We start from the raw sequence: 288,358 nt of genomic DNA, 5'->3' as shown, positions 1-288,358 counted from the left end.
AAGGATGTTGTGTGGGACAGTGTCGAACGCTTTGCACAAGTCCAGGTAGATGACGTCAACTGCTCCACCCCTGTCCATCAGTTCCGTAGCCCCGTCATAGAAGGCCACCAAATTGGTCAGGCAGGATTTTCCCCTAGTAAAGCCATGCTGTCTGTCACCAAGCACATTTCTCTTTTTCATGTGCCCTAGCATGCATTCCAGGAGAATCTGCTCCCAGATTTTGCCAGGCACAGAGGTGAGACTGACTGGTCTGTAATTCCCCGGGTCATCCATTTTCCCCTTCTTGAAAATGGGGGTTATATTTCCCTTTTTCCAGTCATCAGGAACTTCACCTGTCTGCCATGATTTTTCAAATATGATGGCCAGTGGCTTTGCAACTTCATTCGCCAGCTCCTTCAGGACCCGCGGATGGATTTCTTCAGGTCCCATGGACTTGTGTACATTCAGGTTCTTAAGATGGTCTCGAACCAGATCCTCATGTACAATGGGCCCAAGGTCTAGGTTTTCACAGTCCCTGCGTCCGCCTTCCAAGACTCGGGTGCTGCGGTCAGAGTCTTTGCCAGTGAAGACCGAGGCAAAGAAGCCATTCAGAACCTCAGCCTTCTCCAGTCCTGTGTAGCCAGTTCTCCCGAAAAGCTTCTGGAGAGGGCCTAAATTGTCCTTAGTCTGTTTTTTAGCCGCTACATACCTATAAAATCCCTTCCTATTATCTTTAACATCCCTTGCCAAGTTTACCTCTAATTGGGCCTTAGCTTTCCTAACTTGGTCCCTAACTTCTCGGACAACATCCCTGTATTCATCCCATGTCATCTGTCCTTGCTTCCACCTTTTATAAGCCTCTTTTTTCTTGTGAATTTTTCTCAGCAGCTCCTTATCCATCCAAGGAGGTCTCCTGGCCCTCCTGCTGCACTTCCTTCTAGTCGGGATGCAACACTCTTGAGCCTGTAGCAGGTGATCCTTGAATATTAACCAAGAGTCTTGGGCCCCCTTGCCCTCTAGGGCTATATCCCATGGAACCTTGCTAAGCAGGTTCCTGAAGAGGCCAAAGTCTGCTCTCTTGAAGTCCAGGGCAGTGAGCTTACTGCACACTCTTCTCACTGTCTTGAGGACCTCAAATTCGACCATCTCGTGATCACTGCATCCAAGACTTCCCTGGAGAGTCACATTTCCAACGAGCCCTTCCCTGTTGGTGAGCACGAGGTCAAGCAGGGCACCTCTCCCCATTGGCTCCTTTATTGCTTGCAGAAGGAAGTTGTCTTCCACACAATCGAGAAACCTCTTGGATTGCTTGTGCCGGGCCGTACCGTTGCCCCAACAGATGTCAGGGTGGTTGACATCCCCCATGAGAACAAGGGCCCGTGAGTGTGAGGCTTTTCCTATTTGTCTGTAGACTGCTTCATCCACAGGTTCCTCTTGATCAGGCAGTCTCTAACATATCCCCACGGTAATGTGTCCCGTCACCGATTTCCCCTTAACCCTGACCCACAAACTTTCTGTTAACTGATCACCTGTCCCCAGACAGAGTTCCATACTCTCCAGCTTATCCCTAACATAAATGGCAACTCCCCCTCCCCTCCTACTGGGCCTGTCTTTTCTAAAAAGCCTATAACCTTCAATTCAAACACTCCAGTCAAAGGAGCCATCCCACCATGTTTCTGTGATGTCTATTATATCATAGTCCCGTAGATATGCCCACATGTCTAATTCCTCTTGTTTATTCCCCATGCTACAGGCATTTGTATAGAGGCATCTGATCCGAGCTCCAAATGAAGCCAGCTCAGTGGCTGGAGCGGCTAGAATATTACTACATTTCTCAGAGTATTTATTATAGGTGCTGGCAACTGACTGGGTGTGTTGGGATGGAATGATTCTAAGGTCCATGAGACTGTTGTTTTTGAAATGCAGTATAGAATCAAAACCAGGCAGACAAGGGAGGACATAAAGCTCTGCAGAAGGAAGCAATAGCTTTCTTCATAACTTTTTGTAGACTATGGATAAGCAAGGTAATGGGGTATGTATTGTGCTGTCTATTATAGGAGGGCACTGGAAGGGAGGGTTAATGATTTGAGTGGTACAAGTAGAAAATTCTACAGGGTTTGGTCCTGCTAATCAGTATCAGTGACTGTGTACTAGATTGAAATCTTCATTTTCCTTGGTATTGAAAACCCAGATCTATATACATTACACAGTATAGCTTCTTTATGTCATGAAAGCCACTTATCTATTAGACACTTGGATGCAGTACAGTGCTTTTGAGAGTAATGAGCTTGCCATTAGGCACACAGAGGGAACTAAATTACTTGTATTCCTGAAAGGTTCCAAAAGTTTTTCTCTGCTCAGAAGACTCGGATGAGGGAACTGCCTTACTCTCCTGTCCACCATCAGCTTAGTGTGGTGTAGCACGATTATTCCCACAGCAGAGTCTAGCCTAAGTACTAACCAGCATGTTCACACACGAAGGGAGAGGTCTGACCATGAATAAAAGCTTGTCTTACTGGCTGCTCTTCCCATCAACCTACTCTTTCAGGCTTGGCATCAAAATAATGTATCAGGTACTCTCTATAGTATACTACAGCTGTCTTTTATGTTTGCTGTACAGAAGGAAGTCATCCTTTACAGCCAAGGGGCTTGTGTCCATTACCTGAGAGACGACTTGCTTCAGACTCTGAAGAAAAAGGGAAAACTAAGAGTTAAATACTTTCTAGTTGTGTTCCTTTACAGTGTTTGCAGCTCTTCCTGAACAGTAGTTGAGGGAATGTGATGTTAAAAGCAGTTTTGTCAGCACTTCATTCCTTTTCCTAGATGAGATTTTTTCAAGTGTATGTGGAAAAAATGCGGCTGTTATTCTCAATCTATTTAACCCTTCTATACCTATCCATTCTAATACTGCCAAAGAAGGCAGAAGGGCACTTTTCTGAGACTGATAAAACAGAGGAAAGAAAACAAGAAAGGAGGAACATTAAGAAAGACGGGGAAAAATCCTCAGAGAAGAAGGATAGGAATTGCCTGTGGTACTAGAATTGTGTAAGAAGGTACATTAGTAAGAAAAAGTAAGTGGAAAGAGAGCAGATTAAGGTAAGAAACAGAATGTTTCTTATGCTTAGAGAACAATTACATTTAAATATCTTGAAGTGGAAAAGCAAGGTGTTTGAAGAATTTAAAAAGAGATTAAAAGATTTCTCTTAAACAGACAAACTGAAAAAGAGAAGATCAGCATGATGTAAGGAAAACAGTCAAGGGGAAAACTAAAATTAAACACCAAACAGAACAAACAAAAAGAGAAACAAAACCAAATTTCCCAGATTGAAAAGGCTAAAAACTGGTCAGAGACATGTAAGTTAGGATTGCTGGAAAGTTCAGTTTAATTAATGTTTATATTTGTTACTATATTTTTCTGAACTTTTCCAGAAAACAGTAATGGTTTCAGAGAAGGAAATGTCATCTCATAAGATCTGATTTTCTCTAGGTATTATAAAAGCCCTGTGGATCCCCTGAAAAAATGGACAGATGTCATGGTTTATGATGCTGAAAACATGGCCTGTAAAGATTTATTGTATTAGTTTGAGTAAGTAATAATATAATAATATAAAAATGCCAAGGGAAATCCCAAGACTAAATTGCAGTTCAGTTTTGTCCCCTTCCAGGGGACAAGCAACCCCTCCTTATTCAGAGAGATGGGAACAAAGAGGCTAATGGATAGGTATTAGATATTTACGTAGTTACATCCAGTACATTGCATCCCTGCACATTCCTTTCTGTACTACCCTATTCCTGCATGCTAAAGCAAGTTGATGGCAAATGGGAGTGAGCAGACAGAGATTTTACTGGGAAGCTGTTGTAAATTGCTGCTGAGACAGGTCATACCACAAATCACACTGTTCCCTTCACCTGAAAAAGAAGGATGTGAGGGAGGAATTGTACTTTAGAAGGATGTTCCTGAGTCATTCTTTCTCCCACACTGCTCCTGTGGTGCAACTTGCAGGGCACTCCTTTTTTTTTGCTGTTATGCCTAAAGGAGGTCAGTAGCTCCCAGCAAAAAAGAGACCCAGACCAGAAATTACATGTCACACTTCCCTACAAAACCATGCCCAAGGTTCCAGCCATGTAACTTGTTTTCACTTGAACTGTATTGCTGATAGAAATTTTCAGTGGAGATAAACTAACTTCAGCTATAAAATTTCTTCTGTCCTGTAGAGAACATTCTGGTAGTCTTGAGGTTTCAGTTAATACAGAAAGACATACTAAACAGACTGAACAGAATTTGGATTCCACTTTTCAACTAGGCTGCCTTTATAATATGTATCTGTAAATAAATAGTACTGCAGGCACATATATTCAAATAATTTTCCATTCTCATAATTATGGACAAACGTAGTTCACTTGGTGCTTGTATGTGAACTATATTCCTCTGTGATACAAAGTATATTTTTCTCAGATGTTAGTAAATCTGAAGAGGCATAATTGAAACAGTGGTGGCCTGTTTCCATTTCACATCTTCTTTTCTACCTTTATTTCCCTTTTCTTTTTACAAGATCTGAATACATCCTTTAAAATATTATCCTTCCACATTTCCTGAACCTTCTCTACCCATATGTTCCATATTCTTGGGAAGAACAATGTTCTTTAATACCTTCCAGACCTGAATCATAGCGTATTTAGTCATCAGCAATCTCCCCACTATCATTAAGTTGTTGGAACTGTTCCACCATGGTGTTAGGATGCTTTAAAACTTGCATTTGTTTTTTTATGCATTTTGTGGACCTTTTCTTAAACACAGTGTAACCTGTACCTCCTATATATCTTCAACATTGTGGGGATGCCTCTAAGGAAATAGCACTAATACAGGAATGTCTCAGTCTATCACCCTAGCTGAACAAAAGTGTACAACAAACTGCATGCTGTACATTGCCTAATATCATCAGAAATGTCTTCAAGCAGTATGTTGTACTACTTTCCTTATTTTTGGAATTTTGGCCTAAGAAAAATAATGGTACTGTTTATTATTTCTAAACTGGGAGTGAGAACAGTGATCAGAAAATAGCGCTTCAGAGTTGTCTGAACCCCTAGAGCTACCAGCATAAGCCTGATGAAGCGAGCAGCTTTCCACTGAGTATGTATTCCTTCCATCCAGATCACATCTTCACCTTAACATCAAGAACCTATTGAGCAAGGCAGTGAACTAAAGAGCTGAATGTTCAAGATTACACTTTTTGTTAGATGCAAACAGGTCTCCTGTGTTGCCTGTATACATTGTGGCCAGAAAGTTTGGAAAAAAATTATTCATGTAAAAAATAAAATATTGGATTATGTTGCAGGAAGGTAGATCTTTAAAATCTGGTGTAATATTCACTGATGACAAATACTATTGCTTTTACATGAGAACTCACTAATTCATAAATCTGCTGTACATTTCCACTTCAGTCCAATGCAGCTATGCTGATGTAAACCAGATGAAGATTTAGAGTTGAATCTGTTCAGCTTGTGCTTTGAAATTGATGAGAATGAGAGTAAAATATCAGTGCTAAAATGCATGGCAATTTTCAGGTACTTAGAGTTATGTAGTCTAGTTGTCCCTGGCTGCCATGGAGAAAAAATGGTTACCAAAATGCAGAAAAACTAATGGTTGTGAAAGTTCAAATGAATCAAATGGTTTTCTTTTACTTTATTTTTAATGTCTTTAAGTAGTTTATTATCTATATGGCCAGATTGAATGGAGTCTTGGGTGGCATGGTTTAGTGCGAGGTGTCCCTGCCCATGGCAGGGTGGTTGGAACTTGGTGATCTTAAGGTCCTTTCCAACCCTAACTATTCTATGATTCTATGTTTTTATCTGAAGACATGAAGGATATAGATATTTTTACTCAGTCTCTTCAATCAAGTCTCAATCAAGTCTTTTATTCTGCAGGTTTTGCTGCTGTCTTAGAGTATTCCCACACCTGATTTCTAGTTACTGTTTTTCCAGCCAAAATGAAGAACACAGTATCTCTCTTTGTCAATTGCTTAATAAAAAACAAGAAATTACTGAGCAAATTGACACTGAGTACATTATGTATCATATTAGTTTTATGACAGATGATTTTTTTTTAAACTATAGAAAAAAATAATTCTGTATGGTGAATCTATGGGCATAGACACAATTAATTTCTAGTTCACGGAGTACTTGAGCATCAGCAGAGCTAAGGTGACTGTATGTGTGATGTCAGCAAGCAGCAAAGCCGTGCGTATATTAGCATACAGGTGATTCCATCACTTGTCTTATGTTACTCTATGGCTTTTTATTCTGTATTGAATTTACATTGATGCATAGTGAAGTATTGTGCTGCAGTAGTTGGTGTCTCTAAACTAAAGATCTTTATGTGAATACTAAGAAACTTACACTAGTATAGTTTTCTGTATTTAGTTTGGCCTTCAGTCTGTTCAAATGACCAATTTGGGAAATAGAGCGCTTTTAAAAATTCTATTTATCTGTTAAAATATACCCCAAATAAACTAAATTATTCCTTTAATGAAGCATAAGTAGCTAATGATCTTTGACAGTAAAAATACCATGGTTTTTGCAATAATACTGTAAAGGTCTAAATTTTACTACTAAATGATATTAGTTGGCAGAGGACTTTTTCCCAGGATTAGTATCTTGTCTTTCCCATGAGTTAATATATTTACTTCTCAATAAGGAACAGTCCTACAACAAAGAAATTTTTCCTGTCTATAGCTTTTAAATATGTATACCTGTGATTTCTAATTTTCTTGTATATGTATATTTTAATTCTTTGCTACATTCATGGCTTGTGACAGTGAATTCAAAATAATAATAATTTTGCATTGCATAGAAAATTATTGCTTTTTCTCCCCCACCCCTTATTTAAAAAACTAGTTTAATGTACTGTCACATTTGTAATAAGAATTATGAGCCAAGAAGGGTGTTTATTTTTTTATCTATTTAATTGATTATATTATCTCCTATTGAAGACATATTACTTTTCTGATCTTCTTGCTGTGAACACCCTCTGTCCATTTATTTAGATGGCTGATAGTAACTAAATTCAAAATTTTAAGATTTATTTGGGATTGGGACTAGGACCCAAGACAACTGATTTCACTTCTATCATTTAGACAGGCAGCAAGATTTATGAGTGATTCAAATTAATTTTTCCTTCTGTTAACACTGAATTTAAAGTGCCGGTTTCTTACTCAGTTGTCTAAGTCAACAGTAAGTCCCAGTTGTTTCTGCACACACTTAAATAATGTTGTCACTTCAAATTTTGTCACTTCATGCTTCAGTCCCTTTTGTGGACCCACTGTTTAGTTTTAAGTCCCTTACTTGCAGAGAGAAACCATTAGAATACTGCAGTTATATACTAAGAACTTCTGATGAATGTTGATTTTTAAAACTTAAAATGATAGTCGAAATATTAAGTGAGAAAAAATACAATTTATATTTATGCGAGTGAAATTTTTAGTATAAAACTATTGAAATAGATTTGTAAAAGGGTTAGTAACAGCAATAGTATTCCTGACATGGAGATCTCGTAGATTTTTTGAACAGTACTTTTAGAGAAGTGTTGAAAATTCCAGGGCTAAAGATTTAGGATTCAACTAAACAACACAGCAATAAACCTGATATTGGAAGCTTTCACAAATGGCAAAGAAATTGTCTTAATAAGTTCTTTTTTATGTTTAATTTTTTTCATTGTATTTGAATCATAAATAATACAGTGTGTGTCTGTGGTTTACCTATTTCATGAGGAATGCCATGTCAGAACAGATAAGATCATAAATGTTGTGATGACTTGCTGCCCATTCTGTGGTACAAATTTATAGGTAAGGAAAGCAACCTCTTTTTTAGTGAGAGCTGTAGCAGCAAATCACCTTTGTCAAGCTAAAGAATGTGTTATGTTTCGTATTAATGGAATCAAAAGCCATCATAGAATCATTTGATTATTATTTTGTTACCATTAGTCCCAGGTGAAACAGGACTCCCTGGGTGATAGTCATTCCGCAAATCATATTAACAGATAATCTATATTCTAAAAAAAATGCTGAATATGAAATATTGCCAAGGACAATCTTGTTTTGCACATGGAGGGGCTTTTGATCAGTGGGAAGAAGGAGGCACTTCCAGAGGAGGATCGTGAAAATTGTATAGCTACCACTGATGGGGTAGAAAAGCTGGTCTCTTCCTATTGCCTCTGTACGGGGCACTTAGATTTTCTGTCTATTTCTCAGGCACTACAGTTAGGGTGACTGTAGTTAGGATGAGAAATCATTGTCTTCTGTGACTTGTTAAATAAATTGGTGATTCAAACTTTTCTCATTACTTCTGAGTGATCTGGGTCACATGCTACTGTTTTCTCTGTAATAATAAGATTTCTGATGTGATTCAGAAATCTGAATCACTTCTGCCATTTGCTTAACAACTTAAATATTGCTTTCTTGACAGCTTATCCTAATAAAATACCAGTATGACTAATTTACCTGAAAACTGGATTAAACCAGACCCAAATAAATAAATATGATTAAGGATTTTGTATATATTTGCAATTATCTTTGTTTCACCATTCATGGGGCAATTTATGATAACTGCATATGAACTAACATTGCTACTATAGGTTCCAAATCTGATTCTTATATCAAAATAAAAATTAATCTATTTTATATTGGTGCATCAGACTACGGTTACTAAATATGTTATTCTGTGAACTCCTCTCAGTCATAGACTGGTATTTCCATGGGTATATCTGACTAGGGCCATAATACTCATCCAAGAAGCAGGAAAATAGCAGATGAGAATAGTCCTAAAAGTTGACATATTTTAGCTAAACTTATTTGACCCCAGAAGCTTGAATACCGGGTCCATAGAAGTGTAGCTTTCGTAATACCCTAGAACCAAACACAGATAACAAATGCACTTCATTCTTCTTTCACTTAGTGTTTTTTTGTTGGTTTTTTTCCCATCTAAATTTAAACTGCAATTTTTAACAGACTTATTTGTATCAGTATAAGTGAAAGGCAAATTAGGTCCTTTAAATGCATTCCTTGTTTTTTTCCCTCTACTGCAAGCATAGAATATTGTTGTGTGTTGCTACTGATTTTATCTCTATGTTGAAGAGTCCTTTCTGTAGCAATTTGGCATTCTTTCTCTACATTGTATTTAAATTGCCACATGCATTTGTTAAATAATTCTAGTTTGTTTGGATTTTGTTGTTCTTTTCTTTTCCTTTCTATGGTGATTGATTGCCATCTGGGGGCTAACATGAGCCCACCATGCTAATTTCACTTATTCTACTTATTAACTGCTATTGCCTCCAGGGTCAGAGACAAATGTATGAATCCACTTTATCTCTCAGCTTACAGAACATCTCATGGAGTGAGCCTTGTATTATGAAACGGCTACATCAGCGTCTAATTACTCAGCTCTACCCTGTGTTGAATGCTGGTGCACCTCGAGAAACAGCATGCAAAAGCACATTTGTTTAAGTCCTCAGATGGTTAACATTGTACATAACCTCCTCACAAATTACAGCCTCAGCTGCAGCACATCCATTAGTCTGGAAGAATGAAGATTCCCAAGTGGCCCTGGTGCCTTTCCCAATTCCCTCGCGACCCACCAATCCTCTCAGTGCTTTCCCTGCATGTAGGGAGTGTTCAGAGCTAATCAGGTCAATGATCATCTCACGGCTCGGGGGACATGACAGGAGCCTATCACAGCAGTTATGCGATCTGCCAGACCTGAGCACGCTTGCTGGGAATCTCATGTTAAGAAACATTGCTCTGGTGCCTCTTCTCTCACTCCCCAGGAGCCTCTGAGGATTTCAGTTTATCTTTCTCTCTCTCTCCTTTAGACTGTGAAGAGTTCAACATCAACGGGGAAAAAAAGGCAGAGCAGTATGCAGCTACCCAGAGGGTGTTGATTGAAACTTAGATTACCCCCAAATTGCTGTTGATTTGACTGATGCTCCAGCTTTATCAGAGAAAAGATTTCAATTAAGGTAAGTGCTGCTTTATCTGGCTGACTGCATCATGCCGAATTTCTGCATTGAAAGTTCAAACTGAGTGAGAGTCTGCACTGCAGCACGGCAGGAGGAGAGGGTTGGGGGCAGAGAGGCAGGTGTCCCAGCCTGGAATCTTCTCTGGAGGGATTCAGGTTTTAAGCAGCTTCTTATGGATGGCTGCAGTTATTTCCGATTCAGTGGTTCTTTGAAGCTTGAACAAAAAATAATCTCAGAAACGTGCAGGGGTGTCAGAAGGGAGGAGGAAAGACAAGAGCACTTTCCCCATTTGTGCTTAGTACATTTATTTGAGGAAGCACAGCAGCTGAAAAGCAAAAGTACATCACAGTAAAACTTCATTTTGAATAAGGTGTGTCATTCTTTCGCAAGCAGGAACTTGTAGACGTAAGGCTTCAATGTCCTAAGGTGTTTAAAAGAGACAGAAAGGGATTTTTGAAATGTGAGTCAAAAATATGCATGCAGCTTTCCAGGTTGCCATCAGACTGAGGGCTGTGACTGATGTGTGTAATGTTACTCTCAGTGGCTGGTGGGGTTTGGGTAGCTGCTTTCACAGCATTAGCAGTTCTGTGGGGGAGAAGGGTGAGTGGGGTGCTGGTTCAATACAACTGGCAAGGAAATTAGATTCATAGATGCTGGAGGGGAAAGTAGTGTTTGAAGGGGGAGAGGATGCATTTTACATGGGGTGATAGAAAATGTGGCATAGCAAAAGAAATAAACTGATGTGTGAGGATTTATATTGGGAAAGAAAAGAGAGAGAGTAGATGAGGTAGGTTGAATTGAAAGATTAAATGATTAATAAGGAAAAGTAAGCTTACGCAGCCTGGAATTAGTTAATGACCTACTGTACCAATAGCATATCCATCCTAAAATTCCTAAAGAGAACTAAATTTGATAGTCTCAGTCAAGTCCACACTTAATAACTATGCTCTCAGGGGACCTAATTAAGGAACAAGTAAACAGTTCAAACTTTTTAATGCTGTGAGGGAGCAAATTAAGATCTGTCGTATTAAACATGTCCCTGTTCTCTTTATTACCCACAAAAATTAATACATTGTGTTTACAAATCTGTCATAACAGGGAGAAAAGATCAATGGAAAGTTAACTGATTTCAAATCTTGCTGTATCAAACAGATGTGTAACTCTTAGGCAGTTTATAAAAGTGTGAAGTAATTGCACTGCTGTTTTCAGCCAGTGCTGTTTACTGTTAAGTATCTTTATCATTGGTTATCATTCAATGTCGGTAATACAATTCATAGTAGTATATGTTGCATTAAAAGCTCAGAAACTCAATGTGAATATACATATTTTTATTCAAAAATACTTCCCAAGCCCCCTTTCCACTCCACTCCTCCTTGAAATAACAATTCAGGGAAATATTGGTTACCTGCAGGTTTGTTACTTATTCCATTAGTTTTTTTCAGTAAGAAATACTAAGTTGTCTTTCTTGCAAAAACATAAGCATATGGGAAAATGACCTGGGGTTTTGGGGGAATGTACTAATATTTTAAGTGTCTATCAGTATATCCTCATTCTTGAAAATTATTTCTGAAAGGAATGGTTTCTTATAGCAGTGACTCAACATGCCCATTGTTCTCTTGGAAAGGAAGTTAGCTATGGAAGTAGTTACAGGCACTGATCCTCATTTTGGTGTACTGTATGGATGACTTTTTTTTTCATGTTACATTTATATGACATTTACTAGTGTTTTTGCTTCTTCCACCCAGAGATGCAAGTCTTGACCACGGTAGACATGTTAAAATGCACAAATCAGCTTCCATTATATATGCCTTCACTTTTTTTCCTCCATGAATAATCAATAATTTCTCAGGATAATTAGTATTCATTAATATACATCCAAGTATTCATTAAAATATCGAAACATAATAACTTACTGTGCTGCATAGAAAAATGTCTAGTGTAAACGATTCCTACCCGGTTTCAGACATCCAGGTTACTTACAAACACCAGGAACTTCTGTTCCAGTCTTTCACAAAGAATGACTACAAACATTGTTAGACATGATGGCTTTGTTTCCCTTTTGTCTCACAAAGTTGATGCTTTAAGTAAAAAAGGAAATGAATCACACTTTCATAACAGTCTGTGAGTTTTTAAACAAGTCTAACAAATGCACTTACATATCTATTATTATTTTACAAGACCAGATGTTCTATCTGCTTCTAAGTGAAGAGCACTTACTTTCCAGTATGCTAGCCTCAGAGACTTTATGAGATCACAGTTTATCAAACACGGGGAAATGCAAGTTTTCCTCATGTTTTGGTAAAAGTAGACAATAATACTGTAATTATTTTCTGATATTTTCCAGTGTTGGGTTTTGGGCTTCTTCATGCGGGGTAACGGTCCAAAAGTGATCTCAGCAACATGGGTAATTTCATTCATCATTAAACAAATAATTTGGGCATCTGATCCACTGAAGCTTTTCAGACTTATTAAACATAGGAAGACAGGTTATACAGGAAGGTAGTGGGAGACATGTCAGTATAACCCACTTCCCTCTTTTGGACTTTGTTTTTTTGTAATCTAAGATTGTATCAAATAGTACTGAATATATGGCTGTATTCAGAGTTCAGATATTTCAGGTATTTCAAGTTCTTTGAATGAGGCCGGTGTAGCTTGAGTCAAAAAAAAAAATTAACGTCTGCTTATTACTGACAGAAGAGTACAATTGCTGTCTGGCCCAACTTCATTGAAAATTAGCATTTGATGATAATGCTTTAATGTTTTAGGAGCTTTTAAAGGAAATTTATAAAATTGACAGTTGGAAAGGGGTAAAGCAAAGGGCGCTCTCTGAAAGCTGACATAAAACCAACCGTAGCAAGGAATAGTCCTGCTAAAACAGTGATAGTGATATATGAAAAAGACAACAACTGTTAATGACTACAGTTAATAATGCAGATAACATAAGATAAAAAGGTACATCATTTCAAGAGGGTAGGGTGAGAGTAAGACAGAATAAGAAACAGGGGTTAATGAGTTTCCCCAGTTTTCTTTTTCAAAGATATATGGGAATTCATTTTACCAAAAGGGAGGTTTTTGAAGCCCTGCGTTATTAACATGATTTGGAGAACTAACATCCTTGCTTTCCTAGCAAGACCATTGTGTCCCACCAGACTCTTGTTATCCCTCCTATTTTCAGTCTGTTTTCTGGGCACTTATTCTTTTGCCTCTGGGTAAAACCTTCCTCATCATATAGCTTCTTTTTTTTTCCAATGGTTTGTGTTTCTTATTCTTACTGTTTTTCTCAGCAATCTTCCTCTTCCTTCCTCTCCTTTTCTTTACCATGATTAAATGCTTCACATCCCTCCCTTCCTTTGATGCTGCAAGGGTATCACGTTTCTCACTTTGTTCACCTATATAAATTTTTCTTTTTAATTAAAACAGAAACCTCCTCTGAAAACACTCCAGTACTCCCATGAATAGAATATTTGTGTTCCAACAATCTGCCATCTCTTTATCCACTTTTTCTGTATTTTTAATTGTTTTTGCTTATACACTCTTTGTCTCAGGGGCTGTATGTCAATGTACAGAAAGTAGCTAGCACAGTAAAAGCCAGTTCTATTCCTAGTTTTCAAGTCTTATGTGTGTGTCTACACTGCAGAAATCACATGCCCTTAACTAATTCGTGGAAACAAAGCTCTGCAAGGTTTAATTTGAATACCTCAGGATGCCATCATTGTTGCTAAAGCACAATATTAAAGAATGAATTTCAAGCCTTATCTTCCTTTGTATTAGTAGAAACTATCACTAAGGTCCACTTGTTTTGCAGAGTTGTAAGTCATTGAAGGCATTCTGTTTGACATGCGTCATTGGACGCATATTTCTTGAGGTGGTAATTTTGTAGCAAAGCTTTGAAGCTGCAGAGGAGGCTTGAGAGGAAGAAAGCTTCAGTCTACATTTTAGTTGAACCTTCAACCCTGGTACTTTGAAGTGGAAAAATAAAAAAAAAAATCTTTCCTGTATATAATTTCTATATTGAAGTAAAATACAGACCTACATCGCCATATTTATTACTGGACTTGGTATTTAGCAGAAGTTCAACGCATATGTTTTATAGTGCTGATATTGCAATGGATCATTTAAAGAGGCTTCTTTTTCTCCCAGCCAGATGGGAGCTAAGATATTGCATCACAAGACTTGGTCAGATTATTTTATGAGAAGCTGTTGTTCAGTTTCTGACAAATGTTTCACTTCAGTTTTGAGGGGGAAGAGAGTCTTCCTGTAAAGATCAGTCTCATTGATGTACACCAGACAGTTCTGCGGCTGCAGGAACATCTTTCTACTGCAGATGTCTCAGCTGTCAATATTTTTTAGGGCAATAACTGCACTGGTTGACGTATGTATAATGTAAGCTATGTTTATTGTCCTGTGTCCAAGCAGAGTATGATTTGGGGTCTTTGGGTGCTGAAATATGTCTCTGTGCTGTTGTGCTGAATGGCCCAGACCTGTAAATCACAGCTCAGACTGGAAACCTTTATGGAGACATTCATAAGAAATGTATAGGTCTGAGATTTAAAGTAAGTGCTGTCACCCACTTAAGTTTAGAAGTTGTATATTTAGGTACCAGCACCATGTTGTCCTTCAACTTCCAGAGTACAGTATATTTAGAAGAGTCTCCAAAGCACATGGTAAATAGCCAAATGACTTGGATGAGTAGTTCTTATTTCCAAATATAGATCAGATTTATTATTCTTTTCACGCATGCATTTACTCACTGACTGAATTAATACTATGTGCAGTACACCAAAAGCATTTACAAATACGGTTGTGGCTGACTTGGTTAAAAAGACATTGGAAATTCTTATTTATTTATTTATTTTCCAGTGAAGGTAAATAGGGATGCAAACCCATTCCTTTTCCAGAAAACAGCTGAGACTTTTGACCTTTCTTTAACTACAGTGTACTCCAGCATCGATCCCAAAATCCTGCTTTTTTGACCTAGGTCATTTAGAATCTCTAAGCATTACATAGGTTCTTGGCTGCTGGTCTCTGAAGGCTGCCAGCAAGTTCTAAATGTAATTGCAAATGCAGATATATTTGCTAAATAGTTGTCTGTGGCCATTTATTCATTTCACAAAGATTTGTGGAGAGGGGGGTTGTGCAGTTCAACCACCATCCACAAGGCTTTGTTTGAACTGGTGACCTAGGTTCTGAGCTCCTTTACCACTCCCTTATGTTCTTCAGTTCCCTTGGACCCTTTATGTATATATACAGTGCTTCTGTATATGGAGTTGAGAGGGGCAGTTTAAGCAACTCTCTTAAAAGACTAAGATGAAGAAAGATGAAGATCACAAAGTACATGTATTCCTGTATTAAGAATAACCTTCTTGGTATTCTGTCCTCGGCATACTGATTGTGTGTGTGCATGTTACACAGTTTCATATATTTGTTTTATGTTTAGCTCAATATACAATCTAAAAAAAAAAAAAAAAAAAAAAGCTCCATCCCGTGGTTCATTTTTCCTATTTAAGAAAAGACTGCAAATAAAAAAAAATGTTAAATAGAACAGCTATACCAGATAGTACAATTTAATAAGTTTTCTAAGAATATTTGGAGCTTGAAGAAAAGTTAAAAGCTAGTATTTCTTGACTAGATTTCCATTGTCTTGAACAGTCTGAGCAGACTTTTACTCAGTACTTCAGGTTGAGATTGGATGATAAAGCCATTCTGTTATATTTCATTCACTCAAAATTTGGTTGCGACAAGCTTCGTGTAAAAACTCTTCAAGTAATATTTCAATCACTAAAGGGAAGTATTAATAATACAACAAAATGAAAAGCAATTTCATTTCCATTTAGGAAAGTTGTATCTTTGTTAACTGTCTTTTCATTTCTCCCTGAAATATTAATAGTAATCTTGGCACTTTTTTGCCATAATTTTAAATATTTAATTATATCTCTTGAAAATGGTAAATGGAATCTAAATGCATTGCATTCCTGGTCACAAGAAACAGTTTTGATTCTTTTTCAGGATAAATACTAATAATTAGTAATAATAAAGTAAATAGTAACAATAAAGTAATAATTTAGGGCATAAGTAAATGTATCTATTGCACGTCTAACTTCCCTACCTCTAAGCAGGTGTTACAGAATTCCTGATTTACACTAGTAAAAGACAAAAAAAGAGGGGAAAGAAGCTCTGTGGTTTTCAAGAAAGATCTTCTTTTTCTATTTTATATGATGTGCATTTCTTTCAGGATAAGGCTCTATTCATATTCTCATCTTTAAATAGCTGTGGGCTGTTTTAGGGTTGTTTGCTTGTTTTTTTTTTTTTTTTAATCTGACCTCCTAGACCATGGGACTAAGGTTTTCTATAGAACAGATCTTTTGGTAATTTGGCCCTTCTGTCTCTGAACTGTTACTTGAAGGAACACATATGTCAAATAGATAAAGAGGTAAATGTGATATCCCTGGCTTCTATTTGAAAGAGTGCATGTCAGAATAAATACAGAGATTGAGAGGTGATACTGAGAAGCTAAGTGCTGCCAAGGAAAACACTCAAGTTGCTAAATAAAATGCTTTTCTGAAGTGTATTATTTCTCTCTGATGGTTTTGTGATTAATTGTAAAGACTTCTATCCCAAATTTTTGGTCCTCACTGCATATAAATTGGCTGAATTTTTTAGGCACCATCACTTTCTTCTGCATTTGTCCTCATGTCTCCTCATGTCATTCCCACCCCTCCCCTCTTTTATTATTATTTGGAGTGGAAATGACCTTTGTCTGGTGCACAGAATATGTAAGCAACTAAATTCAGGTCCATCAATGGGCTTCTATCCCACTCTGAATTACCCATCAGATGTAGCACATAGCAATTGTCTGTCATTCTTTTTTTATCCTGAGAGCCAAAATGTATCTGTCAAGGATGTACTTGAGTTCCAACAACCAAAAATGTGAGTAATACTAGGTTGTGAATAGAGGAGATTCTGTATATTGCAGAATAGAGAAGAGCCATCAGGTGGACTTTTTTAATACATAAAGTAAAAAACAAAAATGCCAAAAACAATAAAAAACATAAACCCACAAGAGACATTAGAAATTTCTTTTTTCTTCTTGTAGTAGTATTTTTGTCTAAGCTTGCTATTTAAACTGGGTGGGTTGGTTTGTTCATTTGGTCAGATTTTTTTTACACTGCCTGGAACTTTTTGGAGCATTATCTTCCAACATATGATGGGAATTTTTTGCAAAAATTTTCTAAAGATCAGTCTTTTTTAATCAGCTCACTTTATTTTGTAATAACTGTATGATATTTCCTCTCCCACCGCCCATTTGCAGTCGACAAGCAGAAACATTTCAAATGGAAAACTCACACTTACTATCTTTCTAAATTTTTCTGTTAAAGTTCTATTGAGGAGATGAAAGACTGAACATCCAGAATTGCCATTCATTTCTCATTGCCTGGTGGCTATACAGCCCTTTCTGTGATACATGCCTGGGGATGCTAGTTCAGGTAAAAATGGTAAAATGCAATATTTTAATTTTATCTTTAGTGGAACTTCTAAGTATATGCACACCTTCTGTTTAGTCTAGGTAAGAACTGGGTTCATGTTGCTCATATACCTAGTGACAGATGATTATTTGAATTAAAAGCTGAGATTTAATAAATCTAACTTCATATCATTTTTTTCCTTCTATAAAGGACAGGTGGAGCTGATTACTGCACAGCCTACCTGAGTTGTTTCTATCAGTGCAGGCTGTACTATGCAAACCACAAATCAATCTACCCAAAAATATTTGAAGGTGCTTCATGCATTTCTCTTCTAGCAGCTGTTCTTTAGGTTTTCTTTAGACAAATATCATGGTAGAGAAATATTTGATTATAATTTCAAAGCATACTTTAGCATATATCTTTTGACTTTCTGCCTCTGACTTTGTGTCTGTGTCTTGTGCAAAATGATTAATTAAGGAAACAGAACTAGAGATCTTGTCCTGTCTAAAAATATAAAACATACAAATACAGAAGGTTATATCTGTTGGTGTTGCATGGTTTTCCTGCCCTTGTTTTCAGATTTAAATTTTGAAGAATAATGGTCTGATACTATTTGTGTCTATAGTTAAACTAGCCATTTTAGTAGTAGTTCTTCTAAATTTTCCGATAGGATAATTTCCCTCTCCCCAGTAAAAGTAAACAACAGTAGCTGTATTGCAAAATGTCTCCTTCTTACCTCTTTAGCAATAATGTCCCCAAATAGGAACTGTGCTTCTTGCAATGAAAAAAACTTGGATCAGAATGGCCTAGGTTTCATGGGGATATAGAGATATATTTTCTTAAGTGTAATTCATAAGGCATAAATGAGATGTTTTAAATAACTTGACAGGAAAAATAAGTGATTTTTGATGCAGATCTACCAAATATAACGTCTAGTAGCATCAAAACCCCTGAAGACAAACATTTGAAAAGGCAGAGAGCGCCATGACACGAAGATGAATGTCATGAGTAGGATATAATGCAAAACATAATACAAGAAAATAGAGGGATATCTTCCGTAAAAAAAAAAAAATATTAGTAATAAAAATTATTGTTCTAGCTTTCAGGTTTTTTTCCAAATATCTAATGAGGCACTGGGCTTTTCCTGAATTAAGTTGGTTGTTTTGTTTTGTTTTCTTATAATTACTTTTAAAACATTGTTAAATCTTTATTTTAATTCTGAAAATAATTAGGAATACAAATATAAGTATTAATACCTATTTTCTTTACAATACAAAAATGTAAAGCTCAGATACTGAAGCAAAACATTGCCACAAGAATGGAAACTAATTCTAAGTAATCATTTGAAGTATGACTTTATATACATATATATGTGAGAATATAATCATAGAATCAGCTAGGTTGGAAAAGACCTTTAAGGTCATCAAATCCAACCTTTATCCCAGGACTGCCAAGTCCACCACTAATTACATGTCTACTGTAATTTGATATTCTAATACTGTAAATATTCTGCAGCTTTCTGTGAAACCCAATCTGATTTGGTAATCATTGACAAGATATTTATAATCAGATAATCTTATTCATCTGTCTGTGAGACAATACATTATGTTTTATGGAAGGTATTGTGAAAGTAGCCTTAATGCAGTAAAGCTATAACCTAACTTTGATTTCATTAAAATGGATTTCATGTTTACTCACCACACAATGAAAAGAAGTTGTGGAGTCTGTGCAGTATATTGCCTTACAGAAGCAACAAGCAAAATCTGTTTTACCGAAAAGGCAAAAAATACTTAATATCTGTCAAACCTGAATGAAGAATCAATTTAGCTTTCTCTGTCTTTAGGAGGAGCTGAATCAGGGTATGGCTGTGAGACACACTGGATATGACTGATAGAATTAAAAAAATTAACTGATCAGGTAGGTTTGGTAAGCACTCATGGCAGCTTTGAAGTTTCACAGGCTGTCTAACAAAGCTGAAGTTTCAGAGTTATTACATTGATTTCTACTGTACTGTTGTGTCTGGGGCTGAAGTGTCATTCAGTGTCCAGGATGTTAAGTAATGGACAAGTTCCTTCTCTGAGTGGTCATTAAGCCAAAGAAGTAGTGCTGGACAATGCAGGAGCTCTGACCATTTGAAACTACATGGGAATGCGATTACTTGTGTCATGCCATAAGCAGTCATTGAGCTTTTTCTCTCAGAAAAATTGAATTTTAACAGTACTGAAATTATTTTTATTCTCTGCTTTAACTTTGTCTTACTTTCCCTGCATGTTGCCCACAAAGAGGTTTGTCTTCCCAATGTCTGAAAAATGCTCCATCTGCCCAACACAAAGAATGTTTTCCTTCTTTTATTTTTCATTTTGTCCACACTTGGCAAACCAAGGGTATACCTGGTTTCTGGGAGTTATGTTTCCCTCCACAGCTTTTTAGCATCATGTTCTCTTTTCTGAGCTTAAGGAAATAGTGAGTCATTGTCTGGACTCAAACTTTTTCAGGAGATTGGCTTGTGATCACAAATTGCCCTAACGTCAGATATTAACCCTGGGGCTTATAATAACATAAGCAGAAGCATTGGTTGTTTGGATTAAGGAATTGGTGGAGGAAGAGGGATTGAGGCTGTATTTCTTCTTGAATATGGAATCAGTATATTTATTTTCACTAACAATTGTAGCCGGTAATTACAGCCTTTTCTCATTCGCCTGCCTCGGGGGAACTGAACTGCTGCTGTCTCCAGGGAGCCTGAGCTGCTACTGGCTGCTGCCATTTAACACTTATTATTCTCCTTTGAACCTGTTTGTGAACCAATTCTCCTTCCCTGTTTCTGTTTCTTTGCTTTGCCTGATAAATATGTTGTGGAAATGCCCTTTAAAGAAGTTTAAATATCTGTGCATATATATTATGATTTAAATTCCTGGAGGAGACTAGGATACATAAATTGAAGAGAGTGTATCTGTAAGAAATTAGAATTTCTCCCTCCTCCCCATATTTTGATGCACTTTATTGCAACAGCAGATAATAAGTATTTAATTTTTTCTTTCTTTTTTCTTTTTAACACACAATTAGGATTACTAGTTTTAAAAGATATCACATGGAACAATATTCTTACCTTTAAGAGTGATCTCTTTATCTCAAAAATACAAAGGCTTTCTGCGCTGTGCAAAGAACTGTGCAAATTGTCTAGAATGCCATAGAAAAAGATTTAGCTTTTACTTTCTATCAAGAGAATATACATTTCCGAAATTATGTTTTTTACCAATATTCCTGCACAATTGTAATGTTTTTTTCTCTATTCTCAGTCTTTCTAATGCCAAGAAATGAAAAATTAACTAGTGGCAATTTTTACTGGCAGATAACAGAGTTCCTTTTTTGTGTATGTGTTAGTAAATGCATCTGAGAAAAAAAGTGGCATTTGTGTCAGCATACACATAGATGGAAACCTTAATATTGCATATTCCTGTCAGATAAGTCTTGAACATTTCTTAAAAATTAGTTTAGTACCCAAAGCATGAGTCCTTACATACTTTGGATGATGAAAACATACACCCCTCATGCTTTGAATTATTTCCTAATCACATTCAATTTTAATTGTTTAAATATTGGTTAATTGGTTATTTCCTAGGATTTCTTCTCTTAATTATGCCCTCTATAAAAACAGACTACCTGCTATTCTTTGCAAGTACTACAGTTGTCACTTCCCCAGGACAGACTTCCCACTTAAGAGAGTCTTCATTTCCCCTCAGCTAGATGTATTCTTTTGCTTAATAGTTATGCCCCAGCACCCATCATTTTAAAGCAGACACCAAATCAAAGGAATGTAACGGGATGTGACAAATCAGCTCATCTTAAAGATATTTTGTGTTAACTTGGACCCACATATATTCATGTACTTTTTTTTTTTTTTCATTTTCATTCTTGTGTATGGTTATTCTTCCTGTGTGGTTGTTTTAAAGGGATATACATAATGGGCAAATGGAATGAAAGGAAATATCAGTCCAATCATATATTGTAACTCTAAAATCAGAGTGCAACCAGCCCATTAAAACATCATTAATATCATTTGCAAAAATTTGGTTTTATTCCCCTTTCTGATACATTTACAGGACTCAAAGAAATAAGAGCTATGTAAGATAGTCCAAAAGAGAATACAAGAATTAATCGTGAAAGTAATCATGTCAGTTTTCTAATTATTCAAATTTTAATTACAACTGTGTTGGCCCAATTAGTTCAAAACACAAGGCTAATGTTAGGGTTGGGTGGATACTCAGCATCTGTGCGTAAGTAAGAGGCATCTGTTGCCAAATGGTGGAGTGATGGAAAGTGTCAACTCACCAGCTGTGAAGTCAACATAGCTCTTAAAAAACAAATTTGAGCCAACACAATGATTTAGCACACTTGGGGGAGTATAAAGAGTATTGCACATGTATACTTTAGCTGGCTGTTGTCACCTAGTGGGACTGAAATCTAGAGCAACTATGCACATTTAAGTCTTTGTCTGCTTTTTTAACAATTCCCTGCCTCACAGGGATATGCTGTGGGGAATCTGGCAGTAACATTTCTGCCCATAAGTGCTGCAGAGGGTTGGTTTTGTTTCTTTTTTTTTTTTTTTGTTCTTCTTTTTCCTTGAGCAAACTAGAGAACAAAATACTACTAAACTGTTCAGAATATGCAATGTCTTAAGGTGGTTACAGCACGTTTTGAGTATTACATACAGATAAAAAGGTAGAAAATCACAAAATATTAAGAGGAATTTCTTACAAGTGTTGGCTTTTCTTTCCTAAAACCAGTTTACACATTCTCTACAGTTCTGTGGAAAGAGATGGCAGTTGTATTGTCCACTGTTTGTTCCTGTCAATTCTAAAAAGCCAAGATTTTTATGATTGACCGTTGATACTGATTTTAGTAATTTCTACTATCACCTACAGAGATTGAGTTTATTAATAGTGTTGCTAACTTTACAATGGCGTGTTTAATATTTATGCATTATTAACATTTAATGGTAATGTGTAAACTTTACCGAAAGATAATCAATTGGCAGCTAGAACAAAAGACAAAGGTGAACATTAAAAGCTAAGACTGAATTATATTGAACACTAATGCATTCACTTTTGACCTGGTTCTGAATTTTATGGATCTTCTGTCAGTGACTTCATTTTCTTTACTTTCAAGTTTTTATTTATTCACATTTCACAAAGTACAGATGGAGGAGTGCTTAGATTCAGGGTAATCAGTTAATGTTAATTTACATGAAATGCATAGTTTGGTACTGTACTGCAGTATAATAGAAAATGAACTCAATTTTCAACATTGTTTAATTTTATTTTAATATAATTGAAAATTTTTGTGAACGCAGAGTTACAGGGCATGTCAAACCTTCTGGATCCAAGTTTCTTTATTTGTAAATTACAAGAAGAGAATGCCTTTGTTTTCCTTTCTGTTTGAGCAAATAACCCCTTTTAGGTATGGTTTGCACTTTAATACAGAGCTTTTGTTTAAAAAAAGGAAAAGTCTATGCTTCTATGCCTTTATGGCAATACTTGATCAATCTTATTGCAGACTTCTTCCACCCTAACTGGACAGAAGAAGCTAAGCAACTCAACCCACCTCCATAAAAATACTTATAAACAAACACAACTACTTCTGAACAGGTGTAATGAATTGCAAACTTTAATGGTTGTAAAGCAAGGACTTTGGTGACTTGGAAAGAACTTTTTTTATCATTACAATTTTTTAGGTTTTTCAACATCTGCGCATTTCATAGTCACAAGGCAAATTCAGCATTTCTCCACGTTATGTATAAATACGTGTGCAGTGGTGTAATGATTCACACACTAGTAGTACATCAGGTTTAGCTAAGATTAGCTGACCAATTTTATTAATGATTGTGAGACTTCAACAGAAGCTCTTGGAAGATCTAAAGCTGTCACCTCCACCACTGAGTCGCCAGTGTCACAAGTCTGACTACAGTATTTCTGTAAATAGGAAAAAGAAGGAGCACAGTAAGACACACAGCAATTACTTACCTGGGCCTTAGTGGTTTGGATTCGGCTTCCTCTTGTACTTGTAGCTGTATTTCACCTGCAAATGTTCTTTCCTTTGAAATCATACCAACAATGTGAATAGCACATGTATACTTTAACTAAACAACTTACTGATTCAAGTGGGCTGCCTCAGCTGTAAGACATGGACTCAAAAGTGATAAAGCATGGCAGTGCCTCAGTAAAATGGAATAAGAAATCATTTTGACAGAGCTTAGATCTTGGTCTGAGCTGCTGAATGGGTTTGGTTGTGGGATTTATTATTTCCCCAACCCCTCTTTCCTTTCAAGGTCAATGTTCCTTATTCTGTGTAGCGTACATCTTACATGACAGTACAGGAAGAAATGCAAGCTAGCTGGGATAATCCTTTTGGGATCAAAATAGACTCTCAAATGTAGAGAAACAGCACCTGAGAAATGGTGTTCACAGTCACCCCATAAAGGCAGAGAGTGACTGAACATCAGATGGTCGGACTGCAGATCATTATTAAGGGATTGTTATGAATGATTTTGAAAGTAAACATTTCAGTCTCTCGTAAGTAAAGGAAATAATTTCTTTCTCATTTGTTTAACTCTCTGGATTGCATGGAAATAAAGGAGAGTGGAAGTTGTTGCTGTGATGTTAGAATAATGATTTTAAGTCATGCCTGAGAACTGTCTCATTTATTTAGTCTGCAAACACCTTTAAAATAGAGAAAGTATTCATACAATAAGCACTAGAAATGATACTTGGTTTTGTTCATTTGCCCTCCTATCCTTTGCTAATGCAGGAAATACGACAAAAGTGAGTAGCAATGATTTTTTTGAAGATGACTTGACATTTGCCTATGGTAAGAACAATTTTTTTAAATGTCTAATCCATAATCATGCAGATCACTGGCAATAGAGTGTCTGTAAAACTAGTTCATCTTTTTTGAAGCTGTCTTGGGACCTGAAAGAAGCAAACCTGTGTTCCTCTGATCACAAAGGGAAATAATGTTTCCTTTGCTGATGTTTATCCTGCATACTAGAACAACAGTTCTAGTCACACTTAGAGCCTCAGTCACACTTAAAACAGGTTAAAATAACTCTATCTAACACACAACCCCCTGTAGAATATCCTGTGCCATATACATAAATAATGCTACCACATTTGTGGATAAAAATCATGCCAAGTTAGAGCTTGTCTCAGAATCCAACACCAGATGTTCGATGTGTATCAACTATTTTACATTTTTCTTTGCAATAAAAGTCTGATGTTCACCTAAAACAAATGAAGTAAAATAGAGTAGACAGAGTGTTTAATCTGGCTACCTCAAGTAAGACAGTATTTCTTTAAATTGTTTGTTCCAAAACCAAAGAATTGCTCTCTCATAATTTTTCTTTGTTGTGTTCAAATAATTATTTCTTTCAAGACTTTCTCTATGGGTACTGCCTAGGTGATATTAGCAGTTGCAGTTTGAACTTGAAACTGCATGCAGCATGTAAACTCTTCTTTCAAGTAAATACACTACATCATATCTCAAACATATCAACTAAATCAAGTAACTTCAGTGAGATTATTTCAGAATGTTATTAATTTCCATAAGAACGGATGCTGGCAGTATCTGCCTGATATAATTACATCGGCATTTTCTGCTACTTCAAGTTGAATTGCTATTGTCATGTTAATGAAAGAAATTATAAAAGGTCATATGCCTAGGTGTCTAGACATGTTGTTTATACTTCATCACTAAAACCCATTCACACTGAGGTCAATGACACGTCTGCCAGGACAGTTCCTAAAATAAGGTTTGTTAACTTTACTGACTTTAAAGCAACTATTCAATTTTACATAATACTGCAAAAAAGAGAATATTGGATCTTGATCCAGTGAAACATGTCATATTGATTTAAGGGGTACTAGATCAAGACCTGATACTCTGTTTTTCATGAAGGAAAGAAAACAGAGCCAAGTCTTAAAAACACAGGAAGAGCTGTCTTTGTAGTATAATTTGACAGCATGTCACTCAATATTATTTTCATCAGTGTCACAATCACTCCTTTGAAGCAAAAGCCATCATAAGAAAACAGCTATGGATTCTTGAAACTGTAAAGGTATCAGGAGGCTGTCTGTGCTCTTTATTACAATTGTCTTGATGTATTGCTCTGTAGTCAAATTTTTCCACTAATAACTTTGAGTCATCAGCACACTGATGCAGAAAGCATAGTGTTAGAAACAGCATGAAGCTTTTAATGTAAAATATAATTTTTCAGTGAAAACAAAACTGTGTTAACCACAGCACTATGCTGCTGTGTTAATCAGAATAGACTTTTTAATGTCAATTAACTTTAACTTCTACAAAGTGTGATCACTAAGAAGGAACAGATTTTATAGTGTCCTGCACTGAAGTTCAGTAGCCATGTAATGCTTATGTGACCTGTATTAAAATATGGAACGTGAACAGAAAGAGTAGAGGTCAGGTAGTAATTTATCCTGTAGGCTAGGATGAAGACAGTGCAAACCAGTCACCCTTTACACCATACCATAACGAAGATGTTCTTTGGAGTTTTGCTTTGATAAATTTAAACTTTCTGCAATATCCTTCAGGACAAGAATAAGTCAGACCTGAGAATACATCAGTTTAGTTTCACAGAGGAAGAAAATTGAGCTGCTTATTCTCTCTGAGACACATTACATTCCAGAAGACATGAGGAAACAGACACTATTCTTGCCCATAAAAAATCAAGGTTAACAGTTGTTCTGAACATAATATGAAGGACACTTTTGGTTCTGTGACATTCTATACATGAAGTTAAGACTCCCTCCTATCTGCACTACTGTAGCTACACCAACTTTAATAATTTGATTTCATTACCTGAAGCTGTTATTGCAAGCAACCTTTTTTACCCTCTTTCAGGAGTCTTATAAAAATAACAATCCATAAATCTGTTTGTTCCACATTTCCTATAAACATTCATTTTTGTAACTTAAAGAAATAATTTACTTACATTGCAGATCAAATGGTGTGTATAATGCTCATGCAGGTCATAACTTTATCTGCTTTTAGTAGTACAAATCCTCATTATTCATTGCACTGCTTCAGTTTCTAGCTTAACTGAGTAACTTTAACTTGAGAATAAATTACATAGTATTCCTACTGCTAGTTCTAACTTGCTCATGCTCATTAGGATTCTGTTTGATTTGTAGACTGAACATAAGAACTATATAACTAGCTGGATTTTCATCTGTGTATTTAGGACTAATTCAAGTCTCAGTGATGTGAGTCAGTTTTCTTACTGACTTCTCTGTGAGGTGTATTGAGCCCTTAGGCAGCCCTTCTGACTCTGGTTCTGTAACTGCTAATACAGCAGCTAGGAAGAACTAAAGCATATCTCAGTTATTAAGCACTTCAACAACAAATTTGCACTTCACAACACTTCGCAACTGTCCTGGGTTCAGAAGTAGCAGTAATTTTTCTCCTGGTTAGTAGAACAGCAGTGAAGAACTGGTGCAGTGCTGTGTTTTTGACTTTCAGCCTGGAAACAGCCCTGTTAACACTGATGTTTTTAGTTGTTGCTCAGTAATGGTTCTCTGACCAAGGACTTTGTGAGTCTCATCCTCTGCCAGGGAGGAGGAGAAGCTGGGAGGAAGCAGAGACAGGACACCTGTCCCAAACTAACCAAAGAGGTATTCCATAGCACAGCACGTCATGACCGGTATATAAACTGGGGGCAGTTACCCAGAAGGGCTTGTTCACTGCTCGGGTCAGACTGACTATCGGTTGGTGGGTGGTGAGGGGTTGTATTCTCTTCCCTAGTTATTTTCCTTATCATTATTATTATTGGTGGTAGTAGTAGTGGTTTGTGTTATACCTTAGTTACTGGACTGTTCTTATCTCAACCCATGGGAGTTACATCCTTTCCATTCTCCTCCCCATCCCTCTGGGAGCTGGGGGAGAAAGGGAGGGGAGTGAGCGGGTAGCTGTATGGTTCTGGGTTGCCATATGGGCTTAAGCCATGACAGCAACATAACCGCAAATGCATTGTTGAAGGAGATAGTAATTACAGCTCATGGTTCTCCCTTTAATAACAAAAAATAAACAAATTCTGTATGAGGTTCCTCTCACTGAGTCAAGAGGTATTGTGTAAATAGGTATACTTTGATGATACAGCTTGGGTGCGAAAGCGTATATCTTGAATACTGCACTTCTAGCTTGGGAAGGTTGTTAGAATGTGCAGATGTGCTGAATTGGATATGAAACACAGGACTTGGGAAGAGAATAAAAACATAGTAGAAATTACTTTGAGACCATGTGATTACTTAATTTGTGCATTTTTGTTTGGGGTTTATCTGAGATGGAGTTTTTTTAACTTGCCAAATATATAACATGATATCCAACTGGGATAGGTTTCTAAAGTTTTGACAGTATGAGTTCTTTATCTCCAGTTAAGGTAAAGTATGGAGTCCTTTTAGTAACTACACACTACATCTTGTTTGTCTGTCGGACTCTCAGACTTATGTACATAAATTCTTATATATATTTCATTTATTTAGGTAGTGGTAAAATATTATTCATTTAGAAAACTCCTATAACAATCTTTAATGCTTCTGTATATTCTGGAAAACACCTGTAATCATAAAACCATGTGCTAATAATTTACCAGTTATAATCTTCAATGCAAATGTTTATCTCCACTATCCAATGGTTGTCTTCTGTGTCCACACTCTGCAATATGTTTTTAAATATCTCAGTCCAAATAGATATGTCAGAGGAATTTCTCTTATTACTTGTATTTAAGCTTTAATGTGAATCTATGCATTGGGTTTAGAAAAATTGTTTTCACATGAAGAAATCAGGGGTGCAATGTTATCTGCCTTAAAAGCCATTCAGTCTTTACCAAGATGAAAAACAGACCTCAATACTGTAGTTCCCTTTCTCATCTCACTTCTTATTATTTTGGTGGAATGGTACATTTGGAATAAATGAAAAAATAAAGGTGTGCATATATGAGAACAAAATGCACCCTCCTGTGAAATTCCTGTATTAATTGCTTTTATAACATGCCTTTTACCACATGCTTATGATTCCTTTCGTATATTCTTCTAAGACATCATATTAAATTGCAAATCTCCAAGTGTCTGGCATTTTATATGTATGTAGCATAGAGTGTATGCCTACATGTGTGTTAATACTATTTCTCTCCCCTTCCCCGCTAAGATATTGAGAGTGATGCAACATCACGGCATGGAAGAATGCAGCTTTCTGGGTGGACGGCTCACTTTTCCATCATTCAATGGGCTAAAAATATCATCTCTTGAAACTGAAGAATTGTGAATCTGTGTCAGTTACTGGTTAGACTGTGCTGGCCTCGTGCAGAATTCAGTAGGAAAAGCTCTTTGTTCTTCTTGGGAAAGAAGCAGGAAAAACATAACACAAGAATATTTTTTAGAACTTTTTAAACTTCTTGTACATTTTTAGTTGCCTGTGTTTTAGATTGGTAAATTTCAGGGTGTGTGATAAAGTTACATGGACCTTTATTTAAGATGATCTGTACAAGTTACTCATGGTTTCACATGAAACCTCAGAAAACACAAAAGGATAGCCAAAGCTATTTAAAAACTGAAAGTGACATTTGTCAAATAGATGATTAAAACCTCCAATAATGTGAAACTTGAAGGAAAGAGTAAGAAAAAGGCCCAGTCACAGCTATGGATCATCATCTGCACTACTAGTCTCTTTTATAGGTACATTTTTATAAGTGCAAATTCTTGTCCTTAACCCACAGAAATATGTATTCAATTTGGGGAGGTTAGAGTATTTTCTCTGGGAAAAAGTTTCTAAATGTGTCCGTCTGTGCATTCTTTTTATTTGTGGAAACAGTCAATCTCTTCATAGTTATGCATCTCAAAAAAAGTCTGAGCTCTATGAAGCAGGATTGATCAAATTGATTTAAGAAAGAGATTACCAGTAAAAACTGGAGCAGTGAAAAGATATCTGACAGGTTTTTGGTTTTGAGACTGAAACTCATTTTCAAATGGAGGGCAGAGTATCACAAGTTTTCCCTGAGCAGCTCTTTGGTCTTATCTTGTTCAGTGTGTTTTGGCTTCATTCGTGTAATGCATTTAAATATTTTTTTCTTCATGATTGTTTTGTTTGAATAAACTTGTTTATTGAGCTTACTGTGAGGTTAAGAATTAATGTAAATTTTTAAGCTTCACTAGAAATATAAGTTTACTGACCTGTGCTTAATAAACAAGAGCAATAATTTATTACAACAGACCTCAGTGATGGCTGTAGAACCTCTTTTTTTTCATGATAGGGTTTCAATGTGAAGTAATGCTTCTGTCATTCAACAGTCATTCTGTCCTGGTTTGGTTTTGGGAGGTTACTCTATATGACTATGGCTCCTCTTCTTCACACCAGGGAACAAGTAACCTGAGAATATATTCTCAACTAATATTTTTATATTATTCTGTTTCAAAATTCTTAGCCTACAGAGGCACTCATGGGATGTAAAGTGAAAACCTCAAAAGTGTTGACTCCCCAACCACACAAGTATACTACAAAATTATTCATTAGTTCACACTGATTAAAACTGGTCTCATCTAAACAAATTAAGGGTCTGATCTCCCATCCATATGCATGGATAATTTTCATTAATGCTAATAGAGGGTATGTGCATGCATGGATGGGAGAACAGATCTCTAAGGCTGACTGTTCAGCTTTAGTTTGGTTTATTTTCCACACCAACAAAACATTCAATGTTAAGTGTTTCAATAATTTAGAGAAAGATCAAAGGGGAGAAAGATCGATAATATACCTTTTTTCTTGTGCCTTACTGTGGTAAATAGATAAAACAATATATCCTGTTTCTTGTAAGCTGGGAGGCAAATAGTATTTTTTACATGCTACTGGCTTTTTATAGTATTTGCTAATAAATTCAGATTTATATGCTTGTTTTTTCAAACAGAAATAAGGAAAACACCAAAAGCAATAATGCTACAAAGTTTCATCATCCCAAAGCAGCAAAAACCTGATTTACATTGAATCTCTTAATGCTATCTTCATAATTTTACAAACTATAAATACCATTTACTGTATTTGAGCATGTGCCTCTGCTACATACAGCATACAAGCTGTAATGTCATCTAACGAACTCCTGTGTTTTAGTCATTTGATATTCAGCTGAGTGTTCTCAGAACACAGTCTGTCAAAACATTTTAAATATTTGTATGATACTGTAAAAATAGTGCTGTGCATATGTTATCAGACAGTAGGAGCTTCATTAGCATTCTTAACAGCCTGAGTTACACTGGGAAAGGGAAAGAAGTGCACAGTACAAGGACTGATTCCTCAAGGGAGTTTCTTCTCTGCGTACAAGGGTTTTAAAACAAGCAGCACTGAGAGAGACTGGTCTGGATTGTTTAAATTGTAAAAAATGCTAAGTAAGAGTTGATAGATTCTTGACTGCTGAAACATACCTAGGTGGCTACTTCTATGTGCAGTAGAAACCTTGGAAAGCTTATGATCTCTTCTGGGCTAGACATTCCTTAATGGGAGGCTCCAAAATTGACCATGTGCGTCTCTGTTCTTCTTTTAGGCCCCTAATGTGGAGGGTCTCTGGGTACGCTACTGGCCACCTAAGCCTGGGATCCTAGTGGAAAACTAAATTACAGGATAAGCCACAGGGACAGAATCACACTGCTTAGTGGCATATAATGTAAAACATATTTATCTCTATGCAAGGATGTTCTCCATGAAGGGCTAATGTTTTTGCTGTTTATTGCTTTCTGATATAGCTGGTTAGCATAAGCCAGCAATGGCTTCATTGGTCACATCTTCCAAGGCAATTTCCATTACTTTCTCAGTAGCTAATGCCATCTGGATATTGCTACCTGGGTTGCTATCACCTTCTGGCTTCCAGCTCCAAATGTATTACCTGGACACAAATTTGTTATGAGTCCCTCTGTGTTTCTCTGTCTCTTTTCTGTGTATACCTAATTATTAGAGCAGGTCAGGTATATCCCAGACCTTTGGGGTAAGTGATCATATGGTAAGCCATAACGACCATCTGTGCTTGGTTTATTTTCACGGCACATACCACAGTTATGTAACAGTTCAGGCTGGGTGCTGGACAAATGCAGTCAATTGGCAATTACCACACTTTGGAAACATACTCTGAACTTGCTGATGAGGGAACAAGGCCTTTCATATGTTTCATGATGAAAAAGATGTATGATGAAGTGATGCTTCTTCAATTCTCTGCTTCCTTTAACTTAACTAGCCTGTAGATTGAAATGATATAATTTATTATACAGCATCACTAAGGTCATCTATACAGTTTTTTAAAGACTTGGGGTCTTGGATTCTTCATTAAGGTTAAGGAAAGAGTTATTTTGTTTGTCTTGCATTAGTTTACAAAGACACCGACTCTCAAAAATTAACAAAAGTACTGTGTTTGAGTGGCAAGGGAGCCTTTGAGACAGTTCTGTTCAAGGTCACTGGAGGAGGTAGCTATCAATCACTTTGTAAAATGAAGCTAACACCTTTGGGCAGTAAAAGATGAATAATATGAATTTGAAACATAGTCAATAATTGTTTTGATAGTGCATAAGCCAAAAATTAATCACTTGCTTTTCTACAGCAGTTTAGAATGTGTTCTTCCAGAGGAAAGACAAAAAAAAAAGGAAACCTTGTATGAAAGAGGCTTAAACCAGAAGATGATTAGGGCTGTTTGTTTGTTTGTTTTACATGTTAAAAGTACAAGCAGAACAGGTGTGTGGCAAAATCAGGTGTTTTTTATTGGTTTGAGTTTTTTTGGTTTTTTTTTTTCAATAACACCTATGTAGTAAAGCATCAGAAAAGTTAAAATGAGAAAAGTTAAAAATGACATCACATATATGCAAATGTATATAACAATAAGTATTGTTAGGTAAATTCCTGAACAGAAATTGCTTTTCATTTGGGTAATTTTAATTTAAATACACACATAACAGGAAATATTTTCCTGGCTAACTGAAATGAATAAAGATTAATTCAGCCAGTTACTTCTAGTGGTGCATTGAAAGACAGTTCTTAATGTACCAACATAAGAAAACTGGAGCTCCTTAAAAAGTTCAGTGCTTTGGAAGGTGTTCAGTGCTTTTGAAAGTGCTCACATCATAGAATGTGAATACCATGGTGGGGAATTTGTCTTTAGTTAGAAAAAAAGCATTGATTAAAATTGCAAGTTTTGTAATATGTATTTTCCGTAAGCATGTCAGACCTTGTTGTGGCTTAGAGCATTGATCTTTGAAGCAATTGGGGTTTAGCAAGAACTAGAATGATACAGAGAAAGAAGAGTGACAGTTTTGTTGTACAAGTTTAGCCAGTCTCTGACTTTTGGGGCAGAAGAGAGACGTTGACAAAGTAATTAAGGCATACAAATTAAAAGAAGATGAATTATTTAAAATGAACAAGAGATATGTGGTACTTCCATTTGCTTTATGAATGAGATGTGTTCTGTGCTGCTGAACTCCCAGTCATGGGACATGCCACTTTGTGCCCCAGTAACATAAGTTTTTTTTTATTCTGCTGTGCTGAAAAAAACACCAAAACTAACAAAACCAAAACAAATAAAAAAACCCCACAACAACAAAAATTCAAATCAAAGCAAATCCCAAACCACTCTCCATATATTTAGAATATAACATTTTATTTTTCTTTTTGATTCTATAGTCTGTTTCTCATGCTCTAATTCTTTCCTCAAACAATTGTCTGTATACTCTGACAACCTATCTCCTTCCAGGAATTCATCAGACAAAACCATGAACCTGGTGTAGATTCTAGAGAAATATGATCCCTGTCCAGCTACACATATAATTTATTAAACTACATCCCTCAATCTTATTTCTTAAAACAAATATGCATGCTTCATTAATTGACCAAAATAAAACAGTGACAAAAATGTAGCTTTTTCAGTTTTCCTTTAATAAGGAGAAAACAACATCACAAAAACAGAATGAGAGAGGTTCATGTAGAAGATTGTAAATTGATTATTTTTTAAGATAGAACATGAGGGTTGCATTCACAAATGCTGGATCATCTGTGAATTTGTGCTGGTACAAGAAGAACATGTTGCGAACAAGATGAGTTACAGTATGTTTTGTAGTCTGCTTATGCATCTATAGTAATGTGAGATGTCATCGAAGAATATGAAAAATTCAAGAATACAGCATTATGGTTGGTTGTGTTAAAATGAAGATGGATATTTAGATCAATATGAATAATTTTAACAGGCTTAGTAATTGGTTATACTTTTAAATAAGAGTAAGCATTTGCAAAGGCAGGGGGTTTGATTATATTTTTTTCCAGCCTGAAGCATATAGTATATACTGGTTTAGATTCAGTGGAAATTTTATAATTTCCTAATGTTACACTAATGCTTTAATTACCATTCTGCAATCAGAATCATAAATCCCTTCTGCTCATGTAGAAGCAGATCAGCTTCAGTCTTCTTACAGGTAGTACTTTTATGGAATTAGATCATTTGGTTATAATATTTTTGAAGATTATTTTTTTTCTTACACTGTAAGCCTGCTTTATCCTCTCAGTTATACTCAGTCAAAGCAAATTTTTTCATAGATGTAGTTAAGGTTAGAGGTGTTCATTAGAAGCTGAATTTCATGCTGCTTCAATAGCGGCAATAGGATGAGCTTTTTAAATGGTAGGGTTATTTTTCATGCAGCATTGTGCCTTTAGCTCTTTATATACGTAAAAAAACCCCACAAAAATAGAATTGAGAAGGATAATTTGGCTTGTGATTGGCACATAGTCTAGGAGCTAATATACCTTTCTTTTCCTAAGTCTAAAAGGTACTTCATTGTGAGGATGTAATTTTTAATACCCAGTTCTTTTTAAGTGATATAATTTGGACTGCCTCCATTTAGGTACTTAGAATTTATAAATGAGGTACTTAATAATTTTATTCTTTGGTATGCCAGCTGAAAAAAAGTGGATGAGACAACTTTTGTATATCAGAATGTTATATAAAGCTTGAAAGGAAATGTGAAGTCTTCAAACAAAGTTCAAAGCTATATTAGGATATAATGAACATAAATTTATGAAAGAGGTAATACAGAACCTTTGCAATAATCTTATGGGTGATTTCTTAACTTGAAACTAGGTTTCTAATTGATTCTGTAGTTGAAATGGCTAAATTCTTGCACTGATTTCAGTTATTTAGGTGGGTTATCAGAAAAATGGAGCAATTTGTGACAGTGTATGAAAACTCTACTTACATGGGAATTTTCTTAACTGTTTTCCATTGTTTCAGAGAGAGAGACAAAAGAAGAGAAATGTTTTTATTTCTTATCAATTATTCTGTTGTCTCCAGGCCTGCAGTTCCCTGGTCATCTGCTAATGACACCACACAGATCTGACTTGTCCCTAATGGGAACAAAACTGGGATAGGCTTGTGCTTTTGGAGCAGCACTCAGCTCCTTCAGTGCACCTTGCTGTGCCAGGTCTGAGGCTGGCTCAGATCAATGGGACTGCTTGCATATGTGAAGTTAGGGCTGTGTCAAAAGCACTTTGCTGAATCAGAGTCTAAGCACACTGATTTATGTCTGTTCATTGTATCTGTGTTCTTCAAAGCATTCTCTGACACTTTTGGTTTATAAATTCATTATTGTAGTCCTGTATCAGCAATCCAAATATTCTTACACTTTTTATTTCAATGGTGGAAGCATGCGTCTGAAGCATAATAACATTAAGAGTGCCAATTTTTTGGGACATAGATGACATAGATCAAAAATGAGCTTTCACTGTAAATCTAGGGGAAATTAAATTTTCAGTGACTTATGGCTCTGTTTTCAAATCCAAATGCTCAACAAGGATTTCAAGCTAAAGTGTTCCAAGATTCATACAGTCAAATGGTTGCATAACACAAGAACACAGATCTAATCCTTAGAAAAGGGTTTTGTTCTTGCTGTTATTTTTTAATTTTTAAAACTCATTTTGATTTCTCTCTGTTGGACTGCTCCAATGTATGCAATAAAATTAAACTTGAATGTTAAAATATCAAAATATCAAGTTAACAATAGTTATGAAGCATAAAATTCCAGAAGGAACTGAGATTTGTTTGACACAACAATGTACAAAAAAACCCAAACCCTCAAACAAAAAATGCCAAACCAGCTGTAAAGAAAAGAATCCCACACCGTAGAGCAGGGGGGGAAAAAAGTCAGAAAACTATCAAAATACTTTTGCACTTAACTTTTTCGGATACAGACTATTGAAGTATGTATGATTTGAAGGTGAACAGGCAGTCTCATGATTTTAAACCAACTTTTATTGATGCTAGGGTGATAAATCTGAAATTTTAATACTAATTTCCATATTGCTCCCTCGGTTAGTGCTGGATGGATTGTTTTGTGTGTTGAGTCTTCTTCTGTCTGATAATAAAGTCCTTCTATTTCTCAGATGGTTCTTCTATGATCTGCTGAAAAATGGGTGTTCCACCAGGGCAGCATTTTCATACAGAAGAAAAAATTATAAGCACTTCTCTTATCAATAATGACAGCCTCAATACAGAAATATGTGTCAGATGCAATCCACGTATCCATGGCTCTGGGAAGAATGAGTGACAGTTGACTTTAGGTTTTAAGACTGGCTAGACAGTTCTCTATAGTTCTTCTGAGAGAGCTATATACAGTCAGAAAGAGCAGTAGTGATGACATGAACCAAAGTGAAGCCAAATTAAAGCTGCTGCTGTCAACAATTCAGCTCCACTAGGACATTTTCTCTTCTTTTGAATTTATAGCTCTCACCTGAGTGAAGCTAACCATTAAGCTATATACACTAGGTACATTTAGTTTTAATTATTATTAAATATATAATTATAATGTAATATAACAGTACATATAATATATATGTATATATCATTGAATATATAGAGTCTTCAAAATGAGATTTAAATTGTGGATCAGGTGAACTAGAAAGCATTACAAAATAAGGTAACCCATATATGTGAAGCAGAGCTGGTCAGTGCAACAGATCCAGGCTTCCTTCAAGTGCTCTGAAGTTCCCACCTCCAAAATGCAATGAGGTTGATGTATTTCAAGAGCAGAATGTAAATTTTTCAAGCTTCTTGTAGAAGAGGGGAAGCAAACTGTGTGCAAACTGTGGTTCCCTTCTCAGCCACTAAAATGTTCAGTCACATAGTTTGGTTATTTTCTGTTGTCTGCTTCATTTATCAGCAAAGAGAGTGTCTTGAGTGAACAACAGAAGCCACTACCACTCCTTTTTGAAAAAATAGAAAGTGAAATAGGACATGTTTCTGGCAATTACAGCTGAGTAAGCAAAAAAATCTAGAAATATGAAATCTTGTAATTTAAAAAGATTCACAAACAATTTAAATAGATATTTAAATAATTTTCATATTATTCAGTTCTCATCACACAAGCAGGGTCCAAAACATAGAAGGCTGGTGATGCATAGCACTGTGATGACCAATTAAGAACACTGGAAATGTAATGCTAACTAAATGAACTGCTGCACATTTTTAGATTTAATTTAATGATCTCTATCTCTGAAGTAAAGGGAAAAAAACAACATGAATACATGCCATGGTTTGAGCATGTTTTGAGGGTGTTTTTGTTCAAGGTTTTTTTCCAGCCAGGTGGAGGAGGGGAGTCCGGGAGGAAGGAGAGACAGGGCACCTGACCCAGGCTAGTCAATGAGGTATTCCATACCATAGCACGTGATGCCCAGGATGCATATTGGGAAAGAGAAGGCTGGAGGGGGGAGCTCTGGAGAAAAATGGAGGAGGGAGCACATGGTGCTCGCCCAGGCAGGGTGGAGTGAGTTATGGGTCGGTGGCTGGTGGGGTGTTGTATTCTCTTCACTTGCTGTTTGCTGTATCATTATTATTTGTAGTAGTAAATGGCAGTAGGGGTTTTGTGTTATGCCTTAGCAATTAAACCATTCTTATCTCAATCCGTGGGGGCTACATTCTTTGGATTCTCCTTCCTAACTCTTCGGGAGTAGGGGGACTTGGTTTAAACCACGACAATACATAAAAAAAAAAAAAAACACAGGTCCAGACTTAGCTATTCAGTAGCTTTCTGTTCTTCTCAACCCTTTTCAGTGTTTCTTTTTTGTTGTCATTTCTTTGCAGGGAATTTCAGGTCTTAAGGAGGTACGCAGTTCAAAGAGGATAAGAGTTTTACACACTGTATTTGCTATTTGCAAATTAGAAAAATTAGAAAAACTAGAATTAGAAAAACTAGAAATTAGCTACCTACTGTGACTTGATATCAGAAGCGGATTGCTAAAACTTTAGTGTCTTAACAAGGCAACTGTTTTGCACATGCATATTAATATTACTGTTAAAAGAGATTATTTGTTAGGACAGGTCTTAAATCCTTTTGTGAGCACAAGATATAATAGTGAAAACGAAGCTATTGATGTGTACCAGTTGTTGGCAAACGGTTATTTTTTGTGTAATGCTGGGCACAATTTAGAATTCAAAGCCTGCAGCCCCAATTGTTTTTCTTAATTGTTTTACCTTCAAAATTTAACAAAAAATCTCTCAGAAAACAAACAAACAAACAAACATACAGACTACTTTCTAGCTACTTCTCATGTTAGTATTCTCAGTCGTATATATTTTGATCTCATCACTCATGCTGTACAAAATTTAAGTCATAATGTAACTTTTTTTTTTCAGCCAATCAATTCTGAGCTTTTTATGCTTACCTCTCCTTCCTGCTAGCTTTTCTCTCCATTATTGTATATGATGGGATGTCCCATATATTTACTAAAATTATAAAGCATACCCCCTGTATGGATACACATGTCCAACAGGTGCTGTGACCCTCTTCACTTGGTGGTCTCTTAGACATGAGCAGTCTTGATTTCACTGTCATTTCTCTTATGTCATCTTTAACCTTCATTTGCCTCTTACCTCTCATACAACTAGCAGCGTGTCTGTCATGTGGCAGGTTTACATTTGGTTGTGCAGTGGCATCAGATAGATGCAATTACATCATGTTATATTCTGTAACTTCTGTGCATACAGTCATATAATCAGATGCATAATTTGTATATCCATCATGTGAAGGACAGTGTGACTTAATTTTTGGCCTTATGAAGTTGGTCTTCTGGTCAAGTAAAAGTATTTCCTTGAATATTAGCATAAAAGGCTTTGTGCCTTCCTGAGCCATATGCGAGTCTGTGTATGAGGATTTTTGCAGCTGAATCTAACATGGATGATGGGGAAAACATCAGAAGACATGAAAAGAAAAATGGCCAAAAGAGTAATTCAGTTCATGACTGTATAGTTCAGTAGTGTATATCAAAAAAATGGTACACCTTGAACTGAAATTTGAGCCTTATTTCATCCATGTGTAGCTAAATAAGCAAGACATTTTGAGACACTATCTGGACTTAATTAAATACACTTTGCCAGAGTGCTCTGCTTAGATTTCAAAAACATTTCTATCGCTAGTTCATTGTCTGCTCCTACGGACTATTTTGCACATAATCAAGTTATATGCACCAGATTATGAGATCTGTTATATTTTTCTCAAAAGGTGAAAATGCTGACTAGGAAACCAGCAAACAGAATACAGAACACTAACAGCAACTCCAGACTAGATACGTGAGGCAGAAGTGCACATACAGTTCAGAGCTGGAAAATAATAAACTCTAGCATTTAGGCTACAGACATGAGGAAATACAAGCTTATCTGGAAAGACATGGAAGCAATATAGTAGACTATTTCTTCTCAAGGAATTGTGATGTTCAGAGGCTGGAGAGGGGAAAACTTTGACAAGAGAAATATTCTGCTGAGCTGCAACTGATCAGTATTGCATCTGAAAAAAAAAGGTTATCTACATAAGGAAAACACTTCTACATAGGGAAGGCACTTCCACATCAGAAATAGTGAAATAGTTACAAGCAGGTGACAAGGAAGTAAGAAGGCAAAATTCATTGTATATACTGGCAATTTTATCCACATTATTAAAGTATCTGAACTATATGTGTAGCTTAATAAACTCGAGAAAGAATGACAGCTTGTAATATCATCATGGTAAAAGACCTGGAATTCTCAAGAGACTGTTTCTATTACATTTTAGGCGATATGAAGTACTTCAGAATCAATGCAAGGCTCCAACCCTACCTATGGTACATGTAACAAGGGCTTTCCATTTTCTGTGGGGGAAAGTGAAATTCCATATTTAAGATTTTGAATAATGAGCAGATGACTTGTAGCAAGTATATATTTTTAACCTGTTAAAAAAAAAAACAAATCAAACCAAAACAAAAAAAAAACCCAAACAACCACCTAATCACCTGTTCCTCCAAATCAAAAATATGATGGAATTCTTTCCATCTATGAAGAGGCAAATAGTTAAAGAAATACGTTAAATGAAGATTTTTTGCTACTAAGAAAGAAGAAATTCTAGGAGACATGCTTTTTCAATGCTTTTATTAAAAAAAAAATCCTCAGTTTACTTTTTGGGTTCCCTTTGGCATATAGGATATCTTCAGGGAAAACAAACTTTTTTATGTAATAGAGAACATACTGGGCATTTAATCTGAAGGAAAAAAAAAATGGAGGAGGATGACTAGAGATTCTGAACAGCATTGGGAAGAGCTAAAAATTTAAACTATATGAAACACAACCACAGAAAATAGGAAAAATAGTAAATAGGAAAATAAGAAGCCAGTAAATGACATGAAAAAATGAGGAATACAGCAAATAAATCAAATGTACTAATTTATCTCAAGATATTTAGGTCCGTCTCTGGAATACATGGATTGTTAAAGAGAGGGAAAAAAAAACCCAAACCCAACAGGTTTTTGATTCTGTAAGGTACATGGGACATAAAGTGTAACTTTCAGTAAGGATTTTGAGAAACTAAAGGAGTTTCAATTAGGGAGGTCAAGTCATTAATTAGTTTTCTAAGAAGCAAGCATTCAGTTTGTCTGCCAAGTAGGACATTTGCACAGATACTGTGTCTGGTATTTTGCAGTAATGACATCAAAGAGAAGCCTCAGTTTGTTAATTAAAACTTGAACTAAAGCTGAAAAGAAATATTTTAAAAATGAGAAAAGAATTTCAGGCAAGATCCATGAGAATGTATAAATGCATATTTTTATAAAAGTATATTAAGTATTGCAGAAACTGACTGTTAATAGCATTTCCACTAGTAACTTGGTGAAAAACAAACAAAACAAAGATAGTTTTTTGCTTTATCCCATTCACAAGCAGAGAATCACAGAGGTTTAAAAAGAAATACAGCAACCTACAAGGAAGGAGTCATGCAGAGTTTTCAGCTTCTGTCCTATAATGTCATATACTAGATTAGCAAAATGACAGATTACCAATAAAACTGAAATAATCGTGTTCTAAGACAGCATGAGCAATATGAGGAAAGATGAAATCCATTCACTGGGCTTTGTCATCTGCTGGTAATGGAAAGTGTGCAGCTAGCTGACTCCCAATTTTTTAAAAAAAAAAAAGAAAGAGGAAAAAAATGCTACCTAGTAACATTTCATGATAATATGACCTTAATTTAGTGTCTGTGCTGGGCATGCCCATATAGCTAAAAATACATTATACAAACCTGAGTTCTTTGAAAGGTTGATGGATAGCAGACAAGAAAAGCAATGCTCAAAATGTAGGATTTTAATCACCACCTTCTTCATCTGAAAACATTACTCTCACATTCTGTCATGGTTTAGACCCAGCTAGCAACTAAGCACTGCGCAGCCGCTCACTCACTCCTCCTCCTCTCACCCACAGGAGGATGGGGGAAAAAAAAATTGGAAAGATAACACTGAGAATGGGCTGAAATAAGAACAATTTTGTAATTGAAGCAACATATTATTATTGTAATGAATATCATATATAATGAAAAGGAAAATAACAAAGAAAGAGAAATAAAACTCAAGAAAGGCAAATGATGCAAACTGAAAAAATTGCTTACCACCAACTGAACAATGCCCAGCCAGTCCCTGAGTAGTATCTCCACAGCCAACTTCCCCCCTAGTTTATTGCTGAGCATGACATCATATGGCATGGCATAACCCTTTGATCAGTTGGGATCAGCCATTCTGGACGTGTCCCCTCAGATTCTTGTGCACCCCGAGCCTATTCCCTGGCAGGGTGATGTGAGGACCAGAAAAGGCCTTGACCCTGTGTAAGCACTGCTCCACAATAACTAAAACATCCCTGTGTTATCAACACTGTTTCCAGCAGGAATCCAAGACAGCCCCATACCAGCTACTATGAAGTAAATTAACACTACCTCAGGCAAAACTCAGCACATACTCCTATATTGCTATGGCCTTCTCCATTTAGTAATATGAGAAGAAAAAATTCTTTTGACTTCAGTTTGAGATCATGCAGTAAAGTCCTGATGGTCTTGTGTAAAAAATAAAAATTGACAGTAGGCTTCTGTAGGAATCAGTAATCTGCATAATATACGCAAAAAAAAGTGATCATAATCATGCACTAATGAAGGCAAAAGATCCAGGCCTGCTTATCATTTTACAGGTGAAAACTAGGTTGGTTCATGAGAAGTTGACAGTGGCTTAGAAAAAGTCATTGAAGATCCATCACCTGAGAATGATTAATTGCTACCATATTTTATCTTAATTATAATAATGAGCTACATATCTGCATAACATTGAAATATTTGTCAGGTATGTTTGTTAATATAGAAAAGGTACAAAATTAGCAGTGTTTTAGTAGTGTTTTAATTGATCAGTCAAGCACAGGATATAAAAAACACTCATATCTAACGAAACAGACAAGTGCTTATTTTATTCACAAAGCACAGTCAGCTGATTTCCTGTGTAGGTAGCAAATATAGTAATTTTCCAGGAGTAAGACTGATTCTGCCTGTGTGCTTTGGGAGACTTAATGGGAGAGTATGGCTATAGGAATGTAACGTTTCACCAGAAAGGTGATGATTTTTGATGGAGGTGGTAAAGCAGAATTTCTCTCTTTGAGTGCTGTCTCAGGTATAAAGGAAAAGATTATGAATGCCTTACTATCATCTTCCTTATGAGAGCATAGCAGCTATAACTGGTTTTAAGAAGGTGAAAAACAACATTCTGGTTTAACCTTAGCTGGATATAACAAATCTTTCTTTCAAACACATTTATAAGTAATAGAGTTAAAGAGAGAAGAAGAAATGTGCTTTTGAAAGCTGGAGTGGAAATATGCATTTAACTTGGATTCCCTTAAAGTTATTTTAAAATGTGTTTGTAACTGCTTACCACTAAGATGTTATGAACATAAGGGGATCTCATGGTTTAAATCAAGTCCACACACACCTCATTCACTCACTCCCCCCCTTTGCTCCCCCAATTCCCGGAGATTAGGAAGGAGAATCCAAAAAATATAGCCCCCATGGGTTGAGATAAGCACAGTTTAATAGCTAAGGCACAACACAAATCACTACTGCCATTACTACAAATAATAATGATAAAGCAAATAACAAGTGAAGAGAATACAACACCTCACCAGCCACCGACCCATAACTCACCCCACCCTGCCCGACTGAGCACCAATCGAGCACCGACTGATACCTCCTCCATCTCCCCAGAGCTCCAGCCCTTCCAGGTCCCTCCTGGTTACATCCTGGGTATGACGTGCTATGGTATGGAATACCTCTTTGGCTAGCCTGGGTCAGGTGTCCTGTCTCTCCTTCCTCCCGGCCTCCCCTCCTCCCTGGCAGAGCATGAGCTCAGAAAAGGCCTTGGACAAACCAAACACCCAAGCAGTAACTCAAAACATACTTGCTATCAGCAACCGTTCTCAGCCCGAAAGTCAAAACACAGCAGTGCACCAGCTACCAAGAAGGAGAAAAAATGACTGCCACTGCTCAAACCAGGACAGGGGAGGACGAAACTGAACCTTGTCTCTGAAATGCAGTGTTTGGGCATCTAGAACATACTAGATGAGATATCTAGATTACTCTAGATAACAGAGTAAGTTTCCATTTCATCTGCAGAGATGGCACCATAAAGATCAGAAGAGTAGGTGTAAACTTCCTCTACAAGAAATTCATTTTGATGCTTGTAAACCACTTTTTTTTCTCAGCTGTATATACTTCCTAGTGATAATGTTATGGATAGTTAAGGTATGCACAGTTTAAGATCAGCTTAAGCACCTTTAATATGTAGATAGTTATTTGAATACGAAGAGCAATTTTTGATCAATGTGTAGAAATCAAATTCAAGATTGTAATGGCGTACATGAATAAGTACTACTACAAAAATGTTATCAGTTCATCTTGAAAATAATGATACATTTCAGTGAGCTTCTGTAGGATACAAGAATAGCATATTTTAAACAAAAGCAGTGAATTACACATAGTGCTATTAAAATGTAGTTATAAGCAGATGTTTTCTAGAGAATAGTATTCATGACTGCTTCCATAGGTGGAACATGAAAAAAATTCTACCTACATTTTCTTTCAAAGCAAAACTGAATGGAGTGTTATCCATTTTTGTTCCCTCAAATGAAAAGATAGCAGAAAATTTCTTCTTTATTTTTTTTTGTAGTGGCTGCAAAAGACTAGAGTATGAAAGTCAAAGAATTAAGTTGTAGTTGCTGTGCTTTACAGATTTTTTTAAAGAAGAATATTTTAAACTTTTTTCTCTCCCCATATTTGCTTGTCTCTCCCCTAGTTGACTGTAGTGCTGTTTCCAGTGCTTCAGCTTCTGAGCTGGGAAACAAGCCTGTGGAATGATTTAGCACATGTTTTTGAACAGAGAAATGAGCAGAACCAAACACACCATATAGAAAAATCATCCATAGTGACCAAAGGAATTATATGCTCTTTACCCAGGGTACTACATTCTTACATCCCACTGTTCTGAATAGGAGTACCAGATGTCCTGGAACCTGTTATCTACAGTGACCATATGCAGAAAAAAGAGCTGTAGGAAATTTCTAGGTTTGTAAGAAACATTCGCAGAATTGAAATTGCATTACATCGTTGAAGCAAATATACTGCAAATCTTTGATTAAATTACTGAAATTTGCAGCACTGAGTATGTATAATGTCTTTCGCTCTTTCTAGTATAATGAATAAGAAAACTCAAGTATCATTGGCTGAAGTGGCTAGACGATCACTACATTGCTCTTAGCATTTTTTATAGGTGCTGGCAACTGACTGGGTGTGCTGGGATGGAATGATGCCCCCCTCCCCCAGTGCATCTAGTTTAAAGCACCCTTGACAAGTCTGGCAAGCCTCTTACCAAAACCACTCTCCCTTTCTTTATCAGAGCAGCTCCAGTAGCCCCCCAGTAGACCTGGCTTACAAACTTGGGTCCTGTGTTCAAGACACCCAAACCCCTGACTATGACACCACCCTTTTAACCATTTATTAACCTGTCCAATCCTCCTTGCCTTTGGAAGTTCCTCCCCTGTATCCTGGAGAATTGACAAAAAGACTATCTGAGCTCCAGAGCCCCTAACCTCCTCTCCAAGGACTTTGTAGTCCTTCTTTATGTTCCCCAGGCTACTGCTGTCTATATCCCTAGCACCCACATGGACGACTAGAATTAGGTAATAGTGGACTTACTAGAGCAGGCAGCCTCTTCGCAACATCCCTGATCCGTGCCCCAGGTAAGCAACACACCTCCCTTGTGAGTGCGTGAGGCCGACAGATGAGCTCTTCTGTCCCTTTGTCCTTTTCAAAATAGAGTCCCCTACTACTGCGATCTGACGCTTTTTCCTGGCGGCACCAGTAGAGATCTTCTGTACCAGTGCACCAGCCGACTCTTTCTGATTTTTCTGATGCAAGTGTGTCTCATCATTAGCGCTCTGCAGGACAGCAAAGCAGTTCTGTGTGGGGACAACAGATTTAGAAGGAAGACCCTTGCTTTTCATTGTTCTCTTCCTCCTTTTGTTTTTTGTTTGTTTGTTTGTTTTGGGTTTTTTTCTGTTTGTTTCTTTGGGTTTTTTTTTGTTTGCTTTGTTTGTTGGGTTTTTTTTTGTTACTAATTCCCAGCTTCCCAGGTTAACGGCCTCTTTCTTTCCTCCATGAATTAGAGGGGAAGCTTGAGGCCCCTGTGCTGTTTGGGCCTGGAGCAAGCAGTCCTGCTTCCTCTCAGCTTCTCTGACATCTTGCAGCATATTGACAGCATTCCGTAGCTCAGCCACCTGCTGCAGGAGGACCCCCACCAGGGAGCACCAAGTGCAGCCGTTTCCATTCTGCACCTTTCCCTCACAAGACCAGTGCAGGCACTCCCTATACTCTGAGCTCTGCACTGCAACCTCCCATCTCATCGGCTCTGTCTGAGTGCCTACGCTGGCCACCACCAGGGCAGCCAGGGCAGAAGTCCGAGACCAGGCCCTGGTCATATGGAGAGTGCTCACCATCCCACTCACCTGCCCGAACTCCTGCGCAAACTGCTTCTACCTGCTCTGTTTGTCGCACTCCCTGGGGCAAGTTTTTAACTACTCATGACTAATGCCACTTCTCCTAGCTCCGCTTCATGTGAGTCAGCTGGTCATGTCAGCTGAGCTGCCAGCTCCTAGGCAAGTCCTGTTGAGGGTCTGAGGCTTCCTCGGTGCCTCTTGCCACTCTGATTTGAGGCTCCTGGGCACTGATCTCCCTCCTCTCTGGTGGTGATGGCGTCCTCCCTCAAGCTGCTCACCTCAGCAATTGACCATTGACTTCATGACAAAGATTTTTCACTAGCACCCAGTCTTCCCCATGCTGCTTTTTTTCTGAAGCTTGCCCATATTTAGTTTAGCCTGTGATTCTTCTTTCTTTTTCCCCCATTTTTTTCGTTTTGGTGGTGTTGTTGCAGGTTGTGTGAATGCTAGACTTTTCAACTGTTTGTTTCTAGCCTCTTTAATAAGCTTAAGCATATTTTTGTGTCAGTTACACTGATAAAAATCTGTAACAATACCTTGCTTGGCCTTGGTGCTTGTCTAGATGTCTGTGTACCTGAAATCCAGAATATTTAACTTTTTTTTTTTTCCCTAAAGGTCTGCTCAAGAGAAAGTCACTTATCAGCTCCTGCTGGCAAGTTTGCTTGCAAAAATTGTTCATTTCCAAATTCAGTTTGCTTAGTGCCTGTTTAAGGGTGCAGTGTCAGGTCTGTTTCTGTTTATTGAATTAAAAAGAGTGCTACAAAAAAAAGGCTACAAAAAAAAAGAAAACAGACCCACATAATTGACCTCTCAGTCGCTACATTTTTTTTTTAAATGAAGGCACAAATTGAGAGAAAAAAAACCTCAGTGGTTACTGAAATATATTTATAGAAGAAGGTGAGACTATAAGAAACTGATTTGAGATCAGGAACATTTTCCTTTAGTTTGTCCCACTCCCCATATTAATTTTATTTTCCTCCAAGCACCAAAGTACCTGTTCTAAGACAAAAAGCATGTATGCCTCCTAGAGAAGATTCTGTTTCAAGCAATGTCATAACCCAGCCACATTGTCAAAGTGACATGCAAGACTTTCCCTAACCGTCTCCTTCCTCTATGAAGGAGATGGAAGAGAAATGTTAGGCTCCTCTGGGTAATTTCTGCTCAGCTAAACTAATTCCATTATCCATTAGTCATGTTTACATCAGTTTAACAGCTAATAACTCATGTGGAACTCTGTAACCATCTTTAATCTTGTTCTTCATCCAAGCCAGTGCTCCAGGAGCCCAGCTTTCTCTGAGTATTAATGGTGATGGGTAAGTGTACTATCAGTCTTCTACTCACAGAATCAGAAATAGGCACAAGGTCAGCCCTTTTAGACCAGCTCTCCGGAGCAACATATGGTAGTCACAGATACCACTCTTCCTAAGGGAAAGAGCTGGCTATCTCACATAGAGTCTCAAAATAGTAATTGTTCTCATGTAACCCATGAACTAGTCAAATTTGCACTTCTGAAAATACTGAAGATAGAGGTAGAGAGAACTGTGATTGATGAAAAGTCTGCTGTCAGCTCAGTGGCAGGCTATTTATAACCATGTGAGTCTTTTTTGGAGTAAAATTATCTTACAGAAGATTTCTGAATCTCAGTAGGCCTACATATATCAAAGGATGCTCACAGAATGAAGTAAAACATGGGTGATACACTGTGAAAAAATTACTTCTAAATACTTTTCTGGCTGACTTAAATGTTTCAGAGTACCAACAGCATTACAGAGCAATAATTATTTTATATTAAATTGGTAAAATGTTTGAGTACTTGAAGGTATGAACAGATACTATAATTCTCATGCTCATTTATGTAGACAGCAAAAAAGATGTTATTCTCAATACAATAATGTCAAATCACACCCTTAACTGTAGACACTATTGGATAAGAGAGATTGAAGTAGGGGGAAGAAATTATTTAAGCAGTTTCTATTCAACAACATAAATTTGCTCTATTGTTACAATCAAAATGAGTGGAGTGTAGGCAACTGCAGGGTAAGTGGTCACACTTTTCTTCCTAGGCAGTGCTCGAGAAGCCTGTCTTTCTCTACTGATAAAGATGATGTGCAAGTATCCTGCCAAGCTTTAGTTCACGGAATTTGAATGAGGTCAAGAGAAGACCTTGCTAAGGAATTTGTAATTTATGCAGCCCTGAAATGCTGAACTTCCTTATAGGGATGTTACAACTTTATTTATTTAGTTAGTTAGTTAATTAGTTAGTTTTAAAAACCCCAAACTATGAAAAAATCTCCTCCAACATGAATATTTGGTCACATATGTCTGTCAGGAACAAAAATGAAGTTGGGAATCAAAATCATCCCTACACTATGCACATGTACTTTGTCCTGCAGCAGCCTCTTTTATCCATTCCAGTGTAAAATCTTGAAGTCTGAAATAGGCAACCATAATAATCTGCAAACAGATGATGGTTTATTTAATAAAAAGGAAAATATAGGGATATAATGGGATATGTGAACTTGTGGATTATGTCTTGATGGAAGTGGAAAGCAGTCTGCCAACTCAATGTTTAAAACTTGATGACTGCATCACCATAATGTAAAGAATAATCACAAAATTTTACAAGTAGGCATAATGGACATGAAAATTTTCTCATCCATTTACATTGATCATTTGCATACAAAATCTCTTTCTTCACTTTTTTCTTTCAAAACTATTAATAGTTTTCTTCAAAGATTTATTATAAAACTGGTAGCTGGTAAATAAACTTTGGGGCCAAATTCAGAATTCTTTTAGCAGTATAAAAAGTCAAAGTAATTTTATGCAACTCCAGTAGTACTTGAACTAAATGTTTTTTTGTGTATGAAGCTGGCACTTTATTCATTGTTCTTTGAAGTTGTTGATTAGTAGCCAAGGAAGTATTTTTTAATCATTCGTGAATGACTACAGAATAGAATTAAAATATGGAACAAGAACATAGAGGCAGATTTTAGTCTCCACTAAGGCTATATTAAATGCAGAATAATATGACTGATTTTCCTTACACTATAAAACTGATATCAGAAATTGACACTTTCCAGCTCTTTACATTTCTTTAAATTAGTGTAATAACATATTACCTTAGTGGATAAAAAATGAATTTACACAGGGGGGAGGAAGGGGAGTATGGGTAAGATACTTAAAAAAAACCAACAAAAAACTCACAACCCCCCAAAAACAACAAAAAAAACCCAAACCAACAGGTAAAATGCAATAAGGATTAAAATCTATTATGCATTTTTTCACTATATTTTGATACAGAATTAATTTTAGTCTCTTTAGCCCAATTATCTTTATTGTTTGCCTTTTTAAAACCGGAAACACCAGGGATTAAGGGGCAGTGATTTTGTGAGTCAGAAATCTTAATAGACTTAGTGGCCTTTGACTTAAAGGAAGGACTTAGTGTCCTGGTATGTAATGAGGGAAGATGTGAGAACGCAAGTGTCAAAAGTGGATGAAGAAAGCAAAGCCAAGGTTCTGGGCCCCCTGAAGGCTTGTTTGCCAGCCTTAAGAGCAGGTGCAAGCATACAGGTTTGCCAGGAAAATTTGTGTTGACAGCATGATGGAAATTCATGCAAATAATTGTTTCATGTCACAAATCAGCATTTGGCACATGAAAATTATGCTGATTTTATAAAATTAAACTGTCATTTTATGAAGAGAAATATTTAGGGCTGCTGTGTTATACTATTCAGTCATTAATATAAGTACAGGCTGGTTTCAAAAACCTTATCTCCGAGCCCTTGCTCTTCTGGTAAGGTTCCAGGAATTCCATAGCCTTCTTTGTGTTACTGTTTCTGCTGCTAAGCTTTATATGCATGTAGCTGCTGAATTGCTGGAGTCTACAACTCATAATGCTCTTTGCCATCATGGGGATAGATTTTACCTCTGCTAATATGACATGTTAACCCATCTAGGAAGATGTTCTGTATTCAGAATTGCTTTTATCATTTCCTGCCTTTGCTTTGTTGACTGACACATTGTAATCTTTCTTCCTCGTTTGCCTTTACTTACCACAATTGATAACTCCAATTGGACTGTATTCCGTTTAATTTATGACAGCAGTGGCTCCAGCACAGTACAGGGCTACTGCTGTACTTCATTGTGTTTTTTCTGGTGGGTTTGGTTTATTTTTTGTTTTGTTGGTTTTTTTTTTGGGGGGGGGGTTGTTTTTTTTTTTTTTTTTTTTTTGGCTGGGGGGGGGGAGGGGTGGAGTTTCCTGGCATTTTTGTCATAAAGGTTTGCAGGGTTTCTGCTATTAAAAGAAAATGGAAAAGAATTGTTATATAACACTGCATCATGCTGGCTTTATGAGATCTTACCCTAGAATGCTCTACTGTATTAAAAATATGAGGTTAGGGTTTTTTATTTATTTTTGCTACTTAAAATCCTTTTTTACGAATAAACTACAATTTACAAAGAAAAGATGAAATTTCAAAATACTATATGAAACGAAAATGTAATTTCTTTTCCTTTTTTAGGTTTTGATTTTGAGACTTTTTTCCAATGTTGACTATTTTAATTTCAAAATGTTTTCATTTTTAAACATATTTAATGTCTGGGGAAAAAAATGTTCTGAAAAACTCTGAAAGGGAGCAGCATTTAAAAATATTTCCTCATTTTGTTTATAATTTTCCTTTAGTTTTATGTGGCTTAACTTAGTTCAACAAACAATACTATTTCTGATAGGAAGAGTTTCACATAAATAGTCTGTCATATTTACTTTTCAACAAACAATTGAAGGATAGTTCGGATATAGACTGCCAAAAAAAAAGAGCCTTCCACCCTGCAAAGTTTCCTACTTCATATAAACCTGGTAGAATATGTTTTACATTGAATCTAATTTCATTAGTTTTGCTTCTGTATGTATGCTTCTCCTCTTTCTTTGTCTCTATTTCCTACAAATTAAAAAGGAAGAACTTTTCTGAGTTTTGTGAAGACCTATCAGTTTAGCTTTTCCAGGGATTCCCAGAATTTCACAGTACAGACATAGACTCTCCACCCTACACTATCAATGAGATGCAGTGTCATGTGGGAGGTACTTCTCCCCCACATCCAAAAATCCTGATGGTAATGATTAAAGTTTACTTGTAAGAGGACTTCCTTTGGGTTAGTTGAGAGAGAGTCCACTACAGTGGTTAGCCTTAACTTTCTTTGCCGTGATTCTACTAGAAGCGATTCTACTGCTATTTTTTTTCCTAGGAATTGCCATCTTCTGAATTCAAGGATGACACCAACATAGCTGGTGATGGGCTGTTTACAGAGCTGAGATTTTTTATGGGTAGAAAGTTTCTGTCTTCTTCAGGAGGCGTGTCAGATTGTTACAGCTCTTGGGCTTTCTGGGCAGCTCCCGTTTGGAGAAACAGCAGACGTGTCTCCTGGTACACAGCAGAAGTTATCTAACAGTCATATGGTTAACAAAAGTATTACTCGGTACTGCGTCACTACTGAATGCTACATCACCACTAAGGTGTTAAAAGACAAATTTCCTCTTGTTCTTATGCAATGAAGGAGATACACCAAACTTCCCTTTAAAAGTGGTGGATTTTTAGTTTTATTTCTCATTGAAGTAATACAATAACCTTACTAAAGCACTAGTAGAAGGAAAGAAAATAGCACAGAAGAGTGTATAAGAAGATTGACCATTTAAAATTGTTACTTGTTTTTTCTACCTCTGTCATGTTTTCTTTTGAAATTTCTCATCTTTAAATATCAATAAGCATCCAGTTCTACTTTTACAGCTTTAAAGTTTTCTGGTCTTCTTAGTTGTGCTGTACTTTCTGAGTATTGTGGTAAGAATTTGATAAGCAAGGACTTCTGCTTCCATTAATAGCTTACTTAGCAAGAATGCTAAATGTGTATTAGTATCTATCGTGTTTGCAATTTGTCTATTGAGTCTTAAATTTTCATCACATTTTTCATCCTGCACCACCCTCTATAACCTCAGGAAGCTTCTGGGACATATTAGGATTCATTTTATTTATTTTCCCTGTCAAAATTAAAGTAATTAAGTGAGCAGTAAAAGGTGAGTTGATCAATGCATTGATAAGTGGAACACTGGTGCTATATTTTGTTCTTAATTTATATAACTTAGCCAGTTAGACAACTGGGATGCTATATGGTTACTGCTGTAATCTGTGTATTGTTGAAGCAAGTCCAGAGTGCCATAAGGATGATAAGGGGACTAGAGCACTTCGCATATAAAGATAGGCTGAGAAAAGTTGGATCTATTCAGCCTGGACAAGTGAAGGCTATTTAGAGACATCATAGCAGCTTTCCAATATCTGAAGGGGGCCTACAAGGATGCTGGGGAGGAACTCTTCATTAGGGACTGTAGTGATAGGACAAGGGGTAATAGATTCAAATTTACACAGGGGAAGTTCAGGTTAAATATAAAGAAGTTCTTCACTGTAAGGGTGGTGAGGAACTGGAATGAGTTGCCCAAGGAAGTTGGGCAGTGTTCAAGACCAGGTTGGACAGAGCTTTGGGTGATATGGTTTAGTGTGAGGTGTCCCTACCCATGGCAGGGGGGTTGGAACTAAATGATCTTAAGGTCCTTTCCAACCCTAATAATTCAATAATTCTATGATTTATGTGCAATTAGCAATTCACTGCAGTTTGTCCTTAGGTTCATTACATTACTGTAGTGTGGTTATTTCTCAGCAATAGTAATATATAAAAGTCTCTGTAATCTGTCTGAAAACTCTTATTTACATAACTGTTATTCAGGTTGTTTCTGAACAAGAAATGAATAGGTAAGTCTTTTTCACTGATTAGCTGAAAGCTGTTTTAGCCACCTTATTAAGAAATAATCACAATAATTCTTTCTGCTCTGGTTGTCTGCTGCTCACAGGAGCTACTGCCCAGCCAGGCAGCCAACTATTGCCCCAGGTGCTAACTAGTTAAATATTTAATTATCATTAGTGATGCTTGAATACCATAATGATGGCTAACATCGGTAAGAGAGAGCTAAACCTTATTACTGAGCTGGGAAGGGCCTTCAGAAGGCATAAAACTTTTTGTACTTTGCAGTATGTATCCTAGAGTTTTAATTGCTAATTCTCTGCTAATGGTAAACTGAATCTTGGAACCTTGTTTCTTCTTTTTGTTTCTTTTGGTGCCAATAGATTTGTTTCTGAGCTTTCCATCATTACACAAACAAGTAGAGCAGAAATATAATGATAAATATTCATACACAAACATAAGAGATTTCAGTAATTCTGAGGGACTTTCCAAACATTTGGCAGAGAAGAAAACTACGAGCTGTCCTGGGTTCAGCTGGAGCAGTTACATTTTTGTCCTTCCTACTAGGTGGTACAGTGCTGTGTTTCAGCTTTAGCCCAAGAACAATGCTGATAACATACTGATGTTTTAATTGCTGCTAAGTAATGCTTACCCTGATCAAGGACTTTTCAGTCTCTCATGCTCTGCCAATGAGGAGAGGCACAGGAATCCAGAGGAAGCAGAGACAGGACACCTGACCCAAAGCAGCCAAAGGGGTATTCCATACAACAGCAGGACATGCCAAGTATATTAACTGGGGGTAGTCACCAAGGAGGTCCAGATCGCTGCTCAGGCCAGGCTGGGTATCAGTCGCTGAACGGTGAGGAATTGCATTGTGCATCACTGCTGTTTACTGTTGGATATTTTTTTCCCCTTCCCTTTTTAGTTTTATATTCTCTCCCCTTGTTATTTCCCTTATCATTATTATTATTGATGGTAGCAGTAGTAGTTTTGTGTTATACCTTAGTTATTGGGCTGTTCTTATCTCAACCCGTGGGAGTTACATTCTTTCAGTTCTCCTCCCCATCACCCCAGGAGCAGGGGGGAAGAATGGGAGGAGTGAGCGAGCAGCTGCATGGTTACTGGCTGGGCTTAAACCATGGCACAGGTATAGTCCTCTTCCCCAGTATTATTAAATCATAGAATGCTTTGGGTTGGAAGGAACCTTATAGGCCATCTACTTATGTCGAGTGCAAGGTCCTACACCCGGGTTGGATCAATCCCAGGCACAGATACAGGTTGGGCAGAGAAGAAATTCAGAGCAGCCCTGCAGAGAAGGACTTGGGGGTGTTGGTAGATGAGAAAATGAACAAGAGCCAGCTTCAGGGTGTGCTCGCAGACCAGAAAGCCAAATGTATCCTGGGCTACATCAAAAGGAGCATGACCAGCAGGTCAAAGGAGGTGATCCTGCCCCTCTACTCTGCTCTTGTGAGACCTCACTTGGGAGTATTGTGTGCAGTTCTGGTGTCCTCAACATAAAAAGGACATGGAACTGTTGGAACAAGCCCAGAGGAGGGCCACGAGGATGATCAGGGGACTGGAGCACCTCCCATATGAAGACAGGCTGAGAAAGTTGGGGCTGTTCAGCCTGGAGAAGAGAAGGCTGCGTGGAGACCTCATAGCAGCCTTCCAGATATAAAGGGGGCATACAAAGATGCTGGTGAGGGACTCTTCGTTAGGGACTGTAGTGACAGGACAAGGGGTAACAGGTTCAAACTTAAACAGTGGAAGTTGAGATTGGATATAAGGAGGAAGTTCTTGACTGTTAGGGTGGTGAGGCATTGGAATGGGTTCCCCTGGGAAGTTGTGAATATTCCATCCCTTGAGGTGTTCAAGGCCAGGTTGGATGAAGCCTTGAGAGACATGGTTTAGTGTGAGGTGTTCCTGCCCATGGCAGTGGGGGTTGGAACTAGATGATCTTGAGGTCCTTTCCAACCCCAACTGTTCTATGATTCTATGATTCTACTTCCACCACAACTGCCATGGCAGGGGCACCTTACACTAGACTGGGTTGCTCAAAGCCTCTTCCATGCTGGCCTTGAACAGTTCCAGGGATAGGGCAGCTACAACTTCTCTGCTTTGCCCTACCCCTCTACGCCCTTGTAAAAAGTTCTTTCCAGCTTTCTTGTAGGCCTTCTTAGACTGCTATAACGTCTTCCCTGAGCCTTCTCTTATTCAAGCTGAGCAATCCCGGGTGTCTCATTCTGTCTTTATAGTAGAGATGCTCCAGTCCTCTGATCATCTTCATGGCCCTCCTCTGGACTTTTTTCTAAAGGTCTACATCTTTCTTATGTTGGTGGCCCCAGAACTGCACACAGTACTCTAGGTGGGTTCTTATGAGAGCAGAGTAAAGGAGGAGAATCACTTCCTTTGATCTGCTGGTTACACTTCTTTTGGTCCAGCCCAGCATATAGTTGGTTTTCTGGGCTACAAGTGCACCCTGCCAGCTCATATTGAGCTTCTTGTCAACCAGCACCCCCAAGTCCTTCTGCTCAGGGCTGCACTCAACCCAGTATCTTTCCAGCCTGTAGTTGTTCTTGGGATTGCCCTGGTCCAGGTGCAAAATATATATCAATTATCAACATATTTATCAAAATATAGTTAGGGCTCTCAGGCAGGTGACCTTAGTGAAAATTCCTGTCTGTCTCTGTGTTTGAATGAAGCTAGCAGGTAAATGGGTGGAAGCATATCTGATGGTCTAGGCAGATGCTGAGGTGTGCATTGTTCCAAGTGTTGGATCAACGAAAAATTCCTGTTGATCACAGGAGTTTGCTGCATCATGTTTTGTCTGCCAGAACCAAAGGAGCAGTAAAGCCAATAATGGTTGACATAATTTCAAAAGTAAAACTTTATTCAATTTCTAAGTTGCAAGGTTTGGAGTTTAATGCTCTTTAATGCCACAAACCATAAAGAAATTGTACATGTATCAAAAGCAGTAAAAGCAAACAATCGTTTTAGTTCCTTTTGAAATGGAAAATAAGACTCTTCCTGGGGATAAAACCCTCCCAGGAATTTCAAAAGCTCTAACATCAGAGAAAATTTTAGCTGAGGTGAAGAAGAGTCATAAAAGCAGTTCAGTTGGAATTTCTCTAAGCAATAAGCTTTTACTGTCTTTCATATTGATGGCTTGGTTTCATGCGCGAAGATTTGGGAAGGGCTTTAACCACGCTTACTACAAGCATGATGACCAAGGGCATGCGGGATATGCAAACCTGGTTGGAAGAGGGTGCTTAGGCAATCAGGAAGTGTCCAACCAGGACTGTCATCTCCTGAGCAATCTCGAGCTATCCATGCACTGGTCCACCAGCATGCAAGGTTGGATCTGCAGCTACCCATGCGCCTTGTCGCCTACTGATTCAACCCTCAACTGTCCATACTGACAAGTGAGAGCAAGCCCTTCCAGCTTACACAGTAGATTTTTTTAGGTGAGGTGCAGCTTATGCAGAAGTGGCCTCACCCTTTACACCTGAGGTTTCACTGCCACAGCGAGGCTAGCTAGGATGGTGACAGCAAAGTTCGCAGGTCGTAGGCTTTATAAGAGTGTTCTTCTCTTAGATGGAAGACCTTACAAGGCTGGACAAACTCCATTTGCCCGGGTTTGAAGGTAGGAGTTTTCCTTCTCCTATGAGGAAGGCCTGTCTTCACTAACGAAGATTCAGGAAAGGCTTTAACCACATATTCTGAACAATACTGTCATCTCCTGGGTCAATCTTCAGCAACCGATGACACAACAGCACAAAATCAAGCATCTAGGTGGGATTCTGACTTAAGCCAACAGATGGTAGCCTCACGCCAGTGGCTCCTCAGCCAAGCACATGCACCAGGGTTTTGAACCTGCGGTTCCTCTTGTACTGAGCAGGATTACTATTGCAACTACACATCATCAGTTGGGTAAAACTAACCTGTCTGACGATGGTCTAATCCCAACACGTTCCCTGTTACTGGGTGAACAGTCCAATGCTTGGTGAATTCTGCTTCACAATGATAGGAAGAGCCAATATCAAAGGATCAAAAAGCAACATCACTATGAACTCATGGCTGCCACAAGCCAGTTATCCCAGTGAGGCAGGAGGTGAGCTCCGAGGGGGTTCTCGCTTCTGGCGCCAAGTGCCCGGCATGCACCAGGTGTGACCCACTCTGGGGACAGCAGCAGGTGGGGAGTGTGACTGGGGCAGTACCACCTGTCAATGAATAATGCAGGTGTCCTAAGGCAAGCCCAGGGAGGACGGAAACCTCCTATGGAGCAGAAGGGCAAAAGCTCGCTTGATCTTGATTTTCAGCGTGAATAGAGACCGTGAAAGTGTGGCCTCGTGATCCTTCTGGCTTTTTGGGTTTTAAGCTGGAGGTGTTAGAAAAGTTGTCTTTCATATAACCAATTGCTTTTAATACCTTACTAACATCTAGCAAAGCAAATATTTGATTTTATGATGAATTAATTGTTTATATTTCTGAATAATCTGTCATAAAATTATGAGAAATAATTTTACTGTTTCTGTTAGGGAAAGGTAAGAAAGGGAGAATGATTTAAAGAACATTAGAGACATAAATTAATTAATTTATAGATATGTTTTATAAAGCTCACTGTGCAAACTCAAGCTTTTTTTACTTACATATTATCCAGATAAAAAGTCTATCACCACAATTATTATGTTTGTGATAAAGTATGGCCCAAAAGCTTTAAAATTTAGAGCTTCATTTGAAAAATAAATGAATAAATAAATAAATAAATAATTTAGGTAACATAGGTGAGCTAATCTTTTTGTTCAGTACATTAAAATGCTATCTTCCAAATAGCATTTGTTCAGTGCACTTACTATCTAATAAGTATCTGCATGTTTATTGCTATTAATTTGTAAGTATATAAAATATGGAAAGTATCCTGTTCCTTGAAAGCATTCCAAGGATTTCACCTGGCACTTGAAGTCTATGGTGGCTCTGAAAAATCAGACTACTTTCTTTAGAATCATAGAACACTCAATTATATTTTGGGTTCCCATTTTAACAAACACAATTATTAGTAATAATAAAGAGAGCCTAATGCATTTGTTAAGAAGAAATTGGGAAATTAATTGAAACTTGAACTATAACCATCTCTAAAATTCCTTGGGATTTTCAAACTCCTTTCCTCAGAGATGGTTTGTAAAAAGAGAGTTTATTTTGGCTCATGTGCTGGTGTGGTATAAATAAGAGCTGTCTTCATTAAAAGACTTTGTTATAATGCTTGTGGGTGAGGCTTTGCAAATTCAGAAAACCAGGAAGTACCTGCTGCTAATAAATAGAGAAAAGAAGATTTTCACACCATGGAAGAGGACCAGGTTGGAAGCACTTTAACAATCCGGATGAACACAAGTCCACAGGGCCTGATGGGTTACATCTATGAATGTTGTGGGAGCTGGCTGATGTCATTACAAGGCCACTTTCAAATATTTTTGAAAGGTCATGATAATCAGGAGAAGTTCCCAAGGACTGTAAGGCAGCAAATGTCACTTTGTATCTTCAAAAATGGCAAGGAAGATCTGGGTAGCTACAGGCCAGCCAGCCTCAATGACATCCCTGTGAAAGTAAGAAAACTCTCAAAATAATTTCTAAACATGTAGAAGACAAGAAAGTGGCTGAAAGTATTCAGCCACTGGATTTGCAAAGGAGAAATCCTACTTCACCAAGCTGGTAGCCTTCTATAATGAGGTGACTAGCTTGGTGGATGAGGGGAGAACAGTGGATGTCATTTACCTTGAATCTAAAATGGCTTTTCACACCAGCTAACAAATATCCTCATAGAGAAGCTGATGAAGTACTGAGGAGATAAGCAGAGAGTGAGGTGGATCAAAAGCTTGCAGAATGGCCAGGCCACTGGAACGGGTTGCCCGGAAATGCTGTGGAGTCTCTGTCTGTGGAGAAATTCAAAATATGACTGGACACGGTCCTGGGCAACCTGCTGTAGCTGACCCTGATTGAGATGGGGGGTTGTACTAGATGGACTTCCTCCCAACCTCAACCATTCTGTGTTTCTGTGGTTCTGTGATGAGTGGAACTGCACAATGGGTCACACTTGACCACATGTCAGAAGTTACATTCAGAGAACTATATGTTTATTTCCACCAAAACAATAGCTCCCTCTAGTTTTTCAGTGTGGATTGTTAGTCTTCCTTTTAGCTTAGTATTTAGCTCAGTACTCCATTTTATGTGGGAAAAATATGTGTATCTCTTTAGGCTGTGTCCTCTAGTAAGGTTAATTCACACATTTTTAGGGACATATTTGATTAAGGTTGCTCCATACTAAATGTGTCAATCTTTCTACTTTGAAGCAAAGTTATTTTTTTTAGTAAAATAGGACTGTGCCTTTAGCAATTACAATATATCTGATTGATTGGCTGCAATCTATAATACTGCAGGTATGTCATTATTTTCGCTCCATAATGCTGTTCTTTGTGATTTCAGCTGAGGTGCAGTTTCATCAGGGATGATTTTGGCACTTTGTTTCACTGAGCATAACCTTAAAAAGGCTTTATTGATTTCCTATCTAAACCACAGTTTTGTTAACTGCAATAACTAGAGAAATTTATGCTTATTATAAAAAAAGAGGTGATGAACAAGCTGCTTAGTCTTGAACTAAGTTATATAAATCATAAACCGTCTATGCACTATACAGAAAAATTTTTACTGCATGGATGGAGTTCTGACAAAAGTAAGCTGAAAACTTATCTTAAATTGCAAACAGAAAAAAACCCCAACAAAAAACAAAACAAAACACTGCCTTTTGTGAAGACTAAGGACATTTGGTGTAATAGATTTTGAAAATATGTACTTTATTTTAATTTGACTGGTTTATTTGACTATTAAAATAAAGCAAGGTGTTAGGGGAAACGCATAATAAGACTATATGGTTTCTATTCTAAGTTAAATCAGTGCTACCTGAAAATGGCCTTTATCTTTTTTTGGACATTTTAGTTTAAAAAAAAAAAAAGGTTTTGAAATAGTAAACAAGTTTTTGCATTCACATTTTGTCTGTTTCCTAGGTTTTTGTAATGCTGGGAGACGGATCATGTATATACAAACAACAAAACAGAGACAAAAAAAATACTTGTGTTTAACTTATTTAATCAAAACAGACACTTTTGTGGCAGAAATTAGAAAATATATGCACAGCAGTTAGTAGAGGCCCACTTTTGTACCTTATGGGGAAGAGAGGAATCAGTAAGAGGAACTCTCCAACAATTTTTGTTGATGAATATGTGTAACACAGATGACGGGACCTGTCTCCCTTCTGATAAATTTTTTTTTTGTTCTTTTAATTTATAATTTAGAATAGTAGGAAAAAATCTGAAAGGAATATTGTTTTAATTAATAACATCTGTATTTGTTTCTCTGAACAATTTAGATAAGGCTGCAGGAGTAAGTATTATCAAAATGAGCCCTCTATTTCCTCCTGTGCACCTCATCTATTGTCTGCATTGGGCCATAACTGCTGAAATTCACAGCAGGCATCTGTTACAAAATTGCTCAATTTGTTAGTCTTGAATTTGGGGAATGAACAATCACACACACAAGACATGAGGATTTATAAAGATGAAAGTCAGACAAGAATGTTGTTTTATCTTTTTTAGAAACTGTACACAAAATGCCTTGTGGCTGCTTTTAACAGCTCAGAGTTTAATTAATGGCTTGGGCTGGGAGCACACATGGACTGGAGGGTGGAAAGTTCTACTTGAGTAAAAGGTTTATTGAGGAAAGACTAGCTATTCACATACAGTCCTGTTATGTCAGTTTTCATGAAACACATATGGTTTTGAACAACAAAAAATATAAATGGGGATTACTTTGGGTGAAGTTATTTATAGACGGTTGTTCTCTCAGGTTAGAATAGCTGTTGTCAGTTTAACTAGAGTGTGCCTCAGTTGCTGTGACGACCTTATATTCCCATGCTCTAATGACAGGCCGAACAAAAAAAAAAAAAACCCTGCTTTAAAGGATGGAAATAGAAGCCCTTGAGTTATTATTTCTGATGTCTTAACACCTATGAAGGATTTTTCGTGTTAGTTCGTCTATGATCGGAAAAGAGTCATTGGCTCCATTACAGCTGCTGGCCCTAACAGCATATGTCGATAGGATGACAACAAGTCAGAAAGAGTTGTGAAAATTTGTCTCGAGAGTTATTTATTATTGAGCATTCGAGCAAGCCTGGTGTAAGCTTGGTGATTCCAGGGTATTGAGAGGCCTGAGCTGAATGTTCCCACATGCAAGAAAATTGGGGGGATAATCTCTCAGTCCTTTTGTCTCTGGAACTACCTGTTAATATTCACATGGTTAATGGCTTGAAGCTTGCAGGGAAAAACTGCTGTCTGTATTTTTTCCTCAGGATAGTAACATCCTCTGATATTATATAATACAGTACTGTTAGCACAATTCCATTCACTTTTCAGAAGACCAAAGTTGTAAGAAGTGTGCTGAAAGTACAAACTGAGCTATGGATTTCCATAATCTATGAAAAGGAATATTAAATACTTCTCAACACTATGATAAGGAAGATAGAGACATTTAAATCTATTTTATCTAAATTGCAATAACTAGCAATAGGAGACCGATATTCTTGATTTTAATTGTCTAAGATTATACACCAAGTTTGCATTAGGCAGTAATTGTGTCATCATATACAAAACATGCAAACAAGTTCCTACAAGGACTAATGTCTATCCTTGAGTTAGTTTTGCAATTTAACATATTTATGTAGTCAAGAAACTATAATGATTTGTTTCAAATTTATTATAATAAAAGTCTAACCAATAGCAGGATGTCTTTTAATAATCTTAACTAAAGTATGTTTGCAATCTGAAGTAATTGAGATCATTCTTGAGAAGTAGGGAAAAAAAGAAATAACCTAGGAAAAAACAAAATTGTATTAAAATGTGCTAACATTCATTCCAGTATCCTATGTTACTTGCAAATTTATAAATATATTTGTAGTGCAGCCTGAGATTTGTCAGTTCTTCCCTTATGTATGTTGCTAACCTGTTGAAAGATTTTGGTTTGTTTGCCTTTCTCTCCTTTCCCCCATCTCATGCGCTTATTCAAAAAAGCATCAAAGGGCAGCAGAATAAAGGATGCTTTCCTGATTGTCCATGCTTTTACATTGACATTGACAGATTCCTACCAGAAATGAAAATGTTTGTAATTTATCAAAAATAAAGATTCTAGATCATTCACAAAGTAGTCATATATTCACCTTACTACTCTTCTGAGACAAGAACAACATAACATGACAAAGCACAATAAAAATAGAATTGATGACATGACTTCATCATCTGATCATCTTCTAAAGAAAATTTGTGCCATTCTGAGGAATTTTGTTCCTACATTTTAACTGGTGATTAAACTGTAGCCCTGCGTTATGTACTTACAGAGGAGCACTGGCCTCACTAAAACAAACATTAACTTTTAACCTGTAGCGACAATTTTACCTGAGTTAACTTTCAAGACTTCAATGAACCATGGAGCCTTATGCATTGACTTACATGTTTTCATTATAGAATCATAGAATCATGTAATAGCTACGGTTGGAAAGGACCTTAAGATTCTCTAGTTCCAACCCCCACTGCCATGGGCAGGAACACCTCACACTAAACCATATCAGCCAGGGTTCTGTCCAACCTGGCCTTGAACACTGCCAGGGATGGAATATTCACAACTTCCCAGGGCAACCCATTCCAGTGCCTCACCACCCTAACAGTCAAGAACTTCTTCCTTATATCCAATCTTAACTTCCACTGTTTAAGTTTTAACCCATTATCCCTCATCCTATCACTACAGTCCTTAATAAAGAGTCCCTCACCAGCATCTTTGTATGCCCCCTTTATATCTGGAAGGCTGCTATGAGGTCTCCACGCAGCCTTCTCTTCTCCAGGCTGAACAGCCCCAACTTTCTCAGCCTGTCTTCATATGGGAGGTGTTCCTGACCCCTGATCATCCTCATGGCACTCTTCTGGATTTGTTCCAACAGTTCCATGTTCTTTTTATGTTGAGGACACCAGAACTGCACACAATACTCCAAGTGAGGTCTCACAAGAGCAGAGTAGAGGGGCAGGATCACCTCCTTTGACCTGCTGGTCACGCTCCTTTTGATGAAGCCCAGGATACATTTGGCTTTCTGGTCTGCGAGCACACCCTGAAGCTGGCTCATGTTCATTTTCTCTTCAACCAACACCCCCAAGTCCTTCTCTGCAGAGCTGCTCTGAATCTCTTCTCTGCCCAGCCTGTGGCTGTGCCTGGGATTGCTCCAACCCAGGTGTAGGACCTTGCACTTTCTCATGGTTAACCTCACAAGCGTGTCAAGGTCTCTCTGGATGCATTCCTTCCCTCCAGCGTATCAACTGAACCACACAGCTTGGTGTCATCAGCAAACTTGCTGAGGGCACACGCAATCCAACTGTCAATGTCAGCAACAAAGATGTTGAACAAGACCAGTCCCAACACCGATCCCTGAGGGATACCATTACTATGAAAGTTTCAGTCTTTTTTTTTTTTTTAAAGACTGATTTGCCTGATATCTTTATGCATGTTTGTAAGTCAGACATGATAATTTGCCATGTAGAGAATGATGGCTCAGTGACATATATTTAAATTACAAATGATCACATGTTAAGTATTGCTAGTGATGACAAAGCTGACACAATATGTGTAAATAGTACATATAGGACCAGTTTATTGTTTTGCACTCACACAGAATATTTTTACACTGCTTTTTTTTCATTCCTTTTTTTACAGTCCTCAGCATTCTGTAGCTTTTTTTTTTTAGTATCTTTTGATTTTGTTATGTTACCAAACTCTCTTAAGCAATCGCTTTTTTATATGCTGGAAAGCCAATTATTAAACCATGTCTGTGGAGCTATAATACCTTTATTATTGTAGTGCTTAGAAATGCCAAACATAATTAAACTCCTCTCCAATGTTAGGCACTTCGGAAATAGGTTAGTAGATTCTGGTATAGTATATCACATGGTTTTGGTGCTTTAACATATCTTTGTGGCAGCCTTCCTACGAATGTGCTACAAGGGAAGTCATACTCAAACACCAAGGACATCATTCTCATCTCACTTCGGTTTTATGCCAGTAAAAACAAAATAGAGTATTCCAGATTCATATTAGTATTACTCCTGATATTTATAGACATAACTGACATTGAAATTGAACTATTAACTCAGGATAGAAAATACTGCTCTGCAAATAACCATTTACGAGAGAGGGAGTCATTTTGATAGTCAAATCCCAAAATCATAGCCTTAAGCAAACTCATATTTTTCTTGCCAAGCTGTATAATTAATTACTTTATATCAAGCAAAAAATTTGACATGGAATGTTAGGATTTGGGTTTTTTTTGTCATAGAATTGCAAAACTAGGTTATCTTATTACAAGAGAAAGGTCATCATCTGCTTGTTGTTCAGTAGTTCAGTCAGTACAGTTCTCCAGATGATGACATGTATCTTCCAGAAATACCAAGATTCATCTTCCATTTGTGCATTTTCTATCCATATTTCTCACATTTTATCAGATTAGTCTGATCATTAAACTACAGAATATTTGGGGTTGACATACGGTACTGGGTTTCTGTTTCTCCTCATATAAACACCACTGAAGTACAAAATTTCAGGCATTCAAATTCATGAAGGACTAATCTATATATTTAGCCATTGTAGGTTTCTGCACTGGTTTTGGCTGGGATAGACTAAATTTTCTTCATAGTAGCTAGTATGGGGTATGTTTTGGATTTGTGCTTAAAACAGGAATGTGTCAGTTATTGCTGAGCAGTGCATGCATAGAATCAAGGCCTTTTCTGATTCTTGTACCACCCTGCCAGGAAATAGGCTGTGGGAAGGAAGCTGGAAGGGGACACATCAAGGAAAGCTGACCCCAGATGACCAAAGTGATAAACCATACTATATATAACATCATGCTCAACAATAAACTAGGGGGAAGGCTGGCCATGGGGATGCTGCTGGGAGACTGGCTCAGAAATGTTTGGTGGTGAGCACTTGCTCTAATTTGCATCACTTGTCTTTCTTGGGGTTTATTTATCTCTTTTTGTAATTTTCATTTTCATTATGTATCATTATTATTATTAATAATAATTATTATTATCTTTTATTTCAATTATTAAACTGTTACTATGTCAACGCACAAATTTTCCCATTTTTACCCTTCCTGTTCTCTTCCATCCTCCATCCTGCTGGGGAGGTGGAGTGAGTGAGGGGTTGTGTGGTGCTTAGTTTCTGGCTGAACATAAGCAAGGATGGTTTATAAAGCTTAGTGTTATCTCCACACAAAGGGAGATAAACAAGTAACTGGTTTGTATTGTGTTAAAGACTCCAGTAAGTCAGGCATTGTCTTTGAATTTAGAAACATTTTTTCATCCCATGAGGATTATCTGGCATGGATTCCAGGTGTTACACTTGCCAAATGGAGTTGGTGCCATCAGAGGTGGGACTTGCTCAGTCGCTCTGCTGAAACTCTTCCAGTTTGTACAGTGGAGAGATTGAGAATTGTTCTCCATAGTAGTTGGAGGTTTCTAATCTGTTTACATGTAAATTCCCTCCTAGCCTCCATTTTAATGGGTTACTTCGGTTACCAAGTAGTTCCTACCCTAACTAAAAAAAGACAAGGTGGAAAAAAAGGTAGAAAGAAAGGTTATTTCCAAAGTGTGTAGATAGGTTGTGAAGCTCAAAAAAATCAAATTAATGAGAAATATTGACATCAAGACTCTAACCAACCAGGAATTCTCTAACTAAATACCTTTGAGAATATCAGCCTAACTGATTTGCTGATCAAAGGTCAGAGTAAGAAACCATATCAAGGTGAGACATGAACTGAGGTTTCCATATACTTTAACTGTTCCTTTAACCATTCCTTTAACCAACAGATATATAATCTCAAATACCTTTGCAGTTAATTTTAGTAGATACTGACAGCATAGACATTTGTTTCTGTTGTTGTGTTTTTTTATTTCAGGATATTGCAGAGAAGTGAGGTTAGACGGTCACCTGTTAGAGCATATCCACAGTTATAGATCTTAGCTGGCTTTCCATCTGGTATGGATCAACCATTTTACAGTACTGCCAATTTTTTTCAAACCTCTTCATGGGTAGTAAGATGGTTGCTCTACATTAGCTGTTGTTTCACATAAGCAAAAGCATTCTTTATGCTCATAGATTTATGATTAAGGTGGCCGCAGAAATGATCCTACCGTCATTGCGTAAGAGATACTTTGTCAGTAAGCAATTTGCCTCCATTCACTGAAGACAGTTTTGGGTGCTTCATGGAGCTAAGCATTTCTTGCTTGTCTGCATGTGACAGTAGTGCCCCTGTAGTCTGATCCAAGTAGTTAATTCATACAGATCTGCACTGGTTTTGCCTGGGATAGGGTTAATTTTCTTCATAGTAGCTGGTACAGTGCTTTGTTTCGGATGTGTAATAGAAGCAGTGTTGATAACACAAGGATATTTTAGATATTGCTCACACAGTGCTTACACAGAGTCAAAACCTTTTCTGCTTCTCACACCATCCACCATTGATTAGGCTGGGGGTAAACAAGAAACTGGGAGGAGACACAGCTGGAACAGCTGTCCCCAACTGACCAGAGGGATTATCCCATGTTGTGCCAGGCTTGATGAAGTGATGGATCTCTTTCATTCAGTGTTATTGAAGCATTACTGGCAAGCATCAGTTTTGCTATACCAAAAATATTCCTTTGTTTGAGCTATTTAGGTTAATGGCAGCATAATCCAGGTCAGTATGGAAAGTCTTGCAGGAGGACCATTTATACTATATTTTGTTATTCTCAATAAATAGTAGCGATATGTAATTCATCATTTGCATTTTGTGAGTTTCTAAGCCTGCAGTTTTGCAAACAGAGTATATAGGATCAAGATTTCTTAATTATTGTGTTTTAACAGATTGTCCATGCTTGCTGCTGGTCACTTCACCTTTTCAAGTTGGGAAATTAATAAATGTAATCTCAGTAAAATAATATTTTTGGGTAAATTCATACAGGCACTCCCTCTATACCTCTCCTCATGGGTTAATTAAGTCATGTATAGTGGTATTTAAATCTATAGAAGATAGTCTGAAGAGCTGATTAGCAGCAGTTAATCTTAAAAAAAAGCAAGATCTAAGAAAAATTGTCCTTCTCTTCATATTGTATGAGAAAGAGATGCATTGAGGGTGCACAATTCTCTTATTAGATATAGAATTGTAGAATGGTTGAGGTTGGAAGGGACCTTGAGGATCACTTAGTTCCAGCCCCCCTGCAATGTGCAGGGACATCTTCTACTAGACCAGATTGCTCAAAGTCCCATCCAGCCTGGCCTTGAACACTGCCATGGATGGGATAGCCACAACTCTGGGCAACCTGTGCCAGTGTCTCAAGATTATTTGAAGCTGAGATAATAAGTTCCTCTTATTAGTCACCTACTGGAACATATGTGGACTAATATATATAGAAACATTGTATCTTTCATAAGCATCAGAGGAAATAATTCCTAAAAAAAAAAAAAAAAAAGACAGTACCTCCCTTATGGCTAATTGTTCTGATCCGACTTCTAAATCCTAATCTCCTAGCCCTCATATCAGTTTTCTGGGCAGAGGTATATAAGGGTGCTAGATTTAAGTGTCTAATGAGCCTATGACGATATGAAAGCACCAGGACAGGTTTAGGCATCTTATCTGGAAGATCAACACTTAGCTTAAAAAAAAAAAAAAGGCAAAACAATAAACAGACTAAAAGAAGTATCAGTCTTATCCTTTGGATTGCTGTACAAGTTCCAGCTATGCTATTAAACATATTCTGTCAGACACCAGGCTTCCTCCAAAGCCAGCAATAAAATACTGGGGAAAGAGACACAGCAGGGGAGACCCTTTGCCTCAGTTTCCTGCTGCATTGGTGTTACACAGCAGCAAGCTGGAGTGGTTGTATTGCATTCCGAAGTGCTGGGTTCTCAATTAGCAGCCTTCTAACTGCTGAGCTTTAAATTAGAAGATTCTTCACAGTGAACCTTTTTGTAGCTGATGAGGGCATCTGTGCTGCAATCCTGTACTGCAACACATATTAGCCTCCTATTATTCTCTGACACTCCCATTCATCAGCTTTTTGAAGCTATAGGGAATGAAGCAAGCACTAGCACTGCTCTTTCCTGACAATGCAGTGTGCATTCTGGAAGGTAGTCCAGGAGGCTCACAGAGAAGGGGTTAAAGTGCTCTGCATTTTGCACTTTATTACTAACCTTCCAGCCAAAGGGGACTTGTTCTCCTTTCACTGAAGTCCTTCAATCTCTTTGCATTACTTTTGGTGCTGTATAACATTTTAAAAGCTCCCTGACTGACAGACATGGCCAGAGGCAGAACTCTGCTGGGAGAACTGTAATGTACAGAGCCTCCTCAGCAAAGAGCAATGGTATAGTAGTTAAATACAGCATGATTTTGGGGGTTGTGAAGCAGTGCAGGCTTTTTAATGTTGTTTATTTCCAGGTCCTATCTATTGCTGGGTATTTCAAAAGGATATTCTGAATTCTTTGTTTGCTTTTTTTATTACTTTTTTTTCCCCTTGTGTTTTATGGTTGCTGCGATTTTGCCATAAAAACCTAGGCATGAATCCTGCAATGGTGGATCAAGAGACACAGGAATCTGGAATTCTTGGAACTGAATAATGGATGAACCTGATGTGACATACGACTGAATACATTGAAGAGAGACACACAAAAAGTCACGCGAACTGTTAAATAAAAAAAAGCTGCTAATAGAAATACATACCAAATATGTTAATACTGAGTGCAGTTCTGTAGCGTGGTAGGGTCCTGTCTGAAAGTTTCTTTGCCAGAATAAAATCCATAGAATGCAAACGATAATGTGAGTTGGAAGTTTGTATGCATTGTACCTGTACCAAAATGTAAATGCATTAATCTTAAATCCTGTTACCAGTATTTCTTTTACCTTACAACCAGTAAACAGTAGAGTAACCACCAATGTGCTTTTCTGGCAAAGACAACAAGCAAAGCATTTCTGCTCTGGACAATAGTATGGGAGATTCTTCTTCTCCAATATTTTCTGTGTAAACCCAGAGTAAATATTTTTGACATCACTGATGGATAACAGTTTTGTCTGATAACTGGATCATGAAGCAAAGGCAAATGGCTTGTCCTCAGACACAAAGTAATGCTAAGCAGAGCAAGAATGACCTATTCTTGTAATAACTGTACCATGTTCTAGAGCAGCTCAGTACTATAAACAAAATAGCAATCTCTTTTAAAAATGTAATTCCTAATCTTTGTCTCTATAAACTAACTTGGTGTGAGATTTTTGATGAATGCTTCAATGTAATTTTATGTAATTTGATGTTGCATGTAAATCTCTTTTATAGGTCCCTTTAGATGGAATTTAATGTGGCAAAAACCTTGTCATCAGAAGGATTAATGCCTGCATTAGCATTTCCGCAATAAAATCAGAAGCTAAGTGGTGGAGGCCAGAGACACGTCAAACCTGGATTCCTCTGCTCTGCATTAAGTACTGGAGTTTTTATTACTTGCTCTAGGGAAGCCATTGCCAATGCTTACAAGGAACTGCTTATCCCTGCTTCTCTGTGTCCTGTTTGATGGAGGTCTCCTAACGCCACTGCATCCACAACCACAACAGACATTAGAACCAGAGGCAAGAGAAAATGTTGTCCCAGTGCCAGGGAGGAGGTCATTTGCCCAGCGAGTCAAACGAGGCTGGGTGTGGAATCAATTTTTTGTGCTGGAGGAGTACATGGGCTCTGAACCTCAGTATGTTGGAAAGGTAATTTTTTTACTTTTTCTTTGAAAGTTGAAATGAAGCAGAAATAATAAAATGTGCTATAAATGTGTACCTGTTTCAAGTGGGGCAAATCTCCTCCAACTGACAGTATCCTTCTGTTCATCCCCTTCACCATTCAGCCTCTCATATAGGCACTGCGGGTGTTATTACTTCTAGTGCACAAGTTTCCAACATTTACTTTCTACAGTATGTCGTATTTCCTTATCTTTGGTTTTGGAATTTAAAAAAAATGGTAGTTCTGATATAAGTTTGTGATTTACAGCTAACTTTGGACCTTCTGTAATAGCATACTTGATTTTTAACAGTGGATGTCAGAGTGATAGCAGAGATAAGCTTTAAACCAGAAATCTTAGCCCAGAATGCACAGTCATTTCTGTGGCTGGTGTGGTTACTCCATGACAGTTTCCAGGTAATGATGATACCTGCTTTTTGCTCTATTATCTTATGCCCCAGTATAATTTACTTTTATTTCTGATTGTTCAGGTAATTTTCAGGTATTTCTAATATGTTTTATTGCTTCATAATTCAAGCTCTTGCTTTATAGCTTTTATACTTTGTGTACAGACATGCACTCTCACACATGCAGAGAATTTGTGCAACTCTTCTTTCATTATATTGTCATTGTTTCTGTAATAGGGCATACACAGTTTGATACCCAACTGTTAGAGAGGTGTGTGGAGGGGTGAATTTAGATAATAGAGTATATAGAAAGGAAAGCTGAAAACAAGGCCTGAAAAGAAAAAATAACACAGGATATAAGTGGATGCTATGTAAATTTTTTGGCTTAAATAAAGGTCCTTGCTCCATGAAAATAAGAGACTGGGGTTTCATTTCCTAGGTCCTCAAATGCTACTTCCCTGGACAGTGAAGTTCAAATTCTCCTAGCATAAAAATGAGGCATCATGCTTCAGTTTTTAATACCATTTTAACTTTTCTAAATGTAAAAGCTGGGAATGTAGTTGTGTTGGTTATTTTTTTCTTTGTTTTCTTCTAAATCTAAATAAAGTTAACAGAAAATTAATTTTGCCTCCTACCCTTCCAGGAAACTATTCTGAGTAAAGGATGTAAAATTAAAACAGAAAAAGACTACATGTGATTATTTAGATTTGACAACTCAGCCAAAAATATACATGGGTATAACATGTATAGGCATTTTTTTTAAGCAATAAAGCATATCAGTTAAAACAATTTACAAAGTACATGTATACTGCAAAGATAATAAGTTTGTTTTGAAGTCTGAAGAATTGTGGGTCACATAGTGAAAAACTGCATCTCTGTGACTCCGGTTGATATAAATTCCACTGTCTCTAACACTTATCTTCATTCTGATGCAAATGGGGACTCTAATCATATTCAGTGCTGTAACACAGGGAACATGATTGCTGTGCTTTTTACCTCAGAAGACAGAGATGTGATTGCTGCACCACTGTAATTCATTAGTCTTTATTCCTTTAAGGCAGGCTGACTAGTCATTTAGAGTCAATTGTAAGCTGCCAAAATTAATATTTTGCACAGAATTGACTATTATCAATATATTGAATTTAAACTTATAAGCAACTTCTGATCTAATGAGATATTTCAATTAAGAATAACACATCACATCACAGAATTACCTGGCATGTTCTTAACTCTTTAGACTTTTTGGAAGTGTTTCAAATTGCAGAAAAGACACTTTCCTAAAATAAGGAAAGATCTAATTGCAGTATAGCACACACAATAGTGATGTTTATTGGCAAGATATCATATAACACTGTCACCTAATAAATAAAATGATAGAGGGAAGATCTTGGTGCTGACAGATAAAATAAGTTAGGACGTTTAATTAGTACATCAGTAATATAAAGTAAAAAAATCTACTTACAAAATAAAGCAGTTCATTCCAGGTGATCTTTCTTTTTCCAATGTTTATTACCTGTGAAGAATCCTTTCAATGTTTATCAGAACTTATTTCATCTATATTAACTATTTGCTTCAATATGCTTGAAAAAAACCCTCCTAGTTTTTGTATGTTTTCTTTGCATAACACTTCAAAAAAAACCTCACCCGCCTGCCCCCCCAAAAAATCCAAAATCAAACCAAACCAAACAACAAAATAAAACAAACCAAACCAGCTAAACAAACAAAATCCCCAAAAAAACCCAAACCAACAACAACAAAAGCCAAACCAACAACAACAAAAGCCAAACCAAAAAACCCACAAAAAATCACCCAAATGGAGAGGTTAGTGCTTTCCCTTCATTTTACACAAAGTTCTCAAAGAAGGTAAAGCTCTGAATGGGAGAAGTTCTTTAATGAAAGTGTGCTCTTTTAAATCCAGGTAGTGAAAGGCATGCTTAATATAAATTCAAAACATTGTCAACTGAAGTGCAGTCAGCAGTGGCAAATGAGTATCTTTAGATCTTATTTAATTTAAAAAAATTACAGAAATTTTGTAAGGTATGAAGTGCAATTAATAAATTTGTTTTATATTTGCCATAAATTAGCTTTATTCCAAAATCATATATTATCAAAGTAATTATTTTTATAATACTGTTGCACTATATTTCAAAGTAATAGAAATTATATGATAAAGTACAGGATATTTCATTTGACTTAAAATCACAGGATTTTCATCTTCCCCCTATAGAACCCTATTAATGTCACAGTAATTTGTTAATAAGAATTTAATGTGTCTATTAAATCAGCTGACAATTTCACTAAGCAGTTAGGGGTGACTAGTTAATTTTGGAAGCCACCTGCTGGAGAACACAGATTTACAGTAACAATGTCAGCTGTTACCAGCCAATGCACTTAATTCATTTTATGTCTGCTTTTAGAAGAGTATCTCAAGAAGTGTCAAGTTGCAAATCAAAATATAGTTTAGAAACTGATAGGGATTAGTCTAGCTCACAGTGAGAGATCTTGAAATAGTGCTTCATGTTGACATATTAAAACCATAAAAATTCCTCAGTTTACCAAACAAAGGATAATCCCCTTTAGCAGACATCCGTGTAAGAAGACCTAGGCTAAAAAGAAAAGCTGGGATATGGTATTGCTATGTAACCCATGAAAACTGAAGAGATGCTGAAAGGCTTGCTGTGAAATAAGGCATGCTCATGTACTTTACTGTCCTTCATGTGTTTTCCTGGTACTGAGAAGCTCCAGGACAGGCAAAACAGCACATGTATGAATTAGGATATAAAAGTTCATTATTCTTTTTTTTGCGCCAAAGCTCAGTCCTCACTGAATGGTGACAGAACTCATCAAAGTATCAGATCCTTAAGCATGGCCATGTCCCAACCCAGGTCATAACCACTAATAAGGTCACAGTTTTAGTAGCCCTTATGCAGGGGTAGCTCAAGGGGGTGCAACCCCACCAGAACATTATAGACATTTCCATAACCTTTTATTGTAGAGTTTCAATAGTGACATACAGAGGCAGCATAATAAAATGAAAGTTCAAGAGAACAAAATAGGTGAGAACAGCATAGGTTCTTTATTGTCAAGATAATACTAACAAAAGTTTTTATGTATCATGCTTCCATTTTTATATGTGTGCATTTGTGTTCCTAGTGTGTAAATTTATTGCATCTTTCTCGTGTTGTACACCTGCACAGTTGCTCTTAGTAGGGATTTTTGCTGGTTTTCCTCAAGTCTTCAGAGATAGGCATGTGGCAACTTGTACTGACACAGACTGGATGCATAGGAAAAGATTTCAAAGTCCTCTTCCAGGTAATAGCTATTTCTCTCCTGATTTCCAGCGTGCAGAGAACTAAATATTCTCAGTTTGCTGGCTATTATCTTGGTAATTAATAACCTACATGTTTTGCAACATTTTGTTCTTTAAACCCCTGTTACATTATATATGCTCACATACAAGCAACTACAGTTACTTTTTTTGCTATGATCCTCACCAGCTGAAAAATGTAATAGTCATGACTACCCTATGGCATAACAGGGGGCATATAATAACATGGTATTTTTCATTTGATTTAGTCTGAGAAAGCGTCATCACTTTCAATGGTTTCCTCATATATCAGGGCAGAAACAGTGCTGATTTGGAAGAAGCAGAGCTCTACATCAGAACAGAGTGCTTTTCTGAAAACTCATAATTTATCCTTTGCATGTGAAATATGAGCATAGAATTCATTCATACATTTTATAATGGATAGTTTTTAATATAATGATATTAATATTGATGACCTTCCATCAGTCTTAAATCAACACCTCCTTCTGAATGCATACTCTGATTTTACATTTTCCCTCTTGGGTGAGTGTCTGGATGACAGGGCAGTCTGCAGGAAATTTTGCACTGCTTGTACAAAATCTGTTCTCATACAAACAAATTTAGTGTTGTGGCTGCCATTTTTGTGATATTCACATTCACAAGCAATGAGTTAAGTTGAAAGAAAAAATAAAATTAAAGGAAGGGAAATACATGCAGTGAATTTGAAAACTACTGCCCTTTGAGGGGAAAGAATGCTGAAGTGTCTGTTCATAACTGCACCCTGATTAATCTGATTACTTTTTTAAGTAGCATGCCTACTAGATTTTTGCTAAGAGGGTGTCATGGTTTGAGCATGTTTCGAGGGTGTTTTTGTTCAAGGTTTTTTCCAGCCAGGTGGAGGAGGGGAGGCCGGGAGGAAGGAGAGACAGGCCACCTGACCCAGGCTAGCCAATGAGGTATTCCATACCATAGCACGTGATGCCCAGGATGCATACTGGGAAAGAGAAGGCTGGAGGAGGGAGCTCTGGAGGAAAATGGAGGAGGGAGCGCGCGGTGCTCGGCCGGGCAGGGTGGAGTGAGTTATGGGTCGGTGGCTCGTGGGTTGTTGTATTCTCTTCACTTGTTATTGGCTTTATCATTATTGTTTGTAGTAGTAAATGGCAGTAGGGGTTTTGTGTTATGCATTAGTAATTAAACCATTCTTATCTCAATCCGTGGGGGCTACATTCTTTGGATTCTCCTTCCTAACTCTCCGGGAGTTGGGGGACTTGGTTTAAACCACGACAGAGGGTCACAATAATATATTATTTAAAGCTGTCATAATACTTTTTCTATTTTATCAGATTCTATGCCCACAACTGAAGTAACAATATTAGAGAGAGACCTGTATACAACTTCTAATTAAACATTTGCACAGTGCCATCTTCAAGGAGATAAGAGTTGCTTCAGGAGCCACTGCTAGGGATTTGTTAATTGACTCCAGTGATGCAGGACATCGTGGTTATTCATTTCTGCATGATTTTAATATGAAAGATCTTCCAAATAGTATTCATAAAAATTAGCTTGTTGAGTATATCTGTCTTTAACCCACAGGAATTCGTATAATCACCACTGTCAGCAGACATCAGAGTGAAATTCTTGCCTTAGTGGTCCTTAGACAATAATTTAAAGTATGCTCAGACATGATCATGTTAGCCTGGCTTCCTAAACTAACTGAGTTTATATCATTCATATTTTCAAGTAAAAGCATTGTCACAATTTATTACAGATAAGAAAATTGACTGGGAGAAATGAAATGGTAAAAAAAAAATGTGTAAGAAGAATCAGAACTGGGAGCAGGATTCCGGGCTTCTTGTCTTGCTGTGTTGAGTTGAGACCTTTGTCTCTCTCACTTATGTCTGGCTGGTGAAAAAAGTGATGACTTTAAAAGCTTTGCATCCTGCATATTGCATAAAGTATGTGAGACACAAAGCAGTTTTGACAGCTGCACGTGAAAGTTTGAGAAGGAAGTAGAATTATGGAAACACAAAACCCCCATGAGCAAGTCAGACTGCCACTTAATGTTTACTTTTACAAGCTTATCTTTTTACAAGGTACATAAAGATCTATTTTTATTGTCATGAGTGGTAGATGAACGACTTACAACAATGTTGCTTACAGATCTAGTGGCTTCAGTTGTTTATTGATTTATATAGGTAGCTCATAGCAGGAAAATTAGAAGCAAAATACTGATAGCAGTTGGGATTGCAAGATCTCCAGTCTGGAAAGGCACCAGAGTGTCAAGTAAGAAATTAAATGGAAATGACAAGGTAGCAAAGTATGGAAAATTATTAAATACCTTTAGCCTTTCCTCTGGGTTACAATGTGTAAACCAAAGTAACGAGGAGGTTCAGAAGCTGAATTAAAGTTATGATTGCTGCAGCACATGAGGTATTAAAAAATAAGGGGGTAGCATAAAATCTCACTCAAACATGTTATAAAACCTACAAATTCCCACAAGGAAAAGTCAAATTATACAAAATATTGATGAAAGAATTGCTAAATGATAGCAGACTAGTTTAAAAGTCAGGATTTCATATCTATGAGACAAGCTGTTTTTTTACAATGTGGACTTTTTTGTTGCTTTTGGTCATTTTGGAGGGATGCTGATTTGATATATATACACTTTGCAGAACAATGAGAACAGCAAGTTTCAGACATTTAAAATTATGAAATTTGTTTCATAATTCTACTTAAAATTTTAACATTAGATGTTAAAAAGTAAATATTTACATCATTTAAATTCATTGTTTTAACAAAACACAGACAGTGTTCTAAGGTGTGAAAACCACTTGCTTCTTAAGTTTATGTATGAAACCACAATTTGTAACTCTTACCTGGTAGGGAAAGTAATGGAGTAAGAGCAGGTGGTGGTTTTGTGTCACATACTATTTCTCTCACTCAACTCTATGTACCACAGGCTGTAAATGACTGTCTCACCTCTCCTTCTAGAGATAACCATCCCCTGATCCTTCTTTCCCTCTCTCTGCAGCTGACATCCACTCTGCTGCAAAAGCTACAATTACCTTACTCCTTACAGAGGGTCTGTGCCATATGCAATTAAATTCTGAGCAATGAACCCAGCTTATAGTTAATTTTGAACTCCACAGCTTCTTTTCTCATCTGAAATAAACCTTGTGTACCCAAAAGCTTACATTTTCTGCATGTGTTGGCTGAAGTCTAATGAAAGGAACTGCATTCATAAATGATCCTTGTATTTGCTACATAATAATTTATATGTAAAACAGATTAGATTACTTTTTTTCTACCTGAAAGAAAAAGCTGCAAAAAAACAGCATGCATGAAAGTCATAAAAGGTCTTAACAAAAAAAAGTTGAATGTGACAAGACTGAAATCTAGAAAATAATATTACATAAAAAAATATTAAAATGTACCAGTACTAGTATATATTTTTGTTACACCAACATTATTGTGTAATTCTTTCTCTTAGTTGCCACTTGTTCCTCAACATTTACTCTATCTAAATATAGATTATAAAATCCCGAATAATCTAATAATGTAGAGCCATTTACAAACCAGAGATTATACGTCTCTAAGGGTAGAAGGTGATCTCAAGTATAGAAACAAGCTGGTTGAAAATTGTCCTTTTCTCTCCAGGATTATTTTTAAACTCTGATACATTCCTTTGTATAGTTCACTATATGGTTACAGAAGCATATGTTCTATGACCACTGCACAGCAGTGATATATATGTTACAGTGATACACAGGCAAGAGAGAATGAATGAGGAGAAAAGCTCTTCAGTCAATACTGCTGGATGGCATTTCTCTCCCCACCCAGCCTGGGAAGCTGATATCTCATACAAGGTGAAAAAGGGAAGAGAAAAGCTGAAAAACATAATTATGAGTGAAGAAAATGTTCATCAGCATTGACACGGGCTGAAAGTAAACTTAATATACTTTTAATTATTAGTTACTAGCTTAAATTTAATTTTCTCCTGAATAAAGTTTTGTTTCATAAATACATGCAAGAAAAAAAAAACAATCCTTTTGATTCTTGTTGCATTAAAAAAAAATGCATAAGAGGGTAAGAGAAAGCCAGATTAAAATAGGATAGGTGGGGTAAGATTCAGAGAAATACTCAAGAAGCAAGATGGCAAGAGAGGGATGTTTTATACAAATTCAGAAACTGTAGCAATATGAGTGTGCAGATAGAGAATAATGGAATCTGTCGAGATCCTGGTCCTTTTAGAACTGGTGGGACTTCTGCCACAAAATTGCAAAGGATGCCCTATACAAGATATCACTGTATTCAAGCTGTTCTCTTGCTGCACTATAATTTTCCATCAGCTAGTTAAATGAGTACATTTTTCTTCCTCTAGGCTCAAATACCTGTTCTTCACTGATTGTTGCCAAAAATGTAATGGGTTGAGCAATGGCAGTATTATCTTTAAAAATACTTCAGAAGTACAGTGGGTCTTTAAACACCTGTGTGCAGTAATTGTTCTTGTATTTACAAGAGAAAAAAAAACGCATGTAGAGAATAAAGCTAAGCTTTGAAGAAAACTCTGTCTCCTAGAACCAGCTTAATTACAGAGATTGTTTCTTTGTGTATATTGCATTTATTTTAACTGTGAGTCCTTGAACATATAAGCTAAAGTTGTTATTGATACTATTGAACTTATGTGGCATTATGACCTTCTACTGCTTGCTGAAAAAATAGATTGATTATTCACTCCTAATGTCATGAAAATACTTAACTGACTACTGAAAAAAACATTCCTATGTCTCATCAGTATCGGTAAGGATTTAGGCTGGGACCTGTGTTATTTAGCAGGATCATAAATAAACTGGGAAAGTGTGTGAATATCCAGGTGGTGGTATTTGCTATTCATATTAAACTAGTTGAGTTAGTAAAGATAAAGGCTGAATGGGAAAAAAAGGAAGAGGACCTTATGAAATAGGATTAAAATAAGAGATTAAATTTTATATAAAGTGGTATATACTGAGGGAGGAGGGGAATAATTCCAACTTCATTAATAAATTGTTGTGCTCTGAGGTGCCTCTCTCAAATTAGATATTTTATATAATAGCAGTATGCACATTTGCTTAGTGTGTGGTTAGTGCCAAAAAAAGCAAACGGCATGTTGAAAGTTCTTAGCAGTGGCAGAAGAAAACAAATGTCATTAATAAGGATTTGTAGCTAAATTTATGGTGAGCCTGTATGTTCCACACTGTACAAATTATTTATCTGTGGTCACAAAGAAGGTGTGTCCCAAAGAACTGGGAAGAGAAAAGAGGATATAAAGGCAGTCAGTACCTTTAGACTGCCTCCTCAGTGAGGAATGACTGAATAAGACTGGTTTCCTTAGGCTGCAAAAGAAACACAGAGGAGGAGATATGGTTTTCTCCATAATAATTAGAACAGAAGGGGGAGGCTAAATGAAGAGGAATCCCTCCTTCACCAGTTCAAGATGAGGGTATCAAATGAAGCCAGCATGTAGCAAATTCAGAGCAAAGAAAAGGAGGTGATTCCTCACAAATATATAAATGTGAAATAGGTAGCTCCATGCCACAGGTTGCTGTGGATATATAGACTTTTTCATGTGTGTGAAAAGAGAGTGAAGAAATTAATGAAAAAATCAATCTGTTGAATAGTAAGTATTGAGTCACCACCAGTATCTCCACAGAGAGGGGGCTCAGAAATTATGTGGTGATCTGTGCATTCTCTAACCTTATGCTTTTCTCTAGTTACTCACTTGGCCTTTGCCAAAGACAGAATTCTGGGTTAGAGGCTGCTTGCACACAGCACAGCACAGCATTTGTCTGTGGGCAACACTGGCAGTAACAGACATTCTTCACCTAGGAGAAGATAGTGAGAAGGTTTTATATTGGTCTTGTCCCAGAAGTGTCCCAGAATCTAACTGTTCAAAGATGTTTGGACAGTTTGATGGGCAGCAATATGATCAAGGGACAATTCAGTTCTAAATAAGAAAAATACTTTCTTAAAATTATTTCTTCTAGTGAATGTATAATTATTACTCCATATATGTAAAATGCAAACATCTGCAGTATTTCGTGTAGCAATGAACTAATTGTTTAGTGAATGTGGCTATATTAGTAATAATCCTGTATTCAAAAGTTTTATGACAGTAGTGCAGGTCAGCATTCTAATGTGATGTTGAGAAAAATATCCAGTTAGAAAGAGATTTGTGATACTGTTGCAAATATTCATGTCTTTCAAGATCTCATGCTATATACCATTTCACACTAACTGTGGAATGGCACTGTTTTCTGGCATATGTAGCTGGCAGATTTTCCTTAGAAAGATCCTTAAAAAGAGATGAGCCTGCTCAGTCCCCCTACAAGCCCCTCAGAGGATGCCTGGACTCTAAATTTGGCCTAAGTACTGAATGCCTGCACTATGTATGGCTGCAGCTATGCTTACTGTCCTGTTTGCTGAGGGACTGAGCTTGTGCCGCAGGCTGTACACTCAGTTTTCCATGCTACCAGTGTGACTCTCTCTGGACCGTCAGGCGAGAGAGAATCCAGCTCAGTCTGTGCTCAGGCCAATTTGGGGTAGGGAGGGGACCTGATCATATGCAATGAAACCTCCCAGGCAAGCTTGTCATTTACAGCCCTTGAACTGCACTGGTACCTGCCCTCAAACATGGCTGCCAAAGGCAGACAGATAGAAAGCACAAATATTCCCCTGTGTCTTCTTGCTGCAATGATTTATCTTTTTATACAAATCTAATTCTTAGAAAATGCAGGTCATTTAAATCATATTTTACAATCTGTTTCACGAAAGTAAAATGGCTCCTTAAAGTGGATAAGAGTTGGAATCATGTCATGTTTGACTCCCTGTTAAGCTGAAAAACAAAAAGCAAATGAAAAGTTTTTGTTATACCTTCTGCTTTATTTCTGTGGCAGAAGTCCTCATTTGTCTTTCAAACTGAATAACCTTCAGAGCTCTTTATATGTTTGCATACAGTCTTTATATACAAAATGAATAGCACATAAATTGAAGCGGAGTAGATGTTTTCTATGCTGGTTGAATAAGAATTAGGCCTGTCAGAAATGTGTGTGCCAGGCTTTTGATTTTTCTTCTCTTCAAAAGCCTGTTTCTGGTGCTTAGTTCCACTTGTCCTTTGAAGAAGCTTAAGGTGAGGCAAAATGACAGAGAATTTTCTGTTCCAGTATCTTAGAGGATAATGTCAATAAATGTGTTCTAATTATTAAAATATTTTCTCCCTGTGACTATGGCAGTAAGTAATAGTCCCTGGCAATGACACTATGCCATTCAGCAGTGGTTGTTCTATTCAAATTTCTCAGGTGATGTTCCTTTTCAGCAGTCACGTCTTGAGTAAGCTGTGGCTCTCAACTGATTACTAGTCTTTTTTTTCTCTTGTATCTTGACGTTGATGTAGAATTACTCTGCTGAATAGAGTACAGGTTTTTTAATGTTTTGTAATGCAGGAACGAAAGATGTTTTCTTCAGTGTGTCATGATGTTTGGATAGTTAACTAGAGTAACTGTCAAAAAACTTCAGCCTATAGATATGTATGTATTATGGCTTATGTGAATTAAGGGTTACAATTTAAAAAGTGGTTCAGAACAGTCAAATTGCTCTAACAATATGATTTTTTTTTCTTATTATGAGAACTGAAGCATAACCTATCAAAGAGCAAGCAAAAAAAAAATCTCATTGCAGCTATTAGTGCAATGTGTATCTTCTAGAATCTGAGAAGACTTTTCAGCACTGCTATATAAGCCAGTTAATAGCTTCTGGTTGTCAAATCCAGGTGTATCAGCTCAACAACAGGTAACTGCTGCTAGCTTAATTCTAACAGATGCCAGTAGTAGAGTCCATGAAAAAAAAAATCAATGAGTGTTTGAAGAATCAGGAGATTCCTCTGTAGGCTTAATGAATTCTGGCAGACAGCATTTGTGCAGTTTAAGAACTGTAATAAAGATGCTGAAAACTTGAAACATTCACTTTTACTGAGAATTTCTTTTTAGCAAAGGTGTGCTTTATTGTGGCATATAAAAAAAAGTATTTATTTTGAGTAATTTCTATGCTGATAGACTAATTTGGTATTATCAGAACATTAAAGGTCAATAACACAGTTGTTATCTATACCAGAAACAATAATTCTGGCTTTTTTGGATACAAAGAAGATAGTTTACTTTATTTGGTATTTTGACATGTTCATTGCAATGCCTCATTTGCTGTGTCTGAAAGCTATTATAAGGCCTGGTTCTGAATTGCACTTAACTACATCATTCCTTCTTCAGCAAGCTGAATGTAAAATTCTGCCAGATAAGGGAACTGTAACATAATTTCATTACACAGAGTAGTAAAACTAGGTATATTGTCACTTTAAAAAGAAAAGAATATGTAACCTATTCTCTTGTTTGGAGGAATTTCTTTTTTTTTTTTTTGTTCTAAGAAATTGTAATTGATCCTACAAAAATTAATTTTTCTGCCTTCTACAGTGTTTACAATCTCTATAAAATACTGAGATTCAGAGAGGTGCTTTTATGGGGCTCATTAAGGAATCAGAATGTTGCAGTGATTATCCTTGTAGTGGCTCTCTGAGGCAAGAAGGTATTAGTTCACTTCCATAGGAAGGGAGTTGAAACACAGGAAAGACTGAATTACTTGTCAGGGTAATTATCAAAATTATAATGAAGCTCTTGAGACTAGAAAGTCCATCTTTCTGATTTTTAATTTTTTTTTTAATATAAATAATAGTCTACACCTTGATATTGTCAGAATCTAATAGTAGGGTGTTCTGCCTATGCTGAATAACAGTAACTGAGAGCTGGACAGATATGCCTACCTGGAAATGAAATAAAGGATTACTGATTAAGTTTCTCTACATCCAGCCACTGCAATGCTCTTTAGATTAAATAGTTAGCTTCCAAGTCCTTTCCTAGTCTCGACATTCATAATGTCAAATTTGTAACTACAAGGTGAAGTAAGCTCAAGGGAAAGATGGAAGGGGAGAAAAGGGCAATGCTGTCAGTTCCCTGATAGCCTACTGTATTCATGGATCATCAGACTAGATGATGAAATTATTAAAATAGCAGAGAAAACAGGCAATCAAAAGTATGGTACTTGTAATAATCTTTTTGCATTATTCTTCATGCTTCTTCACTTGTGTTCCTTGGAATAGATTGTTAACATGTTTCTTTGGGGAGCCCAGCCCCAGAGACTGATTCTGAAGTAATGACTTCCTCTTTGGATTAAGTAATTCTGAAAGGCTGCTCATTTTCTTTGACTATGTCTAAGCATCAGTGGTAAAACATTTGTAAAAAATAATAATCTATTGACATTATTTTTTTCTATAGGCTATACAATATAATGAAAAATTTGTACTGAATTTGATCACATTTTATATATTATACAGATAATTTTGTATTATTGGGAAAAATATAAAATGGTCTTATTTGTGAGAAAAAAAAGCCTGCAACTCCTCTGCCAATTATCCCCAAGGCAGGAATCAAAAATTCTCTCATCTTATGTATTTGTGTGGGCTTTATTGCCATGTTTATTAATGATGGACAGTTGATATGTTGTGAGTTAGATAAATATGCTGAAATTATTTACTTAAGTATTTTATCCCTGGTGTTACTTTCCAGCAATGTAGCTTAAATGCAGGAAAAAAAAAATAGGTTACGAAGATAAATATAGGTAAAATTATGCAGGGACTTTGCAAAGCCATTGACAGTATATCATGATCATGTATTTGAATAGTTGAAAGCCATGTATAGTCTTAATATTCATGGGTGGTATAAACTAAAGGACAGTTTCAAGGGTCTAAAACAGTGCCTTGAAAGAAAGATGATTGCAACATTTATTTAAATGCTGCCAATGCCCCACACATTCTGACAGACTTTATTAACACAAATCGTCTTCAGAAAAATGATCTTCAGATTCAGGAATTTTAAATAAATCTTTTTTTTTTCCTGTTAAATTCTAGTTCACGTTATGCCACCACTAATTTTATAACCAACTGATGAGAGCTGTGAATATCTACGGAGAGAGAAATTGACTTTGTTTACAATACAAACATAAACTAAAGATTCCTTCCATTTATTGATGTGTCCAAAAAATAAACTGGACCTTTCCTAAAAAAATTCTTTTTGATTCTTCCAAAATAAAGAAGCAGATATTATCCTTCTTAAGTATTTCTGTCCATTTCTTTTTCAGAATCATGGCATTTGTGCATTAGCTGGTATCTGGCAAATCTCCATGAGAATTTTCATTCTGATCTTAAGTGCACTTTTGAGGCAAATCTCTTGATCATTCAGACTTACTGTACTTTCGTTCACATTGGTAGAAGTCTTGAAGAGTACAAACTAGATCATTTCTGGATAAAAATAAGCAAAGAGGGTGAGCTACATGAATTGGCACTTAGTCCATCACACCAGATGAGATCTTGTCTACAGCAAAAAACCACTGAGCTGCATTTATTGTGGGCATCGTTCCTCAACATCAGCTGCTTTATTCTATGTATATATTCTTACTGGTTCATGTTACTTGCTAACATAGGTGCAGCTCATGTCTAATAAAAAATAGATATGGTGAAACTACCCAATGCTGGGTGAGTGCTGGCATGTTTAGTCAGCTCTCTTTCCCTTAGTTAAATTTCCAGTCCTTTTAAGAAGAGCTACTGAGCAGAAGTGATTTATACATTCAAGTGTCCAAAGGTGAGGAAGAAATTATGCAGAATAGTACGATAATGTAGGAGAGTAGGATCTCAGTTTTATTGTAGCTCTTTGCAGTATTTATATTAAGATTTATATTTATACCATTTATATGCATACATTCATCATGTTTTCATTCTTGTAATGCACAACTCCTATAGCCTAAAATCCTTGGAAATCTAGGTACTAAAAGATAAGTCTTTGCATGATTTACACAAAATCAGAAGAGAGACAGGCTGTTGAGTTAGAAGAAATAAGCTTCCAATGCATAGTGACAAGAGAGGTCCCTGAGCAAAAATTTCCATTGCTTTCTCATGTGTATATCCTACTGTACTGTTGAATCATTTCTTAAACAAATAACCCCGAAATTATACTCGGGGACTCTAGTATATACGTGTGTGTGTGTGCATATGTCTGTGATCTCCATATGAGATCTACAGGAGAAGTCAAAAATAAAGCCTGAGTAAATTTACATTTGCCCATATGCCTTCTCTTTTGATTAATTCTGTCTTATATGTGTTAGAACACAGCCATTACGTTTTGCAATGTGAAACAACACAAAGAGCAATAAAAATTTTGAGACAGATCAAGTTTATGTTAAAGTCACTGAGAGATTACTATTTTAGTATTTTTTTTATCCTAATTTATTGATAAGACAAAGCATGAACCAGGCAATGCAATGTTGTAAGAATCATGATAGAGAAATAAAAAATTATTTGTTAATGCATTTGGTTTTATGTTCTATTTAAGTAGGTTTTTTTCACTGCCATAATAAAAGATAACATGAAGTCTAGTTACTTTTCTTTTTCAATGGAAAGAAAATTACAATAACACAACTAAAAAAATAATTTTTCAAGAGAAAAATTTTTGTGTGAAAAGGGTAAAAGGAATTATGAAGAATAGAAATAATTTTCTGAGTGTTGGTTTATGCTCTTATATATTTTTTTCATATGAAGGCCAGTACTTTTTCCTGAATATGTAGTCATGAAAATATTAATTGTATTTTTTCTAAACTATAAGGATTAATATTTCAAAACTTTTTATATATGAAAGAGATGAGAAAGGATGCATATATTATTCAAAATCTGTGACAGGGAAATCTTGTATGCAGAATGCAGTCTAAAATGCCATGTTTTTTCCTTTAAGATTCTCATAAAATGTGTATTTTTAAAATACTTGGCTATATAAAATTCATTTGCTCTTTCTTTTGGAAACATTTGCTAGCTGTTTTGCAATATCCATTAGTAATGCATATGATTTACACATTTGGTCATCTTTTTCTGTTTTTTTCTTGTTTTCCCTTTTTACTTTTTTTCTCTTCCATGTCTCATCAGGAAAAGAACTACTAAAACAAGCATATGGAAAACATGTGGGTGTATGTTTATGTGAGTAAAACCAGCAGCTGGGGATACTCCATTTGATTGTATACTTTTTGTGCTGATAAACACTCCAGACTTTATTCTCATGAGCCTTCTGGTTCCACTGTCTTGACCCTTAGTGCTTTAATCCTTAAACCTTCATTGAACTGGCCCAGTTTCATGTGGAAGGAGGATAAGTGTGCTTTAGTTGGTGTTGTCGAGATCATCATCTCTACTGTTCTTCAGAGTCAGCTTGAGTTATTGGGATTGATCATTTGTCAGGTCTTCCCAAGCTGAAGCTGTATAAAGTTAGATTATTCTGCTTCACTTTTCTGATCTTTGTTTAGGGCTCTGCTGCTTAAATGAAAAGCAAACTTAATGCTCATCTGCAGCTGCTGTTGTGCTGGAAGACAGCTAAAAGATAGAGTACTGCCATTAGAGTCACTATATTTTCACTGAATTTTGTTTACAGATTGTACTGTTGAGCTACTTTATATCCTTCTCTTTGTCTGTTTCCCTTCCTCTGGGCAGGATTGATAATGCCCTCTGTAAACTGATGTACACTTATCATCTGTAGTTCTTATATGAACATGGGTTTGTGGAACCTGAACATCATTAACTTTCCTAAGTCAAAGTCCATAATACCTCCAGGATTTTGACAGTGTGTTGCTACTCAAATCCTATGTGCACCCTGCATTGCTGATACGTGTGTGCTGCTAATTTGTTGTTGCTACGACTAATTTATTACTTTTTCTGTCTACTGTGAAAAGTGTTTTTCCATCCTTTTCCAGCAGGCAGTACTGAAAATGTAGTTCTTGTGGACTAAGAGAAAGAGCTTGTATCTGCTGCCCTAGCATAGCATGATGCAGATGCTTCCCTGTGGGAGAGAGGTAGGTGTAGAAGCAGGGTCAGCCCATAAGCCATGGTCATTAATAACGGGAAAATCATGATTTATTTGTACTTTAGGAAAGTCATCTGGAAGTCCCATTCAACCTTCCCTCAGTAGTTCTGACGATATGTGTGCTGCTGTGCTGAGGAGGGATGTATGTTAGAATGCTGCACTTCAGTCATGGGAGGAAATACCCTTCATCTAAGATACATAATTGCTCTTTTATAACCTCTTTATAGATAGGTGTGTATCTCTTCTTAGCTGTGCTTTGTACAGCCCAGCCTTGCTGAAACATCTATTCATCTGCCTGTCAAAGTCATGACATTCACAGATCATGAGCAAGTTGAAAAAACACTCTGTCTTTTTTTTTCCATCTTCCAAAAATGTTTCTTGTTGCTCTTTCTTAAAAATGAAAACAGTACGTTTTGAGGGAAAACTAGCTTCAGTAGAGAAAGCATGTCTCAGATTTTTTTTGAGGGGGAAGTTAATCAGCATTCCTGAGGTTCTTTCATGTGCAGGAACAAAACAATTTTTCACTTGTGGAATGAAGAGAGGTCTTCCAATTCACCCATTCTTTTCTTAAATATGGATTCAATTTCACTCATATAACACTTAAGAATGAATTTTAGTAGGATTATTTACAATGATAAAGATTAGAAATTTTACTGAAAAAGAAAAATCCCAAGGAATCCCATACTCCATGGTCAATTCCGTAGTGCTGCTAATAAAGGAGTCACAGAAATCCCAAAATTGTCACCAGGGGTCCACAGTAGTAACACAGTTAACTACAAAATAGATGCTTCAGGAAGTCAGAAATGCTACAGTGCTACTAGGTGCAACTGGTATATCAGATTAGGAAGAAAGTAAATTAGCGGTGCTCCAGGTACCAGCTGTTCCAGTAATGAAAACTCTACTACTTAGAAGTATTGTTTAAAACAAACTAATTCTAAGATTATTTTTATTTTATGTGAGATTGGTGTTACAATGGCTTGTTAATCATGCGGGCTAAACCCAGTCTAAAAATGTCATTAACTTAGTGAACAAATTAGCAAAGAAATCTTGATGTAGATATGAATTTCAACATTTTTAGCAGGGGTATCTCGCTAATTTTATCTATTTAAAAATATTTAGGAAAAATACAGAATTCAGTTGAATTTTTACATAAGATCATCATCCTGATAAGGCTGTAAGTGTTCTGGGACATAGTTTATTCATGATTTTGTAGCATGAAATTTCACTGTGACAGGTATTTGGCATCCCACAACAGCAATTCATGCTTCTTGTAATGTATCATTAAAATGAAAAATATGCATTTTAAGGCAGACATACAGTAAATCAAAAGCCCTTTTTTGCTTAAATATTTTCTTTTGTCGGTGCTAGACGATTTTTTGAAGCATATTTTGCAGCACTCAAAACAAGGCCAGCTGGATGCCAGAAAGGGATGAATCTATTCTGAAAGCTTAAAAAGGTCCACTGCAAGTGAATACAGTATTCTTTTCATAGCCCTAAGCCAGCCTCTCAAATACTTAGTTTTAGAGTAAAGGATGTAGCTCTAAATTGGATCTCATAGCAGCTCAACAAGAATGGCTATTTCCCTGTGCAGGTGTGGAAGGTGAATGTAAGGATGGGAAGCTCTGTGCATAAAGCCTTTTTCTTTTTCTGTTCTTTTTGAGTCAAACTCCCCATTGCTCTTTTAATAGAACAAGCCCTATGGGGCATATGGCTGGTACAAATAGAATTGTGCCTACTGTAGTTATGGGTTTTGGCAGTTGCATGTTATTCCCTATACATAAATAAAGTGCAATACTACAGAGGACAGCCTTGCATGTCTTTCCACAGGTGGCTTGCACACACTGTTTTCAGAAGCTACACTTGCTATGTTCATATAGCCACACATTATGAGTATTTCCCAGATCTTGCCTTCTGATTGAGATAGGAAAATACAGCTTGCATCACTGCTAGAAAGCAATACTTTTCAATTACTGTAAGCAACATTTAGAAGAGAATACTTTTGTAAGGCAATTTTCACTGCAATGAATCTATACACTACAGTTCTGCAGAAGATAAATCAATGTCTGGTATTCATGAAATAAATTATATTTTCTATCAAATAACTTTGCATTGAAAAAAAATATTTTTCTAATCAAATTATTAATAGAATTGGAAACATTAACTTTCCACGGATTCAGTAATTTGTGTATCTAGGGTATTTTCCCCTCAAAAAGATGAGCTACAGATAAAACTACTGTGTTTTGGTTACTCATTTTTGGCAAATTCGGTAGTCAATAAGAGTAATTACCTGTTACTTCTTTGATTTGGTTTAAGCAAAAGCACTCTGTTTACATATTATCTTCCTGAATGAACTGAATTCTTGCAGTAGTTGACTTATTGTCTTACGGAAATTAGACTATATTCTCCTTTGTTGTTAAATTTAGTTCAACTTATTCAACTTATTCAAGTATTGCTAGAGTAAGAATTTCATTAATAAACAGATTCTAAATAGTTTTGGATTAATTGCTCTGATTCTAAATAGTTATCAGTGTTCTGTGATCTCATTAACAAATATGTTGTTTCTATGCATACTTCAGGTAGAATTAAAATTTATCTCTCACTAGATTGTATGTTTTCTTAAAGTGCCTTAATCACAGTAGAGATTCTATATTATTCAGTGAGTAAATTTTTTTGTCAAAACAAAGGAGAAATTTCTTTTTTATCTTAGGTTGTGTTTATATTGGCTTGTTAAAGAGGCACAAACATGTTTATCACTTCTGGTTTTATATTTGGAGCAAGTGTCCCAAGATGATGAACTTGAGAACTGTATGGCAAATCCATGAAAGAAGGCAGACAGCAAAGGAAATAGATGATGTTTGATGCTCAGGTCTCCAGCCAATAAATTTATTATTATTTAATATCTAAGTTTGTTCTTATGTTCAAAAGGTACATGTGCAAATCATCTATCAAACCTAAGGAATTTCTTTCTTTTTTTTTAAGAAAAACATTAGAAAATGCTTCCTTTTGTGACTATTACTTCCTTGATCATAATTAACAGCTACTGCAAATCCAGGTGAATTTAGCTATCAATAGCTGCAACATTTGTCAGTGAAAGAAGCCTAAGAAGCCTTGCTTCAACGTACATTGGTAAAAGGATAAAATCTAAAACCCCTGTCACATAACAAGTAACTCCTGCACCAGTGGAACAATTTTACAGTAATTTCTGTCTAAATGAAGGTTTATTGTTAAAATTGCAAAAAGCATTATTTGATCAGTTCAGTTGAGTTTTCTGTTCAGTTTATCCCATTTCTTGAATCTTGAAACATTCAAATAGTATTATTTGAGGTTCTGGAAAGTCAAAGAGAGGAAAGGAGGTAGAGAGGGAGGGTGTCGTGGTTTAAACCAAGTCCCCCAACTCCCGGAGAGTTAGGAAAGAAAATCCAAAGAATGTAGCCCCCACGGATTGAGATAAGAATGGTTTAATTGCTAAGGCATAACACAAATCACCACTGCCATTACCACCACAAATAATAATGATACAGCCAATAACAAGCGAAAAGAATACAACACCCCACCAGCCACCGACCCATAACTCACTCCACCCTGCCCGGCCGAGCACCATGTGCTCCCTCCTCCATTTTCCTCCAGAGCTCCACCCTTCCTGCTCTCTCTTCCAGTTGCATCCTGGGCATCACGTGCTATGGTATGGAATACCTCATTGGCTAGCCTGGGTCAGGTGTCCTGTCTCTCCTTCCTCCCAGACTCCCCTCCTCCCCGTCAGAGCACATGCTCAGAAAAGGCCTTGAACAAAAACACCCTCAAAACATGCTCTCTATCAAGCAACTGTTCCCAGCCCAGAAGTCAAAACACAGCACTGCACCAACTACAAGAAGGAGAAAAAATGACTGCTATGGCTAAACCCATGACAGAGGGAGAGATGGTGATTGATTTCTTCAGAAGGAAATATTTTGTTTTTCAGTTTTAAGATACTCAGTTTATTAAAATATTAAAGTTAAAAAAAAAAACTTACTAAAGTGTATGTATTAAAAAAAAAATTAAAAACCATGTTTACTCTCACTCTGCAGGAGAGTACCCTGCTATTACTCAGCAGGAGAGTACTCTGCTAGTACTTGCAAGGTCCTGATTGTTATTGAATAAAATTGGAGATAATGGGAGTTCTGCCACTGACTTTTCCAAGGCCAAGGTTTAAGCTTTATGATAGAATTAGGCTTCCCTGGAGCCTGGAGAGATTTTGCCCGTGTAAATAATTTTCCCTAGGACTTCTGGAAGAAGAATATGCAGGATTAGGAACAAATTAACACCTCTGTTGCTTCATGGAGCAGCTCTATCTGAAAAGGGGGGCATATAAACTCTTCCAGACACAGCTCTTCTACTTCGCTTCTTGCTTTTTCGCTCTCCCAGCGTCTCTGTAACAATAACCTTGCTGCCTTCTGTCTCTGGGGTAAAAATGACTCCATGCATTCTTGTCCTTCTCCATCTCCAACAGCAGCAGCAGAGGTGGCTGTTCTTTTATTTCTTCAATATAATACATAAGTAGAGCCACAGCTTTAGAAAATGGTCTTCCTTCAACCTTACAATCATTTCTGTTCCAAATTTTAAAGCATTTTTATTGTCTTTATCTATGATACTGCATTCTCAATTGATTTTTTAAGAAAATTTTTCTTTATCCATTAAAAGTATGAGTAAATCTGCAAATAAATGCTATAACTAAAATATAACTTCATCTAAACTCAACACATTTAAAAAAGAAATTTGCACTGGGACAATCCAGCAGAGACAAACCAGCAGAGGCAATCACTGTTCAGACTTATAATTAAACTGTTCCATTTGAGCAGAAATAATTTTCTTTTGCTTGTTAGTACATAGGTGTGACATTTTTATTAAAAAGAAGGCATACCAATATTCTCCTGCACCCAGTGGAGCTTAATGATATGTGAAATGTGAATGTATCCATAACTTACCATATATGTAGGATTTCTGTAATTTGATTCAGTTCTGCATAGTGCCATATAAATACTGCTTGTTTTAAATAACCCAAACCTAAATAACAAATTCTATTTGGCATTTTACCTGTCTTGAGAACTTTCTTTCCACCTATCCAAAGGTCAGTTAATTAAAAGACCCCACTGAAAGGGATTTTTTTTTGTGAAACTTCAAAAAAATATTTCTGTAAGTCAAACTAGAAGAAAATGCAAACTATGCATTGTGTCACCTATCTGCATTGTTTCAGCAAAATGAAAGAAATATGTACAACACAAGCCTTTCCTATGCTGCTTCTGGAACCTGAGAAAAATTAACAGTTGCTGCGTAAAAAGGTTTGTACAGCCTTTAAAAGCATTGTTCTAAGGGAATCTTGAAGCTGGAACATAATTGACATGATTGCGCTTTCTTGGAATTGAGAAGTCTTTCAGCTTTTCTTCTGTACCTTCTATTCATATCACTCATACACATTAAGTATTATTGATTCGTGACTGCTGGATTATTTTGCTTTTTATTTTGTGTTGTGGCATGCTTGTTTGCCTGGGGTTATAGGGCCAACTGAAGTTAAGAAAAAGCGATTAAAAATTTGGAAGATAGATACTCTGTTTCACTTATAAAATTCTGTGCCTGTAAATACCTTAAATTTATCCTTCTAATATGTGTTCTTAAACTGGTTTTGGGGTTTTTTTGTTCGGTTCTTTTTTTGTTTAGTTTTTGTTTGTTTTTTTTGCCTCTGTGACAAAAATTAAGGGTTTTTTTTTTTTCCTATTTAGAAAAGAGAAGTGGTCAAATAGTTCATGATAGCGTGCCTTGTCATAGTGATAGACAGGTTGAGGCAGAATCTTTCTGTTCTGTCATTGCCTATGTGTTCTAGGTTGTCATTATCAAGCAAAGAGACAACTTAACTGAGAGTGCTTTACAGCAAGTGTGATTTACAGAGCAAGTGTTTTGTATTTAACGTAATGTTAAATTTAAATACATGAGAAAGAGAAGTTTTATATTCATTTGCAATGCATTCATTAAAGAAAAATATTTGAAATAATGAAAAATATATTAAGGGGAAGATCAAAAGGAAGAAAGTTTAATCAGCACCAACAGAATTTAATAGGCCTTTGCTCTAAACCCCCCCCCCCAGGATCGTACTGGAATTGAAGCTCATACTGATATAAAGAAAAAATTAAATAGCAGAAGTTTTACTTTTTACTGAAAGTTCAAATCAATGTCAAATTAAGTATAAGCTTTTATAATCCATTTAGAATCTTTAACTTCTCCAAATGCAATGGACTTAAGCTGATACTCTCAGAATATATGTTTACTCAGAAAGGAGGAGACCCTACAGCTCTAGTCCTTTTCTTTCATGTTCTAACTTCAGGAACATGTTCTTTTTGATTTATGACAGAGCTCCCATTAAAAGTACTTTCAAGTTGTGTATTTTTCAGTATTTTTTAAATTATTATTATCATCTTTGATACACACAGAAATATACCACTGAATAACATAACAAGAGTCTATGTGGTGATCTATGTCTTTTCATGTCTGCATGTCAGAGAATTGTGGCTTCCTAAAGTAGGGCAAACTTAGCTTAGGGAGTCTTATGGGGGGTATGCTCCTAGGAACTGTACTGAGCCTTTGACTTTGTGAAGAATTTATCACTGGATATTTTGTCAAGATGAATCAGGGAGCCAGTGTCAGGCTTGGGATTCACTCTGTGTCAGGTGTACCATTTCTCCAGCTATGGAGGTCAACTAACCAATAACCAGTTTTCTGTGTTAGGGGCTGATTAACTAGCTTCATGATTACTGTGCTTTTAGATGCTTATGACTACATTGTTGGAGATATATTTCTTCTCCTATTTGCAGATGTGGTGTGGAAATGTATGCTGCTCCACAACTACTGTCCCTCATACATGTTGCTGCTTCCCCAGAAGAGAAACACCAGCAGGAAGTTTGACTTTTCCATAATTAATTTCAGAAGAACCAGGCTTACAAAAGCCAGTCATTCAACCATTTTAACTAGATTGGACAGCATGATAAAAAGAAGTTCAAAGGAATTCAATTAACTCTAGACATTTGGGGTGGTGAAGTGAATCTCATTGAACGAAGGCGTGGGAAGCTGCTCAGAGCCATGATCTCTTCTAGCAGAGGATATCATTCCATAAACCTGCATTTGCTGTGGTGGCCATCAACAGCAAGCTGTCTTTTTGTCCGTCTTTGGAAGCAGAATGGCAGAGTATGCTCTCTTCCCTATGACATATTCTAGCCAATTCTACAGCCTACACAAAAGCATTCCCACAGGCATCATAGTGCAATTTCTGTGAGAGTAAAAAAGTCATGCAACTGAGCAGCTGTAGCTATAGCTTCCATGGGTAATTAAATCTCAAGAAAAAAATGTCCATAATGTCATTAGATGAGATGAAGTATCTCATATATTGATCATGTTGAATTTGATATTCAAGCAATTGTCCTCTGACACTAATGGTATTTATTATGTAAAGCCCAAACAGTTAACACAGAAAGAAGAATGAAAATAAACCATGATTTTATACCTTGTAGTTTAAGACAACTACAGAGTATAATTCTACAGAAAATGGATCATGTTCACACACCCTTGAGAAAATAAAAAATAAAAAAATTCATAATTTCACTTCAACTAATTTTAGACTGAAAACATCTAACACTGACAACACCTGAATGTCAGTGACATTTTGTAGTAGAAAGTTTCTGCTTGTTCTCAACTTTTTGAACAGTGGTTATCTTGTAATCTTCAGCAAGACTGTCTTCATAAATATAATTAGGCAGCTATTAGAAGTTATAAACTCTCCTCTAATGAGTGTCTTACAAATTTTCTTATGTTTCATGTAAAGATTTCCTACATGCCTGATATATATTTTATTATATTTATTCATGCAGCATAATTCATATCTTCATGCATTGAACTTTTAGATATGTTGTAGAAGAGATACAGCAGGGAACATAACACAGAATAATGTTTTACTATCAGTATATGGCATCCAGAGAGTTGTATGTCTTTTTTATATTCTTACAGTGATCTCTGGTTCAGAAAGGAAATGCTACAATTGTACATACTACCTAAAAAGAGCACAACCCCTCTATACTTACCATTGCAATTAATTATTCCATTGGGAGTTTGGTGGATCTTGCAGAACTAAATAGAAAGAATGCAGAATTTAATAGCAATGTTGTCTCTGCTTCATTTAGTTTTTAGAATTAAAAAATGAGCATTTCCTTGAAAAGGAATACAAATATCTGTTGCTGAAAGCCCAGAGCCCTGTTTGTGGCAAATTCTCTTCCCTTATTTCTTGGTTTCAGGCATCAACACTATGCTCCCACTTACCCACTGGGACTCTAGCCAGGCACTGGAACAGAGGGAGCAGCAGTGCTTTCACAGATTTAAATCAATCATTTGTAACAGGTGATGTCTTGCACAGACTCCTTTTAAACATCAGATAGTTTACCATACAGCTGAATCAAGCACACAGTAGCGAAAAGAAAGGAAAAGGCCACATCAGTGCATGAAGATACATGGCACAACCCAACTTTTCTCATCTGATGCTAGAAGACCTTTGGACTATGAAGGTTTCAGATTCAACCCTGTCCTCTCTTCCCATAAAATACTTCAAAAATTCTGAAATTGTAAACAATTAATGAAAATTATGAAATCATTTTCCACTGACAGCAGCTGCATGCTTCATTGCAGCTATTACTTCACAGGGTGTATAAAAAAATTGCATTAGAGAAAGAAGAAATTGGAAGTTGATAAATTTCCTCAAATCTTGTCTTCTGTTTTCTAATAGCCAATACTGGAATTTGTTGTTGAAAGCTGTGATTATGTTGTTATTTTAACATGATAATACCCAGAGCCCTCAGCAGATTAATTGTTCCATCAGCTTATTTCATTCTGTAAAATATTTCTCTCAAATGGAATCCATTATAACTGTGGACTTACACCTATCAACACACATACACAGAGCACATTGAACATGGAGTTATATAATATTGAGTAAGAATATGTAAAGAATATATAAAATTGAGTAAGAAAAATTAAAAAAAGACTTCTGACATTGATTTTTACATTGAAATTTAAGAGAGCTTCTGTATGCATCAACTCTAGCTGAAATGATGATATAAAAGTCAACATGAGACATATATGCAACTTGTAACTTACATATATAATTATTTGTATAATCAAGTTATGATGAAATATTATTGATAGATTTTTATTCATTATTTTACTGGTGTATTTTTTTATTCGGTAATATTTGTTCTATCATAAATCATAGAATCACAGAATGGCTTGGGTTGGAGAAAATAATCTACTCCAACCCCCCTTCCGCAGGCAGGGACACCTTTCACTAGACCAGATTTTTCAAAGCCCCATCCAACCTGGCCTTGAACACTTCCAGGGATGGGGCATCCACAGCTTCTCTGGACAACCTGTTCCAGTGTCTCACCACTCTCACAACAAATAATTATTTCCTAATATCTAATCTACATCTACCCTCTGTCTTAAAGACATTCCCCTTGTCCTATTACTACATGCTTTTGTGATAAGTCCCTGTCCAGATTTCTTGTCAGCCACCCTTTAAGTATTGGAAGACTGTTATAAGGTCCCCCTGAGCCTGAACAACCCAACTGTCTTACCATGTCTTCATAGGATAGGTGCTCTGGCCCTCTGGTCAGCTTCATGGCCCTCCTCTGGTCTCGCTTGAGCAGGTCCACATCCCTCTTGTGTTGGGCAATATAATTTCATGAAAGAAAAATATATATACTTTGGAATGTATTTTTACATGTTATTATTGAATTCTGCATAATGAAACAAAAATATTCATTAATTACGAAATTAACAATCCTTGACCTCTCAAGCCAGTAATCATAGGAATGAGGATTCAGTTGAACCTGACCAAGTCAGGTACTGTTTTTATTCCTTGCTAATGAGTTACTTGCCATCATAACTGACAGCCACAATCCTTATTGGAAAAGTCTGGTCTTAGTATGCATAAACTAAAACCCCATAATGGAAGGAGATAATGTTTTATTTAACTGGATAATTGATGTTTTAAGTAAATAAAGCTCAGCTTTATTTGCCAACAGGAATCATTAGGAAAAGAGTAGAAAACCTTTTTATTTAATTTGTCTTGAATAAGAAAGTACACTAATCCAATTTGGACAGTGTACAAAAGATACTGAAAAAGGCAGAACCCTCTTTTCTATTACAATTTCTATTAAAAAAAATAGAAAAATGCCAGTTCTTGGAAGCAGGTATTTTACTAAACATAGGGAAAAAATCCATAGCAATACACTCCTGAGAAAATTAATCATAATGATAAGATATGCATAGTTTACTATTTCAAATAAATGTTTTTTATATTTATTTATATTTATATTTTTATTAATATATTTTTATATATGTATACATCTTTTAATTGATGTTTTCATTGTTTAAAATGTTTATAGCCCTTGGAAAGCCTAGTTATGGATTGGAATTTCTTGTAAAAGCCCTGTACAAAGCTGGTAGAAAGACACTCCTTCCTATTGCAAATAATTTTCAGTCTTAAAAGGAAACAGAACCAGGGAAACAGGCTGCCCAGGGAAGTGGTGGAATCACTATCCCTGGAAGTATTCAAAAACACTATAGATGAGGCCCTCAGTGATACGGTTTAGTGGTGGTCTTGGCAGTCCTGGTGTAATGGTAGGAACTGATCTTAAATGTCTTTTACAGTCTAGTTGATTCTGTGATTTTGCAGTGGACTTGATGATTTTAAAGGTCATTTCCAGCCTAAATGATTCTATGATTCTATGATTTTAGCTGCTACTTCTTTTCATATGCCTATTTTGTAGATTGTTGCTCAACTGAGCCATTTTGTAGTAGTGTACTGAGTCCTTCCAACATAAGCTTTAGTCTGCAGTCTTTCCTGACTATTCAGAAGATGGCCTAGGTAATCCAAATTTTTAGGGTCAAGAAACAGTTCCACTGTGTTGTGAGCTGATGTTGCCTTGCCCTTAAAGGGAGGGGGAAGGAGGGTGTGGGGTATTATGGAGAGGAGATGAAAGAAAAGTATTTTATTAGGTTTGATTAGCAGCAGTTGTGGTTTTATTACTCAATCTCCTAAACTGTGTCTGAAAAACACACACCCCTTTTCTCTGGGAAAGTTTTTCAGGTTTTATATATCTTTAGAAGGCAGGAAAAAAAAGTTTGTGTGAAACCAATACATTCAAATCTAATTATCAGGTTTTAGAGGAACTATGCAGTCTGTGTAGACCATAGAATTCTTGCCAATAGAAAATATGTGTAGAATAATTGTCTTTTGAAAGAGCTATGTTCCAAATAGAAAGTCTTCTTAGGTGGTTAATATCAAAGGTTTCCCTAGGCTCATTTATACCCTCCTCTCCTGTAATGGGCATCCCTGTTCCAACACAGAGGATTTGTTTTTGTAGATTGCCAAAATAGCTCTGCTTGCATCTATGCTTTCCATACAACAATGACGTATTTTCCTTTCCTCAGTTCAGGACATCATCCCACATTTACAGTCTTAGGTAATACTCGAGTTGACGGGCTATTTTTACTTTTCAGTTTTTATTGCACACTTTAAACAAGGGTAGGGGGAAGACCTGGTGGCTACAGAGTAGGTGGAGATGCCTGGAAGTAGAAACAGGCAGAGGAAATAATTGAATAAGGTCCTAAAATATATTGCATAAAGAAAAATTACGTAAAGAGACAGATGTGAGATGGATAACTAGTACCTGCATGCAAGGAAGGGTTAATATCTTGGAACATTTAGCAATATTATCAGTCCAGCTATGCACTGCAGTACAACATTTAAATTCATCTACTACCAATAAATAAATTGAACAGTGGAATTTTTTTTTCAGCCTTTGAAATTGGCAATGAAGTAAGACCCAGAATCTCAGAATATATCACAGGGTGAATATATCATAGAATCATAGAATACTTAGGATTGGAAAGGACCTCAAGATCAACTAGTTCCAACCCCCCTGCCATGGGCACAGACACCTCACACTAAACCATATCTCCCAAGCCTTCATCCAACCTGGTCTTGAACACTGCCAGGGATGGAGCATTCACTACCTCCCTGGGCAACCCATTCCAGTACCTCACCACCCTAACAGGAAAGAATTTCTTCCTTATATCCAGTCTAAACCTCTGCTGTTTAAGTTTCAACCCCTTACCCCTTGTCCTATCACTGCAGTCCCTAATGAATAGTCCATCCCCAGCATCCCTGCAGGACCCCTTCAGATACTGGAAGGCTGCTATGAGGTCTCCACGCAGCCTTCTCTTCTCCAGGCTGAACAGCCCGACCTCTCTCAGCCTGTCTTCATATGGGAGGTGCTCCAGACCCCTGATCATCCTCGTGGCTCTCCTCTGGACTTGTTCTAACAGTACCATGTCCTTTTGATGTTGAGGACACCAGAACTGCACACAATACTCCAAGTGAGGTCTCACGAGAGCAGAGTAGAGGAGCAGGATCACCTCCTTCGACCTGCTGGTCACGCTCCTTTTGATGAAGCCCAGGATACGGTTGGCTTTCTGGGCTGCAAGCGCACACTGCTGGCTCATGTTCATTTTCTCATTGACTAACACCCCCAAATCCTTCTCCTCAAGACTACCATGAATTTTCTTTTTGTGCAACCTGTAGCTGTGCCTGGGATTGCTCCCACCCAGGTGTAGGACCTTGCGCTTGACATGGCTAAACTTCATCAGGTTGGCATCAGCCCACCTCACAAGTGTGTCAAGGCCCCTCTGAATGGCATTCCTTCCCTCTAGCGTATCAACAGAACCACACAGCTTGGTGTCATCGGCAAACTTGCTGAGGGCACACTCAATCACATTGTCCATGTCAGCGACAAAGATATTAAACAAGACCGGTCCCAACACCGATCCCTGAGGGACACCACTCGTTACTGATCTCCAACCGGACATTGAACCGTTGACCACAACTCTTTGTCTGTGACCATCCAGCCAGTTCTTTATCCACCAAGTGGTCCACCTACCAAATTGATGACACTCCAATTTAGAGACAAGGATGTCATGTGGGACAGTGTCGAACACTTTGCACAAGTCCAGGTAGATGACGTCAACTGCTCCACCCCTGTCCATCAGTTCCGTAGCCCCGTCATAGAATGCCACCAAATTGGTCAGGCAGGATTTTCCCCTAGTAAAGCCATGCTGTCTGTCACCAACCACCTTGTTGTTTTTCATGTGCCCTAGCATGCCTTCCAAGAGAATCTGCTCCAAGATTTTGCCAGGCACAGAGGTGAGACTGACTGGTCTGTAATTCCCTTGGTCATCCATTTTCCCCTTCTTGAAAATGGGGGTTATATTTCCCTTTTTCCAGTCATCAGGAACTTCACCTGCCTGCCATGATTTTTCAAATATATTGGCCAGTGGCTTTGCAACTTCATTCGCCAGCTCCTTCAGGACCCGCGGATGGATTTCTTCAGGTCCCATGGACTTGTGTACATTCAGGTTCTTAAGATGGTCTCGAACCAGATCCTCATGTACAGTGGGCCCAAGGTCTAGGTTTTCACAGTCCCTGCGTCCGCCTTCCAAGACTCGGGTGCTGCGGTCAGAGCCTTTGCCAGTGAAGACGGTGGCAAAGAAGCCATTCAGAACCTCAGCTTTCTCAAAGTCCTGTGTAGCCAGTTCTCCCGAAAGTTTCTGGAGAGGGCCTAAATTGTCCTTAGTCTGTTTTTTAGCCGCTACATACCTGTAGAATCCCTTTCTGTTATCCTTAACATCCCTTGCCAAGTTTAGCTCCAATTGGGCCTTAGCTTTCCTAACTTGGTCCCTAACTTCCCGGACAACATCCCTGTATTCATCCCATGTCGTCTGTCCTTGCTTCCACCTTTTATAAGCCTCTTTTTTCTTGTGAATTTTCCTCAGCAGCTCCTTATCCATCCAAGGAGGTCTCCTGGCGCTCCTGCTGCGCTTCCTTCTAGTCGGGATGCAACACTCTTGAGCTTGTAGCAGGTGATCCTTGAATGTTAACCAACAGCCTTGAGCCCCCCTGCTCTCTAGGGCTATATCCCATGGAACCTTGCTAAGCAGGTTCCTGAAGAGGCCAAATTCTGCTCTCTTGAAGTCCAGGGCAGTGAGCTTACTGCATGCTCTTCTCACTGTCTTGAGGACCTTGAATTCGACCATCTTGTGACCACTGCATCCAAGACTTCCCTGGAGAGTCACATTTCCAATGAGCCCCTCCCTGTTGGTGAGCACAAGGTCAAGCAGGGCACCTCTCCCCGCTGGCTCCTTTATTGCTTGAAGAAGGAAGTTGTCTTCCACACAATTGAGAAACCTCCTGGATTGCTTGTGCCGGGCCGTACCGTTGCCCCAACAGATGTCAGGGTGGTTGAAGTCCCCCATGAGAACAAGGGCCTGTGAGTGTGAGGCTTTTCCTATTTGTCTGTAGAGTTCTTCATCCACAGGTTCCTCTTGATCAGGCGGTCTGTATCATATCCCCACAGTAATGTGTCCCATCATCGATTTCCCCTTAACCCTGACCCACAAACTTTCTGTTAACTGATCACCTGTCCCCAGACAGAGTTCCATACTCTCTAGCCTATCCCTAACATAAAGGGCAACTCCCCCTCCCCTCCTACCGGGCCTGTCTTTTCTAAAAAGCCTATAACCCTCCATTCCAACACTCCAGTCAAAAGAGCCATCCCACCATGTTTCGGTGATGCCTATTACATCATAGCCCCATAGATGTGCCCACATCTCTAATTCCTCTTGTTTATTCCCCACGCTACGGGCATTTGTATAGAGGCATCTGATCCGAGCTCCAAATGAAGCCAGCTCAGTGGCTGGAGCGGCTAGAATATTACTACATTTCTCAGAGTATTTATTATAGGTGCTGGCAACTGACTGGGCGTGTTGGGATGGAATGATGCTCCACTCCCCCAACACAACTAGTTTAAAGCATCCTTGACAATTCTGGCAAGCCTCCCAGCAAAGCCACTCTTCCCTTTCTTTATCAGAGCAGTTCCACCAGCCCCCAGTAGGCCTGGCCTATAAATGTGGACCCCATGTCCAAGACACGCAAACCCTTGACTATGACACCACCCTTTTAACCATTTATTAACCTGTCCAATCCTCCTTGCCTTTGGGTCCTCCCCTGTGTCTTGGAGAATTGTCGAAAAGACTATCTGAGCTCCAGAACCCCTGACCGACCACCTCTCCCAGAGCTCTGTAGCCCTTCTTTATACTCCTCAGGCTACTACTATCTATATCCCTAGCACCCACATGTATCACTAGAAGCGGGTAATAGTCCGTGGGACTTACTAGAGCAGGCAGCCTCTCCGCAACATCCCTGATCCGTGCCCCAGGTAGGCAACACACCTCCCTTGCGACCGGGTCAGGCCAACAGATGAGCGCTTCTGTCCCTTTCAAGGCAGAGTCCCCTATTACTACAACCCGCCGCTTTTTCCTGGTGGCACCAGTAGAGATCTTCTGTACCAGTGCACCAGCCGACTGTTTCTGATGCAAGTGCATTTCCTCATCAGCCCCCTGCAGGACAGCAAAGCGGTTCTGGGTGGGTACAGCAGATTTAGGAGGAAGCCCCTTGCTTTTAATTGCTCTCTTCCTCCTTTGGTTGTTTTTTTTTTTGTTACTAATTCCCAGCTTCCCTGATCAACAGCCTCTTTCTCTCCTCCATGAGTTAGAGGGGAATCTTGAGGCCCCTGTGCTGTTTGGTCCTGGAGCAAGCAGTCCTGCTTCCTCTCAGCCTCCTTGACATCTTGAAGCTTACTGACAGCATTCCGTAGCTCAGCCGCCTGCTGGAGGAGTACCTCCATCAGGGAGCAGTGAGCGCAGCCCTGCCCATTCTGCACCTTTCCCTCACAAGACCAGTGCAGGCACTCTCTACACTCCAAGCTCTGCACCGCAACCTCCCCACTTACCGGCTCTGTCTGGGTGCCTACGCAGGCCACCACTGGGGCGGCCGGGGCAAAGCTCCCAGACCGGACCCTGGTCATACGGCGAGTGCTCACCATCACGCTCGCCTGCCCGCACAAACTGCCACACAAACTGCCTTGACCTGCTCTGTTTGCCTGCTCTGGTCGCCGCACTCTCTGGGTAGATTTTAAACCACTCACAGTTGGTGCCACTCCTCCTGTCTCCACCCCTGGTGAGTCACCTCCTCGCGGTAGCTGGGCTCTTTGCAAGTCCTGTCGAGGACTTGAGGCTCCCTCCTCAGTGGCTTTTGTCACTCTGTGGTGAGGTTTCTGGACGCTGATCTCCCCTGGCTCTGCTCCAGTGCCACAGGAGTCCTTTCTCAAGCCACCCCCCTCAGCAAGTGACTAACAGTGGCCGCTGATGGCCGGTGATCATATCAATTTAGGGATCTCACACATTCCTCAATGTTTACAACTTTTTTACTTTCTCCCTTTTTTTTGGTATATATATGAGAAATTCAGAAAGAAAATCAGTTCATAAATCAAATTTCAAGGTCTGTATTGCCATGAATTTAACACCACAGCAATCTTAGTGAATGTCATATTCCTTGTTCTTGCATCCTCTGTGAGAGTATAGCGATTACTTCATCTTAAGTCTAGACTATCTTGCAATTTGTTAAATTCTTCTGACGCCTATGTCTGTGAATTTGCAAATTTTACTTTCCAAATAGTTGTAAGTTTAATAATGCAAGTTGTTGATGTGTTTAAGAGAAGATGAACAACTGAGGATAAGATGCATAGCATACTGAGGAGCAAATCAGCACTGAGGAACAAGTACTTCTGATCCATACTACTTCCATGTTGAGTTTAGCTAGGAGTATACAACAATTCTTGAAGTACATTAACTAATGCATTTCTTGATCTTTCATGGGGTTTCATATGTAACATCAAGTCATGTGTACAAATGTGTGAATTCTTGAAGTGACTTGGATTTTATTACAATGAGTTATTGAAGCATTAAGGTTTTAACTTACTGTTAAAATACGAGTAATCATACTGCTTGTTAGGAATTGGGCATAAGAGCCTGAAGAACTGAATCATTTCTTCCAGATGTACTTGTAGTGGCTTGTTACCAACTTTTTCATCCCCTCTAAAGCAAACAAGCTTTCAGCTAGTTACAGACTGAAGCAGATTGCTAGATGACATGGACTTGTAGACTGACTCAGTCTGGCATATGGTATTGTATATGATTCAAAAACACTTCCATAATTTCTACATGAATGTATGCATTTTTTTTCCACAATAGTCTCCATCTTATTTTTCATACTTTTTTTTATCAGTCATTTACTTTGCCATATGTGTTATTGTTTGCACACATTAGCAAGAATTATGGGACAATATGTTTTTATCTGCCATCATAAAAAAATACTTGTAATTTCCTGAACAAAAAGAGTTTGCTGCAAAAAATCATTACAATTGGGGCATATTTGCCCAAAGATCTGACACTAAACTCTGTATTACTTTAGTAGTAAGAATAACTGCAGATTTTAACAATAAGTAGAAATTCATCCATTGCATTTCCAGACCTTTCTGGCATTTTTAATATTTAGGATTTCCAGATAAAACAGTAAGAAAAATCCATGTGAATACAATCATTTGTACCACCCTCTTGCAGTAAATTCAAGTAATTCTAAAATGTAAACACACTGGGGGGGGAGGTAAGATTTTAGCACCTCTTCTATTGCCCAGTAGTTTTGCCCAAATCACAGAGGAGCAAGGATTAGAAAATAAGTACAAGCAAGAAGGAGAAATAGGCCACAAACTCAAAACTATTGCAGGATACATGGTCATGAAAACTATTCTCTCACAAATCTTGTGTATGTTTTCCAGCACAAAAGAAAGAAAAACGCTTCCAGTACAGTGCAGCTTGTAACAAATAAATCAGAGACTCACTAGCAAGCACTTATTTTTTAGCCTAAACTGCTTTCTGTAAAATTGAAAGACAGGATAATTTTCTAGTGTTGTGCAAGTCCAACTAATGCTAGGTTCACACTCTCCATTCTTGTATCTGAATATCAGTATTGTGTGCCTTTTACTGTTGGAAAATTTTGTTATTTTAAATTAAATCAGTCAGCTCTTCACCTACAGTAATTAGACACTTTGTAATATTGAGTTGTCCCACAAATTACAAGGCTCAATGTGGGTTACAAACAAGCATGCATTTGCCCTTTGTCTAGCAACTGCATCTAAGAAGCCTGTATCGAAATCAGCAGATTAGAAGGAGTTCACAAATGAATATAATGTGACAGATCCCTATTAATGCAAAACAATATAACTCTGCCTAAATTAATGGAATGGTTCCTAGGTTATACCAGCTGAGTGATATTTGTGAAGGGCAGTAAATACATCTATAACTGTGGAATTGATAAGGCTGTCAGTTATAAAGCTTTTTTGCTCAAATCCGTTTGAAAAAAAAAAACTATGCTTTTGCTTATCTTTGTATTTCACTCTCCCCTTCTGTTCAGATCCCTTGTTTTGCTGCTTTCTTGTTAAACTTTTTACCTTTTTTCCTCAAATAGGGCAAACAACTATAATTATTTCCCTCTAGTATAATCCAAGTGCTCAGGTAACACATGCAATGCAGTCTGATTTTTCACTAGTTGAACATAATACCTTCAGCTGGCAATCAGAAAGACACTCAGCCATCTCAGGTTTACTGCCAAATCAGATGACAGGAGATGGCAGTACAGACAATATTCTTGGCAAGCTTCCCTGTTTACAAATCCTTGCTTTGGAACTACATTGTTTTGCCCTGTGATATTCTTCCTTCCAGGAGTATGGAACAAAGTAGACATCACAATAAAGCCCAACATATTTTATGTAATACAAGGATACTAGCAAGAAAATTGTGTGTCCCCCCATATAAATCTCTTAAGATTTTTTCTTTAAACTTTCTTATCACCACAATTTTGATTTTAGTTTTTTTTTTTTTCACTTCATGCATGTCTGTATGCTTCTGTATGATGATGGAAGGAAAATACTACTTTAACTGAGCAAGGTATAATGAAACAGCAGGAAGCTTGTGAGACAAAGAGGAAGAAATACACATTCATTATCTTAGGATGCATTATCTTTCCATTTTGCAAGCAAAGAAATATTTAATACCTGAGAAGCAAAATGCTGTATTTCGGACTGGAGAGGTAATTTAAAATCACAGGGCAGCTAGAAGAAAGATCAGAATTCAGTGCATTCACTGAAACAAAAGTAAAGAAAGAAGAGACTACATTCGTGTTCTCCCTGTCCCACAAACCATGACCTCTTCCACAGTCACAAAGATCTATTTCCAATTTCAAGGCAATAGCTATAAATGTTAATAATTGCCTTTACCTCTTTCTCTGAGCTTAGCTTCTTGCCCCATTACCAAAACCATTTAGTTTCTCAGTAATTCATTTTCTACGTAATCTCTTTTCATGTCCTATGTTTCCTCTATTATGTTTCACCTTGGGTAGTACATCATGTAAATAAAGCCTACATCCATAATCACTTTACTGTACTGCTTAAGGGAATTCACTCTCAAAAACTCCATTCCAACCTCTGTCCATTATAGGAGATCTCTCTGGTCCTCATTAGATGGAACAAGTGAGCAAATATTTTTAAAAACTATTTCAGCATCAGTGATGTAACCTTGAGTATCTATTCAGAACTGTCAGATTTATTTAAAAGATGAGCACTAAAGAGATAAAGGCACCTGAGAAAGAAGTTCATCATACTGTATTTTGATTTCAAAAAATCCTGCGTTTGAAATAGTGTTTAAGGCCACATTATAGTGGTGTAGACACTGATCAAATGAACAAAAAACATCCAAGAACTTATATTAAAGTATTTTTTTTTTCAAATTAGAAATAGAGATGTAACTTACTAATAACCTGAAAGATCGTAGAATCATAGAATAGTTAGGATTGGAAAGGACCTCAAGATCATCTAGTTCCAACCCCCCTGCCATGGGCAGGGACACCTCACACTAAACCACACTACCCAAGGCTTCATCCAAACTGGTCTTAAACACTGCCAGGGATGGAGCATTCACTACCTCCCTGGGCAACCCATTCCAGTACCTCACCACCCTAACAGGAAAGAATTTCTTCCTTATATCCAGTCTAAACCTCTGCTGTTTAAGTTTCAACCCCTTACCCCTTGTCCTATCACTGCAGTCCCTAATGAGTAGTCCCTCCCCAGCATCCCTATAGGCCCCTTCAGATACTGGAAAGCTGCTATGAGGTCTCCACGCAGCCTTCTCTTCTCCAGGCTGAACAGCCCCAACTTTCTCAGCCTGTCTTCATACGGGAGGTGCTCCAGTCCCTGATCATCCTCGTGGCCCTCCTCTGGACTTGTTCTAACAGTACCATGTCCTTTTGATGTTGAGGACACCAGAACTGCACACAATACTCCAAGTGAGGTCTCACGAGAGCAGAGTAGAGGGGCAGGATCACCTCCTTTGACCTGCTGGTCACGCTCCTTTTGATGCAGCCCAGGATACGGTTGGCTTTCTGGGTATATTGGTATCTGAGGCAGAAATAATTGAGGTAAGGCAGAAATGACTGAGTTCCATATTCTTCCAATGAGGAAAAGAAATACTAGCTTCACATTGTCTGCCATGTAATTGGCTCTGAGAGGACAGAAACAAATATTTGAACATAATATATAAACAAAGGACAGATCAAATGTTTGTGTGAGAGTTAGTATTTTTAGTCGTGTTTAGCATTTACTGTAATTAAGAAGCGTATATTGTCTTTTTAAAACCAGATTTTACTTTGAATTTGAGTTTAGGATTCTGTCAAGCTCTTGTTTGTGAAATGAAAATTGGATACTTCCCTTCTACTTTATTGAAAGCCAAAAACCTGTGAAAGATTTTGACAGTCTCTTATGTCACCTCATGCTTGTTTGATGTGGCTATTGGTGGTTTTCCATCCTAGGTCTTAAATATCATTTTATAACAAATCCAAAGCCCTGCTTCACTGCAGTTTTATTAGTGAACAGTATTCATGGGAGAAAGTAGGTAAGATTTTGAAACGCTCTGTGTACTGGGTACTAGATGGGCTTAAAAATATTAGATAACATACTACTCAAATGTTTTCGTGAACTTAGAAGTAGTTAAAGACTGCTTATGAAATTGTGCCTTTTATTACATAAGAGGAAAAAAAGACAAATAAACCCCAATTATTTTCTTCCCACTTAGAAAAAGCCATTAATATTCTTTTTCTCTTTTTCTTTGTTTTCTGTTTTTGTTTTGTTTTGGTTTTTTTGTTTTTGTGTTCTCAAGCTTCATTCTGACTTGGACAAGGGAGTGGGCACTGTAAAATATACCCTTTCAGGAGATGGTGCTGGCACTGTTTTTACCATTGATGAGACCACAGGAGATATTCATGCCATAAGGAGCCTAGATCGAGAAGAAAAACCTTTCTACACACTCCGGGCTCAGGCTGTGGATGTTGACACCAAGAAACCACTAGAGCCAGAATCAGAATTCATCATCAAAGTGCAGGACATTAATGATAATGAACCAAAGTTTCTGGATGGGCCTTATGTTGCCAGTGTCCCAGAAATGTCTCCAGTGGGTGAGTAAGAAGCTTTAAACACTTGATAACTAATTGTATATTACTTAAGTATCTCAATGTGCATTTCCTGCTGAGAAAAGAAAGAGAAGGATGAAATGAAAATAGAACTTCTAAAACTCAAAATGTCTCACTCTGTGCATAGAAATATACAGATTCCAGTTTTGGTTTAGCTTTATTTGTGTATTTAGAAACTCATTCTCTTGCCTACGACAGTCTCTGAGAACAGAAAGAAAAAAATATATATATATATATTCAAGGCAGGTATGCTAATGTCCAGGGGTTCTGTGTATCCCCATATATTATTTTACATGATGAAGTGTATTCCCCTCTATTTTCCATTGGCTGTTTCCTATGTGGAATTAGATTGTATAAGAGCCTCTTGCCACTTATTGTTCTTGTCTTTTTGTGGCTGTAAAATTCCTACAGCACGTGCATGATCCCTTAATTATAAGTCATGGGACAATTTTTTATGAAGTCCTCCTACACTGTGGGTGCTGAAAGTAACAATTTCTCTCACCTGGCCCTCCACAATGCAAGAACAGGACAGAGAGGCTCACCAAGACTAGCTCAAGGTCTCAAAAACCTATGTCCAAGAACATACTGACTGCATTGGATTATTAAGCCAAAAAAAAAAAAAAGAAAGAGAGAGAGAAGACTAACTATGTTATGTCCAAGGAAAGGTAGACTCTAGTAAGGATACTGAAGCACTGGAATAGGTTTTTGTTTGAAGAATTTACACAACATGATAGACATTTGCCAGGAAAGTCATAAAGAGCACTGATCCTGCTTTGGGACAGGAGAATAGACTAAATAGGCCCTTTGGGTCTCTGCCTGATGGCTGATTCTGTAGTGGTCCTGAGCAGCCTGTTTGCAACACAAGCAAACTGCTTGTATCCTGCTGCCAGACGACATGTTGGGCTTCCCTGCGGGCACCAGAAACTAATTCATTCTTGGCTGGGAGGTCTTTAACTTCACAGTGCTAGCTTCAGTTTATTGCCATTCCCTCTCCTAAGCTGTCCTTTCCCAGTATTTCACAAGCCAGTATTAGTCATTTAATACTCCCTGTAGCTGCTAACAGTTTTGGGAGATTTCTGGCTCTGAAATGTGAAGAGGAATCCTGTTGCCCTTACAGCTACGCAGCTCACATGGTGATGGTTTGAAAGATCCAGGAGGCAACTAGCTACCTACAAAAGCTGCTATATAGAATCATAGAATAATTAGGTTTGGAAATGACCTTAAGATGATCTAGTTCCAACCCCCCTGCCACGGGCAGGGACAACTCACACTAAACCGTATCACCCAAGGCTCTGTCCACCCTGGCCTTGAACCTCCTTGGACAACCCATTCCAGTACCTTACCACCCTAACAGGAAAGAATTTCTTCCTTATATCCAGTCTAAACCTCTGCTGTTTAAGTTTCAACCCGTTACCCCTTGTCCTATCACTGCAGTCCCTAATGAATAGTCCCTCCCCAGCATCCCTATAGGCCTCCTTCAGATACTGGAAGGCTGCTATGAGGTCTCCACGCAGCCTTCTCTTCTCCAGGCTGAACAGCCCCAACCTTCTCAGCCTGTCTTCATATGGGAGGTGCTCCAGTCCCCTGATCATCCTCGTGGCCCTCCTCTGGATTTGTTCCAACAGTACCATGTCCTTTCTATGTTGAGGACACCAGAACTGCACACAATACTCCAAGTGAGGTCTCACGAGAACAGAGTAGAGGGGCAGGATCACCTCCCTTGACCTGCTGATCACGCTCCTTTTGATGCACACCAGAATATGGTTGGCTTTCCGAGCTGTGCGTGCACACTGCCAGCTCATGTTCATTTTCTTATCAACCAATACCACCAAGTCTTTCTCTGCAGGGCTGTTCTGAACCTCTTCTTTGCCCAACCTGTAGCTGTGCCTGGGATTGCTCCAACCCATGTCTAGGACCTTGCACTTGTCATAGTTAAACTTCATGAGGTTGGCCTCAGTCCACTCCACAAGCATGGCAAGTTCCCTCTGGCTGCATTCCTTCCCTGCAGTGTATCAAAATAACCACATAGCTTGGTGTCATCAGCAAACTTTCTGAGGGCACACTCAATCCCATTGTCCATGTCACCAACAAAGATGTTGAACAGGACTGATCCCAACACTGATCCCTGAGGGACACCATTTGTTACTGGTCTCCAGCCAGACGTTGACCCATTGACCACAACTCTTTGTCTGTGGCCATCCAGCCAGTTCTTTATCCACTGAGTGGTCCACCTATCAAATTGATGCCTCTCCAATTTAGAGACACCGATGTCATGTGGGACAGTGTTGAACACTTTGCCAAGGCAAAGAAGTCATTGAGAACCTCTGCCTTCTCCAAATCCAGGGTAGCCAATCCTCCTGATAGCTTCCTGAGGGGGGCTATGTTGTCCCTACTCTGCTTTTTAGCCGCTACATACCTGTAGAATCCCTTTCTGTTATCCTTAACATCCCTTGCCAAGTTTAGCTCCAATTGGGCCTTAGCTTTCCTAACTTGGTCCCTAACTTCCCGAACAACATCCCTGTATTCATCCCATGTCGTCTGTCCTTGCTTCCACCTTTTATAAGCCTCTTTTTTCCTGTGAATTTTTCTCAGCAGCTCCTTATCCATCCAAGTAGGTCTCCTGGCCCTCCTGCTGCACTTCCTTCTAGTCGGGATGCAACACTCTTGAGCTTGTAGCAGGTGATCCTTGAATGTTAACCAACAGCCTGGGGCCCCCCTGCTCTCTAGGGCTATATCCCATGGAACCTTGCTAAGCAGGTTCCTGAAGAGCCCAATGTCTGCTCTCTTGAAGTCCAGGGCAGTGAGCTTACTGCACGCTCTTCTCACTGTCCTGAGGATATGGAATTAATGAGGTAGCATTTTCAATTTTGTAATAAGGAGTGGTAGAATGTGACAAAATGTGATATGAGTCGATATGTAGAGATGATTTTGTTAATCTTGTACAAGTATAGAGAAGAGTTCATTATAGTCACCCACAGAGGTTCATCTATAAATTCACTATTGAGCTGCACTACTGTTGTTGCCCCTGTAAATATGCCTAATAATATTACTTTTAGATGGCAAACATTTGTTATATTTTCAAGTCTGTTTCTGTGGCAAGTTCAGAATATAATTTTCCCAACAGTGAATATATGTTTATTTGTGAAGTTGTTTTAAAGACTTGATAAGAGAGAAATGAGCAAAATAATAACAAATAATGTTATTTAGACAGTAGAACACGATACATGCAATCATTCTCTCATTATGTTGCTTTCCCTTCATCTTCCTGTTGTATTTCTTAAATATGTGTATGCAGTAGCAGACAAAATGCTAAAAGCAGTTTTATTTAATGGAAAACTCTTCAAGGTGGCTTTTACATTGACTGGGATTTGCATAGACTAAATTAGATGCAACCAATTATGCGGTGCCATGAACATGTTTTAAAAAAAAATGCTTTTCTGTTTATTCTCCTTTAGAAAAACAGCAGTAGGTGCCATGGCAAAAATGCACTCTCTTGATCTTCACTTTATTCAGTCACATTCACTATCTGCAGAAGATTTATTCATAAGAATTTATATCTTCCTCTATAAAAAAAAAATTAAATATGGTTGAAAATTTATCCAAGAAGTCAAAGCAAGGAAATAGTGCCCTAAATGGAAGCCTCAACTCCAATTAATGGTTACTAGAGATGACAAAAAATTCTGCTTTTGGTTTCCTTGCAGAAAAAATATCCAGAAATGCCTTCTGTTGCCTGCAATTTGCCAGGAAATTATGCCTTCTCTAATGTAGCTCTCTCCACTCTCTTACTCTCTCTTATCTATGCTTTGCTACCTTACGTAAGCACAGATTTCTCAGAGGATCTAAAACTGCTGTCTCCCATCATCAACCGTTTAGTTGCACCTATAGAGATGCCTAGACCTCCCACTGCCTGAGGCTGACATTGAAAATCACTTTGCAGCATATGGTCGCCTTGGCTTAGGCAAAAACCCTGATAAACTCTTCCTCTCATCTATGTTTTTACATTTTCATTTTCTAATTGCCACTTTCCAATTCCTAAATGTCCTAAACTTCACTTCCTATATTTTTGCAACAGTATTTATTATGAACTGCACTCATTCACACTGCCTCCATTGTGGGAAATGCACCAAAACCTGACTTTTTTTCCCCATTCCTAGTTATTTCTATAAGCCTGACTAGCCTCTCTGACTAGTGACTTGCTGTCTTTTATTGTTGCATGATACATGCAAAGGTTTACTCTGTTAGTTTATTCTATTAATAATAAGGAGCAAAATTTGAACACCAGAATTCATGTTGAAAGGCAACTAGAGGGGCAGAGAAGTAGCTAATAAAGTTCTGAAGACTTAAAACCCACTGTAAACACACAGTATATTCCATTTGGGATAAAGTGAAATACAGTGAATTTTATAAAACACACTTGAGGCACCACAGTCTGCAGCCATAAGAGAGGATTACACGGGGCTGGACAGTCTTGGGAAGGTAAGTGTCCTTCAGATCCTTTACACACATTTTAGAAATTTTCATGGCTGTACTATTCTTGGGTTTGTAATATCTCTTTCTTCTAAGTTCTGTTGCTGAAGCTTTGGTGGCTGAAAAAAATGCCGTAGCACTCATCCCCAGGTTCTGAGTTTCAGTCACAGAGTTATAAGAAAACTGTGTGTCATCTTTATCCTGGATTTGATGATTTTTTTTTTTCCAGAAAAGGTACAAAAGCATGGAAGTTTGTAGGATACTCAATATCTGTCTCTCTGCACATAGATATGATTTACAGATATCTGTCATATCCAAGGGTTTAATGTAGATTTTCAAAGAACTTTGTTGTGTTATTTTCCACGCATATTTTAGGTAGATTTTTTTTTTCCATTGAAATTTGAGGTTATAGTGAAGTTTCTTCTACAAGTTTCTGTACACTGGGTTTGGTTGGTTTTCCCTTTAATCAATACCACTCTTTAAAAAAGATGATGGTAAGATGATGGTAATGCATGTCTGAGATTTTTGTCAAGAAAAGATAATTTTAGGATTACCATTTTTACTCGGTGGTGCATTCCTTACTGGGAGTCAAATTTCTTCATATGCTTTTTACTGAGAATAAAATGTTAGCGGGACATTTACTGTTCTCTAAAACTCTAATTTAAGCCCACTACAAACTAGGACACCTATCTGTTCTATGCCAAAGGCTGGAATGGCCATCTAGCCTTGCTCCTTCCATACATGTGCTGTAATCTGCTCAGGTATGATGGAGAGGATGATCACAAATATGAAAGGCCTTCTCTTGTGAAGCCCTTTGGTTACCAACTGGTGTAACATGCAGGCTACTGGACCCATGTATGACCCCCATTATTTCTGATACTTTCCAAGTGTACATAGTTTCTGTATTGGGTATCGGTACGTCCAACGTTGACAGTGTATCGCTCATATAACAAATGGGTGCAGAATACTTAATGGTGATAATTATCTGGGAAAAGCCAATGATGTGAAATTGCCTGCAGTGAAACTCAGCAGGTGGTGTAAGATTACAACATAGAACTAATATTTTAAGAACAGATATTGCCATGCTGTTATCCTGTGCCTAATAAGAGACTTCCACTGTGCAGGCTGGAAGGGCTTGCTCTCACTTGTCGGTATGGACAGGTAAGGGTCAAATTGGTAGGTAACAAGGTGCGTGTATAGCTGCAGATCCAACCTCGCATGCTGGCGGACCAGCACATGGGTAGCTCGAGATTACTCAGGAGATGACAGTCCTGGTTGGACACTCCCTGATTGCCTAAGCACTCTTTTCAAACCAGATTTGTATATCCCACTTGCCCTTGGTCATCATGCTTGAAGTAAATGTGGTTAAAGCCTTTCCCAAAATCTTTGCTCACAAAGCCAAGCCATCAATCAGTAAGAGAGTTATAAAACCTTAAGGACTGGACTCCTAATATATTTTTTTCTGATACTGGATTGGCCTTATCAATACTTTAATTTGAAAATGTTGCCTTGATTTAATAAGATTTCCAAAATGTAGAACAAACCAGAAATTAAAATTTATATATGAGGACTGAAAAAGGGGCTATAATTTCACCATTTGCAAGTTAATATTATAAGATATGTTGTCCTTTAGTATAGTTTAATCAATGGTGTTGCTTCTGGCAGCTGTGCCAGCTTCTGTTGCAATATAGTTCATGTAAGTATGCAAATACATATCATGAATTTAAACCAAGGTTACGTCCTTAGTAAAACTATTAGTCCAAATGACTGAGAGTAAGAGCATACCAGCATTAAGTACACATTAAAGGAAACACACATTAAAGCACACATTAAAGGAAAGATATTATGATATACTTTTTTATATTTATGCATAAAAATGTGCACAGAAATTAATCTGCATTTCTCATTAATTTTTTTACTGATTATGCTGATTTTAATTGATCATATGTATTACATATGACAAATTTGTAACTTCTACTGTCACAGTCTCCTAATTATTTTCTAAATTCTTTCCATTATTCCTCTATGGTTATGCACAGAGCAACTAAGACTGTACTAAACCCATCAATTTCATAACGTATAGATTCCATATGTTCTTTCCTAGGTAATTTCGTTTCATTCCTTTTCGACTAGATTAATTCTTCATTGCTCAGGGAGGCTCTACAAATTCCAGATCACAATGGCAATTATTCTGCCTTTTTTGTTATTAACGAATAACAGAAGGTGTTCTCATTAAATAGCTGTGTTACTAATTAGGCTTGAATATTCTATTTGAAACTGCCTCAATTCTAACACTACATTTTAACACTAAAATGGTCAATGATAATAGAAAGTTGGTATCAGATTATTTTTACTGAGTATCCTCTTTGGTGCAAAGCAGCTAATTGAAGAGTGTTATGGATTTTCTTCTCATGGTTTTGACAGCCTAAAAATAGTCTCTATAAATTTTATGGCAATTTTCTTCTGAAATGAATACTTAATGGGTTTATGCTTAAACACTAGATTATATTTAAACATTGTTAAAAGTTTATATACATACATTTACAAATGGAACTTATATTTAGTATATATGTCTATGTTTTTTTACGTGAAATGATTACAATGTGTAAAAAACGAACTTGATGAACTGATGGATAGGAACCTGTACTCTGGTGAGGCATAGCTTAGTACCATATCCCTGAGTTTAGCCTGAAGCTTACACTGAGCAGAGCCTAGGGAAGGAAGAACTATAAGTTATTGGAGCAAATACTGAGTGATCCTTCTCTTGGTATAGAATCCTAGCTTCTGGCAGTATATTTTTATGGACTTCTAGAAGTGTACCCAGGCTGTTGTGGCTGATATTACTTTGGGAAACTGTAGAGGCTGGAGACATTTTTGAATGGTATTACACATGGTCATGGAGAAGTAACTGGCATTATAATCTGCCAGTCCTGTCTGAAGTCTGTGCAGCTCCTCCCTGGTCTCCATGCTTTTCTCCAGTGTTATCAAGTCCTTAAAGAAAATTATGGGAATTGGATGTCATATTCCATCTACAAATATCTTGAATATTCCTATTAATTCTCTTTTCCTTGTCTAATAAATCCCATCAATCATTTTCCCTTTTTTGGCCACTGTTGATCATTGAGACAAAAACTTTGAAGAATTTTCCACAGTGATCACAAGATCAAGATTTAATAGGTAACTGAGCTACAACCCACCTCTGTGAAAGTGCTGATAAGGTGGTTTTTAACCCATGCCTCTTACTTGGTATTCTTCAGTGTGAAATCCCCTATCCCCAGTTACTTGTTACATCAAGATACAACTGTAACATGCTGAAGTCAAGCTTTCATTTTGTCAACCTATCAACTGCTTATATACTCTTTTAATGGCAAACTGTGAGTTCAGATCCAAGCGAGATGCTAGTGGCAACCCTCCTTTCACCTAAAGACAGGCACCTTATTCCTACCATTTGATTTCTGTTTTGATTTTGATATTATAATAGAAAAGGCTGTTCTCTCTTTATCGTTTATTCTTTTTTTGTAATGCCTTTGCTTAGAAGTCTTGATGAAAGCTTTTTGGAAATTTAGATACTGTTGATCTGTGCAAGTAATCTAGATCTGTATACTTACTGATTCACCCAATGGGTTTAACAGGCTCGGTGAAGAGTGGCTTCCCTTCACAAAACTGTACTGACTCCCCCCTTACAAGGTTGTATCCACATGTCTTCTAATTTAGTGCTTTATTACAGTGTGCAGATTCATCCATTGCCTGAATCATACCTGGTGCTCTTGATAATGCAGACCACTTTCCAAAAAAATTCATGTTCCATCACTGTCTTTCAGTTCTCTGTCTTTTGGCTATGTCAGGTGGCATTTTTCCCTTCATAGTTTCAGTGATTTTGCACTTAGATCTGCTTTATTAATTACAGATTTTGTCTGCTTTCTGACTGTGAAAGCAGCTAGCAGAAATGTCAGTATTCTGCACTAATACTGGTATTAGTACAGAATTCATGCAAAGTATTTGAGTCTTACTAAAGCCTACTTTATTGTGTTTAACTGGAAGTGGGCAAAGTTAAAATCCCCTCTGTCACAGTAGATAAAGCCATTATGTTCCTACATGCTGACTTTAATCCAGCTTAGTAGCGTATATCAAATAATATTTTATATTTCATCACAACCAGTTCTTTTGATGCAGACCCCTTTGCTAGGTTAACCAACCAGTTCTTTCATTATTAAAATTAAGTTATTTGGTTTTGCTGTAAATGTATATGTTGGTAATTTTGATTGTTCTATTAGTTCCTTTAGGATGTAAGAAGAAGCTTTGCAATTATTGGTACAGTCTTGTGATTTGCATATCTTTTTTTAATTTTAAGATATATTGCATTGCAACAGTTGTTGGGGTTATCTGTTATTTTATTGTTAGTAGTACTATTTCTGAAGGAAGGGTATTAGCACATTTTTGTGTAGCATTGAGAGATACGGGATTTTTTTTTTATACAGGAATATATAATCTCTGATCATAAAAGATGTGGTATTGATATTTGTTTTAGTAGGCAGTGATCAGCTGTAAATTTTAAAAATTAACAAGAAGTTGCTTTATCCTTACCACAAAATGACTCTGAACATTAAATATCTTTCCAGCAAGAGCTGTTCTTTTGGCCACCAAGTGGTTTTAAACATTAAACGTATTTTAAAAGTATTACTGTTCTCAGCCACTGTGTGATTGTAAACATTAAATATGTTTTATAAAAGCTGCTTTTCAGGCTACTGCCTATGCATGCCTATGAACATCATTTCTCCTTAAAGTTGCTTTCCAACCACTGAACTATTTTTTAAAAAAAAGCTCAGTTCTATTTATAATTTTTCACAAAGAAAAAAAAAAAAGCAAGTGTGAGGTTTCACAGGCACAAGGCAGCTCTTCATTCAAGACAAGTAATCATGTACTGGCCATCTTCTCATAAAGACACTGTGGGTAATGAGAGCAAGCCAAAATTTAAATGGATTTTTATGGGTATTTTGCATGGACAGGCTGTGCATATCTAGTGTTCTTCTCCCCCATTTTTGTGTATAACTCTACAGTAAAACAAAATTATAAAAGCAAACATGAGTGATATTCTGTACTAAAATAACCAGTGTAAGAGATCAGTCACTGCGTGAATCAATCAAGTCATCATCAGCCCTAGAGGAGGACAAAACAGAAGGCAAAATAGTCTCGAGACTGCTAAGCAAATGGGAGTCACTAAACTAAATATGATTAAGGGCTTTAATTCTGTGTGCAGAAATAACTCCATGTGGCAAATTAGATGTAATCCTAGGAAGGCCTGGGGTGATAAGAAAAGTGTTCATGAGAATCTGGCGTAACAAGAGCAAAGAGAAAAAAATCACTGATCACAAATATTCTGTTAAGGACAAATTATTCTCCATTTAGAGAATCCCATAAGGTTTAAAGTCTACAGAAAAGACACCACAGATAAAAATAATACCTTAAGAGAAGAAAATCTACATAATACATAGGTCTAAAAATATCTGCAGAATGAGGAAAAGCATATACTGGAGTATCTTTAAATGACATGTCAGCCAATTACTAGGTGTATCTCTCTTGTCAGCCTTGGATTTAATGAATCCTAGATACTTTATGTTTCATCTTATTTGTAGTAAGGAACAGCATGGATGGCAATCAGCCCAATGTCTATAGTATATATATTTTCTAAGGAACCATTAAAGACCTTATGGGAGCACAAGCTTGATGTCCCTCCACTCCATCCTTTGATCAACCAGGGTCCCAAAAGAGTGGTTGAAACCTTTCCACAAGAGCCATTTTTGCAAAGTTTCTGTAGAACTGAAAGATGCAAACATGTAATTCTGTCAAAACATTTTATGAAAAAACAGATGGCTGCTTGTTGAGTCATCCCCCAGGTTAACTGGTGACGGGCACATTAAACAGGTGGTTACCAAACTAGTAGAGGAGCATTCTTTATATCAACCTGACAAGCCAAGCACTGGTGGTGTGGGAACTCATAGGCCAAGGTTCTGGAGCTGGGAACCTGGTGGGTTTAACTGTTCCCTGATTTCTCTGTTGTGCAGCTGATGGCAAGGCCAGGTGCCATGCTGTCTAGACAAGATAGTCAGCCTGCAAGCTAAACAGATCATAACTAAGTAGAAAGGAGACCAATGGAAATGAAGCAAACTTTTCTCTTTGCTAAAAACTCAGCATTGTCAATATTATTTTCTGGAGTGTGCAAATTTTTATTTTTTTTTTCCTGCAGTGAAGTAGGATGAAGTGAAAGGCCAAAAGTATTTGAAATATCCCAGTAAAGCAGAATTCCACAGTCCAGCGATCCTTACTTGCCATTTATGCCTAGGCACCTTTTGTGCAGAAGACAGCAGTAAAAGTTAAATCATTGAGGGTTATAGAGGTGAAGACTGGAAATAGAGGGTGTGCTGACTTCAGGCAAGTGTGAAAGAATGATAGCAGAGGAAGAGGAAAAGCTTTACAGAGTGTTCAGATTTCATTTCAGGAACTACTGGAGAGAAATGTAACACTTTTAATACTGCATTGTACTTGACTCAGATTGACACTGCTAGAGAGACTGCTATTTTTTATGTTAGCAAACCTCAGGACCATCCTTTTATTTTCATAAGAAGCTTGAAGGGATATTAATGAATAAATACGACACTCAAGGTATGAGTATTCCTATGGAGCAACCTTGAAGGAGGAGGGAAGCAGTATACAGCATGCAAGGGGACCTCCATCAAGGTCTGCCTGACACACGATAGCAGCCACTGACAGAGAAATTTGTTGCAACTTACAGGGATGTAATTTCAACTAACCATTTGCATCTTGGTATACCGTTGTTCACAGCTGATGATTTTCACTAGGATAGTTTGTTGACTGCTGCACATCCCACTGAGGTTGGCACAATGTTTTGGGATAGAGATTCTAACTGCTAAAGGATAATATGAATCCCAATAGCCAATCCAATAATAGGTCAGGGAATCTACAGCTAGAGAGTATATCCTCAATTGTATCCTTCATCTTCCATCTATGTGTATTGTTACAGGGAGCATCAATTTTACCATTTGTTCTGATCTAAAAGACTATCCTAACTTATCTGAAATATAATTATGTAACTAGGATTCCCATATTGTAGGAACATCATCTTAGAAGCCTGTCTATCCTCCTGTCGCTGTCTTCCTCCTGAACAGAAGTAGAAGCTAAGAGAATGTTAAATACACATTTAGGAAGATTATCATGTCATAGTCTATTTGGGAGTAGGTTTTATCCAAGCATGATTTGCTTATTTATTTTCTAACTCTGTTAAAAAGGATTGTTGTTTGGGTTCACAGCCCATACCAAATACTTCTCTCATCCCCATTTTGTTAGGTGTACTGACTGTGCATTCCCTAAATTGATAGTGTCATTCTACAAATCATTTCCTTTTCCTATTTTTAGCACTTTTTTTTTATTTAAGTCTGGAAAGTCAAAGATTAATAGGAACAGATTATTTAGCTTTGGTATAGTCCTAACTACATCTCTATAACACCACATCTTTCTGTCTCATTTCTAAATTAAGCAGATTAACTATTTAGAGTTCTATGTCGAAAACTTTATATGTATCAATCGCTTTCACTGCTTGCCTCTGAGCCCCCTTTACATCTGCCATCGTTTTAGTGATAGGGCAACAGTAATGAACATTTTAAACAGTCCTGAGAAAATTCAGATGAGAAAGATGCCTGAAGGGCAGGTTCAACTGCTCAAGCCTGCAATTTATGGTCTTGCAAGAGATGATGTAGACACAGATGCTCGAATTATCAGCCCCATTTGCCACTTCTCTGGTTCAGTAGCTCCAAATTCATCCACATTTTCTTGCTGCTTTCATTCCGTACCACCTTGTGCCTGAACGCAAACCAAACCCTGTCAGTTCCCAGCAGATGTTTGATAGTTCTGGAATTGTTTCATGGCTCTTGTATGTGATTCTGAATGAATGTTCTGTTTACAGATTTTAAGTCCTAAACCAATATTAATCACAGAGCATAATCCAGTGAGACATAATGCCTTGTTGTTGGTACGGTGGATGATCCTGTGTGCCTTCAAATGATCATCCAGTTGCTAAATCTTCCCCTAATTGAGTAGAAAAATTAGCTTTGCTATAGTATGTTAAAGAACTGTGTTTGATAGTTTTATTTGTCATAATGGTGAGGGAATAAGGATGGGAAGTGTTAGCATTTATGGAGGAGGTGGCAGCAGCTGAACATATATAAATTACTGCTTTTATTTGCCATAACCATTCAAAAAAGATTCAAACACTGGTGTACTAGGAATTACTCCAACATAAAATATTGGATAATCATTTCCTATATCAGCTTTTCTTTGTAACAAATAAAAACAAATTCTAGCCTTTTCTTCTGAAGAAAATCTTACATAAATGACCTGAAAGGCACCCAGATGTCATGCTGCCTGCCTGAATCAAAAGATGGCAGCAAGGCAGCAGCTTCTTAGATTGCAAAATCCATATGAAGTTTGTAATTGAACTGGCAAGTTGTAAAGAAGGAATCCTTTCTCTGGGCCACTGCACAGCAATAAGATATCTCTGAACTGCTGATTGAAAGGAAAGATATGGGACAAGAATGGCGCCAGTGCATCCTGCTGATTTACTGTAGAACTGAGGTTTTGGCAGTTCCATAATACCTGTACTGCAGTCTGGGTGCTTTATATTTTAGCCACCTTTATCAATTTACTTTGGGTAGCACAAGGGGACAGTAACAGTGATGATAGAATATGTTTTATATGGCATCATAGTACAAGGGAGTTTGGGGTACTAGCTCTCAACTTACCTTGCAGGGATGTCCCAGTGGTTCATTTCCAGTGCTACTGTTACCCAGACTGACTACATTAAAGCCCACATGAGCCTCCCTGCCCACACTGCAAATGTGTTTCACAATTTGAGTGTTTACTTACTTGTGGATGCAGTGTGTGTCATGTTTGTGCTGCTGTTATCAACAGTAAAGGTTTTAAACTTGCCAGTTAAGATCTCCTTTAGTGAATGTTTTTCATCAGCAGATTCTCAGGCCAGATTCGTAAATGTAACTTGGCACTGGAAGAGTCTTATAAGCATCTTGTGATTGTTTTGTGGTTTTGGTATTTTTTCTTTCTTGATATCACTAAATGTAGGGCACATACATGGTTTTGAAAACCCTATTCAGTCTTTAAACTCTCAATCAGCTTTTAATAGCTTGAGCTGTACCGTCAAGTTCCTCAAGCAATGCTGAGCATGCCTGATGTACAGGCACCTAAATTTCACTGGCATACATTATAAATGTGAACCAAAATGTTCTGGTGATTTGGCCAGATAGTTGGAGCAATGTCTGGAGCTCAACCAAATCAGACACAGATCAAATTCAGCATTACTCCAGTAGGTGATTTGAGGTATGTCATGCAGGGTTAGATGTTCACATGGATATATTTGTCTGATTCCAAATGAAGTATCTTAGTACTTGCCTGAATTTGGAAAAAAAAAAAAGTAAATTTCTATAAAATTGTTCCATGGGTTCCTAAAATATCACCTAAACCTGTTCCCAATCTGCTTGCGCATAGAACTATCTGAACTTTACACTGCTGAGCAGCTATATGCCAATTAATGCCTAAGCACTGTCAGAAATTATAAAGCAGATATACTTAATTGTTTGTCAGAAGCCAGTCAGTGACATTTTCAGAGCTCAGAGTTACATCCCATAGAAAATGTGGCTGAAGGAATTGTTGCATGTTTTCATTTTGCAGTGAGGTAGGTAGAAAACTCACACAAGATGCTGCATATGCAGCTTTAATACTTTCCTTTTTTGAATATGACCTCCTCATGTTTTAACCACCACAGCCTTTCTTAGTCTTTCTCCTTTCTTCCTTTTTTGGCCTGATGAATATTTAATGATCCTATATAAAACAAATCAGCTTCCTCCTTTTTCAAGAGAGTGATGGTCTGAGCATTCACTTAAGAGGTAGGAAACAAGGATTCAATCACCATAGAATAGAAGAGTGACTTAAAATAACTTCTATCCCATGCATCCACTGGGCATTCATGAAGGAGCATCATCTGCTTCTACACTGTGTCAGAATAAGGTTGGTTTAAGCTGTTAACACAGAAAAGATTTTAAATTGTTTTTCCCCACTAAATAATTTCTGAGAAAGAAGGCATCTAGGAAGCAACTTTTATCACTGGTGTCCCTTACAGGCTACAGCACCTTTTCACCAGTAAGCTTAGTTGTATGGATCTTCTTGTTAGGCATCTAAATAACACCAGGTAGCAAAAAAAAAAAAAATGAATCTGGGTTTATTGCATTTGCAGTGGATCTTTTTATGATTCACACCCTCAGTATCTCTTCATTATAGTTGTTGTGCATAAAAGCACCATGTAATGTTACTTCTCTGGTTTATAGCTGTAGTCTTGAAGATGGTGAAAACTGAGAAGGAATATTCACTGCAGAGTTCCTTTCTTAATGTATATATGCTACCAGAACTGACAAACAACAGATAAGAGTGTATGTGCAAGTGAACTTGGGGAAATACACCTTAAAAAAATATTGTTTTTTTTTAATGTTTTTGAAGGAGTCAGAAAAAAAAAAAGGTTGAGGAGTAAAAGAAATATGGAATAAAAAGCTAGGAAGCAGCTCATTGATGAATACCAGAGCAAGAGTTCAATGTTCATTAAAAAATCTGAGCTTGATTTGTTTGGTGAGTTGCAATGTTAACTATATTGTCTGTTTTTATGTATGTGGAAAGGACTGTGTATGGATTATTAAAATTCACTTGATAGTTTCTAAACAAACCTTCCTCATTGTGTGGTTCTTCACTGTTTGACTGTCAGACCTAAATTACAATTGCTGAAGAGTGCCACATTGTCATCCAGTAAATAGTGGTCTGTATGCAGCCTCCAAATGATGAAAGCCTGAAAGGCTGACAGGCTGTGATAGCTGGAAAATCTCCTCCGACTGTTAATTGTCTATACGCATGTCCAAAGCAGTGGCATTTAGGGTCTGATATTTTATTATAAGGTTGTTGTTGTTATTATTATTATTATTATTATTATTATTATTAGACATTTTACAGGAAGAAAGACATATTTGTTTCCTGTAGCTGTGTCCTGAAAAATCAGTCAGGAAATAAGATATAGAAAGTCAGCAAGTCAGCAACATCATATGTTCCAGTATTTTGTCTGATTTTAATTTTGAAATAATGTTGAAGATAGAATAGTCTGAGCAACTCTAGTCAGAACTCTAGTGAAATGATTTGACTTCCGGCTGTGCAAAGAGTCAAGTTCATTTCAGTGATTAAAATGAAGGTCCAGTTGTCTAATATTGAATTTATAGGTCACATTTTTCTTTTATATTTGTTTTCCTTTTAATTTATTTTATTTGGCAATAGGATAGAATTTTTTTTTGCATATCTTACAACTCGTGATCTCTTGGCAGAATCAATACCTTGGATTGTAGATTATTTAGAAATTACAGGGGGAAGACAAGAAAACCTGGATTCGCTTACAGTTTAGACAGTTGATATGTAGGCTTGGGTTTGGATTTTAACAGATGTAGGTTCATCTGTAAAATAATAATACAACAAATATTAAGCAAATACTTTCCTAAGAAATTTAAGAGGTTTTTTTTGTATGAGATAAGCAGCAAGTGGACAGATATTTAAGCCATACTTATATGCATTTAATTTTAGGTTCAGTATTTCACAAGTTCAGAATTTTATCTGTGTCAATGCTTGCTTATCTCACAGGCTTTAGAATTTATGAATAAACATAAAGAATTTGTGACAGCTGGCATAGAAAGGCAAATTTCTAGAATAGAATCCTAAATACAGTTGAAGAAGGGTGAAACTGCACTTCAGCCTGGACAACAGTCAAACATGGTCTGTCTTTATCATTTTTATTTTTCTTTAGTATTGTTTTTTGTTCTCTTTGGTTGGTTGGTTTTGGTTTTGTTGATGGTATTTTGTCCAGTAGTGCAAAACAAAGCATTGATTTTTATTTGATCTCCAAAGTCATGCGATTTTGATCATCAAAATAGAGAAAAAAATGCAAATTCGGAAAAAAATCCCAGATTAGGCTTAGAATAACTCTAACAAGTAAATGATTCAAACTCCTATGTGATAAGAATTCAAGGTTTCTACCTTGATAATATCAACAGAATGAAGAACAGAGTTAGGTATTTTGTATCATCCTCAATTAGAATTTCTTATATCTGTGCCATACAAATATTGAAATAACTGTATGCTCACAACTCATTTGCATGTTGAACTGGTCTGGTTTTTGTCTTCTGGCTTGTTTAAAGAACATAATGTGCGGCAATGAAATTGGGGTGCTAAAGAAGCCTTTGAATAAGCTACAAGAGCTTAAAATTAAAAAAGGAATGCTATTGCACACTTGGTAGAGAGAGAATGAATTTCACATCGGTGTTTCATTTTGCTTGTTTTTTCCAAGTTCAGGTATTGTAATTAAGGTAATAAAAATTTTTCAATGTGTTTCTTTTTAAAAAACAGATTACAAGTGAAATATTTGGGAAGTGAGTATGTATAGCCTTGTACCCCTTGACTTACATTAGGAGAAGGCTGTGTTGTAGTCTGGTGCTAACAAAGCGGGTTGATGTTACAGAATTCTCAAATAAGAGAAATTCTTCTCAAAGAAGAAATGTTTTAAATGATGTGATAAAGATTTGTCTGACCATAGTGCACTGACAGCAGGGGAAGGCAAAGAAATATTTTCTGCTTACATTACAGCTGGGAAAATGAGGAGGCAAGGAAAGTTAATGTGTGACAGCTTAGATTTTCGTCAGAGTTATCTTGCTACCAATTATGCCCCTAATTTTTTGGTTATGGAAAAGGAACATAGAATCATAGAATAGTTAGGGTTGGAAAGGATCTTAAGATCATCTAGTTCCAACCCCCCTGACATGGGCAGGGACACCTCACACTAAAGCGTGCCACACAAGGCTTCATCCAACCTGGCCTTGAACACTGCCAGGGATGGAGCATTCACAACCTCCCTGGGCAATCCATTCCAGTACCTCACCACCCTAACAGTAAAGAATTTCTTCTTTATATCCAATCTAAACCTCCGCTGTTTAAGTTTCAACCTGTTACCCCTTGCCCTATCACTACAGTCCCTAATAATAACACAGTGAAGGAATGGCCATGCATAAAGGAAATGAAACTTTATCTACTATATTACCATATATCCTTCATTCACTCTAATAATAAATCCCTATTTCCTTCTTTTATTATAAGTATTTGGTTTCATTTGCTTTAGAACTTTTAAAAGGGTTCTTCAAAGTAACCACATGCCTAAGTGATTTGCTGAGTGGTTATGTTCTTAAACATTTTTCTTGAAGCCCAGTTTTCATTCATATTTTAGTTGGATCCAAGGCTGTGCTTACCCCAGAAAACTGAGCTGCAGAGCAATTTAATAGGATTCAGGATTGGAAATTCTTATCTGTCCTATTATTCAGACTTTTACCCAGATATAAGTTTCTATGAAGAGGGAATAACTTCTAATGCCACAGCTAGAGCAGTGTAATCTTTTGACAGCACTCTACCAGCAGGGAAGGGAGGAGGGAGAGGCACCCTAGGTGGCAGGAGAAACTCAGAACAGGGAGGAAGAAGCTGAAGGAAGTCCCAGAAAAAGACATCCCAAAGCCCTTGTGCAGGTTCATTTCACTGCAAAGCTCCCACTGAAACTGCTCAGAAGCCTGACAAAACATCTGGGTAAGTGGGGTATTTTGGATATATATCATTTTTGTACAGGAGTGGTAGGGATATTGGATTTGTGAGTACCATATAGATGTGAAGTGAGAAATTCACATAGTCTTTCTGAGAGGTGTTTTTCAACATTAGCTTTTAAATGCTCAGATAAAAAGACATCAGTTCACAGATTTGGGTGTTTTGTTTGGCATAACCTAGATCTGATGTGCTCCTATGTATCCGATTTTGTGCGCACATCTGTCTCATCATATTTCAGCTTTCTCAAGTGCTAAACAGGCAGATGTGTGTACAGAAGCATGGCAGCCCTCCTTGATGACTGGCAGAAGTTCCAAAGGTCATGCACACTTGTTTTTTCTCTTCCCACATTGTGCTAGGAAATACTAGATCCCTGTCCTAAAGTTTATCTGTTAGAGAATAACAAATACTTGTTTTTGTGGCTAGGCATACTTTCATTTTTATCATCAGGAAGATAAGACATAGGCATGTCTTTAGAATCCAATCTGTACTATATGCTCATCTATATTGTACTCTGTTTCATCCAAACTAGAAAAATAAAATTCCATAATGAATTATTTCTCTTCATACTGATATTTAATCTTAACTTCTTGATACCTGGATATGTTTGCTTTCTAAAATCCCGGGGGGGGGGGGGGGGGGGGTGGGGAAGATGTGGAGGGAAAGAAAGAAGCTCGAATTGTTTGATTTTCCTTCTTTTTTTTTTTTTTTGTAGGTACCTGAGCTACCTATAGTCTGACACTGTTCAAATTTGCAGAACACCAAATGTTATCTGTTGAAAATCTACTGTGATGAACTAGCATTTTCAATGACAATTTGCAAATTTGTAATTCAAAACAGAATCTGACAAGGTTTCAGTTTTAGGATAAGACAAGTGTCAGAGTTACAGAACTGCAACTGTGTTCCCACATGCAGGAATAGATAACTCAAGCTCTTGATTAGATTTATGAATCCAAGCAATTCAGAACCTCTCTCTGCTTATTGGTTGTTTCTTCCCTAATCTCCCATCCACATTTAGGGACTCCCTTTTGACAGTGAAGTAGTACTGCATTATGAGAAATGGAGCCTAGCCAGAAATCCCAGACCCATATTAATTTTGTTTATTTATTTTGTTTCCAATTGCAATTGTGTTTCTTCAGTTCTACATGAGATATATGATCTTGTCTATGTCCATTAGTAAATATATATATTTTTTTTATTTATAGAATCATGGAATAGTTAGGGTTGGAAAGGACCTCAAGATCATCTAGTTCCAACCCCCCTGCCATGGGCACAGACACCTCACACTAAAGCGTGCCACACAAGGCTTCATCCAACCTGGCCTTGAGCACCACCAGTGATGGAGCATTCACAACCTCCCTGGGCAACCCATTCCAGTGCCGCACCACCCTAACAGTAAAGAATTTCTTCCTTATATCCAGTCTAAACCTCTGCTGTTTAAGTTTTAACCCGTTACCCCTTGTCCAGTCACTACATTCCTTAATGAATCGTCCCTCCCAGCATCCCTATAGGCTCCCTTCAGATACTGGAAGGCTGTTATGAGGTCTCCATGCAGCCTTCTCTTCTCCATTTTATTTATCCTATGTTCTGAAAAGCTTATCTTAGTTTTAGAAGGAATATGATTTTTTCAGTCCAGAGAGTTTTGTGAGACCAGCTGTTGTAAAACCAAGAGGAGTATTTTATGTAGCAGTATATTCTGAAAATACGTGAGGAAAGTTACCAAGAGCTTCTGTTCGACTAGGTTGAAGAATTCCCATGATCTTTATTTTTACAGATGCCCACATCAGTTCTGAACATTTTCCCACTCTCTTTGTAAATGAATTCCACATTTCAGCAAATTCTCAAGTATTCCCACAGATCTTATGCCCCAATTCTGCAAAGCAGTGTGTTGTTTTATCTTAGTATTGATTTTAAGAATATTGAAATACTTCTTTAAAATAGATTTAAAGCATGCAGCCTTTAATTTTTAACTCCTACTTTTCTAAAATATCCATACTATATGTAGAATAGCAGATGATCCACACTGATTAAATGCTTATTAAACTAAGAATGCTGAGGGAAATTCTGCTAATAGTATTTAAAAGGGAAATAATATAAGCTTGTCAGGCACTTGCTGTCAGAGCTCTTTGTCTTAAAAGATATTTTTCTCACCTGTATTTTAGTACAATGCAATTTAAAATTACACATTATGGTGGCATAGAACATTCAGCATCATTTGGGTTTTTTGGCCATAGGACATATGAAAGGCTGATAACCTTTAAGGATGCCTTTCTCAGACGTTTGGTTTTCTAAGATGCTGACTGTGCCTTTGTTTTACATTTGTACTGTAAGAAATAGCTTGTCACACCTAGGTAATGTACAATATATTCACTTTTGCCACTGAACTCTCTCCTAAAGCAGATCTTCAACGTATGAGTAGAAATCTCATCTTCTTTTCTTGTCCATTTTTCATCTGGGGACCACACTCTGACATTGTATTTTCTTGTTTCACAGAGCTGTGCTTATGTTTTGAAATACATATGCTGTTGCCCTACAGAGTCATCAGAAACTAATTTTATTGGGAAGTCAGAGATGTATATAAAAACTATTTAACTTTTTTTTCCATATTTATTTTGTGACATGGAGTTAAAAAGAGTTATGACATGCAAGTAGCTCTGGACAAGTAATTTTTTTTTAGTTCATTGACCCAGAATATTAGGGTCACATAGAAAAATTACTTATTTTGGAGTCAAAATGTGAAAGCTGCAAAATCAAATGCTTTCACCTTTCCAAGTAGTATTTCTGAGAAGTTTTTGGTGGGGCTGTTCAGCAGAAAATTGGAAATACCTTTGACTAAGCTGAACCTGGTTTTCAGTGATTTTTCTACCCTCCAAAATGTAAATAGTATTTAGGATTATGTTGCCAAGTTCAAAAACCATTGAAAAGCACTGTAAAGTCTTTTTAACATTTGGAATGCATATCTTAGCTGAACATCGATTCTTTTTTTACAACATGGCTGTTACAAACTTCTCTGTAGACTCAGTTGTGTACTAAGAACAAGATCTGACATCGGCTTGAAGACTGCATAGTGTCTTGTGAGTATCAAGATGTTTTTAACAGTAGAGTACCCAGCAGAAGTGTAAACAGCCTTTGATTCCAGATGTCAATGTGCAAAAGATGTGTAACTGCAGATCTGTAAATATAGTTAAAATGTTCACAAATATTAAATACTATAGGATTGGGGAAGGCGGTAGTGGTGTTGCATAGGCATCTCATAGTACTTTTAGAATCTTTCACATAGCAAATAAAAGTGGAGAAAGCAGGATTTCTTTTCCTCCTGAAGAGGCTTAGAATTACATCCTTTTTTCCACGTGCCCTGAGTATTTGAAAGTACAGAATAACTAAGTGGTTTGCAAGACACCCACTATTTCGTCTGCATGCCTCTGGTCCCAGCCGGCTTATAATGTGTTCCTGTGTTTGTCATTAGACTGCTGAGATCTCATCACCAGGATAACACTGTAGGGTTAAAGCTGAGGCTACTGATCCCCAACTGTCTTCAAATTTACTTACTACAGTGTCTTTCACTAATTCACAGTTTTATGAAGCTACCAGTAAGAACTTTCCTATCCTTGAAAATACCACTGAGCCTGTAAAAGGCAGGTGATAATACTGAGAATATGCATTGAATTGTAATTGAAATTAATCTAACCTGAAGGAGAAATATATTTTTGTTCCTAAAAATATAGTTAACATTGCCATTGTCTTAAGCAAAAATTAATTACTAATATTTACAGTTCCACAGTGAATTATATTACACTGTATTCTGATCACCTTTTATACAGGAAAATTATAATGCTCAAGTGCAGAAGATTCAAGCAAAACAAACTGAGCAATTCTCTGGCCAAGGGGTCTGCAAGCTGGCCACAACTCCTCCAGATGTTTACAGAGGACTTTATTCAGCTGTCCATATCCTTTTAGGCTGACAACATCTGAAACATCTATTCACAAACAGCTCAAGGCACTAGATAGGCTGTTGTGGAGGCCAAACGACAGACATGTTTGGGAATGAGGCTGCTAAGGACTCCACAGTCAGCTTCCTTTTTGGTGTTGTTCTCTCCACTGCGCACAGTGGAGGCTAGCCAGAGTGAGGAACCTAAGACATACAACACAGCATGATAGACCCAGGCAATGGCAGGTATTTTGTAAGCAAAACATAACTGGAATAACTCAGAAAGCAGGTATAAACTTTGTGACATGTTGTACCAGTTATGGTTTGTGTTTTTAAAAGCATGGTTGTATTTTAAGAAGATGCCAGGGCTGATAATGGCTCTTCTGAGGACAGCAGTGAAGCACACAGCTCTGTGACTGTAACTGTGCCATAAGACAGGAGCCCATCAATGCCATGTATGTGGCTGGCCCAAATGTGGCTAATCCAGACGCTAACTCTTTCCTCCCTGTTGCACACATTACAAAGTGGAGGAGGTCTAGGATCAGTATCAATATCAAAAGGTAAAAAAGGAATTGAGCTTTCTGATATACAGCAGTTTTACATGATTGCATCTCCAGTAGAACTGAAGTTGCTTCTGTTTTCAACAGTATGAGTTACCTAAAGATGCTGAAGGTTGTGTTTCAGTCTATGAAAAACACTAAGTGCTATGCTAGACAAGCATCATGCTTTTGCAGGAAAGAAAAGCTAGAAAAAGAGAAAAATAGCTTCCCTTCCCCTCCCCCCGATGCAGTACTTTAATTTGTTTAACCTCTGAAAATTATCTTTAACAGGATTTTTTTTGGCCAGAGTGTTGGAACACAGATAAGTTCTGTGTTAAACTTCAGCTGAATATGACTTGAAATGGAGGTGATATTAAAACATGAAAATAATAGTTTAAAAATTAAAATTAAAAAAAGTCTCCCTCCAGAAAAAAAAATAAAATCCATTATACATCAGTCTAAACTGTGATGCATTGGAAGTATCAGTATGGAACTGCATGTGTTTATTGCATCTCAGTGTGTTGTTTCACTGGCTTTGTACTTGTAGTCTGTGTAATAATCACTCCCTGTTGGATTTCATGTAAATTCCAAATGCAAACAATACATAGCTCTTCTGGAAGCATTTCGCTGTACAGAACTACCACACAAGGCAATAGGATATTCCCATTGCTCAGTGGTCCCCTTGTTCTTTTGGCCTTATCTTTCAGCCTTTAGGGATTGAAGCCACATCTGCTGTGGATCTGTTTCTGTAATAGCTCTCTGAGAGGCTGTTCCAGGTACTCTGTAATTAGACACATGTAGATGGTGGGCACTGAACAGATGTCCTGCCAGCTTGTGGTGGATATGGAAAAAAGTTTTCTTTGACTCCCCATAGTTTGTCTTTCTAATGTTTTTTCTCTGTTTTACTTTACAGTGAGCATTTGAAACATTTGCTCAGAATTTCTAAAATTTGAAGCAAAATAAAGCACTCTAAGTTTTATTGCTGCTTTGATCTACAGTACTAAACGTTCACAGTGCTTGATGTAATCTGAAGCCTAGACGTATCCAACTCATGTTACTCAAATGCTGTCATGAAAAGAACTGCTTACATGTGCTTTGATACAGAATTTTTATCAGCAATTAAGATTTTGTTCTTGGAAAAGAATTAACAGTTATGTTCATGCTGCCAGAGGCGTAAGAAAGCACACTCAATCATGTCTGTGTAGCCAGCCTTGCAGATCAAATGAATGCAGCTAGCTGGAATAGAGTCTGATGTTTTCAGTCACATGAGTAAACACAAAAAAACAGATCTCTAGAGTGAGAAAAACTTATTTTCTGACAGATGCTTTTCACAGTAAAGCTGTACTTTAAATGTTTAGCCACGTGTGACACTGAAAAGATACTGATGCAGAATACTTACTTACCCAGCGATTTGAGGCAGAACACCTGCTTACCCAGCAATTTGACCTTTGTGTTCACACTACTGTACTCTGTGTTTCATTTGCCATGAATGTTGATGTATTTTTCCCAGCATTCAAGACAGTGACAGATTTAATTAAGAAGTTCCTGTATCATTCTTTCACCTTTCTAAGCCTGATCTTACACAGACATAAAAAAAAGAAAAAAAAAAAAAAAGCTCATGTTAAACCTCTTGGATTTACAGTACAGCATTCTGTAGTCGCTGATGTTTTAACAAAATCAGTCGTCCAGTATCATCTTTCTACTGTATTGTCATTTTTTTAATACAATGGTTTCATTTAATTAAAAGCAATGCTCACAAAATGGCTGTGCTGCAGACTTAGTAGTGAATGATGTAAAAATTTGTAAATATTTAAAAGTTACGTATGTAAATATGTAACTTGGGACCTGAAAATAAATTTGAAACTTTGAAGACAGCCTTTGTGAACCAGAATGCTTTTCTTGAGGAGATTTTGAACATATCTTTACAACCTGACTGTCAAGAAACATAAGTAAAACATGATTCAGTCATTATGTGTGTGATGCTTGAATAGTAATAGATTTTCACAGTCCATGTGAGGCTTGCTGTTTCTTCTTGTACACTGTTTTCTGTTTTGGCAGTCCTTGGAAGAAAGTTTTTTAGACTATGTTGTCTTAAAATATCTTGTCTGAGAGAGTATTACACTGATGGTTAACCGGTGAATATGCAGGATGTCCACTAAGCTTCTCCTGAGTCATACTGAAGCCAACTGAAAACCGAGGAAATGGAAGAGGTCTATGGCAGGGAAATGGCATTTTTAGCTTTAAAACAAAAATAAACAAAACAAAACCAAACTAACCAATCAAAAAAAAAAAAACAAACAAAACCTAAAGAAACAAACAAAACCTACCAGGAAATTGCACATAATTAGATCTTATAAGTTAAACAAGAACTACTTCCACTTTTTCATCATTTGACTAGACTGGAGTTGGTGTGACTATCTGACAATATATGTGCAGCCACTTTAAAAGCACTTTCATTAGTTACTATGTTGTAGTTAGATATATTTTAAAATATAAAAAAAATATTATACATAGCATATAAATATTTAAAAAGTAAACATAAACCTACTCAGTGAAGAAAATTCATTGATCTAAAACATTTCTAAAATCAGTCCAAGTCTGAAAATCTTCATGAGAATCTTCAAGATGATCAGGAATTATTTTCCATTCTTTGATTATTTTCACATGTATCTTCACCTCATTTTCTAATGGAGAGCGGAATAAAAAATACAGGGAAATCATAGGCAAGAGTGTTTTGCAGTTTTTTCTGGCTGATTGCATACTAAATATTAGAGTCTTCTCTCATGGGCTTTTAAATTTGATTTTACAGACTCAATAGATTTAGAAAAAAGATTGGTTTAACTTTCAGGCTCCCAGGTCTTTATCTAATTGAAATCAGAACTCTGAGATTTTTGAAATTCACCCATGACTAGTGAAAATTTAGGATTATACACAGTTACAGTGTGTATAGCAAAAATATCCAGTGAAGCCAGGGACGTGATGCTAACCACTGAAAATCCAGTTTAGTAAACTTCATGTAAATTGGCATTGATTTAATATGTACTGGACAAGTGATGTAGTTGTGCTTCTGGTAGCATTTTTTGAATGTTTTTAAAGGACATAATCAGACAATTGCTGCAAAAATAATTATGGTAATTTAAAATATGTCTGTGCCCCAGAAGTACCATTCCCAAGTCTGAGCTAGCAGAAAGCATGACATGAACAACCCTCATGTGTTTTAGGGGCAAATTAATCTGTCTTGGCTTGAGTGTCTGCTGAAGGTTGCTCAAGCTTGGCTGGGGAACATTGCACTGCGTTCAGGTGCAGAGACCTCACGGCGGGTGTTCTGGCAACTTGACTGCACAAGGTGTGACCTAGAGGAGGAGGTAAATGTGGGTATGGAAGTACCTGAGGGGGAGCAGCCAAAGGCACTACGTCTCCCGATTGCAGGGTGCACAGCAGAAACACAGCTGTGCAAGATGCACTGTTTGCTTTGTACATGTTGTTAACCCTACTATCAGATGTCAGCAGGGTGGTGCAGTGATTGTTTGGCTGTGGTATAAGACAACATTAAGAAACTAGTTTGGACAATAAAAGTAATTTAATCAAACCAGTGTGCTCTCTGCCTGAGGTAGTTTATGTTGGTGTTGTGGCTTTTTTGCTTTTGCAACCTAACCAAGCTCTCATTCATCTCAACGTAGCATGCATTAAGCTGTATAGACTTAACTAGGCAATTTTTGATAGCTTAGTTCAAGAATTTAGGAAGGATTTAGGATTTTGGCCTTTTTAGTGTTCCATCTCTCTTTTGTGTGAGCATTTAGTACATTCCGCAAATAACAATACTTAAAACTTGAAAGCTAGCATGGTCTTTATAAATGTAATGATAACTGAACAAAATTTTGCCTTTGTCTTTTAAATGAAACTGACAAAACATGTACATGTCACTGATCTTAAATTGATATTAACTAGAAAAATCAGAGAAAGGAGAGGAGAATATTCATATTCAGCCTCAGTTATGTCTATATTGTTAAATTATCTCTGCCAGTCTGCCTGTTATTTTGTGCTCTGAATCCTTTCTTTTCCTGCCCTTTTTCTCATTCTTATCTTAGTTCCCTAAGAGTAAGTTTATCTGATTAAACAGTAATTAGTGACTTCAGTGGGGCTGCATATGTGTAACTGAGAAGAGAATTTTGCCTAAAGAATTGTTTTAATCAAATGTGAAATAATTAAAGGAAACTGAAGTGGTGTATGGTTTTTACTATAATGACTTAAAAATCTAGGGATTTGCAAGTAAAGTTTCTGAAAGAAACTCCTTTCTTAGCACATGAAGCAAGCACCAAGAAGGGCACAGCATACACTGTGGTTGATGGATTGTCTTTTCATATTTACTTTCTGTTTGATAAAACTCAGATATGCACAGTGTCCTGGGTTCAGCAGTAGCAGTCATTTTTTCTCCTTCTTAGTAGCTGGTGCAGCACTGTGTTTTTGACTTTCGGCCTGGGAACAGTGCTGGTAACACCAATGTTTTTAGTTACTGCTCAAATGTTTAGTCTGACCAAGGACTTTCTGAGTCTCATGCTCTGCCAGGGAGGAGGGAAAGCCGGGAGGAAGCAGAGACAGGACACCTGACCCAAACTGACCAAAGAAGTATTCCACAACACAGCACATCATGCCCAGGATGTAACTGAGTTACCCGGAAGGGCTAGGGCACTGCAAGGTTGGACTAGGTATCAGTCAATGCTCTTTCGGGCTGAGTGGGGTGAGTTATCTGTTGGCGGGTGGTGAGGTGTTGTATTCTCTTCACTTCTTATTTCCCTTATCATTATTATTGTTGGTGGTAGCAGTAGTGATTTGTGTTATACCTTAGTTACTGGACTGTTTTTACCTCAACCCGTGGCAGCTGCATTCTTTTGATTCTCCTCCCCATCCCTCTGGGACCAGGGGGAGGGCAAGAAGGGGGGGGGGGGGGTCTCCTACGTTGGCGATATTCAAGGCTTGCCTGGACAAGTTCCTGTGTGATGTACTCTAGGTTACCCTGCTCTTACATGGGGGTTGGACTAGATGATGTTTTGAGGTCCCTTCCAACCCTTGGGATTCTGTGAAATGCCTGGAGAAGAGAAGGCTGCTTGGAGACCTCATAGCAGCCTTCCAGTATCTGAAGGAGGCCTACAGGGATGCTGGGGAGGGACTATTCATTAGGGACTGTAGTGATAGGACAAGGGGTAACGGGCTGAAACTTAAACAGCAGAGGTTTAGATTGGATATAAGGAAGAAATTCTTTTCTGTGAGGGTGGTGAGGTACTGGAATGGGTTGCCCAGGGAGGTTGTGAATGCTCCATCCCTGGCAGTGTTCAAGGCCAAGTTGAATGAAGCCTTGAGTGATATGGTTTAGTGTGAGGTGTCCCTGCCCATGTCAGGGGGGTTGGGACTAGATGATCTTAAGGTCCTTTCCAACCCTAACTATTCTATGATTCTATGATTCTATGAAATGTCTTCCTCCCCTTTCTGCAGTCCTAGTATCTCCTACAGACCCTTTTTGTTGGTTTTTTTTCTTTTTTTTTCATGTGGTAAAAATAGATGGATGTGTGTCATTAAATATACTTACATGAAGATGTGATTTGGTAAGCCTTTCTATATGCCATATGATGACATACCAGTAGCTTCCAAAGATAAATCAATAGCTTTGTCTGTGCACCAAGCAAAGCAAAGCAACTGTGCCAATAATCAGTTGTACAGATAATTTCATGACCTTTGGCTTTACCAAATACTGAGTGTAGAGAATCTGTAATAAATTATCTAGAACCTTTGAGGTTATGTTTGCTGAAAAGGGGTTACTTCCATAGAAAAAAATCAGTTCTATGAAAAGGAAGAAATCTTTAAGTTGCTTGCTTTATTAGCACACAATTAAATTAGCACTCTGCAAATATGGACGGAGTGGACTGTATTCATAAAGGTGACAGTGTGCTTTACAGGATTTATGTCAAGCATTGTTTCCTTAGTGGTGTTGCCTCTGAGAAGTTTTTTTTGTTACTTTTCATCTTGAAAAAAAAAAAAAAGGTGAACAGCCCTCTGTTCTTTAATAGGTACCAGTAGAGTGTATTCAGTTCCTAGTTTTCATATGTAAGAAATCAGGGATTTTGACAGCCCATCCTTTCATGTTTATGTTTTCAAACTAAGGCTTAGTTCTGATTAGAAGCATTTTTCCAGGCAGCATATGACTTGACTTAAACAGTAATAATGAGAGCACACCTGTAATTTTCAGTTCTTTCTTTTTATGAGCTTGCACATATGGAATTCTGTCCTACTGTGACATAGCTTTCTTGCTTGCTATACAAAAAAAGGGACAATTCATTCTTTTCCATAGCTTTTCAGACAGGAAGGCACAACTTTCTTAAGGGTGAGAGAACAAAAAGGAGAAATTATTCCATACTTGTTTCAGTATTTCCTTGTAATGATAGGGGTACAAGCACTCCTTTTAGTGCATTATAATGAGGAAGTGAAAGGGATGGAAAATGAGATCTCATTAGAATGATGTCATTCTAATGGCCATGCATTGTCAAAGCTAAGTAAGAACTTAAATCATATAAATATGGGGGGGGGGGGGAAGGGGAAGAGATTAAATGAAACTGCACATACCTACCTGCAATGTTGTTGAAAAATGTATCACTTTGACTCCTGCCCCAGATCATCATCAGCATCAGTATGGACTCCTCAGTCTGTATGGTATGTTGTCAGAATTCCTTGGTGGTTTCTGTCACAATCCCTATAAACATCGCTCATTAATCATAGCAAATAATAGCCACACAGATGAAAAAAAAAAGAGCAAAAATAGGTAACTTTAATGGCTTTATTTTGGTCTAAACCACATAATTTAATTTTGCTTACTTAGAATCATAGAATAGTTAGGATTGGAAAGGACCTCAAGATCATCTAGTTCCAACCCCCCTGCCATGGGCACAGACACCTCACACTAAACCATATCACCCAAGCCTTCATCCAACCTGGTCTTGAACACTGCCAGGGATGGAGCATTCACAACCTCCCTGGGCAACCCATTCCAGTACCTCACCACCCTCACAGAAAAGAATTTCTTCCTTATATCCAATCTAAACCTCTGCTGTTTAAGTTTCAGCCCGTTACCCCTTGTCCTATCACTACAGTCCCTAATGAATAGTCCCTCCCCAGCATCCCTGTAGGCCTCCTTCAGATACTGGAAGGCTGCTATGAGGTCTCCACGCAGCCTTCTCTTCTCCAGGCTGAACAGCCCCGACTTTCTCAGCCTGTCTTCATATGGGAGGTGCTCCAGTCCCCTGATCATCCTCGTGGCCCTCCTCTGGACTTGGACTTGTTCTAACAGTACCATGTCCCTTCTATGTTGAGAACACCAGAACTGAACACAATACTCCAAGTGAGGTCTCACGAGAGCAGAGTAGAGGGGCAGGATCACTTCCTTTGACCTGCTGATCACGCTCCTTTTGATGCAGCCCAGGATATGGTTGGCTTTCTGGGCTGTGAGTGCACACTGCTGGCTCATGTTCATTTTCTCATTGACTAACACCCCCAAGTCCTTCTCCGCAGGACTACCATGAATTTCCTTTTTGCCCAACCTGTAGCTATGCCTGGGATTGCTCCCACCCAGGTGTAGGACCTTGCACTTGGCATGGTTAAAGGGGCTCTTAATAAAGAGTTGGTTATCTTGATAGAAGGGCACAAAAGTAATCCCAGAGTCTGGTTCAGAACATCATATTGACCATAAGTTTTAAGTCAAGCTATCTGACATCTCATTCCTTCTGTGTTGACAAACTGCTTACTTCAAGGGTGCTCCTGTTTAAACTTTCTTGCATTACCAGTGTTCAGTAGTTAAATGCATTCCCCCAGTGAAAAGAGGAATAATGAACGCATAACTCAGCCCTTCCACCATAGTATAGGAGCAGCAACCAGTCTATTGAAGGCAAATTTAAAAAAAAATATATTCTTTGAATACATTCATATTTACAACAGTCTGAGATAAGGAAAATAACCACAGTCAATAAGAGCAAGCATGCTGGAAGTAGAAGTTATATTCTGTCTCATTTTAGATTAGTACTATAATACCTGTATCAATTTTTCAATAACTTTGTGGCTTCTGTTGTTTTAATTGGATTTCAGAAGACAAGAGCTGTTCTAGAAGTGTACTAATACAATCCATTGTAGCAACCAACACTGGGCTGGAAAAAAATCAGTCTGGTTCAGCAGATTTGGCTTGATCCCCATAAACCAAGGAACTAGCAAGACTTATCTTTCTTACTAGATTGTTTTTTTTAGAATTTAAAATCTGAAGTGATTGTATATTGTTCTTTTTCTGACTAGGGAATCATTAGCCTGAAAAAGCTAGAAATTGTTACAGGATGCTTTTCTAACAATTGTGTTATTAACCATACACAGTTGACACTGTGTAGTTTGCATATGAAGGCCTTTTACTAGCACCATCAGTTAAAAAAAAAAAAACTAAACCCCAACCCCCCAAGAAATTTGATATAGTATAAAATCATGCAAATTATAAATGTGACAAGATTTAGCTTTCTTAGTTCATTAACAGAAGACATGCACACACAGATGTATAATGTTCATGCCACAAGTCCAATTTTTATGCATTTATACAAGCAAAAGTAGAACATCTAAATCTGGAAACAAGTTTGACTGCATTTATTTGTAGAGAGAATACTTAGGTTAAGGAAAACTCCATATGAAACCAAATAAACTGGGAACTGGTTATGAGAAAGTAAAAGCTAAGGTGTTCTGAGAATACATCAGGCAGAGAGTAGGCTTATAAAGATGAAAGTCCTGCCAAGGTCCATTAGTGTTGTCCTGAATAAAGTGAGTCTCTCAAGTTTAAATGGGAAAATCATTTTGAGAATGGAGGCACTTCAGTTCCTCAGTGGACTTTGCTTACAGGGTATTTCAGAGCCATGAAGCAACTGAAATCAGGCATTATATAAAGATACTTATATTTTGTCTCAGTGTACTGTCATACACTGGTCAGGTATGAGAGAGATGGGGTTGTTCAGCCTGGAGAAGAGAAGGCTCAGAGGAAACCTTCCAAATTGGGCCTAAATGGGGCTTATAAAAATGCTGGAGAGGGACCTGTAGGGCACATAGGGCATGTCAGGATAGGACAAAGAGGAATGGCTTTAAGCTGAAACAGGGGAGATTTACATGAGATATAAGGAAGAATCATAGAATCACAGAAAAGGATCTTAAGATCACTGGAAGAGGTTGCTCAGAGAAGCTGTGGACGCCCCCTCCCTGGAATTGTTCAAGGCCAGATTGGATGGGGATTTGAGGAACCTGGTCTAGTGGAAGGTGTCCCTGCTCATGGCAGGAGGATTGGAACTAGATGATCTATAAGGCCCCTTTCAATCCAGATCTTTCTGTGATTCTATCAATCAATGTATGCATTTATTGAATTAAGTAGAGGAAAAACTGTTTTGAATCCACTCTGAGTGTATACATATAGTAGTAGCGCATTTGTCCCTGTGCATGCAGTGAGAGGCAGCTTTGCTGTCAGGGCTGCTTGTGCAGAAAGCAACATGTCCTGTATCTCAGAGATTAGATTAGCACTATTATGCCTGTGTGTCTTTTAGCCCTGTGTTGGCTTGTAGCCACATTAGGAGAGTTCCAGAATTAGCCCCGAATGATCTACTCTGTCTTCTGTTTAGTCTGCTTTGTCTGTGCTTTACTGACAGTCTTAGGCTGGGAACAGTAAGGCCAGGCAGCCTGTGGCAAGTTGGTTGTGGGAGTGACTTCTGGAGAATGAAGGGAGACAAAACCCCTCTCTGATAAATGCAGCATTAAGGCTGAAGAAAGGATTCATGTACTTTCATTAAGCCAAGACCAAACAAAGGTGTAGGATCCTGTTCAGTGCTTTTCTGGTGTATTCAAAAGAAGGGTCAGGCAAAACTGTGGATACTACTTGAAGTCACATTGATATATGGTATGAAGATGAAAAGAGGTTAAAGTTTTTGTTAAAATGAGTATCTAGACTTGAATGTGCTATTTCAGTCCTAAGGGGCTGATAATGAAACATTAGATATAAAATTATTCTTTTCTGAGAAGTATAATTAATTTGAAGGGATTATTTGAAGTAAATCAGAATAAGCCTGGCGTTTTTGTTTTATCATATTTAATCCATCTTAAGCTTGTGTCAAATCTAAGATCAAAATTTTGAAAAATCAGAAATATAATAGCCAATGATAAGACATTCTGAGCAATTATGGAAGATAAACTCAATTGGCAATATTGATCAAAAAAGTAGGGGACTGAAGTATAAGGTTTTGCTTTTCTTTTTCCCATATTTTTCCTTGATAGCATGCAGGTTTTGCAACAAAACATGAGGGGTTTTGCTCAGTAAAAACAAAGGTAGGAAATCATGAGCAAATTATGGCAGCAGACAACTTTGCTACCAGTAACACACTGGGTCATCTCTGCCCATTTACTCTTGAGAAGCAAATGCTATGACAGCTTTAAGTCTTTAAATAAAAGTCAGCATAGTGTTCATAAATGCATAGGGCTTAGAAAAATGGTGAAAAATCAGTCATCAATTACTAAACAATATCTATGAACAAGAATTTCAGAGCTTTCATGTACCAAATTCTGTATCCTGCTAGGAGAATGGCACCATCTGGTGGATCCTCTCTTTGGAAAATTTCTAATGGAAGTTGCAATCATAATTTAGAGGCTCTAAAGATGAGTATTTTGGAAGAAGTGGTAGAAATTACATGAGAGCAGAGAAAAGTTAATAGTGACTAACAACATAGCTGTCAAGATTGTCCATTGTGAAAGCTTACAGTTATTGCTAGCACAGTAAATTCTATGTGAATGTCTACATGATATCTTGCTACTGCATGGTCATCCATGAGAAGAAAGTTTGGGAACCACTGTTTTCTGAAAATTAAGATGCATATGATCCTCATTATACTGTAGAGAAAAATATTCCAGAAGACTTCCAAAAAATGTGCCTTTATCCTAAACAAATTGTGTTTATGGCAATGTAAAAGAATAAGTACAGCCAAGCAGAATTTTCCATTGTGTGACCACAACCACAACTGATTTGTGCTCATGAGTTTTTAGTGAAAACATACGGTTACTTAAGGACAATAATTTGTTGCTGCAAAATTCAGTCACTGTTGGCAACCCCAATAGTCCCAAGCATGTAATAGAAACGTATTGAAAGTAGCAAAGGAAAATTAATTAGACATTTTTAAATGGTGTTCTAAATAAATAAGAGTGCTCTCACTCCTTCAATGCAGCCTTCACACACCTACAAAATCTTAAGAAAACCAGACCATATTCTCCATTACGGTTAGCTACAGTAACAAATAAATGAATGAAGCTGTTTGTCCAAAGTTTTTCTATACATTTCTCCTCAATTATCTCCCATTCACATAAATTATTATTAATTTTTTCTTTTTTTAAATTCAATGATTAAAAACAATAGAGGCCCAGAAAGAAAGTGAAATGAATAAATTAAAATCCAAACAGTTAGAAGTGGTTTGACATTGCTTAAATTTCTGAATAAAATTCTGTATTTTTAGCTAGATGTGGCATGCATTTTTGCCAGCCTCTTGACATGAAGTGTGTTGTACAATGAGGACAGAAAAAAGCCAGTTGTGGGTCAGTGTCAATCATTTGGTATGGAATACATTTCCAGAAAAGATGATCTCAATTTATTTGTCCCATAATTGATAAAAAGATGGAAATATGAAAAGTAGTTATTTCAAATATCACTATAAAATTAGAAGGGAAATGAAAATGAAAGAAGTAGGCTGGTTAGAGTCAAAGGATGAAAAATGACTGAGCAGATGAATATCAGCTTCTTCCAGAAACATTGCTTTCTGGGAAGGAGACAGACTATAAAAGAGTGGGTTTTTTTTCTGTGGAGAGAAGCCTAGAGAAAGCTGGAGCTGCTTCAGGGACATGTTACCAAGCCAGGCATTTGCAAGGTTTGAGAGTGGAAGTCCCAAAGGGGAAAAAAGGAAGGTGGAAAAGCAAGGTGGCTGTAGAAGAACAGGCATGGTAGGGCACATGGCAGGAGAAATGATGGGGTAAGTGAATATAGTAAGTAAACACTGGAGAGTTCAGATTAGATTGGTTGAATTTGGGACAGAAACCCACTTTGCTCACCAGCTGGAGTCCATGGGAATGGGAATACGACAGTCAAAGATTTAGGCATCTGAAAATTGTGATATGATTTAGTGTGTGGTGTCCCTGCCCATGGCAGAGAGATTGGAACTAGATGGTCTTAGGGTCCTTTCCAATCCTAACTATTCTCTCAGTCAAGAAGACCTGCAATTACTCTAGACAAAGTATCACTGTTCTCTAAAAACGAGAGAAAACTTTTTGCACCTGGATGGAAGACTTGTTATTTTTGGTATGTTTTTGGTGTTGTTTTGGTATTGTTTGGGATTTAGCTTTTCTATTAGACAATAACTTGTCCTACAGTCAGAAGCCTTAATAATTTTGAGAGGAAAATTGAGAATTTACTGCTTTCAGATGCTGGAATTTTTAGCACTTCTTTCTGCAGCTGCATTGTGTACTTGCAAATGCACGTGTTTCACTCTATCTGAGGAATTTCAGAGTTAAAAGAAGAGAAAAAAACCCCAAAAAAGTTATTCTGCTACAGGAATAATTATCTCATTTGCCACAGGTCTCTAATAGTTAATAAAACAAGATTGAATGCTAAAAGCAACTGCTGTCTTATGCTTGAGGCTTGTTACTAATTTTATCACTCTAATTTGGATCTTATTTCAGGGTTCAGTGAAGTTGACAAATGTGATTGTGGCTCTTGGGGAAGAAAATTATATAAAAAATGTTTAGATTTAGAACATAAATAATAACTTTTTTTTTGTCTCCTTTAGCACCCAGGATGCACTTACAGGCTGAGGTACCTTTCTAAAAATTTTTGACAGTATTCTGAATCAGATTCAACTGAATTTAGTAAAAGAACCTTGACTGTCATGTTTTTGAAAGTGCAAAAAAAATCTTCAAGTTGAATTCATAAGGTAGAGAAGCCATTCCTGTAAAAAGAAAACACACTTAAATCTTTTAGATTCAGAACAGTTTTTTTTTTAAAAAAAAAAAGATGTTGTGTTTAAAGTTGCTTCTCAAAGGCACATCACTCTGCAAAAGGGACCAAAATATTTTGAAATAGAATTTCTTCTATGTGTTAATAATGAGATGTATCTGTGACAGATGACAGAATGTTTTATATTTTAAGATTTCCCACAGAGTTCAGTCATGCATTTTGGGTACAGAATGCATTCTCTGCATAGTTAGTTATTTGAAGAAAAAATGTTAGCAGAATCGTTCAAGCAATGTTTGGAGTCAATATTTCCACCAGAAAGTCTGTTCAGAATCAATCAATAGTTCACAATATCCACTTTGAAAATTTTAATTATAATCCTGTTTCTCTGGAATATCAACATGATAGGATACATCTGATTTTATCTAGGGTGATAGAGCTAGATGGATTTCAAATTTCAAACCAGCAGGGATTTCTAAATGTATGTTCTTTTGCTGTCCTAGGTAATGAGAGCTTTGTTGCTAATATTTGAAAGACCAGCCTCTCTCTTCCCAAACAGGGCTTTACGGTGGGAAGTGCCAAACAACTTGAGTCAAAAATATTCTTAATTAGGAAAAAGATAAGAAGCATGGATACATTTTGCCAGAAGAGACACTCTTTGAACTGATATGAGAACAGTGTTATTTCCCAGTCATGGCTAAATGAAAGAGTTTTGAGAATGGAGCTCTGGGCTTTAGATTTACCTCTGACATAAAGGGAAGAGTGGCACATATGTGAATACAGCCTTTAATATCATCTAGAATAACCTCAGAACCACTGGCTAACTTGTCACCAGATCTGGCATTATTCCAGTTTGCAGTTTTGCAGCCACAACCCACACAGTAAATAACACAGATTATCCCATGAGTATTCAGGCATTTATTTTTAGATACAGGATGACTGGAGATTGAATTGATAAAAGGCTATCTGCATTTTGGCATGGGCAGCTACATTAACTTTTCGTGTTGAGATTGAAATCCTAAGTGCCTGAAGCTCCATAGTCGAACTTCAGCATCCACAATTAGGACCCACTGATGAAAACAATACTAAATTTAAAATTGAGTAATCTTAGAGTAATAGTCTTCTGTAAGCAGAGGATGAGGAGGTTTTGTCCTATACTTCAAACCTCCATCCTCCCCATATCCTTCATTATGTGTCTTACTTCCCACAGTAGTAGTTTCTTCTGGAATCACAACACTGCCTTGAATCTCTCTTAAGAAATTAAAACTGAGTCACAAAGGACAAGAGTGTTACTAAAGGCTTTTTTGTTTTAGTGAAGAGCTCATTTACTTAAAAGTTCAGTTCCAGATATCTTGAAACTCTTTAGAAGTTAGCTGATTACACACAAAAATATTCTGGGAAAGGTTCTAATGTTATAGTCCAATTTATGTAGAAAATTCACCTTTCTGTTTCTCTGCTTGCAGTGGTCTTATTCTAGTTATTGTAGGTAAAAGGCTGTTTTTCAGGCTCACTTGTTAATATTGTTCCGTCTTGCTAAACACACTCAGATTTTCATTGATCAGGATTGCTCATCCAGAAGAAACTGAGAAGGAGCAAGTAAAAGGAGAGTGACATTTTGTGAGAGTCAGGAATCTGTCTTAGAAAAAAAGGCAAGCAAACTTGTGAATGATTAAACAAATAACGTAAAAATTAAAAGTAGTCACACATATCATTAAACAAATAACGTAAAAATTAATAGCAGTCACACATATCATTTTTTCCAGAAAGCTGAGCAGTACAGATTTGAACTTCCTCAGACCAAAAAGGCAGCCGATTTGAGAGATCCCACAACATACATGTTTCTTCTATTTGTCATGCCATCCTGAAAACAAAAGCTCTCTTGCTTTGCCTGCTTACCATACTCAGAACTTAAATATTTTGCATGTATTAGAATGCTTTAAGTTCACTTAAAATCATGGTTTTGCTGAGGTTTTTTTATTTGTTCCATAAGGCACAGTTTATCTTTCAGTTTTTAACAAGGCAAACAAGCAGAAAGAAAATCAGGTATTTGCATAGCCGTAAGTTACAAGATGCCTTCTAAAATATCAGAAAATACTGTCCCAAGTAAGCAATATTTTGTAATTCTGTCAGCTCTTGGGATTGTCATTTGAGTGCTTTTTGACTGTCATCTGTAATTCTTTCAAAGGTATGACTTCAAGGAATTTGAAGAATGCCATATGCTGCTTTATGTGTCTTAGATTGGGATAGTCTGGTGTTCTGCCCCGTGCTACATTTCCACATTATGTATATTATTATGTTATGACCAGTGATACATAGAAGATCTCTCTACTATCCCCACTCTATGGAGCACCAACAATCTCCATGCATTGAACTTCCTTAGAACAACATCCACCAGTGTAAGTGTGGAGGCTTGTGTCATGGACAATCTAAGAAAGAGTGAAATACTTTGTTGATCTACAGTCTGGTATAGAAGTAAGAACAGAAAAGGTCTCCTTGTTCCAGTTTCCTGCTTAGGTCACAATCTTTCCTGATGCTCAGTAAGGCGGAAAAGGGTGAAAAACATGAAGGGGGCCTACAGGGATGCTGGGGAGGGACTATTCATTAGGGACTATAGTTACAGGACAAGGGGTAATGGGTTGAAACTTAAACAGCAGAGGTTTAGACTGGATATAAGGAAGAAATTCTTTCCTGTTAGGGTGGTGAGGTACTGGAATGGGTTGCCCAGGGAGGTAGTGAATGCTCCATCCCTGGCAGTGTTCAAAACCAGGTTGGATGAAGCCTTGGGTGATATGGTTTAGTGTGAGGTGTCTGTGCCCATGGCAGGGGGGTTGGAACTAGATGATCTTGAGGTCCTTTCCAATCCTAACTATTCTATGATTCTATGATTCTATGTTTCTGTAACCTTTTGGTGAAGAACATCCTCCTACTTATGGCTTCCCTACTATGGGAAGTGCATTACTCCAGTAAAACACTGACATTTTCTTTGGCTTATTGAGTTTTTCTTAAGAAAACTGGTTGTAAGTCCCTAGTATGACAGCACACAGTTCAGATATTTGCCTGCTGTGAAGGACACTGGAGGTATTATTTAATAGTATTGTATTGTCAAAGCATTATACGGATCCAAATTATGAAGTAAATTCAAAATTGGATTTACTGTTCAGATCAATAACAAATCAGAGTGGTACACTAGAGGGTTGTAATATGATTTCAGAAAAAAAAAGAGAATGCACACACTTGAAAAGAAGGGAGTTGTCACAATAATATATTTGAAACAGAAGAGTCATACTTACAGCTGGTTTCAAGTGGGTCTGTTTGAAACTTCTTCAATATGTTTAATATGACCTTATGGTTTGAATTTCTCCTCCCTCCTAATCACTAAAATATTCTCTGTTCAGTGCTATTAAATTGGCTAAATATGTATCACAGTGTTAGCATGACATTTTCTATCTTCATTTGAAACCTTATAGAATTTTGCTAATGAAGTTGCAACTGTTCCTTATGTGAAATAATAATGATACCTATGTATTGTTATGGTACATCTAAAAGCTCAAAAAATATCGGACAAGCATTACTCTTGATGCTGTACAAAGAATAAAGGCTACGTATGTCATATTAAACAGTAGTATGATGCAATAGAAACAGTTCTGTGTGATGAAGCAGTGAGTGCTGAGAAATTGACATCCAGAGTATATCTACTCTCATGGTTTGAAAATAAACTCTCATTTGACCCCTTGGACTAAAAGCCTACCCATTAACAGCTGTGCTGGATCAAGGGCACACCTACAGTATATCTTCCAGTTTACCCTCACCCCAAAATAATCCAGTTTGTACACTTAAAGAGTGCTTCATATATTTACCAAAGCATAATAATTAGGGAAAATTGAAAGATTTGCTTCAAAAGTGTACCACTTAACCAAACTAAAGCATTTAACACAGAGGCACTTCTATCTTAGCCACAAGAGAAAGGACATAGTAATATTCCAAGGGGAGAGATATACGTTAATACAGTGCATGGAATCACAAAGCTAGGGTTAGAAGGGATCTCAAATTCACTTACTGCATTTCCATGAGAATCAACCACATACATGTCATGCCTAACAAATTACTAATCTGTTCTCAAGAACTTCCAAAGATACTGACACTTCAATCCCTCTATTAAAATAATAAAAGAAAATTAATTGTGTGCTTACCCTTAGCATTTAGGTCTCTGCTTGTCTGACCATCTTACCCTGAATGCCTGCACTATTTCCTGTTGTCAGCTGTTTGTTCTTTATCTCTCTCAGGAGTTTCTTCTGCAAGGATGATTCAGCTGCTTGTGCAAAGTCCACTAAACTGCTGCAAATTATTAAGGAAATATGAAGGTCACCACATTTTGTACCTTTGTAAGTGGCTGGATCATTCTTACAAGAGGAATGGGATTTTTGAGAGGGAACAGAAAGCCCACCTGAGGAGAAATGTCACCACAGTCAGCCCTGTGCAAGCTGTCTTCATTCATCCATGAAAAACTTCTGTCTCCCTTGCTGTATGTTCAGTTCATTACTTCTTAGCCTGCTCATGTGGAAAGCGAAATTAATTTCTTAGCTTTGTTTTAGGAAGGCCCAACTATTGTGGTAAAAGGTAAGAGATGTTTGAAGAGGATATGATGGCCTGTGTTTCAGGGTTTAAAACAGTCACTGCTAGGAGTCAAACTAGGGCCTTGTTATCCTGCCTGTTTTCAAATGATGGAGCTCTTCCAGCTTTTTTTTCTGAAATACCATTTGTGATGGATGATGAGTCTGAAATTATTTGGAGTAAGAAAGTCTCTTTTACCATTTTTCTTATTCTTGAAAATTACTTTGAACAAGAGGAACATTTTTCAGTCCTAGTGGCATCCCTGCTGTTCCAAGTTCTGAAGCCCCTGTAGTCAGAACCCTGTCACAGGTATCTGGGGTTGCTGTTTCCTACTGCCATTGAAGGTTAGTGTAGTTGTATGAGTTGTATGTAGAGTGTTGATGTAGGAATCTGTGTAGAATAGTATAGAAATTATGAATTAAGACACTGAATGCATCAGATGATATTTTAAATTTTAATGCAAATGTATAAAGTTATGTGGATTCTTCAGTGCTGTGATCTTGAAGTAGCAGGAAAGTCTTCAAAGCAGTATTCTGATTGAATAATTAAAGAAAAAATCATCACCTTTCACAGAGTAGCACATTGCATACTAGATTATGTAAAGTCACTATTGTGTTCTGAGGTTATTTTTCCATACTATTATGTCTCTGCCTAATCCAAGTTTACCCTCAGAAGATTTGTAAATTTTAAGTAGGATAAAAGATGTAAAGGTAATACAAAAAAGCCCACGAAGGGCAAAGTGTTCATGAGGACTGCTCTGCATCCTTCTTGAGAGATTTAGCCACAACAGTGTAAGTAGGTAGGAAGAGGTTTGATGCAGGGAAAAAAAACCTTTGAACATGATAAGCTATCAACTTTTCCAAATCTCTTCCTTGAAATGTCACCAGATTAGTATGAAATTTAGTTATTGAAATTTGGTTACTAATATTTTTTGCAAGTGTATTATTCTATTAAAATATAATTGGCCAAAAATATCTTGAGAAATTTCTTTCTGTCATTCAAGACTAAAATGATATTTTCACCAAATTCTGGCATAAGAATGAACTTTACTCAGGTAAAGATTCCTGGGTGAACATAGAATTAGATTATTTCTAAACAGGTCCAGCATCTGGTAAAAATAAATGAAACAAACCAGCTTTCATATACCACCTGAACATCTACTGAGAATCAAAACAAAGTTCTTTTAAGTGGCATTTGGTAAGGATGAAATTTATTTCACACTAATTTTTCTTTCTATTTCCTCTGTAAAGCTCAGGTTTTATTATTACTACATTCTGAATAAATCATTTGACATTTGAAGAACTGATGTGTGAAACTCCAGCTCATAAGAACTTCAAAGAGTGAAATAATGGAAATACACTAGGATGTATTTTCTCCTGAATTGTTTGTGTGATGTCCAACATTAGCTTGTTGGTTTGTTTTTTTTTTTTTGGGGGGGGGAGGTGGGGTGGAGAATGTGTTGCAATTTCAAGACCTTTTGGCACACCTCTAAGAACCTCCAGGAACTCTTACATGGGAAAAGTGAAATTTGTTCCCTGAAATGATTAAAAATGCTTCTTTCTTTGGTACCCTTTCATCTGGCACTAGAAGGATGGTAAGTTGTTGAAAGACATGTAACTGATATTACTAAGTGCTGTACAGCTAAACATCATGACAACCATCAAGTTGCATTAGCATTCAAAAGCTAGAAATCAGTTCCAGTATATCACTTTCCTCATTCAAATTTATCTTAATATTTAGCATTTTCTTTGATCATTTGCATATGAAAAAAATATTTTGATCACACTGAGACCACTTTACAGATTAGTAAATGAATCCTTGTGTATTAATAAATAGTTCCTTGTGCTATTATTCCTGGCTTGACTTTTTTCCTTAAACCCATTAGATTTCAGTATGTCAGGTATGGCTAACATCTATTATTTCACAATTCCATTGAAGAAAACATTTACTTCCTAGGGTACATTTAATTTCATGCAGTGTTTTTGGCAAAATTCTCTGATTCAGACATAGCATTTGATATCAAAGAGGTTCTTCTAATGCAACTTTACACCACCTTCTTGTAAAACAAATTGAACAACAGAAGCATTCTTTAATCAGCACAGAGACATCTTCAGTAGGGTTACTGCCACCATAACTATTGTGAATAGAGGGTGTACCGGTTACTTTTGTCTCCCACATCCTAGCCATCATGAGTATACTGGTAAAATCAAGTCCCTGCTGAGTCACGGCCTGAAAACTTATCAAGTTGTCAAGGTGATAAAAGCAAAAGCTAAGTTTTTATTTGCTATATTTCATATATATGAGAGGAACCTCTGTCATATTAGTAAAACAACCCAGACTTGAAAACAGAAAGGAAAAATCACTCTCAAGATGTGTATTTCTCAAATGGATGGATATTAAGCTTAGTATTTGCTAATTGGTTCTTGTGCTGCCCTCCTTGTGAATTATTTCCAGCAGTTGCTTTACCAGGCTACTCCTTCATGTGTGTATTGAGTATAGACTATTAGCTGCTATTTCAAGCTCCTCATTTTCTTCAGAAGTGCAATCTCTGTAAATGTTATTACAGCCTTGGGACTATGTAAGCAGCTGGCTGTCTTTATAAATAAATAAATAACCTAAATTAATAGAAATAAATAAATACTCAATTATAAGAGTTGTTATTAGCTTAGCCAGATTGTGTGCCCTTAGTGGCTTAACTCTGGCTGACCCCAACAGATAAGGGTAGAAAAAAAAGGGAAAAAAAATGCTTTGCTGATTTTCAAGCTAAATAATTATCTTAAAATCTCACAGCTGTAGACTTCCCCTGTTTACTGTCATCATCCGTCAGGGAGACAGGAATGGTTAGGAGAAAGGGACGTATTAATTTGGAGAAAGACTTCGAGAGACGAAAACAGTGTGGACAATAAAATGAGCCAACTCTTTCTAAAACCCTAGTTCTACTTTATAAAGCATTTATGGCATAAAGAAGAAGAAACAAATAAATCTTTCTTCTTCACAATGCTATGTCTTCCAATTTGCCAGGGGAAAAAAGTCAACACTTCAAGCGCTGTTTTCCAGATGAAATCAGAGTGTGTAGTTCAGCTTAACAAAGCCAGCTTCCATCGTCCCTGGATCATTGCCACTGTAAATCAAATTTTATTCTAGAAATATTAGAAATATGTTTGATTATGCATAAAATGCTAAAACTTGCAACAGCTGCTTTTAACTATGACTGCAGCAAAACTATTAGCAAAAAGCTGCCATTTTTCATCAATTACAACAGGGAATAGCAGTATTGATTTTGTGGACATGGCTGCTTCTGGCAGCGGAGAGGAAAATATGTAAGTTCAGTGTGATGTCTGGAATGCAAAACAGTAGAAAAGTGTACTTCCTCGACTGTGGATAGTATTCAGGATGTTGATGGAGCCAGCAAGCTTGTGTTATTATCAGGGCTGCACAGCCATGAATAAATAAACTGGAAACTTACTTTTCCAAATAAAATATGCCTTCCTTACATTACATTTGTGGGAGTCAGCTTCAGGAGTATATCTTCAAAACATATTATAGGTAATTTCTTCTATAAAAGATAAGACCCAAAAGGACAATGTCAGCATCTCTTTACAGACGCACATGTTCTTCCAGTATTGGAGCTTTGCTAAAACTTCTAGTGGCAGGTCAGGGGAATATTTACTGAGATGGGGGATCTCCTGATCTGAATTGCAATATAGTGCTTAAGTGAGTCATAAATTCACTCTTCCCTTTTTCTTTTTTTTTTCCCCTCTAAAGAAAACAAACAAAAAACAACCCCAAAACAACATCAAAACAGTTAAAAGCAACCAAACAATAACAACAAAACACAAAAAAAACCCAAACAAACAAAAAACAAACAAAAAAGATCCTCCCACCCAATCAACCAAAACCAAACACAAGACTAAGGTAGGTGTTGATTAGGTTTTTACTTGAATTCTAAAAAGAGGATGGATATTGTTTGAGTTGTCAAAGTGCTATTCTTGGTATCGTTTATGAAGAATATTGTGCCAAGTAGTGAGTTTCTGTGCCAGCAGCTATGACGTTCCTTCCTCCTGCCTGTATAAAAAATGATTTCAGAACAGTCTGATGACCTTTGAAGGTCCTTTCCAGCCTGAACTGTTCTATGATTTACAAAATCACAGAAACACAGAATCCCGATGGTTGGAAGGGACCTCAAAAGATCATCTAGTCCAACCCCCCTGCAAGAGCAAGGTAACCTAGAGTACATCACACAGGAACTTGTCCAGGCGGGCCTTCAATATCTCCAACATAGGAGACTCCACAACTCCCCTGTACAACCTGTTCCAGTGCTCTGTCACTCTTACAGTAATGAAGTTCTTCCTGATGTTAATGTGGAACCTCCTCTGCTCCAGTTTACACCCATTGCCCCTTGTCCTATCACTGGATATCACTGAAAAAAGCCTAGCTCCATCATCCTGACACCCACCCTTTACATATTTGCAAACACTGATGAGGTCACCCCTCAGTCTCCGCTTCTCCAAGCTAAAGAGACCCAGCTCTCTCAGCCTCTCCTCATAAGGGAGGTGTTCCACTCCCTTCATCATCTTTGTGGCTCTGTGCTGGACTCTGATGCAAGCAATTACCTGTCCTTCTTGAACGGAGAGGCCCAGAACTGGGCGCAATATTCCAGATGCAGCCTCACCAAGGCAGAGTAGAAGGGGAGGAGAACCTCTCTTGCCCTACTAACCACAGCCTTTCTAATGCACCCTAGGATGCCATTTGCCTTCTTGGCCACAAGGGCACATTGCTAGCTCATGGTCATCCTCCTATCCACCAGGAGCCCCAGGTCCCTTTCCCCTTCACTTCTTTCCAGCAGGTCAACCCCCAACCTGTACTGGTACATGGGGTTGTTCTTCTCCAGGTAGAGCAAGACTCTACACTTGCCCTTGTTGAATTTCATCAAGTTTCTCCCCACCCAACTCTCCAGCCTGTACAGGTCTCACTGAATGGAAACACAGCCTTCTGGTGTGTCAGCCACTCCTCCCAATTTAGTCTCATCAGCGAACTTGCTGAGGGTACACTCAGTTCCCTCATCCAGGTCATTGATGAAAATATTAAACAGCACTGGTCCCAGCACCGACCCCTGAGGGATTCCACTAGTCACAGACCTCCAGCTAGATTCTGCCCCATTGATCACAACTCCCTGCCTTCTTCCTTTCAACCAGTTCTTGATCCACCTCACTACCTGATCATCAAGCCCACACTTCCTTAGCTTATCTATGAGGATACTGTGGGAGACAGTACCAAATGCCTTACTGAAATCAAGAAAAACCACATCTACCGCTCTACCATCATCCCTCCACCTAGTCACTTCCTCATAGAAGGCTATAAGGTTGGTCAAACATGACTTCCCCCTCATAAAACCATGTTGGCTGTTCTTAATAACCCCCTCATCTTTGATATGCCTAGAGATGGAGTCAAGAATAAGTTGTTCCATCACCTTTCCAGGGACAGAGGTAAGGCTGACGGGTCTATAATTACCCGGGTCCTCCCTCTTGCCTTTCTTATAGACTGGTGTGACATTTGCCATCTTCCAATCCTCAGGCACCTCTCCCGTTTCCCACGATTTACCAAAGATTATGGAGAGTGGCCTAACAATGACCTCCGCCAGCTCCCTCAGCACCCGTGGGTGCATTCCATCTGGACCCATTGATTTATAGATGCCCAGACTGCATATCTGATCCCTAACCCAATCCTCATCTACCAAAGCAAACTCCTCCTTTGTCCTGACTCCTTCTGGGGCTACAGGAATCTGGGGCCCCTGGGGAGAGTCTGCAGGAGTAAAGACAGAGGCAAAGAAAGCATTCAGCACTTCTGCCTTCTTTGTATCCTCTGTCTCCAGGGCACTCACCTCGTTCAACAGTGGGCCTATATTGCCTCTTGTGTTAGTTTTATTTGTTATGTATTTGAAGAAGCCCTTTCTATTGTCCTTAATCCGACTAGCAAGATTAATTTCCAAGGAGGCCTTAACTGTCCTAATTGCCTCCCTACATCCTCTAACAACTGTTCTATATTCCTCCCAAGTGGCCAGCCGCTCTTTCCATAATCCATAGATTCTCCTTTTCCACTTGAGTTTGCCCAGCAGCTCCTTGTTTAACCACGCTGGTCTCCTAGACCCCTTACTTGATTTCCTACTCATTGGGACACTCTGATCCTGAGCTTGGAAGAAGTGGTCCTTGAAAGCTGACCAACTATCATGAGCCCCTTTACCGCCTAGTACCCTTTCCCATGGGAATTCCCTTAGCAGTTGATTGAACAGGCCAAAGCTGGCCCTTCGGAAATCCAGATCTCTGGCCTTGCTAGGTATTCTATTCCTCCCACACAGGATCCTAAACTCCACCATCTCATGGTCACTGCAGCCAAGGCTGCCATTGACCATCACCACTTCAACCAAACCCTCCTTGTTGGTGAGTACTAAATCTAGCAGCGCTCCTCTCCTAGTTAGTTTGTCCACCATTTGCATGATTCTATGATTTCTTTCAAAAGTACTTGGCACCAACAACTCCCAGCAAAGTGACAAAACCTCAAAATGATACAAGTGATATGTTTGTGTACAACAAGATGATGACAGCTCTTTTAACTCTACAAGAAAACCATCTTGGGGCAGGGGAAAACAAAAGGAAAAGAATAAGAAAGCTTGTGACAGCCTATCTGCTATCCGATCTTTACTCACTACTCATGAGTAGTCCGTTATAAAGAGTAAATTCTATACATATTCACATACAACATCACATATGGAAAAAAAAAAGATGAACAAGACAAAAGCTAAAATCTCAGTTCTGGACTTCAAAGAAGTAACCTGAGCTTGTTCAGAAATATTCTTGGCAGGATCCTATAGGAACATCCTAAGAGACTGTGGGATCTCTCTCACTGGAGGTATTTACAATTTGTATGAACAAGGGCCTGAGCAACCTGCTATGACTGAACCTCTGATCTACACAGAGTGAAGACAGGCTTCAGCCAGGCTCTGATGAACACTTACAACATGATTAAGTCCTGCTTCTCTCACTTCAGTGTCTCTTCTCAATTATCTCAAAAATGTTCTGCTCCCATCCAGCCCTCTCTTGCCTCTGCAAAGCCTCAAAGCAGGTTCTTCTCAGAAGACATGGAAGTCAAATCCTTATTTCATAAACATTCTCGTTAGGGTATAAACTCTGGCTTCCTATAGTTCCCTCCAATCATTCTAATATAAACTGTGAGACTGTTTTAGTGCTATTTAGTCAGTTTGGCCAATGAGTTAGAGACATTGGGCCCCATTCTATTTGCAATTATTGTTGGATTGCCTTTGGACTTCAGGCAGAGTAAAATTCAGGCCAGTATGCTGTGATTAAAATGACTATTTACAATATGTTAGTCGTCAATACTCTCTGTATTCATTTAAAGAAAATAAAATCTTCATTAAAATTCTGTACCATTTCCTTGAGCTGTGTGAATGGTTTAGCATTTTTTCTTTTCTTTGTAAAACATAAGAAAACAGCTAAAGTACATAATTCTGTTCTTCTTAATTTTGTAATGCCTTACATCAAATATTTGTTGATTGCATATCAGAACTTAAAAATATAAGTCTTTTTAAATACTATCATATAAGGTATTTCCAAACAAAAAATGTATTTTTTTGTTCATTGGATTAGCTCATGTAGTAATGTAAGTACATGTTTTAATTAAAATGTCATGAGTAAATGTGATCCACCATCACTACCCTTGTGCATTAAAGATTTATAGCTGTAGAACCCTGTATTATTGCCTGGGGAAAAAAAGTAGATTTCAGATCCTACTTTTAAAAAAATATTGGTTTTATGCGTTGCAATAAAATATAAAGCTTGTTAGATACAATGAGCAATGTTTGAAAATATTGAAAGAATGAGAAACCAATTTCATAAAACCTTTTTAGACCATTAGGTATGTATTTAAGTTAGTAAAAGATTGGAAGCACATTAATATATGCCTGACCTCTTATAAAAATATAAGCTTTACATATTATCTGGTAGTTGTAAAAGATCTGATAGATGAATTAATACAGTTGAAACTGCTGAAATGGTTTATTTTTCATATCCAGTGCTTGCTATTTATCAGGCTAAAATTACTTCAAATGTCTTCCTTAATAAAACATTGCATAAATCAACATTTCTCCCTGTTTTTCTCTAATAAGGTTGAATTACCTGGAGCATGTAGCTGGAGCATATACCTGAGTGGCCTAATGGTTTTAGGCCGCTAATAATCAGTACGTGCAGGGACCATCAGGCTTCCTTCACCTTTCAGTGTCCCATTTTTCTGTGAGAACATAGCCATAGATACACACCCAGCTGTGGTGTTTCACATATCTGCCTCTGCATCACTGGCACAAGCAGACTAAGGCTACCAGGTGACCTGTGCCCAGGCCATGTCTGCAGAGTGATTTGCAGTTGCCTGGTGTGAATGCAGATGGCTATATGGTAGAAGTCTAATAGTAGGTGACGTGAATTCTGCCATAAGTATTATCATGAAAGCACTAATTCTAGCTCACACTCTTTCATCAGATATTTGTGTTGGTAAAAAATTTCTTCTGCTGGTGATACAGCGCGAGCTGCTAGCTAGTCACAGCACTTCTAGAAAGTAGGGGAGTTGGTCACTGCTCTGAAAATGAAAATGACTGCTTTTAAGCTGTTGTTGCTCTGGGGTTAAGATACAAATGATGAAATAGGGAATGAGCTCCAAAATCCATTCTCAGACACAGAAACTTTGCTTTGAATATGCAAAATGAGATAAACATGTTTACTGCTGTATCCATTGCTTCGGTCTCCTGAAACACTGTATGGATTAAATTTATGAAAAATTACCAACTTTATTTATTAAAAGTACACCCAATAACACATTCAATACCTTACATGCCATCTCAAATATGTGCAAATAATTGCACCATAACAAGAAAAATTAAGGTTGCTTGAATACCTGAGTTCAGCATTTCTTACCTAAATCTGTTTGAACTCAAGAGAAGCTCATTAATATACTGTCAGTGGTTCTCAGTTTGTGCAAATTTATTATACATTGTAAATTTTCTCATGTTCTGAAGTGTTGCAAATCCATGCATTCAGTCATAAATCATAGAATCATAGACTGGTTTGGACTGGAAGAGACCTTAAAGGTATCATGTAGTTCCAGCCTTGCTGCTATAGGCCAGGCTGATCAAAGTGCCATCCAACCTTGACTTGAATACTTCCAGAGATGGGGCAGTCACAGCTTCTCTGGGCACCCTGTGCCAGTGTGTTGCCAGCCTCACAGTAAAGAATTTTTTCCTTACATCTAAGCTAAATTGATCCTCTTTTAGTTTAAAGCCTTTCCCACATGCCCTTGTAAAAAGTCCCTCTCCGGATTCCTTTTAGGTTCCCTTTAGCTACTGGAAGGCTGCTATGAGCTATCCCTGGAGCCTTCCCCTCTTCAGGCAGAACAGCCATAGCTCTGGCAGCCTGTCTGCATAGGAAAGGTGTTCCAGCCTTCTAATCATCTTCATGGTCCTACTCTGATCTCAGTCCAGCCGGTCCATTAGTACTCAGAAGACTAAAATCAGCTCCCTTAAGTAGCAACTGAGCAACCAGTTGTCTGACTAGGAGCCCTAGTCCAAGGAGATACTTGGGAATATTTGACAGTGCCACCTTTTTTTTTTTTGTCCTTTTATTTTTACTGTTTTTTTTGCAAAAGTGCAGGTTACTGTCTTAAACCAGTCCTGAAGTACCACACTTGTCAGCCAGAGCACTCAGTCATACATCTCCAGTTCAGATTTCAGCACCTGGGAGTCTGATGCCTTGCTCCAGCACATCAGAAGGCAGCAAAACTCACCAGCCTAAGGTCAGAACAGTGGAATGCTGAACAATTTTGTTAGAAGGAAAGAAGGCAACAAATACATTAAAATGTAACATTTGTTTTCAGTGGAAAAAGCAGACTGTTTTTTTTTTAAAAAAAGACACTTTTTCTCAAAAAAAAAAAGAGATCTTGCTTTTTCTTCCACAATGCTAAGGGCCCAAAGATGTCATTTACAGTGAATGTACATTTTTTGGGGGGAAGAGAAGGAAAAATTTGAAAGCTACCATTTCCTCCTTCATCTTTGTCACTGGAGTAGAGCTAAATTATTGCTGTGGTTCCTTGAATTTCTGGAGCAGAAGATGGAGCAGAAAGTGGGACATCCTATTACAAAGACATTCCTTATGAACAGGGAAAGATAAAAGCCATGAAATTCTCTACAGGTATTAGATAGCTTCTGTCTATCACTCCAGTAAGAAAGAGTATTCCTCCAGCTGGGCTTGCTTAAGCTATTTAACATATAGTCAGTTATGGTTATGTGTTCTGTAAAGAAAGGCAGAAGTGCTTAAGTAGGCACTGCTTCCACTACTGAACCTGGACTTCTCTTTTCTAATGCATACCATTCTTCACCCTTCACATCCAGAAAGTCAAGAAAGTAACCTTTTAGGTTTTTAGCTAATGGAATCCATACCAGTGGTTTATTTTAATTAATTTATATGTTGCTAATCTTTTCTTTCTTTTAGAAGTTTATTTTAATGAAATTTGCCCTCAGCTTAAAAACATGATCAGCTTATTGACTTTAAAAAGTTATTGTTAGTCAAATTACACTTATATTTCTGTGTCTTCTTCAGGAGATAGAAAGAATATCTCTTGAAGAGTAGGGAGCAGTGGGAGGAGGTGAAGAGGGACTAAAAAAAAATAATCTTCCAAACAGCTGCCTTTGCTATCAGTTACTTTCCTGTCTGTATCATAAGACCTTTCGCGTGGAGCACATCTCAATGAGGCACTCCCAGAAATAAACTTTGGCAAGTCCGTTAAGGTTAATTTTAGATTGTGAACATCCTTTGAAACTTGCCAGTTTTCATTACATAAAGGTAGGAGTCTTGAAGTGCTTGTAGTATTGTTGTATGTTCTTGAAAAGAAGAATGTATGTTCTATATTCTTGAAAAAGTGTCAGATGACCTCAAAATGCAGAACATTCCTTAAAAAACAGTGGGGATAATCCTCCTCCCTGTGCAGCTTCTCATTTAGGTTATGTGAAGTCCAACATTCATTTGCACAGAAAATCATAGGAAGCTTAATTCTTCAAAGCTGATGGGAAAGCCTATATGTGTGTCTATTTGTTTTGCTAAAGACTAGTTCGAGTAAAAATTTCATTATGGGGCAGGGGGGAAATGCAGGTAAATTGCTTAGCAGCCCTTAAGAAGGACAAGACGTTTCTGCAAGACTCTTGCCATTTACAGTGAATTTTCTGTCTTTATGTGCATTTATTTTGCTTGGTTGGTCCCCTTTAGGTCAGAATATAAAGAAAACTGCACTAGGTCTGGTCTATAGCCATGGCTGAAAATAGTGTGTCATGAGGAGGTTCTTCTTCCACAGTACTTCTGTTTCCTACTGAACTGTATTGTAAAGGCAAGAAGACTCAAGTCTGCAATGGAAAGTGAATTCCACCTTTTATCAGACTGCTAAAGTAGTTTCTTAAGGTACTTACAAATTGGTCCACTTGCAGATTCAGAAGTTGCTTGACCAAAAACTTGTTCTAAATGCAACCCATGTTCTCTGTATTCTCAGTTGTCTACTTTTTTCACAAAACTGTGGGGTGAACTTTTCAAATTCCATAGCTCATCCTATATGTGTTGGGTAAAAGTTTTTGTAAATACCGCATGCATCATAAGATGTTTATAGTATCTTCTGATGGTGGGCTGCTTCCCCTTTCCTTCCCATTATGCCTTGTCTGTAACCTAGATGGTTGCTAGGATGGAGATGAAGAATCAACTGGTTTGTTCTCACCTTGTTTCCAGTGGAACAAGAATTGCAACAGAATCCACTAGCAACATGTGTACCTAATGTGTCTGAAATATCCCTGATCTCTGCTCCATACTGAAAATGTGATTACCTGTGTTTCTTTGCAGGAGCATATGTGCTTCAAGTAAAGGCAACAGATGCTGATGATCCCACTTATGGAAACAGTGCTAGAGTGGTTTACAGCATTCTTCAGGGGCAACCATATTTCTCAATTGATCCAAAGACAGGTAAACAGTTTATCAGCAACAGTGGAAATTTTAAACTTTTGATTTTGATTCATGTGAGGAGTATCAGCGAATATGTAATGGGCTGATATGGCCAGAAGCCAGCAGAGTAACTTTTCACATAATTCAGTTTGAATAATTGACTAGTTTTTGAATGAATTACAGTCTGTTGTAGAAACAAAAGAAATGTGCTCCTCTAATCAGTCCTGGAATATCAAAAATATGTATACATTAAATACTTTTTATCTATTCTACCACTTCTCTATAGCTAAAGCTGTATATATTACATGCATCCTGCTTTTGTTTGTTTTTTTTTCTAATGATTGAGTGTCTGCATTCTTTTTTCTATTTTTGCTTGCTGAACTTACAGTCAGAAATTCTCTGCAATGACCGTGGAAGAGCTAATAATCTCCTACCCGCCTCTTTTCGTGGGGCGTGGTTGTTTGTTTGAAATTACTGGATGTGAGGGCAGAAAAGGATAATGCATTTAAAGAGGCTAAGGTATTTGGGACGTTGGTAGATATGTTAACTAGATATCTTGTCCCGTATTTCTAAATGTCACTCTTGTTCATATATTTAGTAATTAATTTAAGGAGCCAATAACCTACATGGTGAATGCCATGCATTATGTCATCCTGCTTTGTTATGGGAAGAGTTGTCCATATGACCCTTCCAGCAAATAGTTTCTTCTTCCAGTGAAGCTGTACTTAAAAGTCAGATTGTGTATTAAAGAGCCTTTATCCCTGACAAAGCAGTAGGTTTGCGGTGAGAGCCTCACAAGGCTGTTAGTGTCTTATCTCCAATGGGCACATTGCTTTGTCACATACTTAGCAGGAGATCGTATTGCAATTCCCATTGAGAGATTTTACTTTTCAAACTGGAACAGGACTTCTTCAGGTATCTGGGGGAATAAAAGGAACTGCCTTTATACTTAATTTTTTATTTCAGTTTTGTAAAGAACGAGGAGGAATTCAACAGCAAGAAAGACTGGAGCCACAACTTCAGTTCTAGTACAAATTTCCCAAAGAGAAAAAGAAAAAAAAGTTATTAGTACTTGAAGAAGAACTCTTTTTCACCTGTGGCACTTTAACTTGCTGTATCATATCATGAGTTACTCCTGAGGAGAATCCAACTGGACACAAGAGGAAAATTTTTCACAGTGAGAACAATCAGCCATTGGAACAATCTCCCCAGGGAAATGGTGGATTCCCCAGTGCTGGACACTTAAAATTCAGCTGGACAGGGTGCTGGGACATTTAGTCCAGGTCATGTTTTGCCTAGAAAGGTTGGACCGATCATAGAATGGTTCAGGTTGGAAAGGACTTTAAGAACATCTAGTTCCAAACCCCTTGACAAGGACAAGGACACCTTCCACTAGACCAGGTTGCTCAAGGCCCCATCTAGGCAGGCCTTGAACACTTCCAGGGATGAAGCATTCAAAACTTCCTTGGACAACCCGTCCCAGTGCCACTCTCGCAGTAAAAAATTTCTTTCTTATATCCAACCTAAATTTCCCCTGTTAAAGTTTAAACCCATTACCTTTTGTCCAATCACTATAGTCCCTAATGAAGAGTCCCTCTCCATCATCCTTGTAGGCCATCTTCAGATACTGGAAGGCTGCTATGAGGTCTCCATGCAGCCTTTTTTTTCTCCAGGCTGAACAGCCCCAATTTTCTAAGCCCCCAATTTGCTAAACCCCTTTACCATCCTCATAGCCCTCCTCTGAACTTGCTCCAAATTATTGAGGTGCCTTCCAACCTGGTATTCTATGATTCTGTGATGATGCTTTCTCAAATCATTCCTAAGAGGTGATAAATATGTACTCTGATATGAATCTAGTACACTTAAAATAGATTTTAACCTTTATGGGTCTGAATGTCACAACTGCCTGTTTACTTCTCTTTACTGACCTCCTAGTGTTTCGCGGTGCTTTGCTGAAAGTGAGCAAACGATGTGGAAGCAGGAGAGCTAGATTTTATCACTCTTTCAGGAGGGTAAAATGCATTAGAGTTCCTCCTATGGAACAGCTGTTGGACTCGCACATTTTAAGACCTCAAATCTTATATGTAGGGGTTACCTTTTGATGCTATGAAATTGCTCTTCTGATTTCCATGTGAGTTTTCTGTAATATAGAGCACTTTTAAAACAGATAACCTCCTTTATCTTTCCTCTGTATGTTCTGCTACTAAAATATCTTTTTGACAAACACTCTATTTTCTGATATGTTTATGAAGTCAATAATTTTATTTATGGCTAAATATCTACAATTTTTTGTTCAACTCAGTACTCTAGTCCATATTCTAACCTTGCTTATATTCTTGAAATCCAAATTGGCATCAGCAGGAGTACTAATACTAATTTTTATTCAGGAAGTTTTTCCCAGAACTTGGATTTTCTCTTCCACATAAGCGGATCATCTCCTGTTGAATTACAGCTTAATAGCTTTGCAAGACATATCTTCTGGGCCAGGTCTCATATGTAGTATTTTCCACTGTCAGCAGCCTTGTTGAGAACAGACTTTCCTGCATGTTTACTATTGATGACATTTACAAAGAGAAAAAAAAAAAAAAAACAAAAAAACAAAACAAATGAAGCTATTCAGTTCTAGAGCTGAACAATTTTTACTGTAAATCTTAAGGCAGAAGGATTTAAAAACACTCATAACACCGTTACACGCACGTAAGACCTCTATATTATAATAAGCCTTTGGTTTAAATTCTGGATATTTTTGCTGAAGCTGCAATACCAACATTTGTAGTCCTTTCTTTCCCAGGGATTTTTGCCTTCAATTTTTTTGTTTTGTTTTGTTTTTTTGCTTACTGGTTAGATAACTTTGAATCACCTTTGTCCTCCCAATATGAACTGGTGATATGGGTAGGAATAATAATTTTCAGGGGGCTTTCTGTGCTTTTGAAATAGAATAGGTAGAAAAAAGTGCCTGTGAACTGCGAGACGTGAAAATTATTCTCATAGATTTTTTTAATTTTTTTTTCTTTTTTCTGGAGACAAAGGGTTTTTTGTTACAGAAAAATATATAGAGTGCCTTTATAGTTCCAGACAGGAATAAGCAGTGAGTGATTTGGAACTTTACTACTAGAGTGAAAGCAAATGCTTCATTTTCTGAAGACCATATGTAATATTTCTGAGAAAGCAACTCAGTTGTACCTGAAACAGTTAGAACAATCAGAAAAATTGCATCTCCTGCTCACAACCTACCACCTGCCCATTTTCAGTTTTTTTCTTCTTACTGTTATTTTGTACTTGTCGAGGTTTAAACCAAAATCCGCACAGTTCACTCACTCACTCCCCCCCCTTGCTCCCCCAAGTCCCGGAGAATTAGGAAGGAGAATCCAAAGAATGTAGCCCCCAGGAATTGAGATAAGGACGGTTTAATAGCTAAGGTATAACACAAATCACTACTGCTACTACTACTACAAATAATAATGATACAGCAAACAACAAGTGAAGAGAATACAACACCTCACCAGCCACCGACCCATAACTCACTCCACCCTGCCCGGCCGAGCACCACATGCTACCTCCTCCATTTCCCCCCTTCGCTCCACCCCTTCCGGCTCCCTCCCAGTTGCATCCTGGGCATGACGTGCTATGGTATGGAATACCTCATTGGCTAGCCTGGGTCAGGTGTCCTGTCTCCCCTCCTCCCGGCCTCCCCTCCTCCCTGGCAGAGCATGTGCTCAGAAAAAGCCCTGAACAAAAACACCCGAGCAGTACCTCAAAATATGCTCTCTATCAAGCAACTGTTCCCAGCCCAGAAGTCAAAACACAGCACTGCACCAGCTACAAGAAGGAGCAAAATGACTGCTACGGCTGAACCCATGACAATATTATAACAAGGGAAGTCTTTAATCCTCATAGCTCTTTCCTCCTTAGAAAGAGCATACCAAGGATGTTATAAAATACTGAGGAATATATAGTCTTCACAATGTTAAAATGTGGATTAAGAGATTCAAGAGGAAACCTAGTAATGTTCATCCTATTTGTGAAAAATTTGTTGTTGTTTTGTTGGTTTTTTTATGAATATCACATGAATATGAACAAATTTTAGTTTTAAAATTCAAGATTTCTGTCTAGAACAAACTGTGCATACCATGCTGAAGTGGAAAATAATAGTTAATGTTTTTATTATTATCAGTGTCACAAATGAAGAGAAATTGGTATAGAGTTCAATTCAATGGGAATTTTTAATAGGTTCCAGAAATAGCAGATTTAGGTCAAGTTATTCCTAGACTCTGAGCAAGTACTATGAGCTAGAAGTTCCTATTCTTACTTGTTAATATAGCATCAGTTAGTAGCTATAGAGAAAAGAATGACCCTTAAGGTTTGTTTCTTATAATTCCAGACCCATTATATCACCAGGGGAAAAGACTGCTTTTAAACCCGAATGGTTTAATACTAGAAAATAATATTTTCTAATTTAATAATAATTTAGAGAAGTATGCTTCATTTAAAAAAAAAATTAATTCCAATTATTTGTCAATTGTGCATGCTGTCTGCACCTGTCTTCACCTAGCCGTTTTCTGAAAATTACTAATAAATATATAGCATTTTGCAATATAACATGCACTTGTAAAATTTTGACAAGGAAAGAAATGCATTTTCTCCTATACATTTATTTCCAAGAGAAAGACTTGAGTGTCCAAAACCTTATAGCTTTTCATATTATCAGCTAATCCTATGATCAGTAGTACCCCTCTCACTCTCTGCAAGTCTGTCTTATACCATTTACATTATTAACATATCAGAAGGGTATTATATATATCCTTCTACATATAAATAGGTATTACATACCTATTTATACATCAGCTATCCAAAATCACCGAAGATTAAGATGCATTTGGGTAATGACATACAATGATATTTTAATTACTGTTCTTTAAGGAAACTTTTGTGGTTTTCATTGCATCTACACGTTATATCAAGAGAACTTTCTCAAGTAAAGGAGAGTCTTCTAATGAAGACCTCATTTTGTATAGAAGGGATACTGTCTTGGCCTACAGTAACTCAATGGCAAGTGACTGGTTGGAAACAATTGAAGATATAGTCTCTGAAATGCATTGGTATCTTTTCCTACATTGCCCTGCTCTGCATAACACAGCATTCTTCAATCCTGGTGTGGCAAAGCTATGGTCACACAAGGCAAAGCTATGCTCACACCATTCACATCCCTAGTGAAAATGCACCATTCTCTTTCAGCAGATCATATGTTGATTCAAAAGACACAGCACTCATTTTGAATGGTTGAATAGCTGACAAGCACACTCTTGAAAAGCCTGAGTGATTCCCATGTTTCTGTGTGAGCTCCTTTCTTAAGAATCTTTTAGAAAGAATTCAATTGTTGGTCCAAGAGATCCAGTATTAAAATGTAATAATAGACAATTACAGCCCTTTGTTTACTTGTTCTTTCTCTTTCCCACTCCTTTTTGTAGGTGTAATAAGGACAGCTTTGCCAAATATGGACAGAGAAGTGAAAGAACAGTATCAAGTTCTAATTCAAGCCAAGGACATGGGAGGACAGCTGGGAGGACTAGCTGGTACTACCACTGTAAACATTACTCTCACGGATGTCAATGACAACCCACCCAGATTTCCTAAGAGTATGTTGTATTCAAAATGCACTAAGTTTAAAATAACCATGACAGAAAATATTAAGGTGAAAAATTCTTTAGAAAAAGAATTGAGATCCAGGTAGAATAGTATATGATGAAAAAAAATTTAGAATATAGTCTTGATTTTTTTTAAATGATATAAAGCTCAAATTGAAAGTAAGATTTCTGAAGATTTAAGAGGAAATATATCAGCATTCCACAGGACCAGCCTGAACGTAAGAGTTCATTTTATTTACACTTCAGAAATTATATAGTAAATACTACTTTTGTCAAGGGAAACTGAATGATACCCTTCAAATGATGGAAGGTCATTATAACCTAAGACTTCCAGATACTGAAGACAGAACTGGCTCACACTGAGCATTGTTGTTATGATAATCAGGAACAGACTTTTTACACTTCTTGGCCCAGAAGATTGTATCTGTCCTTGAAAACATGTATAGCCTCAAAACAGTGACCATCCAATGACAATTTTTAACATTTCATATAAATTAGTTTAAATGAAGCTTTTCAGAAATATGCTAATTTAAAGTGTTTCATAGTCTGTTTATGATTAGCAGGATTGTCACTTACTGCTCTCCTTAGATTTATGTAAGTTTTGTATATTCTATCTCTTGGAAATGCAGAGACTAATCAAGCATAAACCATGAGAACTATGCCAAAACAATTAACTTCTGAAAGTTGCTAGTAAGGCAAATTCATATTAGAATATTTGTGTAAATTTGCAGCAAGACCATGGCTGCTTTTTACTTTGTATCTCTTTTCTTGCACATGAATTGTAATCCAACTTTAAGTATTATAAATGCTCCTTAGGTACCAAACCACACCTGAATTTCATGGATTTCTCTAATATAAGAATTCTTCTTTTCCTCAGTACAAAAATATATTGCATTTCTGCCGGCATGTAAGAATGGCCATGTTGAGACAAAGATCCATTGACCCTGCCTTTTGTCTCTTACATTGACATCTGAATGGTATACATAAGAATAGGCCAAACAATACTCCAGAACATTTCCTCAGTTTCTAATGATTATTAGCCCAGATTGTGTCTTCATATTTAACAAACATAAATGTATTTTCTTACAGCAAGTTGCCTATTGCTTTGAAACTTGCGTAAAATTTCAAAGTCCACGACATCCTATGTTAATGAGGTGAACAGATTAATCATGTATTCACAAAAAACAGCTTCCCCTCTTTTGTTTTGACTCTGTCCCTACACAGAATTCAGAAAGTGCTGAAAAATGTGACCTTCATTTATAAAAACCATGTTGAGATTTTTTTTTCAATACAGGTATTCCCTGTGGATCCATTAATCCTGCTCCTACCGTTTTGCTCCACACATGTTAGTAATATCTATCCTTACCTCCTTTGAGCTCCCTGGAAATCTTTGCAGGAAAAAATAAGAGTTATATTAATTCCTTCAAGCTTTCTTGTGCCATAGCGGTTTGAAGCAAAATATTGCATATCATTGTTGACTTATTTCAACATTCAGGTGCTTGGAAATGTAACAGCTAATCCCAATGATTTGTTACTCTTGTGTCTGTTCCTTCCACAACTGCTTCTGTATTATTTTCTGTATTTATTTATTTTCCACATTTATTTATTTTTATTTTATTTATTTTTTTTATATTTTATTTTATTTTCTGTATTTATTTTATTTTCTGTACTAATTTTCTGTATTTATTCTGTACTATTTTTATCAAGGACCACTTCTTCCAAGCTCAGGATCAGAGTGTCCCAATGAGTAGGAAATCAAGTAAGGGATCTAGGAGACCAGCGTGGTTAAACAAGGAGCTGCTGGGCAAACTCAAGTGGAAAAGGAGAATCTATGGATTATGGAAAGAGCGGCTGGCCACTTGGGAGGAATATAGAACAGTTGTTAGAGGATGTAGGGAGGCAATTAGGACAGTTAAGGCCTCCTTGGAAATTAATCTTGCTAGTCGGATTAAGGACAATAGAAAGGGCTTCTTCAAATACATAACAAATAAAACTAACACAAGAGGCAATATAGGCCCACTGTTGAACGAGGTGAGTGCCCTGGAGACAGAGGATACAAAGAAGGCAGAAGTGCTGAATGCTTTCTTTGCCTCTGTCTTTACTCCTGCAGACTCTCCCCAGGGGCCCCAGATTCCTGTAGCCCCAGAAGGAGTCAGGACAAAGGAGGAGTTTGCTTTGGTAGATGAGGATTGGGTTAGGGATCAGATATGCAGTCTGGGCATCTATAAATCAATGGGTCCAGATGGAATGCACCCACGGGTGCTGAGGGAGCTGGCGGAGGTCATTGTTAGGCCACTCTCCATAATCTTTGGTAAATCGTGGGAAACGGGAGAGGTGCCTGAGGATTGGAAGATGGCAAATGTCACACCAGTCTATAAGAAAGGCAAGAGGGAGGACCCGGGTAATTATAGACCCGTCAGCCTTACCTCTGTCCCTGGAAAGGTGATGGAACAACTTATTCTTGACTCCATCTCTAGGCATATCAAAGATGAGGGGGTTATTAAGAACAGCCAACATGGTTTTATGAGGGGGAAGTCATGTTTGACCAACCTTATAGCCTTCTATGAGGAAGTGACTAGGTGGAGGGATGATGGTAGAGCGGTAGATGTGGTTTTTCTTGATTTCAGTAAGGCATTTGGTACTGTCTCCCACAGTATCCTCGTAGATAAGCTAAGGAAGTGTGGGCTTGATGATCAGGTAGTGAGGTGGATCAAGAACTGGTTGAAAGGAAGAAGGCAGGGAGTTGTGATCAATGGGGCAGAATCTAGCTGGAGGTCTGTGACTAGTGGAATCCCTCAGGGGTCGGTGCTGGGACCAGTGCTGTTTAATATTTTCATCAATGACCTGGATGAGGGAACTGAGTGTACCCTCAAAAGGCAAATGGCATCCTAGGGTGCATTAGAAAGGCTGTGGTTAGTAGGGCAAGAGAGGTTCTCCTCCCCTTCTACTCTGCCTTGGTGAGGCTGCATCTGGAATATTGCGCCCAGTTCTGGGCCTCTCCGTTCAAGAAGGACAGGGAATTGCTTGAATCAGAGTCCAGCACAGAGCCACAAAGATGATGAAGGGAGTGGAACACCTCCCTTATGAGGAGAGGCTGAGAGAGCTGGGTCTCTTTAGCTTGGAGAAGCGGAGACTGAGGGGTGACCTCATCAGTGTTTGCAAATATGTAAAGGGTGGGTGTCAGGATGATGGAGCTAGGCTTTTTTCAGTGATATCCAGTGATAGGACAAGGGGCAATGGGTGTAAACTGGAGCAGAGGAGGTTCCACGTTAACATCAGGAAGAATTTCTTTACTGTAAGAGTGACAGAGCACTGGAACAGGTTGTACAGGGGAGTTGTGGAGTCTCCTATGTTGGAGATATTGAAGGCCCGCCTGGACAAGTTCCTGTGTGATGTACTCTAGGTTACCTTGCTCTTGCAGGGGGGTTGGACTAGATGATCTTTTGAGGTCCCTTCCAACCATCGGGATTCTGTGTTTCTGTGATTCTGTATTTAATTTTCCTTCTCATGAGTCCCTCCTAAAGATGGTGCCAGAAAAGCAATATTACCCGGCTACTTTAAAATGAACACAAAGAAAAAAATGCATGAAGTTAAATATTTGTGATCTTACCTTCTCTGAGCACTTCTGTTTCTCAGTTTTGGGTTGGCTTTACACAGTTCCCCTTAGGCTTCTGCTTCCAAATATTTTTAAAAAACAATTATTATTAGCTTGTTTGCCAGAGATATAGTCAAACTCCTTTTTCGTCTTCTTTACTTGTAGTTTTATAGGTAAAGCAAATTTTATGGTTCTTTCTATTGTCCTCCCTAAGACACAACTTAATCTCCTTGAAAGATGTGTTCTTGCTTTTATTAACTATGTTGTTTACCTATTTAGACTTGTTTTTCAATGGGTACTGTGCATTTGCTATGGCCCTTCAAAATGGGGTCCCTAGCTAGTATCCTCACCACTGACAGTGGTTTAACTGTCTCACTTATCACATTCAGATTTTCTGTAGCACTATCCCTAGGTTATATTGATTTTTAGATTTTTTTTTCTTTTTTGGCTCTTACTGCTCTTGAACAGATACTGCATTTAAGCTCATTATGTTGCTGTAAAATTTACAAGAACTAGTGAACTTTTCAGGGCTAGCTAGTGTTAATACTGTTCTCTTCTTTAGGTTTGACTTAGAGCTTCCTTAAAGAACCACAGTTATTCCTTCACTGATAAGACTTTGTCTTTACTGTGTATTTTGCTCCTTGCTACTGCGCTGCCTGACTGATTTTCTTCTCTCCCACAGAGCATGCCTATCATGCTGATACTCTTGCGTAGCATTAGGCATTAAAGCTACCCGTACTAGTTCAGATTTTAACCCTTGGCTTTGTATTGTGGTTTGCTTTCTGGTCTTTGCAGGACCCTAGTTTGATTCTGTATGATCTACCACTTCTGCATTTCCTGCTGGACTACCATGACCTTCAGTGAAGAATGCAGAATTCTGGTTATTGCATCCTTTATTTGAACTGTGTGCTTTTACATATTTTTCAATTGTATGCTTTCCAACACCTGAAAATTTTCCTGAATTTTTATCACATAAATTCTTCAGCTTTCTGAAGCCTCTTTTTCCTATGGCCAAAATGAATTTAGTATATTCTCTATGGGCACCCACTCTTTAGCAAGTGCCCCTACTTTCCAGTAATGTGCATCTTTTGTCCTTACCCTTTTTCTTAGACAGGCATCTTTATCTCACAGACTGTATATAGTGACACAATTTCAGATTATGCTACTATGAATGTCCTTAACTTCAGCTTTCACTCACCAGTCTTGATTTCATGCCTAAGACCTCTGCCCAGTCTTGCCTTTTTTCAGATGACATACAGCACCAGCACCTCCTTGTGTTTCCTGACATCCTGTCAAAACACTTGTTAGACGCCCCAGTTCTGATCAACAATCACATAAGGTCTCTTTGAACCAGCATTCCCACTTTCCTCATGCTTAGTGCTTGTTAAACTGTTCACCACTGTAGTCTGCTCCTTCCTTTCAGCTGGAAGCACTGCTGCTGGAAGAGTATCACAGCTGCCGGAGGAAATAATGTAGCTGCCTGAAAACTGAAAAACTCAGTGCTCTGGCAAATTCCTTGGGCCCAGTTTTCTTTCCCATGTCTAATTTTCAGTTGTAGATTTTACTTTACTTGCTGTTAAGGGCCTGATTTGTTTTCTGTTTCATTGTATGCCTTCAATTACTATGTGTTGTAAAAATAAACAGGTCAGTTTTAAATTCACAGAGAAATCATGGAACATATCATCCTCTTTGAAAAAGATAGCCTTGAGGTCTCATTTAATGCATGCAGTGTGGTTATGACATCTTTGCCCAATTGCTGCTATGTAGAAGCAAACCAAAATCTCACCAGAGACCAAGCTTGCCCTGTGCTTTGCATGCTAATAGGGTTGAGAAACTTTTCTTTCTATTATATCAAATGCCACAGAAACTGAATTAGAGCAGTGATTTTCAACAAAACAGAATAGTATTGGAGGTTTGTTTTGATATTGAATGCAATAAACATATAGCATAGCTTACAAGCTAAAATGTCAGTATGGGGACTCCAGTGTGCTGGAACAAGTTTGGTCAAGGCAGACCTGAAACATTCTTTTTGAGGGGATTTTGAGGCTACAGATTTATTTTCTCATAAACTAAGGACTTCTGCTTAATCGAAACATTAAAAGAAAAAATCCTGATCAATGGGGATTTACTTAGCCAGTCCCATTTGGTTAAGCAGTACATGAGATGATGTACATTGGGCCTGAAATTCACAGAGACAAAAAGCTAATTATAAGTAAACAAAAATAATTGACAGAAAAAAAAGTTGAGTATTAATTTTTTTCTCATAGTAACTGTATTTTTCAGTTTTGCTCTTTGAAAACATTGCAATGATTCAGAGTAACTTCCTGCCAGAAAATGGACTTTGTCATTTACTTGACTACTATAGCTAAAAGGATAATTGTATGGAATTTTAAATTAAGTGAAAATAAAACTTTAAAATCAGGTCCAGGTGAGTTCCAGGTTTAGGCCTGGTGAGATCTAATAAGCCCTCACTGTTGCTGGGAGTTGAGACCCCCAGTATCACATTACTCATTGCTGGTCAAAAAGCCAGGAAGTCCAAGTGCAAACTCAAAAGAGGGCCTGAAGGTCCTTTAATACTAACTGCTGCAGGGTGTTTGCCATCACATAATCAGAACCAGTTTCCCAAAGGGCTTATACCAAAGATGCCATGCTATAGACTACCTTATCAAATAAGATGTTCATTATCACAGAATAAAGTTTAAGTTTATTTCTGAATTCAGTTAAGCAAAAAAAAAAGAGATTTCACAGCAAAAGTGGTAGAACATATATTATTAATACTTGGAAGAAGCTACATTGATTAATTATACATTACAACTTGCCAAAAAAAAATGTATCATGGAACACCTTCATCTCATTGAGGGTCCTTTAAGGAGACAGACAGGTTTGGATTGGGTATAAGCATCCAGTGATGAAAAACCACTGACTATCCTGCTGAACATGGAATTTTTTTAGAACCTGTGCTTTTGAATATATTCAGTGGGGAATTCCCACCTTGCATGTCTCATAGTAATGAGGAGTGCAGCTAAGGGGAACCCTCTAAACGCTATATATTTCTGTCAGAGTTATTTAACCTGCAGGTATCTGTTGGCCCACATTTTGGAAAAAATGAGGCACTTCAGAAAACTGATATTTTCTTTATAGGTAGAAGGAATAATGAGCTGGACTTATTTTATTAGTAGAAATTTATTTCCAAAGGTTTTTCACATATGTCTTGCTTAACTGTTAGTACACTGACTTTCTGCATTACTAAGCATGTTTCCTTGTTAAAGATAGAACTTTTACATAAATATTAAAATGTTTCATACCAAAGGTTGATTCTTGCCAAAATCTGAAAAAAATAAGTCAAAGACTAAAAGGAAAAGTACATCTGTTTCCTTTCATGGCAACGATGTTCAAACAATTAAATGAAAATTTGGTTTAATACAACATTGCATTTGAATAGAGAAGAATGGATAAAAGCTGTTTATCTGTAGGCATGCATCCTGGTCCAGAAGGGAACCAATGGCCTTTCAGCTGCTCACGTACACAAGAGCTGCTTAAGTAAAATGACAGCTCTTTAAGTAAAAAGACAGCTCTTTAAGTAAAAAGACAGGATGTGCTGAACCTTCCTAGAAGTTAGTGGTCAAACTTTCAGCTCATCAAGAATTAGACTGGTCTGAGCTAGATCTGAGGACAACTGGGGCTTGTTTCTGACCATTAAAATAAGCTGCAAGAAAGAGTGAATGGGTTATATTTGCTTCAACATTTAAATGACAAAGACTGTATAATTACTTGGTATAAATTATGCTTTATGGAATCAAACCAAGTAAGTGAAGTGGTTGATTCATATTTTGTAAGGTTATTGTGCTTCATTTTTCCTGTCTTTTTCTTTTGTTCTCTAGTGACAGATTGCCTGTGAAAGCGATTTAGAGAGATACTCTTATATGCTTAGCAATAAAAGCACATGTGAATCATTTTAGTCAAAGGAATAGCATGCCTTTTTATTTTACTATGACAGAAACACATTTTAGAGGATAAGGCCTTGTTGTAGAAAAAATACAATTGAATTTTAAAATTTATACAGTTTTTATTCTGATATTAGCAAGCAAAAGATGATTCTCAATTATCTCGTGAAGTCAGCAATAAGTTGGGGTTATTTTTAAGGTATGTGTTTTTAAGGTTTTGCTACCTGAATTCACATTTTTTTTCTATTATTCAGAAGAACTATTTGGCTAAAGCTATGTTTTATCATATAATTTCCAACTTATGGGAGAATTTTAGGGTAATGATTGAAAACTGTTTCTAATAGAAGACAGATGCATTAAGGTTTGAACATAAAACTTGAATTTTTTCTACTTGTGCATGTCTTGGCTTTAAAAAAGAAGCTCTCTGATGGTTAGAATCAATTATCTTGGGGCTGTTTTGCAACCATATTTAAAATGCTTGGATGGCTCTAGACCAGTGCCTAGATATAACAGGAGACATTATTTTGCTGTCATTGGTCTTTCCAGAAGCATACCATTGAAATCCATCAAGTTATTTTTCATAAAAGAACATGGCAAATTTACAGAAATGCTGACATGCTTGGAAACAGAAATGCAACTATTCATCTTTTGGCAATGACACCTTAAATAAGGCAAGGTTGAACAGTCATTCCTAGGACCTTGCACATTATCATTCTGTCTACATTGTAGAGATTTGCAGCTAACTGGATTTGGATTTCAGGAGTGGCCACTACAGTGCATTTCATAGAATGTATAAATATTTCCACTGGAGACAGCAGAGGAAACAATGATCTTAAAAAGTCAACAAAACAGATAATTCAGAAACTGGAAAAAAATATTATCTTTTACTGATGAAATTTCAGGACTTTCAGTGCAAGTAAAGAAGACCTTTATAAAAGAGAGTTAGCCCTTTTTCCTTTTTGTTATATAACCTTTGCATGCTACTTGGATGATCCATTATCTGGATGATCTATGATATAGATTTATTATCTATTTCACAATTATGATATTAGGAATAGAGTTTATATATCATTTAGATAGCATCAGTGGTTATTTATTGGTTCATATCATATTTTAATAGGTTTCCTTTCAAGTACTAACATCTGTAGAAATATTTTGACAAAAAGACAGCCAAATGCTGAACTTGAATAGCCTGCCTACACATACTTATGCATACCTCCTCCGTAGATTTAAAAATCTTGTCATAGTTATTTATCTACGTATTCTGAGAAGCAGAGTACATAACGGAAATGGCACACACACTATTTAGCAAAGGTTTTACTATATAAAAAGATGTAAATTTTGTTTACTCAGTAAACTAAATGTGACTGATTCTATTAATGTTTCTTTGAGCCAGCCTTGCTCAGATTTTATTGCAAAATTGTGTTCAGATGCAGAGTGCAATTAAAAGGTTTTCCAGTCCACATGAGGTAGAAAGAAAAATCTTTTAACCCACTGCCTTGGATGAATGACATAGACGTTCCTCAGATAATAGCATCTGTTTTAAAGATTTCAGAAGAATATAACACAGATCCCATTTAGTACTAATATAGGCATTTACAGATAAGGACTGTATGATAAATAAATTATTCTGTTCAGTAAACTAAAAAATTCAAATTATGAAAGCAGAGGTTCTGATAAAAGAAGTAAAACAAAAAAAAAAAAGAGAAAGATTTGCTAGAAAAATTACTTGGGATTAAGGCTCAGAGGTCTGATCTGCCTAATTAAGTATTTTTACAAGTCTACTTAGCTTTCTGGGAAGTTATTCTACCCACTGCAATTTAGAAAGCGAAGTATGGTACTCCTGTTAAAAGGTGTTGTGCTTTGTATACAGCAGTTGTATCTTCATTGGCTCTCAGAATGAAAACGGTTCCATCATTCATTGATTAAAGAATGTGCTTGGCAGACAAGATGCCTTCATTCAGTTCCAGCAGCTAATTACTTGTTTTATACCAAATGGGAAATCCTTACATAGGACAGGTGGACAGATTCATTGTAGACTAGCCTGGAGGCAGTGATTAGGTAAGAGAGCCAGAGCTTGCTTTGAATTAGAAAGGGAAGGAAGGTTGAATCCTGGTCTGTTCCATAAGACAGAAATGGGAAAAAGCACCAGTTTAGTTTTGTAAACCAAACTGAAGTCTTTTAATGTCAGAAAATATTAAAGAAGTCTGATTTCTGTTTACCTGCGAGTTTGGGGTAAAACAGAACTGTATTTTTTGAGTTGAACATTTGTATTTTAACCAACTACTTCAAGGAGTGATGCAAGACAGGAATGCAAAAACTCCTGAAACCTGCTCATGCGATTGTAAGCCAGTCATGAAACCAGCAGCCAATGCAGAGGTCAGTGTAATTTTGGACTGTAGTACTAGTGAGTTGCTTAAGTACAGCTTTAACACCAGAAAAACAATAGTCATATCACTATGTGAATAAATACTAGCAGACAAGTATTTGTTCAGTGCTGTTACAGAATCATAGGAGGACTTAGGGTAAGTCTTCTGTAATCCAAGTTCCTTCTAAGTCTCACACTTCTGTACCATTGGGATCTCTGCCTTCACTTTCTCTGGCCTTCTCTTTTCTCCTCACCCTATCTATCCCTACATTCAACATGCACTCCTGTCTTTCCTCTCCCAAAAGAGACACAACTTCGTCCTTGATCTCATTTTGATATTTCAGTGTGGCCGTCATCTTCTCCTCCTCCACAAGTGTTTTGTTCTTCCCCATAATGACGCTACTAAAACAATTAATCCTTTGTTGGTTCACTGCCGTCTCTGAGACTCTTCACATTTTACTATACTGATATCATGAGTCTTCACCATCCCAGCTAGATAAGCTCTTTACAGCTCTATCTTGCCACTACACTGTCACACAGCTTAGTGACCCTTGCGTGCTGTTTCTATTTGACCCGAGTTAGCTGCGTGTTCGACAGTTAGTCATAAAAAAGCCTCTCTACTTTTTTTCTACACCAGCACTCAATCACTGCAATTATAGACATCTTTACATAGAACAAAAGAAGGTATACAATGGTTCATATTTTCTTTGAAGACTTGAAGAAGGACATGAAAGTGCTGGGGAAAGTTCCTGGACATTTAAGCCATCTGTACTCTTAGCTTTAGCACATCCTCTGGCCACAGTTTTGACCAACACCAAGTAAAGCTTTCTCAGTCAAATTTGAGGCATTTTTGGAAATTAGTACAGATCAGGAATTATTCTCTGCAGTCACTTTCCAAGAAGCTGACCTATTTTGGTGTGGGTAAAATAATTTAATAACATGGAAATAGGCCATTCTATACCAGCTATTTCTGGGCCACAGAGTACAGTCACAGGTCTTTTGAGCCTATGCTTTGCAATCCAGGCCATACAGCCAACCTTGGGTGACAGTAGTTGACAGTTAAGTAGGCTTTTGTTACTATTTGTGAGCAATACAAAGAAGTTAACATAAAATTCAACATCTGTGCAGATTTCTATATACACTTATGCCAACTTTCTCTTATATTTTTATTATTCCTTTTTTGCATCAGAATTCTTTAAGCACTTTCAGGAGGAGCTGATTTGTTCCCAAAAGTGGATATAGTCTTAGCTCCCTAGAAATGTTTTGGGGTTTTTTTGGTAGCTGTCACTGTTTCATGGTCTTGATCATAAAGCATCTTGAAAGTGAAACATTTGATTCAGACCGAACAATGGCCCAAAACCCAACAAAAGCATGGTATTTTGAAAAAAAAAATAGTTACTGTAGATTCTCAAAACAGTAAATGCTTAGTAAGATTTGTCTGCTACACTTACATTGATTTTAAAAGTATCTTAAGAATGCATAACTGGTAAAGACTACCCTCAAAGGGTTTTTTTGCATACTGATTGAATTAAGCAAAAACCTCTTTAAAATGCTAAACTGAGATACTGAACCCTCAGCTTCAAAGCAGAGTGTGAAGTAAATATAGCTATTTCTTGGTACAGTTCCATAATCAATGAAAGATATAGGTAATTTGTCACTAGGTAAAATGTAATACTCTGATTGCATAGTAAGCAGTAGTCCAAGAAATACGAATAAGCACAACAGTGGTTAGAAGTTAAGTATCATCTATTGGTCATAAAATTCTGTTGCTAGTTTGCACTTACCCAATCCATTTTCCATTACTAGGTTTAAGGGGTAATTGATCATCAACAGCAAGACTTATAGGTCAATTATTTTTAAACACATCGTTATCATTATATTAGACTATTAAAATTTATTAATTCTATTTTGCATCTGCTATCTTCTGTATAGAAGTGTAAAAAATATGGTTCATAGAAATTCAACAGCCTTTGGCAGGATTCATGATATTCATTCTACACCAATGTGTTTTCTGTAGACAGCAATGAAGAAAATATTAATTCAAAACATAGAGAGTATTTAGACTGAATGCATGAAATTATCCACAGTAACCTTGGATGGCTTAAAAGCACCATGCATCTCCACCTGCTCTCTGATACTGAAGAGTAACTAGGGCTACAGATTCAACAGCATGGGGTTGCCTTGCAATGCCTTGAGAACTGGTTGGAGAGTGACTCACAGACTACAGTGTCACTTGCTGTGCCACTGTAATTTCTGGCAGCATCTGCTTTTTCCCCAAGGCTTTCTGTCTAAGTAAGAAATCAACACAGCCTTCTGCTTCTGACCACATGGGGCTTGCTTTTTTGAAAATCTAGAGGCTACAACGCAGCATAACGTGAAACAGACCATATGTAATTCTCTAATTATAATCACGATCGTTTAGGCTCATGATTTAAAAAAATACCTAAAAACTACAGTTGTAGTCAGATTTTCAACACTATTCCACTCCTGGAAGAAGCATTAAATGGAATGCCTAGAAAGTGCTTGCCACAATCCAAAGGTTCCTACTGACTGCAGTAGAATCTGCAGATACCAAGCAGCTTTGAAACTGCATTCTCTGGGTCCAAAATGCATGTTTAGTTGAATTTTCACATGAGGAAAGCTATTAGAAAAAAAGTAAGAGAAATATGCTGGAGGAACTCTCAAGTTTGCTGTTGAATTCATGATAATTTTTTTTCTCAGTGGCTTCCACAGAAATTTTTGATCTTATAAATGTGATCAACAACATGATCAAGAGAAGGATCTATGATTAAGTACTCAGTGCCCACAAATTTAATTGCAAAATTAGTGGTATTTATATAGAGATCTCACCTTTAAACACTTAAATTAGAACACATAAACAACACATTTGATAAGTTGATCATACTTGCTGTGAAGCAGAAGGGTCTGCAACTGTGAAGCCATTTGTCATCCTATTGAATCATTATTTTTTAGTCTATATCACACATTAAATTACAAGTATTTTAAGTAAACTGTATACAGTAAACCAAAACAACAAAGAACAGTAAACTATTATGCACTTGTACTAGATGATTTTAAATTTTTGTGCTTAAAAATAGTAATTCTCTGCTTTAGACTGTGCCAACATGGTAAAGTAATGTACATCATAAAATGTACCCAATAAGCATGTGAAAATCAAAGCTTCAAGGGAGTATTCTGAGTGATACAAATGTTGAGTATGTTTTATTTAGGTGATTTTAGGGGTGTAACTCAGGTGTGACTTGGAGGACTAAAGATAGGGACTTAATTTCCTTTGCTGATGGAGAGAAAAATGATTCTTCCAATAGAGATGTTTTAGAGAACTTGGCTTAGATAGAAAAGTAAATGGTTTGACCACATACTACAGAGTAAATGGATTGTAGTAAAGTTGTGTTTATTACATTTGGTGCCAGAGTAATAAAGAAAATATGAAAAAGCTCCTGCAAGATATTTAAGAAGCAGAGGTGTTAAGCAGAGCATTACAAATTCTGTGTCCCATTCTTGGCAATGTACTTTTCTTCATGTTAATGTTTCACATATATCATGCAATTTGAATTTTATAGAGGGAATAAGTGTATTGATTTATTTCATGGTGAAGGTGTGATCATGAAAATATTAGCAATAGACCTATCTGATAAATGCCAATTACATGCTGCCTGAGATTCTGAAAAAGGAAAGACGTTTTCTCCTGTAAAGTGTCCTTATTCTGTCTATAAGACATGCTACACCTTGATAATTCTTCATAACTACTGTATAACTTACATAAAAAAAAATTAATTCAGGCTTTTAGACTATACAACCTACAGTGATTTTTCTTATGGTATTTTGTACTACTTCGTTTGTTTGGTAATAGTTTCTTAATCAGTAGACTGGATGTTAACAGACCAGTTCTTTATTGGTCATGATGCGTAATGAAGCTGATTGTCTAGAACTGGTTTTCCACATAAGCTGTTAGAGGTCCAGGAAGCATATTGTCTAAGACAAGAACACATTGACAAAGTCAGACTTTTTACAAATGAGCATTTAGCCATTTTTCTGTATAGCAACACCAATGGAAGGGGAAGTAATAATGGTGGGATCTTTCATGTACAGTAATAACAACATAATTAAAGTAGTTACTCAGGAAATTGTTGTTGCGGTTTAAGCTCATCCGGTAACTTGGCACCATGCAGCTGCTTGTTCACCCCTGTTTTCCTTCCTCCTCCCCCCTCCCTTCCCTGGGCTGGCTGGAGAGTAGAATCAAAAGAATGTAAAATCTGTTGGTTGAGATTAGAACAGTTTAATAATTAATGTACAATATGCTAATAATAATAACAATGATGATAAGGGGAAATAACAAGGGGAAAAAAATCAGATTAAAAGGGGAAAGAAAAACAATAACACAAGTAATGCATGATACAATTGCTCACCACCCACCAACCGATACCCAGCCCAACCTGAGCAGTGATCAGTTCCTTCCAGGTAACCCCTCCCACTTTACATACTGGGCATGGCATGCTGTGGTATGGAATACCCCTATGGCTGGTTTCAGTTGAGTGTCCTGTCTCTGCTTCCTCCTGGCTTCTTGTGCCCCTCCTCACCGGCAGAGCTTGAGACTGTACACTCCTTGATCAAGGTAAGCATTACTTAGCAACAACTAAAACATTGTTGTTATCAACATGATTCTCAGACTAAAGCCAAAACACAGCACTGTGCAAGCTACTAGGAAGAAAAGTAACTCTAATCCGTCATTATAAACTTGATGAAGTTCTAGAAATGAACATTTTCTTCCCCTCCTAGTAAAACTTTGCCACCATACAAAAGAAGATTTAAGATTCTTTGAAGAAGTTTAAATATTAACCTTGCCTAGGTATTAGGACACACACATCTGTGTATCTGTGACTCTAAACAATTGTTTCTAGAATAACTTCTACACTATGTTGTTAAAGAGAATACTCTTTACTTTCTTTTCTACACCCAGCACTCTTTGGAAACAGAAGCTGTAGCTCCAAATACCTTCAGCTGAGAAAATAAGATGGCATTTCCCATCTCCTGAACCCTTGCTCCAATAGGGCAGATTATGCTGTGTGGAATTAGGCTCTGACATGCAATGAGGAGATTTATTTTGAGAAAGCTTTCTGACAATGGCTTATCAGTGAAAAAAAAAAACCCAACAAAAACTACAATTGGTTAAACTGATTTTTCAGTATACAAAAATTATACAAGGTATGATAAACCTTTCTTTTAACATTTTAGGGAAGAAAGAAAGAGGACGGCCTTGAAATCACAGTCTTTTAGCTGACCTGAGGGGCTGACAGAGTTCTGTCTCTGCAGCTGCCGGCTCTGGGGAAGCACCATCATGTGGATTACCCTAAACTTGGGCAAGAACAAACGCAAAAGTGGTTTTGCTTCTGCTTATTTTCCGTTAAAGAACTGGGGACCCTTGGACACCTGGGATCTTTGCAGTCTGCGGAGATGTAGCTCTTGCTAGGTGTGGACTTTGGAATCCACGGCAGAGAAACAGGATTTTTTTAAGAATAGCTATGCTCTATTTAATGAGGCCATAAACCCTAACTCAGAGCAGTGAGTCTGAGGATGGAAGATGTTTTACCAGACTGTGCCAGGTCATGATTTACCTGCATCAGAGAACATGGTGACAAAGCCTGATCTTTCTCATTTCCACACAAGGTCTCAGCCCCCTGCAGGGCAGAGCTGCAGCTGGGAGAGGCACAAATATGTCTTGCTGCTGTGCTAAATCTCATCTTCACAGTTTTAGGAGCATGAACATCAGATGTCACTAATTATTAGGCTGATTAGCTGTAACTGATAGAACAGGTTTAGTATACTAAGTATCTGATTGCATTTATGCTATTTTTTCTTTTGCCTATAAACTTGCTGTTAAAACACCAGCAAGTACACATAGAATCATAGAATCATAGAATAGTTAGGGCTGGAAGGGACCTTAAGATCATCTAGTTCCAACCCTCCTGCCATGGGCAGGGACACCTCACACTAAACCATATCACCCAAGGCTTCATTCAACCTGGCCTTGAACACTGCCAACTGTTGTCTTTACATTCTTCCTAAATGGACAGAAATTAGTGCCCTTATATCCTGGCCAGCATAAAAGCTGAAATGCCTTGGTAATTTAAGATAACAAGAATATAATCATATGCATGCATTTTTTTTTTCTGAGAAAAGAGTAAAGATTTAGATAAAAAAAATATTTCTGTGTGGCTGCTTATGCAATTCATGCTATCACTATTAACTGCAATGCAAGACTTTGGCAGCTGCCAAGAACAAATGAAAAAATACAGACAAAAAGCAGAAGAGGATAATCTTGCATACACATAGTGCTTGTGTAGTGACAGATTAGAAAAAAGCTCAAATAGCATTTACAGCTATTTTGTTGAAGGTCATTATGCATTTAGCTTGAGTCCTTAGAAGCTAACCTGTGTTATTTCTTAATATTTGTTTTGCTGATGAGATGTAATAATAATTTTAATTTCTTTTTATCAGAATTGAAAACTTTTTTGATAAAGATGATGCACTCATGAACTGAAGGTGTAGAGTAATAGAATAAAAAAACCCAACTCTTTAAGTAAAACCCCAGAACAACTTTTGAGCCTCAAAAACTAAAACTAATCTAATCATGTAAAAAAAAAATGTAAATGTGCTCTCGATTTCAGTCATTATGTCTGATTAACTGATTACCTGTCACTTACTGAACTCTGATTTTTTTTTTCCTGCTATGTACTTTGGAACCATCTTTGTTTCAGAAACTCAGAGGCAGCATGTTAGCTCACCTCCAGTTCAGTTTCCTGAATGCTTATTACTCAGCTTTTGGGGCTGAGTAAAAAGTCCTATCAGTCATTTCAGCTTGAAAGCTCCAAGAGCATCATCACTCATTTATTTTTATCATCCTCATCGAAGCTGCTGAACCTGAAATTCCGAGGAACTTTCACATTTTGAGTCACTTAGAGACTATGCAGGTGCTATAAGGGAATGTCTGAATGCTTATGCTAAGCTACGTAACCACTGTAGCTTATCTTTCTCTAGTTTTGGATTCTGGGTTTGATTTTAAGTGTAATTTAAGTGTGAAGTGCTGTGTAAGTTAAGCATATCAACTGACCTTAAATCGAACTTTTTTTATCTTAAAATTCCATTTACAACAGAGTGAAAAATCTTGTCCAGACAATATGTGTTGCTACTGGCTTTCTTATATGTGAAAATATTCTGAATTGCATGCAATATACATGAGTGAAATCAGCAAAAAGGTAACTAGTTGCAGCGTCCAGTCTTGTAATGCAGCCTGAGGGAAGTAAGGGCTTGCTCCTTTGGTACACCCAATGTAACTCATCTTTTACAAAAGCCAGAAGCAAACTTAGAAAACACATTTACAAAAGGTTAATGGAAGTGGAAGAAAATATTTTTGTAGGCAGAGAAGTCACATGTGACAATTTACAGAATTTGACAGAACTGTTTGAGCAGTGTAACCAGCTGCTATGTAAGTTTTTCTGAGCTACTTGTTCCATCATTCCTAGAAGCTGTAGAAAGCAAGGGTTTTAGGACCTTTGGGAGTAAAAGGCTATTACTCAGGTCTGTTTCGGTATACTTCTACAACAAATGGAGAATAGTGTATACAGGCAAAATGGACAATAAAAACTGAATAATGCTAAACTGTCACAGCAAGTCCACAGCAAGAAATAATGTCTTCTAGAAATAGAAATATAAAAATCTACAAAACTGTCTTTTTGTTGCACTCCATGTGCAGCATGTATTTATCATTTCAAATGTCTTCTGTACAAGGATTATATCCTTGGGTAAAAAAAAAAAAAAAAGGTGGTTTTCATGCTATACATTATATTCTCTTGAAGTTTTTCCCTGAGATGGCAACAATATACATTATTTGTTTTTATATATTTTATTCTGAAAGTATATTGTCACACAAGCACCATTAACAGCTTCTATATGCTCTGAAGATAATATTACAGGAGGATGATGGTAGTATAATTACATACTACATCTTCAGAGATCTGATTCTGGCAGAGTTGAAGATTACTTCAGAGTTTCAAATTAATCTGAATGACCCCATCTTTATTGCTGTTGAATTTCTAGAAATGATAAAATGCCAAGTCATTGAAAATAACTGATAAAAGCCTAAGCAATCTGAAATGAGTAATGTAGTGTTTCTTTGACTCCATCTAAGTCCCATACGCTTTACAGCAAGGTAGAGTGTTTTATAGAGAAATGTTTTTTTTTAATGAATTTGAGTGCTCTTCGGTTCACTAAGAATAGATCAACTAGGCAAAGAAGTAAAAGTCCATTATCATATGCTTTTACATGTTTACGTTCACTAAAACTGTGTCTGTAAAGAGCAAACACTGCAGCAATGATTTCTGTCATCCAGTGTAAGAGTCTGTAAAAGACCTGGTTTCAGGGCTTAAACTATGTTGTGGAGACAAGACAAGGTTTACATTCAGCTATAATTTGCATACAGACAGACTGAGGGAGGAAACCGACAATGCAGATTTTTTTCAGAGGCAATCAGACAATCATACAGTCCAAACAACTAGCTCACTAAAGATTAGGTTTGCTCCTAATCCAGCAGTGCTAATGTGATTTTTTCCCTCACCTGAATATATTGCAAAGCTGAAAAAGCTGACACAGCATGCATTGTGAGGAGATAACAACAGGCAACAGCGTCTGCTGTTTAATTCAAAGGGCTGGATGTGAAAGTCATCTATCCTGCTGTTACGCGATACACACCTTCTCAGAGCCTCATTTTGTGAAAAGGGACTGAACCACTACCAGGCAGAAATCTCCCTCCAATACACCTTCCACTAGTCATAGGTGCCTGTCCTGCTGTACCAGTGAAAAAGAAGTGTATATGTCCTCCTATGTGTTCGCATGTAGAGGAACAGAAAAGGCCATTGCCAATGTTTTTCCGCACCAAAGGGGCTGTTGTATGAGAGCTGTTGGAGGATATCCCAGGAAAACGAAATGATAGAGCAAGCAAATGCTAGCTGAGGGGCAGGATGAAGCAAATCAAACATCCTGGGTCCACTGAAATCAGTTGCAAAAGCTGGTGATTCTGACAGCAAAGGCTGCTGCTTGAAGTAAGGCGAACACTACCTGCTCACTGCAAATACTTGTCATAGTGGTGTTCACTGGCAAAGTAACAATTCCAGCAAGAGGTGCAGCTGAACAGGAAAGGCTGGCATTTCAGTAGCAGTGTATTAAGTCGGGGCACAATATAAACTAAAGCCTGTTGCTACTGATGTTGTTAAAGTGGAGGCTTACTCAAAGTACTTTCTACCTTTTCTTTTAGCTATTTCAGCTATTATACCTTGATTTTTTTTGGCATAGCTGTTTCCCTGAATGAAATCAGTTTGTCCTCACATATGAGTAGTAAGGCTTATTTTAAAAGCATGTAATTTTTCTGTTTGGTTGAGGCTTTTTTTAAAACTTTTATTACCACTAAAGGTAAATAAGCTGAAAATGAAACTCTGCAGAGCTAAAAGTTTATGGTTAGCATTGAAAAATTTAGTAGGAGCACCCTCTGGTACTCTTTGTCTTCTCCCCCCACAAGGAGTTGTTCATACAATTATGTGTATTACAGAAATAGGTGGAAACCCTTTTTCCATTGTATTTTTCCTTCCAACTACTGTGAAATGTATAGGTATATTTTCCTCAAACAAAATAAAAAAATCAGATACTAAAAATTGTTAAACATAGGAGGAAAATTCTTATAAACATGTACTCTCTACAAGTAGAATTTAATTCAAAACAATTAATCATATGGGTAAAATTAAAGATAGAAATACAGATAGCTATTTCAAGAGATAGAGATTATAAGTCCCTTAGAGTTGCACTGGACCAAATTTAGAAACTGGGGAAAATCAATGGGTAAAATATGAATTTTTTCTTCTAGACATTTGTTGGTCTGATCTCATAATTTTAAGTGGATTATTTACGTCTGTTTCTTTTGCCCAGGCTCCATGGTTTTAATCAGACATACTATGTTAATTATTAAGAAATCACAAAAATGACTGTCTACCACTTTGTCACAGGTATCTTCCATTTAAAAGTACCTGAGTCCTCTCATGTTGGTTCTGCTATTGGAAGGATCAGAGCTGTGGACCCTGATTTCGGGAAAAATGCAGAAATTGAGTATAACATAGTTCCAGGAGATGGAGGGAACTTGTTTGACATCACAACAGATGAAAACACGCAGGAAGGAGTTATCAAACTGAAAAAGGTATGTGGCAATGATAGGATATTTGTACCCAAGGGAGAAAATGGGTAAGAGAATTAAATGTTGTGCAATTAAACTCCATAATTAAGACACAGTTGTTTGCATCTTTATTAGAATCTAAGGCTGTGATCTTAGTCTTAAAATAAATTGTAGTTGCTCTTTATGTTAGGGATAGGCTGGAGAGTATGGAACTCTCTCTGGGGACAGGTGATCAGTTAACAGAAACTTTGTGGGTCAGGGTTAAGGGGAAATTGGTGATGGGACACATTACTGTGGGGATATGTTACAGACCGCCTGATCAAGAGGAACCTGTGGATGAAGAACTCTACAGACAAATAGGAAAAGCCTCACACTCGCAGGCCCTTGTTCTCATGGGGGACTTCAACCACCCTGACATCTGTTGGGGCAACGGTACGGCCCAGCACAAGCAATCCAGGAGGTTTCTCGATTGTGTGGAAGACAACTTCCTTCTGCAAGCAATAAAGGAGCCAATGGGGAGAGGTGCCCTGCTTGACCTCGTGCTCACCAACAGGGAAGGGCTCGTTGGAAATGTGACTCTCCAGGGAAGTCTTGGATGCAGTGATCACGAGATGTTCAAATTTGAGGTCCTCAAGACAGTGAGAAGAGCATGCAGTAAGCTCACTGCCCTGGACTTCAAGAGAGCAGACTTTGGCCTCTTCAGGAACCTGCTTAGCAAGGTTCCATGGGATATAGCCCTAGAGGGCAAGGGGGCCCAAGACTCTTGGTTAACATTCAAGGATCATCTGCTACAAGCTCAAGAGTGTTGCATCCCGACTAGAAGGAAGTGCAGCAGGAGCGCCAGGAGACCTCCTTGGATGGATAAGGAGCTGCTGAGAAAAATTCACAGGAAAAAAGAGGCTTATAAAAGGTGGAAGCAAGGACAGACGACATGGGATGAATACAGGGATGTTGTCCGGGAAGTTAGGGACCAAGTTAGGAAAGCTAAGGCCCAACTGGAGCTAAACTTGGCAAGGGATGTTAAAGATAATAGGAAGGGATTTTATAGGTATGTAGCGGCTAAAAAACAGACTAAGGACAGCGTAGGCCCCCTCCGGAAACTTTCGGGAGAACTGGCTACACAGGACTTTGAGAAAGCTGAGGTTCTGAATGGCTTCTTTGCCTCGGTCTTCACTGGCAAAGGCTCTGACCGCAGCACCCGAGTCTTGGAAGGCGGACGCAGGGACTGTGAAAACCTAGACCTTGGGCCCACTGTACATGAGGATCTGGTTCGAGACCATCTTAAGAACCTGAATGTACACAAGTCCATGGGACCTGAAGAAATCCATCCGCGGGTCCTGAAGGAGCTGGCAAATGAAGTTGCAAAGCCACTGGCCAATATATTTGAAAAATCATGGCAGGCAGGTGAAGTTCCTGATGACTGGAAAAAGGGAAATATAACTCCCATTTTCAAGAAGGGGAAAATAGATGACCTGGGGAATTACAGACCAGTCAGTCTCACCTCTGTGCCTGGCAAAATCTTGGAGCAGATTCTTTTGGAAGGCATCCTAGGGCACATGAAAAAGAGAAATGTGCTTGGTGACAGCCAGCATGGCTTTACTAGGGGAAAATCCTGCCTGACCAATTTGGTGGCATTCTATGACGGGGCTACGGAACTGATGGACACGGGTAGAGCAGTTGACGTCATCTACCTGGACTTGTGCAAAGTGTTCGACACTGTCCCACATGACATCCTTGTCTCTAAATTGGAGTGTCATCAATTTGGTAGGTGGACCACTTGGTGGATAAAGAACTGGCTGGATGGTCACAGACAAAGAGTTGTGGTCAACGGTTCAATGTCCGGTTGGAGATCAGTAACGAGTGGTGTCCCTCAGGGATCGGTGTTGGGACCGGTCTTGTTTAATATTTTTGTTGCTGACATGGACAATGTGATTGAGTGTGCCCTCAGCAAGTTTGCCGATGACACCAAGCTGTGTGGTTCTGTTGATACGCTAGAGGGAATGAATGCCATTCAGAGGGGCCTTGACACACTTGTGAGGTGGGCTGATGCCAACCTGATGAAGTTTAGCCATGTCAAGTGCAAGGTCCTACACCTGGGTGGGAGCAATCCCAGGCACAGCTACAGGTTGCGCAAAAAGAAAATTCATGGTAGTCTTGAGGAGAAGGATTTGGGGGTGTTAGTCAATGAGAAAATGAACATGAGCCGGCTTCAGTGTGCGCTTACAGCCCAGAAAGCCAACCGTATCCTGGGCTTCATCAAAAGGAGCGTGACCAGCAGGTCGAAGGAAGCGATCCTGCCCCTCTACTCTGCTCTCGTGAGACCTCACTTGGAGTATTGTGTGCAGTTCTGGTGTCCTCAACATCAAAAGGACATGGTACTGTTAGAACAAGTCCAGAGGAGGGCCACGAGGATGATCAGGGGACTGGAGCACCTCCCATATGAAGACAGGCAGAGAAAGTTGGGGCTATTCAGCCTGGAGAAGAGAAGACTGCGTGGAGACCTCATAGCAGCCTTCCAGTATCTGAAGGGGGCCTACAGGGATGCTGGGGAGGGACTATTCATTAGGGACTGTAGTGATAGGACAGGGGGTAACGGGTTGAAACTTAAACAGCAGAGGTTTAGACTGGATATAAGGAAGAAATTCTTTCCTGTTAGGGTGGTGAGGTACTGGAATGGGTTGCCCAGGAAGGTAGTGAATGCTCCATCCCTGGCAGTGTTCATGACCAGGTTGGATGAAAGCCTGGGAGATATGGTTTAGTGTGAGGTGTCCCTGCCCATGTCAGGGGGGTTGGAACTAGATGATCTTGAGGTCCTTTCCAATCCTAACTATTCTATGATTCTATGATTCATTTCACATACTGTCAAGTATGACTTTTCATAAATAATGCCAGTTACATCAGCAGAGAAGTAATTCTTATCTCTGCTAAGAAAGTATAATTTCTCTTTTATGGGGAGTTTTCCACCTAAAACCATGTGAAACAATGTGCCAGATCAGAGCATGGAATGAAAGAACTGTATTTTATGTTTGCGAAAATGTATTACATTTTCACTTATAAGAATTTTATTTTGAAAGGTATTATGTTTTAGTTTTATAATGAAGCTGTTGTATAGTACTGTGAAGAAAAGAGTTTTTACTTAAGGTAGAGGAGTTCCAAATGATTGCAAATCAACTTGTCCTACTTCCAAGTCTCCTGATAGTGTTTCAAAGAGCTGATTATCAGATACTCATGCAAAGGAGCACACTGCAACTCATCTATTGATGTTCTTTTATTTTATGAGAATAAGTTCAAGGTTACTGAATTTATGAACTTTGAAGATGGAAAGGATAATTGTTATTTGTAATTTAGTGATTAAAGCACTCAGTAGGAGAGATAATGGTTCTTTTCTGAGGCCAGGCATGTACATGTACACCAATGATCAACTTTTTAACTAGAAAGAGATTTGAACCACCAACTAATTTTAAAGGCCAGCTTATGTTTCATAGACAGCTCATTCTTGGAGGTGTAATTTTTGTAAAATAAACACATCTAGGAGCTGAACACTTTGCAAGGGTCAAGGAAGGAAAGCACTTTGGATATATGTTTTAAGACAAGCTTTAGGAATAGAAAGCTTTATTTAAAAAAAAAAATTAGGATTTAGGTACTTAAATTTCCTCCAGCTCTAGCCATGGGTTTATATTTGCATTTATTCTAACAATGAAATTCCTGGTTTCAGCCTCTTGACCTGGGAAACAGTAAATTATCCATGAGTGTATTAAAGGACCAGATGATGTCAACCCACTTACTCTTCTGTTAGTTTTAATGACATATAATGGAATCTGCAATACCCACAGGAACTAATTTGATGAGACACAAACTCTTTGCACTTTTCACAGACATATACCCCCTCTTTTCTGACTTAAATTTTGTACTCACTGTTTCCTCCTTATGTGAATTTGTAAACTTGGCTTCATTTTTAAAAATTATTCTGATCACCTTTTTCCTTCTATGCAGATGACTCAAAAAGGGCTCCACCTGGAACTGTCAGGCTGAGCAGCTGCATGCCCCTCTGCATGCACTTTCAGTCAGAAATGACAATGAGTGGGAACCACTGAAAAATTAATGTTTGAGCGTTGTGAGTAGGTTTTTGTAAGATTCAGTTCTCCCTCAACTAGTCCTAAGCATCGGATGTGCTGCTTGTTTTTATACACAGCAATGGAACTTTTCCATGCTTGTGGTTAAGTGTATGTATATTAGAGTGCATAGACAAAACTTTCAAATCGGCAATGCAGATTCAAACAGCATGCATGTAAAATTTGTTATTGGTAAAGAGGATTCATATATGAATCTACTTGATACAGTTATCTTGGGATCAGCACAGACAAAATGCCTGGCCACTTTTGAGGCTGTTATATGGGGAATTATATATCAGCTAATTGAACCACTAATTAAACAAAAACCAAAACACACAACTGTCGTGGAATGGACTCAGTCAGTAATTAATATAATCAGACAAAAAGCCATTTATTGCAAAGCATTAACTCCTTATATACTATTGCTTACACACATCTACAGCAATTTGGCATATCATGATTGGATACTTGTCTTGAAGACCCTTAGTGACTAACATATAATTGGTTAAGCACAGGTGTGAGAACTTGACCTCGAAAGCTTGCCAACAGTCCACAGTTCTCATAACTCAGTGAATTCCAGCTTCTTCTTATCTTGCTTGCTTAAGCTTCCTCGGGCCTCTCATGGCCTTGCTGTATCTTTCAGAGTTATTCAGAGATCATGTACCAAATATTCATTCTCCTGTGAGAACACTGTCTCCACACACAACTAATTCTGTATCCAGATATTTAGAGTTGGTCACTGTGTTTTGCTGCATTCAGTCTTTTCAGTAACAAGATAAGGCATATCTGAAAGTCTAGGACATTTAACAACAGCAGAACATCACTTGATGCTGCCTAATGTAAATGATAGATCTCTGTCATTGAATAGAAGGGGAAAATATATAATCCTAATTCCTTCTTAATCTTCTTCATCATAGGGAGCCTGGGGTCAGTGACAGGCTGTGAAGGTCAGGGAATACAAGCATTGTCCTAACATGTAGGTCCTCCAGAAAAGAATGCCATCATACAGACCATACATCTTGCTCTTCACAAAACTTTTCTCAGGGAAAAGGTTCCATTAATAAGCTTTAAATAAACTAAGTGTTTTAAGCCATTTTGGAATGACCCCAAATCCTTCCACTTAAGTTCCTTGCTGGATCCTAGATTAAACAAGAACAATTTGGATTCTCAGTGATACTGTCAACTCAGTTTTCATATCCTTTATGCTTATGATAATATAAATGTGTTTTCATGGGCTGCAGTTTTCAGAATCCAGAAATGCTGGGCATTCACAACTCTGTAGACACCTATTAAAGCATGCTACCCATATTGTACAAGCCTGCAACAACACCATTCGTTTGCCTACAGAGTACCAATTTTACATTGCATCATGTTCAAAACACTGATTTGACATTATGGGATTATGCAAATATTTAAATTAGGTATGCATCAAAGTCCTTCTTTAAATCAAAGCTGGTAAATGAATAGGACCAACATTTTCAGTCATGAATTATCAATAATTAATAGTCAAAGCCACTAATAAAAAGTGCCATATGCTTTAAAAACTGATCGGCTCTTCTTCTGTATCATAGGGTATTATGAGGCCATAAGTGCTGTAGTAATTAAGCGCTGAGACATGTCAAAACCCTGCCTTTATTTTTCCTGGAAAATTTCTTGCAGCTAGGAATTGTCAGTCACTGCATGGATGCTTTTTTTTTTTTTTTGTTTAGTTGTTATGCAAAAAAAACATAAAGATTTTTCTATATCCAAATTGATAAAAATTAAACCTTCTTGCATAATATCTTGTTTTGGTAAAAAATACATCTGATGATAAAAAATTGCAGAAGCCAAATTGTTTTCTTCAGCATATTAAGTGCATTGATGGAAGCAAAAGGCCATTCTCTGCTTCTCAGACACCAAATGGGCATAAACAGCTACAACTGGACAAGATGCACATCTTAAATGATCTGGTTTAGGTACTAGTTTATGTTCATACTACCATCCAATATAAATGTGATTACTACTGCTCTTGTGGTATTTACATATGTTAACAATTCAATAGCTTTTCTTATATTCTACTAAAGATAGGATCCAAATGCCGTTTAGCACCACTGTGTGGTTAGTACTGTAATAGCTTCCTCTCTCCCAAAAAGGGGAACATAGTAAAGAGGAGGAAATGCCTTACTTTAGGATAATGCTGCATTCAGTTTTTCATAAGAGTAAGAAATACTACTATATTAGGGAAAGAATGACCATTATCTTCCCCTGTCTGGTGCTATTTAATACAGTGTTTATTGGTGTTTATAATCACATAGTATCTGTCATCCTATCTGAATGCTTCAGGAAATTTGAGTGTAAACTGATAGAAGCAGGGTAACAGAAAATACAATCTCTTTTGTACCAGAGCTTAGTTGCCTCACATAGGGCACAAAGTAGTGTTCCCAGGTACAGGAGGAAAGTGTGTGAGTCCCAGGCAAGCCCGTGATTTTATTGAAACTTCATTGAAACTGAATCTTCAATGACCATACCCAACAGAAAAAGAAAACAAAAGGATCTGAGCTTCACTGAATAGCTGGCACTAAGTTTATTAAACTAAGGATGAGTTTATAGGATAAGCCTATTGTGTGTGGAAGCCTTTTAATTGACTTAGTATGAGCTAATCCAGAAATTTAACAGAGTTGAAACATTAGGTCTGGATCAGACATTACTTTACAAATTTGTGCAAAGTTCCATTAAAACCCAGGAAAAATTCCCTGTATCTATGGTGCACCTGGTGTGATCCTATACTGCTGCACTATACTGGATGAGCTGCTCCATGTGGGTCAGTGGAAATGCAGGGAATAATTGCATCTTGGTTTTTGGTACACCTGTCACACAGGTGACAAAGTTGTATCCACCAAATCACAGGATGTCATGGAGGACACTGCATAATGAAAAAGAATAACCTTAGTGATGATGTAATAACAGGAACTGGGGGAATGATGAACAGACCCAGTAGCTGCAGGGGGGTATTTAGAATGTATGCTTCCTTATAACTTCAGGGGCCTCTTTTAAAAAGCTTTTCATTGGAGTCAGCATGCAGAAGTTTGACTGCACACTAAACTGAGCTGTCTTGCTCATGCCCGTGTATGTAGTGCTGGGACATTGCTATAATGTAAAAGCAGTCTGGCAGTATGTGTACACCACAACAGTGAGCATAAAGCAAACTTCTGACTCTGCCTTATCCAGAATTGCATTATGCTTACTACTTGCTTTACTAGCAAGACTGGACTGGCTATTAATCCCACCACTTCTTTCTCCAAAGGTAGGAAATACCCTCTCCAGGTGTGTGCACAGGCACTGTCTGCATATAATCATAACTAACTCATGAGTTTGTGTAAGTGGGAATTGTGGTCTTACATTTTGAGAAAGAGCAAGCTTCTTTTAGTGCAGGCAGAAGGCAGTGACCTGGGTGCAGGCACAATCCTAAAGACTGCCATGGTAGTCACAAAGGAGAATGACAGGAAGAGTGAAGAAGAGGATATATTTGGTCTCTATAGTTTTCAGATACAGCTGTTGGGTTTGTTTTTTCCTCGAACAGTGAAAGGTACCTGCAGAAACAGGTAAGATGCTTGAGAGTAGCAAACAGATGAATCCTTGCATTGGTCAGCTTCTCCACACTTCCAGATACAGAACATAAGTGTATTTTGCCTACTTCCCATCAAGTCTTGAAACACTCACTTCAGAGTTGGTCAAAATACAGCACTTGGTGTAGATTTGGCCTATAGATTTCATGTTTTACTGTCCATTCTTGCCTTTAACTAATGAATGCTCCTGGTTTATTCAGACCTTGTTTTAATAAATCAACCTGCTCTACAATGCCAATTATTTCCTAGTGCTACTTAAAATCCAGTGCAGAAGGGTAGTTACTGAAACGTCATGCACAGCAAACAGTCTTATGGCAATATTTCACAAAATATGCAGTCACCCAAACCATTTTCAAGGGGAAACTCTTGCCACGTTTTGAGACAGGCGTGTATGATGCAGAGTTGATCTACAGCAGCACAGCACTAGTGTAAATGCAAGGCTAAGTAAATAATGCTTCGTCTCAACCTAGTGCTACTATCCATATCTATGCTTATGCTGTGGGGCTTACAATCTCATTTCCAAATATGCTTTTCCATCATTGTAGGTGTGGAACCTGAAAGCCTGTGTCACAAAAAAATGCTGTTCTATCTCTTCAGTGTGGATAAATAGCAGAAATTTCTAGAAGTTCTTGTCCTGACTCTTCATGAAGTAGAACAAACTGAAAGGACGGCTAAATTCATCTTTCAGCCCATTTTTTTCACTTGTTCTTCAATAGTCTCTCTTCTGCCCTGCTATCTATCTATCTATCTATCTAACCATCCATCCAGTACTTCATTTAGATAGACACATCTATATAGTAACATTTTTAGCTTCTATCTTAAATAAAGGAAACAGTAATATTTCAAAATACATTTATATCTAACAGAGAGCTGTTTATGTGCTTTCCTAGTCATAAATAAGTCCATTCATGATACTTCCAGAGTTGCAAGATAAAGTGATTTGTTATTATGTGTTATTTGATTTTGGGATTTGTAGAATGCGTTTGCTGCACACGGCTGTATATATGCTGATAATGCTTTACTATGCAACTATATAGAGCAGCTTGTAACCGTAACACAGGGAAAGCCAGATAAGAACCAGTAAGGGAGCCAAATATATCTACTCTGTCACTAGTACTTAGAATATCAATTAGAAATACTCCTCTAATTGTTGAATAGTTCAGTTAATAAAGATTGCCTCAATATTAGCAAAAATGCTGTTTACATGGAAAAACTTGTAGCTTTTGTAAACTAAAAAAAACAACTTTATTCAAATTTAGTTTTCTGAATATTATTCTTTTTATAGAAGGAATAAATATTTATTTCTGTTGGTTATTTATTTTAAAAAGACATTCCATTAAAATCTGATTAAATGAAAGTGGTTTCAATAATTTTTTTTTTTTTAAATCCAAACATTCTGCTATCTTACCAGCACTCCAGATTTTAAATGAAATTATGACTGAGCACTGCCAGACATTCATTATGTAACGGCAAAATATGTCTTAAAATAAAAAAAAAAAAAGAAAGGAAAAAGCAGCTAAAAGAATTGCATGGATCACTCATTTCCTTCACAGAGTTTAGTGGTGTCTGCTAAAAAAAGACATATGAAGAAATGCTATTTTAACATCTAGAAAATTAAAAATCAAGAAAGTTTTGCCTGAGAGCTAGGCATACTTTCAATTCTTCTGTTTTCAGGCATATCAGAAAAATGCCAAAATTTAGCATTATCGATAGCTATCCCTATTGCTCAACTGTTTAAAACTGCGAAGGCGAGAACTAGTTAGAAGATTGTAGCATGGGTTGCCCATAAACACAATACATCAAAACCATATCCGTTTGCTGCATGATATATGTTGTACAAAATATTTTTCTTTTTGAAATTAAAACCTAGGTTTACTACTTGCAACATTTCCCATCTTTTCACAGACCTTTCAGTTGTAGTTTAACCTCTCATATGCTATAAGGTTAAATGATGCTATTTTCATAGAATCATAGAATCACAGAAGCAGCTAGGTTGGAATAGATCTTTAAGATCATTAATTCCAACCATTTTGTGGGAGTCTGTCACTGATTTCTTCCTCTGATGATGGCTCAGCACTTTCTGCTTGTCTCTTCCAATGTCAAGTGCCATCTGTGCTTCGTACAGGTCACACATTGTTTAACCTCTAACTGTATTTCTCATCAGATCCATAGAAAGACAGAGAGAAAGAACTGGTTTCTCTGATGTTACAGTGGAAAAATTATTTCCTTCCTTAAGGTCAAACTGTGTTTTCAAAAAGTATACCATAGTGCTGCCCATCATGCTGGGCAGTGGGATGAGTAGTGATGCAGACCTTTAATCCATCTTTTGAGTAGCTGTGCAGTAAAATATGCTAGCCTCAACACACAAATACACAGAATTGATTAAAGTTTTATGCCTTGTTGTCCATCTCCAAACAAGCACTCTGCTTCCCTTGTATCCTGAAATTTGTGACTGGGCACTGGCCAAGGACTGTGATCTAGTACTCCTGCCTTGAAAGAACTCAGAGAAAGATAGCCTGCAAGGGATGCATGGATTGTGGCTCTTCCCATTATTACATCTATCTCCAAATATACTTCTGCATCACAGGAGTCAATGTGAACAATTTATATGCAATTTTGGGGTATGAAAGATACATGCAAGTCATCAGTTAGAATAACAACTTAATTGAGAGCTTAGATTTCTTGTTTTCTCTGTATTAACCATTTATGTTGAGCTTAACCCCTCATATTTATATTTTTTTTCCACTACAGACTGGTTCTTCAAACTCTAGGTTTTTTCTCATTACTATAAGTCTTGAAAATATACTATCAATTTATATAATTAGCTGGAGAAGAGTTTGTGGGGTGGATTGTATGTTGGGTTTTGTTTGTTCAGGGAAGATGTTTTTGGCAAAGAACAACAGTGAACATGAGGAGTATAGAAACTGAAGACAACATGTCAACAATTTGGATAACAAAGCATTATGTCTGTCTGCAGTGATGACAACAGCTCAGAGTTTAACCACTGGGCCATAAATTCTTCCACACTTAATTTTGTCTGTTTCTTCTCAGCATTAGTTTTTAATTCTTTCTGTCAGTCCCGCCATGAAGTTACAAGTCATATTGGCTTTTACTGGGAATTTTGTCTGTAGGAGGGTGTTTGTACGTGGTAGTGGATTAGTTAGGATCACTTAACTTTCAAGCTTTTTTATTTCAATGGCATATAGATTTAGGTGGCTAATTTTAAATTCCTAGCTCAAAAAAACCCCAGCCATCTAGTCTGTTAAAATTGTGAAGTCTTTCATAAGGATTTAAAACCATTATGCTATCTCTTCAGCTAATGTAAGTCAAGGAAAGTGGATTGATTTTAATGGAGTTACTTCAGTTTATGCCAGGTAGTCATCTGGCCAATTATGTCCTGTTGTGATAAGGACAGAAAATGGCACAATTTAAATCTATCCTGGCTGTGACAAGTGACTGGAAATACTGTGGTAATGATGGCTGGGGAAAAATTAAAAAAAAGTCAGATGCTGAAATATCCTTGCTGATACACTTGAGATCTTGCTCTTTTTTCCAGACACCCTTTTTCCCGTTAGAGTATTTCCAACTTGAGAGTTATTATACGAAGAAACCACTAGGTGCCACTGTTATCCAGGAAAAGACTGTTAGTAACATTAAAAACAACATGAAAGCCAATGCGGCTAAGGCCTTTAACTAAAATTAAAGCCTGTGTCTTTTCAACTAAATAAGACTGCATTAAGGTTTTTGATATGATTATCTTTCTAAAACCAAAGGCACTAAATTGATGTACATTGACAAGAACCTGCAGAAAAACAATCCAATTGCAGGATTCATACAGATAAAAAAACAAGACAGATACACAAAAGGTGCTATGCTATCTTGAACACCTTATGGATTACATCTAGGATCATAAGGCAGGGTAAAAGTCTGCATTTTCAAAGTACACGAAGCCTAACTATATGGTGTGAATAACAGTTCACTGACAAGTTTGACATTTTACAGGAAATACTTATTTCAGATCAAGTTTTAATTCATATTCCAAGCCATACCTGAGGTTTGGCTTGACCCACTGGTATGTACCAGAGTTTTCATTCAGGCTAATTTTCATTACTGTCATGACCTTCTGAAAGCTTTCCCTGCTAAAAGAAATGGAAGCCTTCTGTTTTGAGGAACTGGATCAGCTAGAGACTGTAGATTGCCTGTGCTTGGGAGTTGTGAATGCAAATATCTGGTTATCCTGCACAATAGCTCATTCACAAAAGATGAATCTCACTTATTTAACTTCAGACATCTACAGTGTAACTCTTTACATCTATGTCAGTCATCCTGATTTCTTTTTGATGTGGAGAACCAGTCATTTCCTGAGTATGATTCATCTAGCCTATTTCAGAAATCACCTTAGCATGAGATAAACCTCAGAACAAGTTTGGATGATTAGGTGAGGAGTTGAAGTTTACACTGAATGCATCTGAATTTGTGTCAGATTAATCCTACCAAAGTGATTTTTCAGTGCTTAATTTTTAGTCAAATATGATGTTTTGCTTTTGTTGTTTCTCCAGCCATTAGACTTTGAAACAAAAAAGGCTTATACCTTTAAAGTTGAGGCCTCCAATCTCCATCTTGACCATCGATTTCACTCAGTGGGTCCATTCAAAGATACTGCCACTGTGAAGATAAATGTGTTGGACATGGATGAACCTCCAGTTTTCAGCAAGCCTATGTACACAATGGAGGTTTATGAGGATACACCTGTGGGGACCATTATAGGTGCAGTGACAGCACAAGACCTTGATGCTGGCAGCAGCTCAGTTAGGTAAGAAAGCTTTTCTTCCTTCAGTAACTCTCAGAGAACCCAAAGTGATGCTGACAGTGAGACTTGGTGGTTAAGAGCTGAGTAATAAGGTATAAAATGTTCCAAGTGTGTAACAGCTAACGATGGTCTGAAAAATATTGAAAAGAGATTCTTGTTTGGGTGGGTTCTCTGGAAAAATACGTGAAGCTTCTTAGCATACAGATCATGTAAGTTGCTATGAATTGACAGGGCTTCAGAAATGGAGTGCTTAGACTAAGGAAGTAAAGACATTGTTTTGCCTGGTGTATGGGGCTTCCACAAAAGTGGCTTTGAAGTACAATACTGAAAAAGGAGGTTACACATGTTACTTCTGTGTTATATCTCAACGGGTGACAGTGAGCACTGCCCCTTTCATAAGAACCACTTCCTGTCTACCTATGGCAAAGAACCAATTTTTTGATAAATAAATGCTACATCTGTCTTGGCTACAGCTGTGAGGATGTGATTGCTGAGCAACATGATTGTATTCAGCAGACTTTAGCACAAGTAAGCCCCTTAGTTACTGGTATAGCTTATTTTCCTGAAATAAAAGGGAGAGGGGAGCTGTTATAAAAAACGGATTTCCAATCACATTAGAAACTATAAAGTTAACCTTACTCATGTACCAATAAGGAAGTTCCTTAGACTGTGTGGACACAGTCTGAGATATAGCCAGTCATTACACACACTTCCTGTACCAGTTCATGCTGGACATACCTGACTTCAGAAAGTATTTTTATTCCAGACTTTCATGAGAAATATTGTAGACATAATGGAAGTCATCAATCTTTAAATATTAATGTTTATCAAATGGGACCATGACAGAACACAAAAATGCAACTACTGTCGACCAGGTGGACACACATTCATGCGTTTTTTACTAGAAATTAAATTGGACTTTTTAATCCATGTTTATTAATTATGTGTATTTTGACTCAGTACTTATATTCTCAAAATAAACATGCTAGATGATATGTTGTAATAATACTTTAAAAATTAACATATGGCAGTGACTGTGTATCTCCTGCTTTGTCAATTCACTATTAGTTCTTGCTTAAAACTGTTACTGTTTCATTCACTAATTGTTTTTAATACATTCTTCATTCTTTTCTAATACCAAAATGTATTTGTTCATGAATTTGTGACACATTCTTTCCCTGACAAACAATGAAAACCTTCGCTAACAAAGATTGAAGTGAAAACCTTTTCCTTGGCTGTAGCCTATGAAAATAGCCCAGAAGTCAATATTCTGTTGAAAACCATACTTTCTTGCAAGCAGATAGCAAGCCCTTAATCACATTGTTGAACAGTTTTTCATGTGACAGCAGAATCATTTGAACGCATAACTGCTCCTCAGTGAGTTTTTTATTTTATTTCACAAATTCTCCTAGGAGACTCAAGGGCTCTGGTTACTGATCCTGTATTTGCAGCTACACAAGAAAAATCGTCTCATGATGCTTTCTTCACAGACTGCACTTACTATAGTATCAAATCCTAAGCCATTTTAAAGTGTTCATGTCTATCTTTTTTAACCATGAAACCAGTACTTTGGTGTCTAAATGCCCATCTATTGTACAATACCATTACGGTTTTGTCTCACTGATTTACTTTCTTACATCAACAAAGTACAGAGTGCTCCCAGACTCATTTCTAATAAACCAGTTCAGCTGGTTCCTGCCCAGGGAAACACATGAGATATGTCCCAGTATTATGAGTTTCTCAAAGGTACCTGTTTCTAACCACAAGTAAGCCACATATTGAATTCATTTGACATGGGAGGAAGATAAGTTGTTTTAAGGAGAGGGATGTGCTCCAGTAAGCCAATTGACCTACTGAGAAGATTAAGTTGGAAACCTCCCCATATAGCTCTCTCTTCTGGCTTTCTAAGATCACTTACGTGTATAAATTTTCATGTTTCAGTCCTGAAATCTCTTCCTCAGCTCTTGTTTACCTGAGAATATATTTAATTATCTGTATTCAGCTTGATTTCCAGCTATCTGAATTCAATTATAAGGTTCTTACTAGTTTATCAGCAATCTGATGATATTTTATTCTCCGGAAGAACCCACCTGTGTCCAACTGCTGACTAGTCCAAGCAGAAAAACAAATTATATGCAATTGTTAGTTACTAGTGCATTATTGTTCAATATTCCATAAGTTTTATATACTTCAACTGGGAAAAAAAAAAAAAACAAACAAAAACAAAAACACAGTGCACAACTAGAAGTTAGGAAAGCATAAATTAGTTTGAAAGAGTTGCATGTGATTACAACCCCTCAGTGTATCTTAATAAGTAATTCTTTTAGCTGTTTGTTTAAACTCTAGATTGCCTCATAGATGCAAAGAATGCTCTATCAATTTCATCATGCTTCAAAGAAGAAGACTGAGAATCTGAGTAAATATGCCCTCCAAGCAAATATAGAAAAACAAACAATGTTCTTTGGAGGCAACAGCCCATACAATTCGCTGGATGGCACAGTTTCTCTACAGATTCATCCGTTTTCTCTGAAATGTTTTCCTAGAGCAGTTTGGACATTAAGATGTCCATTACAGCAACAAGATCAACAATCTGCCATATAATAGGTACTGGGGAAAAATCTGCACTGTATGGAACAGAAGGCAAAACTTTTGAGAACAAAGTAGGCTAGAAGGATTCATGTGAATGGAAGCATCACTAGTCACAGTAACCAAATCCATGTTATCAGACAAAAACTTCAGCTCTGTTATGCTAGTCACATCAGGAAGAGGGAGATAACAGCTAAGAATGAAGACTGGATTCAGCTGTTTTTTAGAAAAATAATTTTCTGGAAGCCACTGAAAATGGTGAGGATTATATTATTTTTCTCTTTGTCCTGTTACTGAAATCAAGCTTTTGGACATGTCAGGAATTTTTAAAAGTTTGTTTTATGGAATATATGTTAGATATATTTGTTAGAGAACTTGAAGTGAAAGGGCACAGAGAACACATTCAGTAAGAAACAGGAAATTAAGCTCAAGGAGAAAAGGGGCTGCAGGTATACAGCACCTGCAAGGGTGACTGGCTTTTAAGCTGTTTTGGAACATTACCCCAGTTCACCTAATTTTCAAACTGTGTTAATTCTGGAGTTGATGTCTCTCAGGAGTGCTATTTTGTCTGTTCCCATTTTATCCATAATGCTGCAAGAAATCCTCAGCATAATGTTAAGATGAAGTTCTATGTACTTTGTGGCCATTAAACATCCCAAAGCACTTCTGAAAAGAGCAATGATCTCATGTTCTTCTCAGACTTCCCTAGTTTATGATGGTTACAAGGTGTCTGCGAGGAAAAAAAAAAAACAGCCAAGCAAACATCTGTATTACAATGTATGTAGTTTGTAAAATTGTTTGTAGTAAAGATCCTTGTATTTGTGGTAAAAGGAATTTCAGGACTTCCTAAAAATCATTTTTATATGTGTACATACAGCATGAATGATATAAACAGAGCTGTTTGTTTGAATTATGAGAAAGTGTAGATGTATGGCAATTCTGAGTTACCTGCAATATCTTCTAGAATAGTGAGCTTTATGTGTGTGAAGTTCAAAAACTTTACGCTGACACCTTTGAAGCTGTATAATTTCCTTGTAGGTGATCCTCTGGCATAAAGCATGAAAGGATTATTGTCCCTGATGTGAATCCCAGATATGACTCCAATTACAATGAACTTCACACTCTGTGTCACAACACTGCCCTTCAGATCTTCCCTGCTTGACTCAGTTTTGCCTTATGAACCACAAGAACCAGTCAAAGCAGGAAAGCTGTGGAGACTGTGCATTTTATTGTCCAAGTCCAGCGTCATGGAACCATGATATTGAAGAAATAAAAAAGTCATCTGTACTAGTCAGAGGTCAATCCTGCCCTCACTGTCTTGAGGACAAGACTGTGTTCTTTGCATGTGCTTCTAAAAAAAAATTATTATTTTTTTTTCTGAACTAGTTCACAGTGATCCAGAAAATTTCATAGATAGTTCTGTATTTTTATACATATTTATCATGTGAAAATTAAGATAATACAAATAATAGGTTTCTTTCTGAATCCTTAAATGCTTTAAGTAAAAACACAGCAAGATTAATTAATGTTAGATATGTAACAGGAAAGTGCTTGACATTTTTTTGTGCATTCACTTTATGAATCTGGACTGGAACATCTACTTCCACACCTCAAGACTCTTTATTTAATAGCAGATTAAGTGACAGCCTTTTTTCTGTGTATGTTATCACACTGGAGGGGAACAAGTTGCTTTGCCAGTTGGTTTTGCACAGATGGTGGGCCTCAGAAATGTTGATTCCTTTTTAGCTGCTTTGGTGAGTTTTGCACAATTCTTGCTCTGTTACTTCCTATCCATTTCAGTTGCAATTTTAACTCTACTCCATCCCTCGCCTTTCTGAAGTCCCAGTCTCCTCAACTACTTTCAAGACCTGTGTTCCAAGTTCTAATGTATCCAGCTAACTCATTCAAATCCCTGCACTAGCACTTCTCAGTTCTTGTTGCATATCCCTTCCTATCTCTTTCAGTCACAGAATCACAGAATCACAGAATCCCGAGGGTTGGAAGGGATCTCAAAAGATCATCTAGTCAAACCCCCCTGCAAGAGCAGGGAAACCTAGAGTACATCACACAGGAAGTTGTCCAGGCGGGCCTTGAATATCTCCAACGTAGGAGACTCCACAACCTCCATGGGCAACCTGTTCCAGTGCTCTGTCACTCTTACAGTAAAGAAGTTCTTCCTGATGTTAACGTGGAACCTCCTATGCTCTAGTTTACGCCCATTGTCCTTTGTCCTACCACTGGATATCACTGAAAAAAGCCTAGCTCCATCATCCTGACACCTACCCTTTACATATTTGTAAACACTGATGAGGTCCTTCTCCTAGCTCACTGTTTTCTTCCATCTCCTAAGCTCTGGTAGTTTAACACCAGTCTTCTGTTTCACAGTCCACCTTTCTTTCGCACACAGCTGGTTTCTGCCTTTTTCTTCCTGAACCACATCACATTAGCTTCATGGTGTTCAGCTCTATTGCCTTCCTTTCTTCTGCTGATGACAGACATCTTTTTTTGATCTCAGTGGCTTGATGTATTCTTTTATCTTTGTTCCAGTTACTTTGATCTTCTTTCTAGAACTATAACAAGTGAGTTTCTATCCCAGCATTTTCTCTGAATTCCAAAGGGTACATTTGGCTGACACATCTTGTCTTTCCTCACCAGCCTCCCTAATTCCCACTCTTATTTGGTTCAGTGACCACTCAGTTACCATATACACAATGGTATAAAATAAAATCTACCTACCTGCCAGCAATGCTGGAAATTATGTAGGGTAACAAACTCTTATTTCTTCCTCTTCCTTCTCCCTGACTTTCTGACTCTTCTTCTGTTTGCTTTCTTCTCTGGCTGCTAGACTTCATGACTTTAGGCAATCACATCCCTCCATTCTATTGTCCTCTGTCTGTAAGGTCTTCCCCAGATAATCCCATGTACTGTTCTAGGTTTGAATAAGCTGGCTTGCTTCTCAGCAACTGGGTAGTTTTAAGGAACTGAACAGAAAGGTGACTTCTCTTCAAATACCAGGCAGAAAAATCTTCCTCTTCTGTGTATAAACTGTCTTTCAAAAAGGACTGATTTCTTGCAGCGTAATGAATTCCTGCTCTTCAGCAGTGTTACAGCAACTGACCATATTTTTCTACCTTACCTTTACCGTGAAGCAAGATGTGTATAACAAGTTATTATGGTAATCCCCTTCATGGTAGCTTAAATTAATATTTTTCATTTCACATTTGCAATGGATTATGTGCACACAAGCAGACCATTAGCACAGCTCAGCTGACAAGTGACTCGGTTGTGTTAATTCAAGAACTGTAGTACTTTGGTTACAGTGATCAGCTTGGAGCTACTACAAGTAGCCACTAGAAAATAACAGAAAAAAACCCCACCACAACGACAACAACAAAAAAGTACTGTTTTGTTTCAACCTTAATCTTAAATCTATAGAATTAAGGCTGAAGGGATCACACACCATTCTTTGGTGGGCAAGCTAAATGTACTTGTTACTCATTAGCCCTCTGTGATGCTGCAGCATGTTTCCTGGAACCAGTCAAAGACTAGAGCTGAAAAACCCTTCTTTGTCATTGTGGAGCACATGTAGACTGATTTTTGCATCTGTGGGGATTTTCATAGGACTGGCAGAAACATGGAGCATAGGTGAGTACTTTCTGGCAAAGTCAGAAAACCTGCGCTAGAGGAAAGCCATTTGACATGCATAATGTTTCCTAGATCAACTCCTGGAAGTGCTTGCAAAAATGAAATAGTATTTACTATGTTCAGCAAGGAAGAAACAATTGAAAACTATGCTTAAAATCAAGAGAAACGAGTAACCTTTATTTACAGTGAGTAATTCATCATCTTACTGAAGCCTCTGAAAAACAGCAAGTGATCTTCAGTTGGCATATGCTGTAAAATGTCAATCAGGAGTTTAGAACTAAAACAGAGGTATAGGTCCAGGAAGTTTGTGGACTATGCCTTTCAGTGGACTATGCCTTTGTAAGGGAAGTGGATGCTGAAAATCAAGAAATGTGCATTCAGCTCCAAAGCAGAAAAGAATAACTTGGCATGGAAAGCTTTTAGATTAATTGAGAACGGCTAAGAAGCCAGACTGAGGGGAAAGGAACAATATGACCATTATAGTTCTGGTTTACTTCACTGCACTTGAACCACCTGGTGATGTGATTTTACAAAGCTAGTTCGTATCCCAGAGGCACACAGTCTAATTTTACTCTAGCTCAAATAATAGCCTTCCTGATTTCTGATCAAGGGCTCTTATTTTTCATTTCTCCACAAATGGATTTCTCAAGCATTCTAGAAAGCAATTGTAAGATTAAAGGAGGGGTTTAATGGCTGCAGCCATATCACCTCAATCTGTGAATCTCTCAGGGCTTCATACTCAGAGAATTGCAGATGGTCAGCACTCAAAAAACATCTAAGAAAAATTTATGTGCTACAGGAAAACATGTTAGTTGGTTATTCTGCACCGTGGTACACAAAGCCAAACTTGAAGTCATCTTACTAGTGTAAAATCAAGCTTCCCAACATTTTTAATTAAATGGGGATGTGTATCACTGACAGGACCAGAGGCAATAGGCACAAACTGAAACACAGGAGATTCCTTTTGAACAGCTGGAAACACTTCGTCTGGGTGACTGAGCACTGGCACAGGTTGCCTAGGAGTCTCTGTAGATAATAAAAAAATTTATCTTGACACAGTCCTGGGAAACTGGCTTTAGATGGCCCTGCTTGAGCAGGGGTTTGATCACCTTCACAGTTCACTTTCAGCTTCAAAGCTTCTGTGATTCTGAAACTTCCATCTTTTCTAAGCTGAAAGAGTGTGACAAATTATGACACAGGATCATCTAAGATGTCTGGATGTGAAAAAGGAGCAAAGATAATCTAAATGGAATGCTGATTTTCAGTATGTGCAAACAAAAATACGATGATTAAAAAGACTGCTGTCAGCATTCATGCAAATAATATGTCTACAGATTTATAACAACACATTAATCTAGGCAGTAAATCTGAAAACTGTGGAGGAAACACAGCGTAGAAATTCCAGCTTCAGGTAAGAGAACTACTTTTAGAGGTAAATGATGGGGCTCAGATTAGATTATCAGCATGTAAGGGAGAGAAAAAAAGTGCCTTTCCAACAACTTTTGCCTTATGAAATTCATAAAATCTTCGAGAAGGTGACTCCATACTTATATTGTTCTCTGCAGATTCTGGGTTCCTTTATACACATAGATGATTGAGGAAAAGAAATGAAAAAGGAAAATTCAGCAGCTCGTACAGTGTCAGAGTTCTCCTGAATAACCTCTTATTTTATAAGCGGTTCACCAAACCAGGTTCAAAGCAACAAATCATCCTCCAGTTCCTGACTTGACTGTTCCCTCTTGCAGATCCATCTGATAATCAAAGTGAGTCCTAGCCAATGATCTAAGCAAGCAAAAATCCTCCACTAAGTGCTACAGTTTTCTCTGGAGTCACTATGATTGCTGATATTTGTTTTTTTTTCTTTATCTCAGCATCAGCGTTTTACTTTATTTTTTTTTCTGGGGAAAAATCTAGAAAACCTATCCAGATTTTAGTATCCAAAAGATATAGAGCAGAGCTAATATTTACATGATGTAAAAGCAAAGTAATCAAAAATTATTCCTGTTGAATTTATACCACTAATCCAGCACTCTTTTATAGCAGCTTTGCTCCTTATTGTCCTAGTACTTTATCAGAAGACAAAGCACTTCAGGCCAGGCATAGGAAGAGAGGCCCAAGAAGCATTTCTGACTTATTCCATGGTGTTTATGTCAGGTAAACCCAAGTGCAAAATAAGTTTCAGCTTCTGTTGAGATTGAATATTTGATGGAGTCATCACATCTGCTTTCCCCCTCTAAACTTTCTTAAAGGTTGGGAGGGGTCCAATCAGTCTCACTTGCTCACTTTTCATACTCACTCTGCCCACTGATAGAGATAATGATACATGCTCAGATGTCCATCACAGCACACTCTTTCACCATCTAAAACCAGCAAAGCAGGATGCTCTCCTTTTCACTGATTGTGAGATGTATCCTCCAACACCTAGGTGCCTCTCTGAATGTGGGTGCCAGGTCTTTCATGCTATGGGCAGGATGAAGGTAGAAAGAACAGACCATGGGCAGCAGTATAGAGGGCAAATGTACATCTTCAAAATCAGGGTGAAGTAGTATTCAAGGCCTGTAATCTGTTGTGCTCATAGAGAATGTGCTCTGCTGCTTTCCCACCATAGCAATATTGACTGCTAAACCTGGAGTGAGGGGGTTAAGTCCAATATGCCTTCTACTGCTGCTCATAGTCTGAACCACTGAGACTTAATTAAACTACAGGACAAAGCTTTCCGTCTGCCTAATTGTCTTGCAGTTCTGCCTGCTCAATGAGGCAGGAAAAATTACGTTAAAACCGAATAAAAACAGTACATTTTCTAAATGACAAGGGCTTTTGATAAGATGCTCAGCTGGTAATGATAAATGCAGAGCAGACAATGAAGCTGACTGATCCATTTGATAAGCAAATGAACAAAAACTTTAGAAGGAGAGGGGGGGAAGGAAGCACAGTAATCTGTAGACAGGCAGAACTGGCAGTTTGGAAGGGCTGAAAACTGCAGAACATTTTATTTCCTTTATTAGCTAGTGTTTTACTAAAACTCTTATGTAAGATTTATAAGGCTTATGAAAAGTTTAACAGCTTCCCCCGATTGACTCTGACTTGTTAGAGTCTGGCTGTCTGCATCCACTGCTTCCCTGACAATTAATTCTACATAATGGTCAATTTTCTCCAAAGGAGCAAAGTGTAATTTATTTGCACTCATAGTACTCATTCCAGATTAGGTAAACTAGTGACTGCTAAATTCACTAATCCTTCATCCTCCTGGTTAGAAATACAGAAGCATGCAGCCATGTATGAAGGACTGAGAACACAGTCACACAGTATTCAGAAAACTCAAACTGTGCTATTATTTCATGTGGGAGATCACGTGTTACATGGAAGGCATAAATAATAATACACACAGGACATTCTGACAAGAAGTGTTTGTTCCTTCTCCCACCATGTAGGTATTCCACCTGCCCTTCTCTAAAGTATCACCTGCATCTGATATACAGTATAGACAATATTCATTTTGGGAAGCCTGGAATACAACTCACAGGATATCATTCCTAGAAATTATAATGAACTAGTTTGAAAATTGGACATGGAAGTACGATAACTTACTTAGGCTTCTATAAAAATAATCCCAAAATTCTCTGCTTTTTAAGTAAAGTATTTTACATATACAAAGCTATACTAACACTAAAAGACTACAAACATTACTTCAGTGGGATTTCCAAAAGCATTCAGCTTGGACTATTAGAACAGCTTTAACTCAGTGCTAAGTACCTTCAAAAATCTCTACAAGATCATAAAGAAATACAGAATTTTGTGTGCAATAATGAAAGAAAAGTCATGGTAAAACTGTCCACTTCACCTGGGACAGCAGCTCAAGCCTTTCAGTGACTGCATCTGACTGGGCACCTAGGAGACATGTTAAGATTTAATGGCAAAAGTTAGAGAACAGTGAAGGCCAGTGCTGGTTGCTTTCCATATTTCAGATACAGGTTGGATTTTGTTTGTTAAGGGGTTTTGTTTGTTTGTTGCATTTTTTTGTGTTCATTCCTAGTATCCCCTGAAATAAAAGCAAAACAAAACATAAAGTATTGAGATTATTGTATATCTGCATAGATAGGGTTCTTCTGGGATCCAACTGGTATTCACAGGGTTACCCAAAGGATAAGATCTGACAGCTGATCAGTCAGGGTTTCTTTTCATTTGACCTCTAATGCCTCAGCCATGTTCTGAAGATATTCAACAAAGCTTCTGTTCCCATTAAGGGAGGTGACTTAATAAATTATTTAAACACAGTAACGAAGAAAGACAACCTAGCAGAAGAGTGACTGCCACTCTGGAACATTACCTCATGCTTTATATTTTTTGGTTAATGACAGGAAGATTTTACAACAAAACTTCAAATGTTGTTTTGCTGTTATTAGCATTATTTTTTTTTTTGGTAGTAGCTGTTACTATGAATCTATCAGATGATACTTTTATGTGACAAAAGATAATTTTGACCGGATTTACTTCCTTCAAGTAGAATATCACAGCATCAAACCCAGGGTGTTAAAACTAGGGATCATTCAGAAGAGAGGTTATATTTCTTTTCATTACATTAAGAAATTTATTTCTAAAACTTTCTGGTATTAACAGAGTTTTAAATGCAATATTTTTATTTTATTAAATATATCTAATATTTTATATATTTTTGTATGTGTACAGCACAGCTGTTGCTGGGTTGTACAGTGTAAAGGGCACTTAAAAATAAGAGAAGGAACCCTGAGTTTTTATTAACACAAGACAACATGAATGATATGCAAAGGCTACTGTGTGCTACTGTTAGGCAAGTAATACATTACACCTTATTTCACATTATCATGCTGCACAGAGGATAAAAAAGGATATTTACCATTGCTGCCCTTGAAAAACCTCACAAGATATCATTTTTAAGTTAATAGAAAACCACAAGACTCAGAATCAAGAGTAATATTTAAATGGAATGAAGGTATGAAAAAGAAACTGAAGTAACTTAATTCCAATTCCAGTTCTGCAGCCCTGAGGAAGACCTTGGAAATATAACTATCCTATTTAGCCCTAAAAGCAGATAACTCAGACAAATGTATCATTTAGCACAGGAAAATAAAATGTTTTATTACATCTAATTATACTTCTGTCCTGGTTTCAGCTGCAACAGCTATTTTTTTCTCCTTATTAGTAGCTGGTGCAGTGCTGTGTTTTGACCGTATTTTGAGAACAATGCTGATAACACACCAATGTTTTAGTTGTTGCTAAGTAATGCTTACCCCAATCAAGGAGTTTTTCAGTCTCATGCTGTGCCAGTGAGGAGGGGCATGAGAAGCCGGAGGAAGAAGAGACAGGACACCTGAACCAAAGTAGCCAAAAGGGTATTCCATGCCACAGCATGTCATGCCCAGTGACATGTCACTGGGCAGAGTCACCCAGAAGGCCCAGATTGCTGCTTTGGATGGGCTGGGTATTGGTTGGCAGGTGGTGAGAAATTGTATTGTGCATCACTGCTGGTTATTTTGGGTATTTTTTTCCCCTTTCCTTTTCAGTTTTATATTTTCTTCCCTTGTTATTTCCCTTATAATTATTATTATTAGTGGTAGTAGTAGTGGTTTTGTATTACAGTTTAGTTACTGGACTCTTCTTACCTCAACCCATTTACATTCTTTCGATTCTCCTCCCCATCCCACCAGGAGCAGGGTGGAAGAATGGGAGGGAGGGAGCAAGCGGCTCTGTGGTTCTGAGTTGCCAGCTAGGCTTAAACCACAACAACTAGTTTGAACTTAATGGCTTCTCTAAGCATGCATGGTCTACAGGCAACTGGTTTTACAAATTCTTGATTGCACCTTCAACAGAATTATGGCAATCATTCCTCAGTCTTATCAGGAATGGAAAATATTTCCAGTAATCAGCAGAAGATTTCAGCACCTGAATTTGGAAGAACAATAAAGAACTAGTGTTTGAAAAATGTATGCATGCAATATGATTTTTTTTAAAGTTTTACACAATGATAACCCAGTGAATGGATCATCTTGAGATTTGCAGGAAGGAAATTTCAGTGACAGGATGGGATTTTGGAGGACACAAAGTTGTTTGCATGCTTTTGCAAACCTCAGCTTCAATGTTCATATTTTAAAATATTTGGAACTGCACCTAAAACTAGATTTGTAATTGAGTATAATCTGCTCATTGCAGGGGGTTGGACTAGATGACTTTTGAAAGTCCCTTCCGACCCAAGCTATTCTATGATTCTATGATTAACATCTTTCCCGTTATGTATCAGAGTTTAGCATTACAGGGACTAATAGGATTATTCATTCCGTCTTTTTAGAATTTTCGCTTGCTGCACAGTCTCTACTACTTTACATGGTTTAGCTTTGCAGTATCAAGTGACAGATCTAGTACCATTCCTCTTATGTGCAGCATAATGTACATCACTGCCAGTAGGATTTTGCTGTCTAACATTAATTTCCCCATGTTAAATTTTCCCCTTATATTCTCTGTGCTGAACAAAATAACTTTCCTTTGTCAGGGTTTAAGCCCTTCAGCTATTTGTAGACCAATATCATGTCTCACTTTTTTCATCACTTATGTTTCTTTTTCTTTTTTTTAGATTCCCATCTGTTATTTCTGATATGATGTGTAGTATTTAACTGTCCCAGGTTGGCATGAACTCTGAATTTCATTTACCTGCAGTTCAGTATTTAAATAAAACTAAAAGTAAACACAATTTAAGGTCATGTACACAAATAGTGGTCTATCACATTACAGAAAATTGCTGCTTCATCCCTTACCTTTCTTTGTAACATTTTTCTCCCCAAAACCAGTGTTCTATCTCACCAGGCACCACATTAAGAAGTGCGCTTTACATCAGTAAAGTGTGAACTGAGACAAAATATTTCTAGAAATTACCTCTATTAAACAGATCATTTCTTCTTAAGAAAAGTTTTGTTTTTTTTTTCTTTAAGAAATGTTTATTTTGTACAAAGGCTCAATGAGCAGAAGCCATTAACTTTCAAATGTCCAGTTTCCAGTTGTGCTGAACTCATATTGCCACTGTCATTTTTAACTAGAGGATACTCCTTGCACTGAGGCACCAGGTAATTTCATAAGAAAAAGAGGAATCATATTCTGAAGTCAGTCACTTCAGCTATCTATAAGGATCTTGGCCTACTGATCTTTTATTTTACATGACACAAAATGTAGCCTTTAGTTACAAAAAAGAAATTACCATGACAGTTACCCTTTCCTCCTTTGAAGTTCAGCATTAATTTTGTCTTACTGTCTTTGTTGTTCCCATTTCTTCCCATGATCTTCCACCCTTAAAGCAAAAAATGTCTGTAATTCTTTCATTCCCTTAATCATTTAAGATTCTTAGTCCAGAGTAGCTCATTTGCGTATATTAACATTTCATACATATTGCTCATTTGCTCCTTACGGTCAGAATTACTTTCAGCAGCAATTCTCCCAAAGCAGTCAATCTGAAATCTCTCAAGTAGGTAACATTAACACAATTTCAAGCATCAAAAGACAAAAGCTATCCTGCCTGGAGCAAGAATGTTGCCTTTACCTCAGCTGACTGAATTGCCAAAGTCAAGACCTGCATTGCAGCAAGCTCCTCAAGTGTCTGCAGGGTCACACTAGCACCACCAGAGGTGCCTTAGTCCATCTGAGAGCTGCAACTTCTCCTCCTCCCACTACTCTGAGGAGCCATGAGGTCTTTTCAGAGCATCTGGGCAAAAATGCAGTGACCCAGTGGAAGAGCACCTTCAGTGAAACTAAACTTAAAAAGCAGTTTAGTTTTTTAACTACACTTAAAAAGCCAGTCAAAAAAAAAACCACAGAAAGTGAAAAGAAGGATCTTTCTTCCTTCCAATATCCTTCAGTTACAGGGAAAAGCATTACATACATACTTGAAATAGGAAAAACTTGTGGGTTGGAAAAGCATAGTTTCTCTTAGAAATGATACTTGTTTTTATCCCATCACATCAGGAATTTTCTTACGTCTAAAATTCTTCATTCCAGACCTTGGGTTTGACAACCTGTAGTTGGAGTAATCGCATGCTTTCTGTACTGGGGTTGCCAGCCAATTCATTCAGAGTGTACACAGAAAATTTCTGGTTTGTTTTTTCTTAGATTCACCACCTATGTCTGTTAAAGGTAAAATTTTACAATAGAAACTGAAATACAAAGAGAATATTTATGGTGGTGCAGGACAGACTATGTATGAAAACTCCGTATCAAATACAAAAAAATGAAGGAATGTCCTCCCTCATTTTTTGTGTTGCTTGAGGGGTTTTTGGTTGTTTGGTTGGTTGTTGTGTTTTTTATTTTAGATTTTCATTTTTGGTGGGTTTTTTTTAAGTTATTTATTATTGTTTTGTTTGGAGTTTTTTTCTTTTCTTCTTTTAGGAGGCTGATCACAATTACTGTTTCCTACTGTGGAACAATGAAACAAAAGAACAAAAAGAAAAGCTAGTAATTAAATGTTAAATGTGTTTGCTCACTGAATTGGATGATTCCTTTCTATTTTCATGCCAGTTCCAACCAAACAATGGGCTTTGCTCTTTAAAAGTGTTTTCCATATGTATGCTGTTGCAGCAGGAGTAAATTTGGTCTGAGTGCCTTTAGCTTAATAGCATCTTTAGAGGAGTGATCCTTCATTCCCCTCTCTGCTTACTAAATAAACAGTGACAAAGGGTGTAGATCTTTTCTTCACTGTTCCTTTCAGCAGTTTGGGAAGGTCAGAGCTCTTCTCCTTGTGCTTACCATCACTGTACCATACCTACTGTCGGTATTTTATCTTTCTGTAAGGTTGAACCTGTAAAATTTTACTTCTGTGCCATTTGGCTTTAATCCTCCCAGTCTAGCTTTAAAGCAATCTTCTTTTCCTCTAAAATACACAGTTAAATATGTCTTACTTTGCTCATTTCCTGGCTTTAATTGCATGGCTGTAATATCATGAACAAGTTTTAAGTACTACATATTCCATTGCAGATGATCAGTTTAACCATGTTAACAAGTGCTTCATCTATTCATCTTTCACGTACAGTATCAGAAAGAAAACTTCTGGAAGCAAATATTTTTAATCGAGATTCATGAGTCCCCTCATGTGTCTCACAGACAGTGATATGGCAGAGCTATGCAATAATGTTGCTGCTTCTGCATTTACTTTTTAGGAGTTATGAGTGCAAACAGGCATATGTAGGCAAGGTATTGCAACTTTACTCCTTCAATTAGTCTCTGACACTTTTCAGCCTAAAATAAAGTCAAAGCAGCTTGTCTGAGACGTGGATGCTGCTGCTCAGCATGGATGGATATAGCAACTACATGAGAATACAAGCAAGAATAAATACATTGGGCTGTCTCTGTCTCACCACAAACAACCATTGCATGGGCACACACAAATGCATACTCTGACTTGTGCTTAAGCATCAACTAAGAAAGAAAAAAAGAAGTTGTTATTTGTTACATGGCACTATATTTCTGCTGTATTGTGTCACAGCTGCTGTCACTATCAAGACAGAACAACACAGAAAGACTTTGGCAAGGTTCATAAACGTTGGTGAGGATGGATCCCCAGTGTTCCCAAGACCATCCGTGCTAAGCAGAAGTCTTCCCCCCTACCTATTTAAGACAAAAAAAACCACCTCAAGTCCTGAGTTTCACAGCCTACTTAGCATCCTTCCACCTTTCTTCCCTCCTGAGCATGTTGTCACACGTTTCCATAGCAGCATCAGGACAGCTGTCCCATTCTTTTATTCATGGTATAACAGCCTGAAGAGATTACAGTTTTCTGCTTGATGGCTTAGAGTTCATGTTATCCTCACAAGGGTGATCTGACGACACTCATGCATTCAACAGTGCTCCATCAAGCACTCTGCTATTTTCTATGCGGTAGCTAAAGTCAACACAGTCTTCCCCATTGTTTTCTGTTCTTCAAAAGACGAGCCATCTTTTGGGAGAGTGCTCTGTGAGATCGCATGAGCTACACAACAGCTTTGTCATTTAGTCATGAATGAAAATTATTCTTGGAGCTCATGCAAGGGCAGTTGGTATTGCTCTGGATGAGAGTCTTACAGACTTGAATATCATCATTCTATAAACCAAATATTTCCATTTTGTCTGTTGTGTACTACTTGATGTAAAAATATAGTTATTCTTGAGAACATTCGGACAATGTTAGCAAAGATATATCCTTCCACACTTATGCCACACCTTCAATATAGTATTATAAAATTGCCTTCAACAATATAATCTGGGATACAGTCCTCTGCTGTGAATAATTCAAGGAAACATATAGTTCAAAGTTTCTTCCTTCTAAATGACTATGAACTGTATCAATGTTTTAATACTCGGAACTACCAGACAGGCCTGCTCAGGTGTTTCTGAAAAAGAATGCTGCTGTGTCCTATGTCAAGTAAGTTCTCCCCTAACTTTTCAAGGATGGAGCTGCCTTTTGGAATTAGTGCAGTTATCCATGATCTGTCTTGCAGGCACTCTGAGCAGTCAAACAAACCAAACTCAGTTTCTTCAAACTGCTAGACCTTGACTAGAAGATCTAGACAGCTGTCCTAATATTTCAACCATGTTCCTCTTCTTGTCACAATCTAACAAGAAATTGCAGGCTTTATGTCCCAGATACCTGGATTTATTTCTTGAAAGTTACTAATTTTTCTGGTTGGAGACTCTTTTCCCATTTCTTCTGTTCTCGAAAACATTTTTTGCAAGTAAAAGACAGAGCTCACGCAATACTATTGCCCTTGGAAAGATACTAACTGTTGATGTGTTTCTTACGTTGAGCATCAGACTGTATGAAAAAGTACTGTAAAAAAAACTATATTTCTTTTAGAACCTATACCTAAAGCAATCTTCCATTGGGATATCCCCAAAATTCCTGTTTGAAAAGCAGCCATATGGGGTCCCATTCTGTCTTCCACTAAGCCTTACAGACTCCTGAAGTAGCCTAGAGCAATATGATGTCCAAAAGTGCTGTCTATAAAAGGATCTTCTGTCAGATACATTTCCACGGGTACTGCACATGGACAACCAATGAAAGGAGAAACAATGGCTGTTTGTTTGTAGTTTTCCAGTAAATACATATTTTAGGCAATACATCTCTAACACTTCCTCCTACTCTTCCCTCTGTAGTCTAGTAAAATATATCACTTCTTAGGATGAGAGGAGCTGAAATGACAGGCTGTTCCACCCTAATTTCACTATACGTGCAGCACATGGCATGAGAATGAAGGGATATTTTTAATGATAAAGCCACAGTTAAAAACAAAACAAAACAAGAAGCAAAAACAAACCTCAAAACTAATGCTAAGAATGCTGGCATAATAGTTTCCATAGTGCTAATGCAAGCAAAGACAATGAATTCAGAAAAAATGCTACAGCTGTTTTTTATCAAATTACTCAATTCCCACAGATTCCACTTCCATAAAAGCCAAGAAGAATTCTACTGTTAGTATCAGCAGGAGTCATTCTAATCTTGCAACCCTTATTTTGGACTTTGATCCTGCTGGTGCTTATGCTTAGGAATAAGCATACTGGGCTTGTACATGTAGTTAATCACTTCTGTGAATGCTTGCAGATAGACTATGAGATTCTGATCCTGCAAATATTTGTTCTTGAATTCAACTTCAAATACAACAGTGTTCAAACTGAATATATTTTCTGCAGTTTTAAAGTCTCCTGATGAAGGAGGTTACCACCTACACTGTTCTTTGAACTAGGTCCTGTAGTTTCTTCATTGGCTCATGCTGTGTGAGGAGTACTTAGACAAAGCTAATTTTCCAAAGGGGAAAGATAAGCAAAGTTACTTTCTCATGCTTTGATCCCATTTATTAGTGTCTGGTTTCATAATTAATTTTGGAAGAAATTATTATTAAATTCTTATGTATTTATAAAATAACATATAATATAGTATATGTAAAATAGATAAAACATATATATGACTATTATTAAACATGCAAAGCCTGAAAGAGTAATTTTACTATTCCTGAAAGAGTATCTCAGTGTAATGATATTTTTAATAAATATCTTACATATATTTGTAATTTCTACTGTGAACCAAATTTTGAAAAATGAGATTGAAATTACAAATATGGGTAGACGATATTATCGTATTCAGGAAATGTGGCTGCTCAGCTGTGTAAAAGGATACATGCTGCCTTTTGCAAATAATTTGTGAGGCTTTTCAACTGAAGCAGTGAACTCATAATGCTGCTTGTCAATTGATGAATTTACCAATTTCATCTACAGCTAGGATTTTCTTGTGATTTGGACTAGACAATGTGTCTCCAAAGGAGCGTGGTGCCTTATCTGTGATGTTTTCACTACTCAAGTCTTCCTGAGCTATGGCATTCTTGAGTCCCAATTTGAGATATTTTCTTTGGGAATAGTCTATATACCCCTTTCTACCATTGCTTCCTTCTACAGCAGTAAACACAGTATTTATCTTTGCATTTCCTATACATTATTTTCATAAATCACACTAATCAGAGGAGGAAATACTAGACTTTAATCTTATCCTTAGTGACTTACATGCACGGAAGTGTCATAGGAATGGTCTTCTGGCCTTTATGATTTTCTAAATGTACTGCTGTTGAATGTAATTTTGTTCTTATTGCCTACTGTTCGCAAATGGCTTTCTCAGTTTCATCCTGCCTAGCTTTTGTGAAGCATCATCAAGGTATGAAAAGACTAACAATGAAAAGGAAATTTTTAGCTGGCTGCACTGCATCAGCAAAATTATTCCGTTATGACTACAAACAGTAGCAGCAAGTGTGAAAACAGACACTCAAATTTATCAGCATTTAAGGGAAAATGGGTTTGGAATAATTAACAGATTGTTTTTAAGCAGCTATATTTACAAGTGCATCTCTGCTGTCGTCCTTGCTAGGAAAAAACAGCAAATAAGTACACATTTTGAGGTTTAAATCTTCTCTGTGGTCATAGTTCTTGACAAACAAAGGCTCAGGAGAATAAAAATAACCCAGTGGTATTGCCTTGTTACTCACAGCTCCAGTCAAAATGAAAGTTCCCTATTCTTCCCAAAGGCAAAGAGCCTTTTATACCTCCTATATATGTGAGGATATAATTGCACTCTTTTCCACCTTCCATACTGTGACTGCCAACATCCTTCAGGTGGGGGACCTTTGTGTAGACTGTGCCAACAGTCCATGTACATCCACTAGTACACTTCTTTGCAAGCCCAGTGAGGATACTTCCAGCCTATTGCATCTAGAAATGGGTGTAAAGAGACTGGATCTGATCCATTTTTCATTGCTATTCATACCTTTAGAACTATTTCACGTATTTTTTCTCTTTTCCCTCTAAGCCTATCTAGTGCTGTCCAAAGTGACTGGTATAAGTAATCAGGGACAAAGAAGTTTTGCATCAACTTCTTGGAAGCTCAAAGTTTTCAAACAATCTGAACACTGGAAGTACTAAATTTTTATTATATCCCATTTTCCCTTGAGTATTCCAACACTGTAAAAAAGAAATAAACAAATCTCCCTTTACTGTCTTCTTCCTGAAAGTATTGTAACAGCTGGGAAGAAAAAAAAAACAAAACCAAAACCAAAACTTGAGCTAGCTAGACTGTTGTTATGATAAATGAGTAATCTTTGCACATTTGCATCTCCTTTGTTTAATATTTTTCCCATACAGATACTTCATCGATTGGAAGAATGATGTGGACAGCTACTTTACAATAGATGCTACTGAAGGAACCATTGCTACTAATGAATTACTGGATAGAGAAAGCACAGCACAATACAATTTCTCTATAATTGCAAGTAAAGTTAGTAAGTATGACACAAACTGAATTAATATGGTAAATTGTTTTTTTTCCAGAATGTAGTGCTCAGACATAAATATACTGTGAAGAATGCATATATTGCTGAAAGATTATTTAAGGTTCAGTAAACATCATTTTGCCAGACTCACTATGAAACTAAGTTTGATATTCAAAGACCCTTAAAGTTTTTCTAGTAATGCTTATGTAGGTCCAGCTCCTTCAGAAGCAGAAAATAATTTTGTCAGCAAAAAGAGCAAGAGAAGTTGTACGAAGGCCTTCTAATTCTGATTTCTGATTTTGTAATTCATACTATATGAAATTAGGTTAGACAAATAACAGGTCTTTCAATCTGCTTTTTGAAGTCAAAAGAATTTGAAGACTCATTCAATTCCCATACAAAAAGTACACTAAAACTGAGTCAAGATTTAAGGCCCTAAATGAATCAGTCTGTGTGCTGCATCTCTGCTCTTGTGCTTTCTCTCTAGCTAAGACTTTAAGCCTAACTACGTGTTTTCTTTTCCTGTATGATTTGTGGTGGGGGTTGTTTTTTTCATTTCTTGTATTTGTGTCTTCTAAGTAGTTTCAGGGTCTTTTTTAAAATAAGAATTCCCTTCTGCTTCTGTATTATGTAGTTGCTTTCTCCATTGCCAACCTTCTGTGTAGCATTCCTCTTTCATGATTATGTCAAACCAAAACTCTCATAGACATATACCACCCTTTGAATACAAGTCTTTGTATTCAAAGGGTCACTTAACAGCCACAGAGGTCTTTCTGTTGACATCAGTGGGCTGCAGAAGCAGGAAAATATTATATTTGAAAAATTTCTGCTAAAAAAAAAATAGAACTTCCACTTGTTGAGTGCTGATGTAGAAACACTGAAACTGCCATTTCTTATTACGGGAAAAGTGCACTGAGGAGTGTCATACCATATACATGATTACCTAAGGAAAGTGGCCCAGTATTGGAATTAGTTGCATAACTTGCCTCAGGAATAGCTGCTACTGTTACCTAAGTATTTCAACTCTCCATTACCTTATCTCTTTAAACTAAACACACTCTAAACTAGTTTTATTAAGTTCTGTTATTTAAAAAACTTTATTGCTAAAATATGTATTTTGCTTTCTCAGTGTGAGACTGTAACAACAAAACCCCTCACCTTTTAAACACATCCTAATGGTCATTCTGCAAATTACCTTTTCTTGAACAGGCCAATTATAAAAAAACCTCCACCACCTTTATCCCCATCAAATCAGAGAGAAAACCAAATTAAACTGGCTTTGTAGTCATTCTTCTGTATGTGGAATATGATGCCAAGGTCATGAGCAGACTTACATGGACTCCTTGCCTGTGCCTTAACCCTGGGACCTTTTATATCATTGTTCCTCTTGTAGCTTCAAAATGAAACTGTATATGAATCACAGTTGATGCTTGTGTTACATTTTTTTCTCACAGCCACTAAAGTCTTAAAGTAATATTATGATTTTTGAACAATCACTTTACTTTTCAACCAATGTCGTAAATGGCATGCAATTTACATAGCTAAGTATAGCAGCGTGCAAATGATATATGTAAATGTTGATATGGATGTACCATTTAGCCTTTTCTTAGAGGCTGATAAATCCAAATATTATTAGCACTAAAGTGCCAGAATTTATAATTTTTAATGGAATAGATTTCAAAAATGAGGCAGCAGGGAATTACCTAGTTGGATATATAGTAGCCTTCCAATATCTGAAGGGAGCCTGTAAGGATGCCAGAGAGGGACTTTTCATCAGGGACTGTAGCAACAGGAAAAGGGGTAATGAGTTTAAACTTAAATAAGGGAAGTTCAGGTTAGATATGAGGAAGAAGTTCTTTACTGTAAGGGTGGCGAAGCTCTGGAATACGCTGCCATGTGGTAAATGCTCCATCCCTGGCAGTGTTCAAGGCCAGGCTGGACAGAGCCTTGGGCCATAGCTACCTTCCTGTATCTGAAGGGGGGGCCTGTAGGGCCTAGAGGGATGCTGGGGAGGGACTATTCATTAGGGACTATAGTGATAGCACAAGGGGTAATGGGTTAAAACTTAAATAGGGGAGGTTTAGACTGGATATAAGGAAGAAATTCTTTACTGTTAGGGTGATGAGGTACTGGAATGGGTTGCCCAGGGAACCATGGCAATTGTGAATGCTCCATCCCTGGCAGTGCTCAAGGCCAGGTTGAACAGAGCCTTGGGTGACATGGTTTAGTGTGAGGTGTCCCTGCCCATGTCAGGGGGGTTGGAACTAGGTGATCTTAAGGTCCTTTCCAACCCTAACTATTCTATGATTCTATGATACCTGATACTACCTTTGCTGACGTTGCATTTTATGGAGGGGGAAAGAGAAGGGAAGGAAGTCTTGTTCAAAAGTCTGATTATTTGTGAATTTGTAAATGGTTTCATGTCCAGTGTCCTTGTTCTACACTTGTCTGACATAAATATATGTATATATGCTAAGATTATTCTTCCTTGAATTCCAGATCCTGCCCCTGCCTACATTGCCTGGTACCCGTTAGCAGCTTGAACAGAGGCAAAATTTGAGCCCTTAGCAAACAGCTAATTATCTTCTTGTCCTCGGCTTGGTTGTGTCAATTTATACACTCACAACCAGGGAAGTCCTGGTTACCCAACAATAAAACAATATATCTTACAAATGGACAGTAGCTGCTGATTCCACATATAGGGAACTGTAATAATGGGAAGTACTCAAGTCATGCAATGACCAATTCTGACCATGTCTCATTATACTGTGATCTTTATTTATAACCCTAGAAAACATGAGATCTAAACACTGTCTGGGAATCTGTATACACAAAATAACACAACTGACTCTTGAGAACATCCTGGAAGTGTACCCAGCATAAAGTGATGGATAGCCTTCTGTCATATTTAACACAAGACACCATAAATTTATTCCACCCTTGTTAAGAAGCATGTCCCAAAGCAGAGATCTTTTTAAGTGGGAGATGAATGATCGTTCTGCTGACATGCGGATAATGACACAGACGTGAAGGCAGCTCAATGCAGAAGGTCCCTTACCCATCCAGAGAAATAAAAAATAAGCCTTGATATAGAACTAAGTGCATGATCAAGGGCAAGATGTGTTCACTCATTGTTTTTTTTTCCCCATTTCAGTTCCCTATTTCGCCATACTTCTTTTTGTTCCCTCACTATATTTCATTGTAAAGTTATTTTTCCCTTCTCAGAGTAAATCGACACCCTAACAGCCTCCATGGTTTTTGATCCTGCATGTTTTTGATCCCACAGACTCTGTCCAAGCTAATAAATTAAACATGTCTTGCATTTGTTTCAAGCATAAAGGCCAGCTGGCACTGAGTAGTCTATTTCTCTGCCATTAAACACTCTTACCTTCCAAACAGACTGCCCACATTTAAATTGATTCTTTGTGAGTGATTCCTCACCCATACTAACACCCAGCAATTGCATTTGAATCATCTGCAAGACCATTAGTTGGCCCAGGCCAAACTGTGCCAAGGGCTGCTGTAAGAACATAATGGTACAACAAATCACAGTCTAATGCTCAGAATGTCCCCCAATGTGCTACTAAATTAGCTAATATGGGAATGTTTTTTGCATCTTACAAAAAAAAGAAGTAGATAAGATGCGTAAGATTTCTGCTTTCCCATTCTCAAGGCACTAGTTAAAAGTTGAAAATAAATGTAACTATAATCCTTCCTGTCCAAACCAACTTACCAGCTCTCTAAGTCTAGATCCAAATTTTGTGGATACTAAAGAAACCTCTTTAAATCTCAAACTGGGGTTTATCTGCATATCATGACTGGGATTAAGGAATCACCAGTTCTCCTTGATGGTCAGTATCTATTTTCTTAGATATCTTGGATTTCCAAAAGTTTACTAGTCAAAGCACTTTACATATTTTCTACTATTGTAATATCCTTGAACCATGAAGATGTTAATAGATGATTGTACTTGAGCAAAAGAAGAAAGCAAGGTTGTTGACGTCTTTACAGACAGGGAAATTGAGGAAAGAAGCAGGTAACTAATTTGCTTGTATCTTATAGTTAGAAACCTGAAATCAGTTTCTTAATTCCTAGGCTAATGATTTAACAACGTGTCTTCTTATCTGTGTAATGTCTGTTCAAAAGGCATGAGCAGATGGTTTCAGTGACTTATTACCAATATCAGCATGCGTGTTACTACTACGTTCACAGGGCTCAAAAAGATAAATTTTTGAGACAAACAGCAAACAAAACCAAACCAGAAAAAATGGAGGTCAAGTCTGCAAAGTGGTATTTGAAGTGCAGTTCTTGATCTTTGTTCACATCAAGTATACAGATCTTTGTAATGATATATGAATTCAAAGCTGCACATGATATCTTTGTAGTCTCCCTTTATATACGTGAGTAATTCAACTGGTATCAAGCAAACCATAAAGAAAATTAACCACATAAACAAAGTAAATTCCATAAATAAGTCCATCTTATGCTTTAGTAATTCTGTTTACTTTTGTATTTTATTTTTGCTAATCATTTATAAAAGGTAAAATTCTACCTTGCTAAAATACTTACAAATGAGATTTTTGGCCTTCTAATAAATCTTTCAAAGAACCATAGAAAATAAATCACAGACCCTCACTGAGAAATAAATAAATATAAAAATTATACTCACATTCATATGTATTTCCAAAGCATGCTATCCCTTCATGATTTTGAGAGAAGGCAAAATGTCAAATCCCTTTGTTCAACCCAGTCCCACTGTTCTAAAAAGCTGAAAAACTAATGTAAGATACTTAAAAAAATATAGCCTAAAAATGCTTCTTAAAAAAATGACGTGTAATGTCATCAGCTAATATCTGTTATATCCATCATGCACAAATTTTGAATATGCTCATTCTTTTACTGTTAACATATCTCCAAAAGGAAACAAATTAGCATACTTTTGTGGAAAGGCATTAATCTCTAATGTTTTTGAAGAATGCATCTGGAACTACTGTTGTTCACTGTTGTACCTTAAAATAAACACACAAAAACTAAAAGAAAACCTGAGTTACTTCGTGTGAGTTGCTGTGTTCTTTGCAGCAAGCACTGCTAGGAGGGAATTTTTAAGTTAGACTGTTTCTGTAAATAACTGAGTGAACTTGACCTACTCCAGGATTTTCTGATCCTTACATATTCAGAGTTGTGGTTCTGCTCTCTACTGACGAAAATAACTTCTTAGGACTTTTTTATTTCTTGTTATAAAAAGTAACTAATTCAGTTGTGAGCAAGTGATCTAGATTTCTTCTGGCTTTTGGGGCTTCTAAAGAATCACTGTCTAATTCTCAGCTTCTAGACCAAGCTCTCTTCATTCATACTTCACAATGCCTTTCTTCAGAGACATTCTGCACATAGGGATGATGCACTGTTGAAAATTAATTAGGATTCAAAGAGATACTATTAGATATGTTCATTATAGTTAGATATGCTCATAGGAAGGAACTACAAATACTATGTGATTTGGGTAATAGGGTTTTGTGGCTGTTTTGTTTTTTTTTTTCTTTTTTTAGATTCCAAGCTGAGTTTGTAGGATAGTCAATTTATCCACTACTTGTAAGGTAAAGCACACTTTCACTTGCAGCTGGTCCTACTTAACTAGGAAATCATTGGAGGAAACATTTTGGCTTTAAGGGAAGCCTCTTGAAAACCCTGCACTTAATAGCTCCTGAGAACAAGAAAGAGATAAGGTAAAATTTCTACAGTGTCACCACGAAGACACTTTGCCCCTAACTATGTTATTTATGAACAACAGAAATGCAAAGGTTTACACAAACTATGAAGTAAGCAGCTAATGCAAATAATTTCAAGAGTCCATTGATGGCCATTAAGATGCTCAGAGAGCTGGAGCATGTCTCCTGTGAAGACAAACTGAGAGAGTTAGGGTTATGGGAGAAGAGAAGACTCCAAGGAGACCTTTATAGCAACCTTCCAGTACCTAAAGGGGGCCTACAAGAATGCTGGAGAAAGGTTTTTTATAGGGACATATGGGGATAGGACAAGGGAGGATGGCCTTGAATTTGAACAAGGTAGATTTAGATTAGATATTAGGAAAAAATTCTTTACTGTGAGAGTGGTGAGACACTGGAACAGGTTGCCCAGAGAAGCTGTGGATGCCCCATTTCTGGAAGTGTTCAAGGCCAGGTTGTATGTGACTTTGAGGAGCCTGGTCTAGCGGAAGATGTCCCTGCCTATGGTAGGGGGTTTGGAACTAGATGATCTTTAAGATCTGTTCCAGTCCAAACCATTCTATGATTCTATGATTTATGTCTGAAAATTTAAGAAAACTGGTTTTGTACTTAACCGTGACCCTTATGCTGCTGCTGCTACACCGCTCTCATTCACAGCATAGATTTCTTGAATAGGTGAATGTATAGTGGCTGCCACTCTTCTTAAATGCAAAAAGACAAAATAATTACCCTTTTCACGCACTAGCTAAATTGTTTTTTTTTTTTTATGGATCTGCTATCTTGCAAGAGGTCTCAACATAAAGTAAAAGAGAATGTTGTTTGCTTCGTACTGAATTTATATCTACTTTCTTCACACATTGCATTTGCAGATAAACTTGTTTATAAAATGCATCTAGTCAGTGGTGAAGATTATTTTTATTGTTAGGACAATGAAAAGAAGCATAATGTATACTGTTTTTTAGCATTTCTTTTGCACAAAAATATTTGCTAATTGCAAATACTTAAGCAGTTAAAGAAAAACCAGTTATAACACAGCCTAATTGCTTAGCCACAAGTTGAATGCTAGCTTTACATGTTTCACTTCTAAATTTGCCACTTAATTTGTCTGGCTTTCATCAAGATTTTTCTTTACATCTTCATATCTTACTTTTCTCCATCTTCTAAATGGGTTTGCTCCACTTACTTCCTTAATATCTTGCAGATGTAAACAGCAGCTAAGTAATAAGTACTGATTTTCTACATTCCATTATGGAAAACACAATTCAGTTTTAATAATTGGAAATGTCTTCCCCATACTCCATGAAAAGTTGTCTAGGAAAATTTTGCATCTTTATTTACAGTATAATTCAAATTCTTTGATTTATGCTCTAATAAACATAATCATGTTGACTGATTCCTTACCCTGTGAAGTGTAATGTATCAAAGCCTGGTATAAAATGATAAGACGTGTGCTTCTGATTTCTCCTTAGTACAAATCACAAATAAATGGAAGTCAAGGGCTGTTAGAAGTTACAGTACTGGGATCAAAACAGTTTATGACAGCTCATGAAAACTAGGGCTGACAAAAAACATAAATAGCCTTCCTTACTGTTTTTTTCCTAAAAATCATTTATAGGTAACCCACAATTAACCAGCAAAGTCAACGTTATAATAAATATCCTGGATGTCAACGAGTTTCCTCCAGAAATTTCAGTTCCATATGAGACATCCGTATGTGAAAATGCCAAGATGGGACAGGTATTTGAAATTTGGAATGCTTACTATGTTGCTTTTTCTGTCATTATTGTTTATAATAACAGAAATTTGGGGGTTTGAAAAGGACATCATAGTTAGAATTCTTGTTACAAACAAATGTCTGTGTTGGAAATATCTTTTCTAAATAATTCTCTTTTTGGTCTATTGTGGTCTATTATGGTCTATTTATTTTTATTAACCCTGATAACGTGGGTCTGAGCCACCTTTTACAGTGCATTTAATATCTGTGTCAAGAGAAAGAATGACTTCCTTAAAGACACTTAAGGGTGAAATTGTAGTGAATAAATGGAGTAGGATAAACTACACACATTTCTGTGTCCTATTCCGAGATAAAGAACCCACAAACCCATACAGTCCTCCTGAAAGCTTGTTTTTTATAAGCGGTTTCAAATACATACATAGCATGCAAAACCTGTTTCAGACTCAGAATATTAACTTATACCATCAGTGATGCCACTATTAATAGAGCTGTTCCCAGAAGCTGTTGGCATGTGCTCCTGCACAAAATTTGTGCAATCACATACAGTGCTGCAAAGCACCAAGGCCAACCATCATACATTTTAACAACCAATAGTGGTTCCGAGATAAGATTTGTAACTTCAGCTGCTCAACTTTGAGAGCTAGTGACAGCCAAGCAAGGAACATATTCAGCCTACTGTGTAATTGTTGACTTCTTTTTATATGTATGTAATACCTAATCAATGATTTTTATTGCCTTTGTTAAAGATTTGCCCATGACTTCTAAGATACTCCTTTTTTTTTTCTTATGTTTCAGCTAATTACCATACAACCTAATTTAACTTCTAGTTTATCAGATACCTTTAATTTTTCATATAGGTGTGAACAGTAGAAAGGGGAACTTTTTACAGGGAAATCAGAGACAAGCACTGACCTTTCAAAAATTATAGATATTTAGATGTTTATTTAATGAAAAAAATGCCTTCCTTTTTAAAAACTCACTGGCAATCCTACTATTAAGTATTTTAACTGCACTGTGCTTACCTGAAATCTAGTAGGTAGGTCTCTGAGACCCAAAAGTTCCTTCATGCCTAAATGGTGCAGACCTTTCAACCCTCTCTACTTCATTTCAAGCTGTGAAATTAGAGACAAGCTTTGTGAAATACTACAACATGTATAGGTCGTAATAGTGATAGTAGTAGTAGCAGCAGATAAAGTGAACTGTCTTTAGATAATCATTCACCTGAAAACTGTCACTAGTCTTCTGATGCAAAGGACAAATATAAAATGCTTCTGCTATGAATATAGTTTAAATCATTTTTATTTCCTTCAAATATGTCAAAGTGAGACTTTCTGAAACACCATTATTTCTCTGGAAACTTTATCAGACTTCTTGCCTCCACTGTCCAATATATCAGGAGAATGAGAGTAATCCAGAATCTCACTTTCATTGTTTCATTTGATGTTCACTTTGCGCTTCTACAAAACTACTACTTTTAGAAGAGTGAACTGACTTCAGGATTAAATTTAATCTGATTTCAGGTGATACAGATTATCACTGCAGCAGACAAAGATTTGTCAGCAGCTGGGCAAAGGTTTTCCTTCAGATTGTCACCTGAGGCCTCCAACAAGCCAAATTTCACAGTCCATGACTACAGAAGTAAGTTGCTTATACTTATCTCTCAGAGCAGCAGGCTGTGGCTATAATGACAAATATGATTACTTTATATTACAGTCATGTATACAGACTAAGTTATTAATGACATTTCTAATTGTTAAACTATCTAGGACATACGTTAATATAAATTCAGGTCTTGAACCTTTTCTTATTTTTAGGGGACAGGAATTGTCAGAACACCAAAGGCTGAGATATCCCTACAGGCCTGCAAAAACACTGCTACCTGTTTTATTTTCTTCCTTTTATCATTCAGTATCTCGGGAAGAACTCATATGCCAATGCAGGTATACCTTTAAATAAGGCAATATTTCTGCCTTGTTTAAATACTATTACTTTGCTGTTTTCAAAGTACCCAACTGTGGTGCTTTCTGGAGAATGCATAGTCCTGCAGAAGAATTAGTTCTGAATATAGACAATGCTGTTGCAGTATAACATCCCACAAAAGTATAACAACGCACAACACAAAATAATTTGTATTTTATATACTTAACATCTCTGATTTTTCCGCCAATTTTTGTTATAACTGACAATCTTCCTTGGTTTTCAAATTTGATAAATGATAAACACAAAAAAATAAAATCGTATGTGTACGCACCTATATATGGTACATGTTAAAATGTTTAAAATTAAAATATTAAAATGTTAAAAATTAAAAAGTTACAGTGTTAAATGCTTAAAAGCATTTCTTAACACTTACGAAGAAGAAGCACACTATTGAAACACAAGTAAGACAGATTTTCCAACCCTAAAAGACTTTTTCATTTTTGATGATTTATGGAGCTATTAGAAAAACCTCTCCAAACAGAAACTCTGTACAGTATTTTCAGTATCATTGGGCTTTTGTTTGCCAAAAAGGTGGAAGATCAGCTATTTACAAAATTAGAGCTGTTATAACATAATCCTATTTTCACTATAGAAACCTTTGAAAAACATACATATAATTATTTATTGAATTAGCAATTATGTTAGTAGCAAGCAGGTATTTTGTGAAAGGATTTTTTTTTATGTTTGTAATAAACCCAGTAGAATAAACTTTTCCAAGTTCATTATTTCTTCAGAGTATAACTTAATGATGTCAGAAAAAAGACAGAAGCTGTAGGTTGTTATTTGGAGTCCCTATAAACACAAGCACAGGGAAATTTTATGTTTCTAGACTATGCCTTCAGCAGCACTGAGGCCAATCGATCAGCTGTGAATAGAAGTGGGGCCCTGGCAGAGCTGGAGTGCTTCCAGCTGAACCACTAACTTTCCTCTTTTTCCATTGCTGGCCTCACTGTACTCTCTAGAGGGCTGCTTCCCTGACAAGCATACTCAGCTGTTCATGTAAGAGAGAGAACTTTCCTCTTCTCCAAACTGTCACACACATCCTGAAAATTAATTTATTGCCAACAGGCTGAAGAACCAGAGGCTGTCTCAGCTTCAGGCTGCAGCTCCACGCTGCTCTCCGCAGAGCTCAAACACATGCCGTGTCCATATTTTCAAAAGGACCTTAAACAACTGAAACAATTGAAGAGTAACAAAAGTATTTCAAAGTCAAAGACTTTAAAGATCAATCTGATTCTCTCAAAGGAGAATGGAAAGCAACTTGGTTGCATTGTAACATGTATTAAAGTGATCTTCAACATTGCAATTTGAAAAAAAAAATAAAAATAGTTCTATTAATAGAAATAGACATAAGAATAGAAACGAGATTAAGCGGGATGACTTCCAAACTCTTTATACAGTGCAGATGATTAATCATAGAGAGAAGCAACAACCAGAAGATGAAAGTTGGTTTGATTCAAACAATTTTGAGACATTTTTCTTTTTCAAAACTAAACATCACTAAACTTGATATGTTTGTATTTGATAAAAAGCAGACTTCTGAAATAAGCATTTTGTCAGTTAAGTAGTCTCTCGTTGGTGTTTGATCATAATCTATCTGATTTGGGATACTTAGAGTTCCTTCTTACTGTCCCTAATCAGAACTGGACACAAGTATTTGAGCATGGAATTCAGAGCCTTTAATCCTTCTACCTAGGAAACAGAATTCCAAGAAGAGATGAAAAGTTATAACATGGACAAGAAGTGATGACTTCTAAACATATAGTAACATGGGTGAGAAGGCAAAATGGTGACTACTGCAGGTTACCTCCATTTAGATTTGTCAGCTAATTAATTCCCTGCTAATTTAATTTTTTTTTTTACTCTCAATGCAGTTATTTTAATCTGCACATTATTTCCTTGCTGATTCAAGAAATGCAGCAATAACTGAATATTTACTGGGAAGAAATGACAGAACATAACTTCTAGGAGTTCTGAAAACATCCATGACTGATGTAAAATGTACTGATTATATTGTTTCTATACTTATTTTTAGTGGGGCAGGAAAGTTGAAGGAGGTTTGCATTTATCAAGGTATATGATTTCAGTTTTAAAGGGAAATGAATTAATTGAGCTGTGATTCTAAATCTATGTGCAGTCATAGCCCATTGGACCACAGACTTGGAATATAAAGAGACAGGGAGAAAAGAAAAACTAAATATCCCTCCTAAGCTAATACCTGTAATGCTTTTTTTTTTTTTAATTATAGTTTATGTCACCTTTGAAATTTCAGCTATCAAGCTAACAAATTTGCAATAAATTGATATTATTTAATGCTCTGCAAAACATAGCTCTACCAGTCAGAATACAGTACTTTCTGTAATGATAAAACAAGGCAATTACATAAAGTATGTCATTCCCTGAGTTACAAAAATGGAAAAGCTGCCTGCTACTAAAGGTGATATAAAACACAATGATGAATTGAAGTACACAATAAAAATGCTGTAATGAGTATGTCCTGTTTTACAGACAACACAGCTGGGATTGAAACCAGGAGAAATGGTTACAGCAGAAGGCAGAAAGAGCTGTACTTTCTTCCAATAGTAATAGAAGATAGCAGTTACCCTGTCCAGAGCAGCACAAACACATTGACTATCCGTGTTTGCAAATGTGATTCTGATGGTATCATCCAGTCCTGCAATGTGGAAGCAATCTTCTTACCAGTAGGCCTCAGCACAGGAGCGCTGATTGCAATCTTGTTGTGTATTATCATACTTTTAGGTTAGTTCTCTTGAAATAATGTGAAAGCATTACTCTGTTTATTCACGTTTGAACTGGTTTGTGTTGTTATTAGTTTCATCTACTGTTTAAAAAAAAAGCCATTGAAAATGTGTGGCACTTGCTGAGAAATTTTATGCTTCTACATTTCTAGAAACGCATCTCAAAGCACCAACCATGACCATGAATCTGCTAACGCCTACATTTTTCTTGCTGCATGAAGAGAACCAGTTTTCAGTAGAAAACAGAACATATTTTTCCTCTGAAAGTTAGTTCTGTTGGAATACCTTTCTTGAAAGGTTACTATTTTCAGATTATTACTAAGGTAGGCAAGTCCTACTGACAGTAACAGCAGTAAGGACTTAGTAAGAGTTTTATTTAATTCTTCATGCCAGCTTGAGTAAAAGAAGAACAAAGAAATGAGAGAGAAAATAATTGTAATGTAGAATGTGACTGGCTAAATCCATGTAAAACTTTACAGGAACACTTTCAGGCAGACATGGATTTCATAAGGTGGCATTGTCATTTGTGATGTAAATCATTTGATCTACATTATATTTAAATATTGCCTTATTTACAGCATGACCAAAGCAGTCCATATTCACATGTAATATAGCCTTCATGAGCTGATAACAAAATAAATCCAACTTTGTAGCCTACACAGGCACAATGTGGGCTGCAGAAAGCAGGCTGATTCTTACAGATGCTAGTCTATGCTGTTTCTTGATACTAGTGGGCTTCCTAGATCTCATACTCCTTATGCAGGTCTACTGCTTAGGCAAAACCAGCTGCAGACTCAGAACATCATAACAAATGGATATCTATTTGCATTGGGAGGATAGAGGAATTTACCACATAAGGAAATAAGTAGAGGCTCAGGGTTACATTAATAGCTTCTGAGTAGTAGTGGGTAAAAGTCAGAATTTATGTTCTGTATAAAAATTTTATGTTGTGAGAAAAATGTTTCAAATCAGAACAAGAATAGCAAATGTTCATACTTCCCATGGAATAGGAATTAATAACAAATACACTAACTTTGAAGAATTTTAAACAAAACAACCTTAGGTCAGTTTTTCAGAACTGAGAATAATGCTGTCCTCTTTACTATAGTTCCTTGGGACTGCATTTTTTTTTTTTACATTTGTGGGTTTCCTGGGTAAAACCAGTCAGGAGTAAGCCTCAGCCTCAAAAAAAAAATCCATTATGAATAAGGCTTTAATGTACTTTCACAAGAAAAGGCAAGTCAGAGTCTGTCATAAGTCAGGACTCCCAGGATGTCTATCCTCTCTGTTGCAGAGCAAAGTGCTTAGAAGCCCTAGAGACAATAGCTGTTGCAAAGCCTTTCAAGTTGCCACCTTTGTGTCCAGTCATCTGGACAGCACAAACTACGCAGCAGGGAGCTAGGTTCTCTTGGTGCAGAGATCATATAAAGTGGCAGAGTATCTGGGGAAACGGGAATACACGAAGTCTGAATTTCCCCCAGATTTGCTAGGTGATCATGGAGGCCTTCTACAGAATTGTGTTTATGCTTCCCTAATGGTTTGTTAAAATAAATACAATTTTATTTTATAAACCCAGCATATTCAATCGAAAACAATTGAGTCAAAGGACTCCCTACCAGCTCTGCTGCTGATTGAGTCTCTTGGTATATACAAAACTAATGAAAATATTTTAACTCCTGATTTGTGCAGAATGCCAGCCTGAATTACTGAGATTATATTTAGAAAAGAGGGTTTGGTCTTCTAATAACCTCTTCATTCCAGTTGGCCTGACAATATTACCCAGAAAAACTAATGTATAAATAATGACATCTCCAGTGTGGTACATAACCTAAGAGAATGGCCTTTATCTTACATCCAGATGTTCTCCTTACTATTCCATTGATCAATTTAAAACTGCTTTTGGATTTTCACTTCTTACTGTGAACCTGGTCTGACATAAATTCATTAAAATTGTAGCTGAAATCATTCTTGTTGAGCTCATTTCTACACAAAAGACAGACAACGTATTACCAGAATCAGGAGTTATTTTAGACCACACAAGCCTGACCATGGATTTATAATCATTGCAACTCCTGTATTCATTATTATGTCACTTTACCAACAGCACTTAGAACACTTATTTCTACCAAAGGCAGCTAGGGAATTAAAAATACCAAAAAGGCCAGTTTACTACAAGCATATCTTGCATTCAATGAAATACATCTCTAAAAAAAAAATATTGAAAGAAACCCATAAGCTGATTGTCATTCATTTACCATTTGTAATAAAACCAGTATGTAAAATTCTATGTTACATAGAATCACAAAATCACAGTTGGAAAGCACCTCTGAAGATCATGTAGTAGCTTTGCTGAAGTTAGGATAAAATTAATGTGCTTTTCTGCCCTCATCTGCCAGTCATCTCATTGTAGAAGCCTATCTATCTGATGAGCTAAGCACAATTTCACATTTGTAAATCCATGCTGACTACTCATAATCTCCTTCTTGCTCTTAATATGTTTAAAAGTGGTTTCTAGAATTATTTGCTCCACGATTTTCTTCAGCATCAATGTGAGGCTGATTGGCCTGTAGCTCCCTAGCCCATTCTTGTCCTTCTTGAAGACAGGAGTGGCACTTCCTCCAGTCCTCAGAAACCTTTCCCAGTCCCCATCACCTTTCAGTTATTACTGCAAGAGGCCTCCCAGTGACATCAGCCACCTGCCTCATCACCTGCATGCATCCCATCATATCCCATGTGCTTGTGTGTCCAGTTCGCCAAACCTGATCCTCTTCCACCAAGGATAAGTCTTTCTTTTTCCAGACTTTCCCTATGGTCTCAGGACCTGGGATTCCTGAAGGACAACCTTACAAATAAAGAGAGAGGCAAAGAAGCCACTGAGTAGGTTGGCCTTTTCTGTGTCCTTTGTCAACAGGTCCCCTGCCACATTCAGCAATGAAACCACATTTCCTTAACTTCTTCTTTTGTCACTGTCATACTTGTACAGGCCTTTTTTGTTGCCCTTCCTGTCCCTTGTGAGATTCATCACCAGATGTGCTTTGACTTTCCTGACTGCATCCCTATATGTTCAGATAGTCACTGTATATTCCTCCTGGCTCACCTGTCTCTGTTTCCACCACTTACATGCCTTTTTTTAACCTCTGAGTTTAGTCATGAGCTCTTGTTCATCTATGCATGTTTTCTGCTGCCTTTGCTTGATTTCCTGCTAATGGGGTTGGACCACAGTTGAGCTTGGAGAAGGTGGTAATTGAAAACCAGCCAACTCTCCTGGACCCCTTTTCACTCCAGAACCATATCTGTGGGATTTTTCAAAGCAGACCCCTGAAGAAACTGAAGTTTATGAAAACCTGAAGTGGGATTATTTTTTCTACAATTCAAAGATTCCATTTTTTTTCCTCTTTAATACTGTGGGGCTTTTTTCTCTGAAAAGTGGAAATTTGGGATTTTTTTTTTTTTTATTTTACTGTGGTAGATATTTTAAAAGGAAATCCCATCTCTCTCTCTGAACTAAAAAGTTGAAGGCCTGTCCAATCCTACTTGTCTGCAAAGCAGGCCAGTAGGAAAATTAATTGTTACTTCCTTCGGCAGTACAGCAAGCAGTAAGGAAAGTTAGACTCATACATCAAACAGCAAATGACTTTTCATCGGCTAGAGCACATTTATTTTTGAAAGAATAGTAGGACCATATTGTCTAGGAAAAATGACCCTTTGGTTGCTTGGAGCTTTCAAAGGAAGAGTTTATGATATGTCATGAGAGTACCAAATTATTTCTGTGCATGTCTTAACTTCCTTTTTCTCTCATTACAGTCATTGTGGTACTGTATGTAGCGCTACGAAGGCAGAAGAAAAAGGACACCCTTATGACCTCTAAAGAAGATATCAGAGATAATGTTATCCATTATGATGATGAAGGAGGTGGAGAAGAGGACACCCAGGCTTTCGACATAGGTGCCCTGAGGAATCCCAAAGTGATTGAAGATAACAAAATACGCAGGGACATAAAACCAGACACCTTGCGTTTTTCACGTCATAGACCACTTGTTGAAGATAACACAGACATAAGAGATTTCATTAATCAAAGGCTACAGGAAAATGATGTCGATCCAACTGCACCCCCTTATGATTCCCTGGCAACTTATGCTTATGAAGGAAATGGATCTGTTGCAGAGTCTCTCAGCTCTATAGACTCCCTTACTACAGAGGCAGATCAGGATTATGACTATCTGAGTGACTGGGGACCTCGCTTTAAGATCTTGGCAGACATGTTTGGAGAAGAAGAAAGTTATAACCCTGACAAGGTCACTTAAGTACAACTACAGCAGTGAAATAAAAAGTAAAGCAACCACAAATTAGAAAGATAAACCTAAGCTTTATATAGGAAAGGATTTGTTTGATTATAAAAAAACTGCTTTCAGCAAGTTACTACACGTATCATACTGTCAGTTTCGGTTTGATCTGCAAAGGAATGAAAAAAATCTGCAATATGCACAGTTTTTTGTTGTTGTTATTTTGTTACTCTGGAATTACACTGAGACAAGCTCAGGCGTACAAGGTACAGTTTACTGACCTGATTGAGAAAGAAGAAAGCTTTCTGGCATAATGGTGGAAGAGTGGTAGCTTTTTCGTAATTCCACTAAAGTGCCTATTGAAACTTTTATTGTTTAAGTGGTAAAGAGTGCTGTGATGGTGTTAAAAAACCGAATGGTAAATTGGAGAAGAACTTTAAGACAAGAAGCAATAGCAACCTGCTGACTTCTTTTAGGACAAAAATGGAGATCACTTCCTGGAGTGTATCTAACGACTAAAATGAAGGTGGGGATGGGGGGTGTACATTGTGTTTGTTTGGGGGTTATCTTTGTTTTTTTAAAAGAAGAAAACAGTATGTCAAGACATCATATATCTTCTTCTGAAATTTCACTGAAAATTTAGATTTAAAATTCTAATTGCTCACTCTGAAGATGTAAAACCCAGATAAAGGAAAAGTTCTTAACATATATCACTGAATATTTAAAATGTTCATGCAAATATTACATTTTATTTCCAAAATAATAAAAAGATGAAAGCAGCTATTCCTTTATGTGAAGAAAATTTTCATTGGCTCCCCCTCTTCTTTTAAGACTATTATTAGAACATAAAATGTAGAGGGGTTTTTTAAGAGTATATGGTATTTTTAGTACTAAAACATTTTTTGCTGTTGTTAAGTATCACTAAAGAAGTATATGTAAAGAACTACATTTCTTTATACGAATACATTTCCTTATAAGAATACAACTTCTTTGCAATTAGGTTGTTACCATGGAGGTACCATAGACATACGTACCACATATATAGTTATTTTTCAACTGACCATCTGCTACAATTCAGCATACCATTGTCTTTCACTGTCAGACCCACATCAAACATTTGGGAAAGCCTTTTGAGGATGGAAACCATATTAATTTTGGTCTTGACAAAGTAGTAACAGAAACAGAATAAAAATATAAACCAGCATGTTTGTCCACACTTTATGTACATACCCATGCATTAATGCAGCTGTACAGGTAACAGAAGTACAGATATGTGCAAGGCATTATTCCATGGATGATCTTGTGTAAAACTATTCCATGAGACTTCTTCCCATGATCTAAATCACATTTTGTAAGACAATGTTTAATGTTCCTTAAAGTGCATATATCCTTATATTCTCCTTCTAAAATCTCAGCAGTGCTATGCAATCTGCTTGAGCTTTACTTGTAATTAATGGCCCTGTCAAGGTCAGCTCGAGTTTTTCATGAATCAGAAGTCTTTTATTCACCTCAGGTCTACAGCTTACTTTTCTGTAGTGCTAAAGAATTAATAACTATCAAATACAGCTAGCTCACAAATCTGATATTAAAATACATAAATTTCCCTTTACTCTCTTGGGGAATGTAGAGGTATTTCAGAGTTGTATGAAGTAATCTCCAAATGAGACCTTATAAGGTGCATAGTTTAAATAAGTTTTGGGTCATTCAGTACAGTTAGAGCTGCATTAAAAGCACGACTGGCAGAACTTCTACCAGCAAAGTCCTGAGTATGACACAGCATACAGTAATAATAAAGTTTTGTGGGTTTGTTTTTTGGTTTTTTTTTTTGATTATTAGAAAAGATATCCTATATTTCCTGAAAGAAAACGAAGTCAACAACAGCTCTCTGCTCACAGGACAGAGAAGCAGATGGAGTGGTAGGGCCCATTTGCCAACATAGCAATTTTCATGTGGAAGCTGATGTTTTAATTTAATGTTTTAACATCTTGACAGCATAGCAAAGGCAGCTCCTTACAACAGAGTGCACCTAAACCAGAGCTCTAAATATATATATATGTTACAGGTTGCAACACAGATGATTCATACAAAATTCACACTTGCAGAGGTACTTATCAATGCTTCCTCATGTAGCATGTGCACACCAATGCTTCCTTCCCTGCTGCCACAGTTAAAATAAGCGTCTGACACTGCTCATTTATAGATGTGCAGTCCTGTAGCAAAACTGTGCTCTTAGAAGCTGCATCATTCCTTTACATGTATTTCACTAGCAAAGTCAACATACATGAGAGCAGTGTTTATTTTGTGATACCATGTGCCATGCTTGCTCCTGAGAAAGTTGTGTGTGTGTGCAGAGGATACTGGGTGAACATTGGGTCTCTTGAACAGGCTAGCATTTGCTCTAGTCAGGACATTCTGTGTGGGAGCCTGATTTCCAAAATAGGTAGAAAATCTGATCTTCAGCATGCTGGTATTCACAATCCATATTTGAGAGTGAGTTTTATGTTAAATTTACAGCAAATTGAATTGGGGATTCCTTTCTATACCAAATTGAAAAAGTTTTGTAACTGAGATGTTTCTATCACATAACAAACTTCAAGAAGGAAAAGAAAAATAAAAAGGATGCAATTCTATAAAATTATAATAAAAATCTTTCAATATTTATATTTAGAAGTGATCAAACAATTGTAACTTAACATGTGTATTTCTTATAAAGAGCTCTATAGAGCCATGAAAAAGAAGTTATTTTCATTTCTGCATAATCTGGGTTCCAGTAAATTTCTGTTTAATTTCATGTTCCCTCACCCTCTTTCTGAAAGATACTTGTCAGGTTTTAACACCTTGTTTTATAAAAGGTAATTAGACAAACATGAAATTGACAAGATTTAAAATATGTCAGGGTATCTGGGATGACATGAACTCAATGGAATTAAGGATTCCTAGTGAATTTGTAAATCCTATCAGATTACTTAAGACTTTAAGCACAAGATCTTAAAAAATCTACAAACCCTTGCACAGTCAAGATGCTACAGTGTATGTATCTCTCTCAATTGTAGAAAGAGCCATAAACCTCAAGTTCTGTCAGAGAGACAGGAAGCTAAAATAATGCTTTAAAGGCACAGAAGGGATAGAATTGAGATAAATACTTCTGTTTAAATTTCCAAATATAAGATACCAATGTACTAGTATCTACCATCATCTTAGATGTCTCTACAGTGTCCCTCGTGCAAATCATAAGGCCTTCTACAAAATGTCTTCTGCACTTGAAGGCACTGAGGCACATCACTAGCACAAACAAATCCACATTTTAAGTTATAGAGTTGCAACAGGCACTAGGGGTGCTGAAATTAAAAGTCTGGATGAAAAGCATTTAGCTAAGTGAAATATCTATGGAAATCTATCTGATAAGCTTACACTATGGACATACAGAACTGAAGAAAAATCTGTAACAGAAGACTGGGAAGGAATTTTGGGAGAGAAGGAAAATGTTTTCCTTGTCCCCACAAGAAAGCTGAAAATGCAGCTACTTAGGAAATTCAGCCAATTTCTCTGTGGATCAGAACATAAAAGATTGCTAATATTTTTATTTAAGAATGATACCACACAAATCTGAAAATGCTGCTGTTCTTGAAACACAGATTTGCAATATTGTCACTGAGTCAAGTAGGAAAGATCTGGAAAATAACAACAGTAGATGATGTCTTCTGCACAATTATGTTTGAATATTTTATTCAATGATCTTTACTTGTTTTATACATTTGCTCTAAATTTTCCTGTTCAAAATAAAATCACAGTTACTCAAGACTTGTCTAGGTTATGGAAGCAGAATTAATTATACAGCAAAGAGAAATAAATGGCTAAATGTATTACTGATATTATTCTTCTAGAGAATATTCTTCCTTAAGAATAAGATGAACATATCCATTCAAACATAACTGATCCTTCACACTAGAAAAAATGTGGTTTTGCAGAGGCTATATTAATTTTAGATTTACCTCCATTATTGTAATGAAACTTAGGACCATGTTGCTATGGAATAACAAATCTCTATTAAATTAATACAGGAAAAAAAAATATAATAATGTCCTGGGCTACAAGAACTTTATATGACATTAGTGACTGTATTTTACTTACTAAGGTTTGGGGCTGTGAATCCTCTGCAGTTATTTTATAACTTCTATTATTATCATTGACATAGACATTCAAATCCTGTGTGTATAAGAATATTATTAAGCTTTATTAAACTTCATTAAAACAAATAATGAAATGACCCTTAATAATAACCCTGCTGAGGTGACATTTAAGTATGAATGAGAATCAAAGTTTATATTACACCGTTTTGCAACCTTATATTAATAGTAAATCTGTAATAACCTGATTCCTTTTCTTATTTAAATCAAGAACCAGCTAAGGTTGTCAGAACACAAGCAACAGCTGGTATTTTAAGCAAAATGAAGACACATTCCCATTTATTGGGTTTGGGGTTTTTGATGTTTTTTGATTAGCTTTTGGGGGTTTTCTTTAACAGTTTATTTAATTGATTAAATTATTCCATTTCAATTTTCAACTAAAACCCTCAGATAACTTTTTTTTCCCATTTATTTTCATTGCTGTGGTGCCACTCAAAACACTTCTCAGGACTCAGCGGGATCTTCTCAATGTGTATAAATATCTGATGGATGGAAGAAGGTGGAGGCAGACTTTTCTTAGTGATACCCAGTGACAGGACAAGAGGCCAAAGGCACAGACTGAAATGCATCACATTCCATCAAAAGATAAGAAAAAAGTTTCTTTACTGTCAGGATGTCAAGTTGCCCCAATAAATTACTGTGTAGCCATCCTTGGAGATATTCAAAGCCCAGATGGATTTGTCCCTGAGCAACCTGCTCTGACACTACCGTAGCAGGGACATTGGACTAGAAGATCATCAGAGGTGTCTTCCAACCACAGCTACTCTTGGTTTATGTTAAAACCATCCTGAGTACTTGGGCTCCTAAACGCTAGTAGACTCAATGGAATTTGTTACTATGCATAACTACATATGCATGGTAACTATGACTTCTGCAGAGACAGCTCAGATAGGAGTGGAAGAATAGGATTGCAATCTATAAAATTATGTGGATAATCTGAAGAACAATAAATTATTTACTGTAACTTCCTATAGAAAAAGGAGAATTACATGCAACTAGCAGGAGTCAGGAACAAAAAAAAAGAAAACAGAGGTCGTTCTTCACACAATATGTAGCTGAGATTGTCATGGAGGCTCAGAGTTTACATAGATTTAAAAAAAAGAGACTGGGCAAATTAATGAAAAACTAATAATTTCTGAGATGCTTAACACAGAAGTATCATATCTAGCTCATGGAGTCCCTGAAGAGTGCTTGATTAGCATCTGGGCAAATCATATAACCTGCTCTGTTCCTAAATGTTTTCCTGGGATATCAGTTTATGATAGTGCTAGAAAAGGTTACCACCACAGTGTGACCAATCTGATTTTCTTATTGTAATTTTATTGTAAACATAGTTGATCCTCAAATCACCATTCCCTAATTTCTAATTTTCCAAATTGCATAGATAAAGACAGTTTCTTTTTTTATTACATATCACATGTATATATGCAATAATGTTTTATTTCCCTCAGATTTTCCAGTTGTGGGTCTTGATGCATATATGATTATAGCTGAACTGACATGGTAGAAATGTCTAAACAAAAAATAATTGACAAAGCAGCACAGGTGCAGAATTCTAGTTTGAATTTACATAAGATATATCGAAATGAACAAGTACCATGTTCTGCAAACTGCCATAAACAGAAATAAGAGGATGAATATAAGGAAAAAAAACAATCACAATATCAAGACTTTTGGTATGTTTTCTCCTGTGTTTTACAGTATGTAACTCGTTTACTGTGAAGTGACAGAGATATGAAAAGAAGGAGGTTAAGGATTCTGGAGTTACGTCTTCTTTTTTCTGCTATTTGTATTTAGCATTCCTTTGTATATATAAAAACCAGTTTAACGTTTCTTACTTCAGCTTTATTTCTCTGTCATAATATATGAAAAATATAGTCTATGAAACTATGGGAGATTTGGCAATGACAAATGAAACATATACAAATGTTTCCAATGTAGTACAGTAAGATATCACTCTTCAGTTCTTAAGAGGACAAATCTGAGGACAGAAATTCAGTTTATCTTTTTCCAGGTTTGCTGAATTTACCTCACCCACAAATTATTATTACCTTTACTAATGCTGTTCCATAATTGGTAAGTGCTGTATTTCAATAAGTTTTATATTTGCAATTTTAGGGACTTAAATAATTTTGGATCACATACTTTAGTTATTTTGCTTGGTCCAGATGATGTGACTGAAAGTACCTAGTATCATATGTAGCCAAGAGAGCATGGCAAGTAAACTCAGAAAGTGATGTAATGAAACTATCTCTCTGCTGACCAGAAATATTCAATGCCAGATACTCAGCATAGGAATTTGTCTGAATTGTTGCCTAGCTGGAAGATAGTCCTCTGCAGCCCAAGCTGACAGAGGTGCTTGAGTTCTCTCTTGATTATTATGGAGAGGAGAAAGCCCTGGCTCAGATTTTATGAAACAGCATATTCATTTGACAACTCAGTTGAGTAATAGCTCTAGAAAACTGACTGTGAGCAAAGTGAAAACCCCATTTCAAACCCTAAGCAGAAGAGGAAGTATGTGTGAAAAGCTAGATGGGACCATTCTTCCCATTTAAATGGTCTGTAAAGGTCTGCAGTAGAAAACAGCTTCCCTAGAAACAGCACACCACTTCTGATCTGGGATTCAGAGACCATTTATGCATTTGTACTAAAGCATTGCAGGATTAAATGAAAAAACGTAACATGAAGCAGGTAAAATGTTGTGAGCCATGACTGGTCTCTCTATTTTGCAGAAGTCTCTGAGCTGAACCAGGCTACATCATGCATGTTATTTTCTCTGTATGTTGGAATTCAGAAATCTGCTTTCTTTTCTGCATGTGACTGAACCTCTGTGGTGCGTTGGACCCAGCCAGCAGCTAAGCACCACACAGACACTCTCATTAACTGTAGACAGTTTAATAAGTGAAGGAGAGGGAGAAGGTGAAGGGAGAAATAAAAACCAAAACCACTAGATGGATTCATTATCTCCTACAAGTAAACTGATGCAGTCTCCAAGCAATGACTACTTCCCAAGAAAATCTTTCTCTCCCATTTTTATTTCTAAGTATGACATCATATGGTGCGAGATACCCCTTTTGTCAGTTGGAGTCAAGCTGTCCTGGCTGTGTCGCTTTCTAATGTCTTGTGTATGTCAGCCTACTCACTGGAATGGTAGAGTGGGAAAAATTAAGCCAACTGCTCAGTAATAGCCGAACATTGGTGTGTTATCAGTGCTACTTTAGTCGCAGATACAGTGGGTTGCTGTGAAGAAAGCTAAATCCATGCCAGACAGACCCAATACAGCCTGCAAAGGTGTGATGAAGAACAAGTAATCTTAAACCTTCTCAGAAGCCTATATACCACGCATGGTCTTGTTTATGCATATTTGAATATGTGCTCTGCCAAGACAGCGTGCCAGGTTCTTGGAGGAGGAGTTGTTCGTAGGCTTTCTTTACTATCCAAGATAAATTTTCTATGGAGAATTTTTGGTTAAGGTAGAAAACCAACTTCAGAATAAATCAGAATTCATTGTAATCCTAAAAATCCTCTCGTACTTCATTATTCTTCCTGTTTATATTGCCAAATTGCCTCAGCCTTGACAGTGCTCAGTAAGACAACTACATCCTGCTGAAATGAAAAAGAAAATCCTTCTTCTAAATTGTCAGCAGCAGTCCCATGCATAACAGGCCTAATATATCACACAGGTTGCAAAAGTTACTTGAAGAAATAAATTAAAAAACAAACAAGCAAGCATAAACCAAACAAATAAAAAAACCCTAACCTTTCCAAATTGCAAGAAACTCATTTCCTCCTATGCAGTAGCTCAGCAATTACAGCATACACACAAAATTTAAGAACTCCCTATTTAATGGCCTCCAAAGGTTACAGCAAAGTAGCATCTTGCTTCTTCCAAAAGAGTATTTATGGCACTATTGTGTTCCTCACACCACCTGCTGAAGCTATGCAAAAATTGTGTGTGAAAGAGTACTTGATTTATTAAACCAAACCCAGAAAACATAATCAATATGCTTCATAAGAAAGGTTAGGCTATCACATGAGTCACTCTGCTGTCTGAGTTCTTCCACTGTTTTCTACCTTTTCCACTTCTTCTACCTTTTACAGGCTTTGAAAAGCCCCTGGCAAATTCCTCTTCACTGCCTTAAGAAAGAACAAACATTCATCCATATATTCCTTCCAGGAGCATTTCTTCCTTCAGCAAATAAGGATTAGGAAATACCTATTTTACAAGAAGATTTGGCTTGATCAATCAAGCTTGGTCTTTAAATGCTTCTTATGATTTGGGCTTGAAGATGCTGCAGCTAGGTCTAGTTAGGTACCTGCTGATTCCCTCTCAGTGTTTAGCTACTAAATTGGCTGCTCTGACCTTTCTGAAACATATAGAAAATCTAGATACCTAGTCCAACAGCTAACCTTGAAGTACTGCTCAGACTTTTTTTTCTGGCACAAAGTTGCTTTTTGGAACCATCCAATAAAAGAAAGTCAAAAAACTTTTACTAAGTGCTCAATAGCTGTTCATTTTGCCTAAACTGTACATGCTGAATCAGCAATATTTAGCATAACTGGAGAATTTTGCTCTATTTTCTATTTATAGCATGAGAAGCACTTGTGAAGAGCCTACTGCAGGTAATCATTTTGAAAAATTTGCAGAGGAAACTGTTTCCTGTTTTCCTTCTGCAATGCCCAGACACCAAGAGCTTGAGAAGTAAAATTTAGGAGATAAAATATATATCTTTATGAAAAATCCATCAGAAAACAGTAAGCAATTTTTAATGAGCTATCAGAATACAGTTTTTGTTGTATGTGACAGGGTATCTGAATACGCTAGTTACCAACTTAACATATACAAATAGTTTTGAACAACAAAACTCAACAATCTTTTTCTTTTTTAACCTACATCATTTTGACATATATTTGTTAATGCTTTTGATGTCATATGTGCTTCATGTAATGTAACACCACAAATTCCACTAGAGTCACCCAGTAAACACAATCAGTGTATATGCAAATAATAGTTATTTTGAGTTGCAGAATCTGTTCAGGGGTAGAGAACAAATTTTCACTGGAAACGTGTATTTCTTATTATGCTAATTATTATTTATGAGATTTCATTTTAAAATATGAACACAGCAGTCTACTTCAACATTTCTAGTCTCTAGAACAGGAAATATACTTTTAACTGGAATGTGTTTAAAACAAATACACGAACTTGCTCAAGCATGACTTTAAATAATTTCAGAAAGTTTTAATGATTCATAGTACAAACAAAACAGAAGCCACAGAAATAAATGAGGTACAGCAAACTAGGAAAACTTGATAGTCAATTATTTTTTAGTGACACTCAAAGACCATTAAACCTAGAAAAGGCAAACAAAAATCATAAAGAATATTATACATCTAGGCAATAATAATCCATTCTAAACCCAGGTTTCTAGGGTTTTTCTCACTTTGCAGTCAGACTGGTATATTTAATACTACACAGGAAAATACTCATCTTGATGTGGTAGTGTCTAGTTTCTTTTATCACAATGTATATAGTTTGTTGATTTTTTCCCCCCCACTCATCAAGAAGTAATTTTAAAAATGCATTCAACAAAATCTAGTAACATTTTAATTTCAAATTCTGAAGTTTAAAACCAAATGCTGAGCATTTTTAATAAATATTGCAGATTGACTTGTTTTTTTGGGTTTTTTTTGTTTTGTTTTGTTTTTTAATGATCAATACATTGATTTCTAAGCATCTAGGGAAATTTAAGGAAATTATTACATTATTAATTTAGCAATTTTATTAGGATTAATCATCCCATTATTATTATTATTGAGATTGCTTAGTTTGCTGGATTGGTGCAAAATCAATGGTTTCTGTGATGTTCAAAGTGTAAACATGCTACTCTGTGAAAATTAAGTGAAAGGGAATAAGAAGGAATTAGGAAATTTGCTGGTGTACAGCCTCTGTTAACACCACAAAGAAATTGTCACCATGTATTTTCACTCAAGTCAGGTAAAACACCTCTTACAGGCTATCATGTCTAACTGGTTCAGTAAGCATGACTGGCTGAAAATTGTTATACCACTAAGAAATTAAGGCAATGGCATGCAAATGGATTGGAAAATAAGCAGAAATCAAAAACTAATGTACAATGAGAGTTAGTTTCATCTTCCAGACCTAAGGTTCTGTCTATTTCCCCAACCTATTTAAAGCATCCTATCTAGAAAAATTCACTCTTTTACAGCAAATTGGACTCTAACAGTCTGTTCTGAAACATAAGTAGGTGTACTGCTTGATCACTTAAAGGGGGTCATGAAATCATTCTGTCTTGGAATAATTCAATAAATAATTCTGACTATACAACATGAAACTAAATTCTTATCTGTCCACTAGCTCAAATTTTTGCAATAGTCGACTGAGCACTCACAAAAAACCTGAAATCGTTATAAATCTTGATGCACAACTGATACAATCCTCATCATTGTAAGGCTCACTGTACTCTTACTACTACTCACAATAGTATGAGATGTGTTTTGTGGAATAGTATACTCATACTACTACTCACAGGGACTGGGATCCTCTTTCGCTCTAACTCTGTCAGATATGCTTTAGACCTTTCTTCCCTACTCTTGCTTGATAGGCTCTGTATTAGAGGGAGAATGCTTTCAGCTGTTTCGTTTGTTCTGAGAAATAGCAGAAGATGACTGCTAGAGGGAAGAAAGGTGAACAGATCACATATACACATCTTTAAAAACCAGCTGTTGATCAGCAATCTACAGTTTGTCTTTGAGACAGATCACATATCACACATATATATATATGACTCAAATGAAGTGTGACAGGTCTGTAAGTCGTTTCCCACACAAAAAAACCCCAAAACATGTGCAATGCAGTTTGGGAGATGTTGTATGGCCCTTACATAGAACAAACACGGATGAGTTCTTTTCTGCAAGGACTTGATTCTGTCACTCAGCAGAGCAGCTAAGAAGGTCTACAAGCATCTTTAAGGCAACACTAGAATAAGCAAAAACACACATTGCTTTCTTGAAGGACTGAGTTTTTTTTTTACAGTTAATGGGGACAATGCAACATCCACTGCTGTTTTTTTTTTATTGTTGCTTTTTTTTAGATCTCTTGTTAGATCACAGAAACAAAAGGTGGAATCCAGATTACCATACTTTCCACAGTTAAATAACCATGAATTTTAGAAGACCCAAGTTGTCATTTTAATTCAGACTGCAATTTAAAAGGAATGAACACAACCAATGCTAAATTCCATGTCAGTACAATTTCTTAACCTTTTCAGTTTACAACAACAATCCACTGACTCACATCAGTTGTTCCTTCCACTCTTCTCGACAAAGGTTTGCCCACATTATTTTTTGGCCACGAGGATGATCAGGGGACTGGAGCACCTCCCATATGAAGACAGGCTGAGAAAGTTGGGGCTGTTCAGCCTGGAGAAGAGAAGGCTGCGTGGAGACCTCATAGCAGCCTTCCAGTATCTGAAGGGGGCCTACAGGGATCCTGGGGAGGGACTATTCATTAGGGACTGTAGTGATAGGACAAGGGGTAAGGGGTTAAAACTTAAACAGCAGAGGTTTAGATTGGATCTAAGGAAAAAAATCTTTACTGTTAGGGTGGTGTGGTACTGGAATGGGTTGCCCAGGGAGGTAGTGAATGCTCCATCCCTGACAGTGTTCAAGACCAGGTTAGATGAAGGCTTGGGAGATATGGTTTAGTGTGAGGTGTCCCTGCCCATGTCAGGGGGGTTGGAACTAGATGATCTTGAAGTCCTTTCTAACCCTAACTATTCTATGATTCTATGATTTACTTACTTTCCATGAGAGTTTCAAATACTTGGAAAAGGTCTATTCATAAAATCTGCAAATATTTGAAAAAGGGTGGCATCAGCGTGTGAGGGGTTTAGGCTAATTGTATAATCTACAGCAGGACTTGTTGATTTGAGAGGTCTTTTCCAACCTAGTAGATTCTGTCATACTAGCATCAGAGCTAGTGGTTCTTTCTATAATGAAATCACTTCAGCCTGCCTAAACTTGACAGAAACAAGAATAAAGTGGTTCAGCAATCAAATACCAGCTAAGGAGAAATCAACAGACTCTCAGATCTTTTCAGCAATATCACTGACTTCAAAGAGATGCTTGAATTCTAAAAGAACAACACTCTGCAATGCATATTAACACTGTGCACTTCACAAACAGAAATTAATTGAATTACCTGACAATGGCTCTCCACAGTTCCTGTATTTAGTATAATGCTTCTCCTGGTAAGTGTTCACAACTTTATTAAGAGCAACAGACTGAACTCAGCTATGGAAAAAGTGGTGATCACTTCAAGTCAGCAGAAGTTGTGACAGCTTATTTGTGAGCTGAATTTAAGTGTATGATTATCAGAGTGGCTACAGAAGGAAGAAATTTCTTAATCATGATAGAAGAATCCTCCATACCACTGCAGGAGGCACAGAATGGATGCTGCAAGCCTGCTACACATCAGGCAGAAGTTGCACATCACTTTATAGAAGAGCTGAGTTTCAAAACTTGTCTCAAGTGCCCATTTTTTGTTATGGTAAAATTTAATGCCCACAGTGGGACCAGTGTCTTAGAAGACTCCTGTGCAATTGTGCGTATAAATGAAGCAGGCAAGAAGAGCATCAACTTCTAACAGCAGCTCTTCTCACTTCCAACTTGACAGCCTATGGAACAGAACTTGCTGCACCTGGATCCCAATATGATTGGGATTAGGCAGCCCAAAAGACCCAGGAATTTAGACGTTTTTGGCACCCTTGGGTATATCTTAATTTTTGGAAACAGCACATCATGATATTTTCAGAATAGTTGCATGAATTTGTGTCATTAAATGAAATCAGACATTTGACTATAAACATTTGTCACAGAACAGAAATTGTAAACTTTGACTAGAACTTCTTTGTGCCAAACATGCTTTTCAAAATGTTGAAACAACCCTTTCTGATATCAGTTTATTCCAGTAATAATGCACAGAGATATTCTGAGGTTTATTTATTTCTAATTAAACATGACTCATTTAACAATGATAGAAAATACAATTGTTTATGCTTCTGATTCTTTTGCTTTTACCACTCATGACACATGATCCAATCTAGAATCCCAATGACAAGAGTGTTTTAAATTAGAATAGCTTTTCTATTCAGTCATAGATAACAGACTTTCAGTTATAAACTACAATGCAATTGATGGACAGCCCTCATTATTCTGAATAGAAGGATTTTTCCAGGGTTATGTTAGGAGTCCTTCAGGAAACTTTCATTAATTTTGAAAAGGGCAGAACACAAAGGGTTTTGAAGGTTTTTATGGTGGTGGGTTCCTCCAGAATATTTCATAAGATTAATTAATTAACATGTGAAGACATTTAAAATGTCTTTAAATCATTATTTGGTTATGCTGAAATGATAACGTTTATTGAGTTCTGTGGAAAGGACATAGAAACCATCAAAATTCTGTGTTCTTTAGTATGTTAATAGTGGAAAATCAAGGTGCATTGTAACTCCTACTAAAGAAATATGGATATTATCAAATTCCAAGAGAATTAAAATTTTTATATTGGTAATATTGCCAGTATAAGTTTTTTTTTTTTTTAATGAGCAACTTTGTGTCATTTAACTTGCATCTCAAAGCATTGTATGTTATAAAAAAATCTAAGCCATCAGTGTGCATTGCAGAGTATTTTTTCACTGTTACTTGAAAAGCAACAAAGAAACGCTGACAACTACTTTCAAAATTCATTGCAAAGTCTCTGAAACAATTTTATTTCTTTTTTTTTTTTTTTTACAAACACATGGGAGGGTGAGAAGGGCTGAGGTTTTCAGTAGTTTCAGTGGATACAGTGGTTTTGCTAGGAACCTGATGAACTGAAAACAACAACCCATTGCCAGGAGGAGGTTGTTTAGGTAAAAGATTTTTGTTCCTATCTAGATCTCAGTAGTTACACAAATCTGGATTTTGAGCTGATTTACTACAGTTGAATGTTCAGTGAATTATGCCAAAAAAAAAAAAAAAGCCTTTTTTCACATCGGTGAGCAATTACAAGTACTGCTGAAGCAGTGCAAATGTACTTTTTGATTTAAGGCTGATTTTGTAGGACCATCAATTCTGAATACATCTGTGGCTAAATTTCAGCAATCAATATATAAAATTTTACATTATGGATGCAATTTAAATTTTACCTGTGACTTTTCAAAGTTCCTCAGCACTGCACTTTATCTTCACTAATATTAATACTCAGAGATAAATAGGGGGTTCTGTTGAATAACTCAAAAGGCATTTATCTCCAGCATTTTCTTAATCTCAATTAACATTTTCATGTGGCTTTCTACCCTGCTTCATTCTCATTCATACTACATATCTTTTAAGTAAGATAAAGGATTAAGTCTTTCCATTCCTGAATTATTTATATATTTTCAATTTTTTAAGTTGTTTTCTTTTTTTTTTTTTTTTTTTGCTCTGTGCTATCCGTTAGAACATGGGAAAATAAACAAAAAACACTTAGTAAAATAGAACTCAAGGAGACACTACACTAAGAGATGCAAACTATTTTCATAAACCTTTCTGAGAAAGCCCCCCAGGTGTACGTATATTAATTCCACATTTGCCAAGTTCAGCAACACAGTCCCTGTTTTTTATGCTAGACATTAAAAAAAAACACAGTCTCTGGCAATTTGGCAAAAGTAACTGCAGAGTGCTCATATTTTGAAAGTCAGGCTGATAAATCCTGCAACTTACTTACCCTGGAACTTTTCTTACTGTGAGTATGAGGTTGCTTTGAGTATTTTCTGCAAGGGTGAAAACCTATGAGAGTGTAATTTGCTCTGGTTCATGATGTATCTGTGTTTAAAATGCTGTCTAAGAATTTACTAGGAAACCAAGGAGAAGTCAGAGAATGTTTCAATGCACAGGCTTTATGTACTTTCTAAAAGGCACTGAAGTAGGTATATCCTTCTCCAGATCTGATTTCCAGCTGAGTTTTTTCATGTAGCTACTAGTAATATGTATCAGTAGCCTCCAGTGACAAAGGCAACGATGGTTTTGTTGGTCCCTGCTACTGTAATAGTATTTGTAATTAATGATTTGTAAGAGCAAAGAAGAAGAAAAGCTTTTTTAAAACTTTCATTTTAGCTTAATTTTATGAATAATTTTCACATAAACATTTTGGGCACATCAACCTAACCCTAATCTGTCCAGTTTTCCAAGCCAAATCGCATTGTTAAAGGTAGGAATTCATCAGTACTGAACCGAAACTGGATGGCAAACAGCAGACAAAAAAATTAGCTCAGACTTTCACAAAACTTAACTAATTTCCATTTACTGTACTGATCATTACCATGAAACTGCTCCCTTGTAGAAGTCTCATTGGTTACTGTGAGACCATGCACAATGGATCACCAGTCATTGGATACATATGGGGAAGACAAGCTTTTGACTCATTTTAGAATGTTAGAAAATCTTTTCAGCTTCCTTTTTTAACATGAAGGACAGGGGAACTATGAGGATTAAAAGCCCAAAATGAAATACAGAGATTTTTTGAGCTCTCTAGGCAGAAAGAATCTGGTTGTATAAACCAGCTGTAATTACCACCATTTTATATGCAGTTTTAAATTATTCTGTATCTTCTGCATCAGAAATGACTGTGTGGGGGAAAAAAAAAAAGAATGTTTTATTTGCTGCACCAAAGTAAATACCTAAAAATTATAATAGAACTGATATGGTTATGTTATAAAATTATATTCAAGTAAGTATTTTTATCTTTTTCTCCTTCTTTAACAGGAACAGTTTCATTCTCTATCTATCTTAGAAATTAATGAATCCTAAGAAAGCTTTTTCTCAGTGGAAAACAAGTTCATCAATACGCCAGAAGGAGTGTCTAAAAGAATAATGACCTGCAGACTTTAATAACATAAAAGAGAAGTTGGTTTAAAAAGGAAAAAAAAAAAAAAAAAGGTATTTAGGAATATGTGAATAATGTAGCCACATCTTAGGCCAAGTGTCTTCACTCATTATAGTGAATAAGGAGCCAGCAGGTGGCTAGGGTAGGTGTCACAGATCAGTGTTGAAAGATAAGCAGAATAATTCTAGATTTCTGGAGGTATTTTTAAAAGTTCATTATCAGCTAAATAATGCCACCCAAAATAAATGACAAATTCACTATCTATTGTAATTCCCCCATCAGTATAACATAAAAAATCCCTTTGTTTTTTTTTTTTTTTTCTTCCTACTATGAGTATCAATAGTGCCCCCACCCCACTGCACTTACCCATCTGCTGGTTCTACAGTGGTATCCATGAAATCCAGACAATCCACTATTTTGTTAGCTGTTCAGTAACACAAATCTCTCAGAAACTGCTTCTCATTTCAAGCTGAGAAAAATACTACCTTCCTACCTCAGAGGAAGAAGGAAAAATGTATTAATTTTTAGGAAGGTCTAACCACTGCAGTGAGAGAGAATACAAAAACATCAACAAAGTGAAACTGTCCTGCCCATCAGTGGAAGAATACTTTTAAAATCTTTTTTGTTTGTTTGTTTTTCCTAATCATCAGTCCCTATTTTTTACTGTGAATTACAGATTCAGTTCTGTAAACACAGACAAAAACTGAACTAAACCCAAGTCTTGTCAAGTTTCAGAGGAATGCTAAAATTTTCAAATTATTTGTTAGGAATATTTTAATTACAAATGTAATTTCTCACTGCCCTTCCCCCCAGTATGCATTACTTGTACGGACTGTTTACCTGTCTAACCCAAGGATTCATGCACACAGCAATCTTTGGTGACCTCAACATAAACCTACTACTTGAGAAACTTACTTTTCCAAGTTGTTAGATAAAGGTCAACAAAGTAATGGATACCTTTAAACCAAACATAAAAATCTAGCTTTTACACTGCCGGAATTACAGTCGACAAATATAGGCTGGCTGACAAAGGCTTTCCTTGTATTTTGCTGTATCTGTCACTTCATCATCTTATCTATCAGACTGCTTAAGTCCCATGCCTCCCATTTTATTCATCCCTTTCCCCTTTAGAGTTTACCCTCCATGTCAAGGTCTAGCATGTGTATGACATTTTATCAATTCTTTTCTAAACCTGCTTTCCTATCTATCTTACCAACAGAGTTATTCACCAAACTAGTTAAAGGTAATACACTCATGCTCATTTTTGCTTTAGTTCAGGTTCCCTCCAGCTATGTGAAAATAGCTCCAGTGAAAAATGTCCTCTTTTGTCCTTGTGTCAAATTATCTTCTAGAATCAATAAGAATTTCTTCCATTTTGACAAAAAGTAACTTTTAAAATATATGTAACCAGCACTAGGATCTGGGTGGGGTGGGGTGTTGAAGGGGTAAACAAAATAAATTACAATAACAAACTTTCTGCTTGTGAGCTAGAGAAAAAAAAAAAAAAAGTGGGTGGATGCTTACTTAAAATTTTGCATTTCTTTCCAGAAAATTTTCTTAGTTAAGAAGATACATTCACTGGAAAATAATCAGCCTCTGAGAAAAAGTAGTCAGTCCCTCATCTTTGGTTTCATTATACTCTTCTCATGTATCTCTCATCACTTCCAGTCTTTCTTCCCCATTCTGTCACTATTATACTGTAGTATAGTATTAATATTATATTATCTTACTACTATATTGTTACATGTAATAAAATACCGTATCTCATTTCTTCTGTGCCTCTTCTTTAGGAGGCTTGGTCTAGTCTCAATGCTGAGTCTGAGAGCAATATTCAGCTGTTACACACTGGTCTTTCTCCCTGCTCTCACATCTATAGTCTCATACTTGGTCTTTACATTATAGTTTATTACATCATTTTTAGGCTGCCATAAGATGTAGTATGATTTTTTATGATGTGGTTTATGTTCCATACAAACAGAAATTTACTGAGAAACTACCATACACTTTGAAAAAGGCATTCTCCTTCAATTTTCAGTATCTAGTTTTGAACTTTAAAAATTGCACGTTAGTATTTGTGGGTGTAGTTGGGTTAATCAAGTCCTATGATGTAGCACAACTTTAGATGTATCTAACCACCACTATGAATATCAAAATGAAATTCTGCTATTAAGGTGCTATAAACCTAAACAGACAGTTTACTATAAACTTGTTTGTTTGAACTGATATCCCATTTATTGAAACTAGCTCCAACAGTCTTCAGAAGGTGCCATTTTCTGCAGACTCAGACCTAAATCACCTTAGTGGGATCTTTCAAACATGAAAGGAACAATAAGACAGAAGTAATTTTTAAAAATGCCCAGAGATGCACACACATCTATTACAGCAGTGGTTGATTTCCATTCTTTAAGTTAGAGGAAGCAAGCACATTTTAAATTGCAGGCCATGTTCTGTTCTCACACATGCATAATGAAATGTCTTCATTTAAAGAACGGTTTAACATAATGTATTTAATTTTATATCCATACCTGCATTACCATTAACATTCAGAGCATTAGAAATACATCAACTTTGTAAATTATTCCTTTTGCAATAGTTACAGAGGATCATTTAGTTTTCGATTTTGCTAATTGAAAAAGAATGGACCTATTTCAGGCACTGTTAATTGTACAGTTCTTACAAGCTGCAGCAATAATTGCAAAGATGTGCAATGTCCAAGCCTTGCTAATCATGCAGGCCTCAGATAGGTAGGCATTAAGAACCAATTTTTCAGCAAATGTTGGTATTGCCACTTTAGGTCTCTAAACTCTTATATGGTGATTGTGAATCCCATCCTGTAGCTTAGTTTCTGATCTTGGTGAAACCAGGTCTTAAACAAAGCACCATGTGTTGTAATTTTAAAAGACTGCATTTTCATAAGACAGAATTGTAAACATTTACTGAATTTAAGAAATTCCATCAGTGTACCTACCAGCTTATTAAACAGGTATATATTTTTCAGTCCTCTTCTTTCCCAGTTAAAATCATAGTTATATGCATGTTATAGATGTAATAACACAGTCTTCAGAGTTTAAAACCTCTCTACAGACAGTAAAATCAGATTTTACTCTGTACAGGTTGTGGGTTTTTTTCCAGGGAAGGGGGAATGGTTGTTTTGACACTATGTGGTGCTTTCCTAAAAGGCATACTGAAAATGTTGGCTATACAAAATGCCTAGGAGGAGGTGCTGTATATATTCCTATACTGAAACTTTTGTCAATATAAGATTTTCATGAGGAGACTGATGTGGCATTATCAGCTCAACCACAAATAATTGCCTATATGCAGAGGCACATATGAAGTAATTTTCTGGATTGTTTTATTCTGTTTTAAATAGTTCCTCTTCCTCTCGTCATGTTGTTAAAGCAACAAACATGTTTCTTTATGGCCACTGATCACCATGTAATACCTATTTGGAAATCACAATTTTTAACACCTGGGAAGAGAGTAAACTTATCTTTCTATTAAAAAGACTGATAGTTATGGTTCAGCAAGATGCTAGATGGGAGCATGATTGCATTCTTAGCCAATACATAGCTATGAAATAGAAGGGGTCAAATTAATTTCACCACCACGTATCATTGTATGGCATGTATACATCACTAGGCATATTAACTCTTTGCTGATATCATGAAATAACCAACATAATCAAAATAACCACAAAAATCAGCAAGCCTAAAATCTGGGTTTAGAAGAGTCACCTAGTGGTTTGCTTACTCTGGCCCCCTGCAGCTTGGAAAAGATCTTTTAAAGATCTTAGAGCAGTTCTGTGACTATAATTACATTTTTTTAAGGTTACTAAAGGAAGTAATATGGATTTTAATTGTTCCTACCATGATCTACATATGCTTATTATTTACTAACATGTTAATTATTAGACAAACATAGTTGTGAATATAGAGACAAACAAATCAAGCTAACACATTTTTAACTGTACTACATTTTAGCATCATTCTTCATGACTTTTTTTCTTTTCAGCCAGCTGCCAGCCTAGACTCAAGACAATCTTTTGAAGATCTCCCTTTCTTAATTGCAGTCTTTGCGAGTTTTACAAAGAAATGCCTTATCTTTCCCCAGAGAAAGTGTTTGGGGACTGTTATTAAAGTAAAAAATATGTAGGTAGGGGTCTGCCACATTTCACCAATGTATTTGAAGAGCCTGTGGAGATAACTGACAGCTGATACAGCTTGCCTTTTAGGATGTTTTAACTTACAAGAGGGGCTGTGCCACTTGAACATAAGCCTAAACAATGGCAAGCATTTTTTTCTCCCTTGTCCCGAGATTCTTATCAGCATTTTGCAAATATGTCATTAAGGGCAGCATGATATTGTACAAGGGTATAAGGTCTTAAGTAAATATAGTATACTGCTTCTAATAAAGTACTATGAGAGATGGTAGTTCCATGTAAACTACTCCAAATTTCAAAGATTTGACCTTTAGCAAGAGCTGTAGTTATTTGACAAAGTAGAAGATAAAAATACTGGTATTTGCCTTGTTCTAGTTGACATTTGAACCAATCATTATCCCTTTCACTGTTCACACTTTAGATTAATGTAATTGGATGTTTGCCTAACAAATATCCCAAGGCCACATGCGTAAACTGATGAATGTAGCACTCAATTATTCTCAATAGAAGAGCAGGACTCAATAGAAGAGCAGAACTGAATTTCTAAGGGAAAGATGCTGAGAAAACTAACAATTTAGAGGCATCTACATCTACAGGCCCCATAACAGAAGACCTAATCCCATTTACCAGCTAACCTTCAGTCTGCAGTTTTTCATGTGACGGCTGGGAAGCACTGCATTGTTGCTTTAGGGATTAATCAGTCTTTTCCCAGCAATAATTTGGTCAACTCCACTTGAAAAGGTGCCAAATAATGAAGACCACATTGAGACATACAGCAAAGATGGAGAGAGAAAAAAAATGTAAGATCAAAATTACTTTCACATTTACAGAATATTAGTCTAAACAAACAACTAATTAAAAAATTCAGAGTTAGAGAAGTGCAAGAAAGAAGCTTATTTCTTCCCTGTTCTCCCAGGACTCAACAGCAAATATAGGAGAAAAGGAAGGGCTAGGTCACTGCCTCACTTCCTTTGGGGCATTATTCTAATTGCTTGAGAGAGAACATAGGAGAAAGAAGCAGTAGGCAAGGCTACCTCTGGACATCTGGACAGGCCCAGAGTTTGGGAAAACCAGAGCCAGTTATTCCTTACTACTGTTAATTCAGCACTAGACTGGACTCCTGGCAATGGTTCAACCCATGAACTATGCAGTTAAATCAACTATCAACTGCTGTATAAGCTGCCTTCTAGATTCCCTCTGAGAAAGTGATTAGTTTTTTATCCCCATCCAAAATCATTAAAGCAGTAGGAATTAGCATGACAAGATGACTCTGTGCAGAAACTGTCCTAAGGCTACAATCTTCAATAGTGATTCTTGGGTGAGTAAAACTGTCAACTTGAATTACTAGAGTTTGTGTCTATATAATTTATGTAGCTTCATAGAAATTTATAGTTTTAGCAATTACAGTGATAAGAGCCTGAAGCAAAGCAAGACTCTCCCTTGTGCTTCAGACTTCAGGCTGAATATTTCACTTATGTAGATTAAATTCACCATGAAAAGTACTGCTATGGCACCAGAAATGAAATCACCTTTAATATTGTTTTATAAATAATTTTGTGAGAATGTTTATGGCACACCTTCATTCTGAATTAATTTTGTCACTAGAATGATGATAAATACAGTTAGCTGGCTAGCTTTGTGTTGTACTTCATAATCAAGCCAAAGGATATTTCATATCCTTACTTATATAAAGGACTTGATCAAGACAAATTGCAGATGCTACCTTTTATTTTTAATGTTGCTACCCAGACCAGTTTTGTATTCTACAGTCCTATTAAGAAAAATGCAAGAAAATGTTGCTTTTGACCAAAAACCAGACCTTTGCATCTCACACTCCCTGCACCTCATCTGAAGCCCACAGTACTTAAGACAGTTTCACCAGATGATAAACTTTAATTGCATTAAATTTTGGCAAGTCTAAGCAATGTAGCTACACTAATTTATACCTAAGGTAAATTATACAATTTCCTGAGAATAACTACACTGTGCTATTTAGGGAAGAGAGAGGTTTTTAGCATTAGGAGTACAAAATTAATTTTGCAGGTAGAGCTGTGTAAATAACTGGTGTGCTGACTTGTCTGCTGCACAAAAACACACTGACAAATATTAGTATTTAGGGCAAATAAAAATTTAAAGGATTTGTTTACTTACAGAAATGAGCTTAAAAAAAAAGAGAAAAGGCCTTTTATGTTGTTTGGGGTTTAGACTTTTTTTTTTTCTTTCTGGGTTGTGGTTTTGGTTTTTTGGGTTCTTGGTTGGTTTGGTTTTTTGTGGTTTTTTTTGTTATTGTTGGTTTGTTTTTATGTTTGTTTGTTTGATTGATTTTTAAATTAACCAAATTGGTGATTGAGATTTCATTTTGAAACAGCGAGTTCAAAAGTCAAAATAAATTATTTTGCATTTTGTCTCACACACCCCGTGTTCTCTGCCTCCTTCTCACCCTACTCCTCCCACTCCTTATCACAGACTGTTCAATAAACCTTGCCAGAACTCAAGGGGTGAGCTTTGTCTCAGCTAAAATTCTCAGGCTGCAAATGGAAGCAAAACAAATCAAGAATCACAGTCTTCATCCTTTCTTAGGCTGAGCACTGATATGCTGCTCCATCATCATCATTAATACTGCTACATAAAACTGTGCAGTCAGAGCAGCTCACCCTTCCTATAAAGGAGGGTTTCTGAAAAGTTCTTGTTATATCAGAGCACAAAATCCGCAGCCAGAAACAGAATGAAGAAGGCTGCCTGTGTGCAGTGTATACATGCCAACGCAAAACTCAAAAGACAAAGGGCTCAGGAAGAAAAGGTAATTTGTTCATAAAATAAGACCAGGGAAGTAAAATTGTAGATGAACATTACTTTGTGAAGTCATGCCATACGTATTCTCTCTCAAATTCAGCCAGTTTACAACTCCCTCTGGTTTTTGTTTGGTTTTTTTTTTCCACCAGCTCTTAGCCCTTCTTCTCTATCCCCAAGCCACACTTGAGTATGTAACAATTTAAGTGCTCTAAGTACAAGTGTTTAACATAGCCATTAATGTTTGTTGCACACTAGGAATGCAACAAGTTTAAACACAAATGGCTACTTTTGCCTGTGCTACAATGAAACACTCATCTTGTGTATATCTCTAAAGCATAAGATAAAGGGCAGTGCAGAAATCACAGCCCAGCAAGAACGGTTTTGCTTGTCTTAGGACTTTGACTTGTGAAACACAAACCAGTATTTGCAGGGGTTTCATTTGTAGTGCTGACATCTGAAGTGTAATGTGTGACTTCCTACCCAGTTAGTTAGGAAGCTCAGGCTCCTCTTGTGCTTTGACTATCCAATCCACCTGACTCTTCCAGGAAGCAACAAAAAGTGCCACCTGTGGTTCCTTGCACATCTTATTTTTCTTTCAAACAGCAGAAGTGTGGGGAGAACTGTGTACCTTTGCATCACAAGACCTGTCAGGAATTAACCACAGCTCTAAGTCAGGTCAAAAAATCCCTCAGCAAGTTTGCCAATGACACCAAGCTGTGTGATTCGGAGAGAAGGAATGCCGTCTAGAGAGACCTCGCCACACTTGTGAGGTGGGTTGATGCCAACTTCATGAAGTTTAACCATGCCAAGTGCAAGGTCCTACACTTGGGTAGGAGCAATCCTGGGCACAGATACAGGTTGGGCACAGAAGAAATACAGAGCAGCCCTGTGGAGAAGGACTTGGGGGTGTTAGTCAATGAGAAAATTAACATGAGTGGGCTTCAGTGTGTGCTCGCAGCCCGGAAAGCCAATCTTATCCTGGGCTGCATCAAAAGGAGTGTGACCAGCAGGTCGAAGGGGGTGATCCTGCCCCTCTACTCTGCTCTCGTGAGACCTCACCTGGAGTATTGTGTACAGTTCTGGTGTCCTCAACATCAAAAGGACATGGAACTGTTGGAACAAGTGCAGAGGACGGCAACGAGGATGATTAGGTGACTGGAGCACCTCCTGCATGAAGACAGGCTGAGAAAGTTGGGTTAGGGTTCAGCCTGGAGGCTAGAGAAGGACTCTTCATTAGGGGCTGTAGTGATAGGAGAAGGGGTAGTGGGTTAAAACTTAAACAGGGGAAGTTTAGATTGGATATAAGGAAGAAGTGCTTTATTGTGAGGGTGGTGAGGCACTGGAATGGGTTGCCCAGGGAAGTTTTGAATCACAGAATCCCAAGGGTTGGAAGGGACCGCAAAAGATCATCTAGTCCAACCCCCCTGCAAGAGCAGGGTAACCTAGAGTACATCACACAGGAACTTGTCCAGGCGGGCCTTGAATATCTCCAACGTAAAAGACTCCGCAAGCCCCCTGGGCAACATGTTCCAGTGCTCTGTCACTCTCACAGTAAAGAAGTTCTTCCTGATGTTCACATGGAGCCTCCTATGCTCCAGTTTACACCCATTTCCCCTTGTCCTATCACTGGATATCACTGAAAAAAGCCTAGCTCCATCATCCTGACACCCACCCTTTACATATTTGCAAACACTGGTGAGGTCACCGCTCAGTCTCCTCCAAGCTAAAGAGACCCAGCTCCCTCAGCCTCTCCTCATAAGGGAGGTGTTCCACTCCCTTCATCATCTTTGTGGCTCTGTGCTGGACTCTCTCAAGCAATTCCCTGTCCTTGAACTGAGGGGCCCAGAACTGGGTGCAATATTCCAGATGCAGCCTCACCAAGGCAGAGTAGAAGGGGCGGGGAACCTCTCTTGCCCTACTAACCACAGCCTTTCTAATGCACCCTAGGATGCCATTTGCCTTCTTGGCCACAAGGGCACATTGCTGGCTCATGGTTATCCTGTCCACCAGGACCCCCAGGTCCCTTTCCCCTTCACTTCTTTCCAGCAGGTCAACCCCCAACCTGTACTGGTACATGGGGTTGTTCTTCCCCAGGTAGAGCAGGACTCTACACTTGCCCTTGATGAATTTCATCAAGTTTCTCCCCGCACAACTCTCCAGCCTGTACAGGTCTCACTGAATGGCTACATAGGCTACTGGTGTGTCAGCCACTCCTCCCAATTTAGGGTACACTCAGTTCCTTCAGCCAGGTCGTTGATAAGAATATTAAACAGCACTGGTCCCAGCACTGACCCCTGAGGGACTCCACTAGTCACAGACCTCCATCTAGATTCTGCCCCACTGACCACAGCTCTCTGCCTTCTTCCTTTCAACCAGTTCTTGATCCATCTCACTACCTGATCATCAAGCCCACACTTCCTTAGTTTAACTATGAGGGTGCTGTGGGAGACAGTATCAAATGCTTTACTGAAATCAAGAAAAACCACATCTACCACTGTACCATCATCCCTCCACCTTTTTAGTTCGTCATAGAAGGCTGTAAGGTTGGTCAAACATGACTTTCCCCTGGTAAAACCATGTGAATGCTCCATCCCTGGCAGAGTTCAAGGCCAGGTTGGACAAAGCTTTGGGTGACATGGTTTAGTGTGAGGTGTCCCTGCCTATGTCAGGGGGATTGGAACTAGATGATCTTAAAGTCCTCTCCAAACCTAACTGTTCTATGATTCCATGATACTGCCATGGTTTAAACCCAAACCGCTCAGCTCATTCACTCACTTCCCCCCTTGCTCCCCCAACTCCTGGAGAGTTAGAAAGGAGAATCAAAAAATGTAGCTCCCATGGGATGAGATAAGAACAGTTTAATAACTAAGGTATAACACCAATCACTACTGCTACCACCAACAATAATAATGATAAAGGAAATAACAAGTGAAGAGTATACAACACCTCACCGGCCACCACCCCATAACTCACACCACCCTGCCCAACCAAACACAGACCGATACCTCCTTCCACCCCCCAATGCACTAGCACTTCCAGATCACCCTCTGTTACATCCTGCGCATGACGTGCTATGGTATGGAATACCTCTTTGGCTAGCCTGGGTCAGGTGTCCTGTCTCTGCTTCCTCCCAGACTCCCCTCCTCCCTGACAGAGCATGAGACTCACAAAGTCCTTGGACAAACCAAACATTTGAGCAGTAACTAAAACCATACGTGTTATCAGCATCGTTCCCAGCCCGAAAGTCAAAACACAGAGCTGCACCAGCTACCAAGGAGAAAAAATGACTGCTACTGTTGAACCCAGGACAGATTCTAATAGAGAAGACAAAGCAAAAGAGACTTTTTTCCGTTTGTTTTTACTCTATTGTTTTACAGCTGTGACATTAACACCACTGCTGCTTTGAATCATTAAAGTTTGTGGGTGGTTTTGGGGTTACTTTTTTGGTTTTTCTTTTTTTTTTTTTTTTCTATAAGCATTCTCTCTCTCAGTTCTTTTGGGCACACAACATATTTGATTTCTCTATTTAGGTTAACCAAATACGTCTTCAGTCATCTTTCCTCATCCTCATTACTGCACAATGAAGTGAGATCTGATTGCCTTGTGAATCTTCTCCGTAAATCACCAAGAAGAAAATTTCCTGTCAGGACTCTTAGAAATAAATTTTGTAAGGAATTTACAAATTTGGAGCAGAAACAAGAACTTGTTTTACTTTGCTATGAACTTCTACAATTCCATTAAATTTTCACAAAGTGCATAAACATGATAAAGATCAAACTGCTTCAGGAAGATAAATACTATAATCTAATTATTAAATCATTAGAAACTCACCCATTGAGAAGCAAAGGAGTACTGTGAATAGCAAATGTGTAAAGTACATCTGGGTGAACTTCACCTGTATTGTAATATTTCTTCCATGTTTAAAATTGCTACCAAGTTATTCAATACTGCATATTGTCATCTAATGCTATTTGTTTGCCATCCTGTATCTCTGAATAAAGGTGTTTTAGTATTGTCCTGTAGCACAGTGCTCAGTCTAATGCATTTGGTGATAACTGCAGACAGGATTTTTTTTTTTTTTTGAAGAAATTGAGTACTTGGACATTTACATTTTCCTCCATATCACAGTATGAAAACAGTCCAGACTCCCAGATCGAAACAATCTGAAACTTCCATGCAGTTCTAGTCACATTGTTTTGAAAAACAGTGATACACTCTGATACTGAGAATGGTTGTAATGAGTTTCCTAAGGAATCTTAGGTGAATGCTTTTCTAATTATTTCAATGCATCTTTTAAAGACAATCAAACCACGGGTGAAGCCCCAAAACTCACAACTCTCTCTTTCTATGGATATACCCTGCATCTATGCAAATGCTTTAATGACACTTGACTTATTCTCCTTAGCTTTCTCTTCTATAATGATAGCTGAGAAAAGTAGTTTCAGCCTCTCTCACTGTGTCAGGATTTGGACCTCTGATTTAAATGGATAAGCATCATTCAATGGATAAGCTTAGCCCCTCCAAACATGATGTGGGTAAAATGCAGGGCTAGCTAGGATCTTAGAGCACACTTTAATTATTGACCTGAGCACTTAGACAAATTCTGTGCTCAGAATCATTGCTTCTTTCTTCAGGTAAATCAAAATCCCTTTCTTTAGACTAAATTGTGCTTATTCCACAAATAGGCCTGAAAAGAATATCTCTCAGCTTTATTTTCAAGAAATTATGCCATTGCACAAATAATCCTTTTTCAGTTTGCCCAGTAATTCCACTGGGCCTAGGATCTACCTCCTCTCTCTGGATTGACTAATGATGCTGGTGAAACACTAAACTAATCCCTACAGTGTAGTAGATGCTTGCTTCCATAAAGTCTTTTCTGCTTCATAAGGTATGATGTGATTTTACAGAGCCCTTAGTATACACTGTCCTGAAGTGACACTGCTGAGCCATTTGTGCTCAGGAAGAAGAATGAATCTGTCTGAATGACTGTTATTAAATGTACAATATTGTTTCATGACAGCAGCAGTTTCACTCCAATTGAAAACAGTTCTCAACAACAGAAATAAAAATAAAAGGAATGGGGACCACAAATGGGGTGAAAAATACTTAAATTGTTTTTCTGTTAGCTATGTAAAGCAAAATTATCCTATCACAATAAGAATATTATGCCTTTTACAAGAAGCATGGAACTTCAAAATTACATTAAACCTATAGACTAATATCATCACAGTTAAGACTACTTCTCACTTCTTTTTTCATATAATGTCAGTTTATATAAAAAAATAAATATGACAGTTATCAATCTTTACCTTTGTTTTCTCATACAAAATGCAATGTTTGACTATACTACAACACATAATAAATGCTCTACTTTAGTCTTGCCAAGGACGATTGCTTTGCTTGGCACCCTACAGGATTTGTGTAGGCAGGAATGCACTTCTACACATCCTCATCACTCTGATCATTAAAAATGCCTTATTAAATGTTTGCAACCTGCATTTGTTTCTTGCCAGGAATTCAATTCCCTTATTTTTCTTGCCAGCCATCACATAAATAAAATCCTGCCAGCAACCAGGCATCCAAAAATTTGTTGTTCTAGAATGAAGTTTTCTTAAATTAACTTCACGGAATTGCACCTGGAATCTACACTTCTAGAAATACACTGTATTTGTTTAGAAGCAAATACAAACTGCATAAAGGAAGTTCCTCTTAGCACTGTTCTGCTCATGAAATTCCAGACTTTCAGATTTATCTTAATAAAGTATAGTACAGTAAATCTAAAATATAAAAAATGTATGTTGTTGCTCTGCAGTGTACACTGTTCTTGTGCTTCAGCTTATTTTCTGTGGTTCTGGAGTCAGAATTCAGTGAGCAGTATAGCTTAATCTTTTCCAGTATCCATTTCCCTTGTTTTGTCCTAGCAGGAAAATCAGTACTGTAAAAGACAAAAATAAGTGTTCCATTCCAAGGTTAGGGGTGTCAACATAATTTCTTACTAAACAATATGGACAATATGTTCAAGCATGCCACAGAAGGAAGACTTCTGAGGAAATGTACAGGTTTTGGTTTGTTGTTTTTTTGCTTTTGTTTTTTTTTTTTTTTGAATGAAGCAGCTCGATTTTTCTAGATGGTAGCAAAGGCCCAACTATACAATGAGAATTCAAGTATGAAACTACCAGGAGGAAAAAAGTCAATGTTACAAAAACTGAGTAACACCAGAGCATAATACTTTACAAGAAATATGTAAGCAAAAATGATGATGAGAAATACTACAATCTGATTGATCGTGTGCGCTTGTGGTCAAAAGATTGTCTTGTAACACCAAAAAAAAAAGTCTTGCTCCACAGAATAAACTGAAGTATACTATGTAAATCATAATGAAACATTCTATAGTCACAAGCTTCTAATAGCAAAAAATCTAGTAACACACTGTTAGACAAGAGATGGAAACCAAACTTTTTGGAATACTTTTGCCACAGGTAGATCTGTCAAATGATTTAATATCTTTCAATGATTCCCAGCAGGATTTTTTTTTTTTTTAAGAAAAGAAAAGAAAAAGAACTGCTTACAGTTCTTACAATATAAATCAAAACTGTACTTCATGTAACAGATTTACAAAATCAATACACATTTGTATTCTGTATTTATTTGCACAAAATCACAGAGCCATTTAGCATGGAAGGGACTTCTTGAGGTAATCTAGTTAAACCCTGCTTAAGCAAGATTGGGTACAGCAGGTTGTCCAGGTCTCTGTCAGTCATGTTTTGAGTAACTTGATACATATACATGACTTCATGACCACTCTAGTCAGCATCGTCAAGTGGTATCTGCCACTTTGACCTATTTCTGATACCCAGCTACTTACACCTTGTTTTCTCACTGCCTTTCCAGACTCAACATACCTAACAATCTGTATTTAACTTTATTTAACTATCAATATCCACAAAAACATAATGCTTGTACCATCAACAAATATTACTAACAGAGTTGTAGTCTACATTGGTTTATACATTATTCAAAAAATTCTCACACAGTTTGAAAAAAGAAATTCAGCCACATCATGAACAAATTGTGACTGAACTGTACACATATATTTTTTTACAGTATTTCCTACTACATTATCTGTAAAAATAAGAAAAAAAATGAAAAAGGGGGGGGGGGGGGGGGGGGAGGAGGAGGCAGCTATTGCACCTCTAATTGTGCTCATGCCAATTTTGTATTTTTCTTGTAGATCAGGACAAGCTCTGTCCGTCATTGAAATTTTCCACATACAGCATTCTTGAAGAAAAGTTGCTCCTGAGGGTATGCAGTTCATGAAAGCTACCCCTGAAGAGTAAATTCTCTCTTTACCTCATTCTCTAAAAAATGTAATTTTCCTCAACCAACCCTTTGTTTCTTCCATTAAACAGGACTTTTTTTTTTTTTTACTTACTATGATTTATTACTTTCCATTTGTATTATTGTTAGAGATCCTGCAGAAGAATGAAATCAAAAGCGGCTGATGCACTATTCTCTAGAGCAGTCATCTGTATAATTGTTATCTTTAAATAAGTGTAACCATTTCAAATGTCTAAGCTAGTCATTCTGAATGCTACAGCTGCTGTTTTGTTAGGTAATTGTTATGGCATGGTATAAAGTGCTTTCTCATCAAGGTATTATATGTAATTTTCCATTTACTCTGAGCTTTCTTTTGTTAAAATTTGAATTCTTGCCTACTGAAAACACAGAAGTAAATGGAAACAATACTGTAGCTTTACCCATCTTCCAGATATCATAAAGAAAAAAGGAAGAGGCAAGAAGAGGATAATACACTGACATGCAACCTAAGTCCCATGATCCTTTTGTGCCTTCTGAAGATCACAAAAACAAGATTAAGAGGCAAAGCTTCCAGTATTAAGCAAAGCTATTACAACCTCACCCTTTCTTTGTAAGGCACAGGAGAAGGAAATTATGCAAGCAATTTTCTCAGTAATTTACTATTAAAGGGATATCTTCCAGTGTAATTACGGCCAGTGACCTTTTTTTTTATTAGGTAGTCTTTTTCAAGTCAAGATAACATGCTTATCTTGTGCACTGTAGGGGTATCAAATAAAGGTTTAAACTGGTGTAAAGGCTATAAACTTTGATAAGCCAGTTTGAAAGAGAGTGCTGATGCTGCAGAGCCTTATGTTAACCACTGCGCTCTCCATATGTTCCATCCAGCCATTTTTCCACACTATTTTCTCATAGCTGACAATACAGCAAGATTCCTTAAATTCTTTTAACTACAGCACTAAATTCACAGTTTCATTCACATACCTTCATTTGTTTCTGGGTCTATGATTTCTCCCTCCTCTCTCTTGGTCTACAAAGACAACTGGTAAGAAGGATGCTGTGTCTGATTATTTTCTGGTTACTTTATCCCCACAGTCTCCAATTCTACCTGGGACTTTTGTACAAATACAGTCCTGTGGGTTAAAAAGTGAAAGGAAGATTGCTTTTATAGATTTTACTAGGTTGTTTCTAGTTACTATGCAGGTTGCTGGCACTGTTAGTATACTAAAAAAAATAATAAATTTTAAAAGAGCAAAATGTTTTAAGGTTATGATGGATAAGTTGTGGATCTAACAGGATTCTAGGATGTGTCAAGAGGTATTTCTGCTGGTTTCTGCTTGGAAATATTCATAAATGTTAAGAAAAGATTTGAACTAGTTATTGCTCATTCCAACATTTAAGCATGAAGATAGTGAAAATGTTGACCAACTTCAAAATCATTTACATTTATGTATGCTATAAATGTTAACCCACTACAGAATCCAGTTTTCTTCAGTTATACCTCAACTGTGATTTGTTACCTTTCTTTTTTTTTGCCAGAAAGCTGCAAGGTGAAATTCACTAAAGAAACAAACATTACAGTACTGAATTGCAAAGACTCCATTTTTAGAAATGTAATTATAGATTCCTTAAAAATGCACAGTGCATGCTGAGCCAAAGGCTCTTACCACGGTGTTTTAGAAAATCTCATCGCCAAGGACACATAATAATGAAGGAACCCAGGGTCAGATCCAGCTGACAGTACTGACAGAGTAAATACAGAATTTATCTCTTTAAATATCTGGAGTTGCTATGCATTACACCTTCATATTCTACAGCGGAATCTAGGATTTTAATATACCATAAACCTGGGTTCTGTTTGTTTTAAACTTCATTGTGTTTTTCCACTTATGAGGAGCTATTATTCATCCCACGTTTAAAACTGAACTGGCTTTGACTCCTGAAGCCTAAATGGGATATTTCCGTAACTTTGAAGAAGCCACCATCTTCTCATTCTGTGAAATTACAGAGGACAGATTATTGTTAGTGTTGATCTCCTTGGGAAGATACTGAATCATGGTGGAAGATTATTTTTTTAAAAGTAATTAATCTTTCATGTTCAATAACATGAAATAAAGTATAAATAGTTGCAATGAAGAATCAACATAAAACTCTTTGGTGGATGAGGAGGTCCTTGTTTGGCTTAGTCATTGTATAGGGATACATGCTGTGCACTGCTAATTAGTAAATTAAGACTTCAAAAGCAAATGCAAACTGAAATTGCCTCCACCGTTTGGTGAAATCAAGGATCTCTTGATGAAAGAAGTATACAATCATCAATATGTGGGGGAAGTGTATTTTATTCAGAGTATACTTCCTGTATATTTACAAATTCAAAGTTTAATTGATATTTCATTGCAATAACACACTTTAAAGCCTGGTCAAAGTTCAGAAGAAATTCTCATAGAAATCTTTATTTGGACTCCCCAAAAACTACTATATCCCCTCCCCCCCCCCCCTTTTTTTTCACCAGAGATAACACACAGTTGCAAAAATAATTATTACCACGTTTTTCAGAATTTAGGCACTAAGAGTGAAAATATGTATCTTTGACATGATAGACTAGTGACCCTTTCTGGTACCACAAAGCTTCTGTACGTGAGAGACACAGGCACACTGTTGAACTGCATCTGCAATGCAATTAGAATTTTCTTAGCCAGAAATTCAGCATGAAAAGGAAAAAACTTATCCTATGCAGACACATCCACATATATGTAAACCCACACACTCTCCTCCATTAAAAAACAGATAGAAAATTGGGTACATCACCATTAATTACTTCATGTGGCTGTACAGTTAAAATATCCCCCTGTAAATATTTTGTGTTAGCTTTATGCTTTTCATATAACTAGTATTCTCAATATGTTCTCAAATAATATTCTCAAATATAGAATTTTTCATTCCCTGCTCTACACTAAACACTTCTAAAAATGCTTCTTTTCTGAAATATTTTTACTAAAAATACTGCTTTTTTTTTTTTATTCTTACCCTGGTTCTGTTCGTACCACATACAGAATTGTTTTTTTCTTTTATAGTTTCAGAGCCTTATAGAAGACTTTCTAACATCTTCCACCACTACTTGTCTTAGAAAAAAAGTAAAATGAATAGCTGACAAATGCACAAATTTTCAGTTCTCCTCTTTTCTCATTATATTTTTCTTCTGTCATTTCCCATGAAGAAAACCACCAGGGCCAGTGAGGCTTTGAGGTTTTTTGAGGGAGATATGGGGAAGAGAACTTGGTTCTTTAAAGACTTAATGAAATCATCCATGTCATAGGTGGTTTCGTGGCTGACTGGTGAAACAGAAAGTGTACCGTTTATATGTGCAGTTAAGAAAAGGGACAGATGAGCCTTACAGACTCATTATGGGAACAATTTTTTTTTTTTCAAAAGGGTTTAGGAATAAGTTTTGTAAGAGAAGAACGTTGTGCCTTTCCCTAGTTAAGTGACAGTAAAACAGGAAACGAAGGTATCTTTTTTTAAAAGCCAGAAGTCCCTGTCAAGCAAAGGGCTTTTTCCTTAGAAAATACAAGGGCGAGATTCAATGCTACAGCTTTGAAGGGAAAGCCCTACACCAGCTTCAGGCATTAAAAGTCATCTCTTCCCCTTACACAATGTTGGGGCTAGCTGGCGAAGGACTGCCCTACTGCCAGTATTACAATGCAAGATTAGACTAATGTATTATCTGAAGGTTAAGGCTTCCTACTTACGGAAATTGACAACTCTGTAGCATCTCAGTGGTAACTCTTACACACCACTTACGTTCTCAGAATTAGTGGAGTAGCCACCATCAAATGGCTTTTTCCACTAGCAGGCAAGAATGATACACACCCCAGAAGTGGTGCTTGAGGAAACATCTGAGAGAAATAAGTGGTATATGATTTTCTGACAGAAAGAAAAGCAGAGGAAAGGAAGCATACATGAAGTTCAACTTCTGGCTGGAAAAGCAAATGAAGAGCAAAGAGCGCATGTGTAAAGCCCCTAGCAGACACCAGGTACCCAGTAACAGCAAATTGCCTCCATTGGGCTGTGCTGGGGAGGAGTAAGAGCAGGCATGCTCAAAAAGGGAGGGTAAGGCCATCATGGGCAGGGTGAAGCTCTACAGCACTGAACCACAGCTGGTCTAAGGATGGTGACAGGCCCTGTGACAGTCCCAGGTGGGGTGAGAGGATAAGTCAAAGCCAGCCAGGAGAGAGGCTGACAGAGAAACCTACGCACAGTGTGAGTCCAAAACCCTTGCAGGAGACAGGGTTGGAAACAGGTGCTGATGTTGCTGATACTGGACTTGCTGAGTCTTAACTGTACCTAAAGAAGCTGCTGTGATTCATCTGACACCATCCTTCATACAGGCTCCACAAGTACCAAGCCACATCCATAACTGTCACTAACTGGTTTTAGAACACAAAAATTTAAAAAAGCACCAGAAGATAGCTTTCATTATACCTAACTTCCTTCCAGCCTCAACAAGAAATAAACAAACAAAAAAAAAGAAACTACTACCTTTTTTTTCTTAAGTATGCTCACACACTTGATTTACAAATATGCAAAGTTTTTGCGCTGTGAAGTGTACAGCTACATAATAGGACCCTGTTATTCTTGTTCTATCCCGTTATTGAGGGTCTGGACTTTTCAGGGCTGTCTGACTCACTTGATATTATTTATGCAGTGACCAGCAAACACAAAATTCTCATTAGTTCAGTCAAGCATAACAGTTCTATAAAAATAATACATCATAATAATGGATGCCAGCACAGCTCATTCTGTGCATATGCGACACTCTCCATCTCATGAAGGGATGCACACAAACATGAATTTTATGCATTATGTGACATAAAAACCACTGTTTGGAATGGCAGCACTATATCATCACAAAATGCATACAGCCATTTCAGAATTGAGAACTTTAGCATTTGTGGGAAGAACTGTGAGGATAAAATCAGCAGAAAAATTAACAAAGAATGGAGATAAAGCATTATTCGATACAGCTATACTTCTGAAAAATTAAATTTTCCTTTCATAAGAAGAAATCCAGGCTAAATCTCAGAAGAAATGCATATCAAAGCCCATATTTACTCTCATGCATCTCCAATGGGAGTGAGCTTTCAAGCACTATAATATGTTTTTATAAATTTACAGAAATACATAGTAGTATGAACGTGGTTCATGATTAGTTTTCAGAAGAAACATTTCCTATAATGATCGACCAGAAAATCATTCTGTAGTAACATTACTAGGAATAAGTCAACAAAACTAACTTCTTATGAAAAACAGAGGATCCAAAGCCCTCCTAGATGGTAAAAGTGTATTAACTGCATTATATCGACTACTGGAACACTAAGTAAGCTGAAGTATTCCCCACTAAAGGACTTGCTCCTGATCACATGATAGTGCAGAACAGAGCAGTGTCCTCCTCACCATAACTTCACCATATTGTACCCCATTTTAGAAAGAAAAATCAATCTAATTTGCAGTTAAGCTTACTTTGGGAGTAAAACCAGTAGAAGAGTACAATTTCCAGCTTTGAGACAGGTTGTGGTGGGTTGACCATGGCTGGATGCCAGATGCCCACCAAAGCCACTGCATCCTTTGCCCTACTAAGCTGGACAGGGAACAGAAAATACAATGAAATACTTTGTGGTTCGGGAGAAGATCAGGAAGAGATCACTCGTTAATTACTATAATGGGCAAAACACACTTGGCTCAGAGAAAATAATTTATTATCAATCCAATTAGTGAAGGATAACAAGAAATAAAAGCTAAATCTTGAAACATCTTCCCCCCCATCCCTTCCCTCTTCCTGAGCTCTCTTCCCTTAAGTTTACTCCCTATTTCTCTACTTCCCTGCAAGTGGCACAGGGGGATGGGGAATGGAACTCAGTTAATCACACCTTGTCTCTGCTGCTCCTTCCTCCTTAGGGGTGATGCCTCACACTCTTCACTTCCTCCAGTGTGGGGTCCCTCCATTACAAGACAGCCCTCCACAAAATTCTCCAATTTTACCCCTTCCCAGGGGCTGCAGTTCTTCATAAACTGATCCAGCGTGGGTCCGTTTCATGGCTGCGGTCCTTCAGGAACAGACTATTCTAGCATGGCTCTCTTGCAAGTTCGCAAGTCCTGCCAGCAAACCTGGTTCAGCATGGGCTCCTCTCTCCATGGGTTACAGGTCCTTCCAGGAGCCTGTTCCAGTGTGAGCTTTCCACAGGGTCACAGCCTCCTTCGGGCATCCCCCTGACCTGGTGTGGGGTCTTCTATGGGCTGCAGGCAGGTATCTGCTTCATCATGGACCCCCATGGGCTGCAGAGGCACAGCCTGCCTCACTGTGGTTTGTATCACGTGCTGCACAGGAATCTGTGCTCCAGTGCCTGAGCACCTCCTCCTCTCTTTCTTCACTAACCTTGGTGTCTGCAGAGCTGTTTCTCACATGTGTTCTCATTTGTCTCCCTGGCTGCAACTATACAGTTTTGCCCCCACTCACTTAGCTACATTACCCCAGAGGCACTGTCACCATCACTGATGAGCTTGGCCTTGGCCAGCAGCCGGTCTGTCTTAGAGCTGGCTGGCATTGGCTCTATCAGACACAGGGGAAGCTTCTGGCAGCTTTTCACAGAAATCACCTCTGTAGCCCCCAGCTACCAAAACCTTGCCACACAAACCCAGTATACAGTTCCAATTAAATATCCAATGAAGTAAGGGGATACTATTAGACCTTTCATCTACTGGGAATCTGAGACCCAGTGATCTGCACAGAACTCCACTGTTTTCCAGACACAACAGCTTGTCTGAACTGAGGCTGAACATCCATGTCCCAGGACTCTGCCCATACCAGTTTATCACTTCTCCAGCATACACTTACTGATATCTATTAAAAATATATTCAGCTACATACAGAAAACTAAGTAGTTTTCCCACAGTTGTATATATTTGAGTTGGATTTGATCACAATTTTATAATCTTCCTATCTCAGACACAATCATGTAAAAAAGCAATGTAAGCTCCTAATGGAATAAATTTAGAAACGTGTTTGCTGAGTATTTCTGGCTTTGCAATAAAGAGTTACTAATTTGGATGTCTCAGAATTTATCTGACAATGTACCAGTTTCTAACTGCTAATAATTCAAGACCCTAACTGATTTTTCCCAGCCAAAAAATCTGTAAGACTATTTCAAAGTGATTCAGCTAGATGATGAAGCTTAAAAATGAGAGAGCTGTGCCCATCTAGTACCTTACCAAAGGCTCATAAGGTTTATCTAAAGGTTCCTAGAAAATGTCAGTTCAGTTTCTGTGGAAACAATTTTTAACTTCCATTCCCTGAGGTCAATAAAACTCTCTTTTCAGAATGCAATTGCAGAGTATAAATGCAATACTCTGAGCAACATTACATTACTTTGATTTGTATTTAAAAATTTGCATTCCACCTTCCCAACCAAAGAAGTGACAAACATCAGAGATTAAGCATGAAGTCAACTACAAAATGGTGATTTTGATTATGAAAATGGAGACATGAATCTGTTTTGTAAGGGTCAAGTCATGATTTGTGTAGGCATTTCAAGTGGCAGCTAAGGCTACACTAGTCCCATGGAAACACACTCCATTGCCCCATTTTCAGAGCTTCTGATAAGTCTGAAACCTAGTGTGGATGTCTTTTATGCACTTGAAACTGCTGCCTCCAAATTAATTTTAGATAATATTTTCAAACTGATTTTTATAATCTTTAGAGGAAATGTCAGCATTGATGAATCTTCTTCAAATGCTGAGTGGAGCAATTCCCCTAAAAACCATAAAGATCACAAAGTTCAATGAGAAAGTACCTTAATTGTCCAGCTTCTACCCTTATTAGCAGTGTTTATCATTACACAAACTTGGCTTTCATTTTGCAATTCATACAAATTTTAATTGAGTTGATGCATGGTGCAATACCAAAATACGTTAAATTCTAAACTACCCTCAGCAAATTCCTCATGCTAGAAGCAAGAACATTCCTCAGTTTCCAAGCGAAGATACAGTGAGGAGAATGTCAGGTAGTCAAACTGGTTTCCAATTCATTAATATGAGTAGGTCATTATTTTAATATACATATGTTTCAACAAGCAATGAAGAGTCACCAAGGATATCGAGAAGCATTAAAATCTGATTCCCTTGTCTTTGGCTAGTCTATCAGAGCCTTCTTGCATTTGTCAGATGTGAACTATTGCTGTGTGTTCAATAATACTGAAAACAATTATACAATGTACCCAGAAAATATGCAAAGCATGGAAGATACCAATGCCATGTTAATATATACCCATCAATTAAAGACCAAATGCAAAACAAACCAAAATGCAAAACAAAGCCTACTAATAAAGTAGTCCAGAGTCCTAGACAGCAAAGCATGAGTTCTTCTTTAGTACCTTAGCTGCCTTCAGTTATTTTTCCTACTACTCCATGAACTTTTTCTATAGCTATTATCATGATGAGCTTAAGGATTATTTTTTTGCTGTCAGACTGTAGTCTTCCCATGAATGCATTACCAAGCTGGCAACAGTAATTTAAATAGTATTCTAGAGTAATTACTAGGGCATTGAACATAACCTGTCTTTGTAATTGAGATTAGAAGAAAAATGCACTTGAACCAAATTGCTCAGGATCACACTGATTATACCTTGGAAAACTCATGTCCTCTGAGCAAGGTTAATCTAAATCTTAAAAATCCTAACCTTAAAGTCTCCAAAAAGTAAATGACTAAAAATTGCCACTTGAGTGTGATACCACTGATTTCCATAAGGAGATGCAATAAGTTGCTAAATAGTTACTTTCAAGTCTCAGAATCATGAAAATCTGAACACTTCATCTAGTTACAATGATTTTGCCCACTGAACAGAAAGTAAAGAGAAATCAACAATATAATTCTGCAACAGCGAGACTTACAGAAACTGAAAATTTGATAGTTACAAATCAAATTAAAGGATTAAAGGTGTTAGAGGAATTTAAATGGCTTTATTATTGTGTCCAAAATTATCACTCTGGGGGTCTCCATGAGAATCACTTTTGCATAAATGCCTATGTTTTAGTAACAGTTGTAAAATATGACCTTTTAAAACCACTAAAACAGCTTCTTATTTTTAACTACCTGCATCAAAGGAGGCATCAGACCTTTCCCACTTTTTATTTCTCTTCTAGCACCTCTTAAGAAGGTTTTACAAGAACAAAGTATAATAGAGTCTTAGCAGGATATTAAACTCAGTGTTTTGTAAGATCAATGTAATTCTCCATATATACTTATAATCTGATTTCCTTTCAAAATTAAAATGTCTCAATTTAAAAAAAAATCTCCTTTGACAACTTTTTTTTTTTTTAAGAAATTAATTGAGTTAAGTAGGAAATGAATACTTAAACAATCACTGAATGCGCAGCAGGGTGTTTTGTTTTATATTGTTTTCTTCAGGGAAACAATACATTGGTGTTATCAACCATAAAGAACACTTTGCTTTGCATAGCTAATTTGCATATAGAACAGGTATATGTCAATATGCCATTATCTCTTTGAATAAAGCTCAGTTTACATTAACATCTATAAACCTCTTAGAGTCTAAGACACAAAAATGGACTACCAAGTCTCACACTAAGGTCTTACAAATCTTCTTGAGAAAAACTGAATGCTGAAATGCATCATATATATTTGTTTGGTTCTGTCTTTTCAGAATACACTCCCATAGTACAATCAATAGTGAAAAATACTGGGGCAGCAGAATGATTGCACAAGCCAGTAGCAAATAACTAATGATTTTAAGAAAAATAAGTATTTTCTATAGTATAACAGGTTTTATATAGTATATCAGAGCACTTAAAAGAAATTTTTTAAAGAACATAGCTACATCATCATGACTTAATGAGAAAGCCTTTTTAAAAGGCAGGAAAATACAGAGAAAATGGAAAGAAGAATGAGAGGAATGCTCACTCTTACTCTGAAAAGCAGCAGAAAGCTGGGCAACTTTAGCTGGTAAAAAGAGAGAGAAAAGAGAGAGAGAAATATGTTAAGTCTCCCACAAGTATCACTGAGGTTATGATTACATTGACTCCTGATCATCATTTAGGCTCCAGGATGAACTGTTTTACTCGCAACTTGGGATGGGGACAGAAGATCAACTCTCAGTGCCTCTTACAGGAACAAGTTCCTTGTATAACCTTAAGCACATTGACAGATCAATCATTAGGTCACCTGATTTCTATCAAGAATGAATTATGTTCAGTTTTCAGGTTACGTTCTTAATTTCTGCAAAACTGTTTTCTTACTCTTCAGATCTCTGGGATTTCACTTTTCTCAGGTTTTATCAAGTCTTATCTCTATATACTGCATCTAAGGTAGTAATTAGTTCTTTACTGTGAGGGTGGTGAAGCACTGGAGCAGGTTGCCCAGGGAAGTTGTAAATGCTTCATCCCGCACAATGTTCAAGACCAAATTGGACAGAGCCTTGGGCTACATGGTCTAGTGTGAGGCGTCCCTGTCCACAGCAGAGGGATTGGAAATTGATTATCTTAAAGTACTTTCGAACCCTAACCAGTCTATGATTCTAAAATATTTTATTACTAAATATACGCCTGGGATTTTAAAGGTGATAGTCCTAATTCAGAAATTAGAGAAATAGACAGGAGAACTTTCACAGTTTATAGAACCATGCATGAAGCTTATGCAGAGATGTGAGCTTCATTTCCAAGCTCTTGCCACAGGCTTGTTCATAATATTGTCGGTAAATTATGTGTCTTTACTTTGTCCCTGATAAGTGAATAATTCAGGAAATGCACTGATGGTCTCACTTGGAGTATTGTGTGCAGTTCTGACATTTGCGACATAAAAAGGACATGGAACTGTTGCAACAAGTTAAGAGGAGGGCCATGAGGATGCTCAGGGGACTGGAGTACCTCCCATATGAAGATAGGCTGAGAAAGCTAGGGCTGTTCAGCCTGAAGAAGACTGCGTGGAGACCTCATAGCAGCTTTCCAGTATCTGAAGGGGGCTTATAAGGATGCTGGGGAGGGACTATTCATTAGGGACTGTAGTGATAGGACAAGGGGTAACAGGTTAGAACTTAAACAGGGGAAGTTTAGATTGGATATAAAGAAGAAGTTCTTCACTGTAAGGGTGGTGAGGTTCTGGAACAGGTTGCCCAGGGATATTTCATGATTCTATTCTATTCTAGTTTAGTCTAGTCTTGTCTATATCTCATACTTGATGAAAAGGATAGTATATTGTGATATTAAATAATGTACTGGTTTCTAGAATTTTGAAGCAGATAATAGGTCTAAACATGCTCTTTCAAAATATATAGTTATTATCAAAGTATTTTTAGAGACAGCTTTAGAAAGATAAAAAAAATTCTTTAATTCTGCATTTTTTTATGAACAAGAGAAATATTTCAAAACTCAAGTATCTAAAGTTAATTATTATACCTTTTCACAAAAAAGGTCATTAATATATGACAATATGATTTGCAGTATGCATGCTTTACTGAGTTTGTTATAATTGAATAAAATAATTCATATTCCTGTGTCTGGCTGGCACTTCCTTTCATCTACTGAAGAATGAGCATAAATTTGTTGTATAGTCTGACATTTCTCTGATCAGAAATGGTGATGTGATTGGGTAACAGTCACACACGTGCATATGTGTATGCAAGTACACAGAACTTGCACATGTTTTTACAAGATGGGTTTGTTACTGAATACAGTACTTCCCAGCCTAATTTTGCTTATTTTTATCCAGTCTTTAATCCTGTACATATATCAGATTAACTTTTTCACCTATAGTATATTAGTATGAAATCATTGAGCCCTAAAATAGCTGAAATTCACACAAGTATAATCTTTTACACTATGGAACATAGTTTATTTGTACTGTTTGTTCTTTATGTAGTTTATGATAACACTCTTCTCAGGCACTTTTGAAGTTTTCCTGTAAAAACAGTAAATAATATGTAAAAAGTAGACTTGTAGAGTACTGATCCTTTTACTGAAGTGGCACCAAAACTCTAGCAATCTAACTAACATCACAGTCAGGTAACTAAATGATTGAAACAATTAAGTTCCTCAAAAAAAAAAAAAAAGTAATGGTTAAGAAAAGAGCTAATAGTAGTACTTAACCAAAGATCAATTTTCAGAAAGATAGTATGTATTTTAAAGACAGACAGGCTAAATTTGAAACCCACACAAAAAATACCCCTGAAATTAGCTTGTTTCTAGACTAGAAATGAAAGCAAAACCATCTCATCACTGAAATATTTTGACAGTGTCTACATCACTTTAAATTATTGCCAAAATAAAACAATGTTTTTTTTGGAAGTTACAGATGCAATGCAAAATACATTTTTCTTGGGGATCATCTCCTATGTATTACTAAAGAAGGCATGCATATAGTTTCTTCTGATCTTAAAAGTTGTAAAAGAATATTATCACAATCTCAAACCAATGAATCAAATATCTGATATAAATCAAAGATAAGCTTTTTTTTTTTTGTCATTTGATCCACAATGTTAATTTTGGTTTATTTTTTATTTTCGTAAGAAAACTTATACTGAAAAGCTTTAGGCTGTTCAGACTCAAAACGGCTGAAACATCAGGTAATTACTATTTATCTTTTATAATGTTGGCTATTTAAGCTCATGGGTTTGACAATCAACATTCATTCAGGTCTTTCAGATTTTGCTAAGAGTTTAGAATGATTCATAATAAACTGAACTGAATGAATAATTAAACAACTACCACTATTTCCTTTAGGCAAGATATTAATTGTGGTCAAGGATCATGTAAAGTATAGTTACTAGACTTTGTATTAAAGAATAGATAAATGTGCCTAATAGATATATAATAGCTGCAAAGATGTAATTGTGGGAGCCTTTAATTATTCCTATGAATGGCTTTTGAAACGGATCATGTTATTCATGAGGAACACAGAAGAGGGATGTTCAATCAGGGCTTCAATCATCCTAGTATCTGCTGGAAAACAATTAGGGTTAAGCACACAGAGACAGGAAATAGTTTCTCAACATACGTGATCTATAGTTTCTCTACATATGTGATCTACAATCAAGGGCAGGACATGATGTTCTGGGCTGAATAATCCCTAAAGACCTTGTCAAAGATGAGAAAGCAAATAGCAAATGTCAACAACAGTAACAAAGGACTTAAAGTCTTGAAAGAAGGAAAAAATTCAAATAGTAGAGTCATATCCCCTAGAATGATCTAAGTGCAGAACTGAGGCTTTCCAGAAAATCATACAGTGGTTAAGGCCTTTTAGCATTTCAGGGCTTTCCTACCTCCCCAGCATTTTCTTACGTATGCTTTAAAGCTAGATAAGAAATTACTTGCACCTCCTCTAAATAACTGAGATGTCAACATACACTTGGATAAAAACTTTTCAACTTCATGAAATAAAAAAAAATAAATAGAAAAAGCAACCACAGGAAAAAAAAAACCCACAACCCTCACACACACTTTAATACATTTCCTCATACTCTAGAACCTTATGGTCCAGTAGTTAGAATGCTCATCTAAAGTATACAAGGCCTTTTTAACTCGCATATTCACTCTGCCACACAGAAAGCCAGACTTTGAAATGCAAGCTCTCATGCCTACTTCAGTGTTCAACTGAAATTTCTAGATTACTAGTTTAGTCTCTCGAAGATACGTTTCTCCTTTATATTGAAATCATTCAATGAATCCAACAGAGATGACCAAGATAGCTGAAGGACCTAATAGTAAGGTAATGATAATACTAAGTTCTTGTTCTGGTATTTTAAGCACCTGAAGCATTAACTGTAGTATGCAACTATCCCTTGACTATTTTACAAAAAGGGGTTTTGTCGTTTGTGGTTCTGAGCAAATACTCTTTACTCACAGTGGACTCAGAGTAATCTCTCTCAGCTGAAAAACTATTTAAAGCAGTAAAACCATGTGAAAAGCTTTTTTTAAGCTCAATTAACTAAATTTGTTATCTAAATCTACATGAGACTGGAGTTCACAGCATAGTTGAAAAGAAGATACGAAGGCACAGAATGTTTGAGGGGGTTTTTGGCTTTTTTTTTTTTAGTGAAAAAAATGAAAGCACACCATTTTGCCACCGCAAAGTGATCTCTCTAATCTTGACCCACAACAGTATTTAAAATACTGACTTCACTTCAGGACTAAGGACATTTCATGACAGTATCTATATACTTAAGGAGATACTTTATTGGTTGACCAATGATATAGAGTGGCAGCTGTAAGTACTAACTGCCATGCTGTGAATGGGACATAAGAGCTCTGTCAAAATTAAGTCAAGTTTTCTCAGAACAGAGAAAACGTAACATAAATTTCAAAATTAACAGGGAAAAAAATAAGGAAAGATTCATTAATGAAAAATAGCTAGCATTTTCAAAGGAATTCTACTATAAAATTTTAAAACATATGTACAGGTTCAGTGTAGTAGCCAAAGGTTTTCAGAACTTGATAAGTATCAAAGCGGCTTTCACCTTTATTTCCATTGAAAACTTGATTAAGACAGACAGGTGCTTGGATTTGAGAACAGATATCAAGGAGACATCTACCACCAAAACAAGGTCTTATTTCAACATAATACAAACTTCAGATTATACATGTCAGCTTACTTAGCCATCATAGCAATTCAGGTTTTTACAGCACAAAGACTTTAGGAAAGTGGAACAGTTCACATTTAACACATCATTGTGCACAGCTATAAAATTTATTTCCAGTTGTTCTAAAGCAAATTCTCTTAAAAAAAGCTTTTATTTGTAAAGTTCCATTAGACTTTAAAATTTCCCATAAGAGAGACACATGTGTTGATTCTTTAATGATCTATAGAAGCTTTAAAAGTTTGCAATGTCTTACAACTTTTTCACAAAAAATATAAATCAGTACTTATGTAACATATTTAAAGCCAATACTCTCATGGCAAGACTCCTTTAGTTCAGTGTTTTGAATGACAATTTCTCTGAAAAATTAAGACAAAGGAGACAAAAAAAAAAAAAAAGAGACCAGCACCACAAAAAAATCAAATTTTCTTGAGGAAAATGGGGGAAGAAACAATCTTGTAACTCATTCTTCCCCTTTTTAGTGCCTTTCCCCCTCACCCCAGGATCCTGCTTATCCAAAAGCATATGACTTCTCAGAAACATTCATAGGTTCCATGTTATCAAAATCATTCAGGTTAATATGCTTTAGCAGCTATTAAAAGGAAATGATCTTTACAATAAGAAATTCATATGCTGCTTCATGCTTCAATGTGGAAAATGGATCATTCAGATTATTTCCAAAGGATACCAGTGTTATAGGGCTTAATGTATCTGTACCTACATTTTGATTGACTAAATAAATGTTAATTATTTGCCAACAGCTTTCGTTATCATTCAGGTATAAACTAATTCAGCATTCAAGCTGTTGTTACATACATAAAATGGATGGCTCAAATGATACATAATATTTTCCTTTTCTAGAATACACGATTGTTAAGGTTAAGAACATACTTTTCACAGGGTCTGTTATGCTATAAGCATATTTGGAAATCAGACAGGTCCATAATGGTGCCCTCAGAGGAAGGCAGAAGAAAAGTACACATATAATCTGAGAACTGTAATATTGTATTGACATGGATACTACTTTAAGTGTTCCTCATCACTAGAATGAGTATGCAAGTATTGTTAGTTTCATTTCCAAACAAAAACAACTTAAGAAAAAGCATATCATATTACTAGTGTAAACGGAATATTTGTAGACTTATGGGCGCTTGTGGCCTTATAATTTCTTAGAAGTTAATGAAGTATCAACTTCAGTTAATAAAGGTGCTGTTATAATACTTAGATACCTTTAAACTCAGGCACCAATAAAAATTCTAGCCAGCTATTAAAAAAATAAACCCAAGCATTATGTTAATGCTTATTTGATATAATGCTTATTATTCTGAATTTATTATCCAGAAATTCATTCTTCTAATGGAAAATAAATGGCGTTTCTGTATTCCAGAAGAAATATATCTATTCAAGTCTAAATTACAAGATATTTAAAACATAAGGAATATTCTATGTTTAAATATATGGAAATATTTGACCTATGCATCCTAATTAACTTTTAAAATGGGAAAACATGCTCTCTCTTCTTTATGGCCTCAGTTATGATGTCAACATATTTGCTTTCAAATAGGCTACTGACAATTAATCAAAATTATGATACCATTTTTTGCATGCATTTAATTTGATCTGTAATGTATAGTCTGTAAAGCTTTATCTAAAATAACAAGAATATTCTGTCTTCCACAATACTTGCTTATGTATAATGCAGAGTCAGCTAGCTAATAAAATGAGTGCTGCTACAAGCTCACAGTATAGCTACAAATACTCCTGCTTTCTTTATTTTGATTCTCTAGATGGCTGTCTAGGATAGTTTGATTTAGTGAAAGCCCTCAAAACCTATGTCTTTTTATTGTATGAATCACCGGTCTGCAAGAACACAGATCTCTATAAAGGTTGAAAGCTATTTCGTGAGCTTTAATTAGTGAGAATACCACTGAAGATGTTTTTTCTTCTTTTAAATTAATTACATGCTTGAAAAGAATGAATAAGAATCCCTTCAAATCCTCATAATGACAAAATATTTCAAAACAACCATATTGATATGTATGTCACTGCAAGAAAATAAGTCTTGGAAGCTAGGGACCAGGTTAGGAAACCTAAGGCCCAGCTAGAATTAAACTTGGCTAGAGATGTGAAAGATAACAGGAAGGGATTCTATAGGTACTCAGCAAATAAAAGACAGACTAGGGACAATGTGGGCCCTCTCTGGAAGCTACCGGGAGAGCTGGCTACCCTGGATTTGGAGAAGGCTGGGGTTTTTAATGACATCTTTGCCTCAGTCTTCATTGGAAAATGCTCTGACCACACCACCCAAGTCCTGGAAGGCAGATGAAGGGACTGTGAGAATAAAGAACTTGGGTCCACTGTAGGAGAGGATCTGGTTTGACACCACCTTAAGAACCTGAACACACACAAGTCCATGGGACATGATGAAATTCATCAGCGGGCCCTGAAGGAGCTGGCGAATGAAGTTGCAAAGCCACTGTCCTCATATTCGAAAAATCATGACAGTCAGGTGAAGTTCCCAATGACTGGAAAATGGGAAATATAATCTCCATATTCAAGAAGGGGAAAATGGATGACCCAGGGAATTACAGACCAGTCCGTCTCACCTCTGTGAATGGCAAATCTTGGAGCAGATTCTCCTGGAAAGGATGCTAGGGCATATGAAAAACAACAAGGTGCTTGGTGACAGCCAGCATGGCTTCACTAGGGGGAAATCCTGCCTGACCAATTTGGTGGCCTTCTATGATGGAGCTACGGAACAATGGACAGGGGTAGAGCAGTTGACGTCATCTACCTGGACCTGTGCAAAGCATTTGACGCTGTCCCACATGACATCCTTGTCTCCAAATTGGAGAGACATCAATTTGACAGGTGGACCACTTGGTGGATAAAGAACTGGTTGGATGGTCACACACAAAGAGTTCTGGTCAATGGCTCAATGCGCAGCTGGAGATCGGTAATGAGTGGTGTCCCTCAGGGATTGGTGTTGGGACCGGTCTTGTTCAACATCTTTGTCGCTGACATGGACAGTGGGATTGAGTGTGCCCTCAGCAAGTTTGCCGATGACACCAAGCTCTGTGGTCCAGTTGATACGCTGGAGGGAAGGAATGCCATCCAGAGAGACCTTGACACGCTCATGAGGTGTGCTGATGCCAATCTCATGAAGTTTAACCATGACAAGTGGAAGATCCTATACCTGTGTTGGAGCAATCCCAGGCACAGCTACAGGTTGGGCAGAAAAGAGATTCAGAGCAGCGCTGCGAAGAAGGACCTGGGGGTGTTGGTCCATGAGAAACTGAACATGAGCTGGCTTCAGTGTGTGTGCTCACAGCCCAGAAAGCCAACCATACCCTAGGCTGCATCAAAAGGAACGTGACCAGCAGGTTGAAGGAAGCGATCCTGACCCTCTACTCTGCTCTTGTGAAACCTCACTTGAAGTATTGTGTGCAGTTCTGGTGTCCTCAACATAAAAGGACATGGAACTGTTGGAACAAGTGCAGAGGAGGGCCACGAGGATGATCAGGGGACTGGAGCACCTCCCATATGAAGACAGGCAGAGAAAGTTGGGTCTGTTCAGCCTGGAGAAGAGAAGGCTGCGTGGAGACCTCATAGCAGCCTTCCAGTATCTGAAAGGCATCTACAGGGATGCTGGAGAGGGACTATTCCTTGGGGACTGTAGTGATAGGACAAGGGGTAACGGGTTAAAACTTAAACAGGGAAAGTTTAGATTGGATATAAGTAGTTCTTTACTGTTAGGGTGGTGAGGCACTGGAATGGGTTTCCCAAGGAGATTGTGCATGCTCCATCCCTGGTGGTATTCAAGGCCAGGTTGTATAGAGCCTTGTGTGGCATGCTTTAGTGTGAGGTGCCCCTGCCCATTGCAGGGGGGTTGGAAATAGATGATCTTAAGGTCCTTTCCAACCCTAAATTATTTTATGACCTTTACTTGCATTTCACAGACTGGTTTATGTTGCGTGCCACTAAATATACAAATTTTGCACCTTTTAATCAGTTCTGGGTTACGTCTCTTCTTTAAATAATATTAACTTAACCAAGACAGTAAATATAGGAACATGACTTCAGGTGCATGACCACCATTATGTCTCACTGACACTACTATTTTTCTTTTCCATTCTATTTCTAATATTCCAAATGCTGTGGCAAGCTCCATTACTACCACTTCTTTTAATGATAAATGGTTCATAAGCCTCAAAAATAATTTTAGGATGAAAATAAAAGGTATGTGCTCTTCCCCTAATTTCTCCACACTACCTTGGCAGGAAATAAAATCAAGTGGATTTTTCACTTTGAAGTCACAAGTGAAGCAAGGAAGTGATTGCTGATGTCACAGAACCGTACAGTACAGATATAGTCGCTGACTATAAGATCAGAAGCATCATTCCCAGGAATGTGGCTGCATTTTTTTGACCCACTTCATGTTACATGAGACTTATAAAATATGTCAGAATATGTTTTAGTTGTCCATTATGCTTCAGGAAAGGAAATGGAAGTAGATAGTAAATTTTATTTCTTTTTCCATTTTTTTTCCTTTTTGTTTTTGTTACATGTCCAAATTTCATGAAAGATTACTTCAAATGAAAAATTACTTGTCTAGAAATTGTAAGACCACATCTGTCATGAAGACAGTATGAACAATTAGAAGATTATGAACTCAGATTAATAGGAACATAATTTGGGCTTCCACATTTATGAAAGTTGAGAAAGCAGAGCAGGGAAATAAAGTGGAAGAGAGATTTGTTAATCAGCAAAATATAACATCAAAGAAATTATCCCAAATTGCAGAAAAGACATTTCATTTGCTTAGCATCTACTCTCTTTTACATATAGAAAAAACCCAACCCATCCAGGAAAAAATCCAATAAGCATATTAACATTGTCTTTCAAAGTGACTTTTTCCCTATAAATATTAGTCTGCTCATAAGCACTTTTCAAATCACTACATTTTTATGAACCTCTTCCTCTTTTCCTAGCTGCTCACAAAGCTCAGAGTAGATATATTTCATTTTTGATCAATTTGAGTCATGAAACACGGATTCAGCTTTGCTCACCCCCCAGATATTTCTTTTTAGTATGATTAGTAGTGACAAGTGCAGCTGAGTCTATGCATAAAATACAGCCAAGCCAAATGCAGTATTTCAATCTCCTTAAGCTTCCTACAAATTTAAATCACATTCAGTCTAACTTTTTTGTCCAACATTCCTGCTATAAAACTTCACGGATGTTAAGAACTATGTTCTGACAGAAACATTACAACTCTAGAGCTGAGTTCAAAAATAGGAAATTCTTGGTGAGTGATGAAGCTAAGTGATTAAGGTAAATATGAAAGGCCCACCTGTTTTGTTTCACATAATCTCAAGGGAAGAGCAAGTGACAGGTGGTTAAAGTATCTCTTTGGCTTGAACATTTGCTTTAGATAGTCTAGCTGTTCCCTACTTTTGCAAAATCCCATCACTAGATGCCTAAACAGACAGGCAGTGCCAAATCTCAAACCAAACACGCATTATCTCCAATCTCAAAATAAGATTTCAGTGCTATGGCCCTGTCCTGCAAATGTCAGTCTGGATGACTATAATACCTCAATTTTAAAATGAGCTGCAGAGCACAAGTGTCAGTCCAATAGAGATGAGGCACAAAACATAAAGCATGAGTTGTCAGGAGAGCCACTGCAAAAGCAGACAACCTAAAGATGATAAGATGACCATTTTCTAACAAGGTCACGAACTAAAAGCTTACAAAATACAAAAAAAGCCACACAGAAAATACATTTAAATAAAATTTACTGTAGGAAATAGCAAATTGATGCAAAATTTGTATGTATAAGAAAGCCTTTAGTTTGTTTTCTTGGTGGGGTTAGGTATTTTGGGGCTTTTGGCTGTGGTTTTGGGGTAGGGGTTGTTGAGGGGGTTTTTGTTTGGTTTAGGTTTCGTTTGGTTTTGTTTTCTCCCAAGTTAGCAGTGGCCATATGCTTTATTCACAATGACCCAACATGTACTGACAAACAGCATTTTCATTGCCATTTTATGTATCATATTCACCCTATAGCACAAAATCAAGTTAACTCTGTCCTATATCTTACAGAACATTATCTCTCTCTATTGAACAATTTCTAAATTATGCTAATGCTACTGACACCAAATTCTTTCATCACTGAATCTGCAGGTTTGTGTTGCAGAATTGTGCAATGTGATATGGAAATTGACAAAAAAATCAACACACTAGAAATTACATCAGATGTAAATAGATTAGCTATGGGCAAAAAGTCATGCAAAACCTAATTCAGATCATGTAAGCAACAGCAACAGTTTCTGACTTCATTATGCAAAATTCATTTATTCCTAGATTAAATACATAAATCCATAGATTATCTTCATAAACAATCCCCCTGTTACATTTTAAAAAAACATGAGAGCCACAAAGCTTAATGGTAAATTTTTGCAAGGAAGCATTGTCATTGCACTACCCAGTGTAACATCCCTGCTAGCACACAAGAAATGAGAACGCATTATTAAAGGCAGCAATTCAGCATAATGGAAATGTTGTACCAGAGGAGTAAGTTAAGTGATCACAGTAAGAGAAAAATCATGTCAATATTTGATTGTCTTGTAAAGCCAGAAGGAAGGCAAGAACAAGAATTCAGTAACGTTCATTAAGTATAAAAGAAGCTACATACCCCAGCTTTGTCACTGACTGGTGGAAGGATGGTATATTTAGAGAAAAACAAACAAAAAACACCCCAAAACCCCACCCCCCCCAAAAAAAAAATCCAACAAAACCCAACCAAATAAAAAAACCCCAAACAAACCAAGAAAAAAAAACCAAAAAACCAACAATCCAAACCAAACAAACATAAAGCAACCCAGCATAATAATCAGCTTTAATATGGAAACAGTTAATGAAGTTTCAAGTAACTAAAGGGCTTTTAAATGCTATCCTGGAAGCTCCATGTACCAAATAGATTAGGTACTGTATTATGGAAGCGCATTATGAGTTCCACATCTGCAGTTGCAACGAGGATTTTCTTCCCAGCTATCACAGGTATTTTATCAAATAAAGTAACTTCTCATGAGTGCTTGCTAAGAGTGAAGAACGCTTTTGGAATGTGGCTGCAATAAAAAGTGTGTGACTGTTAGGACAACCTAAAGATCAAGGTCAAGGATCACTTACTATGAGGGTGAATGAAAGATGAATTATGAAATTCCATATTCTAAGTATTTCAGTGATTAGCATAGCTTTTCTTTATCTCTGTTAACACACAACTTTCTATATTTAGCTCTGTATCTTGACCCATGTGCATTTTGTCAAATTTTTCCCTGCTGGTCCAGTTGCAGAGGGGGAGGCTTGTTGAGCACCTGGAGTCCAGACAAAGTCAACTCACCACATCTAAATATTGAACATTGAAAAGCTTCAGTAAGCACAGATATTCCCCATCATATTTAAAAGGTAATTAACAGGGTATGCTGCCTTAGGTGATATATGTGAGCTGGATGAAGAGTTAATATTACAGAGGTCAGAAGAGAAGAAATATACCTTTTGTTTTACAGTGATATTTTTGCATGCATTGAATTAGTGGGGAGCTAGCCTATGGCCTTGGGAAGTACTGCAGTTCCATATCCTCTAGCAGTTCTATACCAATGACACTCACTTTACTAGTAAACAAGAAGTTGCAAAATACTGCCATTATTCGTATCTTTTCCTCTGAGAAAACATTGTTTTTATTAAAACTCAGTGCCCTAATAATCACTTCTGTCATAGCCCATAGGCCTTCTATCCATATCTAGACACTGCTAATGATTCTGTTAGTTCAGGGTGCTTTCCTTGCTCTTCTCCATCCTCCCAGCACATCAAAAATTATAAATTGAAGCATCCTGATATAGGAGAATCACTGGAACAGTTCAAAAGTTTGCTACTGTAATGAGTCCAGGAGCCCTAAAAAAATTTACATTTTTTGTTTCCAAGAACATACTGCATTACATGGGGTTTGTGGAGTCACATAAGGATACTTTAAGGAATTGGTACAAAGACTTGTGCAGGCACTCTTTGAGCATATAGCAGTGGAATAAGAAAAGTAACGACTGAGCAAGCAACTCTGTTTCAAGCAATGGAGACAGAATTATAGTAATAAATAATTATTTATATTTCCTAGCATCCCAGAAACCAGAACATTGAATTGTATTCTGTAAAAGCACCTGCACTCAGCAACAATTTAGTTTAGACTAGATATAAGGAAGAAGCTCTTTACTGTAAGGGTGGTGAGGCCCTGGAATAGGTTGCCCAGGGAAGTTGTGAATGCTCCATCCCTGGCGGTGTTCAAGGCCAAGTTGGACAGATCCTTGGGTGACGTGATTCAGTGTGAGGTGTCCCTGCCTATGGCAGGGGGGTTGGAACTAGATGATCTTAAGCTCCTTTCCAACCCTAA

The 288,358-nt window shown here is 37.3% G+C and overlaps 1 protein-coding gene across 2 annotated transcripts; it reads left to right on the top strand.

Moving 5' to 3' along the window:
* The first annotated feature begins 69,210 nt into the window (after nucleotides 1-69,210).
* Nucleotides 69,211-234,921, top strand: CDH12 (cadherin 12). 2 transcript variants are annotated; one of them, XM_005153353.4, is made up of 11 exons: nucleotides 69,211-69,476; nucleotides 107,406-107,700; nucleotides 159,982-160,101; nucleotides 165,549-165,716; nucleotides 185,703-185,890; nucleotides 198,143-198,396; nucleotides 218,293-218,429; nucleotides 225,759-225,880; nucleotides 227,399-227,516; nucleotides 230,367-230,618; nucleotides 234,422-234,921. In XM_005153353.4, exons 1-11 carry the CDS (start codon nucleotides 69,246-69,248, stop codon nucleotides 234,919-234,921), a joined length of 2,385 nt encoding a protein of 794 aa, XP_005153410.1. In that variant the 5' UTR covers nucleotides 69,211-69,245. The 2 variants fall into 2 exon arrangements, with proteins under 2 accessions (XP_005153410.1, XP_030908708.1); XM_031052848.2 differs by lacking the exon at nucleotides 159,982-160,101 and having other exon boundaries at nucleotides 69,246-69,476.
* The last annotated feature ends 53,437 nt before the right edge of the window (nucleotides 234,922-288,358 follow it).

The sequence above is a fragment of the Melopsittacus undulatus genome, chromosome 1, assembly GCF_012275295.1.
Source record: "Melopsittacus undulatus isolate bMelUnd1 chromosome 1, bMelUnd1.mat.Z, whole genome shotgun sequence".
Taxonomy (NCBI): domain Eukaryota; kingdom Metazoa; phylum Chordata; class Aves; order Psittaciformes; family Psittaculidae; genus Melopsittacus; species Melopsittacus undulatus.
Note: the sequence above shows the minus strand (reverse complement) of the source record. Positions and strands in the feature narration are given on the sequence as shown.

What these genes read in the sequence shown, in the direction of transcription:
- CDH12 (XM_005153353.4), top strand. Translation starts at nt 69,246, where the DNA reads ATGCTTACAAGGAACTGCTTATCCCTGCTTCTCTGTGTCCTGTTTGAT. An exon ending in AACCTCAGTATGTTGGAAAG is followed by an intron (nt 69,477 to 107,405) that starts GTAATTTTTTTA and finishes TGTGTTCTCAAG; the next exon opens with CTTCATTCTGACTTGGACAA. An exon ending in AAAATGCCAAGATGGGACAG is followed by an intron (nt 225,881 to 227,398) that starts GTATTTGAAATT and finishes ATCTGATTTCAG; the next exon opens with GTGATACAGATTATCACTGC.